This window comes from Staurois parvus, unplaced genomic scaffold (genome assembly GCF_062004578.1).
Source record: "Staurois parvus isolate SC_StPar_1 unplaced genomic scaffold, SC_StPar_1.0 ptg001530l, whole genome shotgun sequence".
Classification (NCBI taxonomy): domain Eukaryota; kingdom Metazoa; phylum Chordata; class Amphibia; order Anura; family Ranidae; genus Staurois; species Staurois parvus.
In genome coordinates, this window is record NW_028319326.1 from 85273 (window position 1) to 314301 (window position 229029).

Here is a 229029-nt window from a genome sequence, read left to right on the forward strand (position 1 = left end):
TCTAGTAAAATAATGGTGATTTTACCATGTGTGAAAAAATAAATGCCCCACAAGTGGTTAACCACTTCCCGTCCGGCCCATGTATATAAACAGCCAAACGGGAGGAGTGCAGGTTCGGGTGGCCATTTATAAACGTCCTGCCCGCTTCCCTGCCTGTGCGTGCTCCCTGGGAGCGCGCGGCACCACAATCCGAGGCTGTGTCCGGAGGAGAACACTGATCGCGGTACGGGACCTCTGTGTGAGGTCCCGATCATATGATCACTGATTGGTCAATCAGTGATCACATGAATAGTAGTAAGCAAGATGTCACTTCCTGACATCATTGCTTACTATTAGTGAATCTGTCAATGATCACAGAGGTCACATGGTACAAGGCTATTCACAACAGCCTTGTACCATGTGATAAGCTGTAACCAATCACAGCTCACACAGTATTTCTCAATGACTGCAAGAATGCAGCCAGAGAGAAGGAGAAATGATTGCTTTTACAGCCTTTTTGGGTGTAAAAGCAATCAGTGTGAAAAAAAAAAAATCTTCATCACCCCCCACAAGTAGTACAGTGTCACTATGACACTGTACTGCTAGGGTGACAGTATGTTAAAAAAAAAACAAATAATAATAGAAAAAAATAAAATAAATTTTGAAAAATTATAATTTTTGGTTATAAACTAATTTGGGATATTTATTTTTTTTATTAAAAAGATAGGTGAATACATTTTGGCCAATATTTATGAAGAAAGAGTATTTATTTGCAAATTTTGTAAGAAAAACACTTTCTTTTCAAAATGTTTGGACCTTTTCATTTATATAGCAAAAAATAAATCTCAGTGGTGAATAAATACCACCAAAATAAAGTTTTATCTGTCTCAAAAAAATGCTAAAATAATTCATATGGGTACAGTGTTGCATGACTGCGCAATTGTCATTCAAAGTGTGATAGCACTGAAAGCTGAAAATTGGCCTGGGCAGGAAGGGGGTGGAAGTGTCCGGACCTGAAGTGGTTAAACATTACAGCAGAATTAGATTTCATAATGTACAATCCATATCATTCTATACACAAATGGTACTATACAGGGGCGTAACTACAGAGGTCCTATACTCCAGGGGACCTGTGCAGCTCCCTTGTACACCTGGATAGGAGGGGCTCCGGAGGCGGCATATAGAAGAACTGATCCCTCCATGTTACACGTGCAGATGCTGAATGCTTGCTTCTCCTCCTCTCCCTTCCACAGGCATTCAGCGACTGAATGAGAAAAACGTAGGGATCAGTTCCTCTTTATGCCACCTCCGCTGCTCCTCCTATCCACCTTTTTTCTGCTACCCCTGGCCCCCCCTGTGCTTTCTCCTGCCCTCCCTCCCCTAAAGTTCTGCAGGGTTACCCACCTCCCTTCTCCCACCGGTGGAACATCAGTGGTCTGTTTAGACTTCTGATACCTCAAAAAAGCCCCCAAACGGAGTTCCTAAAAAAATGATCTCCTAGATTGTAAGCTCGAACAAGCAGGGCCCTCTGATTCCTCCTGTATTGAATTGTATTGTTACTGTACTATCTGCCCTCATGTTGTAAGGTGCTGCGCAAACTGTTGCCGCTGTATAATTCCTGTATGTATAATAATACAAAATACAAAATAAAAAAATACAATAACTAAAATAAAACTGACAACCAAGGAGGAACTACCAGGGTCACAAAGGTTGCACTTGCAACCAGGCCCTAGCGTTCCGCCCCCAGGCCCCTGGAGGTTCTAGTTATTGCAACTTACCAATTCTTGGAAGTAATGGCTGCATTAGTTTTCATTGTTAAGCTTTCTTTCTCTTATCTGGTGATCTGACCAGTAAGTCTGTTGTTTTTCTACACAACAAGCTGTCCTGCAGATGTAGCAGTTACAATGATCAGCAGTTACAATGATCATTTTTGATCCCAAAAGGAACAAAAATGTTTCCTGTAACTGATTATAAAATGTGAGCTGGAGTTTGGCTTCAATTTGTTAGTGTATCCAAATCTGCTAGTACATCTAACACTTCCTTCCCCCAGACTGAAAATGCTGCTGTCTGAAGTTGTCTCTGTTGCTCTTTCAGTGGAGGCGCTCTAATACAGGAGATGTGTTACTGGCCAGGTCACCACAAAGCAAAAAATATTTATAAAGAAAATTAATGCAGCCACCACATCTAATGATTGGTAAGCAGCAATATATTACTTTTTTTTGATTTGGGGGTTGATACCGCTCATCTTTTTACACCACATTACACCTGTATTTATGGCGTAACGTGGTGCCAAGTGCACCCCCCACCCCCAGAATGTCCCTGACAAGGGTAGAATATATGCCTTCCAACCTAACCCAGCCTGCTAGGCCATACCCTCCACCCTCCCAGCTATACAAAATACGCAAACAAGTTTCTGGAGTCAAAATGGCCATAGCAGCCTTTTATTAACCAATAAATTAATTTAACATAGATAACATTCCAAATTATAAACCGAGGAAAACGTGGTGGTCACTTGAGGGCCATAAACCCAACTTCACTTTTGCGGAAAACATTCCTTCAGCTTAGGCCCCCAGCCGCAACTCACCGGCTCTGGGACAATCCTACTTATCCTCAGCCGCAACCCACCGGCTCGGGGACAGTCCTACTTATCCCCAGCCACAACCAACCAGCTCGGGGACAACCCTACTTATCCCCAGCCGCAATCCACCTGCTCAGGGACAATCCTACTTATCCCCAGCTGCAACCCACCGGCTCTGGGACAGTCCTACTTATCCTCAGCCGCAACCCACCGACTCAGGGTCAACCCTACGTATCCCCAGCCGCAACCCACCAACTCGGGGACAATCCTACTTATCCTCAGCCACAACCCACCGGCTCGGGAACAATCCTACTTATCCCCAGCCACAACCCACCGACTCGGGGACAACCCTACTTATCCCCAGCCACAACCCACCGACTCGGGGACAACCCTACTTATCCCCAGCCGCAACCCACCGACTCTGGGACAACCCTACTTATCCCCAGCCGCAACCCACCGACTCTGGGACAACCCTACTTATCCCCAGCCACAACCCACCGGCTCGGGAAAAATCCTACTTATCCCCAGCCACAACCAACCAGCTCGGGAACAATCCTACTTATCCCCAGCCACAACCCACCAGCTCGGGAACAATCCTACTTATCCCCAGCTGCAACCCACCGGCTCGGGAACAATCCTACTTATCCCCAGCCGCAACCCACCAGCTCGGGGACAATCCTACTGATCCCCAGCCACAACCCACCGACTCGGGGACAGTCCTACTTATCCCCAGCCGCAACCCACCGGCTCGGGGACAATCCTACTTATCCCCAGCCACAACCCACCGACTCGGGGACAACCCTACTTATCCCCAGCCACAACACCGACTCGGGGACAACCCTACTTATCCACAGTGACCACCATTTTATCTATTCCGAGTTAACCCCTTGTTAACTGGAATGTACCGAGGTCCCCATACCACTGATGGGTCCCGAATCTGTCTCCATACAGAATTCTTTCCTCCTCCAAAGACCAACCACCGCCATGGCCACCGTGACAATCCAAAGCACGAAGGGAATGGAGGGTGGGAAGCTTCTTCTTCTTCCAAACTTCTCCCACTGGACTTCCTGAGGACAGACCCTCCTTTTCCTCCCTGGGAGACCCTCCCCAACATCCCGCATCCAATAAGGTAAGTCTTAATCCCCAAAACTTCCTTCCCATAATTTAACCCTCTGTTGTCCCTCTATTCCCCCTAGTCATGTCGACCCTGCGCTTATTTTTTTTTTTCTCCGGGTCTACCTTATCCATCTGATAGCACATTGGGATTCTTCTTTCCTTTCACTTTTGAAATCGAAGCAGCCATTGCAGATAAGGCAGGTTGCCGTGTAGTATGGTATTAATGGACTTTCAAACACACAGGTGTCAAACAGGTGGCCCTCCAGCTGTTGCCAAACTACAAGTCCCATGAGGCATTGCAAGACTGACAGTTACAAGCATGACTCCCAAAGGCAGAGGCATGATGGAACTTGTAGTTTCGCAACAGCTGGAGGGCCACCAGTTTGACACCCCTGGGCTAGCGGGTTTGGTCTAAACAGCAGCAGCGGTTGCAGTTTTGTTCACCTCTCCGACACATCTGTACTGTAGGTATGGTGAACCTGAAACGTCTGTATAATATTTTAAACCCCAATAACAATGTGAGTGGATTGCAAATTTAAATGACTCTGTAAATATTGCCACATCTAATCCCATGAGAATGACTTTACAGGTGACAATCATACTTTAATAACCAGCCTTTGTTTTTAAGACCTCATTTTTTACCGTGACTAATGTGTTACATGGTTCCCAAATACCATGTAGCTGGTATGACCATGTTGCAGTACAAGGAAACTGGTTCAGCCAAGGGTGTTCCTTATGTAATTATTATGCAGGGCTGGTTTTGCTGTTTATAGCAAAGGCATGATTGTTTAATACATGGGTAAAATAATATAATTAAAGTGCATCTAAATCCATGAACAAAAATGTAATATTTTGCAACTTACCAGTCCTTAAAGTGTTACTAAACCCCTGACCCTGCATTCACTATATCCAGTCTCCCAGAGTACACACAACATGGAAATGCAATTATTTTAGTAAATATAAACTGCTAAATACCCTTTCTCATCAGCAGTATATTTCAGTCTTGTGTCTTCTATCCGTGTCCAGCAGAGCACTGGTTAGAGCTTGTAGGAGTTTTCATTCTCCCATGATAGTCCTATGAGGCTACATAACCCCTGACCCTCTGTCTGGACAGCGCTGATTAGCCCTGTGCTAATAACATGCAGTCTACCAAGAAAAAAAAACTATCAATACACATCAAACTGAGCATGTGCAGCTTGCCCCCAAGGCTCTATTCTATCAGCAGATGGATTGGGGTCTGTGGTAGAAGGGGAAGATCAGAAAAGACAACAGCCTTTTTACTCAATGCAGAGGATTAACCCCTTAGGTTCCACCGTGAATATAACAAGCATGCTTTACTGCATCTACAGACTGATTGTACTGTTGTGGGTTTAGTAACACTTTAAGCGGAACTACACGAGCACTACAAATCAAAAACGCTATTTAATCAATTTTTAATATTCAAAGTAAACTCCCCCATCCATGTCTCCATGTTTTAGTTTGCAGAGAAATCACTTTGAAACCCACCCCACTAGCTTTTTTGACTGTGGCCATGTTTAGTAAGGGCAGATGATTCATGTAGCATTCACTTCCTGGAATACATCTACGCTTAGCTCAGGCATGCAGGCAGAAGGGTGTGCTTAGCTGAGAAAACCCCTCCTGAATGTATGTCATCATTTGGGATGTATGACATCATTTGCCTAAGCCAGGAAAATACGAAGTAACTGAAGACTTGTAAAAAAGAAAATGTTTAAAACTATTAAATATAATATACTTTCCTATCTATTTGCTAATGCTAGCAGCATACGGATTACACATGGTCAATGTTGATAGAGGGAGTGAAGTTCCACTAAAGATGTAGATTGCCTGGATTCATTTTTCTTGATTAGTGTAGTGCTCTCTTAGATAGGTTGCTATTGGATTTAGGTAAATTTTACGTTTTTTTTGGCCCCTCTGTTGCCAGTGGAGCCGGATTTGATCACTTTTGGCTGTTCTTGGTCCTGATGGTTGCAAACTTAAAGTGATTCTAAAGACTTATTTATTTTTAAAGAAAAATAACAAATATGTCTATACTTACCTGCTCTCTGTAGTGGTTTTGCACACAGCAGCCCGACTCCTCTTCTCGGGTCCCCCACCGATGCTCCTGCCCCCTGCCTCCTGTTGGGTGCCCCTACAGCAAGCAGCTTGCTATGGGGGCACTCTCTGTTCCGTGTGTCCATTCATACACAGAGCCATGTCTCGGCCCCTCCCCCTCTCTCTTCTCATTGGCTCACTGGCTGTGATTGACAGCAGTGGGAGCCAATGGCTCCCGCTTCTGTCTCAGCCAACGAGGAGAGGGAATCCAGGGATAGCCAAGACTCCAGTGAACATTGCTCGGTCGACAGGGGGCGTAGGTGTGTATTAGGGAGGGTGCTGCACAGAGAAGGTTTTTTTACCTTCATGCATAGAATGCATAATGGTAAAAAACCTTGAGTGTCTAGAACCACTTTAAATCCTTTCCCCTGTATTCTAGTACGTTCTGGAACATAGTGGGATGGAAGAGGCAGACCCTTGTCTGCATATTCATGCAGCCTCAGCCAATCCCTGGTCAAGAGGGTGACCAGCCAGGGACTGAGGTGTGCATAAATATTTTGGGCCCTAGAACAGCAAGGTCCTTATCCTGGTGGAAAGAGACTTAGCCTAGAGGGGCTGCTGCCCTCCTGGGAAAATTACCTGAAGACTGCTGAAGGTTCATCGAGGTCCCAGCGCAGAGAGAGCTACAGCTGCTGAAAAAAGTTGGGACAGTCTTCTGAGGATCTGGCCTGGATGCTCACGGTACAGGGTCTGGCTGGTAGTGGAAGGCGGCATCCATATGCAGGGGGTCAGCGAGTAGAGACCTGAGAGAGAGAGAGATCCCAGGGAGACTGTTGCTGCCTAAACCCTTTTTGAGAGACTGTTTCAGAGTTGCTGGTTCAGTGTTGCCTCCAAAGTGGGAGTCCCTCCTGCACAAGAGCCCTACTCTGAAGAGGTTAGCTACTGCCAGAGAGTGCTCTCTAGTAGTTTGTGCTAGATTTGGGTATCCCAAGGCTCACCCTTTTCTCCAGCAATAAATATTAAAAATACAATTCCTGCCTGTCTTTTATGTAGAGAGAGAGGGAAGCTGCTGTGTGCAGCTTGGGAACAGAACTTGGAGCAAACAGGGGGACCCCTCAGGAGCCTACACTCTACATTAGGGTATAAAAGAGGATTTGTCCCTACTACTGGCCAAAACTTCACTCCTACCTTACCCAAGTGACACACGTGACACCAAAATGGAGTTTAATTGCCATGACAGCCTTTTTATTAAAATTGTATAAATAACTTATACTGCACATAATATACCTTAACAGTCAGTACCAGGGGCGGACTGACAACTCATGGGGCCCCCGGGCAATAGGGGATCATGGGGCCCCTGTGTCCTTGCCCAAACTCAAACAATCATATGAAAAAGATACCAGGGGCATCTCATGGGGCCCCCTACTGACCCCTGGCCCTCGGGCAGTGCCTGAGTTTCCAACTGGTCAGTCCGCCCCTGGTCAGTACTGTATGAAAAATTGGAGCCACAAGGTCCTTGTAGGCATCGCTACTTTAAAGTACCTGCTTAACCGAAAATTAGGCCCCAGGCACAAAACACTGACTTGGAGACAATACCACTACTAGCAGATACAACCCAGACAAACTACTGGGAGCCGTACCCAAGACAGGTCTCTACTTTTTTGCCTATAATAAAGCACATACAAGGACCTGGGTCCCCGTCAGCTGCCATGACAAAACACACAACGGGGACTGCCCCCCCGGAGAATGCCAATAAAATGTAATGCAAAGGAGAGAGGGAGGGTGTGTTGTCCCAACGCAGCCCCTCTTCCAAGTGAAGACTTTGAAGACCTCCCCAGATTCCTCCTACTGATCGTCCCCTGCAGACCCACCTGCTCCTTTCAACCCTCCAGTCCGGTAAGTACCCCACTCCTTATTTATTTTGAACTTACTAAAAAACTCCTCCCAAGCCCAAACCCCTTTTAACCCTGTCATGTCGGCCCTACGCCTAGGCTACCTTACTCTGGGCCGAAGAGCTGATTCACATGTATGCAGGCTCCACAGCTAATTGACACAGTAGTTGCTCAGCATTTCATGTCAGGCTTACATCAGGTTCAGGACAGGACTACAGTTGCAAGAAAAAGTATGTGAACCCCTTGGGATTACGTGGAGTTTTGCATGAATTGGGCATAAAATGTGCTCTGAACGTCATCTAACTCACAACAATAGAAGAACACAGTCTGCTGAACATAATACTACACAAACATTAGATGTTGCCATGGTTTAATTGCACATAACATGTAAACATTCACAGTGCAGGGAGGAAAAAGTATGTGAATCTTTGGACTTAATAACTGGTTGACCCTCCTTTGGCAGCAATAACCTCAACCAAACGTTTCCTGTAGTTGCAGATCAGACCTGCACAACGATCTGGAGTCTTTTTGGACCACTCCTCTTCACAAAACTGTTTCAATGTAGCAATATTCTTGGGATGTCTGGTGTGAATCGCTCTCTTATGGTCATACCACAGCATTTCAATGGGGTTGAGGTCAGGACTCTGACTGGGCCACTCCAGAAGGCGTATTCTGTGCTGTTGCAGCCATTGTTTTGTTGAATTACTTGTATGCTTTGGGTCATTGTCCTGTTGCATCACCCATCCTCTGCAGAGCTTCAGTTGGCGGACAGATGGTCATACGTTTCCTGCAAAATGTCTTGATAAACTCTGGAATTCATTTTCCCATCAATGACAACAATCCGTCCAGGCCCTGAGGCAGCAAAGTAGCCCCAAACCATGATGCCTCAAGAGGTTCACATACTTTTTCTTGCAACTGTAGGTCAGGATTTTATCCTGTTCGCACATATGCAGTTTGGAAATGATTCCCATAGAAGTTCTTTTAATCCGCACCTGAACCTTAATGCACTGCTCAGAAATCGAACAGGACTCTTTTTCAAACTTCACCAAATTCACACTGCCAGTGCCCCGGACATATCTGAACAGGCAACATAGAAAGCAATGGTATTCCACATGTCATGCGGATTGGATGTGGTTGAAACCGCATCCAATCTGCATTTATGTGAACTGGCACTAACTTTTTTTTTTCATCTGGTGAAATATCTGCTAGGAAAATATTTTTTCATAGATGTCAACTGTCCCAGACTTGCTGGAACAGTCCCACATCTAGTTCTCTATGAGGCCATGTTCCAGGCTGCATCCCGAGGTCATAGCAACATCCTTATTTGAGTTACTCAAGAGTTTTGCTGAGGGGAATCATGGCCACAAACAGGCAGCATAATTATGGGCAGGACTACCCAGAAAGTGGTCATGATTTGGCTGGTACTGCTTGGAAAGTAGGCATAATCTGAACAGAACCACTCAGGAGGATGTGATATGTATGTGGGCCACGAGTGGGGATGAAAGTGTCCTGGAGGACATGGATGAAGAAGTTAGAAAGTATGTACTTCCTCACCTAGGGTGACAACGCTTACTCATTGTACTGTATCTTTGGAGGAGCAGGGTTTTCTTCTTACAGGAAATGCATTAGGACTACAGAACACCTCTTACTCTACACATCTCCATGAGGGGTTGGGGTTCTGTAGTCTACATAGATAGCAGGTAACAATGTAACTGATATAGGTTAGCATAGGCAAAGAGCACAAGAAATTATCAATTCTTAATATTTTTGGCAGGATCAGCAGATATTTATTTGCACTTATATCAGATATAACACAACACTTTCCATGGTATATTTAACAGAACAAAATAAACCAAAGAGAAGTTAATTGTTAGGAGTTACTTACACTTTAAAGCTGAACTCTACTCACTTATTAAAAAAAAAAATGCAGTTATGTGCTTAAAAATATATGAACTACTTGTCCTAAGGCCATATGAATATGTCCTCAGAAACAAGTGTCTATACCAGGATCATGGCTGCAGTCATGATCCCGGTATCAAATTTTTCAACTAGCAATGAGATTTCTAGTAAGTGATACGAGTGACTCTACAGCCACCTGATCACTTTTACAGGGCTCAGAAGGGGACTTCCCCCTCTGGCCACCATTCCTGGGCTATCCTGTCCCATCGAGGAGCCAAGGATGACTACAAACTGTTGGGCTGGTTGCCCACAGAACAGGAGGAGGAACATCCATTCCTTTTCTTGCTCTGTGATGCAAGAAGCTGGAAGCAAAAACCCACAACTGATGTATACGAAGGGGAATGTTCATGACATCATTGGTTTAATATGGGCACATGGCCATATTGGTCATACAGTCATGGACAAAAATATTGTTCCCCCTGCATTTCTGTCAGATAATGCACCACGTCACCCAGAAAATTGTTGAAATTACAAATGTTTAGGCATTTTCGTGTTTATTTCTTTTGTTTGTATTGGTATGACACAAAAAAGTGGAGAAACAAAAAGCCAAATCTGACACAAGCTGGATGGCTTAAAAGGTTGCGAATCTGGCTCTGGAGGACCATAGAATCTTCCAGAAACCAGTGGGTGGAAGAGTTATCTGCAAGTTATTTTCCCCTAATAAAATACAAAAAAAAAACAAGCTCTGGACTGTTCACTGACTGTGGATGACAGTGTGGAAAATGCATGTTGCCTGGCTGTGCAGAGATTAGGGGTACCTAGAAACATAGTGGCCCTTATGAGGGTAGCTCTACAATTTGCTGGAGGCTGTGATGTGAGAGAGCAAACCCTTGTCTCTACCAAGATGGCTATGTTGTCTGCTCATCCTGCTCCGAACTGACAGGAGTGATTGCAGTGTCACTCCTGTCAGAAGGAGCAGCGGCCAATCGCTGCTACCGGAGGGAGAATTTGGCTTTCTCCTACCTACAGTCTGCATTGGGCAGAAAAGAGCCAGAACTGAGACTGAGAACTGTCCTCAGTCTCAGCAACTGAGGAAGGAGTGTGGACTGTGTCCTCCTTCCTCTCTTCTCCTGTCATGTGACTTGCCACATTACTGGAGAAAAGAAAGAGACACTGTAAGTACCAATCTTCCAGTACAAGAGGGAAAAGAAAAAGAAGGGGGAAGCACCAACTGAGGAGCATAGGGATTCTGTTGGGTACACCTGATGTAAAGGGGGACTCTATTGGGGACACCTGATGTGAAGGGGACTCTACTGGGGACTCCACCTGGGGGGGGTGCAATTCACCATCTTCACCCTGTGCACTGGATGGCCTTGTCCCAGCACTGGCCTCCACACAAAGACGCACTTTAGAACAAAACATGGCAAGTCATAAATAAAGAAGATCAGCTCATTCATCCTCTCTCTACCTTTTTTTGGGGCTGAGCTTCCAGAGATCAAAACTGAATTATAAAAGTGAATTAGTGGAGTCAATATTACCATTCAATGCGATATGGACATACTTGGACAGAGAGAAGAATGGACAGGCAGGTGGATCTGAAAGCATGATGGTCTTTAAATGAGAATAAGACCTTTGCTGTAGACATGAGCACCTCATCTGTTGAATTTCTAAGACGTTTTCCATGAAATATTAAATAATTTTTGTGAAAGGTTAATAGGAAAGGGATCTATCTATAGAACCTCAGACATTCAGCTTTTATTCTGTGTGCACAGGTTGTTTGGCAAGCAAGTATTGAGGTCAATGATTTATACTAATGAAGTTTACATCCTATTTGCAATTTAGAGACTTTAATTACATTTCCCAATCCCGGAAGACACAGTGAAACATAATCTTCTCTATTCATTTCATCATCTATAAAGTCTGTCATGCTAAATCTCTTATGCAAACACTACCTGAACTATGACTTGCCAATGTAGAATTCAGAAGCCTCGAGGGATGGATGACCAATTTAATTTTCTTTGTCCCAAATTGCAACACCCTCTCTTTATGTGATGTCATGCCTGCAAGTCTTTATTTCCAGCCACTTCTCTCCAGCACAGTAAATATACGCTAATTGTACATAATTTGTGGTACATAATAATAATTATCACTAAAATTGGAACCAAAGGGACCTATTTATAAAAATAAAATAAAAGAAATGCCCGTAGTGGAAAGCAAAAAAGAAAATTAGCGCAGGACAGGCATGACTAGGCCTAGAGTGGGAAAGAGAATAGAAAGGGTTAATTATGTGCCGGGGGTGTGGAAAAGTATAGCTGGGGGTGCTGGTTGGTAGAGGGAGAGCGTGGGTGGGCTCTGCCGCACCTTAGGGTGGGGTGTCCCGGTGGGGGGGGGCATCAGTCGGAGCTGAACGTTGGTGAGTGAGCTTCCCTCCCGCCCTCCCTATTTTAGGGAGTATTGTGTTCCTCTCGGGGGAAAAGGGGGGGTTATTTCGGTCTTGGGCAGTGGTTGGTCTTTGGAGGCGGTTCTTATCTTGGAGGTACAGATAATGGTGTGGGACCCATCGGTGCTATGGTGTGCCCGGGGACATTCCCAGTTAACCAAGGTTTAACTGGAAGGTGGTGGTGCTGCACTGCGGACGGTATGGTTGTCTCCGAGCTGGTTGGTTGCGGCTGGAGGCCTTTGTGTAATATGGTTGTCCGCAGGTGCATTTCAGATCATTTTTTGTGGGGTGCCTTCGAAGACCAACAACGACAACTCTGTATGTTTCTGTTATAAGGAATGGTTGGTGTGTTAAAATGTTTGTTAATAAAAGGCCATGTTGGCCATTTACTCCAAATTGGTGTCATGTTTTTCTTTAAGTATAGCCAAAAGGGGGGGGGATTTGGATGACCTATCTCTGGTGCTCTAGCCATGTAAGTTTCAAAAAAATATAGAACTCACATAAAGTGGCCAGGTGTCTTTGTTGTTTTCAGTTTACATTTTGTAGCGCTACCCCTGAAGGAGCAGCTTGGAAAAATTGGATATTCTGTTTTGCACCTCAACTCCAAGAATGACCTGGGCACCCCCTGACACCTGGTTAAATGAAAGTTACTACAAACACTTATAAAGACACGAGCATCAATACCTTTAACTTGGCTGTGAATTACCACCAGGAAATAGACACTAGACCATTTTGCGGTAAATTAATTCAGTGTGCCGGTACAGGTTGGAATAAATGATGGTGTGAGTATAAATGAACACACAGAAGGTAGGTTCAGATACAATCTGCTAGACAGTATAATCACTCTGCCAAGGTAACTTAGAAGAGAGTGTTTTGGATGTGGTCACTTACCGACCACAGCTGTTGTGATCTACCAGTGAGCCTAATTAATGTGAGAATACGTGCACGTGGAAGTAAGACACTGACACTTCGCCGTTTGCCAACTTCCTAAAATTCTGTTTTATTGAGGAACTAACAGTATCATTTATAGGGCTTATGATGCAGGCAAAGCATATACATTGATTGGGTGAAAAGTCCACTGGGTTTCTGTGTGTTCTTCCATCCATGTTGATATCTTCCAATCATTGTCCCCAAAACGACTCATTCCCTTTTATGGGGGGTTGTTTACGTTAAAAGATACTTTTCTTCTAATGAGTCACCTAAGGTGAGACTCCGGATGAAGGCGCCATCTAAATTATCATCATTGTTCTGTCAACCTATATCTGATTGTCTACTTAAGAGAGTAAGGAATTTAAAGAGCAAGAAGCATAAAGTAGCAAGACTATAAAATTGTCATTTTACTGATCATCTAATAGAACGTGGACTGTCTATCACAATCCACTACAAGAGTTCTGTACCACTATACTGGGATTAACCCATAAATCAGCAATAAGCAGTGCATGTAAGCACTAACTCCAATATAATCTAGAGTGCACACTAGGAGAATAGCTAGTATATGTTGAAATGCTCCCCTTGTCATCAGCAATAAGAGAAGGCCTCTGTGAAGCAGCTGTAAAGGGATATTCTTTACTCTTCAGCCAGCTACCACTGGGGCCCAGCTGTAACACCAATGCATTTGAGAGTAGTCCCAGTCAGGCCTGAAGGCAGCAATAAAGATACTAGATTGCTGTATGGTAATTTCCTAAAGGGCTCAGTCTCTCTGCAATACTACAGTCAGGTCCATAAATATTGGGACATCGACACAATTCTAACATTCTGAAGTGTTTCGGGCAATATTATCTGCTCATATTCAGCCAAATAATCAGAACTCATTGGACGCTGCTTCACAGTGCAGATGGACAATGACCCAAAGCATACTGCAAAACAAACCAAAGAGTTTTATAAGGGAAAGAAGTGGAATGTTCTGCAATGGCCAAGTCAATCACCTGACCTGAATCCGATTGAGCATTTCACTTGCTGAAGACAAAACTGAAGGGAAAATGCCCCAAGAACAAGCAGGAACTGAAGACAGTTGCAGTAGAGGCCTGGCAGAGCATCACCAGGGATGTCTATGCATTCCAGACTTCAGGCTGTAATTGGCTGCAAAGGATTTGCAACCAAGTATTAAAAAGTGAAAGTTTGATTTATGGTTATTATTCTGTCCCATTACTTTTGGTCCTTTAACAAGTGGGAGGCACATATGCAAACTGTTGTAATTCCTACACCGTTCACCTGATTTGGATGTAAATACCCTCAAATTAAAGCTGACAGTCTGCAGTTAAAGCGCATCTTGTTTGTTTCATTTCAAATCCATTGTGGTGGTGTATAGAGCCAAAAATGTTAGAAATGTGTCAATGTCCCAATATTTATGGACCTGACTGTATGTTGACTATGTGCTGCATGTTTTAGGTGTAAAGCTGTCTTTGGACTTTAGTCTACCAACCAGTAGGTTGCAGAAAAAGGGATGGCTACATGTTCACTGAGCCACAGGGAGTCTTGAGACTCTTTTCTGCAACCATTCAAATTCACTTGACTGCTGGCTGACCAGTTGCTGCCCCCTAATGAGCCCCAATAAATACACACATTACGTGACATGGATTTGAAATGGCCACAGCGGCCCTTTGATACACCATAATTCTTAACCATTTGACGCCCGGCCTATGGCTGAATGGCGTCCATAAAAATGTATTAGCTTTCCGGGAGGCATCCTCCCGCACATGCGCAGTTCGCGCGCTTGCAGAGCCGTGCAGCAGCACGATCTGTCACCGGCCGTGTACCTCGGACACGGCCAATGACAGATCTGAGTACTGGCCCCTGTTGCCGGTACCATGTGACCTGCTGTGACCAATCACAGCAGCTCACTTGACAGTTGTATGCAATGGATGGCTCCATTCATGCCATCCATTGTATACTAGTGTCTAGCTGTGAATGGTCACAGCTAATCACATGCACATGTCATGTGATTAGCTGTGGCCAAATCACAGCTAAGCACAAAAAAAAAAAACCTGAATGAATCGATGTCATTCAAGTAAATGCTTACTTATAGCAAAGTAATTCTTTGCTATAAGCAAATTGTATAAAAAAAAAAAAAAATACTGATCACTTCCCCAAAGTAGTACAATGTTACTATGGTAACATTGTACTACTTTGGACATAGTGAAATATGAAAAAAAAAATCTTAAAAAAAAGAAATAAAATGTAATAAAAAATGTAAAATAAAAAAAAATATATATATTTTTTTTTTCACACTGTCACCAGTCAGTGTCCCTGATCACCGCCATGCCAGTTGTATGATGACGCTGTACTGCACTGGTGACAATATGTAAAAAAAAAATAGTGAAAATAATTTTTTTTATTTTTTCATTTTCCAAAAAAATTATGACAAAAAAATACAACTTCAAAAAACTCGCCATGCCTCTTATGAAGTACGTCGGACTGTCTACTCTGCAAAAAGTGGTCATTTGGGGGATATCTGTATTGTCCTGACATTTGGGGGATATCTGTACCGTCCTGACATTTGGGGGATATCTGTACTGTCCTGACATTTGGGGGATATCTGTACCGTCCTGACATTTGGGGATATCTGTACTGTTCTGACATTTGGGGGATATCTGTACTGTCCTGACATTTGGAGGATATCTATACTGTCCTGACATTTGGGGGATATCTGTACTGTCCTGACATTTGGGGATATCTGTACTGTCCTGACATTTGGGGATATCTGTACTGTTCTGACATTTGGGGGATATCTGTACTGTCCTGACATTTGGGGGATCTCTGTACTGTCCTGACATTTGGAGGATATCTGTACTGTCCTGACATTTGAGGGATATCTGTACTGTTCTGACATTCTTGGACCTCAGGAAATTAGATTGGCTGTCAGTACTTCAAGATTGATCAATATTCAGATCTATACCATAGTTTGTGAACTCTATAACTTTCCTACAAACTAAAAAATCCATCCTAATTTGGGTTATTTTCACCAAAGACATGTAGTAGAATACATCTCGGTCTAAATTTATGAAGAACAATTATTTATTTGTAAACTTTTATAACAGAAACAAAGAAAAACGTGGGGTTTTTTTTCAAAGTTTTCGGTCTTTTTTGTTAATTTAGCAAAAAATAAAACCCCAGAGATGATTAAATACCACCAAAAGAAAGCTCTAGTTGTGTGAAGAAAATGATAAAATTCTAGTTTGGGTACAATGTTGTATGACCGCGCAATTGTCATTCAAAGTGTGAGAGCGCTGAAACCTGAAAAATGGCCTGGGCAGGAAGGTGTAAAATTGCCCGGTATTGAATTGGTTAAATAACCAAAATCAAATAATTATAAGGCAATTGTTGAATTCTAGGAGGAAGTCTTTAGTGTCTGATAACCTAAGGATAACCTCTGATCCAACCCTGTCCAACAGCTCCAAACTGGCTATTTTCTGCTTTCCCAAGGACCCGGGCCCTGATAAAGACAACCAATACCAAAAGGGGAAGCTTCATACCACCGGAAAGGCCCCACATCTTATAACCAACCCACTCTTGCATAGATCCCCATAGACCCCCTTCTCGCCAAGCTGCCATGAAACGTCTTCCTAATATCCAACCTAGTTGATGATCAAGTTTTAAAGGAGGACAGATGGGACAACTTGCTTTTTCATGATCTCCCAACAATTGTCACCCTTACAGTACCTTGAAAAAGTATTCATACCCCTTGAAATTTTCCACATTTTGTCATGTTACAACCAAAAACGTAAATGTATTTTACTGGGATTTTATGTGATAGACCAACACAAAGTGGCACATAATTGTGAAGAGAAAGGAAAATGATAAATGGTTTTCAAAATATTTTTACAAATAAATATCTGAAAAGTGTGGTGTGTATTTGTATTCAGCCCGCTTTACTCTGATACCTCTAACTAAAATTTAGGGAAAACAATTGCCTTCAAAAATCACCTATATAGTAAACAGAGTACACCTGTGTGTAATTTAAGTTGGCTACCCCAAGGTAATTTTTGCTTCCAATTCAGTAGTTGCTGTATATATTCCCCAGTTTGGGTACTTATATAGTTAGGGACCACACTTTGTAGAGGTACCATGTTAGGGCAATGGAGCTTCACTTATAATTGCAAATGTAAACAACAACAACAAAAAAAATTCTTTTGGAAATCATTTACAGGCGAGTTTTCTGTGCTGGATAGCTGGATTGACTGCTGGGGTATTTTTAAATGCCTATACAAGGTTCCCCCATATGCACCTTTCTTTAAGTTGGATGTAAGATGAATGAAAAGCAATATACAAACTGATTAACCAACATATATTGGAAGGTTGGGGTGACCCTCGGGTGGTAGGAGGTCAACTCCGTGCCACTTCTCTGTATAGAATATTGAGAGGAAGAATGTGAAATTTCCGCATTCTTCCTCTCGGTTAACCAACATAGACCTAAACTTATTTTTCAAAAACCAATCCAATACAAACATTGACAAACATTAGATTTAAAACTTGCACTCTTTCTCACAGAATTGAGCTGTAAAATATAGGGTGCTACTAAATCAAATGGAGAGACATCCCATCTCTCCAGGCTACATACAAGGAGTATAATAAAATGAACACACCCACAAACTATATTGTGTGAAAGTTATATATTTGGCAATACTTTTTTGGGTGTGTTCTTTCTCTTTATACCTTATACGTACACGCTATTGTCTTGTCACCAAAAAAATTGTTTGGGAAGCCCCCACAGCTGAAAAATACTAAAATCCTTTAACCACTTGCCCTCCTGAGGATTTACCCCCCTTAATGACCACGCCTCTTTTTGCTACTCGGCGCTGCACTAATTCAACTGATAATTGCGCGGTCATGCAATGCTGCACCCAAACGAAATTTACGTCCTTTTTTTCACACAAATAGAGCTTTCTTTCGGTGGTATTTGATCACCTGTGCGCTTTTTATTTTTCACGCTATAAACAAAGAAAGGCCAAAAATTTTGATGAAAAACAATATTTTTTACTTTCAGCTATAAAAAATATATAGTAAACTCAAAGTTGGTTATAAATTTAGGCCAAAATGTATTCTGCTCCATGTTTTTGGTAAAAAAAATCCCAATAAGTGTATATTGATTGCTTTGTGTGAAAGTTATAGCGTCTACAAACTATGGTATAGATACTGCAATTTACGCCATTTTTCTGCTATACAGCGCTGCACTAGCTTAACGAACAATTGCGCGGTCATGCAATACGGTACATAAATGAAATTTACATTCTTTTTTTCCCCACAAATTGAGCTTTCTTTCAGTGGTATTTGATCGCCTGTGCGGTTTTTATGTTTTGCGCTATAAAAAAAAAAGGCTGACAATTTTGAGGAAAAAAAACAAGATTTTGGACTTTTTGCTATAAAACATGTCCAGTAAAAAAAAATGTAAAAATCAAATTTAGTCATAAATTTCAGCCAAAATGCATTCTGCGACATGTCTTTGCTAAAAAAAAACCCAATACGTGTAAATTAATTGGTTTACATGAAAGTTATAGCGTTTACAAATGGCGGGTAAGATACTGGGATTTTTAGGTTTTTTTTATACTAATAATGGAGGCGATGAGCGACTTATGGAAACGATCAGCGACTTATGGCGGCACTGCGGTGGACATTACTGACTTGGGGTCACTGACATCCCCAGTGACACCAATACAGAGATCAGTGCAAGAAAAAAAAACACTGACACTGTACTAATGGCACTGGGGAGGAAGGGGTTAAGTTTATTATTCAGGGAAGGGTTAACTGTGTGAGGGGAGTGTTTTACTAGGGGGCGGGGGTGTGTGCTGCAGGGAACACCGCTGATCAGGAGAGAGAAACTCTTCTGTCCCGATCAGCGTGTCCTGGAGCTGTCAGGGAACTGACAGAAAGCTCAGCTACTGCAGCTGTGCTCTCTGTCAGCGATTGCCGCTGATCGCCAGGACATAGCCGGTAACGACCAGCTGTGACCCGGGGACTGACATCTGTGGCTGTGATCGGCGGGACAGGTAGGGCGGCGGCGAGCCTCGCGCGCGCCCCTCACCTGTTTTAAAAACACACGTTTTAAAACGTGGTTTTGCCCAGCCGTGCCGCCCTGCCGCCGTATTTCTACAGTGGCTGGGCGGCATGTGGTTAAATTGCATGTCTATGGATGCCTTTAAAGTATATTAGAATAGATACTACGTACAACAACCCATTGGGTTCAACATTTATTTAGCGTCTCTGTATATAAAACCCCCAGTAGTGCTAATATCTTCTTAGTGAGTATTCTTCTTCCACAAGTGCCAAAAAACCTCTTCCTCCACTTAGTACGCTCAAAAAAATATAAATCGCATAGAGTGCATTATCTACATCAGTGTTTTTCAACCTTTTTTGTGCAAAGGCACATTTTTTCATGAAAAAAATCACGAGGCACACCACCATTAGAAAATGTTAAAAAAATTTACCTCTGTGCCTATATTGACTATATATAAAGTAATTCTCTTAAATAGGAATCAAACACAAAGAAATTATTTTATAATTACTTTATTATGAAATAATAAAGTATTTTATAATTGGACCCGGGGGCCGGACCAAGCGTAGATGAATGATGTGTATGTGTCATCCATAGTAAGTATAGTAATATTCCCCCACAGTAAGCATAGTAATTAATCCCCCATATAGTAATTCATCCACCATAGTAATTCATCCCCCATAGTAATTCATCCCCCATATAGTAATTCATCCCCCATATAGTAATTCATCCCCCATAGTAATTCATCCCCCATATAGTAATTCATCCCCCATAGTAATTCATCCCCAATAGTAATTCATCTCCCCCATATAGTAATTCATCCCCCATAGTAATAATCCCCCATATAGTAATTCATCCCCCATATAGTAATTCATCCCCCATAGTAATTCATCCCCAATAGTAATTCATCCCCCATATAGTAATTCATCCCCCATATAGTAATTCATCCCCCATAGTAATTCATCCCCCATATAGTAATTCATCCCCCATAGTAATACATCCCCCATATAGTAATTCATCCCCCATAGTAATTCATCCCCCATATAGTAATTCACCCCCCATATAGTAATTCATCCCCCATATAGTAATTCATCCCCCATAGTAATTCATCCCCCATATAGTAATTCATCCCCCCTATAGCAATTCATCCCCCATAGTAATTCATCCCCCATATAGTAATTCATCCCCCATAGTAATTCACCCCCCATATAGTAATTCACCCCCCATATAGTAATTCATCCCCCATATAGTAATTCATCCCCCATAGTAATACATCCCCCATAGTAATTCATCCCCCATAGTAATACATCCCCCATATAGTAATTCATCCCCCCTATAGTAATTCATTCCCCATATTAATTCATCCCCCATATTAAGTCCCCAAGCCCCCCCTGTGTCAATTCGCTTACCTTTGCTCCGCGCGTTCCTCTCGCCGTTCCGGTGTAGGTCTCCTATGAGGATCTGTCCCCCTCGACGTATCTGCGCATGTGCCAGTTTCAGGCATTAGCAGCCGATCGGCGATCTCCGGCACATGCGCAGATACGTCGAGGGGGACAGATCATCCTGACAGTATCACGCTCCGTGGGCCGGATTAAAAGGTCCGCCGGGCCGTAAACGGCCCGCGGGCCGTAGTTTGCCCGTCTATTTGTGAGCCGAGGCAATTTTTCCCACGGCACACCAGACAATATCTCACGGCACACTAGTGTGCCGCGGCACAGTGTTTGAAAAACGCTGATCTACATCGCATGATATCCAACATAGCAAAACACATTTACAAAAATTGTGCTAATGCATGCAAAAAATCACTCCACCGTGTGTGCACCTTTAACGATCCATCATCTTTACTCTAACCCTCTTATAAATTAGAAAAAGCTTCCACAAAATCCACCTTCCTTGGTGGTTAGGCACCTAAAGCCACATAGGAAATATACCTCCAAAGGAATCGTATATACTATTATATCTTCAAAATACTTTCACTCTACTGTGCCCCTCTCGTAACAAACTCCCGGTGTTAGTGAGCACACCGATCGCTACTTCCCAGGGGTGGATTGACCATTCAAACAATCGGGCACTGCCCGAGGGCCCAGGGTCAGTAGGGGACCCCATGAGATGCCCCTGGTACCTTTCATTGGCTTTTTCATAGGTTTTTTTGGGTGTTGGTGAGGACACAGGGGCCCCATGATCCCCTATTGCCCGGGGGCCGCATGAGTTGTCAGTCCGCCCCTGCTACCTCCTATCTTATGCACCTTACCAGACGATAAAATCCACTCGTTTATCAAAGTGGGGCTCTTCTCACTGTACAGATCATCCAGTTCTCAAATGGCATCATATCATGTAGCAAAGTACAACCAACATAGTGTAGTAGGCAATGGTAGGGATATAGCTTCTTTAATAATCAAATTGTGCTTACAAGAAAGACAAGATGTCTCAGAAATGTGATGAAATGGCAAACAGTGAAAAAAACCTTTTCCAAAATGGACGCTCTGTAACTTCCGGTTTACGTCCGATGTCATGTTCTAACGCGTTTCGTCACTTTAGACTTCATCTGAGCCTCAAATGAAGTCGGAAGTGATGAAACGCGTCAGTACGTGACATCGGACGTAAACGGGAAGTTACGGAGTGGCCATTTTGGAAAAGGAACAAGCTGAAGTTAGAAGCTGTTTGGCTTTCATGTACAGCTGCACCGGATTTCGAGTGCAGCAGTTTTAGTAAATCTAACACATTTTGTTTAGAATAGAATTATTGTGTGTTTCTAAATAAAATAAACATTATAGATATTTTTTTTTTTTGGTTGAGGAGGGTTCAGTATCCAAGATGGAAGAGCCAGTGGATGGAAGTCTTTCTGGAGGGGGATAGGTGTCCGCCCTCAGACTATTTTACTTGAGGTAGGTCTTCATGGATAATTAATAATCTATAGCAATGTGATATACGCCATCTACTGCCCTATATGCGCTTGTTTTGACTTTGATTGATGTATTTTCTTAGCGTTTAAATTCTCCATTGCCCAGGAAACCATTGTGGTCAAGCCCCTATGAGGTCCAAGTTAAAGCTGAATTCCAATTATGACAATTTTTACAATAGTTACATTGGTCCAGCTTGGACTAATGTACTGTAAGTATTTATGTGCCATATCTGTGGAAGTTGGAAATAACTGTAGTAATCAACTCCTTTGAGGTCCCTATTAAAGATGAAGTTTGGGTTCGGCAATTTTTCCATAGTTACATTGGTGCAGCTTTGACCAATGTTAGAATGTATATTATTATTATACAGTATTTATATAGCGCCAAAGGGTATGCTCAGCGGTGTACAGTAGCAAGGGGGACAGAACATGAGACAAGACAGTAACAGTACAATACACGAGGGGTTCGAGGGCCCTGCCCTTTCGAGCTTACAATCTAGGAGGGAGGGGAAGGTGGTACAGGAGGAGATGGCTGTGGGGGATGGAGTGGTGGGAGGAGTGGAGGAGGTTAGTTGTTAGGTGAGGTCGGGTGTTAGGTGAGGTTGGGGTAGGCTTCCCTGAAGAGGAGGGTTTTCAGGGTGCACCTGAAGGTGAGGAGGGTAGGTGACAGTCTGATGGATTGGGGTAGGGAGTTCCAGAGGATGGGGGAAGTCCTGGAGAAGTCCAGTAATCGGGCGTGGGAGGAGGAGACCAGGGAGCTAGAGAGTAGGTGGTCCTGTGAGGAGCGGAGGGCACGGGTAGGGTAGTATTTGGGTATCAGGTCAGTTATGTAGTTTGGGGCGGCGTTGTGAATGGCTTTGTAGGTCAGAGTTAGCAGTTTGAATTTGATGCGTTGGGCAATCGGGAGCCAATGAAGGGATTGACAGAGGGGGGAGGCAGATGTGGAGCGGTTGGTGAGGTGGATGAGTCTCGCCGCTGAGTTTAGGATCAACTGGAGTGGGGATAGCGTTCATTTGGGTAGGCCAGTGAGAAGGGAGTTGCAATAGTCCAGGCGTGAGGTGATGAGGGAGTGTACGAGTTGTTTGGTAATGTCTGGGGTGAGGAATGTTCGTATCTTGGAGATGTTGCGGAGGTGGAGCCTGCAAGATCTAGATAGCAGTTGGATGTGGGGTAGGAAGGAGAGGTGGGAGTCCAGGGTGACACCCAGGACTTTGGCGTGTGGGGTGGGAGAGATGGTGGCGTTGTTAGTAGTGATGGAGAGGATAGGGGGGGGGCACGGGGTGGGGGGAAGACCAGGAGCTCGGTTTTGGATAGGACATATGAGTGCCATATGAGTGAGATCCCCATGGAAGCTGGAAATCACTGCGGTAGATACCACTACTACAATGACAGCCATTCGCTTCTGGATTCTGAGCCAAGCTGCCCTGCTGCATTGTGAACACTGGAGGTCACCTATTCAGCACGGGTGCCATTAAGAGGACACTTTGCACTTTCTGAATGTGTGCAAAGTATTCTCTGAATGAGGTGGAAAGGTGGGGTACATCACATTCTCCACCTTGTCCAATCAAACAAATGCCTACTGTCAGTACAAAAGGGCAATCATTGAAGGTCTAGATGTCACAGAGAAAAAAGAAAAAAGAAAAAAGAAATTGCTTTTGAAAAAAATTACATAAGGTCACCATGTAGCAACATATGAGCACTCTTCCCATTATTTTCACAGGCGTTCATGTCTGACTCATCTTCTATTGTACATCACATAACTCAGTTATCTTTCCAGAAGTTCAAGTTTTCAGTCCAAGTTTTCATCTCGCTCTATTGCAAGGCCAGGTACTGAGGTTGGAATAGAAGACCTGGCTGGCAGTTGGAGTTCAAATTCATCCAAAAGATGTTCAGTAGGGTTATTATTATTATTATTATACAGGATTTATATGGCGCCAACAGTTTGCGCAGCGCTTTACAATATAAGGGAGACAGTACAATTACAATACATTTCAGTACAGAAGGAATAGGAGGGCCTGACTCGTGCAGCTTACAATCTAATAGAAGGGGGAGGTGATACAAAAGGTGATAACTGCGGGGGGATGATCTGGTGGAGGTGATTCAAGTACAGTTCTTAGGTGGAGGTGGGGTAGGCTTCCCTGAAGAAGTGAGTTTTCAAAGATCGCCTAAAGGCAAGCAGGGTGGGGACTGACTGGACATGCTGTGGTAGGGAGTTCCAGAGGATGGGAGAGGCTCTGGAGAAGTCCTGGAGGCGAGCAATGGGAGGAGGTGATGAAGGAGCTAGAGAGGAGGATATCATGGGAGGAGCAGAGTGGGTGATTTGGGCAATATCTGTGGATGAGGTTGGTGATGTAGCTAGGGGCAGTGTTGTGGATGGCTTTGTAAGCTGTGGTTAGTAATTTGAATTTTATACGTTGGGTTACTGGAAGCCAGTGGAGGGATTGGCAGAGAGGGGTTCTACTAGATTAGCTAGGGGGAGCTAGAGTCCTGATTGTCAGTGAGGAAGGCCGAGTAGCAGCCTGGGTGTAATAACCAGAAGGTCAAATTGTGGTCAGGAGTTGAGAGGCTCTGCAGGCTGGCCCCTCTGAAATTTCCCCCTGCACTAGGGCTTTGGAGGAAGTCCCTAGAGGCAGTGGGTGGATCTGAGGAGTGACTGGTTGAAAGACACTGAGAACATTGACTGGGGTACACTTTACCAGTGAGCAGAAAACGATCCCCCTGCTGACATTAGTGGTAAGAGGCCGCTGGTCAACCCTGCATTACGTCTTGATAAAAGAAGGAAAGAGTGTGTATGTATGTATGTATGTGTGTGTGTATGTGTAATATACATATATTGCCGAGCACCGAGTTCAGGAGAGTTTTTATTTTATAACAATTATTTTTGCTGCAGCATATTACTCCTATTGATTCATTGTTGTCGTATGTTTCTCTTACTACTTAACCATTGCAGTAAATTCTCCTACTATTTATTCTTTACAGTATATTTCATCTTTGTTTACCCTGTTGCAATATACTTTTTGTTTGCTATTACTTAACAAGTTGTTGAGTCATTTCTAGCATTGATGCACCTTTAGCCCTTGGGGTGCATATACAGATATCGGCAATAAACATTCCCTTCTTGGCCAGGTGTGTTAGTGTGTTTGGAATTGTTTGCAGAGTCATAAAAATGGGAACAGAGAACCCAACATATCATGCGGCTCCTTCGGGGGTAAGCGTTACATTTGTTTTCAGTGATACCTCCTTAAAGCGGAACTAAACTATATCTGAGCACCACAAAATAGAAATGCCTTTTAAATTATTTTTAATATTCAAAGCAAACTTCCCCATCCATCCATTTCTCCATTCTTTATTTTAGTATGAAAACACTTCAAAAAACACCACCTAGCATTTCTAGTTGCAGTCATTTTGAGTAAGGGCAGATGATTCATGGAGAGAGAGAGAGAGAGAACAAACGAGAAAAAAAGAGAGAGAGAGAAAGAAAGAAAGAAAGAAAGAAAGAAAGAAAGAAAGAGAAAGAAAGAAAGAAAGAAAGAAAGAAAGAAAGAAAGAAAGAAAGAAAGAAAGAAAGAAAGAAAGAAAGAAAGAAAGAAAGAAAGAAAAAGAAAGAAGGAGAAAACGAAAGAAAGAAATTTCTAGTTGCAGCCATTTTTAGTAAGGGCAGATGAGAAAGAAAGAAAGAGAAAGAAAGAAAGAAAGAACAACGAGAAAAAGAAAGAACAAGCCATTTTGAATAAGGGCAGATGATTCATGTAGCATTTACTTCCTGGAGAAAGAAAGAGAGAGAGAGAGAGAGAGACAGAGCGCGAAAGAGTAAGAGAAGAGAAGAGAAGAGAAAGAAAGAAAGAAAGAAAGACAGAGAGAGAGAGAGAGAGAGAGAGAAATAAACAGAGAAAAAGAAAGAAAGAAATTTCTAGTTGCAGCCATTTTGAGTAAGGGCAGATGAGAAAGAAAGAAAGAAACAAACAAACAACGAGAAAAAGAAAGAAAGAACCATTTTGAATCAGGGCAGATGATTCATGTAGCATTTACTTTCTGGAGAAAGAAAGAGAGAGAGAGACAGAGCGCGAGAAAGAAAGAGAAGAGAAGAGAAAGAAAGAGAGAGAGAAAGAAAGAAAGAGAATAAGAAAGAAAGAAATTTCTAGTTGCAGCCATTTTGAGTAAGGGAAGATAAGAAAAAAAAGAAAGAAAATGCCCATGAAGACTCATTTAATGTATGACATCATTTTGGCCCATGCCTACTTTAAGGACCCTTTCACACAGACACACTCTGTTTGAAAGGAGCTCTAATTTGTTTTTTATCTTCAACTTGGTGTCAACCTCTTGCAGTCCCTGTTCAGCAGAGCTCAGACTACTGTAGGTGAGGATGAAATAATCTAAGGAGCTAACCAGTTGTGCTGAAGTGCAAGAAGAATGATGATAGTTGGAGAGAGCAGTGAGATAGACGGTTCATCAGAATACTGCTTCTCTTTTCACTGTCCAGTCACAGGCTGGGAATGAGAATACTTGTCAGTGTTACTGAAGTGCAGCAGGGAAAGGTCAATTATTCTGCCCTGCGAAACAGTGATGTCTCTGATGAATGGTTGTCTCTGATCTTTAGTGAGTGCATAGGTTGCATTCTCAGTGATGTCTCTGATCTCTCATGAATGGATGTCAACAGTTCCTAGTGAATAGGTATGGTGCATGCTCAGTGATAACACTGGTCTCTAGTGAATGGATAGGCTGTATGCTCAGTGATATCACTGGTCTTTAGTGAATGGATAGGCTGCATTCTCAGTGATGTCACCAGTCTCCAATTAATGGATAGTCTACATTCTCAGTGATGTCACCAGTCTCCAGTTAATGGATAGTCTACATTCTCAGTGATGTCACCAGTCTCCAGTTAATGGATAGTCTACATTCTCAGTGATGTCACCAGTCTCCAGTTAATGCATAGTCTACCTTCTCAGTGATGTCACCGCTCTCCAATTAATGGATAGTCTACATTCTCAGTGATGTCACCGGTCTCCAGTTAATGGATAGTCTACATTCTCAGTGATGTCACCAGTCTCCAATTAATGGATAGTCTACATTCTCAGTGATGTTACTAGCCCCAAGTATTTAATTAGGTTACAGTTATTTCCTACCTGTCAGTGTTACTGAAGTGCAGCAGAGAAAGGTCAATTCTTCTGCCCTGCGAAACAGTGATGTCTCTGATGAATGGTTGTCTCTGGTCTTTAGTGAGTGCATAGGTTGCATTCTCAGTGATGTCTCTGATCTCTCATGAATGGATGTCACCAGTTCCTAGTGAATAGGTAGGGTTCATGCTCAGTGATATCACTGGTCTCTAGTGAATGGATAGGCTGTATGCTCAGTGATATCACTGGTCTTTAGTGAATGGATAGGCTGCATTCTCAGCGATATCACTGGTCCCTAGTGACTGGATAGGCTGCATTCTCAGTGGTGTCACCGGTCTCTAGTGAATAGATAGGCTGCATTCTCAGTGATATCACTGGTCTCTAGTGAATGGATAGGCTGCATTCTCAGTGGTGCCACCGGTCTCTAGTGAATGGATAGGCTGTATGCTCAGTGATATCACTGGTCTCTAGTGAATGGATAGGCTGCAATCTCAATGAAGTCACTGGTCCCTAGTGAATGGATAGGCTGTATTCTCAGTGATGTCACCAGTCTCCAATTAATGGATAGTCTACATTCTCAGTGATGTCACCAGTCTCCAGTTATTTGATAGTCTACATTTTCAGTGATGTCACCAGTCTCCAATTAATGGATAGTCTACATTCTCAGTGATGTTACTAGCCCAAAGTATTTAATTAGGCTACAGTTATTTCCTACTTCACCATAAATATTTGCAAAAAAAACCAAAATCACACCATATGGCTGCAAACTGAAAACACATTTTATTTTAAACATCTGATACTGTTTAAAACAGTAAAGCCTACATCATGGAGCATGATATGTATACAAGAAAGACACGTCTTCTGCAGATAAACATTGAATAAAATATCCATAAAACAGCCAGTGTTTCATGAAAGGCAGAATAATATGACAATCTAGGGACTGATTGCATGCCTCACAGGTTAGGAGGTGAAGAGCTTAGCAATCAGATGTGGTTCATGTTGCCCAAACATTGCTATTCAAACATCTCCTATTTTTCTGTATTGTGAAATTGTTAAAGCAAATGAGAGAACAATGGTTATCTTGGGTGTGTGTGTCTGGCAGGGTTTCTTCGGTATTTAAAGATCAGTTTCTTAGTCGATGTGCATTGGAAGCCCGTCTCAGATATGGCATCCCCTTGTTAACAAGTTCAATTTATGAAACTGAAAATGTGGTATTTAAAACTATACATGCAGTGGTTTGGTTAAAAGTCGCTGTGTGGAGCTAATGCAGTTGGAGACCTCTGGTTATGGTCGCAAGACCCAAAGAACCTAATTCCATTTAGGTTTGTCCAATATTGATTTATTGTTTACAGTTATGACCTGACATTGGAATTATTTTGGTATGAACGTTAATAAAGGCTGATGTGGAACCTAAGATCCAACTCTCAAGGTGCATTATTTATATTTTAAATGAGTGGGAAGGAGTGTTGCAGTTGGGTTAGGCTTTTGGTAACAGTAAGAGCCCATCGCATCTACAATAATTTAGTCAAACTTAAAAAGCTAAAACCATTCAGTGCTTACATGTTTGCTTGAAGTTTGCCTTTCCAAGCATTGGGAAGTCTCCTCCTAAGACTTTACATTTATTCATGAGCCCTGATGAAGAGAGAACATTTGAAGCCTCGAAACACATTGGCTATTTGTACAGATTCTACTTGAACTTTTTTTGATCAAAATTAATGTGTTCTTTGGACTACAATACGTTGGTGTGGCAATCTAGTCCTATTTCCTTCTCTAATTCAACTAAAAGGAAGTATGTGTTGAGCTAAGCCAATAGTAAACACTCCATAACAATTTGTCCTTTTTTTGGGTAGAGTGGCATTGTTAGGAAAGAAGAATGAGTGGGTCTAAATAATATTTATTACCCATCTTGTTCCCTTCAAGCTCCAAGAAGCCCTAGAAATATTTATTACAGGGGGAACTGTTCAGATGTTGCTTGCTTTTATGATGTAAATCAGGGTTTCTCAATCAGGGTTCCATGGAAGCCTAGGGTTCCTCCAAAGGTTGCTAGGAGTTCCTTGAGCAATGCAAAATTTATGCCTCTTAGATAAGTTCCCACTGACACCATTGATCTTTTTAGCTATCTGTAAGGGGGGAGTACATCCCAAGAACCACATATATAAGGAGCATTCTTCCCACTGACCATCACACTAAAGTAGTTGTAGATATAGACATTTTTAGCTGGGGGTTCCCTGAGACAAAAAAGTTATTTCAAGGGTTCCTCTGTGTTGAAAGGGTTGAGAAAGGCTGATGTAACTCTAAGCACATAAATACTGAGCCAACACATCATAGGCAGTTGTAGACGGTGGGCTCTTCAGCTTTTGCATTGTAATTTTAGCTATTCTCCTTTGACATGATGGACACTTTAAGAGCCTATACAGGTTTCAGAAAATAAAATAAGCAACCATGAACATTTTAAAATGTAAAATCTTTAAAATCTTAACAACCATGCTTGAGATATTCCTGTTTTAGTTATCAATGCTCCAAGAGTAGACCACACAGTCTTATGTTTTTTCCATTGTTCTGACATCTTTGTTGCAGTTTTCAGTCTTGCAATTTTTCTGTTGCATCTAAAATCTACAAATATTCTTCTTCTACTTGGCCTATTCCTTGGGTTCTAGAATGTAGATTTATTTTCTTCTTTTTATGCCACAACGTTTATTTGTCCTACTGTAGAGACAAAACAACACATGTTTGTTTTAGGGCTCTTTTAAAAAGTCTGGATTGAAGTTTACCAGAAGTATCCTCATGCACCACAACATTTCAACATGTGTTGCATTACAGCCAACGCTTACCTTTGGGGAAATCAAAAGTGCTTAACTACGAGCAAGCAGGACCTGATAGCTGACAACATAAACGGTCCTTTAAGGTCTGGACAAATAAATTTCCTCCATATCACAATTTATAGAAGTAGTATTTTTTTTTTTTTTTTTTTTTAAAAAGCTTAACTTTTTTCATGAAATAGGCAAGCAGACCTTCACCCTAACTTAATGTAACATTTTCCTGCCTCTCTTTCCCTCCTCTCTCACATTTGGATGTTAAAAAAAACAAACCAAACAAACATGATACAGTTAAGTTTAATTGATTTGTTTTGTGGACTGAGAGGTCAACCTTGCCCAACTTTCTCTTGAAAAACGACTCAAATTTTCCCACTCTCCCATCTCCACAAGATGTGCCAAAGGGCTCTGTCCAGTTCGGTTCCTCACAGAGCCCTTCGATACATCTGTGCACATGCACATGAAAAACAGCAGTTTTGGAACTTCCATAAAAGCCCATTGTTGCACATGTCTGTGTGGGGAAACTTGTGTTGGCAACCCGTGTGCGGATGTGCCACAGGCTCTGCCAGGACTCAAATCCTTGGGCACATATGCAACTGAATCTGGGGGGTTACAAATGTCATTGTCACCTAGGCAAGAAATTCAATAACGGCTGTTGAAATCCATTTGGAGAGTAGTCGTGTGTGCCCAGCACTGTGCTTGGGAACAGGACTCAGTACTGAGGCTGCCTATAGAGTGTTTGGTAGCTTGTGTATGGAGCTGCTGCTACCGCTTCTGCTAGAAGGAGTTTCCTGGAGTGTGTTGAGAGGACTTGGATATTTGCTGCAGAAAGCCATGTGGCTGCTGTGCTGCATCTGGGGTGGGTGTACGAAAGACCCCCAATGCCATATACAGGTGAAACTCCAAAAATGAGAATATGGTGCAAAAGTTCATTTATTTCAGTATTGCAACTTAAAAGGTGAAACTAATATATGAGATAGACTCATTACATGCAAAGCAAGATAGTTCAAGCCGTGATTTGTCATCATTGTGATGATTATGGCTTACAGCTCATGAAAACCCCAAATCCACAATCTCAGAAAATTAGAATATTACATGTAATCAATAAAACAAGGATTCTACAATATCTCTGAAATTTACAAAAAAATCTATTTGACCTTTAAGTGCTATATAAATTAATAAAATACAAACCTCTACCACAGGCTCGCTATCACATGGATACTGATATGATGCAGCTCCAGTCTCCGCTAAAATCAGAGAGAAGAAAGAAGGTTTGAGAAATGGTGGCTGGTTAAAGGCCTAAAACAAAGGAGAACTGAATTGAGGGCTTGCCATTGACAGGCAGGTGTACTGCCCAGAGAGATAGGAGAGAAGACATCTGTTAGTCATCTGGTCCATTAAAACTAAACCCACTCCAGTCTTAAGCTGGCCACAGATGGATCAAAATTCAGTCGGTTTAGCAGGGACCGGACAAATTTTGATCCATGTGTGGCTGCTGCCGCTTGACAGAAGTCAAGCAACTGGTGTTGAATGGGCCTGTTGAAATTTCTTGATCAGTGGCTGCAGCCAGTGATCAGTGTATCCTGACAGTAGAGGAGTCCTGCTGTCAGAATACAATGGCTCAGTGGGAAGGATACCTCTATCTACCTCCACTGTGTGGACAAAGGAATTGCTTTTTTTCTGGAAAACAATCTATGGCCAGCCTTACCGTAAGACAACATAGCAGTTTGTGGGACCGATTGGTTTTACATAGATTTGTATGTCTGTCCAAATGGCCTTGGGATTTACTCAGATCAAAAGCTGGTGACCTGAATTTTCTATACCAGGGTTTCTCAACCAGGGGTTGCTAGGGGTTCCTTGAGTAAGGACCAATTTCTACCTCTGAGACAGAAACAATTGAGTACTGACGTGATACTTTTTTTACTTGCACTAACATACAATTTTGAGGACAAGCTTTCGGGGAATGTCCCCTTCTTCAAGGTCCAGGCAGTACTACTACAAAGTTTTAGCAGAATGTTAGAAGAGATGTGGGGGGATTGAAAAAAAAAAAAAAAAGACTAGAGATAAGACACCGCAAAAGCAAAGACTGGGGGGGGGGGGGGGGACAACACTCACAGAGGGAGTCATAAAACTGTTGGATAATAATTGAGGAATCCCATGTCCAAATTCAGGCCGTTATCTCTTGTGTCAAATAGAATTATCATTCTTAGTTCAAAGGTTTTTCTTTCCTGAATGGATTTGAAATTTCCTTTAAGAACTAAAATATTGAGGTCTTCCATTGTGTGGTCTGGTTGTGCGAAATGGTGTCCCACAGGTGTGCAAAAGTCATCTTCTTTATGTTCCTTGATGGTATGTCTGTGCAAATTCATCCTTGTTTGCAACTTCTGTCCTGTTTCGCCAACATAAGATCCTTTGCTACATTTTCTGCACTGGATAAGGTACACAACATGACTGGAGGTGCAGCTGTATGATCCAGAAATACTGAAGATCCCTTTTGAGTGTCTGACACTTTTTGATGGGTTGATTTGGTTGCACAGTGTTTAGCGGTTTTTATTGCAGGGTTTGCTTTCATTATTTGTGACATCATAATCAAAAGGAAGTTTCCTACTGATTAGTTTATTTCTGAGGTTGGGGGGTTGTCTGAAGGCCAGTATTGGGGGGTTGTCTGAAGGCCAGTATTGGTGGTTGCTGGAATATTTCTGTCAGAGTTCCATCCTCTGTTATGATGGGTTGTAAATCTTTGATTATTTTTCTTATCCCTTCTAGTGCCGGGTTGTATGTGGTTACTAGAGGTACACGGTTGTTTGTTTTTTTCTCTTTGTACTGAAGTATATTTTCCCTTCGGGTTCTCAAGGCTGTGTTTATGCTGGTGTTGATAGTTTTCTCCTTGTAACCCTTCTTATGGAAGGAGTCTGCTAGTGTCCCGAGATGTTTATCTCTGTCTCTTGGGTCAGAACATATTCGGTGGTATCTAATGGCCTGACTGTGTATGATGGCACGTTTCGTGTGTTGGGGGTGGAAGCTGGAACTGTGGAGGTAGTTGCATCTATCAGTGGGTTTCCTGTATATTGAGGTGTGAAGCGTATCATCCATGATGTATACTCTGGTATCTAGGAAGTTGACGTGTGTGTTTGAGTATTCCATTTTTATGTTCAAATAATTTTTATTGAAATTTAAACATACATAAGTAATATTAGATAGTCGAACATTTTGGTTCACATCGAGAATAACATTATATGATAAATAATGACAAAAGAAAAGTGAAGAATCCCCACAAAGTGGCCGGGGACCTTGTATTTCTGTAGTTTAGTTACATGAGAGGTATGCTCTGTATGTTGTGAACCATTCTAGGAGACTAGTGGGGCATAAAAGTGGGGAGAACAGAGTATTCCATTTTTAGTTTGATTGATGGATGAAAAGTGTTGATCAATGAGTAAAATTGTTTTAGGTATTCTTCACCTTCTGTCCATATGATGAAAATATCATCAATATAGCGATAGTATCTGTATGGTTTTTGTTCCATGCTATTCAGGAATTTTTCCTCCAGGTCAGCCATAAATAAATTGACATATTGGGGTGCCATTTTACTTCCCATCGCAGTACCCATACATTGAAGATTAGATGTCTTTATTGAAAGCAAAGTAGTTTTGTGTAAGTATGAATTCAATGAGCTGTGTAACATCCTCAGCAGTGTATTTGTGGTTTGGTGAGGATGATAAGGATCTGTGACATGCAGCTAATCCATCCTTGTGAGGGATATTACTATACAGGGATACTACATCCATAGTCACTAGAAGTGTATTAGATGGTAATTGCTGGATGTTGTTGATCTTGTTCAGAAAGTCAGTTGTGTCTTGCAGGAAACTAGCAGTATTCTTGACTAACGGTTTTAAAAAATTTTCTACAAAGCCTGAGATTTGTTCGCTGAGTGTGTTCATACCTGTTATGATGGGTCTGCCTGGATTTCCTGGCTTGTGGATTTTGGGCAGCATGTAGAAGTCCCCGATTTCTGGATGATCCGGAATCGCATTTATAAGTTCTGAATGTAGGCGGGCTGGAAGTGTTTTAATGAGACCTTTTAATTGCTTTGTAAAATCCTGGGTCGGATCATAATCCAGTTGTCAGGAATGGACTCACCACAGGTGGTGCTAGGGCTCACCTGCTTTATGGGCTGCAGTACCAGTGCTGGCCAGCGGGTGCTCTCAGCAGCCAGAATCTCACTCCTGCAATCAAGCCATCACCTGAGGCTGATTGCAGGAGGTGTATTTAAGCAATGGCCAGACCTGCAGTCAGTGCCTTGGTATTGTTTCCCATGAGCCCCTGTACCTTGTATCTTGTGTTCCTGTTCTTCTGCTTCTGATTTGTTGCCGACCCTGCCTGATCCTGACCTCTGCTGACTTCTCCTGCTTTGACCCCTGGCTCATTTGACTACTCTTCTGGACATCCCTATTCTGATCTGAACCCCCGTTACCGAACCTGGCGAGTGACCTGACTACCCTTTGCCTGCTGCCTTGTACATATTAGTATTAGTTTGTTTTTGTTTGCACTGAGTTTGTTTCTTTTGTGCAGCTAATAATAAATCTTGTTATTATTTCACCATACTTGAAGCCTGCTGTTTCCCTGTGTCATTCCACACATCTCTGGTCATACCTGGATCCCTGACACCAGTTTCTTATAGTAGATGGCATTTTCCAGCTGCCTCTGGCCTTCTTATATGTATTTGTTTGTATCCATTACAACAACTGCTCCCCCTTTATCCGCTGGTTTGATGGTGATGGCTTGATTATTGCGCAAATTGGGTATAGCCCTTTGCTCTAGTGGTGAAAGATTGTACAGAATTTTCTTTTGCTAGGTGGATATGAGGGATGTAGCTCGCAGTCTGAAGCTATCAATATAGGCGTCCAGTTTGGGGTTGCGTCCTTTGGAGGTGTGAAGCAGCTGTTCTTTTTCTATGTGTAGCACTCCATTGTCCTAGGATTCCTTTCATTACTGTGGAAATATTCTTTGAGCCTTAGTCTCCTGAAGAAATCCTCCATATCTGACAATAATTGTAAATGATCCAATTTGGTCTGAGATAAATTCCCACTGACACCATTGATATTTTTAGCTCTCTGTAAGGGGGTAATTCCTCCCAATGACCACAAGAAGGAACATTCTTCCCACTGACCATCAAACTAACATATCTGAGTTGTACATATAGTAATTTTTAGCAGGAGTTCCTCTGTGCTGAAAAGGTTGAGAAACGCCATTCTATACTGATGTTAATCAGGATAACTTGGTCAACCCCCCTCCCCACTAGGTGAGAACTTTCAATTTGGACCAAAGTAGAACTTGGTCCAAAGTTTGCCTGCTCAGCAAAGAGATTAACGTGATAGGGTGTGCACCCACCTTCTGTCAGCAATGGACTCAGCACTGGTGGTGGGACTCACCTGCCGTGTGGGCTGCAGTACCAGGGCTGACCAGCGGGTGCTCTCAGCAGCCAGGAGCTCACTCCTGCAGTCAGCCAACACCTGGGGCTGATTGCAGGAGGTGTATTTAAGGAATGACCAGGCCTGTGATCAGTGCCTTGGTGTATGTTTCCCATGAGCCCCTGTACCTGGTATCCTGTGTTCCTGCCTAGTTGCTGACCCTGCTTTGATACTGACCTCTGCTGACCGTCTCCTGTTGAACCCCTGGATTGCCTGACCATCCTTCTGCCTGATCCCCTGTACCGTGCTGCTTGTGAGTTACTGAACCCAGCTTGTGACCCTGACTATTCTCTGCCTGCTCCTCCGGTACCTCACTGCCCGCACGTTGCTGACCTGGCCTGCCTGACTACGCCTGACGCTACCCAGACGATCCATCCATCCTGCACGGATCCAGTCACTATTGTCCAAACCTGCCAGCCCCTTCACATCAGGCTTTCCCCCTGTACATACCCTCGGCGGACCCCTCTACCACAGTTGGGTGCACTCAGGGGCCGCGACCTGGTCTCAGTCCTGTGCCAAGTCCATCCCCACCATCAGGGGCTCTGGTGAAAAGGCAGACTGGGGCTTAGACTCCGCACCCTGGGGAATCCTGTTCTGTGGGTCACTGGAGATCCCGCCGGGCGGTGCCTGACAGTACCTTACGGCCTGCCTGACCATTCCACCTCTCCAGCCTGACTACGCCTATTTTCCTGAAGCCTGCTACTTCCCTGTGTCAGTCCACACATTTCTGGTCATACCCGGATCCCTAACACCTTCTAAGTAAAGCCTCCTGACTGCAGAGGGAAATGCTACATTTTGCAACAAATACAACAGCTTTCTGCTCTGACCGGTTGTTGAGAAGACAGCAGCCACTGGTTTCCTTGCATCCAGTGACACATCCACTCCTGGCTCAGTCAAATGTGAGCTAGGGATTCCTGGATGAAGGGTGAATGTGAACAAGAGGTGGTGATGGGGGGTTGGGGTTGGCTGACATCACTGACCAAATATGGCCATGGCCCCCATCCCTGCCCCCAACTGACAGGAGTGGTGACGTATTTGTGGATCAGTGTGTTTTTTCTTTTGATGGGTTAGTAAGCATTGCTCATCATCACTGACAAGGATCTACATGGCTAGTTTTTTTTTTTACAATGGATTCTTTTTTTATTTAATAAAGGACTAGTCAAATGTTAAATTTTTTACTGTTTAAATTTTTTTTTTGGTAAATGAGTAGGGGTACCCATACTCATACATGTGGGGGTGGCAGTATCTGCTTCTCCCCTTTTCTTTTTAAGGGGACTTCCATATTCCAATACGATATCAATAAGATAAGATATCCAATAAGATAAGATTCACTTTAACCATTATTAGAATTGTTGCTTCCAAACAAATAGTATTTTTTAAAAACAACAGTATTTATTTAAAAAAAGTTTTGCCTTAGTATGTGTGCCCCAGGGCAGTACCCAGCCCCCTATGCCATTTGTTTCACAATACCTTGCTATTAGCTTTTAAAATGGCCAGAACTAATTTTAAAGATTCGGCCCCTGCTGTCTTCAATGGTATTAATGTTCAGAACTTCAGCACGTTCAGCTCAATCCTACTCCTCGCCCACAGCCTGTGACTAGACAGCAAAGAAGCAGCAGACAGATGAGCTCATCTCAATTCTTTTTCCTCCTGTCAGGAGCACATGTGTGCTGTAGCAAACCTGATTGACTTCTAGCTGGCCCGCCTTTAAAGTGGATTAAAGGAGTATAATAAAAGGTCACCAACCCCCCCCCCACCACCATCAAAGGAGAAAGCAACACCATTTCAACCACAGATGCCATACGATTCCTAAACATTAGTCCTTTATATCATCTGAAAGATGATGGCTAATGCTTTGCTATTAGCAGGAAGTCTTATTAGTTGCCAATTTTCTTTGTCCTTTTTTGTCAGTTCAGAGAGGCCATGGCATTAATTTGCATTGCCTGTATGGGTTTACTAAGTCTGCTTGTATGTATAGGCCAGGGGCGGACTGACCATTTGGAAACTCGGGCACTGCCCGAGGGCCCGGGGTCAGTAGGGGGTCCCATGAGATGCCCCTGGTACCTTTTTCATAGGCTTTTTTGAGTTTGGGCAAGGACACAGGGGCCCCATGATCCCCTATTGCCCGGGGGCCCCATGAGTTGTCAGTCCACCCCTGGTATAGGCATGCATTGCACCGTGTAGTTTGGAGAACTGTAAATTACCCTTGGGCTATTAGTTAAGATTCTATGACATTACCTGTTTCTAGATCTTGTACGACAACAGAAGGTTTCTGGAACCTCAAGACCTTGTTATTCATATAGGTTGATATAGTGAACACGGTTTCATTTCTGGTGACCTAAAAAAAACAAAGATTTTAATATATACCTTAAAAAAAATGATAGATCATTCAGGTAAAATACTTTAATTTGGCTAATCTAGGAAAAATGAACATGCCTGATATGGCATTAAAACTAATTGCCTTAGAAGGACAATGTACGTGGGGGAATGCCCTTTTTTGACAGTTTTGACATGATCTCTTTAAAGTGGCCTTCATGTCTTTCAGTACATGTGCAAAGTACAGACTCCCTTTAAATATGTGCAATTCAAACATACAAAGAACAGCTCAAGCTCAGTCCCTTAAGGTATTCCATCCTTGGCCCAAACCACTTGTCAGGGATCGCGGCGGCAAGTGATTCCGCGCATGCGCGGAGCACCGATCCATCCGATCCGATGGACTCTGAGACCTGTACGGCGGCGGCCGCGCATGCGCACTCGCGGCACCAATAGCAGGGCAGGGCGCACCATTTAAACCTGCCCTGCACTGACACCCATTGCCGTATGGTCTTTTCTCTGTGTTCCTGTGATCCTAAGATTTGTTGCTGACCCTGCCTGAACCTGAACCTGACTTCTCCTGCTCTGATCCCCTGGCTAGTCTGACTTCTCTTCTGCATATTCCATACCTGATCTGAACTCCTGTTGCCGACCCCTGCAAGTGACCTGACTATTCTTCCGCCTGCCTCGTTGTACTATGCTGATCCCACTGTTACTGACCCGGCTCGTTGACCACGCTCACTACTCTGCCATCCATCCATCCCGCTCGGATCCAGTCTTCCACCTCTTCACATCAGGCTCTCTACCTGCATATACCTCTGGCGGGTCCCGCTGCCACGGACAGGGGTACTCAGGGGTCGCGACCTGGTCCTTGTCTGCTCCAAGCCCATCCCCACCATCAGGGGCTCTGGTGAACAAGCAGACTGGGGCTTAGACTCCGCGCCCTGGGGAATCCTGTCCTGTGGACTGCTAGAGGCCCCGCTAGGTGGTTCATAACACCACCTCCTGGCCCGGACAAACATATCTACAATCATCACTGGCTTTTACCAAATGTCAAACAGCAGGAAGAATGGGTGCAGTTCTAATTTAGGACAACATTGGAGAAATAGTCAACAAGAATAACAAACTGATAGAAAGGAGAGGTTATTACTTACTGAGGTTAAATAGAAGAGTGCCTTGCCATCATGCATTCTATAAGCAGCGATGTTTGGGTGCTAGAAAAAGATGTAATGGAGAAGACATAATGGTGACCCACCTTGGCTTCGTATTGACATATTTTAAAATCTACTAAGAAGTTACTTCCCTCTTCTTTACCTCATTACAGCATCTTAAAAAAACTATATTCGTTTGATGAGATCACAGATACTCTTCATCCTCTTGTTCCACCAGCAATATGTAGGCAGGTGCCAATTGTTTTAACGATGCACTGTATATTTAATGTGTTGCTGGTATCATTGGGGTTAACTTGCTGTGGTGTTTGTTTGCCCTGTTAAGGTTCCCATAGCGGGAGGTTATTGAAGCTTAAGAGTGTAGGTCTCTAGGACTCTGGTGCTTGAAAAATTGGTCATGGGAAGGAGAGGGACCATACATCAAGAGATGTGGTATGGCATTGAAGCAGGTTATCGCTTGGTGAGACCCTGAGCGGGACTATTAGTGATTGCACCACTGAAAGATGGGAACTACTACATGCTAAAGGTATGAGATATCACACCATAACCCAAATCCTGTATAATTTTAAAAAACGCTGATTTTGTGAAAAACTGTTAAACTGACATGTGAATGTTGAATCTAAACTGTTTGAAAAAGTTTGTACGTTTGCCAACTTTATTCGGTAAACAGGGTTGCTGGTTAAATGATTCATCTGGTCTGATTTACTGGAAATACTGAATGAAATCCTACAGTGTATGGGACTGAATTGTGTACCTAAGTCAGGGTTTCTCAACCGAGGCTCCATGGAACCCTAAGTCTCCTCCAGAGGTTGCTAAGGTTTCCTTGAGCAATGAGCAATTTATGCCTCTCAGATATGTTCCCACTGACACCATTGATCTTTTTAGCTATCTGTATGGGGGTATTCTTCTCAATGTCCACAAGTGTGAGGAGCATTCTTCCCACTGACCATCACACTAATGTATCATGAGTTGTAGATATAGGTATTTGTAGCAGGGCTTCCCTGAGACTGGAAAGTTATTTTAAGGGCTCCTCTGTGTTGAAAGGATTCAAGAAAGGCTGACCTAAATGTCTAACTTTCTGAATAGTGGAGAGAGAAAAGGAAAATAAGCAGCCAGTTTGGGAGCAGAGATGGTGGTGGTTGGTTATGGAGGTACTGATGGATCGGTGGATTGGCGGCTGCATGCTCTACCCTTCCATTGACAGGGACCCAAAGCTAGGGCCTGCTGGGTAGCAAAACCCTCCTATGTACTGGATCTGGGCCAGGATTGTCAGAGGCCTTTCACAGTATAAAGCAGGTTCCCTCCTGGGTTGAAGAGTAAAGTGTCACGTGTGTTAAGGTACCGGTGGAAGAAAATTAATGCTCTGTGCTATCCCCCTCAAAATAGTTCAATAGTGCTGGGACAGGTGTCACTGGCAGAAGAAAAGACGTTTCCTTCTCATGTGGGGCCCAGTGTAACAGGTTGGCCTCCAACAATGAAAGGGCAATAACTCACACATTATATGTTACCTTCATGCAAACACTGGTTCCATCATACTATCAGTATGACCAACAAGAGCCATAGTGGAGGGCCTTAACCCCAGGGCTCACAGGAAGTCCATTCAATTATGTTGGGTATCAAGGATTATGATTAAATTATTTGTGAATGACCAGGAGTAAGCATATTTATATTTGGATGGGTAGAGCTGAGAATCCCTTCCTGCTGAGTGGCAGGCTTTGCATTTGGTGTTCCTAGTCAACAGCAAATTAATTTTACATTTTTTTGTGATACACCATGAAATTACACTGTGATCATACCAGGCCAGTCACTTTCCACAAAAAACCCTGCAACCCATTTAAACTACTATTTAACTTGGCCCTCGAATATTTCATCCAGTCAGTGTATATCCAATGTGCTTATTTCAGCCAAAGCTTCTCAATCTTTTTAGATGTCAAAATAAAAAATGTGTGAGACTTACCTGGTTCACTGAACTAAAGTCAACCGAATATCCAGTTAACAAGCTACAATATATAATCGTATCGCTGCTCTCAACTCTTTCTCCGATGTAACTGAAAAAGGAATATTAGAGTTTGTAAATCTGGAAAAATTAAATATACAAAGGCTGTGCAGAAAGTAATGCAAAAGTGGGCATAGTTTTGTTCTTATGCTACATAGGTCATTTAGATTTTATATGTCGGTAGAGCAATTCCTACTCTGTTGTAACTCTTCCTCTATAGTAACTCTTCTTTTTCACTGCAGGTAAATAATGGATTCCAAGCATAAGAAGCGTTCCATCATTGAGTTCTCGACGAAGGATGGGTGCAGGCTGTCCGACATCCACTGAAAGCAACAGAATATTTACAAAGATGACACCATTGACAGGAGTCCCCTATGACAAGACATTGCGTCATCTTTGTAAATAACATTCTGAAGCCTTCTGCGAATGTCGGACAGCCTGCACCCCTCCTTTGTCAAGAGCTCAATGACAGCATGCTGCTTCTGCTTGGAATCCATTATTTACCTGCAATGAAGAAGAGTTACTACTGAGGGAGAGTTACTCCACTAACGTAATATTTGAACAGCCTATGTAAGTTAATAAAAAAAGTTGTGCCCACTTTTGCATTACTTTCCCTACAGCCCTGAAAATACAGGTGAGGACCAATAAAAGGAAGATGTGGTCGGATGGGTAACCAACTGTCTTCAAAGTATATGTAAACCATATTTTTCTGAATATGCAGTATATGCAAAGTTTCTTCCCCAGAGATCTGACCAGTTACAACACATCCTGATGCAGGCTAATCCACTGCCTTGCAATTAGTAGCAGTATTGTCAGCCTGCTGTTCAAGCTCCTCTGGTTGGCTGTAGGATGGACAACTAAATAAAGTGCATATGGAAGGTTGACAGCACTGCTGTCAGGGATCCTACAGCGGTAGCCTCTAGCACTCCACAGACCGGATTCCCCCAAGGCGCGGAATCTAAGTCCCTACCTGCTTGTTCACCAGGGCCCCTGATGGTGGGGATGGACTTGGAGCAGGCCGAGACCAGGTCGCGGCCCCTGAGTTCACCCAGCTGTGGTAGAAGCACCGTTGGAGGTGTATAGCAGGTGAGAGTCTGATGTGAGGAGGTCACAAGAGCAGCGTCAGGCAGGCCGGGTCGGTAACAGTGGTGGCGGCATGGTATAAAATCAGCAGGCAGAGGAATAAACAGGTCACAAGCCGGGTTCGTTAACAGGAGATCAGAACGTGCAGGGTTAAGCAGGAGAATGGTTAGACAAGCCAGGGATCAGAACAGGAGACAGACAGCAAATCAGAGTCAGGCAGGGTCGGCGACAAGACAATCTACTAAACAGGAACTTCAGGAAACAGGTAAGACCATATGGCACTTGAGCATTGCAAGAGCTGGGTTTAAATAGCCTGCCCGACTCCTGACAGGTGCTCCTGGGTCCTAGTGCCTGCCCAGCGCCGTCATTGGTGACAGGCGCGCCTGGGTCCTAGTGCCTGCCTGCCTGTATGTCTTGTCAGGATTCTACGCATGTGCAGATTCGATCGCCGCGGCGATCTTCCCATTCCCTGACAACTGCTGCTAATTGTGAGGCAGTGATTGACAGTATGGTGTGATTCTTTAGGCCTGCTCTGCAGTCTAGGTGGAGGATGTGTGGCCATCAAGTTCATCTATCCCCTCACTTAGGAAGGGGTCTCTCTTCAAGTGAGCCCCTCACCTAGTACATGTAGGCTTTAGCTGATCACGAGGAGAGGGTCTGCCGGGCCTTTTGGCCTTCCCTCAGTCTTGCACCCTGGTGTGGTCAGGGAAGAGTCCTTCCTCTTTGGGCAGTGCACATTTGTGTTTGTGTGTATTCATATGCACTTTTTTGTTCAATTTTAGTGTTTCGTTTTTGCGCAACACATCATGGACAAAAAAGTGGCTTACTGTTGCCATTGCATTTCCTCATACATAGCAGTTGACAATGGAACAGACCTCCCCATTGGAAGACTTCCCCTCACTTCTTTTTCTGATGCCCGCTGTAAAATGTTAGATTTCCTATCATTTACTGTTCTTGTGACAGTGTTCATCAGGAAAAACAGAGAGATAGCTTCTCCCTGCCAGGGACTCAGACAGCAATAAAACCATGACAAGACTTCTAACCCTTCACTGCTGTATCTAAAACAATAAAGGTTAGTGATATAGTGGGGCAAAAAAGTATTTAGTCAGCCACCAATTGTGCAAGTTCTCCCACTTAAAAAGATGAGAGAGGCCTGTAATTGGCATCATAGGTAGACCTCAACTATGAGAGACAAAATGATAAAAAAAATCCAAACAATCACATTGGCTGATTTGGAAAGAATTTATTTGCAAATTATGGTGGAAAATAAGTATTTGGTCAATATGAAAAGTTCATCTCAATACTTTGTTATATATCCTTTGTTGGCAATGACAGAGGTCTAACGTTTCCTGTAAGTCTTCACAAGGTTGGCACACACTGTTGCTGGTATGTTGGCCCATCCTCCATGCAGATCTCCTCTAGAGCAGTGATGTTTGGGGGCTGTCGCTGGGCAACACGGACTTTCAACTCCCTCCAAAGGTTTTCTATGGGGTTGAGATCTGGAGACTGGCTAGGCCACTCCAGGACCTTGAAATGCTTCTTACGAAGCCACTCCTTCATTGCCCGGGCGGTATGTTTGGGATCATTGTCATGTTGGAAGACCCAGCCACGTTTCATCTTCAATGCCCTTGGTGATGGAAGGAGGTTTGCACTCAAAATCTCACAATACATGGCCCCATTCATTCTGTCCTGCAATTGGATCAGTCATCCTGGTCCCTTTGCGGAGAAACAGCCCCAAAGCATGATGTTGCCACCCCCATGCTTCACAGTAGGTATGGTGTTCTTTGGATGCAACTCAACATTCTCTCTCCTCCAAACACGACGAGTTGTGTTTCTACCAAACAGTTCTATTTTGATTTCATCTGACCATATGACATTCTCCCAATCCTCTTCTGGATCATCCAAATGCTCTCTAGCAAACTTCAGATGGGCCCGGACATGTACTGGCTTAAGCAGGGGGACACGTCTGGCACTGCAGGATCTGAGTCCCTGGCGGCGTAGTGTGTTACTGATGGTAGCCTTTGTTACGTTGGTCCCAGCTCTCTGCAGGTCATTCACTAGGTCCCCCCGTGTGGTCCTGGGATTTTTGCTCATCGTTCTTGTGATCATTTTGACCCCACGGGGTGAGATCTTGCGTGGAGCCCCAGATCGAGGGAGATTATCAGTGGTCTTGTATGCCTTCCATTTTCTAATTATTGCTCCCACAGTTGATTTGTTCACACCAAGCTGCTTGCCTATTGCAGATTCAGTCTTCCCAGCCTGGTGCAGGTCTACAATTTTGTTTCTGATGTCCTTCGACAGCTCTTTGGTCTTCACCATAGTGGAGTTTGGAATGTGACTGTTTGAGGTTGTAGACAGGTGTCTTTTATACTGATAACAAGTTCAAACAGGTGCCATTGATACAGGTAATGAGTGCAGGACAGAGGAGCCTCTTAAAGAAGAAGGTACAGGTCTGTGAGAGCCAGCAATCTTGCTTGTTTGTAAGTGACCAAATACTTATTTTCAACCATAATTTGCAAATAAATTCTTTCCAAATCAGCCAATGTGATTGTCTGGATTTGTTTTCTCAGTTTGTCTCTCATAGTTGAGGTCTACCTATGATGCCAATTACAGGCCTCTCTCATCTTTTTAAGTGGGAGAACTTGCACAATTGTTGGCTGACTAAATACTTTTTTGCCCCACTGTATACGTATCCCGTGTATACGTATACCAAATGTGAACAAAGCCGCGCTAAGAACACGCGCCCTGCATGCTCCCGGCACAGTTACCAGCGTGTAACGGAAAGCTCCTAATGCCCACTTGCGATCGGGAGCTTTCTGATCATGTGACTGCTGTGACAGCCAATCCCGGTGGTCACACGATCAGAAAGCCCGCCTCAGGGAGGGCTGGGGCTGGGAGACATCGTCGGGAAGGGGTTAAATCCACTCTGAGTCATGGTATATAACAACAAAAGAAAAATTACAATGGGTGAATAGTAGGCACTGTAAATGAGCAAAATTAGCTCCCCTATTCATCTAGTTGTAAGCCCAGGTTAACTTCAATAAGCTCCATGGAAGAAGATCTACTATAAAGTGGGACCTCACCCGCCCTAGCCCTAATAAAGGGGAATCAGAGAGGTCCCTGAAACGCGTTGTCTATGTTTGCTCACAAACGTACCTGACAGAAATTGTGATGTCAACCTTTTTTGCTACCCCACCGAAGCAATCCAATGCTTTTGACTGGACAGTCAATCCGAAAGCAGAATCTTCTTTTTTAGCAATCTTTGTGTTGTAGGAGGCTGAAAGCTGAAAAGGGGAGAGACCCGAGAGAGAATGAAAATTACTATTATTATTATACAGTATTTATAAAGCGCCAATAGTTCGCTCAGCGCTGTACATTACAAAGGGGGACAGAACATGTGACAGAACAATACCAATACAATGCAAAACATGAGGGGATCGAGGGCCCTGCTCTTTCCAGCTTACAATCTAGGAGAAAATGAGAGAGAGTGCAAGAGAAAGATAAAAAGGAGGAAAGATAAGAGGAGAGAGGATGAGAGAGAGAAAAAAGGAAAGAGAGGGGGATAAGAGAGAAAGACAGAGAGTGAGAGAGAAATGGGAGGGAGGGAGAGAGAAATAAAGGAGTGGGGGGGGGGGAGCGGGACAGAGGGAGAGAAAGGAAGAGAGAGTAAGAACGAGAGAAGGAGAGCAACACGAAGGTAAAAAAGGAAAGAGAGGGGGATAAAAGAAAGAGAAGGAGAGAGATGGGAGGGAGAGGGATAAAGGAGTGGGGGGGAGAGGGATAGAGGGAGAGAAAGGAAGAGAAATGGAGAGTGACACGGGGGTAAAAAAGGAGAGAGAGGGGGATAAAAGAGAAGGAGAGAGATTGGAGGCAGGAAGGGAGAGAGCGATAAATGAGTGGGGGGGGGGGGAAGCGGGACAGAGGGAGAGAAAGAAAGAGGGAGTAAGAACGAGAGAAGGAGAGCAACACGAAGGTAAAAAAGGAAAGCGGGGGATAAAAGAAAGAGAAGGAGAGAGAGACGGGAGGGAGGGTGAGAGGGATAAAGGAGTGGGGGGAGCGGGATAGAGGGAGAGAAAGGAAGAGAGTAAGAACGAGAGAAGGAGAGCAACACGAAGGTAAAAAAGGAAAGAGAGGGGGATTAAAGAAACAGAAGGAGAGAGGGGAGGGAGGGAGGGAGAGAGGGATAAAGGAGTGGGGGGGAGCGGGATAGAGGGAGAGAAAGGAAGAGAGAGTAAGAACGAGAGAAGGAGAGCAACACGAAGGTAAAAAAGGAAAGAGAGGGGGATAAAAGAAAGAGAAGGAGAGAGATGGGAGGGAGAGGGATAAAGGGGTGGGGGGGTAGAGGGAGAGAAAGGGAGAGAGAGTAAGAACGAGAAATGGAGAGTGACACGGGGGTAAAAAAGGAGAGAGAGGGGGATAAAAGAGAAGGAGAGAGATGGGAGGCAGGGAGGGAGAGAGGGATAAAGGACTGGGGGGGGGGAGCAGGACAGAGGGAGAGAAAGGGAGAGAGAGTAAGAACGAGAGAAGGAGAGCAACACGAAAGTAAAAAAGGAAAGCGGGGGATAAAAGAAAGAGAAGGAGAGAGAGACGGGAGGGAGGGTGAGAGGGATAAAGGAGTGGGGGGAGCGGGATAGAGGGAGAGAAAGAGTAAGAACAAGAGAAGGAGAGCGACACAGAGGTAAAAAAGGAAAGAGAGGGGGATAAAAGAAAAAGGAGAGAGATGGGAGGGAGAGGGATAAAGGGAGAGAAAGGAAGGGAGAGTAAGAACGAGAAATGGAGAGTGACACAGGGGTAAAAAAGGAGAGAGAGGGGGATAAAAGAGAAGGAGAGAGATGGGAGGCAGGGAGGGAGAGAAGGATAAAGGAGTGGGGGAGAGGGATAGAGGTAGAGAAAGGGAGAGAGAGTAAGAATGAGAAAAAGGAGAGCAATACGGGGGTAAAAAAGGAAAGAGAGGGGGATAAAAGAGAAGGAGAGTGAAAGAGAAAGGGAGAGAGAGTAAGAACGAGAAATGGAGAGTGACACAGGGGTAAAAAAGGAGAGAGAGGGGGATAAAAGAGAAAGAGAAGGAGAGATGGGAGGGAGGGAGGGAGGGAGGGAGAGAGGGATAAAGGAGTGGGGGGAGGGATAGAGGGAGAGAAAGGGAGAGAGAACAAAAATGAGAAAAGGAAAGCGATACGGGGGTAAAAAAGGAAAGAGAGGGGGATAAAAGAGAAGGAGAGAGAGATGGGAGGGAGAGAGGGATAAAGTAGTGGTGGGGGGTGAGATAGAGGGAGAGAGAGTAAGAATAAGAAAAGGAGAGTTATACGGGGGGAGTAAAAAAGGAAAGAGGGGGGGTGAAAGAGAAGGAGAGAGAGAGAGAGAGAGAGAGAGAGAGAGAGAGAGATGGGAGGGAGAGAGGGATAAAGGAGTGGGGGGGGGGGGTGGAGTGGGATAGAGGGAGCGAAAGGGAGAAGGAGTAAGAACAAGAAAAGGAGAAAGACACGGGGGTAAAAAAGGAAAGAGAGGGGGGTAAAAAAGGAAAGAAGTGGGAAGGGAGAGAGGAGAAAAGGAGAGAGATAGGAGATAGAATGACAGTGATAGGACAGAAGAAAGAAAATCAGTTCAGTGATACTACACAACAACAAATAATATACAGAACATTAAAGCCCACCTTCTGCTTAATTTACAAAAGAATAAATCAACTATCTGGTGTGAAAAAAAAATCACATTCTACTGCAATGCTTGCCTCCCTTCCAGCACCACCCTGCATTCAGGTCTCTTTCAGAATGAATCACGCTGGGCCGTGCCAGCTTAAAGTAGTTTTAAACCTCAGACATGAAATATGAACAAAGCAGATCCCTCTATACTGTGTACTTGTCTCAATTAAGAGCACTAACTGTCATTTCTGTCTTCTGCCTCCTTCCTCTGCTGTCAGCATGAGTCACTTCTGGCAAGTTTTCCTGACACCAAGAGATAAATGGTGACAGGGGAGGAACCTCCAACAGATTGACAGCTTCAGCTCTGTTCCTGTGAGCTCTGTGGAGGGGGGATGTGTCCCTTCCCTCCAATCAACTCTCAGAGCTCTCCCCACTGAGCTCTGCAGTGTTTCATTTCAACTCCCTGTCCCCTGCTTTCTGACATCTCAGACAAGCTTTATAAATGTTGGACTTTGAATGGATATAGAGAAGAAAAGAAGGCAAATAAACAGGTACAAACAGGTAGGAGGATTTGTTTCATCTCTGGGTATATGGAGGGGTTTACAACCACTTTAACTGCACACAGTTGGCACCAGATCACCTTAACCTCTTTCCACATGCCCTGGTGTCCCCTTAAACAGTTTTGAAAGTTCAGGGGCGGAAAGGATCAGCACCATGATCACTTGATCAAAAGCCATTCCCAATCTTTAGCCAAGACTGAGAGCTGTCTCTGACAGCTCAGTATGTGTGCTATGAGCACGCTCCCAGCACATAAACATCAGCCACCCCACAATGCATATGTGCAATGCACATATGTGTTACAGTATGCATTCATGAAGGGGTTAATAAAGGGACACAACGCGCTCCTGAAACACTGGACAAATCTGGACTTTCAGGACTTCCTATATTTTGGCAAGCCAGCTCCTGTTGGCTTGCGCCATTTCAGTGCATTGGTAGAAGAACTTCACTTTCTCAATCACCATTGACTATTTGTAATCCTTATGCTGCTAGTATTAGTAAATAGATAGGAAGGTGTATTATATTTACCTGTTTTAATTTTTTTTTTTATTTTACATTTCTTCAGTTTCTTCCTGGTTTCTGGCTTAGGCTAAAATGATGTCATACATCCCTGGAGTCTTCATAGGAGGAGGGGCTTTCTCAGCTAAGCACACCCTGATGCCTGAGCTAAGGGCAGGAAGTAAATGCTACATGAATCATCTGCCCTTACTCAACATGGCTGGGGCTTAAAATGCTAGGGGAGGGGCTATGAAGGGGAGAGCATGTATTGGTGTTCAGGAACACAATCAGGGGTGTATTTACCACAAGGCAAACAAGGCATTTGCCTAGGGGTGGCATTTTTCAGGGGGGCAGCAGCATTTTTCAGGGGTCCCCCGAAAGAAGGAATGGAAGAAGGGACAGCGTTCCTGTGCGATCCCTAGTGTGAACTGGCCCAAACTTGCAAGTGAAGGGGAGAGCATGTACTGCTCTTCAGTTGCTTCCTGGTTTCCGGCTTAGGCCAAAATGATGTCATACATCCCTGGAGTCTTCATAGGAGGAGGGGCTTTCTCAGCTAAGCACACCCTGATGCCTGAGCTAAGGGCAGGAAGTAAATGCTACATGAATCATCTGCCCTTACTCAACATGGCTGGGGCTTAAAATGCTAGGGGAGGGGCTATGAAGGGGAGAGCATGTATTGGTGTTCGGGAACACAATCAGGGGTGTATTTACCACAAGGCAAACAAGGCATTTGCCTAGGGGGGGCATTTTTCCGGGACGGCAGCAGCACTTTTCAGGGGGTCCCCTGAAAGAAGGAATGGAAGAAGGGACACACGCAGCACTGGGTCCAGGTGGGATCTGAGAGAGGCTACGGGCTGCTTTTTGGTGTATGCAGAGACTGACTCTTGTTCCCGGGGATGTCCAGAGCTGTGAAGGTGGGTGTTGTATCTCTTGCTGGGAAGTGGGTTGCCAGTGTATGGGGGGCGGTGGAAGTGGAAGGCTCTCTCGGGTGGGGGTGGGGGCTGGGGTGTTTGTGTCAGGCTCTCTTCATGGGGGAGGGGGGTGTTGGTTGGTGTCAGGGTCCTTGGGGGGGGGCAATTTTTGTGTTGCCTAGGTCAGCATGAAATCTAAATACACTACTGATCACAATCCCCCACTGGCAGCAGGAACATAACCCAATGCATGCAGGTGTTAAACCATTGTGTTGAGCGATTGATGCATTTTTAATATTTAAGTTGTGTTTTTAATTAAAGCCAGTCCACATGAGCCCTAAGGGGCTGGCTCACACCAGATCGCAGTGTGGGAAAGGCACTTTACCTACACTGCATTCAAACGCACTGCCCTTTGCGATCTGCATGCAGTGTAATGTTGCTGGCATCCCAAACGCAAATTGCAAAAGCGATGCCTTTGTGGGCAGCAGTACTTCAGTAACCCTGCAATTTAACGAGACGCGTTTTTAGAAGTAGTGCATGGGCTACGTTACTTTCTCTGCGCCCAGGTGTGATTTGCAACTCCTTCAAACGAATAGGCTGCAAAATCGTACCGCGCAGGAAAGCGCAGGAATCGTCCAGCAACAGGGCATGCGTTTCTCTGCGATCCCAGTGTGAACCAGCCCTAAGCTGTACTGGTGAGGATTGCTTCTTGTACACATTCAGGAGCACTTTTCTAGAAAACAGTTATTTTTAGTGATCCTGCCTATCTTACCTGAACCAAAGAGCTGCCTGTTCCTCTGACAACGAATGTACAATCCCCAAAACCTTGAATTTCCTTACTCTGCATTACAAATTTATTATCTTTGTTAACTGCCACATTGAAAACCTCTTTGCCATTTTGAAGTAAAGAAACCGTGATGTCGGTCTCTTTGGTATTAGTTGTCCGTCCAAAGCGAGTCAGAGCTTCAATCATCCATGATGTAGTCTGTCAGAAAGAAAAGAAATGGATGAAAAATTTAAAGGAAAACGAATAGTTTGGAGGTCAATTTATGTTTATAAGTTTTAGCTTTGACCCCTTTGTGCCGGAACCTCCAGGCCCTTTAACCCCTCGCCTACCGGGCACTTATACCCCCTTCCTGCCCAGGCCAATTTCCAGCTTTCAGCGCTGTCACACTTTGAATGACAATTGCAACACTGTACCCATATGAAATTTTTATCATTTTTTGTGACAGATAGAGCTTTATTTTGGTGGTATTTAATCACCTCGGGGTTTTTTTTAATTTTTCTTAAACAAACCAAAAACCACTGAAAATTTTGAAAAAAAAGTCTTTTCTTAGTTTTTGTTATAAAATTTTGTAAATAAGTGATTTTTCTCCTTCACTGATATGTGTTAATGACGCTGTAGTGATGGGCACTGATAGGCTGCACTGATGGACACTGATAGGTGGCACTGATGAGGAGGCACTGGTAGGTGGCACTGATGGGCATTGACAGGCATCACTGATGGGCACTGAAAGGCAGCACTCATATGGCACTGACAGGTGGCACTGACTGGCACTGTTAGGCGGCACTGATAGGCAGCACTGATGCGCACTGATAGGCAGCACTGATGGGCACTGATAGGCGGCACTGACTGGCAGCACTGATAGGTGGCACTGATAGGTGGCACTGACTGGCACTGATGGGTGACACTGAAAGGCAGCTCAGATGGGCACTGATATGTGGCATTGATGTGCACTGGTAGGCACTGGCAGGTGGCACTGATGCACACTGATAGGCGGCACTGACTGGCACTGATAGGTGGCACTGATGGGTGACACTGAAAGGCAGCTCAGATGGGCACTGATATGTGGCACTGATGTGGCACTGATGGGCACTGGCAGGTGGCATGGATGAGCACTGACAGCTGGCACTGATGGACACTGACAACTGGCACTGCTGGGGCTACACTGATCATCAGGGCACACTGATCATCAGTGCCCTGATGATCAGTGTACATGTCCCCTCCGAGGAAAGCCGATTACCGGCTCTCCTCTCCTCTGTCAGCGTGACAGCTCGTGAGGAGAGAAGTGCCGATAACCGGCATTTCCCTGTTTACATACGATCAGCAGTGATTGGACACAGCTGATCACATGATCGTGCCGACATCTTCGGCTCTTTCCATTGATCGGTGATCCGCTGTTTCCTAGGGACGCTCCCGGAGCTGCGCATGTGCGGTTAGAATGGGAGGACGTCATATGACCTCCCAGAACAAGAGAACCGCCTTGCGCCCGTCATTGTACTATATGGCGGGCGGGAGGTGGTTAAGGGGTTTCTGATGCCGGAAGGCGGAGCGGGGTTTTGGGCTGTCATGGCGGTCACATGATCAGAAAAGGTCCCGATTGCAAGAAGAAATCGGGACCTTTCTGTGGGACACCGACACATGTGCTGGAAGCGTGCATGCTCTCAGCACATGTTTGTTCACAAACGGTACGCAAATATGCGGCCGCTCAGCGTCAAGGCCCAGCCGCATATTTGCGTACGCTCAGTGTTAAGGGGTTAATTAGGGGCCAGTTCTCACCACAATTTTTGCGCCCTGGATGCGATATTGCATACGCTACTTTTTGATGCATCTTCAATGCGTTCCAGTGCTTTTTTTTGTTTTTTGACACTTTGAAAAATACATTTATTTTAATTAAGGACGATGTGTATTCCATTCTAGCCAAAAAAAAAATGCACTGCACTGGAACTGACTGCACTGGTGTGAACTAGGGATACATAGAAAACACTGTGCTCTGATCATTATGAAGTCACTCTCATTCACATTCACTCTGCACATGGACAGACAAACAAACAGCTATTTCTTCAGAATAACAAAAGGTTGGAATCTGCAACAAAGTTTGTTAAAATCCTTGCAATGTACAGATCACCCAGAGGGGATTTTTTTTTAGCCACTCCCCGTCCGACCCATGTACATAAATGGCCGGACGGCAGCAGTGCAGGAGCGGATTGACGTTCATAAATGGCCCCCGCATTAACTGCCTGTGCGCGCTCGCTGGGAGCGAGCGGCACCGCGATCCGGTGCCCGCTGAGTCTGGAGGACACAGCGGAACACCGATCGCTGTATGGGACCTCTGTGATCAGTGATGGGCCAATCAGTGATCACATGAATAGTAGTAAGCAAGATGTCACTTGTGACATCATTGCTTACTACGTGTGAAATCTGTGAATGATCACAGAGGTCACATGGTGCAAGGCTATTCACAACAGCCTTGTACCATGTGACAAGCTGTGACCAATCACAGCTCTCACAGTATTTCTCAATGGCTGCAAGAATGCAGCCAGAGAGAAGGAGATATGATTGGCTGCAGGAATGCAGCCAGAGAGAAAGAGATATGATTGGCTGCAAGAATGCAGCCAGAGAGAAGGAGATATGATTGCTTTTACACCCATAAAGGCAGTAAACGGGGCAGCAAAGTGACTAAATGGTTAGCACTTCCGCCTGGCAGTACTCGGGTCGTTGGTTCGAATCCCAACCACGGCACCTCCTGCCTGGAGTTTGCATGTTCTCCCTGTGCCTGCGTGGGTTTCCTCCAGGTACTTCGGTTTCCTCCCACACTCCAAAGACATGCTGGTAGGTGCATTGGATCCTGTCTAAATTGGCCCTAGTATGTGTATGTATGAATGTGAGTTAGGGACCTTAGATTGTACGCCCCTTGAGGGTTAGGGACTGATGTGAATGTATAATATATATGTAAAGCGCTGCGTACATTGACAGCGCTATATAAGTACCTGAAATAAATAAATAAATGCAATCAGTGTAAAAAAAAAAAGGGAAAAAAAATATCTTCATCACCCCCCACAAGTAGTACAGTGTCACTATGGTGACACTGTACTACTAGGGTGACAGTATGTTAAAAAATAATAATATTAAAAAAAATAAAATAAAAATGTAAAAAAAAAAATAGAAAAATTTTCATTTTTGGTTATCAACTAATTTGGGTTATTTATTTTTTTTACTAAAAATAACTGAATACATGTTAGCCAAGATTTATGAAGAAAATGTATTTATTTACAAAATGTTATCAGAAAAACACTATTTTTCAAACTTTTTGGACTTTCATTTATATAGCAAAAAAATATAAAAATCCCAGTGGTGAATAAATGCCACCAAAATAAAGTGTCCGGACTTGAAGTGGTTATATAAAATAAAATGTATTATTTAAATGTGACCCTAAAAAATTTGAAAAACAAAACAGAAATGAAAAAAAAAGTTTAAATATTGATGGTTAACAAAATTAGAAATGAGAAGAGCAGGACATTAACAGTTAGAGAGGGAAGGGGAAGAAGGGGTAAATTAGGGCTGATTAGAGTAAACCAGTGTTTCTCAACTCCAGTTCTCATGGACCCCCAACAGGTCATGTTTTCAGGATTTCCCTCAGATGAAACAGCTGTGGTAATTACTAAGGCAGTGAAACTGATCAAATCACCTGTGCAAAATAATGGAAATCCTGAAAACATGACCTGTTGGGGGTCCATGAGGACTGGAGTTGAAAAACACTGGAGTAAACTAATGGATAAATGAACAGATTTTATAAAAAACTAACTGCTTTCTTAGTCACAGACCCAGAGTAAGGATGTAGTATCCTAATCTGTATATTTGCCCCATCAGCCGGTTGCAATTCACTGGTATACTGTATAGTTCAAATATAGTCCAATAAATGGCTCCATTCAGCAGTCCTGGATGTGCTGATGGGGTAGAAAGGAATAATTTGTATGGCTCTGCCCTCTGGCCTAAAATGAACATTCTTCTTACTCTTGGACTGTGTGATAGAACGAGAAACATGGATACCTTACGTTCAGAAGAAGGCTTTACTGTGCTATGGCAACTACTGTAAATCTTTAGCCACATTTATATAGTAAATATGATATCTTTATTACCTGCGCAGCGTAAAAACCTCCACGTTTGGTCATTCGACCAGACAGATATTTGGCTATACTACCCATTTTGTTTAAAAGATCTTGACTGGGGTTTGGATGTTTTGTCATGCTAATCAGCATGCATGATGTGATCAGGACATCTCCATCACTCGGTGTTGGGAAAAACTGATATAATTTTAATTTTGCCACATTGTCGTTCCTCCAATAAAGAATGTCACCTGGAGATGAGAGAAATAAGGTTCAGTTGTTATGTGGGAAACATGGAAGACAGGTGAGGTCTGATCGGCGCAGACCCTCCATCATGCTCATGGTAAAAAGGACTTGTATTATACCTGCTACAGATGTTCCCAACACGTGTGCCCAGAGCTTTCTTCCGTGAATTAAGGTCGCAGTTCAATAAATTTGTCTGGCGAGGAGAGACCCCCTGAATCGGCCAACTAGTTGTGACTAGAGCAAAGGTTAGGGGAGGTGTGGGTCTACCGGATCCGACACTACAACTCACAAGGTCGCAGTTCAATAAATTTGTCTGGCGAGGAGAGACCCCCTGAATCGGCCAACTAGTTGTGACTAGAGCGAAGGTTAGGGGAGGTGTGGGACTACCGGATCCGACACTACAACTCACAAGGTCGCAGTTCAATAAATTTGTCTGGCGAGGAGAGACCCCCTGAATCGGCCAACTAGTTGTGACTAGAGCGAATTTTAGGGGAGGTGTGGGTCTACCGGATCCGACACTACAACTCATATGACACAGGTGATTGACGGGTGTAGACGTGGTGACAGCAAGTTGTGGACATTACTTGACCAGGATTGACTTTGAATGATACTCATGGTCAGGGACGGACTGACAACTCATGGGGCCCCCGGGCAATAGGGGATCATGGGGCCCTTGTGTCCTTGCCCAAACTCAAAAAAGCCTATGAAAAAGGTACCAGGGGCATCTCATGGGGCCCCCTACTGACCCCAGGCCCTCGGGCAGTTTCCAAATGGTCAGTTCGCCCCTGCTCATGGTGTAAAATTAGGAGTTTTGCATCTCCTATGACGCCTATGCTAGATCATTCTCCCAGTTCACTCTGACCCATTTTTTCATGCATGACTCTCTCAGGGCTTAACTAGAGCCTCACGGTTTGTCACCACATGGCATATTATTCTTTGCCCATAAGGCATCCATCTTCAAAGAATATCAAGAGATCATCTACAAGATCATAACTAGGCAATACAGGACCCTGGTGGACCTAGCTAAATATTTTCCTCAGCACAGCCCTAATTGTTGGCATTGCGGTACCCATTTAGGCACCTTAATACATGTCTTTTGGTATGGCCTGTGTTTTTCCTCATTTTTTCTCCATTACTGATTAACAATGCCTTGTTCTGTACTGTGAATTTGTTTGTGGGTGGATGTCTTGGTAGAGCGGCTGTACTTTTCTTCCTCAGCACTGCTACCATGAAGACTGGTGATCTAATGACTGGTGGGGTGATTGTGAAGAAGCAGCAGGAGAGGTGGAGGAAGCACAGATCCACAGAAGCAAGGAGATCCTTGCACTGCAGCTATTCAAGAACAGTTTACTCTCCAATAAGGAGAACATGGAGCAGCACTGCTAGTCTCCAAATTTGGTGAGGCTAGCAGTCAGCGGCAGCAGTTTATCAACTAAGGGTATCAGTTGGTTTTCCCAAGGTGCTGTGAGCACAAGACCCAATTTGTCCTGGATAAAAAAATGATGCGAGGTTCCTATGAGCCAGGAGACTCTGATGTGATGGGGAGACTCTGAAGTTAATTTCATCAAGATGGCTGTTTGCATCACCAGTTTCCCATCAATAAATAGCATTTGGGTTTTTAACCTTTTAGACCTAGGTGCCTCTGGATGTTGCTTACTTTTAAAGGGTGCACAACTGAAAAAAGGTTGAGAAACACTGTCTTAGGTGATCTTAAGAGCTACGTCTTAGGTGATCTTAAGTGTTAGGGATCCGGGTATGACCAGAAATGTGTGGGAACACAGGTGTAGTCAGGGCTGGAGAGGTGGAATGGTCAGGCAGGCCATTTGGTAGTGTTAAGCACCGCCTGGCGGCGTCTCTAGCAGCCCACAGCACGGGGTTCCTCAGGGCGCGGGGTCTAAGTCCCAATCTGCTTATTCACCCGGGCCCCTGATGGTGGGGATGGACTTGGAGCAGACTGAGACCAGGTCGCGACCCCTGAGTACATTCGGCAATGGTAGGGAGCGTCGTCAGAGGTGTGCGGGGAAAGGAGCCTGACGTGAGAGGCTGGCAGACCTGGTAACAGGGACAGATCCATGCGGGATGGATGGATCGTCTGGATAGCATAAGGCGTAGTCAGGCAGGCCAGGTCAGCAACGTGCGGGCTGCGAGGTACCGGAGGAGCAGGCAGAGAATGGTCAGGGTCACAAGCCGGGTTCAGTAACTAACGGGCAGCGCGGTACAGAGGATCAGGCAGAAGGATGGTCAGGCAAGCCAGGGGTTAAACAGGAGACGGTCAGCAACAATGCAGAGGTCAGCAACAGAAGATTCACAGGACACCAGGTACAGGGGCTCATGGGAAACAATACACCAAGGCCCCGATCACAGGCCTGGTCCTGCTTAAATACACCTCCTGCAATCAGCCTCAGGTGATGGCTTGATTGCAGGAGTGAGATTCTGGCTGTTGAGGGCACCCGCTGGCCAGCCTTGGTACTGCAGCCCACAAGGTAGGTGAGTCCCACCACCATTGGCGAGTCCATTCCTGACATACAATATGAGACTGAAGGCACAGAAGTGCCTAGGCACCCCCACATGTCTAGAAGTATACTGATGTTTTTCAAAAAGAATTCCAGACAAAAGGAAGATTTTTTTTTTCAAGGTACTCCTCAGGCACAATTAAAGAATAGCCAAATTTATATTATACACTTCTGGATTACAGAACTGCAGTTCGTTCTGCACTCCTGTGACCAGTTTTCAGCTGACAGCGAGCTAAAGCCCACTGATGGCTGACATCAGGGCCATCTTAATGCCTGGGCACTCCTGGGTACTGCCCAGGGTCCCCAGGTGCATTGGGGGCCCATGATAATGTTGCATTAAATCAGACTTTACAACTGTCTCGAATTTACCATGTCAGTCACGATCTTTACTAAGCTACGCTGGTAAGGTCATGTCCCGGGCAGCATTCGAGGACCTGTACTTTGCCCTCCTGATCCCAGTATTGTGCCCTTCTGATCCCTCTAGTACTATGCCTTTCTGCCTACCCCCTGTACTGTGCCCTTTGTGTTGATTAGTCTTTGAATGATGGCATGTTTTCTTGTTGTTTAAAATTTCATTTTATTGAAAGTACTAATAAATATATGTTTAATTATATCAACTTCAGTATTTTTACTTTAGTTCTTGAGAGTAGGTTCATAAATTGGGGCAGGCTGGTAGGGGCCCCAGGGCACAACTTTGCCCTGGGTCTCATTGTTATTAAGATGGCCCTGGCTGACATCACAGAGCCAGAGCCAGTCCTGACTCTGAAAAAGAACCCAACCTTATGGTCGGTATCAGGGGCGGACTGACCATTGGAGAACTCGGGCACTGCCCGAGGGCCCAGGGTCAGTAGGGGGCCCCATGAGATGCCCCTGGTACCTTTCATTGGCTTTTTCATATGCTTTTTTGGGTGTGGGCGAGGACACAGGGGCCCCATGATCCCCTATTGCCCGGGGCCCCATGAGTTGTCAGTCCGCCCCTGGTCGGGATCCACCCAGATGCCTGGACTGCCAGCTGGCTTACTCTCTCAGGCAGCTGCCGAGAGCCTGAGTTTGCAGCTCCCACCCCTCCAGACTAGCACGCCGGTGAGTGGTAGAGGGTCAGAGAGCCAGTGTATTCCACCTAAGAGGCAGTATATTCCCAAGTGATATTTTATTCTAATATTCAGCCTCATGGGCTAAGTCAGCCTATGGTGCCTTATATGTCATCTATTCTTCTGCAACAAGTTCTCATTACCAAAAGTCCTGCTTCCACTTTGGAAACTCCTAAACTTTGCTGCTGTTACAATAAAACTGCCATAAATTCACAATAAGTGGAGGGCTCCCTTTCCCTTTGCACGTCACATATAGCATATGTATTTCTTCCATATTAAGCCAAGAGCCTTGAAACATGGGTGCTCTATTATTCAAATATCGAACTGCACTAGATTTTTTGAGGCTTCTTGACCACTGGTAAGTCCGTGAAGATTCCTTTGAAATGGTTTGAATCAATAGGGACCTCTTAAGGACGATACTTGTGAAACTGTTGGATCAATAGGGACCTTTTATTGAAGACACCTGTGAAACTGTTGGATCAATGGGGACCTCTTAGTGAAGATACCTGTGAAACTGTTGGACCAATAGGGACTTTTTATTTAAGACACCTGTGAAACTGTTGGATCAATGGGGCCTCTTAGTGAAGATACCTGTGAAACTGTTGGACCAATAGGGACTTTTTATTTAAGACACCTGTGAAACTGTTGGATCAATGGGGACCTCTTAGTGAAGACACCTTGAAACTGTTGGATCAATGGGAACCTCTAAGTGAAGAGTCCTGTAAAACGGTTGGACAAATGAGCATCTTTTAGTGAAGACACTTGTGAAACTGTTGGACCAATGGGGACCTGTTAGTGAAGACACCTGTAAAACTGTAGGATCAATGGGGATCTCTTAGTGAAGACACCTGTAAAACTGTAGGATCAATGGGGATCTCTTAGTGAAGACACCTGTAAAACTGTTGGATCAATGGGAACTTTTTAGTGAAGACACCTGTGAAACTGTTGGATCAATGGGGACCTCTTAGTGAAGACACCTGTGAAACTGTTGGATCAATGGGAATCTTTTAGTGAAGACTCCTGTAAAACGGTTGGACCAATGGGGATCTCTTAGTGAAGACACCTGTAAAACTGTTGGATCAATGGTAACCTCTTAGTGAAGACACCTGTAAAACTGTTGGATCAATGGGGACCTCTTAGTGAAGACACCTGTAAAACTGTTGGATCAATGGGGACCTCTTAGTAAAGACACCTGTGAAACTGTTGGACCAATGGGGCGCTTTAAGTGAAGACACCTGTAAAACTGTTGGACCAATGGGGATCTTTTAGTGAAGACATCTATGAAATTGTTGGATCAATAGGGACCCTCTTAGTAAGGATACCTGTGAAACTGTTGTACCAATAAGAACCTTTTAGCGAAGATGCCTGTGAAACTGTTGGATCAATGGGGATCTTTTAGTGAAGACACCTGTAAAACTGTTGGACCAATGGGGACCTCTTAGTGAAGACACCTGTAAAACTGTTGGATCAATGCAAACCTTTTAGTGAAGATAACTGTGAAACTGTTGGATCAATGGGGACCCCTTAGTGAAGACACCTGTAAAACTGTTGGATCAATGGGAACCTCTTAGTGAAGACACTTGTGAAACTGTTGGATCAATGGGGACCTCTTAGTGAAGACACCTGTGAAACTGTTGGACCAATGGGGAGCTTTTAGTAAGAAACCTGTAAAACTGTTGGACCAATTTGGGATCTTTTAGTAAAGACACCTATGAAACTGTTGGATCAATAAGGACCCTCTTAGTAAGGATACCTGTGAAACTGTTGCACCCAGGGGCGGACTGACCATTTAGAAACTAGGGCACTGCCCGAAGGCCCAGGGTCAGTAGGGGGCCTCGTGAGATGCCCCTGGTACCTTTTTCATAGGCTTTTTTGAGTTTGGGCAAGGACACAGGGGCCCCATGATCCCCTATTGCCCGGTGGCCCCATGAGTTGTCAGTCCGCCCCTGGTTGCACCAATAAGAACCTTTTAGCGAAGATGCCTATGAAACTGTTGGACCAATGAGAACCTATTAACATAAGTTGAAATTTTTATATTGGCTCTTTCCTCTGAAAAACATTCAAGCGCATATGTGTCATCATGAAGCTCTATCCATGCATGCCCATGATCCCTAAAATATGTTGGTGTGATGGATGCTCTGTCTTCTCTCTGGGCTTATCTCAGCAACTCATAAGCAGAGAATTGTTCAAAAAGAAGTTTAAGGATATTCTTTTGCCTCATAGTAGATCTAAACCCATTTTTACATCTCATATACTTTTTAATATGTAATTGCACTTTCAAAAAGATACTTTCACTCTTTTTAAAATCTGCAGCTTTCAAAAAACAAAAACAAAAAACCTAGTGATCCTGCCATAAAAGTCCTTCTTCAGATACTTCCTGGTATGAGGAGACAACTGTCTCCCAATTGTGTTTCTTGTACTGTCACCCTATCACATGCACCCCTGGTGGAGATCAGGGACACATGGCATGCCAATACATATTGCACAGGCAAGATCCGCTGTTGTTACTATCTGGAAGCTGGTCCAGAGCAATGAGATACAAACAAATGATGAAGAAAAGGTGAAAATGGTATCTTAATGGGGATATATTTGCAAGCGTTTGATACACAGTGCTTTAGCACACTAGTCAGGGTCAGGACCTTGCTGGAACTCCTAACCATCTAAGTATATAAACCATTCATTCAAATATTACCATTGCTGATGCCCTTAGGTTCCAGGACATTGTAGATGGTCTCCCATTTGTCAAAATCTCCACCTGAAGCTGCAGCATTTAGCATGTAACACTGGGTCAAGGTATCCTGGCTGTCAAGGTCCGCACTATCAAGACACCTTTTTGCACCTTCTAACAATGGTCCCTGGAAAGGAAAGCAGTACATTACAATGTTGTCATTTCAGGTAACCTAGCTTCTATGTAATACTGTGCATACCACAAGGCAAAATCTATACAAACATCTCGTGCTTGTGTTGCCATTGCTTACCTCCTGTAAATGTCAACCGTTTTTTTACTATGTATTTGGACCTGAATTGCCAGGTTATGATAATAAAGTCTGATGACCCCAAACTGAGAAGTGGAAAAGGAGGTGAAAGTCTTGTTGCACACAGTGTCATCCTCATTTCTCCAAAACTCACATGTCTGCGACAAAATGTCTGGATTTAAAGTGTTACTAAACCCCGGACCCTGCATTCACTATATCCAGTCTCCCTGGACCCTGCATTAACTATATCTGGTCTCCCCGGACCCTGCATTCACTATATCCAGTCTCCCTGGACCCTGCATTCACTATATTTGGTCTCCCTGAACCCTGCAATCACTTTATCCGGTCTCCCCGGACCCCGCATTCACTATATCTGCTCTCCCCGGACCCTGCATTCACTATATCTGGTCTCCCCAGACCCCGCATTCACTATATCTGGTCTCCCCGGACCCTGCATTCACTATATCTGGTCTCCCCGGACCCTGCATTCACTATATCTGGTCTCCCCGGACCCTGCATTCACTATATCCGGTCTCCCCGGACCCTGCATTCACTATATCTGGTCTCCCCGGACCCTGCATTCACTATATCCGCTCTCCCCGGATCCTGCATTCACTATATCTGCTCTCCCTGGACCCTGCATTCACTATATCTGGTCTCCCTGGACCCTGCATTCACTATATCCGGTCTCCCCGGACCCTGCATTCACTATATCTGGTCTCCCACAGTACACGGAACATGGAAATGCAATTATTTTAGTAATTATAAACTGTTAAATACCTGCTAAATATAGCAGTATATGGCAGTCTTGTGACTTCTATCAGTGTCCAGCAGAGCACTGGCTAAAGCTTGTAGGAGGAGTTTACATTCTGCTCTAGGAGGATGCAGAACCCCTGACATCTGCCTGGACAGTGTTGATTGGCCATGTGCTGATCACATGCACTCTCCCAAGAAAAAAAAAAACTCACCAGAAATACACACCAAACTGAGCATGTGCAGAGTGATTCCACACGATATGTCTTATCAGGAGATAAGACGGGGACGTTGGAAGAAGGGGAGGATCACAGAAGACAGGATGAAACAAACTTTTTACACAATGACAACAGAGGAGTAACCCCTTAGGTTCCACAGTAAGTATAACAAGCATGTTTTACTGCACATACATACTGATTTTACTGTGGTGGGTTTAGTAACACTTTAAATCTGATGTCTATGCTGCAGAAATGGACTACAACTTTTAAAAGCCTCGGAGCAGATTAAACAGCCCAAGCAACCAGTGATGATCACTCTGTCTGCTGGTGATTAGATTGTTGTCCTGCAAGCTGGAAATTTTCTGCTCAGAGTGAGCCTGAGAGTGCTATTGGCACATCTAGGATAAACAAGTATTGTCTAAACAAAGGGCCAGTTTACTGTCCTTCAGACTTTCTGGGGGCTGAACTATGGCCAGTGGTTATACAAATAGTTCTAGCTTTGGTGGGAGTAAAAAGTGCCCCATGTTTGATATTGGGGGGGATAGTGTCCCATTTTTGGTATCAGTGGTAAGAATTATGCCTCATTGTTGGTGTCAGTCTGAGGAATAGCTTCTCCTATCAGTTTGAGGACTATTGCCAAAAGGGCCAGATAAAGGTAAGCAAAGGGCCACATCTGGCCCCCTGGTCTGCAGTTTGGAGACCACTGGGCTAAATACAAAAGCCAAGTGTTTAGTTACCTGGATAGCGATTAGTATTTCTTCCAGTTCTCTGCATTAAAACCACGATCGCTGTACGGGACCTCTGTGTGAGGTCCCGATCATATGATCACTGATTGGCCAATCAGTGATCACATGAATAGTAGTAAGCAAGATGTCACTTACTGACATCATTGCTTACTACGTGTGAAATCTGTGAATGATCACAGAGATCACATGGTACAGGGCTATTCACAACAGCCTTGTACCATGTGACAAGCTGTGACCAATCATAGCTTTCACAGTATTTCTCAATGGCTGCAAGAATGCAGCCAGAGAGAAGGAGAAATTATTGCTTTTACAGCCTTTATGGGTATAAAAGCAATCAGTGTAACTAAAGAAAGAAAAATCTTTATCACCCCCCACACGTCATCATCTTCATCACCCCCCACTATGGTGACACTGCACTGCTAGGGTGACGTTAAAATGTTAAAAAAAAAAACATAAATAATAATATAAAAAAATAAAATAAAAATGTAAAAAAAAGTTTGAAAAATGTAAATTTTGGTTATACAGTGAGGAACAGAAGTATTTGAACACCCAGCGATTTTGCAAGTTCTCCCACGTAGAAATCATGGAGGGGTCTGACATTCACATTGTAGGTGCATTTCCACTCTGAGAGACAGAATTTAAAAAAAAAATCAGGAAATCCCATTGTAGGATTTGTAAAGAATGTATTTGTCTTGCACGGCTGAACAGAAGTATTTGAACACCTAAGAAACAGCAAGAATTCTGGCTCTCAAAGACCTGTTACTGCGCCTTTAAAAAGTCCACCTCTACTCCACTCATTAATCTAACTTAGTAGCACCTGTATGAGCTCTTTAAAGGCACCTGTCTACCCCACAGTCAGTCAGACGCCAACTACTACCATGGGCAAGACTAAAGAGCTGTCAAAAGAGACAAAATTGTGGACCTCCACAAGGCTGGAAAGGGCTACGGGGCAATTGCCAAGCAGCTTGGTGAAAATAGATCAACTGTTGGAGCAATTGTTAGAGAATGGAAGAGGCTAAAGACGACTGTCAGTCTCCCTCGGACTGGGGCTCCATGCAAGATGTCGCCTCGTGGGGGATCACTGATGATAAGAAAGGTGAGGAATCAGCCCAGAACTACAAGGGAGGAGCTGGTCAATGACATGAAGAGAGCTGGGACCACAGTTTCAAAGGTCACTGTCGGTAGAACACTACACCATCATGGTTTCAAATCATGCATTGCACGGAAGGTTCCCCTGCTCAAGTCATCACATGTCCAGGCCCGTCTGAAGTTTGCCAATGACCATCTGGATGATCCAGAGGAGGCATGGGAGAAAGTCATGTGGTCAGATGAGACCAAAGGAGAACTTTTTGGTCTAAACTTCACTCGTCGTGTTTGGAGGAAAAAGAAGGATGAGTTGCACCCCAAGAACACCATCCCTACTGTGAAGCATGGGGGTGGTAACATCATGCTTTGGGGGTGCTTTTCTGCAAAGGGGACAGGACGACTGCACTGTATTAAGGAGAGGATGAATGGGGCCATTTATTGTGAGATTTTGAGCAACAACCTCCTTCCCTCAGTCAGAGCATTGAAGATGGGTCGTGGCTGGGTCTTCCAACATGACAACCACCCGAAGCACACAGGCAGGAGAACCAAGGAGTGGCTCCGTAAGAAGCATATCAAGGTTCTGGAGTGGCCTAGCCAGTCTCCACACCTAAATCCAATAGATCATCTTTGGAGGGAGCTGAAACTCCGTGTCGCTCAGCGACAGCCCCGAAACCTGACAGATCTAGAGATCAGTGTGGAGGAGTCGGCCAAAATCCCTGTTGCAGTGCAAACCTGGTCAGGAACTACAGGAAACGTCTGACCTCTGTAATTGCAGACAAAGGCTTCTGTACCAAATATTAACACTGATTTTCTCAGGGGTTCAAATACTTATGTTCAGCAGTGCAAGACAAATACATTCTTTACAAATCATACAATGGGATTTCCTGAATTATTTTTAAAATTCTGTCTCTCAGAGTGGGAATGCACCTACAATGTGAATGTCAGACCCCTCCATGATTTCTATGTGGGAGAACTTGCAAAATCGCAGGGGGTTCAAATACTTCTGTTCCTCGCTGTAAACTAATTTGGGTTATTTTTTTTTTTCACTAAAATGATAGATGAATACATTTTGGCCAAGATTTATGAAGAAAGATTATTTATTTTCAACATTTTATAAGAAAAACACTTTTCCAAAATGTTTGGACTTTTTCATTCATATAGCAAAAAAAAAATAAAAATCCCAGCGGTGAATAAATACCTCCAAAATAAAGTTTTATCTGTCTCAAAAAAATGCTAAAAAATTCATATGGGTACAATGTTGCATGACTGTGCAATTGTCATTCAAAGTGTGATAGCACTAAAAGCTGAAAATTAACCTGGACTGGAAGGGGGCGAAAGCGGTTACATAAAAGTTTTTGTTCCTAGAATTCCACTTTAAATCTGCACCTGTTATTAAAAAATCGCCTGTCAATCTTGCCATGAAGGTCCCGCACTTCCTGTTGGAAAATGACAACTACTTATCAATTTTGCTCCTGTGTTGTCACCCTGTCACTGCATCCCTAGTGAATACTACAGACAGCCATGCGAACACACATTGCACAGACACAGTCTAATGTTGTCATCATCAGAAAGCTGATCCAAAAGCAATGCAGATGCTGCTAGAGTGAGTGCATGTAGACAGGAAATAGCCACAAAATTCTGGAGGAAATCAGCAGCACTGAGATGCAATTGTAATACAATGAAAGCAGGGGAGAAAATCTAAAGAGAGCCCAATGCATTTCAGGGTTCCAGAAGCACCTCCATTGCCAAACCAGCCGCTGACAAGACATGAGCTTGTAATGTTGTAAAAAAAACCAGCAGCAGTTTACATTGGTAAGTCTGGCCTTACCCAATCTTTCTTTGTCTACCTGACCTTGGCTTGGTATCAAGAGATCCCCGAACTTGCCACTTCTTAATAGGTGATTTAACAGTACTGATTGGCATATTAAAGGTTTTGGACATCTTTATATGTCCTTTTCCATCTTTATAAAGTTCCATTACCTTGTTACGCAGGACTTTTGACAGTTCTTTTCTGATCCCCATAGCTCAGTATCTAGCCTAGTCAGTGCTTCCACATAACAAACTCATTGACTATTTATACACTGACACTAATTGCAATTAGAAAGCCACAGATGTGGGACATTAACTTCTAATTGGCATTTTAACCCATGTGTGTCACCTTGTGTGTCTGTAGCAACCCCAAACATTCCAGGGGATGGAAATTTTTGATCCGGGCCATTTGGGTGATTTCTGTTATTATGATTTAAAAAGGAGCCAAACAACTATTTGATAATAAATGGCTTTATATGATCAGCATCCTTCAACAAAAGAGCATTTTTTGGCATTATCAGTCATATTTTCAATATCAATGCCAAAATTTCACAATTTCTGCCGGGGTATGCAAACTTTTGAGCACAACTGTATGTATAAGGTCCATATCATTCTATTCCCCCCGATGAAGCCACGTGACCCGGTGGCGTAATGCGTAGGGGAGGGGCTCTGACGTCATGACGCTTAAAGCAACATACAGCAAGTATTCAACTATATTGGAAAACTTTACTGTGGATTAAAATTTTAACTTTTAATGCAGTTTTAACTTGAAATACATGTGAGTGCACTACTTTTATTTAAATAAATGAATTTTAAAGAGGATAAAGGCACTATATTCTTTTATTGCATTTCATGGCCATTACACCTATGGAGTAAAATCCCTAAGAAAGCAAGGAGACCCCCTAGTGGGAAGAGGGATATTTATGTCCATCCATTCGGCTCCAGGAATATCCATAAGGAAGCGAGGAGACCCCCTAGTGGGAAGAGGGATATTTCTGTCTATCCATTCGGCTCCAGGAATATCCATAAGGAAGCGAGGAGACCCCCTAGCGGGAAGAGGGATATTTCCATCTATCTATTTGGCTCCAGGAATATCCATAAGGAAGCGAGGAGACCCCCTAGTGGGAAGAGGGATATTTTTGTCCATCCATTCGGCTCCAGGAATATCCATAAGGAAGCGAGGGGACCCCTAGTTGGAAAGAGGGATATTTATGTCCATCCTTTCGGCTCCAGGTATATCCATAAGGAAGCGAGGGGACCCCTAGTGGGAAGAGGGATATTTATGTCCATCCTTTTGGCTCCAGGTATAACCATAAGGAAGCGAGGGGACCCCTAGTGGGAAGAGGGATATTTCCATCTATCTATTCGGCTCCAGGAATATCCATAAGGAAGCGAAGAGACCCCCTAGTGGGAAGAGGGATATTTCTGTCCATCCATTCGGCTCCAGGAATATCCATAAGGAAGCGAGGGGAGCCCTAGTGGAAAGAAGGATATTTCTGTCCATCCTTTCGGCTCCAGGTATATCCATAAGGAAGCGAGGGGACCCCTAGTGGGAAGAGGGATATTTCCATCTATCTATTCGGCTCCAGGAATATCCATAAGGAAGCGAGGAGACCCCCTAGTAGGAAGAGAGATATTTCTGTCCATCCATTTGGCTCCAGGAATATCCATAAGGAAGCGAGGGGACCCCCTGATGGGAAGAGGGAACACTCCATCCATTCATTCATCCATCCATCCATCCATCCCAGGGAAAGAGGGATAATCCTATTCATTTACCACTAAGTCAAATTAAAGGAACACAAGCTTTTTATGACCTCACCTAACAGTTGGGTCATATACACCAGGTGAGAGCACAACCGGTGAAGGTGTATAATATTTTTTATGATTGGTGAACTGCACTTTTATTATCTCGCATCACAGCACTAGAAGGAGTATCAAAGACACGGACTTAATAAGGACATGTTTGCAGCAGCAATATAACTGCAGTGATATTGTTATATATTCTTTTGATGCTGGACTTTTACTCATTCATTATTTATTTACTCACAATTTTTGTAAATGGTAGTGGAGAGCGACGCTCTTTCTGATTTTAAGATCCATATCATGTTTGAGGTCTATCAAATCATGATTTCTTGTGCTTGTAATCACGCTGGGAGAGATGCCATTAAAGGTCCAGTTTACGTCTAGTCCATTTCAATCGCATGCCCTGATGAAGGGGTGCTTTCAGACCCCCAAAATGCAATGGATACCCTTTGGATTGCTCCCCTGACCTTTACCAGAATAAAGTTGTATATGGACCTTTGAGCAGTGATGTGGCACTTCAGTTTACATTTTTGTCCCCTAGTGTGTTTCACCATTAACTGGCTTTCTAACAGTTGTGGGCAAAACTGGGGAGTCTGTTGTTTCTGCTTCTAGTATATCACCGCAAATTATGTACTTACTGCAGCACTAAAAGTAGGATTAAGTTCCTGCAGTATAGATGCCGCCAAGGCGGTGTACTGCATTGTGGGATTGACGTTCTCCTGTGAAAGGAATACAAACATTTACATATTTTATCCAGTATAAATGTATATGACACAAAGATTATAACAATCACAATGTAAGGGACGCCCTTTAAATTAAAAACTCTACAAAAACATAAGCCTTAAAGTGGAACTGAACTCTGAAAGTTGTGTCTATAAAAAGTAGGGGACTAGACACCAGTATTGTATGTGGGTTCCCTGTAGCTGATCTTTACCTATTATCGACTTACCTTGACTTTTTCTGTACTGTGTCCCTTTGTGGAGGCAGCCATCTGGGTGGAGGCAGGGCTTTGCTTTCTTATGTCAGTGCCTCCAGCAAGGAGAACAGTGAACTGCATAGTAGTGACATCACCAAATCTTCTGGGACTAGCAGTCAATGGCAGCAGTGCCATAAATCTCAAATTGCAGATACATAGATACCAACTGTCCTGGATTTATCTGGGCAGCTCCACATTTCACTGCTCTGCGCTGATGATGCTATGTCCTGAGCGTTGTCCCCAGATCACCCAAATCTAAGTTTCTATTCATGCACCATAACTCAAGGGCATTAACTGAGGGGATCATGGCCACAAGTTGATGGCTCCCACATATTTAAGGAAAAGAAAAACTAGAAATTGCACTTTTGTGTGGCATTAGCAGCGAGACCCAGTCAACTGAAATGTGATAGGGGGGATAATTATAGCAATGATAAAAGAATTGGGGTTGCAGCATGTGTATACACCATTATGTCTGCTTTGGAGCTTGGGGTGGGTGGTTGGGAGTAAGTAAAAATGCAGCTTAGCTGTCTCTTTTTATTGATCTCCCCCAACAGCAAGTGTAAACTAAGTGCATGCCTACTTTTAGGGTATGTTTACACAAGCGGCAAGGGCTGCAGTACCTCTGAAGAGGGATTTGTGTTTGAGAGGCATATGACAAGCAGTGAGGAGGGGATATCTAGCCTTTTCAGCCCTTGTTTTAACCCCAAAAATGCCAAACCACCGCAGGGTGGCTGTAGTGTGGCCCCATTGACTTGCACTACTGCCGTCTGAACGCAAGAGGGGGTTTAATTATTATTGCACCCATGAAGCAAAGAATTATGGAAGCCCCATGTGTACACCCACATCCCACAGCCCTCTGTACTGTGGAACTTTGGTAGCGCATTTAAAAGGGATTCAAAGGGAAGTTGAGATTAAATGGCAACCCTTTCACCACCTCTTTATGACAAGGTACATACGGTAAACAATTGCCAAAAATTCAGAGTTTTAAGGGAAAAATGTTTGCCTTGGTACCAGGTCTCTGATGCCTACAGGTGGTGACATCACTGTGCCTCACTGCTATTCTTACAGGATTTCAAGAACTGTGCTCATGGAAAATCTGCTCTAATGCATTACAGAGTCTGGATCTGAACCTGGCACTTCTGCCGTGTCTGATGCAGAACAGATCCCTGCCTGATCCCTTGGACAGCCTTGCCTTGTCTCCTGTTTCTAGTGAGCCTTGAACTCTTTGCTCCTCCCATAAACATCTTGATTTAATTCATGTCTCTGCACTTCCTGTTTGACAAATTGTTGTGTTCTCCATCCGAAATCTTATTCCTTTGCGTACCTGCTGCCGTCTTCTCTACCACTCGTACCTTTGGCTTGTTCTTCAACTACACTTCTGCTTGATCCCAACCTGCAACCACTTCTTACCGACCATTGGCTTGTTTACTATCTACACTAATGCTTGATCTTGATCCCTAACTGATACATCTCTTACTGGACCCCAGCTTGCTCATCTCCTAGGGGGATGATCCTGAGGAATGTGACCTGGTACCAGCACACAGAAAAACCCATCTCTTCCATCAGGAGCTCTGGTGAACACCGGTTAGTGCTTAGACCCCACACCTCAGGTGAGTCGTGTCATCCACAAGGGTGATCTGTTTATGTACTTATCCTACTGGTCGATGTGAACCTCTCTACTGCTATAGCTAAGCAAAGGTGGCCATATCTTTTTTTACTATCTTACATAGGTTGTTCAAATTTTACACATTGGTAAAGTAACTCTTCATTATCTATATTAGCTCTTCTCCTTTTCATTTTGGGTATTTAATGGATTCCAGAATGAAAAAAACATGCCGTCATTGAGTTCTTCATGAAGGGGGCAGGATGTCTGGCAACAGAAGACTACAAAATGTTTACGGAGGTGGCATCAACAGGAGTCACTAATGACAAGACATTGCTATTGTCAATGGAGTCATCTCTGTAACCATTCTGTAGTCTTCTGTGGATGTGGGACACCCTGAACCCTCCTTTTATCAAGAGCTCAATGACGGAACGTTGCTTCTGCTTGGAGTCCATTATTTACTTGTGAAGAAGGAGAGTTTCTGTAGAGGAAGAGTTGTCCCACCAACATGCAAAATATGAATGGCCTGTACATACAGCCCTCATATTACATTTTTGGTTTGGGGTTTGCATGCTTTTTTTTTATACAAGATATAGCATGTTAAACACTTGTTCATTTCACTGGTGTCAATAAACCCTTACACCACCTTCATCAGAAACAAGCACACCCGCCCTCGTTTTCTGCTTCTTCCAAGCTGTTCAGAACCCTTTGCTGGACAATTTCTGACTTTTTGAGTGCCATTTGCCTACTATAACCTTTTCCCTGCCCCCTGTCACAATGTCTGTTGGCCCTGAATGGGCAAAGGGATAGAATCTTTTTAATCTAAAGAGAAGTGGATGGCTTTGTAGTAAAATGTTCTTCAGCCTACAGAAAAAAGACATGTTAAAACCTGTGGATTTTTTAAAAAAATGTAGTTACCTGGTTTATCGACGAGTACCCTTGGGGATTAAGGCAGCCGCTTTCTAAGTCCTGTGTGTTGCCTATATTTACCAGGGTTTGGCTTGAGATGCTCTTATCAACATAAATCTTTCTGGACAGATGGAACAATGTGCGAAGACTAAAAATAGTTCCCCTAAAGAAAAAAAAAGAAAATCCATAATCGTGCTCACTTCCATTCTCTCTGCCCTTAAACTGGTCTTCTTCTGTAGGCTACAGTTGTGATGGAGAAGGAGGAGGCTATTGTGTCTCTTGGATTTATAGGCAGATATTGGGTCTTAGAGGGATTGCAGTCCATAATAAATCAGAAAACTGCAATTCAACCGGTATGTACCCAAATTGTAATTTTATTTGTGTCCAGTTAAAATAACAGCATTTTTTGAAGGCTTAAAGAGTTGCCAAACTTGAGGTAGAGCAGGCAACTCTCTTTTACAACCCCAGTCCAGACGCTAATCCATCATACCCCAGCCTTGTGCTGGCTGTATTTACTGGACACAAAATTTAATTCTGGACTCATACCAGTGAAGTGGCTATTTTATCCCCCAACCTTCTCTTCCTTCTTCTCTGGCACGTGTCAAACACAAGGCCTACGGGCCGAATTTGGCCTGCCAGGCCATTTCATGTAGCCCACGCACCTCTCCTGCAATTGTGACACCCCCTTTGTCTCCGCCCCCACCTTGTCTAAGCAGTGCGCAGCAGAGAAGAGGACAGAACTCCTCTACCAATCCTGTACTTCCTGTAAGCTCACAGAGAAGCTTGTCTCTGCTTCCACCACCACCACACCCACCCACCCACCCACCCACACACACACACACACTCCCTGTGTCAGCAGTCAGAAGCAGAGAGAAGGATAGAACTTCTCCTACAGATCCTACACCTCTCTATGCAGCACAGTACCCCCCTAGTCACTGCCTCCCCTGGTCTCAGCATTCAGCAGACTCCGGTAGCTCACTCCAGGCCTCCTCTGGTCCTCCTCCAGACCCTGCACTTTCTGTATCCAAGCTTCACCCCCAGGTTCTTCCTGTATGCAGGCAGTTCCTGGAGGATGAAGGAATTGATACCATTGAATGGCCCCCACGCTTGCCTGACCTAAATCGAATAGAACACCTCTGGGATATCATGTTTGGGTCTATCCGACGACGCCAGGTTGCACCTCAGACTGTCCAGGAGCTGAGTGATGCCCTTTTCCAGATCTGGGAGAAAATACCCCATGACACCATCCATTGTTTCATTAGGAACATGCCCCAACAATGTCAGGCATGCATACAAGCACGTGGGGGCCACACAAACTACTGATGACCATTCTGAGTTGCTGCAATGAAAGTTCAGCAAAATGGATTAGCCTGCTGCATCATTATATCACTTTGATTTTCAAATTCAGTCCTCTGTAGGTTGATCATTTTCATTTCCATCAAACGAAACCTTCCTAACACATTACCCCATCCATATCAGTATAGATATCCAGCATGATATTTTTCCCCATTGAGATCTGATGTGTTTTCAAAGTGTTCCTTTAATGTTTTTTTTTAGCAGTGTAGTTTATTTCTGCTTTATCAACGCCTTTATTATGACTGCTGTCCTACTCATGCAGGAGATAGGACAGCCTTACACCCTGACTCTCGGCCTGAGACATTGACAGGGAGAGACTACAGGTAAATAATCCTAAAGCAAGAAATTCCTCATAGCTGAAGCTTTTGTAACATTTCAGGAGTGACAATTCGGGTTACTACAAATGCCTTCTGATGACTGGTTCTCTAAAGCATGGCTCATACTGTATCTTCTGCTGAACGATATTAGTTAGGAATAGAAATGGCATCCTTTTTGAAAATGATGCCAGAGGTGATCCTTGCCTATCAAGTCCATCTTACTGCAGGTTTATGAGCCTCCATCCAATAGCCTGCATTAGCTGTAGATCCCAATGTTTTATTCAAATCTGTAACCGAGGAGGAGATGTCCATATTAACATGGCTGTGCATTGTCCTTACCAAGAGGTAACTTCGTAGGTGGTTGGATACCGACCGAAGCCTCCATCATATTGTCGACATGTAATCATATCCATGTAGCCTGTATGTATGAAAACAAACATCTTAAAGTGTATGTCCAGAAATTGTCCAAATTTAACCCAAAACCTTCCTCTCTTTGTAGGATTAGATGCTCAGAGATCAGTTCCTATTAACATACGCACATCACCAGAACTACATCTTCCAATAGCCCTTTCTCTACAGACGAGGCATAGGCAGGCTGTTGAAAGTTAAGACAGCAGCATTATTTTACTTGGAAAGCACTTGTCTGCAGCTGCTGATCAGCAACAATTTCCAACATTCCCATTGGACAAAAGTCGGATGTTGGATGGACTTCTGTTGAGTGGAAATGGCTGTAGATGGATCACAATTCGGCCAGTCCCTGCAGAACCAGCCAAATATTGATCAATTTATGGCCAGCTTTAGAGTGTTCAGACAGGCATTGCCCAGATTTAACCCAAAACCTCCCTCTCCTCCTTGTAGGATTAGATGCCCGGAGGTCAGTTCCTGTTAACATATGCACACCACCAGAACTACATCTCCCAAGAGCCCATTCCCTGCACACAAGGCATGGGCAGGCTGTTGAGAGTCAAGACAGCAGCATTGTTTTACTGGGAAATAAATAAGCTGATAATCTGCAAAAATGTTCAACATTCCCATTCAACAGAAATCGATTGTTAGATCAACATCTGTTGAGTGGGCATGGCCATAGATGGATCAAAATTTAGCTGGTAAATGCTGAATTGGCCGCATTTCTATCTATCTATGGCCAGCTTTAGAGTTTGGAGACAAACCATTTACCATTAACAGGGGTGGTTACAATAATCGATTTTTATTTGTTTATGTAACCCTTTATTCCAAAAAGAAAAAAAAACTGTTTGCTGTACCTGCCTAATAAGTTTGAGCTGGAGTTCAGCTTCAATTTGTTAGGCAAGTCCATCTAAATGTGCTAGTCTAACACTCTCCTCCCACCAGACTGACAATTGTGCTGCCCAAGGGTGTCCCCATAGCTCCTCTATCTAGGATGGAGACACCCTAGGACAGGAACGTGGCCAGATCACCAGGTGATAATAAAGGGGAAATGGCCTAAAAAAAGAAAACGAATGCAGCCAGCACTTTTAAAAATTGGTAAGCTACAATGTGTTACATTTATTGTTTTGAGGTTTAGATATACTTTAAGTTTCATTGCTTTATACATGAAAGCAAGAGGTCTTTCCTTACCTGTGGACAGTTTAGCCAGCATTTTCTTTGATAGGTCATCACTCAGCTCTCCAATTTCTTCCAGATAATCTGATAAGAAGATAATGGATAGTACACTGCTCTGCATTTGGTCACAGCAACCGGAGGGAGCGGACAGCAAGTTTTCAAAGTTTGCTGCCGACAAGGCAACAGGGTCACCTACAAGACAGAGAAAGAGAGACAAAAGAAGGATGGAAATGAAGAAGTGAAGGATATATGAACTCTAACAATAAACTTCTCATATTTGCTCCCTTTTGATCTGTTAAAAATGTACATCAAGCTAGTTTTGATTGGGTAGGGAAGGATTAAGACTTGTGTTGGGTCCAAGAGATCCAAGAGGTGTCAGGAGGTACTTGTGTTGGGTCCAAGTGGTGCCAGGAGGTACTTGTGTTGGGTCCAAGAGATCCAAGAGGTGTCAGGAGGTACTTGTGTTGGGTCCAAGTGGTGCCAGGAGGTACTTGTGTTGGGTCCAAGTGATCCAAAAGGTATGTGAACCAAAGAGTGATACATGAATGATCTAAGAGGTACATTCAAGAGATCCAAAAAGTATGTCCAAGAGCTATGTGAGAGCCAAGAGGTATGTGAACCCTAAAAATAAACTTCTCATATCTGCTTCCCTCTGTCCTGCACTCATTACCTGTATCAATGGCACCTGTTTGAACTTGTTATCAGTATAAAAGACACCCGTCCACAACCTCAAACAGTCACACTCCAAACTCCACTATGGTGAAGACCAAAGAGCTGTCGACGGACACCAGAAACAAAATTGTAGACCTGCACCAGGCTGGGAAGACTGAATCTGCAATAGGCAAGCAGCTTGGTGTCAACTGTGGGAGCAATAATTAGAAAATGGAAGACATACAAGACCACTGATAATCTCCCTCGATCTGGGGCTCCACGCAAGATCTCACCCCGTGGGGTCAAAATGATCACAAGAACGGTGAGCAAAAATCCCAGGACCACATGGGGGGACTTAGTGAATGACCTGCAGAGAGCTGGGACCAACGTAACAAAGGCTACCATCAGTAACACACTACGCCGGCAGGGACTCAGATCCTGCAGTGCCAGAGATGTCCCCCTGCTTAAGCCAGTACATGTCCGGGCCCATCTGAGGTTTGCTAGAGAGCATTTGGATGATCCAGAAGAGGATTGGGAGAATGTCATATGGTCAGATGAAACCAAAATAGAACTGTTTGGTAGAAACACAACTCGTCGTGTTTGGAGGAGAGAGAATGCTGAGTTGCATCCAAAGAACACCATACCTACTGTGAAGCATGGGGGTGGCAACATCATGCTTTGGGGCTGTTTCTCCACAAATGGACCAGGACGACTGATCCATGTACAGGACAGAATTAATGGGGCCATGTATCGTGAGATTTTGAGTGAAAACCTCCTTCCATCAGCAAGGGCATTGAAGATGAAACGTGGTTGGGTCCTCCAACATGATAATGATCCCAAACATACCGCCCGGGCAACGAAGGAGTGGCTTCGTAAGAAGCATTTCAAGGTCCTGGAGTGGCCTAGCCAGTCTCCCGATCTCAACCCCATAGAAAACCTTTGGAGGGAGTTGAAAGTCCGTGTTGCCCAGCGACAGCCCCAAAACATCACTGATCTAGAGGAGATCTGCATGGAGGATGGGCCAACATACCAGCAACAGTGTGTGCCAACCTTGTGAAGACTTACAGGAAACGTTTGACCTCTGTCATTGCCAACAAAGGATATATAACAAAGTATTGAGATGAACTTTTCATATTGACCAAATACTTATTTTCCACCATAATTTGCAAATAAATTCTTTCCAAATCAACCAATGTGATTGTCTGGATTTGTTTTCTCATTTTGTCTCTCATAGTTGAGGTCTCCCTATGATGCCAATTACAGGCCTCTCTCATCTTTGTAAGTGGGAGAACTTGTACAATTGGTGGCTGACTAAATACTTTTTTTGCCCACTGTACGTGAACCGAAAAGTGAAAATGTGAAGAGCTTCAAGAGGTTTGTCCAAGAGACACGAGATAAGTGAACCCTAGCAATGGACTTCTCATATCTGCTCTCTTTTGATCTGTCAAAGTGTATGTCAAGCTTTTTGATTGGTTAGAAAAAGGCTTAAGACTTGTGCTGGATTTAAGAGATTTCCTCATCACTTCCTATCCTGCTGACAACAAGATGTATGGGAAAATCTGAAGATCCTTTTAGAGATCCAGTGAGCTCATGACTTCTGCGACCTTATCTCAGGCAGACGTATTACCCCTCCACAGGTCACCTCTGAACTGCAGAACACTTCCACTCTAGGTTAGAGAGATAAGGACATCGGGAGGTGTTCAGTAGCCCAAAACCAAAACAAGCAGCTTAGGGTGACAACGCTGCTGATCCATGTATGTACAGTGTAAACATTGTCACCCTACAACAGGAAGTGATTTCATGTAGTTCAAGCAGCTTTTAAAGGTGGAACTCTAAAGTAGTCTTTTGTCTTGTGGCATGCAGTAGGATTTGAACTCATGTTCGGTCCTGAATGGGCTTTACCCCATGTACCCACCCACCTGTTTTCATGCAGTTGACTTACCCATGACTTTTACATGTAATGTGAAGGAATCTGACACCAAGTCTTCTGGCTCGACCACACTGATGTTTACTTCCTTTGTCTCATCTGCGGATAAAGAAGAATAGAAGGTTAATGCATTTTCTTTACTGTAAGGGCTGGTTTATTTATTTTTGAACATTACTGCTATCACAAGGGGGTTAACGAGCCCTACCTGTGATAGCATAAGATGGTGACAAGTGTTTTTTTTATAGAGACTCTGGGGGTCTATTAGACCCCCAACGTCTCCCCTGCCCCAATATGCAGCTAATCAAGTACAGATTGTGTTTGAATAGCTGCATCCTTGGTTACACTATCTGAATGATAGCTGTGACCAGGGGCGGACTGACCATTTGGAAACTCGGGCACTGCCTGAGGGCCCGGGGTCAGTAGGGGGCCCCATGAGATGCCCCTGGTATCTTTTTCATAGGCTTTTTTGAGTTTGGGCAAGGACACAGGGGCCCCATGATCCCCTATTGCCCGGGGGCCCTATGAGTTGTCAGTCCGCCCCTGCCTGTGACACTGGAAATTAAGTCATACAAGTTTCTTTCAGGGTCAGGAGGAGTTCCTCCTGCTCTCACTGTAAAAGCAGCTTTTCCCATTCTTCCAGAGAGCCCAGAAATCACTGTGGGTGCCGTTGGCAGGGGGGTGCACTTTGAAAGCCCCATAAAAATGCTGGAACTGCCCAATCTAGAGCCACCTTGATCACTTTTATTGGAAAGTTATTCACTGGCTCGTATAGCCAGTACAAAGCAGCAACAGGTTCACCACCTTGTGACTGCCTGCAAACTCAGTACTCATCTCAAAAGGCATACTAAGGCAGGGTGGTGTGATTTTTAGGAAACTATGTATAGTACTCTGATATCCCCACCCTCCAGCCATGATCTGCCTGTATTGCAAAGATAAGTACAGAGACCCAGTCAGGGGCGGACTGACCAATCGAGCACTCGGGCATTGCCTAAGGGCCCGGAGTCAGTAGGGGACCCCATGAGATGCCCCTGGTACCTTTCATAGGCTTTTTTGGGTGTGGTTTGAGTGTGAGCAAGGACACAGGGGCCCCATGATCTCTTATTGCCCGGGGCCCCATGAGCTGTCAGTCCGCCCCTGGACCCAGTGATGACATCACTGGATCTAAAAAAGGTACTTTTCTATTGATGGGGGGGGGGGGGGGGGGGGCAAAAAATATCAAAGTGAATTGAAGGCCAAATCATTTGTTGTAGTGTTGAAGTTGGGAAGGATTAGACCCTCTGTCAGGTTTTTATAGCTGCCTGTGTCCCTGATGGGGAGGTTCGCCCCTCTACATGTCCTGGAGGTTATGATCACTCTGAGAGAAAGTGATGGGAAATTCATAATGTTAAATTTGTTACCAGAAAAGGAGGTGAGGGGAAATCGTCCCCGTTGCATGACAACAGTTATCGTGATAAGATTGACCCTCACTTCCTGTTGTGTCTTTGAGGGGACCCAGACAGAAAAAAAAAGAAATTACGCTCATATCTGCCCAAAAAGCAAGACAAAGTTAGATTTTTTTTAACCAGGGGTGGACTGACAACTCATGGGGCCCCCGGGCAATAGGGGATCATGGGGCCCCTGTGTCCTTGCCCAAACTCAAAAAAGCCTATGAAAAAGGTACCAGGGGCATCTCATGGGGCCCCCTACTGACCCCAGGGGATCATGGGGCCCCTGTGTCCTCGCCCAAACTCAAACCACACCCAAAAAAGCCTATGAAAGGTTCCAGGGGCATCTCATGGCACCCCCTACTGACCCCGGGTCCTCGGGCAGTGCCCGAGAGCCCAAATGGTCAGTCCGCCCCTGTTTTTTACATAATGTAAGACCATGAAATTTCCACTTGCCTTTCCCTGTAACAGAACCTGCTTCTCGTTCAGATATAGGGCCACTGCATTCATCATCTCTGCCTATAGCAGTATCCATCCCCTTAAAGCAAACCTCACACTTACCTAAAGCTCCTAAACTTCTACTACGAACATAACGCAGGAACCTAGAGATGTCTACATGCTCTTCAATATGAACAGATGCTCAAGTGTGTAGGGCATGCTAGGCTTGCTAATAAGAAAGTCCAACAATGCCAGCATGTTACTGGAAGTCTGTGCTTAATTCCTTGGTCAGATGTCCCCATCTCTGCTTGGAGACATAAAACGGAGGTGTTCTTTTTTCAATTATTCATCTACACTCACCGGTCACTTTTTTGGTACACCTGTTCAATTGCTTGTTAATACAAATTGCTAATCAGCCAATCTCACAGCAGCAATTCATTTAGGCATCTAGACGGGGTGAAAATGACTTGCTGAAGTTCAAACCGAGAATCAGAATGGGGAATAAAGGGGATTTAAGTAACTGAACGTAGCATGGTTGTTGGTGCCAGAGAGGCTGGTCTGAGTACTTCAAAAACTGCTGATCTACTCGCCTTCAGGCGCACCCTGAAAACCCTCCTCTTCAGGGAAGCCTACCCCAACCTCTCCTAACACCCGACCTCACCTCACAACCAACCTCCTTCATTCCACCCACCACTCCATCCCCCACAGCCATCTCCTCCTGTGCCACCTTTCCCTCCCTCCTAGATTGTAAGCTGGAAAGAGCAGGGCCCTCGAACCCCTCGTGTATTGTTACTGTCTTGTCTCATGTTATGTCCCCCTTGCTACTGTACAGCGCTGAGCATACCCTTTGGCGCTATATAAATACTGTATAATAATAATACTGGGATTTTCATGCACAACCAGGAGTGGACTGACCATTTGGAAACTCGGGCAGTGCCCGAGGGCCCAGGGTCAGTAGGGGGCCCCATGAGATGCCCCTGGCACCTTTTTCATAGGCTTTTTTTGAGTTTGGGCAAGGACACAGGGGCCCCATAATCCCCTATTGCCCAGGGGCCCCATGAGTTGTCAGTCCGCCCCTGTGCACAACCATCTCTAGGGTTTACAGAGAATGGTCCAAAAAAGAGAAAATTAGTGACAGTTGTGTGGACGCAAATGCCTTGTTGATGTCAGAGGTCAGAGAAGAATGGGCAGACTGGTTGCTGCGACATTCAGATGGTGGGGTCAGAATTTGGCGTAAACAACATGAAAGCAGGATTAATCTTGCCTTGTATCAATGGTTCAGACTGGTGGTGGTGGTATCATGGTGTGGGGGAGATTTTCTTGGCACTGGCAAGGTGTACCCAATAAAGTGGCCCGGGAGTGTATATATGTAGTCTGATCTCTCCTACCAATTCAAATATGCTTCGTGCAATAAACGATATCTTATATAAACAAAATAAAATGCTTTAAATGCTGAACATAATATCCAATATGTATCGGAAAACCTGTATGAAACTATATATCCTCTTAAAGCAAACCTTTCTGGAGACCGAGAGCCCCATGGGGGGCTGTAAATTCGTACCCCCTCCTGAAAATCTTTTTATGTTATAGTATACTGACCAACAATTATGCATATCTGTAGATTTGGACATCCTTATTTACATACTTGCTCCAGGTTAAGGGTCATTAAGGTGTCTATTTATAAAACATTTGTTGCATGAATGTCAGAAGTATTTGTGCAAGCTGAACGAAATGTCACTGTATTTTTTCTAATAGATTAATGCCTGAATCGTCAGCTCCATCTAGTGGCCAAAATTCAGGATAGTTTTCTATAATACAGCAATGAGCAAACTATACTGCATTTTGGTCACTAGATGGAGCGAACGATACAGGAACTAATCTAATAGCAATATGATGGTGATGTTTCATTCAACTTGCACGAATGTCAGAAGCATGAACGTTTTATAAGTAGTAGGTGGGGATCCTCCTGCGTTGCTGAGAGTGAAGGAATAATGATATAAGCAGCCAAAACCCTATAATATGCCTAAATCAGGACAATGCAATATAATAAACAGAATGGTGCAGCGCTATTTTTACACATACAAATAATTATAAAATCAGTGGATACAGATCAATAAACATAAACGCATATACAGTTCTAAAACTTACAGGTGTGTAAGATCTGCCAGGATCTATTAGGTGATAAAAGGTGCAGAAGAAACACATGCGGTCCAATAGGACCCAAACGCATGACTTAACCAATTCCATACCGGGCACTTTTACACCTTCCTGCCCTGGGCCATTTTTCATGTTTCAGCGCTCTCACACTTTGAATGACAATTGCGCGGTCATACAACATTGTACCCAAACTAAAGTTTTATAATTTTCTTCACACAACTAGAGCTTTTTCTTGTTTATGTTATAAAAGTTTACAAATAAATAATTGTTCTTCATAAATTTAGGCCGAGATGTATTCTGCTACATGTCTTTGGTAAAAATAACCCAAATTAGGATGTATTATTTAGTTTGTAGGAAAGTTATAGAGTTCACAAACTATGGTATAGATCTGAATATTGATCAATCCTGAAGTACTGACGGCCAATCTAATTTCTTGAGGTCCAAGAATCTCAGAATAGTACAGATATCCCCCAAATGTCAGAACAGTACAGATATCCCCCAAATGTCAGAACAGTACAGATATCCCCCAAATGTCAGGACAGTACACATATCCCCCAAATGTCAGGACAGTACAGATATCCCCCAAATGTCAGAACAGTACAGATATCCCCCAAATGTCAGGACAGTACAGATATCCCCCAAATGTCAGGACAGTACAGATATCCCCAAAATGTCAGAACAGTACAGATATCCCCCAAATGTCAGGACAGTACAGATATCCCCAAATGTCAGAACGGTACAGATATCCCCCAAATGTCAGGACAGTACAGATATCCCCCAAATGTCAGGACAATACAGATATCCCCCAAATGTCAGGACAGTACAGATATCCCCCAAATGTCAGGACAATACAGATATCCCCCAAATGTCAGAACAGTACAGATATCCCCCAAACGTCAGGACAATACAGATACCCCCCAAATGTCAGAACAGTACAGATATCCCCCAAATGACAGAACAGTACAGATATCCCCCAAATGTCAGAACAGTACAGATATCCCCCAAATGTCAGAACAGTACAGATATCCCCCAAATGTCAGGACAGTACAGATATCCCCCAAATGTCAGAACAGGACAGATATCCCCCAAATGCCCCCTTTTTGCAAAGTAGACAGTCCAACGTAATTCATAACAGGCATGGCGAGTTTTTTGAAGTTGTATTTTTTTTGTCATAATTTTTCGGAAAATTTAAAAATTTAAAAAATTATTTTCACTATTTTTTTTTACATAATGTCACCAGTGCAGTACAGCGTCATCATATAACTGGCATGGCGGTGATCAGGGACACTGACTGGTGACAGTATGAAAAAAATATATATATATATTTTTTTATTATTTTTAATTTTTTATTAAATTTTTTTTCATTTTTTTTAAGATTTTTTTTTTTCATATTTTACTATGACCAAAGTAGTACAATGTTACTATAGTAACATTGTATTACTTTGGGGAAGTGATCAGTATTTTTTTTTTTTTACACAATTTGCTTATAGCAAAGAATTACTTTATAAGCAAGCATTTACCTGAATGACATCGATTCATTCAGGGTTTTTTTTTTGTGCTTAGCTGTGATTTGGCCACAGCTAATCACATGACATGTGCATGTGATTAGCTGTGACCATTCACAGCTAGACACTAGTATACAATGGATGCAATGAATGAAGCCATCCATTGTATACAACTGTCATGTGACCTGCTGTGATTGGTCACAGCAGGTCACATGGTATCGGCAACGGGGGCTGGTACTCGGATCTGTCATCGGCCGTGTCCGAGGAACACGGGCGGTGACAGATCGCACCGCTGCACGGCTCTGCAACCGCGCATACTGCGCATGTGCGGGAGCACGCCAAATGGCATACACCCCGGAAAGCTAATGCATTTTTGTGGCCGCCAAACGGCTATAGGCCGGGCGTCAAACGGTTAATTCAATAATATAATCAAACCAAAAACACTGAAATGTGAAATAGAGCGCCAAGTTCGCACATCGCTGAGCAAAGTCGCAGAATCGTTTTCAGTGTCTGATGAGGAATTTCCCCCACGAATCATTATCACTCAATTCTGCAAGTGGTTCTGATTTACTATCGCTGTTCTCTAGCTGGTCTAAAACCACTTTTGACCTAAAGGGACGCTTTTTGGACGCCATGGACGTTTCTCAGTTTCCAGGCAGAAAGAACAGTAAAAATGCAGACAGGGGACAGGACAAAGCACTCGGGACAAAATGTATGTGAAATGGTTTGATACAGGAATGTTATACTATGTGATTTTAGTGTATTTAGTGAATGTCACTTTTTCACATTGTTAAATTTCCTGCCGTTCCGTCCCCCGTACGTCCCGACGTCGCAGGGAACGGAACCCAGATGACAGATGCCGGCATCCGCTGGATTACATTGCCGGGGACACTGCAGGGGGGACATCGCGGGAGCGCAGGACAAGGTAAGTGAAGAAGAGATCGCGGAGCAACGCTGCAGTGTATTCCCGAGTGTAGCTCGGGGGGGGGTTACCGCTTGTGGTACTGAAACTTTACCCCGAGCTACACTCGGGAATACCGCCAGGGGGGTTAATGTTTTACACTTGATTTATAACAAATGCGAATGGTACACGGAGCACTTGTTGTTTGCAATATACAGTATATCCCTGTATAGGGACCCACTTTCTTTTTTTGTGCATATCACACTTGAATATTGGGGATTGGTCCCAGTGAGGGACAGCTTTAAGTCACGCATTTGGGTCCTATTGGACCGCATGTGTTTCTTCTGCACCTTTTATCACCTAATAGATCCTGGCAGATCTTACGCACCTGTAAGTTTTACAACTGTATATGCGTTTATGTTTATTGATCTGTATCCACTGATTTTATAACTATTTGTATGTGTAAAAATAGCGTTGCACCATTCTGTTTATTATATTGCGTTTTATAAGTAGACCCCTAAGTACTAAAGCAAGAAAATTGTGGGCTCTGAACTCTCCTTTCAGCCCCATGTCAGATCATGTCTTGCTCAACCTATGCAACTTCTCCAAAACACACCCCTTCCTAGCCACATACACATACTAGGGGCAAATTAGACAGACCAGATCCCCCCAGGAGCCAGTAACAACAGATCCTCTGGCACACCCCAACTCACCTTGCCATTGCATACATTCAGTGCTGGAGGTTCCGGAACTGTGTTCCCCCATGTTCCCACTGAAAAAAACTCTGTATATATTTGTCAGGAATGGACTCAGCACTGGTGGTGGGACTCACCTGCCGTGTGGGCTGCAGTACCAGGGCTGACCAGCGGGTGCTCTCAGCAGCCAGAAGCTCACTCCTGTAGTCAGCCAACACCTGGGGCTGATTGCAGGAGGTGTATTTAAGGAATGACCAGGCCTGTGATCAGGGCCTTGGTCTATGTTTCCCATGAGCCCTTGTACCTGGTATCCTGTGTTCCTGCCTCGTTGCTGACCCTGCTTGATCCTGACCTCTGCTAACCGTCTCCTGTCGAACCCCTGGCTTGCCTGACTATCCTTCTGCCTGATCCTTGGTACCGCTCTGCCCGCTACCTGCTGAACCTGGCTTGTGACCCCGACCATTCTCTGCTTGCTTCTCCTGTACCACGCTGCCCGCACAATACCGACCCGGCCTGTCTGACTACGCTTACTTCACCCGACGATCCATCCATCCTGCATGGATCACCTTTAGTAAGTCTGCCTGCCTCTTCCCATCAGACTCCGTTCCTGCACTCCCCTGCCAGTACTCTCTACCACAGTCGGACGCACTCAGGGGTCGTGACCTGGTTCCAGTCTGCACCAAGTCCATCCCCACCATCAGGGGCCCTGGTGAATAGCAGGCTGGGACTTTGACCCCGCGCCCTGAGGAAATCCGTGCTGTGGGCTGCTAGAGACACTGCCAGGCGGCACCTGACAGTACCTTACGGCCTGCCTGACCATTTCACCTCTCCAGCCTGACTACGCCTGTGTTTCTGAAGCCTGCTACTTCCCTGTGTCAGTCCACACATTTCTGGTCATACCTGGATCCCTAACAATATTGTACATTCACATCAGTCCCTGCCCCCAAGGAGCGTGCAATCTAAAGTCCCTAACTCACATTCATATATACACATACTAGGGGCAAATTAGACAAAATAGATTCCCCTCCCCCAGGAGCCAGCAACAACAGATCCCCTGGCACACCCCAGCACCCCTTGCCATTACATACATTCAGTGCTGGAGGTGCCGGAACTGTGTTCCCCCACATTCCCGCTGAAAAAAACCCTGCATATATTGTACATTCACATCAGTCCCTGCCCCCAAGGAGCGTGCAATCTAAAGTCCCTAACTCACATTCATACATACTAGGGGCAAATTAGACAGACCAGATCCCCCCAGGAGCCAGTAACAACAGATCCTCTGGCACACCCCAACTCACCTTGCCATTGCATACATTCAGTGCTGGAGGTTCCGGGAATTGTGTTCCACCATGTTCCCACTGAAAAAAACCCTGTATATATTGTACATTCACATCAGTCCCCGCCCCCAAGGAGCGTGCAATCTAAAGTCCCTAACTCACATTCATACATACACATACTAGTGGCAAATTAAACAGACCAGATCCCCCCAGGAGCCAGTAACAACAGATCCTCTGGCACACCCCAGCACCCCTTGCCATTACATACATTCAGTGCTGGAGGTGCCGGAACTGTGTTCCCCCATGTTCCCACTGACAAAAACCCTGTATATATTGTACATTCACATCAGTCCCACCCCCAAGGAGCGTGCAATCTAAAGTCCTTAACTCACATTCATACATACACATACTAGGGACAAATTAGACAGGAGCTACTGAAGCTACGAATGAGATGTAACAATGGTAGCCGTCATCTCTCACAGGAAAGGTTTACTTCAAAGGATTACAATACCACATACTAGATCCTTTTATATTCTTACCTGAGACAATGACCAGGTGACTGGAAGAGTCTTCTCTTGGAATACCTTCAGCCTTTCAAAATAAAGTAAAGAGACAATATAAAAGTAGCTGTAACTTCTATATATGGGTTATATTGAGAATAAGGAACATCGGGAAGGAAATCTGTGGCCATGAATAGAATCCTAAGGCTAAGAGCATTTCAACATTTTCAATTTCCTAAAAATAACCATAGGGGCATATAATCCTGTACAATGCATGTGTACGTCATGCCCACAGTGCCCAGAAAAGAAGCTGTCACCATTTGCAAAGACCTGCTAGACTCTAAAGGGCCTATTTGTAACAAAACAAATTCTGCATGTACATAGTTCTATACAAATTGGGCAAAAATGAATGCTCCTTAGGCTAGTCTATCCTCTAAACAAATGTTCTTTTAACCGCTTGACATACAGGCCTTTTTCTGACACTTTCAAATTGGTGGTGTCTCTGCACTGAGGTGTCTGTACTGGGGAGGGGTGACTGTCCTGAGGAGTGTGTACTGAAGGGTTACAGTCCTGAGGGGTCTGTATTGGGGAGGGGTGACTGTCCTGAGGGGTCTATACTGGGGGTTTACAGTCCTGAGGGGTCTGTATTGGGAAGGGGTGACTGTCCTGAGGGGTCTATACTGGGGGTTTACAGTCCTGAGGGGTCTGTACTAGGAGGCGACTATCCTAAAGGGGTCTATAAAGAGAGGTGACAGTCCTGAGGGATCTGTACTGGAGAAACGTATCTGTGCTGAGGGATCTGTACTAAGGGAGATATCTCTGCTAAGTCTGTACTATGGGAGGTATCTGCACTGGGGGATCTGTACTGGGGGATCTGAACTAAGGGAGGAATCTGTACTGTGGGATCTGTATTAGGGGGGTATCTGTACTGGGGGATCTGTACTAAGGGATGAATCTGTACTGAGGGGTCTGTATTAGGGGGGTATCTGTACTGGGAGATCTGTACTAAGGGAGGAATCTGTACTGAGGGGCATGTACTGGGGAAGGGTGTCTGTATGGTGGGGATCTGTACAGAGGGAGGTATCTTTACTGAGGGGTCTGTACTGGGGAAAGGTGTCTGTATGGTGGAATCTGTACTGAGGGAGGTATCTTTACTGAGGGGTCTGTACTGGGGAAGGATGTCTGTATGGGGGGATCTGTACTAAGGGATGTATCTGTACTGGGAGATATCTGTACTGGGGGATCTGCACTAAGGGAGGTATCTTTACTGAGGGGTCTGTACTGGGGAAGGATTTCTGTATGGGGGGGATCTGTACTGAGGGATGTATCGGCACTAAGTGGTCTGTACTGGGGAAGAGCGTCTAACCTGACGAGTCTGTACTAAGGGAGGAATCTGTATTGAGGGGTCTGTACTGGGGAAGGGTGTCTGTACGGGGGGATCTGTACATAAGGGAGGTATCTGTACTGGGGATCTGAACTCAGGGAGGAATCTGTACTGAGGGGTATCTGTACTGGGGGATCTGCACTAAGGGAGGAATATGTACTGAGGGGTCTTTACTGGGGAAGGGTGTCTGTATGGGAGGATCTGTACTAAGGGATGCATCTGCACTTAGTGGTCTATACTGGGGAAGAGTGTCTGTACGGTGGAGATCTGTACTAAGGGAGGAATCTATACTGAGGGGTCTGTACTGGGGAAGGGTGTCTGTATGGTGGAGATCTGTACTGAGGAGGTATCTGTACTGAGGGGTCTGTACTGGGGAAGGGTGTCTGTATGGTGGAGATCTGTACTGAGGAGGTATCTGTACTGAGGGGTCTGTACTGGGGAAGGGTGTCTGTATGGTGGAGATCTGTACTGAGGAGGTATCTGTACTGAGGGGTCTGTACTGGGGAAGAGTGTCTGTATGGTGGGGATCTGTACTGAGGAGGTATCTGTACTCAGGGGTCTGTACTGGGGAAGAGTGTCTGTATGGTGGAGATCTGTACTAAGGGAGGAATCTATACTGAGGGGTCTGTACTGGGGAAGGGTGTCTGTATGGTGGAGATCTGTACCGAGGAGGTATCTGTATGGTGGGGATCTGTACCGAGGAGGTATCTGTACTGAGGGGTCTGTACTGGGGAAGAGTGTCTGTATGGTGGGGATCTGTACCGAGGAGGTATCTGTACTGAGGGGTCTGTACTGGGGAAGAGTGTCTGTATGGTGGGGATCTGTACTGAGGAGGTATCTGTTCTCAGGGGTCTGTACTGGGGAAGAGTGTCTGTATGGTGGAGATCTGTACTAAGGGAGGAATCTATACTGGGGGGTCTGTACTGGGGAAGGGTGTCTGTATGGTGGGGATCTGTACCGAGGAGGTATCTGTATGGTGGGGATCTGTACCGAGGAGGTATCTGTACTGGGGGGTCTGTACTGGGGAAGGGTGTCTGTATGGTGGGGATCTGTACCGAGGAGGTATCTGTACTGAGGGGTCTGTACTGGGGAAGGGTGTCTGTATGGTGGGGATCTGTACCGATGAGGTATCTGTACTGAGGGATCTGTACTGGGGAAGGGTGTCTGTATGGTGAGGATCTGTACTGAGAAGGTATCTGTACTGAGGGGTCTGTACTGGGGAAGGGTGTCTGTATTGTGGGGATCTGTACCGAGGAGGTATCTGTACTGAGGGGTCTGTACTGGGGAAGGGTGTCTGTATGGTGGGGATCTGTACCGAGGAGGTATCTGTACTGAGGGGTCTGTACTGGGGAAGGGTGTCTGTATGGTGGGGATCTGTACTGAGGAGGTATCTGTACTGAGGGGTCTGTACTGGGAAAGGGTGTCTGTATGGTGGGGATCTGTACTAAGGGAGGAATCTATACTGAGGGGTCTGTACTGGGGAAGAGTGTCTAAACTGAAGAATCTGTACTAAGGGAGGAATCTGGGGAAGGCGGGGTGTGGATGAAATGACTGTGGCATATGTGTTCTGTGTATAGAAGGAGAAGGTTCAGATTTTATTTAGAAAGAAACACAGAAACTCAGACAGATCTCCTTGGAATACTAATAAAGAACACCATTGGGATGCCACTCACAGATTCCACATGAACTGAATGGAAAATCACTACAAAGATCAACAAGGAGTGTCTTTTGAATGGTCGCAGGAGAAAAATGTCATAAACAGAGCCCAAAAAATGATGAACTGGTGTAAAATTTATTGAGACTATACAAATGAATTAAAACATCCAGAGAAGAGGCAGCTTACAGACACAAATGTTCCAAAAGGGTTTCTGCCCTAAACAGATTGCAAAGCAGGACACAGCCAGCAACATAAGGATAGGTGTTTGATCTTGGTCAAGGCACCATGAAAACCAGGATGCATCACATGATCTGAGGAAGAGGCCTGCCCCAAAAACATGTAGTCATAGCAACAGGCTCGTCCCTCATTGGGTGCTAGCTTGCAGGCGGCCCTTGGACACATCTGAGGTCTCCCTTCCCTCACTCTGGTCTCCTTCGGGTCCTTCTGCCACCACCGTGACATCACTTTCTGGTGCCATGTGTGCACCATCTCTGGCCAGCAGACCCTATGGACCAGAGGTACATGGAGGCTGTTTAGGTGTTTTACAGTGGATTTCCAGTGGCTTCTGGCTGTGGTGACACCGTTTCTTTTCCATCCACCTCCCTCTGGCCACGGGAGTGTGGGTCATCCATCGGTGGACACTGTCCAGTACTGACAAGTTTGGAACATCTGTGTCTGTAAGCTTCCTCTTCTCTGGATGTTTTAATTAATTTGTATGGTCTCAATAAATTTTGCACAAATTCATCATTTTTTGGGCTCTGTTTATGACATTTTTATGACTGTTCAAAAGGCGCTCCTTGTCGATCTTTTTAGATTTTATTTAGCCATGCCTTTTAAGCTCCTCCCACTATTAACGCAATTTAAGCGCACCCACAATTAGGCGCAGAATGCTATGCACGCTGCTTTATTACATTGCATTTTGGACCATGTGGGTGCTGGCGGGGCAAAGGGGGGTGTCAAAAAAAAATTATCAGCCCCTGGTACCAGAAATCCTAGGTATGCTGCTGTTACAAAGACAACTAAGTTATCAGAGTGCTGAAGATGAACAAGAATGAGAAACCTAATCACTGACTGTTCACAGGAATAAATGCAAAATAATACAACAAAGTCCATTTAATTAGAGTAAAATGAGTTGAGAGACTATAAAATCCCAAACTAAAAGTGTCCTGTGCTGTCAAATACAGGGGAACAAGTAGTAATGGACATAACAGATGACGTATGAGTATATGGCACTGTGACCTGGAGTACATTGTACCTTTTTATCTGTACTTATTGGCCTGACTATAATCAAGTAACATGGCTGAACACCTTTATGACACATCGTATGTACTCTCCAGCGCCTCAGGATATGCACAGCCAAAGGGAAGCCAAGGGTACCAGGACAGAGACAACCAAAGGAAATGCTTCAGGGGTGTAGCCCTCCTCAGACGGGGAAATCAGCCACTGGATAGAGAGAAAACAGGTGGCACACACACACCACCCAGCATGCACACTCCGCTCCTCACAAGACCTCCTTCTCTCTAGTTCCCTGGTCTCCTCCTCCCATGCCCGCCTCCAGGACTTCTCCAGGGTGTCACCCATCCTCTGGAACTCCCTGCCCCAACCCATCAGATTATCACCTACTCTCCTCTCCTTTAGGCGCACCCTGAAAACCCATCTCTTCAGGGAAGCCTACCCCACCCCCTGCTAACTTGCCGACCTCCTCCACTCTTCCTACCACTCCATCCCCCACAGCTGTCTCCTCCTGTACCACCATCCCCTCCCTCCTAGATTGTAAGCTCCAAAGAGCAGGGCCCTCAATCCCCTCATGTTTTGCATTGTATTGGTATTGTTCTGTCACATGTTCTGTCCCCCTTTGTAATGTACAGTGCTGAGCGAACTATCGGCGCTTTATAAATACTGTATAATAATAATAATAATAATAGTGCATTATCCGAGGTTTATTGTAGGAGTGAAAGAATAATAAAAACCTACTCACAGACGAAGCATGTATCTAAAAAGCATAGAAAAATGACGAAGGCCACAACGGCAGGCAAGGTGTTCTCACTGTCAGTGCGGTCAACTGGTTGACGCGTTTCGGGGATGAATCCCTTTCCTCAGAGCTGATGACCAACCTCTGATGCTGATGTATGATGAATGGAAAGTAGGAGCCTTGCTGGTGATGCCTCAACACTTTCACTCCTACAATACACCTTGGATAATGCACTAGGTGTGTGCGCCACCTGTTTTCGCACATAACACATGTACTATATCTTAGTGAATTCAGTCCATATCTTCTTACCCTCGAATTGACGGGCACTATGATTTTGTCTGAGTGAGACGGCTCAGTGTCATCGTTGGGTCCATCGCATGTATCAGAGATCTTTGTTGTTCTCCCTGTAATTCCGATGGTTGGTTTGCCTTTAGAAGACATAAAGAAGTGAATGTCACTGTTGAGTCATTTGCCACAATTGACAATTTGGAATGTAAACTGATGTTAAAGCAGAATATATGTATCTGTTGAACCTTCTTTATGAATTATTGTAATGTGGTTGGATTCATATATACATAACGGGCTCTTTTATATTTTTCACACTGCTACGTGCTGGAGCAGAGGCTCACATACTATGCACTGGCAGCCCATAGGGGAGTCGGAGCTCTGCTCTCACACACAAGGAAGCAGCCCGGGTCTCCAGCATTCCCACACCCCTGAACTCTTGTAAGGAGGTGGGGAGTCACATCGCTGCCCTAGAGGCCACTGCACACACAGCAAGCCATTATACTTCTAATGTCTCTTACATTATGTGGGCATTTAAGATTTTCCAGAATGGAGGCTAATTAGTTCCCATACACACTTCAAAGGACCATGTCCCTTCTTCAGTAGTTGGCTAGGTCTGTTCCTACCTGCCCTGACAATGGATTCCATAGCATTTGAGAAAGTAACAATTATGTACCTAACTCTCACATCTTCATTTTACATGTTCCTCGGGGTACACAGGGAAGCCACTATGCTTCACGTCTGCAAAAGTCTTGCATCTCATGGCTCCAGGCTTGGTCGCTAGGCAGGCCCAGTACCGCAGAAGGCTCCTAAATGGGGTACTACCCGTTCCCTCACTACCAAGGTCTACTGCCAAAATGGTTGCTACTCATTCTCAGGGCTTTTTTTCTCAGAGAATATGTGCAGAGACTTCCTCCTTCTTAGACATCCCTTGACTCTGCCCCCTACCCACCTCCGAGTACCCTCCCTTGGTTCCACCCTCTACCCACCTCCAAGTACCCTCCCTTGGTTCCACCCCCTACCACCCTCCGAGTACCCTCTCTTGTTTCCACCCCCTACCCACCTGAGTACCCTCCCTTGGTTCCACCCTCTACCCACCTCCAAGTACCCTCCCTTGGTTCCACCCCCTACCACCCTCCGAGTACCCTCTCTTGTTTCCACCCCCTACCCACCTGAATACCCTCCCTTGTTTCCACCCCCTACCCACCTCCAATTTTCCTCTCTTGGTTCCACCCCCTACCCACCTCTGAGTATCCTCCCTTGGTTCCACCCCCTACCCACCTCCGAGTACCCTCCCTTGGTTCCACCCCCTACCCACCTCCAAATAACCTCCCTTGGTTCCACCCCCTACCCACCTCCAAGTACCCTCCCTTGGTTCCACCCCCTACCCACCTCCGAGTATCCTCCCTTGGTTCCACCCCCTACCCACCTCCGAGTACCCTCCCTTGTTCCCACCCCCTACCCACCTCCCAGTACTACCCCTTTTAGAGAATGCAAAACAAAGTATCATTTTGTGGTTCAAAGTAATTTGCATGAAATGTGTTAATGATAGCAAGAAAAACAGTCAAATAGATCCCCTGCAGTCAGCAACAAAAGACCCACCAGGAATAATAGATTCCCAAGTAACAACCCCCCTCCACAGTAACAACAGACACTCCCCCGGAAAAAATAGATCCCCCACACAACAATAGACCCTCCCCCAGCAACAATGGACCCACCACAACAAAATATCACCCTAGCAACAGTAGGGTTACCTCAAAAACATTAGACTTCCAGCAGCCAGTATCAACAGATATTCCAGCAGCAAGGAACAATGGATACACAGAATATAACTGGATATAACATTTATAGGGAAAGTTGATCCAGGGAATATCCGATTGCCTCTCGGGGGATCAGGAAGGAATTTTTTTCCCCTGCAGGAGCAAATTGGATCATGATTTGCTGGGTTTATTTGCCTTCCTCTGGATCAACTGTGGGTGTAGGATTATAACTTTTGTTTTTTTAATGGTTGAACTGGATGGACTTTTGTCTTTTTTCAGCCAGACTAACTATGTAACTATGTTATGGATCCCTCCCTCAGCAGTAGATCCCTCCCAGCAACAAATTACCCCCCAGCACGGTAAGACCCGCCTCCTCAGCAACAATAGATCCCCCAAAAGCAACAGTAGGCCTTCACGGCAAAAAAAGACCTCCATGCAAAAATAGATCCCCACCAGTGATAATAGATCCCCCAGCAGCCAGCATAAATAGACCCTCCAGCACAGCCCAGCACCCAGCATATATTCAGTGCTGGAGGTGCCGAAATTGCGTTCCCACTGAAAAAAAGCCCTGCTCATTCTGCTTTTCACTTCACACACAGTTGCTCATCAACCATGACCCTTGGTTCACACCCAGGGGCGGACTGACCATTTGGAAACTTGGGCACTGCCCGAGGGCCCGGGGTCAGTAGGGGGCCCCATGAGATGCCCCTGGTACCTTTTTCATAGACTTTTTTGAGTTTGGGCAAGGACACAGGGGCCCCATGATCCCCTATTGCCCTGGGGCCCCATCAGTTGTCAGTCCGCCCCTGTTCACACCTAAGCGTTTTCTGCAGCGTTTTGCAGAAACGCAGTACAGTCCATTTAACATGATTTCCTATTATTATTATACAGGATTTATGGCGCCAACAGTTTGCTCAGCGCTGTACAATATAAAGGGAGACAATACAGCAACAATACAGTTCAATACAAGAGGGATAGGAGGGTCCTGATCCTTGGAGCTATGGGGCACGTTCACATCTCAGCGTTTTCACCCCGGTGCATTTTTTGGAAAGGGTCAAGGACTTTTTTTTTAACGCAAAAAGTTGCGTTTTTGGTTCTATAGACTTCAATGGAAACACTGCAGAAAAGCATGTAGTGCATTTTTTATGTGGTTTTTGCCACTGTTGTATGCGTTTTTTATGCATTTTGCATTCTAAATCTGCCTAGCAACAAGAAAAATAAAAAAAAAATTTTAAAAATTAAAAACGCATCAAAAACGAAGGTGAAAAAACGCAAAACGTAATGCAGAAACGGCTCAAACGCAACCTGCAGTGGTGTGAACATAGCCCAAAGGTTGACCAGGTTGCTGCATACTCTTCTCCCTAACCCAGAAACCGTTTCCATACCAGGCACTTTTCCCCCTTCCTGCCCAGGCCATTTTTCAGGTTTCAGCGCTCTCACACTTTGAATGACAATTGCGCGGTCATACAACATTGTACCCAAACTAAAATTTTATCATTTTCTTCACACAACTAGAGCTTTCTTTTGGTGGTATTTAATCACCGCTGGGGTTTTTATTTTTTGCTAAATTAACAAAAAAAGGCCAAAAATTTTTTTTAAAAAAACACGCTTTTCTTTGTTTCTGCTATAAACGTTTGCAAATAAATAATTGTTCTTCATAAATTTAGGCCGAGATGTATTCTGCTACATGTCTTTGGTGAAAATAACCCAAATTAGGATGTATTATTTAGTTTGTAGGAAAGTTATAGAGTTCACAAACTATGGGATAGATCTGAATATTGATCAATCCTGAAGTACTGACAACCAATCTAATTTCTTGAGGTCCAAGAATGTCAGAACAGTACAGATATCCCCCAAATGTCAGGAGAGTACAGATATCCCCCCAAATGTCAGAACAGTACAGATATCCCCCCAAATGTCAGGACAGTACAGATATCCCCCAAATGTCAGAACAGGACAGATATCCCCCAAATGTCAGGACAGTACAGATATCCCCCCAATGTCAGGACAGGACAGATATCCCCCAAATGTCAGGACAGTACAGATATCCCCCAAATGTCAGGACAGTACAGATATCCCCCAAATGTCAGAACAGTACAGATATCCCCCAAATGTCAGGACAGTACAGATATCCCCCCAAATGTCAGAACAGGACAGATATCCCCCAAATGTCAGGACAGTACAGATATCCCCCAAATGTCAGGACAGTACAGATATCCCCCAAATGTCAGGACAGGACAGATATCCCCCAAATGTCAGGACAGTACAGATATCCCCCAAATGTCAGGATAGTACAGATATTCCCCAAATGACCCCTTTTTGCAGAGTAGACAGTCCGACGTACTTCATAAGAGGCATGGCGAGTTTTTTTAAGTTGTATTTTTTTTGTCATAATTTTTTGGAAAATTAAAAAAATTATTTTCACTATTTTTTTTTACATAATGTCACCAGTGCAGTACAGCGTCATCATATAACTGGCATGGCGGTGATCAGGGACACTGACTGGTGAGAGTATGAAAAAAAATATATATAATTGTTTTTTTTATTATTTAAAATTTTTAGTAAATTTTTTTTCTTTTTTTACGATTTCTTTTTCATATTTCACTATGACCAAAGTAGTACAATGTTACCATAATAACATTGTACTACTTTGGGAAGTGATCAGTATTTTTTTTTTTTTTACACAATTTGCTTATAGCAAAGAATGACTGTGCTATAAGCAAGCATTTACCTGAAAGAAATGCCCGTAGCGGATAAGAAAGAATGAAAATAGCGCAGGGCATGCATGACTAGGCCCAGAGTGGTGAAGGGGAACGGAAAGGGTTAAAGTTAGCTTCAGGGGGTTGGGATTTGATTGTGGGGTTATCTGGTTGGCAGAGGTGGAGTTTAGGAGGGGTCTGTGGCACCTTAGGGTGGGGGGTTCTGTGGAGGGGGCGTCAGTGGAGCTGGACGTGAGGAAGGATCAGAGCTTCCCTCCCGCCCTCCCTGTTTTGTTGGGTATCGGGTTCCTCCCGGGGGAAGGAAAGAAGGAAATAAAAAAAACAAAAAACGGGGGTGTTATGTTGGTTCATGGGCGGTTGTTGGTCTTTGGAGGCGGTTCTCATCTTGGAAGGTAATACAATGGTGTGGAACCCATTGGTGGTATGGGATGCCCGGGAACATTCCCAGTTAACCAAGGTTTAACTGGAAGGTGGTGGTGCTGCACTGCGGACGGTATGGTTGTCTCTGAGCTGGTTGGTTGCGGCTGGAGGCCTAGTGTATATGGTTGTCCGCAGGTGCATTTTGGATCGTTTGGGGGTGTCTTCAAAGACCAACAACACTTCTTTGGTTTCCGTTATAAGGAACGGTTGATGTATTTAAAATGTGAGTTGTTAATAAAAGGCCATGTTGGCCATTTTACTCCAAATGGTGTCATGTTGTTTGTAAAGTTTAATTGGTTAAGGGGTGGGGAGTGGTATGGATCGGTAATGGTGGAAGTAGGAGTGGACAAGCCTATCTATGGTGCATTAGTCATGACATCGACTCATTCAGGGTTTTTTTTTTTGTTTGTGCTTAGCTGTGATTTGGCAACAGCTAATCTCACGACACAGCTGGGCTGTGATTAGCCCAGCTTGTGCATGTGATCTCTGTGACCATTCACAGCTACACACACTAGTATACAATGGATGGCATGAATGAAGCCATCCATTGTATACAACTGTCATGTGACCTGCTGTGATTGGTCACAGCAGGTCACATGGTATCGCCAACGGGGCCGGTACTCCGATCTGTCATCGGCTGTGTCCGAGGTACACGGATGGTAACAGATCGCGCCGCTGCGCGGCTCTGCAGGCGTGCAAACTGCGCATGCCCAGGAAGATGCCATATGGTGTCCACCCGGAACGATAATGAATTTTGCACGACGCCATTCGGCCATTGGCCGGGTGGCTAATGGTTAAGTATGGCTTCACTCCCAGGAGCAGCACTACAGCTGTGCGCAGTCATTGCAGGCTATAAGAATTGCGACCCTGCAATGACTGGGAGTAGCTGCAAGACTACATTCAAATAGCCAGAGTAGATCCTTGCCGCCACTTATAAATACTGCCTGCACACACTGGGGTTGATTTACTAAAACTGGAGAGTGCAAAATCTGGTGCAGCTGTGCATGGGAGCCAATCAGTCTCTAACTTCATCTTGTTCAATTAGGCTTTCACGATAAAACCTGGAAGCTGATTGGTTTCTCTGCAGAACTGCACCAGATTTTGCACCCTGCAGTTTTAGTAGATCCAACCCCACTGAGTGCAAGAAGAGCAGTAGCTGTCAGATTTGTACTCGGCCGATGCCATCATGGTTTGCATGTGGTTACAAATGAGTAGAGCTGCCAACCAACCCTGGACATAAATAGTGTGCATTTAGCCCGGGTTCACACTGATGCGGTCCGGAATTTGTAGCGTTTTCTGTGCAAATTCTGCACCGCATCAGAATCGCACCCCATTCATGCAAACCACTGCGGGGGTGTATGTTAAGTTAACAACACCCCGAAAGCGGTCCGCAAAACGCATGCGATGTGCAGAATCGGATTGCACAGGTGTGAATACCCATGCGATCCGATTCTAGTGCGGACCCAAGAAAGGTCTTGCATCCAGATGAATTATACTGTTTTTTTTTCAGGATAAAAACATTGATACTGATTAAAAAAAAAAATTCCTACCTAAAATACACTGATTCTGGCCTTGACTTTTGACCCTGACATTAACCCAAACCCTGACCCTTGCCTAGATCAATTCCTTTATTTAAATTTTTTTTATACACACTTTTCTTTGAATTTTTCTCCTCTAACCACATCAGCCCCAAGCCATTTCTAGTACTTTTTGTTTACATTTTAAAATCAGTATTTTTTGCTAGAAAATGTCATTGGACCCCCAAACATTGTATATTTTTTGAAGCAGAGACCCCAGAGAATAAATTGGTGGTTTTTGCTGTTTTTTTTTTATGTCACGCGGTATTTGCACAGTGGTTATTCAAAATTTTCTTGCAAAAAACACAATATATAACCCAATTTTTTGTAAAATATGAAGGATGATGTTACCTTGCGTAAATAGCTTCCAAACATGTCATGCTTCAAAAATACAGTGGCGACCAACGGCGTCAATTTTACTATTCATAGGCGACACTTTACAGGTTAAAAGTAAAAATGGTGCCGCGCCCTTATATTTACCCGTGAATAAATAAGTAAAATCAATTTTTAGAATATTAATTCAGTTATTAAATAATAAATAATTGCCCTTAATTTATCAAAATATAAAATGTGCAACTCATTATTATAGAGATATATAATACATCAATTGTAGGGAAAAAAAAAAACAACTTAATTTATCAAAATATAAAATGTGCAACTCATTATTATAGAGATATATAATACATCAATTGTAGGGAAAAAAAAAAAGAGAAAAAAAAAATATCCAAATTATATGAATAAAATAATCGAAAATATAAAAATGTATATAATTAAAATTGATAAATAAATATATATATATACTTAAAATTAATCATTCATAAATGTCCAATATAGTTGAAGATCCAATCATAAGTTAGGTCCCATCAGAGTGGGACTATTCACTGCAAATTAACTGTTCACATAATTCCGGATAAAAATGTTCAAAATAAAATGAGTTACTTGGTGTGTTCTTCTATAAGTAGCAAACTGAATGGTTCTCCTCTTTGCTCCTACTATTCTGCTGTAAATGGATCCTGGGTAAGGTCTTCCCTCCAACAGTTGTTATATGCACTCGCCCTGCATAGGAGTCCGGGTACATGGTGACGTCAGTGCCCCTCCCCAGGGGTTACAGGTTACCACTTTAGATTTAAAGAGGAGTTCTGCTGGTAGAACGACTGCCCATGATCTGAGGTTCGAGGCAATACGTCACATGTGTGGGACGATCGCTGTTTGCGTGCGTTTGCCCTTGCTCGCAAGCCAGTTGGGATGGGGCACTTTGATTTTTTTTTTTTACACTGTCACTTTACATTTTTTTTTTACTTTTATTACCGTCACAAGCCAGGGGTGGACTGACAACCCATGGGGCCCCCGGGCAATAGGGGATCATGGGGCCCCTGTGTCCTTGCAAAAACTCAAAAAAGCCTATGAAAAAGGTATCAGGGGCATCTCATGGGGCCCCCTACTGATCCCGAGCCCTTGGGCAGTGCCCGAGTGTCCACCCCTGGTCACAAGGAATGTGAACATCCCTTGTGACAGCAATAGACATGTGAAATAAGTACTTTTTATGGAGGGTCCCGAGGTCTATAAGTGAGGAGATTTACTAAAACTGGAGCACTCAGAATCTGGTGCAGCTGTACATGGTAACCAATCAGCTTCTAACTTCAGCTTGGTCAGATAAAACAGAAATATGGCTTTTTTTTTTTTCCCCATTTATACTTACCGTATTTTCCGGCGTATAAGACGACCCCCTACTTTTCCTGTTTAAAATGTAGTGTTTGGGCTATACTCGCCGTATAAGACTACCCCTCTTCCAGTGCACACCAGTGGGAAGAATCGTACCCCATCATTGGTGTCAGTGGGAGGAATAGTGTCCCATCATTGTTATTAGTGGGAGGAATAGTGTCCCATCATTGGTATTAGTGGGAAGAATCGTGCCCCATCATTGGTGTCAGTGGGAGGAATAGTGCCCCATCATTGGTAACAGTGGGAGGAATAGTGCCCCATCATTGGTATCAGTGGGAGGAATCGTGCCCCATCATTGGTGTCAGTGGGAGGAATAGTGCCCCATCATTGGTATCAGTGGCAGGAATAGTGCCCCATCATTGGTGTCAGTGGAAGGAATAGTGTCCCATCATTGGTATCAGTGGCAGGAATAGTGCCCCATCATTAGTATCATTGGGGGGAATAGCACCCCATCATTGGTGTCAGTGGAATAGTGCCCCATCTTTGGTGTCAGTGGGAGGAATAGTATCCCATCATTGGTGTCAGTGGGGGGGGGGGAGGAATAGTGCCCCATCGTTGGTGTATGTGGGGGGGGAGGAATAGTATCCCATCATTGGTGTCAGTGGGGGTAGAATAGTGCCCCATCATTGGTGTCAGTGGGGGGTGGAATAGTGCCCCATCATTGGTGTCAGTGGGGGGGAGTAATAGTGCCCAATCGTTGGTGTCAGTGGGGGGGGAGGAAAAGTGCCCCATCGTTGGTGTCAGTGGGAGGAATAATGCCCCATCATTGGTATCAGTGACACCAATGATGGGGCACTATTCCTCCCACTGACACTTGCTGACCCCTGTTCCAGTACGGTTCCAGCACCTAAGCACGGCACACTTACCTGCATCTCCACTCGATTTTCGCGGGGCCGCTCAGCTCCGCCTCCTCGCCGGTGATTGGCCGCCTGTGTGCCTTTCCTGAGCTACAGTTCTGGCGGCCAATCACCGGTGAGGAGGCGGAGCCGAGCAGCCACGCGAACATCCAGTGGACGAAGGGAGGAAGGAGGAGCCGCGCTTCCTAGACCGGATCGTCGTGGGACCGGAGCCAGGTAAGAGACAGCAACCCCTGCCCACCCCTGTACTTAGTTTCACTTCTGTTGGAAGGGGCGGGGGCGGCGGCGGCACCGCGCCGCCCCCCTAAAAAGTGTCAGCATGCCGTTACTGGCGTATAAGACGACCCCCGACTTTTGAGAAGATTTTCAAGGGGTAAAAAGTCGTCTTATATGCCGGAAAATACGGTACCTAGGTGGATGCAGCATCAGTCTGTTGCTGCATCTGTCCCCCGCTGGCTCTAAGGGTGAGAACTCAGCAATCACATTACCAGGGGCGGACTGACAACTCATGGGGCCCCTGGGCAATAGGGGATCATGGGGCCCCTGTGTCCTTGCCAAAACTTAAAAAAGCCTATGAAAAAAGTACCAGGGGCATCTCATGGGGCCCCCTACTGACCCTGGGCCCTCGGGCAGTGCCTGAGTTTCCAAATGGTCAGTCCGCCCCTGCACATGACTGCAGATCACTGAGTTCTCACAGCTGCTCTGAGCAGAGAGCGGTGACTGTCAGTCACCGCTCTCTGCTCTGCCCCCTCCAGCACTCACTGAAGCGCTGGGCTGTGGTGGGGGAGGGAGCAGCTGGCTCAGGCTCTCAGCGACTCGCTGAGAGAGTGAGCCAGGTGCCGCTCCAGACTCTGGGGACTCTGAAGCTGACATCTTTCCCCAGCCTGGACCAGCTGAGTGACGTCAGCCGATCCACAGGGGAAGTACAGCCAAAAGAGCTTTGGCTGTACTTCTCCTTTAAGCTTTGGCAATAAAACCTGGAAGCTGATTGGTTTCTAATCAGAGCTGCACCAATTTTAGTAAATGACCCCAATATTTGCTACAAAATGACAGGTACACTTTAAAGGGAATTTAATTTGAAGCAAAACTCCTGTGTGAGAATGATCAGATGGAAGCAAACTCACAAGCCTCATACAGAGTCACTGCTGCTAGAATTAGTATTCCTAGTTGCTCCATTAGAATGGAATAAAAATCAGGTTGAGGATCCTTACCTATTGTTAGAAATGTGAGTGCTACTTTCCAGAAGGCTCTCTTCTGGCTGCCAACGCATTGCGGTCCATTGTTATCCAAATGGGTCACCTGATAGTCTGCAGATTCATCCACAAAGTATTCAACCTGTGGACAGAAATAAAGTTGATTTGTAATCTGGACTTGCTTTCTGTTTTGGATAAGAAAGATTTGATAGGAGTTCCTCTACCTCCCTGGGGCCCAACCCATGGCCCTTTGGCACTCAGTGTGTGGTCCTTTGCTATTCAATGCGTGACCCTTGGGTGTTGTCCATTTACTTTTTTTCTATTGATGCATTTGTTTTTCAGAAGAAAATCAAATGTGGTGCCAATTATTTTTAACTGGACTGTAGGGAGCACTAAGGTGGAAAAATTGCTTTACAAACGGGTTGTAATAACAGTGATCTTTAGCCGTCACCTGCCACGTGTGCCCATTCTCTGACATTTTCTGTGAACTTTTCAATTTGTGACTATCTCAGCACAGTGGCTAAATGGTTAGCACTTCTGCCTGGCAGTACTAGGCTCATTGGTTCATAATCCCAGCCACGGCACCACTTCCTGGAGTTTGCATATTCTCCCTGTGCCTGTGTGGGTTTCCTCCGGGTACTCCGGTTTCCTCCCACACTCCAAAGACATGCTGGTAGGTTAATTGGATCCTGTCTAAACTGGCCCTAATATGTGTATGTATGAATGTGAGTTAGGGACCTTAGATTGTACACCCCTTGAGGATTAGGGACTGATGTGAATGTACAATATATATGTAAAGTGCTGCGTAAATTGATGGCGCTATATAAGTACCTGAAATAAATAATAATCTCCTGTAACTTGTCCCCAGTCTCCAACCATTCCTGTAACATCCTCAGTCTCGAACTGTCTCTTATAACTTGTCATGAGTCTCCTTTCTTAAAAGGCCCCAAATCTTGGACTGTGTTCTGTAACTTGTCCCCAGTCTGAGTGTCTCCTGTAACTTGTCCTTAGTCTCCCACCATTCTTGTAATGTCCCAGGTCTTGGACTGCCTCCTATAACTTGTCCCCAGTCTCAAACTATTCCTGTAACATCTTGCGTCTTGGACTGTCTTCTTTAACTTGTCCTAAGTCTCCAACCACTCTTGTAAGGTCTCCAGTCTCTGACTGTCTTCTTTAACTTGTCCCCAGTCTCCAACTGTTCTTGTAAGGTCTCCAGTCTCTGACTGTCTTCTGTAACTTGCCCTGAGTCTCCAATCATTCTTGTAAGGTCTCAAGTCTTAGACTGTCTTCTGTAACTTGTCCCCAGTCTAACTGTCTTCTGTAAAATGTTCTCAGGCTCCAACCGTTCTTGTAACGTCCCGAGTCCTGGACTATCTCCTATAACGTGTCCTCAGTCTCCGACCATTCTTCTAAGGTCCCAAGTCCTGGACTGTCTCCTGTAACTTGTCCTCAGTCTCCAACTATTCTTGTAACGTCCTCATTTTCTGACTGTCTCCTATAACTTGTCTTCAGTCTCCTACCATCCCTGTAACATCCCCAGACTAAGACTGTCTCTTGTAATGTCTCCAGTCTCTGACTGTCTCCTGTAACTTGCCCCAAGTCTGACTGTCTTCTGTAACTTGTCCCCAGTCTCCAACTGTTCTTGTAACGTCTCCAGTCTCTGACTGTCTACTGTAACTTCCCCTGAGTCTCCAATCATTCTTGTAAGGTCCCAAGTCTTGGACTGTCTTCTGTAACTTATCCCCAGTCTGACTGCCTCCTGTAACTTGTCCTGAATCTCCAACCATTCTTGTAAGGTCACAAGTCTTGGACTGTCTTCTGTAACTTGTCCCCAGTCTGACTGCCTCCTGTAACTTGTCCTCAGTCTCCAACCGTTCTTGTAAGGTCCCAAGTCCTGGACTGTCTCCTATAAATTGTCCTCAGTCTCCAACCATTTCTGTAACATCCCACGTCTTGGATTGTCTTTTGGAGCTTGTCCTGAATCTCCAACCATTCTTGTAAGGTCACAAGTCTTGGACTGTCTTCTGTAACTTGTCCCCAGTCTGACTGCCTCCTGTAACTTGTCCTCAGTCTCCAACCGTTCTTGTAAGGTCCCAAGTCCTGGACTGTCTCCTATAAATTGTCCTCAGTCTCCAACCATTTCTGTAACATCCCACGTCTTGGATTGTCTTTTGGAGCTTGTCCTGAATCTCCAACCATTCTTGTAAGGTCCCAAGTCTTGAACTGTCTTCTGTAACTTGTCCCCAGTCTGACTGTCTTCTGTAAAATGTTCTCAGTCTCCAACCATTCTTGTAAGGTCCCGAGTCCTGGACTGTCTCCTATAACTTGTCCTCAGTTTCCAACTATTCTTGTAACGTCCCCATTTTCTGACTGTCTCCTATTACTTGTCTTCAGTCTCCTACCATCCTGTAACATCCCCAGACTCCAACTGTTCTTGTAATGTCTTTAGTCTCTGACTGTCTCCTGTAACTTGCCCTGAGTCTCCAATCATTCTGGTAAGGTTCCAAGTCTTGAACTGTCTTCTGTAACTTGTCCCCAGTCTGATTGCCTCCTGTAATTTGTCCTGAATCTCCAACCATTTTTTCAAGGTCCCGAGTCCTGGACTGTCTCCTATAACTTGTCCTCAGTCTCTGACCATTCTTCTAAGGTCCCAAGTCCTGGACTGTCTCCTATAACTTGCCCTGAGTCTCCAATCATTCTTGTAAGGTCCCAAGTCTTGGACTATCTTCTGTAACTTGTCCCCAGTCTGACTGCCTTCTGTAACTTGTCCTCAGTCTCCAACCGTTCTTGTAAGGTCCCAAGTCTTGGACTGTCTCCTGTAACTTGTCCTCAGTCTCCAACCATTCCTGTAACATCCCACATCTTGGACTGTCTTTTGGAGCTTGTCCTGAATCTCCAACTATTCTTGTAAGGTCCCAAGTATTGGACTGTCTTCTGTAATTTGTCCCCAGTCTGACTGTCTTCTGTAAAATGTTCTCAGTCTCCAACCGTTCTTGTAAGGTCTCAAGTTCTGAACTGTCTCCTATAACTTATCCTCAGTCTCTGACCGTTCTTCTAAGGTCCTGAGTCCTGGACTGTCTCCTATAACTTGTCCTCAGTCTCTGACCGTTTTTCTAGGATCCCGAGTCCTGTACCATCTCCTGTAACTTGTCCTCAGTTTCCAACTATTCTTGCAACGTCCCCATTTTCTGACTGTCTCCTATAACTTGTCTTCAGCCTCCTATCATCCCTGTAACATCCCCAGACTAAGACTGTCTCTTATAACTTGTCCTTAGTCTCCAAGCATTCCTCGAACATCCCCAGTCTCAGACTGCACCATTTACTCAGTCTATACCCAGGGCCGGGTGCTAGGCTATTTTGCAGCCTAGGCAAGATCAGCTACTTGTACCCCCCCTTCCCCTTTCAAAAAAATAAAACTGCAAATAAAACTTAAAACACAGAACTAATCTTTGCCTAGGTTAGCTTCATGTGGAGAGCTGACTGGGGAGCTGGGAGGAAGCAATATTGCTCGCAGCACGCCTTGCGCGGCACCTCATTGGCTGGCTACCTCTTCTTCACAGATTGGCAGAAGTTTGCAGGAGATGGCTTCATCTCCAGCTAACATCATCCAATCTGGGGACAGTGACACCAAGACCGAAAAGTGGCGTATTAGACATTGCTACCAGATCATTAACAAGAAGGGGAGACCAATGAACGGGTGTATGGCAGCAGAGGGTTTTACACAACACCCCACCGCTATTGCCATACTACGGTGACAGTGCCTTTGCAGCATACTGGGGATTGGTCGGGGGACAGTAAAAGTGTGGCTCAGCCAGGGGCGGACTGACAACTCATGGGGATCCTGGGCAAAAGGGGATCATGGGGCCCCTGTGTCCTTGCCCAAACTCAAAAAAGCCTATGAAAAAGGTACCAGGGGCATCTCATGGGGCCCCCTACTGACCCTGGGCCCTCGGGCAGTGCCCTAGTTTCCAAATGGTCAGTCCGCCCCTGGGCTCAGCCACATATTTTTAATGTCCCTCAAATACAAGTGTAAATAAAAACTAACAGAGGTCACATGGTACAAGGCTACCCACAACAGCCTTGTACCATGTGACAAGCTGTGACCAATCACAGCTCACACAGTAGTTCTCAATGGCTGCAAGAATGCAGCCAGAGAGAAGGAGAAATGATTGTACAGCCTTTATGGGTGTAAAAGCAATCAGTGTAAAAAAAAAAAAAAAATTCTTCATCACCCGCCACAAGTAGTACAGTGTCACCATGGTGACAGTATGTAAAAAACAAAACAAAAAAAAAATATATAAAAGTTTCCAAATGGTCAGTCCGCCCCTGTATGTGGGAGAGCCAGGATGACTAAATATGAGGTGGTTGTACATCAAAATTGCCCCCCTATGGTCCACAATACTCACCTGTGCGCTTTTATCCATGTAGTTGGAGATCACGATATTGGTGATCACCTGTTCTCCTCTAATGACCTCTGATGGGATAGAAATCTCCACAAAGAATTCCTGAAAGGTGGTGGTCATCGCCGGCTCATTGGTCAAGCCTAGACCTTTTTCAGATGAAATGCAGAAGGCATCACTGTACCAGCTGGTGATTTTCTGTGGGATTGTCGTAGTGACTATTGCTACTCCATCTGGACTGTGAAAGGAATAAAATTGGACCAGTTATTAAACAAAAACATTTTTTCGTGGCTTTAAAGTGAATCAATTACTTTAAGGAGCTTTTCTATAAATCCCATCAATTAATGAATTTGTAATCTGACCGTCCTGCTCTCTGATATGCATGCTGAAAAAATCAGCTTTTATGCGGAAAACAGTGCTCTGGGGAGCTCTTTAATTCAGGTAACTGAAGGCAAAACTTTTTTCTTTAGGTTTGGATGGAGTGGAGAGGGATTTAACCCCCTGTCAGGTTTTTACTGTGGATTATGTCCTCATTAGGGAGAGTCACCCTCTCTGTTTGTCTTGTTCAGTTATCACCGAGAGTGAACAGTAATAGAGGGGACATCTTCCAATGGGGATAATGGTTCTAGTGACAACCAGGGATCCCCTCACTTTAGATTTCCTCTCACTTCCTTTTTTTGGCTATGGGACAGGAAGGAAATTCCCCCTATGGGACACAGAGGGCAAAAAAAATGGCGGGTGTAGTGCTCACCCACTAAAGCACCCCCTGATTTGGTCCCAAGCTTCTTTCCCCAGGAGGTGCATTAGCAGCCAGGCATACAGTCACTGGGATCTCACACACTGGTCAGTACTCATTAATGACCTTGGATGCCTCCTTCCAATATCTGTCAGACATATCTCCTGTGACCAGTGGTGCATTTAGGTTTTGTGCTGCCCTAGGCAACACAAAAATTGGACGCCCCCCCGGCGGAGAGAGCCTGCCACCAACCAACACCAAACACCCCCCCCCCCCCATGGAGAGAGCCTGACAGTGACCTACAACACCCCTGCCACATCCCCTCCTGCCAGAGAAAGCCTTCCACTAACATCCACCTTGGCAACAGAAAGAAATACACTCACCTTCACAGCTCTGGCCATCCCCAGGAGCGACAGTTGGGCTTTGTATACACCATCAAGCAGCCCACAGCCTCTCTCGGATCCCACCTGGTCCCCATGTCCCTCCTTACGTGGGGCAGTGCTGCCCCCCCTAAAAAATGCCGCCCTAGGCAAATGCCTTGTTTGCCTTGTGGTAAGTACGCCCCTGGCTGTGACGTCTTCAGACCAGATCCCCAAGCAGAAATCCCTCAGTCAGCTCCAGCAGAGTTCAGCAAATAGGCCCCCAGCTAGCGCCACTGGGACCTCGATGAGCAGAAGAAGAAGCACAGCTGGACTGCCCAGAAGGCTGGGATCTCCTCCTCCTGGACAAGAGCCCTCTGTTCCAGGCCCCATTCTATTTATGCTCCCTTCTAGCCACCATCTGGGTACCCTTCTCCAGGGATTGGCTGGGACCAGGGGCAGACTGACAACTCATGGGGCCCCCAGGCTCAAAAAAGCCTATGAAAAAGGTACCAGGGGCATCTCATGGGGTCCCCCTACTGACCCCGGGCCCTCGGGCAGTGCCCGAGTTTCCAAATGGTCAGTCTGCCCCCGGCTGGGACCACATAAACATTCATAATGTAGATTTGACTCTCCAAGCACTACTTTCCAAAAATCTCCAGAAAACAAGGGGAAGCAGTCAAGCCTGCAACCAATAAGACACAGAACAGCCCACAAGTTGCTCAACTGATGACAGTAGAGCTAAAGAACGATATTTGGCAAGTCTAACTAGCAGCCTAACTAGGAGGGTGCTAAAGGGGCAATAGTCCTCCCTTACTCTATCCAAAAAAAAGTCTGCCTTTAGTTCTACTTAATCAAGTGACTGGCTTCAGAGGCTGCCTGCAGCATTAGTCTCAGATTGGGACTGACTTATGTCCCCATCGATGCTCCAGCATTTGGTCAGATGACTGCCATCAGAGGGGTCCAAAGCACTGGTCAGTGCAAAAACAGTCATTTGGATCATTGTACATTTTAAGTATTTAAAACGGAAAACACAATTCTCTCAAATAACATGAACTATTTTTAATCCTTATGCTAATAGCATTAGTACATAGGCAGGAGGTAGATTATATTTACTTACAGTTGCAAAAAAATGTGTATGTGAACCCCTTGGAATTACGTGGAGTTTTGCATGAATTGGGCATAAAATGTGCTCTGAACGTCATCTAAGTCACGGTGGAACACCGATCGTCGGACGGGACCTCTGTGTGAGGTCCCGATCATGTGATCACTCGTTAGCCAATCAGTGATCACATGCAGAGTAGTAAGCAAGATGTCACTTGTGACATCATTGCTTACTACGTGTGAAATCTGTGAATGATCACAGAGGTCACATGGAACAGGGCTATTCACAACAGCCTTGTACCATGTGACAAGCTGTGACCAATCACAGTTCACACAGTAGTTCTCAATGGCTGCAAGAATGCAGCTACAGAGAAGGAGAAATGATTGTTTTTACAGCCTTTATGGGTGTAAAAGCAATCAGTGTAAAAAAAAAAATCTTCATCACCCCCCACAAGTAGTATGTCACCATGGTGACACTGTACTGTACTGCTAGGGTGACAGTATGTAAAAAAAAACAAAAAAATAATAATATAAAAAAAAAAATGCTTTTGCATGGTGACACTGTACTGCTAAGGTGACAGTATGTAAAAAAAAAAAAAAATTTTAAATTATAATTTTTGGTTATAAACTAATTTGTTTTTGTTTTTTTTTTTTACTAAAAAGATAACGGATAAAATGAGGACACAGCGGCACCAGATCGCGGTGCTGCGCGCTCCCAGGGAGCGTGCACAGCTAGAAATGGCGGGTGCGGTTTATGAATGGCAACCCGCCCCTGGAGTGCCACCATTGTGCCGTTTATAAACAGCAGGCGGACGGCAAGTGGTTAATATTCATAAGCAAGGATCCCAGGTCCGGACACCAATCTCCCATGCAGCTCTCCCTCCTCTGGAAGTAGAACTGTTCTACTTCCACAGAGTGGCAAGGAAGCTCAGGGAAGGTGAATGTAGATGGGTCAAGAGAAATTTCAAAATTTATATATGGCTTGACTTTCAGCCAATGACTCTTGGAGACCCCTAGAGGAGGGAGAGCTGCATGGGAGATTGGTGTCCGGACCTGGGATTGTTGCTCCTGGTTAGCTGTCTGAATCCGCTTAAAGGGGACCTGGCGGAGGTCTGATGGTGTAATGCACATATTTTATGTGCTTCTGGTGAGTGCGTATTTCATAACTAGATGTCACGTCACAAGGATCATATAATATCTATGAAATTGAAAGTCACCTCTTGAGATCGCTGACCTTCCTGAGTCAAGCCTGCACGTTTTCTCATATTAAGACTGTTCAATTTGGTGCAATACATGAGCACCGTGTACACTCATTGGTTCATTATTTCATTTATTTATTTGCGTCATTTTTTAGCGCTGCACTTTTTATATTTATATTATATTTACTTGTTTTAAACTTTTTTTTACCCAATTTTTCAGTTGCTTCCTGGTTTCTGGCTTAGGCCAAAATAATGGTATACATCCCAGGAGTCTCCATGAAAGAAGGGGCTTTCTCAGCTAAGCACGCCCTCCTGCCTGCATGCCTGAGCTCAGGGCAGATAGATTCCAGGAAGTAAATGTTACATGAATCATCCGCCCTTACTCAAGATGGCCTCGGCTGGAAATACTAGGGGGGCGTTTATCAAAGTGATTTCTTAACAAGATAAAACATGGAGACATGGATGGATGGGGAGCTTGCTTTGAATTGAAAAAGATAATTTCAAAGCGTTTTTAAAGGAATTTTTACAAGCAATTACTGCTGAGGTATATGAAGAAGCGGATGCCACTCAAAACAGATCCCTGGAGTTAAAGTGGAGTTCCACCAGAAAAAAAAAAAGTTAGCAGCTACAAAAACTTTAGCTGCTAACTTTTAAAATACAGCCACTTACCTGTCCCTCGGTCCAGTGGTGTCCTCACCATGGCTGGTTTCACCAGCTGTCTTCTCTCCCTGATGCCGGCATCTTCAGTGTGGGCACCCGGCTGTGACAGCTTGCGGCTTCACAGCCGGGTGCCCACTGCACATGCGTGAGAAGCTCTGCGCTTTGTAAATGGCCCCGTAGTCTTCTGGGACCTGTCACGTGTCCCAGAAGACTACGGGGAGGGAGGGAGGACAACTTCCGCTTCCGATTGCCTAGGCAATCGCAGTAGAAGTAGGAGTGGGTACCCGCTCCCCACAGGTGCCAATCCTTAATGGGGAGCGGGGGACAAGGGCTTAAAGCGGAAATTCCCCTTTTGGGTGGAGCTCTGCTTTAACCAATGATGGCATGTTGTAGATGGCCTCAGCCGCCACTCCAGCCACCGTCACTGACTCATTTCACCCCACCTATCGGGGCTTGGTCGCAGAGTCATCTGCGACCAAGCCCGATGGACGAGACAAAACGCGTCAAAGGGCGTGGATGGAGCGGCTGATGCCTTCTACAACATGCCATCATTGTTTGACTCCGGGGATCGGGTTTGAGCAGCATCCGCTCCTTCATATACCATATCAGTTTCTGGAATAACCTGGGATGCTGCTCCCCTCTTCTTTCTCTGCTAGCAGGGTGACTTTTGTCTGTACTGAGCCTTGAGTGGCACCACAAGTCTCCCACATAATTACTACTGGAGGCTATAACCACTAGCAGTGATCATTGTGTTCTGCCGGCCGAGAAGGCTTCCTATAACACTGCGGGAGGGTCCCCCCCCCCATCAACTCAGTGGTGGAAGGAAAGAAAATCACATGATCTATGGCTTGCTTTACGTTCCTTCCTCCCCTACCTTGGCGGGTTTTCTCTTCAGGAGAGCTCCTTACCTAGTACTTGTTGGTTGTTTTTGGATGGTCATGAGGAGTGGGGTCTACAGGGCCAAACTCAAAAAAGCCTATGAAAAAGGTACCAGGGGCAACTCATGGGGTCCCCTACTGATCCCGGGCCCTTGTGCAGTGCCAGAGTTTCCAAATGGTCAGTCCGCCCCTGTTCTGTCATGAACACTGAATGTGTTGATTGAGGAAGAAACAATTCTCTTTCCTGAAACCCATGGTTGCCTGCTTATGAAATCTGACAGTCCTGGAAGTGTCAGTTTTAGTTGCGCTGATCCAGGGTCTGTAAACAGAGCAGGATGAGTACAATTTTTTTTTCTTTTCCCACTGCTGCATGAGGAGGTGACAGGGTCTCTTTAATGAGCCACTACCAACCTGAAAAGCTACACTTTGATGTAAAGTCTTAAAGTAAACAAAAAAAAGTGTTTTTAAAGTCAAAGTCCCCGAAACAAAAACGTAATACATTGCAGCTTACCAGTTCTTTGGTGTGGTGGCAGCATTCATTTTTTTTTTAAGTGTTACTAAACCTAGGACCCTGCATTCACTATATCCGCTCTCCCCAGACCCTGCATTCACTATATCCGCTCTCCCCGGACCCTGCATTCACTATATCCGCTCTCCCCGGACCCTGCATTCACTATATCCGCTCTCCCCGGACCCTGCATTCACTATATCCGCTCTCCCCGGACCCTGCATTCACTATATCCGCTCTCCCCGGACCCTGCATTCACTATATCCGCTCTCCCCGGACCCTGCATTCACTATATCCGCTCTCCCCGGACCCTGCATTCACTATATCCGCTCTCCCCGGACCCTGCATTCACTATATCCGGTCTCCCCGGACCCTGCATTCACTATATCCGGTCTCCCCGGACCCTGGATTCACTATATCTGGTCTCCCCGGACCCTGCATTCACTATATCCGCTCTCCCCGGACCCTGCATTCTCTATATCTGGTCTCCCCAGACCCTGCATTCTCTATATCTGGTCTCCCCAGCCCCTGCATTCTCTATATCTGGTCTCCCCCACCCCCGCATTCTCTATATCTGGTCTCCCTAGACCCTGCATTCACTATATCCGCTCTCCACAGACTCTGCATTCACTATATTCACTCTCCCCGGACCCTACATTCACTATATCCGGTCTCCCTGGACCCTGCATTCACTATATCCGCTCTCCCTGGACCCTGCATTCACTATATCCGCTCTCCCCGGACCCTGCATTCACTATATCCGCTCTCCCCGGACCCTGCGTTCACTATATCTGGTCTCCCCGGACCCTGCATTCACTATATCCGCTCTCCCTGGACCCTGCATTCACTATATCCGCTCTCCCCGGACCCCGCATTCACTATATCCGCTCTCCCCGGACCCTGCATTCACTATATCCTTGAAAGTGCAAATAACATGAACTTTTTCAACAATCCATACAAAACCCTCTCCCACAATCCCCCACCACTCTCAAAAAATTCTCAAAAAAAATTGTCCACACCTCAGTCCACAGTCCAAAGTCAAAGACCAAAACAAAAATAAAATGAAGCAATTTTCCAAAAAGTGTCCAAAATCTTCCCGCTCAATCCATAACACCTCAAAAAAAACAAAATACAATATAGTGCATTATCCTTAATACAGAATAATATAAGTGATGTCATGCAATCACACTAGTGATACTCATAATCAAAAATTAAATTAAATATAATCAAAAGTGAAACCGCCAAATCAATAGTGGTCTAGTGAAACACCACTGCAATCGTGAAAAAATAAACCACACAGTGTGATCCGTGCCACAGTATTCGTGACAATAGTGCCAAAATAGTGCCACACTCTGTTTAGGGGATACAATTGCAATTACCCTCTTGCTGTAGATCAGAAGACATTTGGGATTCCTTTATGCCACAAAGTAAACTTCCTAGGAGGTGCATCTTCCTCTCAGGAGTAAGCAATGGGATTCCTTTTCCCTCATACAGCCATAGGTCATAGAAACCCCGGTCCCCGTTCCTCGCGGGGAGATAGGAGCAGACTCAGTGGAGTAAAGGTAATAACACTTTTATTTAGTACACTTACATCTCAAAATATACCGTCCATCCTCGCTCATGTCCGTTCACTGTTGTGAGTAATACAAAAATGGCCGCGCTGCTCCTTCCGGCTACAGCGTCTGACGTCACGACCCAATAGGGTCGTTGCTTTGTTATGCACTCAGGGCCTGGTGCAAGGATTCTTTGTCTACACAGACGAAGGGGCTTTGAGTTGAGTTCTTTTTTAAGGTGTTAGGAAAGCCCTGAATTACATAGACTAGATTTGTTTTCTGCACGGGGTGAAGACTTACCCAACAATGGCTGTGCCAGCTCCAAAGGCGTCCCTAAAGTCACTACGAAGGGTGTTAAAGCTTTTTGCCACAGCCCCTGTAATAGATAAAAAGGCACACTAGCATTTACTGAACATTTATTAATGTCTGAGGTTAAACCTGCTTTAACCTCCCTAGCGGTCAGATTATGTCCATATTTCTGTGCTCAAAGCGGTACTTTTTTTGCATGGTGCTTGGGGGGGGGGGGGTTCTTTGGGATTCTGTGGCTCACTTATGTGGGTCACTTATCCTGTGTCAGGATAAGTGACCCATTCAGATGGCGGATGAAGAAGAGAGCAGACAGAAATTACACTAGGTTGTTTGGATTGAGGCAACTACACACTATAGAAGGATCTGCTGTGTTCATTTTGCATTCCAGAGCTTAACAACCAATTGAAGGGCTCACATTAGAAGACAAAGTACAACCACCTACACACTGTGCACTGCAAAGCAAGGCAGTGCATTACCGTGTTGTGGTGTGCTGCAAAGCGCATCTGTTTTCAGGGTGCGTTGGGGTGCCATCAATAAAAATGGCAATACATAGCACCAATGCAGGTAGTGGGTGGGTGTTTCCTGCTTGGAGCCCAGGCTGAAAATGTCATACATCTTCTTATGGGGTTTTGTAGAGATGTGTGACTTCCAGGACTTTTCCCTTTTTTCATTAGAGATCTAGAGCTGGGATGAGCTCTGTCCATGTCTGCACCCCAAGCGGTTGCTACATAAGAGGACCCAGTGGGACCTTGAGCAGTATTTGTCAATTTAGTTTGGGTCACACGTAATGCGTGTTACAGCAGAGCGATAGCATAATGTAACATGGCGCTAGAATTGGGGTTTACATGCTAAAACAGAACTCCATCCAAAGTAGTTTTTCCATAGAGTGAAGAAGTGTTAGGACCTCTGTCAACTTTGAACTTTTACATGTTAAAGCACAACTCCATCCAAAATAGTTTTTCTGTAGAGTGAAGAAGTGTTAGGACTTCTGTCAACTGCCAATTGCTATCTTTGTCTTTGAAAGATTTCTCCCCACTTCTGTGTCAATGGTGGGAAACCCAACAAACCATGAAGTAGTTGGAAATATGAACACATCTTGTTGTAGAGTTAGGTATAACTTCTGCATGTTATTGTCGTCTGTGTCCTCAGCAAGGAGACTCACCCTTACTTCTAGTCCAGGCAGAAGAAGAATGCCCTCAACCAGAACACAGACATTTCAGTCCTGACAGAAGAGCTAATCTTCCTAATCCCCCCTCATTCTACCATTAATCTGCAACACCCGAGCAAAGCGATTTTTCTTTGGGGGTATTTTCAGGCATATTTTTGATTTAGCCAATGGAAAGCACTAGGAAAAGAAGTTCAGTTCTTACAGGCCAAAAAAATACTCCTAAAAAACACCTCAAAAGATGCATGAAAATTCTTGATTCTTGCATTTTCAGGCATTCCTATTGAAATCCATAGGGCTAAAAACGCCCAAATCTGCCTCAATAGTAACTCATGTAGTGTTTGGTGTCAAGCCACAGATGCCTGAGTGCTAGTAACATTGACATACATGAGATTTTGGATGTTGGAGCTTCAAGCTGCAAAATGCATGAGTGTGAATGAGACCTAAAACTCAAAAACAAATAAATAATATTTTGGCTGTAGCTAACATGTTGGGGGGGTGGGGTGGCTTAAATGTCAATGACTCATTTTAGATAGAATATCCTTGATGAATTCCAGGTATAGATATTTTTCCATAGTTACGTTGCTCCAGCTTGGACCAACGTAACTATGTATATACCATACCTGTGGGATCCCTCTAAAAGCTGGAAATCACTGTTACAGACACAGATACTCCAGTGATTTCTGCTAGCTTCCAGTGGCTGGTGGTCACTGCCAATGCCAGGTAGCTGGGCCAACTACTGAGCAGAGGTGCCATTCAGAGGATGTATGCATTTCTCAATTAATGTAAAGTGTTCTCTGATTGGCTGAGATGGAGAGGTGGGGCTGTCACACTCTACATCTTGTCCATACAGAATGCTTTGCGTACATTGAGAAAATGCAAAGTGTTCCCTGAATGACACCCATGCCGACCTCATGTGTTCAGTAGGGCACTGGAAGCTACTGGAGTTCAATGGAGTAGCAATGTCTACGTCAAAGATTTCCAACTCCTTGAAGGATCCCATGGGTACAGTGTATCCATAGCTACATTGGTCCAATGTGGACCAATTTAACTATGTAAAAACATTCACACCTGGAAATTATTCTTTTATTATCTATTTAAATATTGATTTCAATGTGCAATACACTGTACTTACCTCCGCCCAAACGAAAATTAGGTCCTGAGGAAAGAAGTAAAAATGTTAGAATTCGCAATAGGTGAAGGTTGGTGGCATGATGAACACAATAGGATTGAGTTATTAGTCAAATGGGCTTCTCACTTTTTACCCAGAGCTTAGTGAATGTGGAGGCAAGGAAAAAAAATAACAGCATTTTTACTTGCACATGAATGGATGATGGAGGTCAGCAGAGCTTAACCTCATTCACCAAGCTCTGGGACAACTTCCCTTGCAATCTGAACAGTCTATCAACCCCATTGACTTCTACCTTGGAGAGTCTCCAGGAGATAAATCACTTCATCCATACAGTGTCACTCTTACTGTTTTATTCTCTCTGTATTAGTCATGTACCCGCTGGAATTGTTTGTTTGTTTCGGGTGCATTCATTCATTAAAGAATTGTATTTTGTCATATTTGTTACATTGAACAGATTCGTTTTCGGAATTCATTTTGAATCTTTGGCATTCATTTCGTATATTTTGTGTGGGTGAATTCGAAAAAATTGTGCAGTTTTTCCAGAAGATTGCTTTATATTCATTATAATATCAAATCAGATGGATTCAAATCGTAAATATTTTATATTTTTTGAACACTAGTCCAACCCACTAAGAGAAATGGCATGAGCTGATTGGGCAATATCGACTGGCGTCATGTGCATCCGAATTAACGAATGAAACAAAATTTGGATCCATTAGTTATCCAAATTATTGAACGTTTTTGACAATTGAATTAATTTCCCCATGGGCCTGAACTACTATTGCATCATGTGATGTCATCCGAATGAAATGCATTTGTTAACCCCTTCACGCTGGCACCTCCTGGCCCTTTAAGAGTTCCAGAAGCCGGGAGGCGGGGTGGGGTTTAGGGTCATGTGACCGCCGTGACGTGCCGTCATTACGGTCACATGCAGGGGTGGACTGACAACTCATGTGGCCCCCGGGCAATAGGGGATCATGGGGCCCCTGTGTCCTTGCCCAAACTCAAAAAAGCCTATGAAAAAGGTACCAGGGGCATCTCATGGGGCCCCCTACTGACCCGGGCCCTCGGGCAGTGACCGAGTTTCCAAATGGTCAGTCTGCCCCTGGTCACATGATCGGGAAAGGTCCCGATCGAAAGAGGAGATCTGGACCTTTCTGTGAGTACCGGACATGTGTGCTGGGATCGCGTAGCGTTCAGGGGCAGACGCACTGCCCGAGGGCCCGGGGTCAGTAGGGGGCCCCATGAGATGCCTCTGGTACCTTTTTCATAGGCTTTTCTGAGTTTGGGCAAGGACACAGGGGCCCCATGATCCCCTATTGCCTGGGGGCCCCATGAGTTGTCAGTCCGCCCCTGGTAGGGGGCCCCATGAAATGCCCCTGGTACCTTTTTTATGGGCTTTTTTGTGTGGGCAAGGACACAGGGGCCCCATGATCCCCTATTGCCCGGGGGCCCCATGAGTTGTCAGTCCGCCCCTGGTAGAGTGCGCACTCTCAGCACATATGTTTTTGTTAATTGCACGCAAATGTGTGGGCGCTCGGCATCAAGGGCCAGACGCCGGGATGCCGCACATTTGCGTACGGCCAGCGTGATGAGGTTAAAAGCAAAAAACAGCGTGGGTTCGCGCTCTCAGCAAATATGTCCTTTTTTATTAGAACGCAAATGTGCGGCCACTCGGCATCTAGGCCCACACGCCGGGAGGCCGCACATTTGCATTCGGCCAGCGTGAATAGATTAATTTTGTTACAGATTTTTTTTGTTTTTTTTAGATTCCTTGCCATTCATTATTATGTCCATTCGGAGAGTCATATGCGTCCAAATATGCCATTTTTGTCTGAAAAACAAACCGTAACAAAGCGCAAACGTCTGTTCTGTATTGAGAACGGTCAATCCAAAAGAATGGATGGAGTTAGAGACTCTATGGTCGAGATCTCATTACTGAAGATCCAATGGGTTTTTCAGCTGGTTAACATTTACTCTAAAGCCAGTTTTGATTGGCCATCCTGCCACTGCAGTCTTCTGGAGCCAGAGAGGACTCTACTGCTGGACAACCAATGGGGAGTGCCAAAGTCATCCAATCAGTAGCAACCAGAGGAACAGCAGAAGAAGAAGAATCCTCTCCTTCTGCAGTGAAGAATACAGAAGACTGAGGACCCAGTGACTGCAGACTTAGTCAAACAACAGGGGCTTTTTTATTTATTTATTTTTTAACCCAGGTATTAGTTAGCATGGGGGGGGGTAAAAAGTGTGTTGTGGGGGGGTTAGCAGGGGGAAGGGGGGGTTGAATAAGGGCATTCATTTCATACCAGAACAGGATTCAAATGTATTTACCGTCAGCAAGGGCCAATGATTCCAACCGTTGAGGAAATGATGACATTTCAAATTCAAATTCATTCTCCAAACCACAGATTCTGGGTCTTCTCGAATCAAGATTTGTAAACAACTGAATACTGACTTCCTGGAGAGACAACATCAGTTTAAATTTTGTTTCAGTTATAAACTGCAGGGCAAACTACAATCACATTTTGTTGGCGTTTGGGAATGGTATAAATCGTTCACTGCCAGTTTTGCATTTTTTTCCACATGTTGAAATGCATGCACATTTTAGGCCTGAAGTTTAGATAAAACCTGCAAACATATATAATTCCTGAATGTAGAGACCCTGGGGAATACATTGAGGGTAGTTTCATTTTTTTATGTCACGCGATATTCGCTCAATTGTTTATCAAGCGCATATTTTCAGTAAAAAATAAAGCACATTTTAGAGCACACAAATACATTCTATTCAGGGGCGGACTGACCATTTGGGAACTCGGGTACTGCCCGAGGGCCCTGGGTCAGTAGGGGGCCCCATGAGATGCCCCTGGTACCTTTCATAGGCTTTTTTGGGTGTGGTTTGAGTGTGGGCGAGGACACAGGGGCCCCATGATCTCCTATTGCCCAGGGGCCCCATGAGTTGTCAGTCCACCCCTGATTCTATTATCTAAGTTTTGGCATATTATAAAAGATGAGTTTGTACCAAGTACATAGATACCCAACATGTCCTGCCCTAAAATTGTATGTGCCTGTGAAGCCTTTAACCATTTGCCGCCCGGCTTATAGCCGTTTGGCTGCCGCAAAAGTGCTGTAGATTTCCGGGGTATATGCCATTTGGCGTGCTCCCGCACATGCGCAGATTGCGCTTCTGCAGAGCCGTGCAGCAGTGCGATCTGTCACCGGCCGTGTATCTCGGACACGGCCGATGACAGATCTGAGTACCGGCCCCCGTTGCCGGTACCATGTGACCTGCTGTGACCAATCACAGCAGGTCACATGACAGTTGTATACAATGGATGGCTTCATTCATGCCATCCATTGTATACTAGTGCCTAGCTGTGAATGGTCACAGCAGGTCACATGCACATGTCATGTGATTAGCTGTGGCCAAATCACAGCTAAGCACAAAAAAAAAAAAAAAAACCTGAATGAATCGATGTCATTAAGTCAGGTAAATGCTTGCTTATAGCAAAGTAATTCTTTGCTATAAGCAAATTGTGTAGAAAAAAAAATACTGATCACTTCCCCAAGGTAGTACAATGTTACTATGGTCATAGTAAAATATGAAAAAAAATCTTAAAAAAAAAGTAATAAAAAATTAAAAATAATAAAAAAAAAATATAAAAAAATATATATTTTTTTTCATACTGTCACCAGTCAGTGTCCCTGATCACCGCCATGCCAGTTATATGATGACGCTGTACTGCACTGGTGACAGTATGTAAAAATAAAAATAATGAAAATAATTTTTTTAATTTTTTCATTTTACGAAAAATTATGACAAAAAAAATACAACTTCAAAAAACTCGCCATTCCTCTTATGAAGTACGTCGGACTGTCTACTCTGCAAAAAAGGGGTCATTTGGAGGATATCTGTACTGTTCTGACATTTGGGGGGATATCTGTACTGTCCTGACATTTGGGGGATATCTGTACTGTCCTGACATTTGGGGGATATCTGTACTGTTCTGACATTTGGGGGATATCTGTACTGTTCTGACATTTGGGGGATATCTGTACTGTTCTGACATTTGCGGGATATCTGTACCGTTCTGACATTTGGGGGATATCTGTACTGTCCTGACATTTGGGGGGATATCTGTACTGTCCTGACATTTGGGGGGATATCTGTACTGTCCTGACATTTGGGGGATATCTGTACTGTCCTGACATTTGGGGGATATCTGTCCTGTCCTGACATTTGGGGGATATCTGTCCTGTTCTGACATTTGGGGGGTATCTGTACTGTTCTGACATTTGGGGGATATCTGTACTGTCCTAACATTTGGGGGATATCTGTACTTTCCTGACATTTGGGGGATATCTGTACTGTCCTGACATTTGGGGGATATCTGTACTGTTCTGACATTTGGGGGATATCTGTACTTTCCTGACATTTGGGGGATATCTGTACTGCCCTGTCATTTGGGGGATATCTGTACTGTTCTGACATTTGGGGGATATCTGTCCTGACATTTGGGGGATATCTGTACTGTTCTGACATTTGGGGGATATCTGTCCTGTTCTGACATTTGGGGGATATCTGTACTGTTCTGACATTTGGGGGATATCTGTACTGTTCTGACATTTGGGGGGATATCTGTACTGTCCTGACATTTGGGGGATCTCTGTACTGTCCTGACATTTGGGGGATATCTGTACCGTCCTGACATTTGGGGGATATCTGTACTGTTCTGACATTCTTGGACCTCAAGAAATTAGATTGGCTGTCACTACTTCAGGATTGATCAATATTCAGATCTATACCATAGTTTGTGAACTCTATAACTTTCCTACAAACTAAATAATACATCCTAATTTGGGTTATTTTCACCAAAGACATGTAGCAGAATACATCTCGGCCTAAATTTATGAAGAACAATTATTTATTTGTAAACTTTTATAACAGAAACAAAGAAAAAAAGGAAAAAAATTTTTTTTTCAAAAATTCTTGGTCTTTTTTTGTTAATTTAGTAAAAAATAAAAACCCCAGCGATGATTAAATACCACCAAAAGAAAGCTCTAGTTGTGTGAAGAAATTGATAAAAATTTTAGTTTGGGTACAATGTTGTATGACCGCGCAATTGTCATTCAAAGTGTGAGAGCGCTGAAACCTGAAAAATGGCTTGGGCAGGAAGGTGTAAAATTGCCCGGTATTGAAACGGTTAAAGGTCATCAGTTTTTCGAGTTAACTGTGAATAAGGGCTCTAGAATAACTGCTCTCACTACTGTGTAAAATATGTAGTGCAATTGACGTTTTCATACATAGGCGCCCCTGTCATGTGCATGTGTGTGTGTTGTCGTGCAACGTAGTAAAACAAGGAGAAGGACAAAAAAAATTTAGATTTCTTTGAATGACTGGGAGGAGACTATTGCTATGACATATTCTCTTGTGTGTGTAAATTAAAGCTTGAGTTACTGAGCTCTGTGAACAGACTTCATTCAACAGTACTGTGGGTGTTTCTTTGATTCTTATCACATGGTGGGACAGTAGAGTCTGGGGTGGGGTGCCTTTTCAAGGAGGGTTCATGTGAAGTGATCCAGCAAATGTATAGTCACTGGATCACTTCACTCTGAAAGCTGACAGTTGGCTTATGAGGTGTACATACGTATCTGGCTGCTGTAACAACCAAGAGTCTATGTAGAGAGTTAAACTCGCCATACATTATACAATTTTCTTGAGGATTTTGCTTTAGATTTACTAAAAACCATATAATATGAGGTCAAACCTAAACAACACTTTTCAATTATATCCAATTAGGCTCTTGCACTACATAGTTGAAGGTAAATCTAAAGGAAATTAGGCAGAAATTGGACATAAAATTGTATACTGGGTGGCACAGTGGCTCAGTGGTTAGCACGTCTGCCTTGCAGTAAATGGGTTATGGGCAGGGGCGGACTGACAACTCATGGGGCCCCCGGGCAATAGGGGATCATGGGGCCCCTGTGTCCTTGCCCAAACTCAAAAAAGCCTATGAAAAAGGTACCGGGGGCATCTCATGGGGCCCCCTACTGACCCTGGGCCCTCGGGCAGTGCCCGAGTTTCCAAATGGTCAGTCCGCTGCTGGTTATGGGTTCCCGACCATGGCGCCTCCTGCATGGACTTTGCATGTTCTCCCTGTGCTTGCGTGGGTTTCCTCCAGGTGCTCCAGTTTCCTCCCACACTCCAAAGACATGCTGGTATGTTAATTGGATCCTGTCTAAACTGGCCCTAATATGTGTATGTATGAATGTGAGTTAGGGACCTTACATTGTACGCCCCTTGAGGGTTAGGGACTGATGTGAATGTACAATATATATGTAAAATGCTGCGTACATTGACAGCGCTATATAAGTACCTGAAATAAATAAATATAGTGTATGGCCAGCCTCAGAGGGTCAATCCATCCTAAAGTGTTACTGCCGTGATAGCTGGAACATGATGGACCGAGTCAACAGCTGCCTTATAGATGCTTTAATAGTGAGATCTCCGTGCCATAATTTCTCCCTCTGTTCTAGTCCATCTCAGAGTTTTCGGTATTTCCACCTTTGTGTGCTACAGCTCCTTCTGGTACATGCCTCATAACATAAAAGTAAAACAAATATCCAGCAGGGATGGTGCTAATGCTTCATAATGGGCACAGCAAGCGTTCACACTGGGGGTAACCAGTGCACAGATCTCACCAATACATTTTCCATGAGATAGCAGCCAAGTTTAACTATCCTTACCAAACACTGAGTTGTCACTTTTGGGTGGCCTGACCTTTGCCGTACTTTGTGTCTATCTTTGTGGGTAAGCTCCTGCCATAAACTCAAGTGAAATTAAATCAGTAATGGGCTCAGAGGATACCTTTTTAAAAACAGGCACCTTGGGGTATGCCCCTAGGTAGGACATTCACTTTTAGAAGTTTAAAATAAAATGCAGGGCATCTTGCGTTAGGACAGACAGCCCAGTCTTCATATGCTTGGCCAACTTAAAGTAAACCCTAATGGCTCATTCATACAGGTACCATGGGGTTGAGTTGCGTTCATATCGTCCCTTGTTCCCTACTTGAAGCTGCAATGGTGACCATTTGGGTCTGTACATAGACAAAAAGGTGCAGCGCTATTAATGAAAAGGTGAAATGTCAACATACACTCAGTTTCAAGAGTAAAAAGATGAGGACATTAGATCATATATTCATCTCAAAAATAAATTTGATGTTCATGTTTAGTGTCCACAAACATATAAAAGGATGTGATGTGCAAATTCTGCCAGGTCTCCTTTGGCAATCAGAGTAAATGATCCAAAAGTGAGCAGGAAATAAATTAAATGCGCACTCACCAGAAGTGCGTTTAAAATACGCATGAAAGAAGTTTCCTCTCTCATCAGGTACATCTAGGTTCTCCGCACTCAGGTAAAGCTGCGCTACCTGGTCCTCACTGGTCATCCATCCTGGTCAGGTTCCCTGGTTCCTCAGACACTCATACACCTCTGGGGTCCCTCCTTAAACTTGATATTAGATGAGTACATCATCATGAAATTAATATACCCATGGTATGACATCAATATTATGGATGTCTGGTTCTGCGCAAATGATTTTTAATCCTCTCTGGTCTGTGATCCTGCAGCTCTGTGTAAGGGAGCGCTTGACTAGCGCTCCCTTACACAGAGCTGCAGGATCACAGACCAGAGAGGATTAAAAATCGTTTGCGCAGAACCAGACATCCATAAATTTCATGATGATGGATGACCAGTGAGGACCAGGGAGCGCAGCTTTACCTGAGTGCGGAGAACCTAGATGTACCTGATGAGAGAGGAAACTTCTTTCATGCGTATTTTAAACGCACTTCTGGTGAGTGCGCATTTAATTTATTTCCTGCTCACTTTTGGATCATTTACTCTGATTGGCAAAGGAGACCCGGCAGAATTTGCACATCAAATCCTTTTATGTTTGTGGACACTAAACTGAACATCAAATTTATTTTTGAGATGAATATATGATCTAATGTCCTCATCTTTTTACTCTTGAAACTGAGTGTATGTTGACATTTCACCTTTTCATTATTAGCGCTGCACCTTTTTGTCTATATATTGTCTTGGAAAGTTATGTTGGTTACCTTTTTTGGTGTTCTAGCGGCTTGTACCAAATTTTCATTACAGTAAGTGCTCGCTACACAACTCGTTTCTGGGTCTGTACATATGCTGAGGCTGCGATATTATGCTTCTTGGCCACGAGAATAGTTATACCTCATGTCACTTTTGGCAGTCAGTACCACCATCTAACGCATCCTATTCCAGTGAAAGGGGCTGTGGCACAACCATAAGCCACAGACTATGTTAATAACGCTACATGTCTTTGATTTGGACACGTGAAGATCAATGACAGCAGGAAGGTCACCAGGTGCAACGTAAAATTTTGCTTTGAGGCCCTGTCATCTGTAGTTATGCCCCTGTGGAGTAGTGTGGATGAAAGTTCAGAAGCTGCATTGACCTGCTTTGCATTGGGCTTCTTTGGACACAGAAGTTGGTCTCCAGCCTCAAAAACTTTAAGCCACCGCTCCACCCTCCTCCGGTCCACTACACAATTGCCATCCACCTGAAAAGTAATCTATGATGTCTGGAGAAACAAGGGGGACTTTGATAAATTTGTCAGGATGCCAAGCTTTGTTACTGCCATAAAGCCTATAAAACTTACCACAAAGTCTTGATAGGCTTCCCTATCTGTTCTGGAGCTGGTTTTCTTTACGTACACCCCATCACAGAATTGTTCTGTATCACCATTGATACATGCGGGTGCCGGGTCCTCATAATTAACGGCTTGGTAATATAAACGAAACAAATAAGAATACACTTGATTGTATACCTGTAAAGTAAGCACAAGTCCAGGTTGCATGAACTGCATACATACAAGGTCCTGCTATTTCCAAGCCCCCACCCTTCCATGTAAAAAGACTTGAGTTAAACCTAAAAAAAGCCCTGATGAAGAAAATATAGTATAGCTTCAAAACATTTTGGCTATGATTACAAAAATCAAATAAACCACCACTGGTCCATCCCTTTCTGGCTTTGCCTTTCAAGACTGGAGTATAGCGTTCATTGTTTGCTCTACCATATTTTGTTCTCCACTATACATTAGGCTTCTTTGGTCCATGCCATCTTGTGCATGTTAGTGGCCTATATCTTGCAATACTCCTTGTTTGCACTCAAATTATTTTGCAAAATGACAGAGGGTCTAATCCAATAGTCTCCAAACTGTGGCAAGCCGGATGTTTCCCTTTGCTTACCTTGTCCGGCCCTTAGGCCACCATTCCTCCCTTTGATATGAGGCACTACTCCTCCCACTGACACGAAAAATGAGGCATCACTTCTACCACTAACACCAACATTGGGGCATAATCCTCCCACTGATATAAACTTTAACATGATTACTCCCACTAACACTAAAGATGGGGCACTTTTCCTCCCACCTATACCATTGATGGGTCATTCCTTCCACTGATACCAATGTTGGAGCATCATTCCTTCTACTGATGCCAATGTTGGGGAAATATTTATTTCATGAATACCAATGTTGGGGCACCATTCCTTCCACTGACACCAATGTTGGTACACTATTCCTCTTACTGATGCCAATATTGGGACACTATTTCTTCCACTGACTCCAATGTTGGGGCACTATTCCTCTCACTGATGCCAATATTGGGACACTATTTCTTCCACTGACTCCAGTGTTGGGGCACTATTCTTCCCACTGACACCAATGATGGGGCACTATTCCTCCCACTGACACCAATGATGGGGCATTATTCCTCCCACTGATACCAATGAGGGGGCACTAGTCCTCCTACTGACACCAATGATGGGGCACTATTCCTCCCACTGACACCAATGATGGGGCATTATTCCTCCCACTGATACCAATGAGGGGGCACTAGTCTTCCCACTGATACCAATGATGGGACACTATTCCTCCCACTGATACCAATGATGGGACACTATTCCTCCCACTGACACCAATGATGGGGCACTATTCCTCCCACTGACACCAATGATGGGGCACTATTCCTTCCACTGACACCAATGATGGGGCACTATTCCTCCCACTGACACCAATGATGGGGCACTATTCCTTCCACTGACTCCAATGTTGGGGCACTATTCTTCCCACAGACACCAACGATTTGGCACTGTTCCTTCCACTGACATCAACAATGGGGCACTATTTTTGTAGCATTTTCCACTCCCACTGATCAGTTTGGCCCCCAAAAGTCTGAAGACCAGTAAACTGGACATTTGTTTAGAAAGTTTGGAGACCCCTGGTCTAACTCTTCCATACTCTGCACACAACTATACAAAATAATTGGGTTTAAACCTAACATTTAGAACTACCTTCAGTCTTGTGCTGACCTGCTACCAATGGACATTTTTATTTTACAATGTACTTTGTGTGTGCTGCACTGTCCAGGCAAGACATTTTCCCTGCCCCCTGCACGTGCGCAGGGCTAAGGTCTGGAGAGAGCCCATAGGTTTTCCTACGCATGCACCAAACCTTCCCTGTTTTTGCAAATGCGTGGAAAACCCCCTGAGTGTACTCAGATGCACCAATGGACCTGAAGGCTAGGCAAAGCTCTGTGGGCACATCAGTTCATGTGCAATTATGGTGACGATGAGAGGACGGAACCTGTTCAGAGCGGGACTGAAATTCCTCTTTACGCTGGGCTTTGAATCCCTCCAACAGGTTTAAATTAATAAGATTTAGAGCATATCCAAACCTAAGAACGACATATTTTTATATTGCAGCTTACCAGTCCTTAGATGTGGCAGCAGCATTAGTCTTAATTTCTTCAGAATAAGAACCATATTTAGTAAGCACAAAAAATATCTGCCAAAAATGCAGTGTCCTTGTCACTTACTATAAATTGAACTGATATCACGAACTATGTCTATTCCTTTCCCAGCTATCTTCAAGAAACTACAAATCCACCCCTCACCTACCTAGTGATGAATATTACATAACAAAATGAACAAAAGAGGTGTTTGTAGTCCATATCAGGAGATCGGAATGGGTGACAACTATAGCTTCCTCCGTGGATACAGTAGAATGGATGAATGCAGCCACCAAGTAACACGAAGTGTGTGATTTTCAGGATTACCAGGGAAAGATAAAGGGAAAAAAAGGAAAACTAATGCAGCCACCACATCTAAGGACTGGTAATAAACATATTACATTTTTATTCTTAGGTTCAGATACACCTAAAAAAAATAATCCTTACATTACTAGGGTTGAATTCATCATATGAGTTGAGCAATTTGAAGGCGGTGTCTTGTGCTCTGAATCCGCAGAATGACCCTGGTGCAGCTGTTATTTTGCGATCAACCGTAGCGCCTGGGGCCACAATCTTCTCTGTGAACTCCATATTCACCTAAAATAGAACAAGTATTGATATGTCGTTTCTATGTAATGGAGTCTTTATAACCTCACAAGCAAACCTGAGCCACCACCACCCACCCCAGAGCCGTTTTTAAAATATGACCCTGGCAGAGCTGCTACTATATCATCAAATGTGAAATTTCAGCTGGTGTGCAGAGAATGATAGAAGTGTAATGCAAAGGAGGACCTGCAGGTTATTCATCATTGTACAATTTACAGACAGCTGAGAACATGTCCTGGATGGGAAATATGTGTCCCCGGTATTCAGGGGTTCTCATCCATGCAGGGTGAGGGTTTCCAGGGTAGTCCGGTTGGAGAGTAGAGGACTGATTTACAGTACTTTCAGGATTGGTAAGTCCCCATTTATGACCCAAAATTTGAAGGCTCAGAGAGACTTTGGGTGGGAAAGAGCCTGCAACCCGGACTACAGAGACCTTGGTCCCAAAAAGTTAACCTGCCAGCAGAGAAGGCCTGAAAAGGAGCAGGAAGGAGTCATCACTTGTCGGTGGGGGGGGGAGTAGTTCACAGCTGTGAGAAAGTTTGGACTGTCTAATGACTGAGACATTTTGTTTGCTGAGCTCCGAAGCAAACAGGAACCCTAAACCCTGGCGTGGGACTTGTATACTGGTGGTGACCCATTGTGTTGTGTTAGTTATACAAGAATTTTGGACTGTTTACATTTACTTTATAGAAGAAAGCTATTTTGTTTGAATTTTCAAGAACAATAAAGAATGTTTAATTTTACAGGCAGCTGTCTGGTGATCCTGGGCTCCCCATATTACATGGGATTGATTAATTTCTTGGGGACTCCACCGATATTGTCTTTTTATCAACAGGAACCATGTAAGAAGAGTGAGTGTTCTCCTTCTACTGCAGCAGAAAAATCAGCCAATAACTTCAAATGAGACATGCTGATCTGAGTAATATGGGACGATTGGGTGTAATTCTATCCTGTCCTGGCCATACACTTTTAGGTGGGCTGGCTCCAAGTTGTATATTAAAACTGACAACCCTGGCAAGTAACACAGGATCACCCAAAGCATGGATTCTAAATGACAGCTACAGTCTTCACCAGTGCACTCCAAATGGAGTAATGAGCTGGTAACACCATTGGCCTTCTGACTGCTATGTAGCAAGTAGGTTGCCACCCTCAGAATCATCCCACCAAGGGGTCTAAGTAATATAGTGGCTACAATGTAGAGACAGAGTTTCAAACAACAGAAGTTCAGATGATGAGCTAAGGTCAGGGCAGGCAGCAGGTGAGAGCATATACAGTGCTCAGGCATTGATTTAGACAGGCAAAATAGTGGACAATATACAGGGTGAGGTCAAGGTAGGAGACAGACAAGAGAGTGGTCAGTATCCAGGGTGGAGTCAAGGTAAGAGGGAGACAAGAGAGTGGTCAGTATCCAGGCTGGAGTCAAGGTAAGAGGGAGACAAGAGAGTGGTCAGTAACTAGGCTGGGGTCAAGGTAGGAGGCAGAAAAGAGAGTGATCAGTATTTAGGCTGGGGTCAAGGTAGAAGGAAGACAAGAGAGTGGTCAGTATCTAGGCTGGGGTCAAGGTAGGAGGAAGAAAAGAGAGTGGTCAGTATCTAGGCTGGGGTCAAGGTAGGAGGAAGACAAGAGAGTGGTCAGTATCCAGGCTGGGGTCAAGGTAGGCGGAAGACGAGAGAGTGGTCAGTATCCAGGCTTACATTAAGGTAGGAGGCAGAAAAGAGAGTGGTCAGTATTTAGGCTGGGGTCAAGGTAGGCGGAAGACGAGACAGTGGTCAGTATCCAGGCTTAGGTTAAAGTAGGAGGCAGAAAAGAGAGTGGTCAGTATTTAGACTGAGGTCAAGGGAGGCAGTAGGCAAGAGGTTATTGGAAACAGGCAAAGTTGATAGCAACAACAGGAGATACAAGCAGGGCACTAGCAAAATGAGGCATGTGTCAAGGCAGGAATGATGGAATGGGCAGGCAGACCTATGGTAAGGTCACGCAGCGATTGACGACAGCCACCACCCACAGACCAGAGTCCCTCAGGGCACGGAGTCCAAGCCCCAGGCTACCCTTCGCTAGAGCCCCTGATGGTGGGGATGGACTTGACGCAGCCTGAGACCAGGTCGCGGCCCCCGAGTAACCCCAGCTGCGGTAACGACTGCCGCCAATAGCGTACAGCTGGTGGGAGCTAGATGGGAACATGTGTAGTCAGACAGGCCGGGTCAATAACAACGGAGCAGACAGTACTAGACGGTAGGCAAAGAATACTCAGGTCACGGGCCGGGTTCATTAACGGGAGGTCAGGTAAAGGGTTAAAGCAGTGAATAGTCTTGTCCAAGCCGAGTCGGTTACCAGGAGAGCAACGAGAACAGAACAAGAGCTTGCGACAAGGGAACATACAGGACACAAACGCAGAGAGCACTTGCAGACAGCAAGTTTAAATGTGATCAGCCACACCCTTCTGAGGAGGAGCCACAGAAGCCTGAAGGCATAAAGGTTCCCACCATGCTTTGCAGAAATCTAAGATGGATGCCAGCACATGGAGATGCACAAGCTCTGCGGAAAGGTAGGACCTTGACAGCATGCTGGATAGAAGAAGAGTTATACAGGGGTGTAGCTTACAACGTTTCTGTTTGTCAGTATCCCGACCTCCTGTAGGTAGAACTATTACCCAACTGTTATAGAATTATTGTGTCCTTCAATGAATAATAAAGAAATCGGTTTACATGGACTGACCCTAAAACAGACCCTCAATCATAACTGCTGATTGACAGAACTACATCTCAAACTTATGGGTAATACCCCTTGGTACCCATTCAAAGTTAGAATCTTTCTGATCTGACAAGTTTCCTAAGCTGTGCAATGTCTCCGGCTCTAGGACATAGAGCAGAATTTTTAAGATTCTGAGGGAACAAAGTTTGTTTTCTCCACATCAGCTTTAAAACCCTAGAGTCTTTCACTATATCTATGTGGGAAACCTAGGTGATACACAGGGGGACATTTACTAAAACTGGAGAGTGCAAAATCAGGTGCAGCTCTGCATGGTAGCCAATCAGCTTCCAGGTTTTATTGTCAAAGCTTAATTGAAGAAGCTGAAGTTAGAAGCTGATTGGCTACCATACACAGCTGCACCAGATTTTGCACTCTCTAGTTTTAGTAAATCTCCCCCACACTCTCAACAAAAAGTAACTGATCTTTGAATGACTGATAGGAGACCATTGATGTGACTTATTCTCTTGTGTGTGTAAATTTCAGCTTAAGCTACTGAGCTCTGTGAACAGAAGAGAGAGAAGAATGATTCCATATTAATTATCTTGTAGTTTATAATTGCATGGTAGAGCCCATCTAAACTTTAGACATTTTAGGTTCATGCAGTGATTGTATCCCACCTCATTGTCGAAGCAGCTGCCTGTGTTCACTGTTGCAGTGTCAGAGATAATGTCCTTCGCCAGGGTCGCAAAGACTACTAACGTAGCTCCTGTTGCAAATCTACTACCAACATGAAATTCTATTGAAGCTGATCCTTTATAACCTGTAAAGACAGAGGAACCTATGGAAACATTTGAACCTAATACTAGTATTTTTGTAACACAAGGCTACTATGAGAAGCACAAAGCAGTTGAGCTAGCAGAATCTCACCACTTATGATGATAACCTGTAAAATCCCAACAAAATGCTGTGGCATAATCAGTCAACAGCTGGTTTCTTGGATTTGGTGAAGGTGCCAATGCTACCTTGGGCCAACTATTGCCCCCAAATCTGCCAATTGTTTTTATAATTTTCCATTACCGTTCATTTGTAAAACAAAACAATTTCAGAAAACTGATGCCATCTGAACCATAGCCACACACAAGCCCTGCCCACACATTTCTAGAAATTAAATACTTACTTCTTGACAAGTCAACAATGATTTCACCCTGTGCCGCAATGTGGTTTCTTGACACAAACTGAAAAATATGGAAATGCAAATTAGATGAGGAAGCAAAAAAAAATCTTTAAAGTTTATCTATAGTAAAAACATCTTTTACATTTTTAGATAGAGTAGGAAAATGTTAGAACCTCTGTCTGGTTTTCATTACTCTGTCTCCCTGCTGGAGGGATTCATTCTCTCTTTTCGTCCTGTGATCATTGTCTCCATGGCAAAGTGTAATGGGAAATCCAAAATTTTACAGTTGTTGCAAGAACAAAATGTGAGGGAAAATCTTCCAGTGGGGACACCTGCTCTCTTGTCTAAAAGGAGAATTCCCTTTACTTTAAAGAGATTTTTCTTCACTTCCTGTTTTGACTGCAGGACAGGACTTAAAGGGAAATCTCCCCCAAGTGACACAGACAGGGAAGGAAATCAACTGACTGGCGTTTTTACCCTTTCCTACTATATCAGAGTCCCCCTCCAAAAAAAAAAATACTATACTACACTACTACCCAGGAGCGGACTGACCATTTGGAAACTCGGGCACTGCCCAAGGGCCCGAGGTCAATAGGGGGCCCCATGAGATGCCCCTGGTACCTTTTTCATAGGCTTTTTTGAGTTTGGGCAAGGACACAGGGGCCCCATGATCCCCTATTGCACGGGGGCCCCAGGAGTTGTCAGTCCGCCCCTGCTACTACCATACTATACCTAACCCTTGACTAATTCAGTGGATACATTGGGGCCAAGGGCGGACTGACAACTCATGGGGCCCCCGGGCAATAGGGGATCATGGGGCCCCTGTGTCCTTGCCACACTCAAAAAAGCCTATAAAAAAGGTACCAGGGGCATCTCATGGGGCCCCCTGCTGACCCCGGGCCCTCGGGCAGTGCCCGAGGGCTCGAAGGGTCAGTCCGCCCCTGATTGGGGCTGATTTACTAAAGGCAAATAGACTTCACACTTTGCAAAGTGCAGTTGTTCCAGAGCTTAGTAAATAAGGTAATGCTGAAGTTTGCAAAAAATATCCAATCACGTGGAAGGAAAATTAAAAAAAAAACATCATTTTTGCTTGCACATGATTGGATAATGGAAGTCAGCAGAGCTCTTGCTCACTCACTAAGCTCTGGAGCAACCCCATGGCTGGCTAATGGATAGATATCAGGGTGTGGTTGTAGATTGGATTCATTTGCAATAGAAATCAGTCACAGCTGTTATACCACATGGTTCTTTACTAGCAGGGGTGGACTGACAACTCATGGGGCTTCCGGGCAATAGGGGATCATGGGGCCCCTGTGTCCTTGCCGAAATGTAAAAAAGCCTATGAAAAAGGTACCGGGGCATCTCATGGGGCCCCATACTGACCCCGGGCCCTCGGGCAGTGCTCGAGTTTCCAAATGGTCAGTCCGCCCCTGTCTACTAGGTCCTGTTCTATGTAATCTGTTTGTAAGTGATATAACTAAAGGTTTGGTGGGTAAGATATGTATTTTGTTCTGAAAACACTAAGGTGTGCAATAGGGTTGATATCTTTGGAGGTGTCTAACATGGAGCATGATTTTCTGGAAGATTGGTCAAGGCAGTAGGAAATGCAAATCAATGTTTCTAAATGTAACGTAATGCACCTAGGGAAAAAGAATCCCTTGTTAGAGTACAATATTGGGAGTACAGTGCTGGCCAAAACTACAGAGAAAAAAGATTGGGGGGTACTTTTTTCAGATTAATGCAAAATGAGCAAACAGTGTGGACAGCTAATAGGAAAGGTGAATAGAATTCTAGGAAGGCTCACTATAGGGACCATCAGCGAAAGGAAGGAAGTCCTGATTCCTCTATATAGATCTTTATATCACTAGAAGGATCCCCAGCAGGAAGATGGAGGTCCTGATTCCTCGATATAGATCATTATATCACTGGAGGGGTCACCAGCAGGAGGAAGGAGGTCCTGATTCCTCTATATAGATCTTTATATCACTAGAAGGATCCCCAGCAGGAAGATGGAGGTCCTGATTCCTGTTTAAAAATCTTTAGTTATCTCTAGAAGGCTCACCATCAGGAGGAAGGAGGTCCTGATTCCTCTATATAGTTCTTTAGTTATCACTAGAGGGATCACCAGCAGGGACAAGGAGGTCTGGATTCCTTTATATAGATATGTAGTTATCGCTAGAGGGATCACCAGCAGAAGGAAGGAAGTCCTGATCCTCTATATAGTTATTTTAGTGAACAAGGCTTTTTGCCAAAACATGTTAGCATTTTATCTACTGTACTTTTGTGCCTTCGATAAAGAAGTTTATTTTGGATGTTGGAGTTGCCGGCCACATTTCTTACTTCATAGTTTTTTAGTTATCTCTAGAGGGATCACCGCCAGGAGGAAGGAGGTCCTGATTCCCCTATATAGATCTTTTGTTATCACTAGAGCTATCAAAAGCAAGAGCAAGGAGGTCCTGATTCTTCTATATAAATCTCTATTTAGTCCTCATATCCCGTTATGGAGACCTCATTTATAAAAAGATACTGATAAGATAGAACAAGTCCAGAGATGGGCAACAAAAATGATGAAAGGTCTAAAAGATAAAACATACCAGGAGAGACTGCTGGAACATCATTTGTACAGTCTTGAGGAAAGAAGGGAAGGGAGGACATGACTGAGACCTTCAACCCTTCAACATGAAGGGTGTGAATAAGGTTCAGGAGGGCAATATTTTCAATATGAAGCTAAGTTCAAGAACACGGGGACACAACCTCATACTTGCAGTAGGAAAGTTCAAAACTAACCTTAGAAAGTATTATTGTTGCTGCTTGGAATAGACTTCCAGCAGAGATAGTGAGTCAGTCAAAGTAAGTGGATTCAAACATATTTGGAACGACCAAAGATTTATAATCTGACAAAAAGATTTAAAAAAAAGTGGGGGGTAGGCTCAGTGGACCACTTGGTCTTTTTCTGCCATTATTCTTCTATGTTTCTATCCATTCATCAAGACATTTATTATATTTGCATAGCCCCTCCAAAAGCCAACGCACAGTTGACGAATTTTGATGGGAGTCCTGAGACAAGGTGCTGTAATGCTTTTAGTATACGATGCCACCCCATGCTATTAGCCATGATCTTCATGGCTCTGTCTGTACTATCTGTGTGGATATAAATGTTGGGGTATGTCTCTGACACTCATTCGAACTGGAGAAAATGGCCTGGATGGGCTGTGAGACATCTTCACCATTACAGAACAAGTCTAAATGAATGTGACTACCTACTACTAGATATCCCATGACCTTCACTGACAGAGTTTATAGAAAATTTACATATTGGTAAAATGACCTACATTAAACTAATATACGGTATTGTTTTCAAGTGACTTTTTTTGAGCTTTAAACTCACAATGTATTTGATGCTGGTGGTAGTTGCACCTTTCCCAACGCCTTCTTCTGTGAATACGTAATCCAATTGCATGTTGTAATTCTGATAGCAGGACAACTGCTTCTGTAGAGGTCTTATACGTATATGGCTCTGTGACTTGGAGTAAAAACGATAGAGCACCATTTCATCATAAGGGTAAGTTCTATCATAATCGATGTAGTAATTGCTATATGGATCCTGGCCATAGCAGAGATCATTATCCTCATAAAAGACCTGTGGAGGTAAAAGAAAGACATCAAATTATTTAAAAGAAAACTGTAAAATAGTAAGATTTTTTAAAAAAGACAAATTCCGTTGTGGTCGACAAAAATTAAAGCCAAACTGAACTTTCAGTTTAAGTCAGCTAAACCCATTCCAGGTGCATCAATACAAGGGGTGTTCAATGTCTGACAGCTCCCTGTCTGTCCACATCAGCCACAACCTGTGTAGAAAAGACTGTCTCCTGCCAGCATACTGTAGGGAAGGACTCTTTGTGGGGAAGCAGTGGTCTCATTGTAGAGGTCAAACATGCTTCATACAGAGGCAGACCTACAGCTCTAGACAGGGGCGGACTGGCAACTCAAGGGGGCCCCGGGCAATAGGGGATCATGGGGCCCCTGTGTCCTTGCCCACACCCAAAAAAGCCTATTAAAAAGTTACCGGGGCATCTCATGGGGCCCCCTACTGACCCCGGACCCTCGAGCAGTGCCTGAGTGCTCGAATGGTCAGTCCACCCCTGGCTCTAGACAAAAGCAAAGCTTATGCCCTCTGCTGATTGGGGAGCTCTGGCTTTGACCCAGCATGGGGTATGTAAGACTTTTTTCAAACAGATCTCAGTTTCCCCACACAGAGCAAGGGTCCTACTCTGTAGCTACTAGAAGGGGATAGACTTGTCTACTCAGGATGTAGCTGACTAATAAAAAAAAAAAACTATGTTTTGTTTACAAGACCTTTGATATACAGCAGTAATAAGGTGATGGAAAGAAGTCCTTAACCCCTTGGCACTGGCGCCTCCTGGCCCCTTATGGGTTTCAGAAGCAGGAGGCAGGGCGGGGTCTAGGGTCATGTGACCGCTGTGACACGCCGTCACAGCGGTCACATGATCGGGAAAGGTCCCGATCAAAAGAGGAGATCGGGACCTTTCCATGAGTACCGGTGTTAGGGATCCGGGTATGACCAGAAATGTGTGGACTGACACAGGGAAGTAGCAGGCTTCAGGAACACAGGCGTAGTCAGGGCTGGAGAGGTGGAATGGTCAGGCGGCCATAAGGTACTGTCAGGCACCGCCCGGCGGGATCTCTAGTGACCCACAGAACAGGATTCCCCAGGGCGCGGAGTCTAAGCCCCAGTCTGGCTTTTCACCAGAGCCCCTATTGGTGGGGATGGACTTGGCGCAGGACTGAGACCAGGTCGCGGCCCCTGAGTGCACATAACTGTGGTAGAGGGGTCCGCCAAGGGTATGTACCGGGGGAAAGCCTGATGTGAAGGGGCTGGCAGGTTTGGACAGTAGTGACTGGATCCGTGCGGGGTGAATGGATCGTCTGGGTAGCGTCAGGCGTAGTCAGGCAGGCCAGGTCAGCAATGTGCGGGCAGTGAGATACCGGAGGAGCAGGCAGAGAATAGTCAGGGTCACAAGCCGGGTTCAGTAACTCATGGGCGGCGCGGCACAGAGGATCAGGCAGAAGGATGGTCAGGCAAGCCAGGGGTTCAACAGGAGACGGTCAGCAGAGGTCAGGATCAAAGCAGGGTCAGCAACTAGGCAGGAACACAGGATACCAGGTACAGGGGCTCATGGGAAACATACACCAAGGCCCTGATCACAGGCCTGGTCATTCCTTAAATACACCTCCTGCAATCAGCCCCAGGTGTTGCCTGACTGCAGGAGTGAGCTTCTGGCTGCTGAGAGCACCCACTGGTCAGCCCTGGTACTGCAGCCCACACGGCAGATGAGTCCCACCACCAGTGCTGAGTCCATTCCTGACAACCGGACATGTGTGCAGGGAGCACACAGGGAGCTGCTCTCAGCACATATGTTCTTTTTTAATAGAATGCAAATGTGTGGCCGCTCGTCGTGTAGGCCCAGATGCCGGGAAGCCTCACATTTGCTTTCGGCCGGCGTGAAGAGGTTAAATTTATCAATTGGAAGCCAAAGAATTTTACTTAAAGAATTTATTTCTTTAAATCATTCAGAACAGGGTTGTCCAACCCATGGCCCAAGGGCCACATGCAGCCTGATACCAAATTGTAAACTTACTTAAAAATGTTGATTTTTTTCATAAAAATTTGTTTACATTTAGCGAACACATGCAGCTGTAGAAAAATGTGACAGTGTCTCTTTACTAGACTTTTATACGTTTTATCTCCCTAAAGAAAAATCGCACACTCTCCACTATCATGACATATTTATGTCCAGGGGCGGACTGACAACTCATGGGGCCCCAGGGCAATAGGGGATCATGGGGCCCCTGTATCCCAAACTCAAAAAAGCCTATGAAAAAGGTACCAGGGGCATCTCATGGGGCCCCCTACTGACCTCGGGCCCTAGGGCAGTGCCCGAGTTTTCAAATGGTCAGTCCGCCCCTGTTTATGTCATATGTTTCTCGGTAGCTCCTATATTTGCGGGCAAATTAAACGTGTGAAGGGCAAAATTTAGAAACAAAAAATCTGAAGAGCATCTTGAAAATGTATTGAGGATTGCTACTACATCGATCCATCCAGATATTGATGTGTTAGTTAGAGATGAGCAAATCGAACCAGGCGAACCGGAATTCGAGTCGAATTTCAGGAAATATTCGATTCGCGTCGAATCCGAAATTTTGCCTACTTCGGGGGCGCGAATCGAACATTTCCCGATCAGCCGGCAAAAGTGTCCCTGCAGTGAGCTCCGCTATTTCTGACAGTTCTCTGACAGAAGGAACACATGTAAAGCGGTTGAAACATTGTATCTATTAGTTTCCATTTAGGATACAGATGTTTCAACCGCTGTACATGTGAAGAAGCTGTCAGAGAACTGTCAGAAATAGAGGAACTCTGCACATACACTTTTTGCCGGTTTGGAATTCTTATTTTCATCCTACTTCTTCTTCTTCTTCTACTTCTTCATCCTCATCCTCAGAAGAAGAAGAGGATGAGGATGAAGAAGAAGAAGAAGAAGAAGTAGGATGAAAATAAGAATAATTCCAAGCCGGCAAAAAGTGTATGTGCAGAGTTCCTCTATTCTGCAGATACACTTAGAGGAGCTCTGCAGATACACTTAGAGGAGCTCTGCACATACACTTTTTGCCGGCTTGGAATTAATCTTATTTTCATCCTACTTCTTCTTCTTCTTCTTCATCCTCATCCTCAGAAGAAGAAGAAGAAGATGAGGATGAAGAAGAAGTAGGATGAAAATAAGAATAATTCCAAGCCGGCAAAAAGTGTATGTGCAGAGTTCCTCTATTCTGCAGATACACTTAGAGGAGCTCTGCACATACACTTTTTGCCGGCTTGGAATTAATCTTATTTTCATCCTACTTCTTCTTCTTCTTCTTCTTCATCCTCATCCTCAGAAGAAGAAGAAGAAGAGGATGAGGATGAGGATGAAGAAGAAGAAGAAGAAGTAGGATGAAAATAAGAATAATTCCAAGCCGGCAAAAAGTGTATGTGCAGAGCTCCTCTAAGTGTATCTGCAGAGCTCCTCTAAGTGTATCTGCAGAATAGAGGAACTCTGCACATACACTTTTTGCCGGAAACCGCTGTATGGAGGGAATGTCCCAGAACTGTCAGAAATAGACTATTTATGACAGTTCTGGGACATTCCTTCCATACAGCGGTTGAAACATTATATCTATTTGTTTCCATAAATGGATCCATTTATGGAAACAAATAGATACAATGTTTCAACCGCTGTATGGAGTGAGTGTCCCAGAACTGTTAGAAATAGTCTATTTCTGACAGTTCTATGACATTCCCTCCATACAGCGGTTGAAACATTGTATCTATTTTTTCCATAAATGACATTCTGCATATACACTTAGAGGAGCGCTGCAGATACACTTTTTGCCGGCTTGGAATTAATCTTATTTTCATCCTACTTCTTCTTCTTCATCCTCATCCTCATAAGAAGAAGAAGAGGATGAGGATGAAGAAGAAGAAGAAGTAGGATGAAAATAAGAATAATTCCAAGCCGGCAAAAAGTGTATCTGCAGCGCTCCTCTAAGTGTATCTGCAGAATGTCATTTATGGAAAAAAATAGATACAATGTTTAAACCGCTGTATGGAGGGAATGTCATAGAACTGTCAGAAATAGACTATTTATGACAGTTCTGGGACACTCACTCCATACAGCGGTTGAAACATTGTATCTATTTGTTTCCATAAATGGATCCATTTATGGAAACAAATAGATACAATGTTTCAACCGCTGTATGGAGTGAGTGTCCCAGAACTGTTAGAAATAGTCTATTTCTGACAGTTCTATGACATTCCCTCCATACAGCGGTTGAAACCGCTGTATGGAGTGAATGTCCCAGAACTGTCAGAAATAGACAGAAACTGTCACAGAACTGTCCTTCTTCTCATCCTTCTCCTTCTTCTCATCCTTCTTCTCATCCTTCTTCTCATCCTTCTCCTTCTTCTCATCCTTCTCCTTCTTCTCATCCTTCTCCTTCTCCTTCTTCTCATCCTTCTCCTTCTTCTCATCCTTCTTCTCATCCTTCTTCTCATCCTTCTCCTTCTCCTTCTTCTCATCCTTCTCCTTCTTCTCATCCTTCTCCTTCTTCTCATCCTTCTCCTTCTCCTTCTTCTCATCCTTCTCCTTCTCCTTCTTCTCATCCTTCTCCTTCTCCATCTTCTCATCCTTCTCCTTCTCCTTATTCTCATCCTTCTCCTTCTGCTTCTCCTTCTCCTTCTCCTTCTTCTCATCCTTCTCCTTCTTCTCATCCTTCTCCTTCTTCTCATCCTTCTCCTTCTTCTCATCCTTCTCCTTCTCCTTCTTCTCATCCTTCTCCTTCTTCTCATCCTTCTTCTCATCCTTCTCCTTCTTCTCATCCTTCTTCTCATCCTTCTCCTTCTTCTCATCCTTCTCCTTCTTCTCATCCTTCTCCTTCTCCTTCTTCTCATCCTTCTCCTTCTCCTTCTTCTCATCCTTCTCCTTCTCCATCTTCTCATCCTTCTCCTTCTCCTTCTTCTCATCCTTCTCCTTCTCCTTCTCCTTCTTCTCATCCTTCTCCTTCTTCTCATCCTTCTCCTTCTCCTTCTTCTCATCCTTCTCCTTCTCCTTCTTCTCATCCTTCTCCTTCTCCTTCTTCTCATCCTTCTCCTTCTTCTCATCCTTCTCCTTCTTCTCATCCTTCTCCTTCTTCTCATCCTTCTCCTTCTCCTTCTCCTTCTCCTTCCTCATCTCCAAGGGCATTTAAATTAAAGGTACAGTGTTCTGCACTAATTTAAAGGCTCTCTGAAGCCTAGAAACCCTTTTTATAAGTCATCTTCGTAGCGGATAAATTCGCATCGAATCGAATTTCATACTGGAATTCACCGAATCAGCCGAATCGAATTTTTGAATTCTTCGCTCATCTCTAGTGTTAGTTTATCAAAAACATCAAATGTCAAATATCGCATTTGTTTTATGTTGTCCTCTTTTACTTTTATAATAAAAATTATTATAAAAAAAACAAAGTTTTATTAATCAGATAGATACATTATCTATGTATCAGGGATTGTTAACTTATGATCTGTTTTTCTTCTCTTCACATATCCTTGTTAGTGTATTTTATGTGCGGCCCAAGACAATTCCTCTTCTTCCAATGTGGCCCAGGAAAGTCAAAAGGTTGGACACCCCTGATTTAGACAGTTCCTGTTTACTTATTTTCATGTGAGTTTTTTTTTTTTTTTTCACTTCTATGTGATTGCTGATCCCATACATAGGAGTATTTTATGTGCAACACAGGTCTATGGTTTAAAAGCAAACCCTAAAAGTCCAGCAGCCCCCCTGAACAGATCAGTGGCACTTGGTGGTATGCCATTGTGTCAGGACTTGGATCTGCTGGTAAAAAAATATATCTTAAATTCATCTGGAAAGCAGTGATGCAGATATTGTATCTAGATTTCATGGACATTAGCGTTTCAGAGTTTTCACAGCTGCTATCTAGAGATGACTAGAGATAAGACAGGAAAGAGGAAGCAATAAAGAGCTTGTAACAGCGTTAAGTACCTTTAGAACCAATAGCATGGCTCGCCTCAAAACTTCAGTGGCACTTTTACACTGTATTGATGTCTCCATACACGTGTTAAGTCCATACTACATCAATGTTACACCATTTACTAATACTGGAGAGTGCAAAATCTGACGCAGCTCTGCATAGAAATCAATCAGCTTCCAGATTTTATTGTCAAAGCTTAACCACTTCAAGTCCGGACACTTTCCCCCCCTTCCTGTCCAGGCCAATGTTCAGCTTTCAGCGCTATCACACTTTGAATGATAATTGCACGTACCCATATGAATTTGTTAGCATTTTTTTTTAGTCAGATAAAACTTTATTTTGGTGCTATTTATTCACCACTGGAATTTTTATTTTTTTGCTATATAAATGAAAAAGTCCAAAAATTTTGAAAAAAAAGTGCTTTTTCTTATAAAATGTTGCAAATAAATAATCTTTATTCATACCGTCAATAACGCTGGACATACTCAGCATAATATATGCAGACTAATGGTTTACAACCAAATTTTTTTAAAAAAGTGCCTTTGTGTAATAAACCCGATCCTTTTATTTGTATACTATACTTACAGAAAGGGTGATGTTGGGATTGTAGTATGAGGTTGTATCTATCACACACTCGGCTCTTCCATTAGCATCCGTTGTGACATATTTGACATCTACTCCATCAATCTTCACTTTAAGTGTCCTAAAGGCCAATGGGTTGCCTTTCTCATCTGTTAATGTTGCCTGAAATACAAAAAGTATATGCAATTAAAGACTGGCTTCCATTAAACAAAAACAGCTGCTGTGCTAAATTGGCAGTTTCTGAGCCCCCTTGCCCAGGGAATACCCTCAGTGCAGCTTTGTGAAGAGGAGGATTCATCTGGGGTCTGAGGAGGTACACCAGAGAACTATAATAAGCTCTCTAGTGTACCTTCTCAGACCCCAGGGAGCTCTTAAAGGAGAGACTATTTTGTCCACATCTGTATATTGTTACCAAGGAGTTTGTCCTCAAGTTTGCAGTTTCCTTGGGCAACCCATACACCCCTCAACCCTGTCCAAGTTATTAACTCCTTATTAAAATCGCAAAACCAAGCCCAATGACTGTTTACTGACTCTGAGTTCAAAGTGTGGGTGGAAAAAATGCCTTTTGCTTGGCTGTGCAGAGCTTTTAGGGGGACACAAAATTCAGCGACTCCTACGGAGGTAGTGCTGAACAACTCAACTCTACTTTTAACTCTGCATGGGGGTAAGGGGGTTTCAGAACTCTGCAGAGGGACAACTTTGACACAGAGGTCAAGTATCTTTCTCTACAGCATGCTGATCCATCTATAATTCATACAGCTGATTAAAACTGACACTTCAAACAGTTAAACTAGCAAAACCACTTCTGTTGCACCATTCACCTTTAAACCAGAGATTTTCCCCTAAACTATGTTTTTTTCTGCCAATAGATGTTCTTAGAGTGATCTGCTGACCTGGCCAGCATCATCCAAACCACTTCCTCTGAGCCCTGGTTGTTCTGGACCCACCCACCCCAGCATGTGACTGGACAGTGAAAGGAGAAGTAGCACATTGATTAGCTTATTTCTCTGTCACTCTGCTCTCTCCTCCTCTAAGCATTCTGCTTGTCAGCACAGGAGCTTGTTGGCAGGTGTAGTTTGGCCTCCCTGCAAGGGTGGCATTGTACAGTGGCTGCCATTCAAATAGAGCAGAGTACAAGGATGAATCTATGTTTGCCTGAGGCCTCCATAGGTGTCATCAGGGGAACAGCTGTGTAATTGGATGCTGCAGCCCTGGCTGACCTCCTCAGCCATCTTTAGTGTGTCTTACTGACTGATTGATTGTCTTCTTGTGCTGCTTCCCCTCGCCAAATCTGAGCTCTGCTGTACTTGGACTGCAAAAGGCTGATACCAGGTCAAAATCACTGCTTGCATTTAATAAACACATTTCATGATGTATTAATGATTGCAGAGCTGCATAGTTTGTGTCTTTTATATCTGCCTGGAGTTCCACTTAAAACCCATTTTTAGATTTTTTTTTTAATTTCTTTAATATTTTTTATTTCTTTTGAGATTTCCATTTGCTTCCTTTCTTGTAGGCACAACAGGTACTAACAGAATGTGACTAAACAAAATGCTGTCTTAGATGGTGGCCACCAGAACAAGTGTCCCTATTCCTTCCTACTTAGGTGAACACTCAAACTTTTGGATTTTCCCTTTCAGTCCTGATGGCAATGAACGAATAGTCTAGGTGAATTTCCCAAGAGGGGACACTTGTAGGAGAGGCTCAAACACACCAACCAAATTCACAATAAAAAATATAGCGGTGGCAAAAGTTTAATGTATTCAGTGCATGCATGCTCACATTTACCTAGAATGCACTATACTCACGACAAATGGTAGGTGGACTTTATTGTAGTATGAGCCTATGGATGTACGGTCCATCTGGAGGACAGCGAGCCTGTTGGTGATCTGCATGTAGCAGGAACTAGGAACCAGAACATCTGTGAAAAAAAGAGTCCGTGTTTGTGAATGACCTCTCAGAGCTGACTGTGTGCTGTTATTCACTTATATTCTCTCCCTGTCATACAGAATTGTCAGCTCAGTGTTTGGCCGCAAGGCCTCTATGGAGGCTGACCTGTCTGCTATCTGATCTCAGGGCAAATAACACACGAGGCTGCCGTCATGTTGACTCTTTAGCTTCAATATGTTGGGTGAATGACCAAAAACAAGAATAAAGATAATGACTTTTGACCTTTTTTATAACTTAGAGCAGACCTGGGCAAATCGTGGTCCCCTGGACTCATTCAGCCTTTGGCTTTCCCTCGCTGGCCTGTGATGTCCTCACTGTCAGCATGCCTCCGTTGGTATGCTTGTAAGCAGGGGGTTCAGGATTATCTTTGCTAAATATTTTACTGTAATTTCTTTGAGTATATGTTCCTGTTGATGTATTACAATACAAGTTGGATATTTTGTTGTTTGTGAGGGCTATCCTGAGGTGGTTGGACCTGGAAAGGAAAGGCTTTACACTGCTGGACATGTTTTCTTACACTTTCCTGAGGAAAACCACCCCCACCTGGTTGCATTGTATAAATATAGGGCTCCTTGAGCCCCAGTGGGTTCGGAAGGCCACTGAGCAGCTGTCACTCAGAGTCTCTTGTGGAAGACCAGTCAGGGTTCTCAAAAGGATGGGAGTTACATGGACTTATGCTACCATAATATGGATTGTATAGATGTATGCTGCCATTCATGGATTCACTACCAATTATGGATTATTCCTACCAAATTATGGATTTACAATAGTGGGCTCTTTGTCAAGGTCCTACCTTTTCCCAGAGGTTATGTTTCTCCATGTGCTGGCTTCCATGTTGGATTTCTGCAGAGCATGGTGGGAATCTTTTATGCCTTCTGGTCTCTGAGGTCCATCCCCCAGAGGGGTGTGGCTGATTACATATAAGCCTGTGGTCCGCACATGCCCTTTGCACTTGTGTCTTGTGTCGCTATAACTCTGTTCTGACTCTCGTGACTCTCCTGGAATCTGACTCGGCTTGTGACCTGACCATTCTTTGTGTTGTCCTTTGATCTGACCCTCCGTTGCTGAACTCGGCCCGTGACCCGTGATTCTCGTCTGCTGTCTTGTACCGGTTTGTCCCGTTGTTGTCGACCCGGCCTGCCCGACTACTCTATTGTCTTTTCCACCAGCTACACGCCATTGGCGGCGGCCATTACTGCAACTGAGGTGTCTCTGGGGCCGCGACCTGGTTCCTGGCTGCGTCAAGTCCATCCCCACCATCAGGGGCCCTGGTGAAGAGCAGCCTGGGACTTAGACTCCGCGCCCTGGGGGACTTCAGTCTGTGGGTGGTGGTTGTCACCAGCCAGTGCGTTACATTGTTATTAGGCCTGCCTGTCCATTCCTCAGCTCCTGCCCTGACACTCTTGCTTTACCTAGGACTTTTAGGGTGGAATTCAACCAAAAACTAACTAACTCTAAACCTACTCCCAGCCTCATTCTAAGCCTAATCTACTTATCTGTAAAAAAAATCGCTATACTTGCCTATTCTAAAGCCGTTCCAGTCCATTCCCAGGCTAAGCCCTTAGCAGCTGCTTCTGTGTAGAGCAGAGCCAGCCAACAACGGACACCCCATAGCCCCATAGTAAGTCTATGGTTGATGTCATCTCCTGTTCATTTCCCAGCCTTTGTCAACTTTAGCTCTGCACACAGAAGCCACCACTGGAGACCAGACTGGAGCAGCAGCTTCAGAAAAGGGAAGTATAGCAATCTTTTCTTCACGATGTTAGATATATTAGGCTTAGAACGTGGTTGGGAGTAGGTTTAGAGTTAGGGGAATTAGTTTTGGGTGGAATTCCATTTTAATGGACTACCTAAACAAGATATGTCTACCTCATGGGGCACTACAACAGGAACACTTGTGTCAACTGTGTAGAAGCTTTACCACGGATTACTAAGAGTTAAGAAGTGTGCTCCTGGAGGAGTCTTACCTTTAATTTAGAGTAGTGCCTTAATGCTGACTGCATGTGACAGCAGCTTTTGGGGGCACTAGTGAGAGCTTGCTGTGAGGGTTCCCCATTCAGGCACTAAACCCCCCACATGCTGACAGATGTGCATGCGGAGGTGTGCAAGAACTGGAAAGAGAAAGCCTGAGGAGCTGATCTGTACAGCGGGAGGACGGGGAGGTTGGTTATGGTAGGAGAGCTTTGTCTAACAGATGTCCTGACTCTCTCCCACCACTCTGCTGCCCAGCCAAGTTCTACCTCTTCTTCACTCCAGATCAAGATCTGCAGAAGTCCCCGCTGTACTGATTTCAGGTTCTCTCCTTCCACTTACAGTGCTTTTCAGAGGACATTTGACAGAGGGTAAGGAGATATTATATCGCCTCCCCACCACCTTTTTTTGCCACAACACCATGCCGTGCTTGTGGCACGACCCCATTGAACTCAATGGGCGAGTTTGACAAGCTGTGCACCATTAATTAAAAATGATGCGGACACTAAGCAAAGCTTTGCAGCCACCGAAAGTGAAAAGCCCTGTCTGCCTGTTATTTTTCAGTTTTGGTGGGTGGCAAGGGAGCAGTAAAACCGTCAGCTGCCCGTTTTTACCTCCCCTTGACTGCTTGTTTAAAAGAGACCCATTTCATGACCTATTTTTCCTAGCGCTAGGTGTTTTTCTATCTATATGTTTACATACTTATTTTCACTGGTCCCAAATGAACATTAAGCAGAATCAAGTTTGGTCCTCCACAGCAATCCTAGTTTCTCATTTGGCCACTTTGGAAAATGAATTGCCCACCCCTAACTTAGAGAGTACTGCATCTAGTATGTTGGGACAACAGTCTAGCAATTGGCATTCTCAGGGGAGGTCCTGGCCGTTTACTTTGTTAAATTGGAATAAGAGGTAGACATTACCTGTCCCCATTTCTTTCAATGTAATGTCACACATGAGAGCGTTGGAAAGTCCAGAAAATGGTAATTTAAACTGATCCAAGTCCAAGAGTTCACAGAACTTGCCATTCTCGTCCAGCTGCAAGAACAAAGTAGAAATGAGCCTTTTAAAAGAATCAAACAAGCCAAGTCAGCCCACCAACTCCTACTTATAGCTTAAAGCAGATCTTCACCTTCTAGGCAATCTTCCCTCCTCTTCACCCCTCCTACCTTCCTCTCCTTAAATAGCACCTTTTTTTTAAAAAAAATTTACTTTTTATTTTAAAAAGTGTTTGGGCCGCCCCCCCATGTGCACATCATTCGCCCAGGCCAGGGGACTCCAGACTTTCGAAACAAAGGGCCAACTTACTTCAAACTTTAGGGTGGCCAAACTGTAGCTAGTGGGAGCAGAAAATGCCCTGGCATCAGTGAGAATAATAAATCTAATAGGTTTGGTGGTCAGTGGGAGTAAAAAATAATTACATCGCGTGTGTCAGATGTTAGAAGCAGTGCCCCATAATTGGTATTATTGGGAGAATTATTTCCCCATCTCTAGTGTTAGTGAGAGGACTAGTATCCCATCTCTGGTGTTAGAGGGAGTAATAGTACCTCATTGTTGGTGTCAGTGGGAGGAATAGTGCCCCATCATTGGTGTCAGTGGGAGGAATAGTGCCCCATCATTGATATCAGTGGGAAGAATAGTGCCTCATCATTGGTATCAGTGGGAGGAATAGTGCCCCATCATTGGTATCAGTGGGAGGAATAGTGCCCCATAATTGGTTTCAGTGGAAGGAATAGTGCCCTATCATTGGTGTCAGTGGGAGGAATAGTGCCCCATCATTGGTGTCAGTGGGAAGAATAGTACCCTATCTCTGGTGTCAATGGGAGGAATAGTGCCCCATAATTAGTGTCAGTGGGGGGAATAACGCCCCATCTTTAGTGTCAGTGGGGGGAATAGTGCCCCATCATTGGTGTCAGTGGGAAGAATAGTACCCTATCTCTGGTGTAAGTGGGAGGAATAGTGCCCCATAATTAGTGTCAGTGGGAGGAATAACGCCCCATCATTGGTATCAGTAGAAGGAATAGTGCCCCATCATTGGTGTCAGTGGGAGGAATAGTACCCCATCATTGGTATCAGTGGGAGAGATAGCACCCCACCTCTGATGTTAGATGGAGGAATAGTACTCCACCATTGTTATTAGAGGGAGGAGCAGTGCCCCATAATTGGTGTCAGTTGGAGGAATAGTACCCCATCTCTGGTGTCAGTGGGAGGGATGGTACCCCATTGATGGTGTCAGTGGAAGGAATAGTACCCCGTCTTTGGTGTCAGTGAAAGAAATAGTGCCCTGTATCAGTGGGGTGAACAGTGCACCATGGGCTGGATAAAGGTAAGCCACAGTTTGGAGACCACTGTTCTAGGCAAATTATATGCCCAGTGGGATATGCATGTTACATATCCCAAGAGACTCTGCCTGTCCATTCAGTAAAGGAGAAGGAGATGGGCCTAGTGGCGCATCATCGATAGGCTTATCAGCTGGACCTGGAAAAGCCAGCGCCTACCGATGATGTCACAACAAAACATGGTGGCGCATGACCAAGCAGTAGCAAAACAGAAGAGGATCTCAGTGGGAAAACGCTGGATCCACTGGGTGGGTGACTATCTGAGTGGTGCAGAAGACAACCCCTGGTAAGCAGAGGTTATAAAAAAAACTGGGGAGAGGGGGGGGGCCTGAAGATCCACTTTAAATAACATTTTTGATTGGACTGACTCTGTGCCCAAGTAACAAAAAAAGCTTCAGCTTATATAATAAGGGTTATAACAATAATTGTTAATACAATTTGTGGTGCTCAGATACAGTTTAGTTTCGTTTTAAGCTAAAGCGTCATCAATTTTCCATCTTTTGTCTCCAGTGGTAGCTAATTAGGCACTACTGCAAAAAATGCCATAAGATGTCCTATATCTCAATTTTTATACGATCCAGGGGTGGACTGACAACTTATGGGCCTCTGGGCAATAGGGGATCATGGGGCTCCTGTGTCCTTGCCCAAACTCAAACAAGCCTATGAAAAAGGTACCAGGGGCATCTCATGGGGCCCCCTACTGACCCCGGGCCCTTGGGCAGTGCCCGAGTTTCCAAATTTCCAAATGGTCAGTCCGCCCCTGCTGCACACTATGCATGGGTGGTGTGCATCATCAGGGGGGCCAACAGGAAGAAAGAGCCAGTCCCCGATCTATCTTCCTATAGCATCTTACAAATCCTATTATTTATCTGGCAAAATATATTGAATACCATATATTACGGCTTAAACCTTCTTTGTCCTAGTGAGTGACCACTGTCACTGGGACAGAAAGTTATAGGAAGTCCAAAACTTTCCTGTTGTCATTGGAACAGCAGGTGAAGGGAAAACTTCCAACTGAGACACCTGTTCCAATATCCATTCAGAAGAGCCACAGAATAGGCTACAGCTGGCCATTAAGCTCATTCAATAAGTGGACATGGTCTCTTTGACCAGACTCACGTGCAAACATCAATGTACAGGTTACTTCAAGTGTTAAGGATTTACATATTAAGGAAGGATGAGTTCAGAGTAGGAAGCAGACATGGAAGACAAAGTAACATCTCTGGTTACTCCCGGATTGTTCTTCTAGGGCAGGGGTCTGCAACCTTTAAGACATAAAGAGCCACTTGGACCCGTTTCCGAGAGGGAAAAAAAGACTGGGAGCCGCAAAACCATTGCAACATTTAAAACAAATCCGACACTGCATATATTGCAAAAAGCGCTCTGGTCATGAAGGGGGTTTAAGGGCCCAGTAAGCAAAGGGTTAATCAGGGCCACAGTGTATCGTCATAATCACAATCATAGCCTTAGGTCAGTGGTGGGCAACCTTTTTTTTCAACTGAGCCAAATCTCGCCAAAACCACAATTGAAATTTATTTTGAGAGAAACATTTTTAAAACTGAAACTACATCCCCCATATAGTAATTCATCCCTCATAGTAATTCATCCCCCATATAGTAATTAATCCCCCATAGTAATTCATCCCCCATATAGTAATTCATCCCCCCTATAGTAATTCATCCCCCATATAGTAATTCATACCCCATATAGTAATTCATCCCCCATAGTAATTCATCCCCCATATAGTAATTCATCCCCCCTATAGTAATTCATTCCCCATATAGTAATTCATTCCCCATATTGTGTCAATTCACTTACCTTTGCTCCGCGCGTTCCTCTCGCCGTGTTCCCGCGCCGTTCTGGTCTTCAGGGCGGACTGTGAGAGGAGAGGAGTTCGTCACGCTGCCCCGCCTACATCCTGACAGCCAATGTTTGCCAGCGGGCGCCCGGCACACAGAAGAGCTGCATGTGTAAAGAGCTGCGGCTTGCCGACCACTGAGCTACGGCAACCCTATTGCCTGTCACCTGGTGGGCAGTGTGCTCCGGAGCCGCAGCAAAGGTGAAAAAGAGCCGCATGCGGCTCTGGAGCCGCGGGTTGCCGACACCCGTTCTAGGAGAACGGTCAGCTTGTCATAGCTGGCTGTACCCTAGACATGGGACAATTGCATATTCAATTCAAAAGCCCTCATGTCATGAATTGACTGTCACATGAAGGCCTTCAACTCAGGTAATCAAAAAGAAGTAAGGAAAAGCCTACAGAAGACATTTAGAACAATGATGGAGTAATAAATGATAGCAGCCCTATTTGGATTCTGTAATAGCCCTTCTATGTAATCACCTCTTTTGTAAACTCATAGCACAGGTCACTTAAACCCCGAAAGCAGTTGGCTTCTCTTCCATATTTAGGTACAGTTCTGCAGCACCGGACTACAACCGTGCCTTGGACAGGCTCCCCATATACGTATCTGGAGAATGGAAGGAAATGTAAGCATTTGTGACAAGGCAAGCATTAAATTGTATAGCACATGCAAATACAATGGTGCAGACCAGGGGCGGACTGACCATTTGGAAACTTGGGCACTGCCCGAGGGCCCGGGGTCAGTAGGGGGCCCCATGAGATGCCCATGGTATCTTTTTCATAGGCTTTTTTGAGTTTGGGCAAGGACACAGGGGCACCATGATCCCCTATTGCCCAGGGGCCCCATGAGTTATCAGTCCACCCCTGGTGCAGACCTATGTTCTAATAGTGACCCTGTAAGATTGGTCCGGTTTGTTTTAGTACAAATAGACCAGTGTGGTTAGCACTAGTGTTGGAGCCAAACAGCATATATAAACTACAGCACTCCAAGGACAGATTGCTGAGTGGCCTTCAGCTAGTTTCTCTTAACCTGTGACCAGAGGCGGACTGACATCTCATGGGGCCCCGGGGCAATAGGGGATCATGGGGCCCCTGTGTCCTTGCCCAAACTCAAAAAAGCCTATGAAAAAGGTACCAGGGGCATCTCATGGGGCCCCCTACTGACCCCAGGCCCTCGGGCAGTGCCTGAGTTTCCAAATGGTCAGTCTGCCCCTGCTTGGTAATGTAGACACATATAATGCTGATTCATGGGAAGTGTGATTCTTAATGACATGTCTATGTGGTCTTCTTCTGAGGTCCTCCACCGACGATCTCCAGAATCTGAGAGAGAGAATAATCTCCCTGCAAAGCGAGGCAGAGCCACCTACACAGGGAGGTACTAGAGCCAGGCCAGATAGGAGAGAGAGATGTGCGGAAGCTTTGGGATGGGGGAGATGTTTGGGGTTGGACACTGCCCGAGTATCCAAATGGTCAGTCCACCCCTGCCTGTGACCTGACCTGCTGAATGATACGGCTTGATTTCTGACTTGCTTTTGGACCTTTGCTTCCTCCGTATGACTTCAGCCTGCCTGCTTTCTGTGACATCTAGCAGTGGTTTATGGCCACTACCACTTGCTTACTAATGTGATTTTGCTATCTTCCTCCTCTTCTGTTTAGTTCCAGTTGGTTTGGTCTTACCTAGACCCTCCCCACGTCTTCCATGTTCCCTCAGTCCAGTGTTATTTATTCTCAGAGACAGAGGTTAGGATAGTCGTTGTCTTCTTACACTTCAAAAGGCTGAAAAAACATCCTCTGTGCTGAAACTGGTTGAAGTAAAATTGCGTTGGATTCAATGTCTGTGTCTTAAGGAGTTAAACTGCCTGTAGAAGGTGTCAAGTAAGCAGGTGGACATACTGTCTGGAAAGGGTCTAAGAAGGTATGTCAATGCATAAAGCAACATTTGAAATGGAATAGTTCCAGTTTACACCAGGCCCAGCCTCTGCCTTGCTTTAAATGCAGTTGCACGTTTAAAGTGGTTGTGAACCTCTGAGATGAAATATGAACAAAGCATATTCCTCTCTAGCGTGTATTTGTCTCAATCCAGAGCACTAAGTGTCATTTCTGTCTGCTGCCTCCTTCCCAGGGGTGTATTTACCACAAGGCAAACAAGGCATTTGCCTAGGGCGGCATTTTTCAGGGGGGCCGCAGCATTTTTCAGGGGGGCAGCACCGCCCTCCAAAAGAAGGGATGGAAGAAGGGACACACGCAGCATGGGGACCAGGTGAGATCTGACAGAGGGCTGCCAGTGTATGGGGGGGCGGTGGTAGTGGAAGGCTCTCTCGGGTGGGGGCTGGGGTGTTGTTGGTCAATGTCAGGCTCTCTTTGTGGGGAAGGTCTCTCTGTGGGAGGGTGGGGGGCAATTTTTGTGTTGCCTAGGGCAGCACGAAACCTAAATACACCACTGCTCCTTCCTCTGCTATAAGCATGAGTCACTTCTGACAAGTTTTCCTTACACCAAGAGAAAAAAGGTGCCGGGGAGGGCACAACCTGTGATTGATGTTCCTGTATGAAGGGGGGGCGTGTCCCTTTCCTCCAGTCAGTTCTCAGAGCTCTCCTCACTGAGTGTAACATCAGCTCCCCGCCCCCTGCTTTTCATAGCTGAGAGGTCCTGTGTAAATTCTGTTCTTTCAATGGATGTAGAGGACAGATGGAGATAAACAGGTACAACTTATGTAGGAGGATTTGCTTCATCTCTGTGTATCACCTGAGGCCAGTCACTTCACTGGGTATATGTGAAGGTCTGCAACCACTTTAAGGTGCATTGCATTAAATTCATGCATGCAGCATTTCCAGTTGGGCACCACTGAGAAGGTTCATTGGCACTGTATGGCACCAAGGTGTGTATCACACACTGAACGTCTCCTCGCCTCTGTGGTGTGCCCATGCCCTCAGTGTATGTGTAGGCTTAAGGAATTGTGGGCTTGGGTTGTACTTACTGTGCAGATCCATTAATTGTAGCTGTTCTGTCCAAAACGGAGATGGTGCTGGGACAATTGGCATTCCAATCAAATCTTGGCAGGTCTGAAAATGAATGGCAACATCATCAACTTTCATTCAAGAAGGACACTTGCCATATTCATTGTCCCTGATACTCTGTTATATAGTTCCAATGTAATGAGCATTCAAGGCCCATTTTTTTTTTTAAATACTACATGATACAGCTTGACCAGCCCTTCTCAACTTGGGGTGCCTTGAGGTTTCTTCAGGGGTGCCTTGGCAAAATGTCTAAAAATTGCCCAAAACTTGTATACAAGACATTGAGTGGAACATAATTTTAAAGGGTGCCTCGGGACTGTTCATAATTTTAAAGTGTGCCTTGGGACTGTCCATAATTTTAAAGGGTGCCTCTGGACTGTCCATAAATTTAAAGGGTACCTCGGGGCTGTCCATAATTTTAAAGGGTGCCTCGGGGCTGTCCATAATTTTAAAGGGTGCCTCGGGGCTGTCCATAATTTTAAAGGGTGCCTCGGGACTGTCCATAAATTTAAAGGGTGCCTCGGGACTGTCCATAATTTGAAAGAGTGCCTCAGGACTGTCCATAATTTTAAAGGGCGCCTTGGGACTGTCCATAATTATAAAGGGTGCCTCGGGACTGTCCATAATTATAAAGGGTGCCTCGGGACTGTCCATAATTTAAAAGAGCGCCTCGGGACTGTCCATAATTTTAAAGGGTGCCTCGGGACCGTCCATAATTTTAAAGGGTGCCTCGGGACTGTCCATAATTTTAAAGGGTTCCTTGGGACTGTCCATAATTTTAAAGGGTTCCTTGGGACTGTCCATAATTTTAAAGGGCGCCTCGGGACTGTCCATAATTTTAAAGGGTTCCTTGGGACTGTTCATAATTATAAAGGGTGCCTCGGGACTGTCCATAATTTAAAAGAGTGCCTCGGGACTGTCCATAATTTTAAAGGGTGCCTCGGGACCGTCCATAATTTTAAAGGGTGCCTCGGGACTGTCCATAATTTTAAAGGGTTCCTTGGGACTGTCCATAATTATAAAGGGTGCCTCGGGACTGTCCATAATTATAAAGGGTGCCTCGGGACTGTCCATAATTTAAAAGAGTGCCTCGGGACTGTCCATAATTTTAAAGGGTGCCTCGGGACCGTCCATAATTTTAAAGGGTGCCTCGGGACTGTCCATAATTTTAAAGGGTTCCTTGGGACTGTCCATAATTTAAAGGGCGCCTCGGGACTGTCCATAATTTTAAAGGGTTCCTTGGGACTGTTCATAATTATAAAGGGTGCCTCGGGACTGTCCATAATTATAAAGGGTGCCTCGGGACTGTCCATAATTTAAAAGAGTGCCTCGGGACTGTCCATAATTTTAAAGGGTGCCTCGGGACCGTCCATAATTTTAAAGGGTGCCTCGGGACTGTCCATAATTTTAAAGGGTTCCTTGGGACTGTTCATAATTATAAAGGGTGCCTCGGGACTGTCCATAATTTTAAAGGGTGCTTCTGGAGTGTCCATAATTTTACAGGGTTCCTCAGGACTGTCCAAAATTTTAAAAGGTGCCTAGGGACTTTCCATAATTTAAAGGGTGCCTCGGGACTGTCCATAATTTGAAAGAGTGCCTTAGAACTGTCCATAATTATAAAGGGTACCTAGGGACTTTCCATCATTTTAAAGGGTGCCTCGGGACTGTCCATAATTTTAAAGGGTGCCTCAGGACTGTCCATAATTTTAGAGGGTGCCTTGGGACTGTCCATAATTTTAAAGGGTGCCTCTGGACTGTCCATAAATTTAAAGGGTGCCTCGGGACTGTACATAAATTTAAAGGGTGCCTCAAGAATTTCCATAATTTTAAAGAGTGCCTCGGGACTGTCCATAATTTTAAAGGGTTCCTTGGGATTGTCCATAATTATAAAGGGTGCCTCGGGGCTGTCCATAATTTTAAAGGGTGCCTCGGGGATGTCCATAAATTTAAAGGGTGACTCGGGACTGTCCATAAATTTAAAGGGTGCCTCACGGCTGTCCATAATTTTAAAGGGTGCCTCGGGACTGTCCATATTTATAAAGGGTGCCTCGGGACTGTCCATAATTTTAAAGGGTGCCTCGGGACTGTCCATGATTTTAAAGGGTGCCTCGGGACTGTCCATGATTTTAGAGGGTGCCTTGACTGAAAAACAAGGTTGAGAAACACTGGGTTGGACAGTACCAGCCTATACTCTGCTTAGTGTAGACCAGCAGTTCTGGATGCACAGTTTGCTCGTAGCTCTTAAGGAATGATTTGCATTTCTCTGCCCCCATACTGAAAGATTAGGGTTAATGTATTGTGATTGTGCGCCTTATAATTACCTTTAGTGTGTTTCTTACTGAAATTGTGCATTTTATAAACCATTTCACTAATATCCCATGACAAAAAAAAAAATAGAACTACCACCATTTTATTCTCTAGGGTGTTTGCTGTCAGAAAATGTGTAATGTTCACGGTTTCTATGTCATATTCAAGGCTAAAATTATTTTTTTAAACATGTGCAAAAAAAGCAACAATGGCTCTGTCAGCGAAAGGGTAAGTCAACCCCAGGGGCGGACTGACAACTCATGGGGCCCCCGGGCAATAGGGGATCCTGGGGCCCCTCTGTCCTTGCTCAAACTCAAAAAAGCCTATGAAAAAGGTACCAGGGGCATCTCATGGGGCCCCCTACTGTCCCCAGGCCCTCGGGCAGTGCCTGAGTTTCCAAATGGTCAGTCCGCCCCTGGTCAATCCCAATGTCCTCCACTAAGCCAGTGCACAGCAGCACGGTATACTCTTCCTAGTATTGAAGGTGTCTATAGGTCTCACATCCAATACAAATACAAGGCTATGTTCACACCTGTAGTTTTGCTTTTTGTCCGTTTTGCAGTGCTTTTTGGCAGTTTGTTTTGCGTTTTTCTGGAATTCTTGTTGCTGGGGAGAATAAAAATGAAAAACCCAGCAAAAACGCACTACCGTGCATTTCAGCAGCTTCTTCATTGAATTCTACTGTAGCAAAACGCTGTTTTTTGCTTTTAACCTTGTCACGCCGTCGGCATGCAAATGTGCGGCCTCCCGGCGCCTGGGCCTTGACGCCGAGCGGCTGCACATTTGCGTGCAATTAATAAAAACATATGTGCTGAGAGTGCGCACTCTACCAGGGGCGGACTGACAACTCATGGGGCCCCCGGGCAATAGGGGATCATGGGGCCCCTGTGTCCTTGCCCACACTCAAAAAAGCCTATAAAAAAGGTACCAGGGGCATTTCATGGGGCCCCCTACCAGGGGCGGACTGACAAATCATGCGGCCCCTGGGCAATAGGGGATCATGGGGCCCCTGTGTCCTTGCCCAAACTCAAAAAAGCCTATGAAAAAGGTACCAGGGGCATCTCATGGGGCCCGCTACTGACCCCGGGCCCTCGGGCAGTGCCCGAGTTTCCAAATGGTCAGTCCGCCCCTGTACCCTACGCACTCCCAGCACACATGTCCAGTACTCATGGAAAGGTCCCGATCTCCTCTTTCAATCGGGACCTTTCCTGATCATGTGACTGCTGTGACAGCGAATCACGGTGGTCACATGACCTTAAAACCCGTCCTGCCTCCCAGCTTCTGAAACCCTTAAAGGCCCGGGAGGCGCCGGCACCAAGAGGTTAAACAAGTCCCTGACCCTTTTCAAAAATGCAGCGGCTCAAAAATGCAAAGACGTGAACGTGTCCCATAAGGAACCATGTTAAATGGACTGTAGTGCGTTTCGGCAAAAACCACTAAAAAAACGCATTGGTGTGAACGGAGTCTTAGGGATCTATTTTTAGGGGTTGATTTACTAAAACTACATGGTGTCAAATCTGGTGCAGCTCTGCATAGAAACCAATCAGCTTCCAGGTTTTATTGTCAAAGCTTAAAGCGGAGTTCCACCCAAAAGGGGAAGCTCAGCTTTAAGCCTTTGTCCCCCGCTCCCCATTAAGGATTGGCATCTTTGGGGAGCGGGTACCCAAATTTGACAGGTACCTGCTCCCGCTTCCGGCGCGATCGCCTAGGCGATCGGAAGCGGAAGTTGTCCTCCCTCCCTCCCCGTAGTCTTCTGGGACATGTGACAGGTCCCAGAAGACTACGGGGCCATTCACAAAGTGCAGCGCTTCTCACGCATGCGCAGTGGGCACCCGGCTGTGAAGCCGCAAGCTGTCACAGCCGGGTTCCCACACTGAAGATGCCGGTGCCAGGGAGAGAAGACAGCTGGTGAAACCAGCGCTGGTGAGGACACCGCCAGACCGAGGGACAGGTAAGTGGCTGTACTTTAAAGCCAACAGATACAGTTTTTGCAGCTGCTGACTTTTATTTTTTTTTTTCTAGGTGGAACTTCGCTTTAACTGAACAAGTTGAAGTTAGAAGCTGATTGGCTGTGCTGTTCCCCTCATATTTGTTATTTAACTGTGCATTGTATCACCAATTCTTATTTCACCATGTTTGTTTCTATGTCTTGATCTGTTGCTGCCATCTGCTGGCCAGAATTTGCATGCTGCATGCCTCTGTTATAGCTAGTAAGTTTTTCCTCTGCTGGGCGTGGTTTTAGGCAAGCCTTGGTCCTGGTCACTTCCTGCAGCCATTTTATCTGCTATATAGCTGTGTGACAGGACATTCAATACCCTGGGCTTGTGAAGGCATCAGTTTTTGACCAGCAGTTAGCCTCAGGACAGCATCAATACCTCTACTACCTTACAGTATTGTATCACTGTTTGTCGCTGTATTTTGGACCAAATAAACCCACGCTGATTTCATTCTCATGTATACGTTTGGATCCATCTAACCTGAACATCTGCCGGTCCGGTCTGCTCCACTGCCTGGATACGAAGGTAGGAAGTTACACAGCTATTGTCAGTTATACCTTCATTCGCCTTCATGTGGGGACAGAACAGTCAAAAACTGCCTTAAAGTCCATACCCCGCTACAGATTCCCTCAGAGTCCAGTACCACACTCAGGAATCTCCCTAGCAACAGGCCCACTTGCAGCAAATCTGCCCGGCTACAGTGCATGTTCCACAAGCCTATGCGGAAGCACTGCACATACGCAGTATCTATACTCTCGCCTGGAAGTCCTCCAAGCCATTCCTAAAGTCCTATATTAACTTTTGCTCGCATAATAGAAGTACTGTTTATGCACGTTCCTTACACTGCCGTGGCCGCCGCAAAACTCCGCAATTCATTCTAAATATCTTAGAAATTTTGTCAAGGTGCCCTATCGGAGCTGTACTGCGATTTTCAGCCCCCAATTCAAAAGTTCATTTTCTTAAAGAGACAGCGCACCTTAAGTCAAAATGGCCGAAAAGGACTTTGCACAGTTCCCCAGTGATGAAATAAAGCAAATGCAACCTGATACTGATCATCATGAAGGGCAGGGAACAGAATCCACACTTCCAGCAGAACAAGTCGTGCGACCAAGACGCTCTCTCAAACCGACGGTAAAGGTCACTGAAAATTATCACACCACGAAAGATGAGCTATGTGATAACCTGGAGGAGCAATGGGAACGAGTTTCCTCCCTCATGTCCGGACTTAAATCCTCCTCAGGTGATGCCACAAGCTTACAAGTTGCCATCGGGCGGCTGGACACAGCTCAAGAAAGATACAAGAGACTGTCCACAAGGTATATAACCTTTCTAAAAGACTCCAATATCGATGAAGCCCTATCAGAACTGAGCAAGGCAGAATCAATAGCCAGACAAAGAGACGTCATGGTGCTGGATGTTAAAGGTAAAGCGGAACTCCGTATCTCTCATTTGCAAGAAACTAGATCACACAGATCAAATTCATCTAAACATTCCTCTCGGTCATACAAATCATCGTGCTCAAGAAGCTCAGCCTTGAGCGACAGATTACTAGAGGCCCGCATAAACGCAGAGCAATCCAAAGCGAGACGCTCCTTCACAGAAAAGGAAGCTCTTGCAAGAGCAGAGGCAGAGGCCAAGAGGGCAGAAGCAGAGGCAGAGGCCAAGAGGGCAGAAGCAGAGGCAGAGGCCAAGAGGGCAGAAGCAGAGGCAGAGGCCAAGAGGGCAGAAGCAGAGGCAGAGGTCAAGAGGGCAGAAGCAGAGGCAGAGGCCAAGAGGGCACAGGCAGAAGCAGAGGCCAAGAGGGCAGAAGCGGAAGCAGAGGCTCGAATAAAGATTTTCGAATCAGAGATGCAGGAGGAAATTGCATTAGCTAAAGTAAGATTACTCGAGCAAGCATTGAGCCAAGGTCTTGATCCAGTCTGCTCGCTACCACAGGAGATAGATGATCCAGTTGATCGCACCAGTGACTATGTACTGAATCAGTTATCTGCGCCACCCCCAGTTTGTAGTACCGTCCAAGCCGACAACACTGAAACCTCCAAGTCAGCTCTACCTGCGGTACCAGTGCCACCCACAGCACCCGAGCAACCTAATAACCGTTACCCGGATGTGCCCTCTCAAAGACGGTTGTTACAGAAAGATCGCTATCAGGCGTTTTCTGGCCTACCTCCACAGCTCAAGCAGCAGTCATCACAATATACAGAGGCTAAACGAAAGCTTAACCCTGCAGCTACATCATTCTACCCGGAAGCATCTCACCCTTTCACGCCAGGCAGCCCATACGCCCCAGGGGCATCACAAGTCGTCATGGCAACAAGCAGTGAGAAATCAGATATGTCTGAGTTTGCCAGGTTTATGGTGAGCAGAGAGCTAATCAACACCAGTCTCTCAAAATTTGATGACCGTGCAGAGAGCTACAGAGCTTGGAAGGCAACCTTCAAGGCCGCCATCGCTAACCTCAACCTAACCGCAGAGCAGGAGTTTGACCTCTTGATCAAATGGCTGGGCCCAGGCTCCACAAATCGCGTCAAGAGCCTCAGAACTGTCTACATGGGACAAGCAGAAGCAGGTCTCGCTGCCGCCTGGCAGAGACTTGAACGTACCTTCGGCAGTGCAGAAGCAATAGAGAAGGCCCTATTCAAGAGACTGCAGAACGTTCCAAGGATCAATCTCAAGGATGTCCAGAAGCTTCAAGATTTAAGTGATCTGCTCATGGAACTGGAGCTTGCCAAGGGTGACCCTCGTCTGTCCGGGCTGTGCTACCTGGATACAGCTCATGGAGTGAACCCAATTGTCGTGAAGCTACCATACAGTCTGCAAGAAAAGTGGGCGGCATCAGTCTCAAGGTACAAAAGAGAGCATGACATCACCTTTCCCCCATTTATTCACTTCTGTAGGTTTATCGATGAACAGTCCCAGATGAGGAATGATCCCAGCCTCGACTTCCTGGAGCTCAACACTACAGCTTCAGCAACATCATCATCAAGGTATGAAAGCATCACGCATAAACACAGAGACTTCAAGAGCAGCGTGAGTGTTAGAAAGACTAACCTACCATCTCCTGCAGTACCCACGGGTAAACAGTACACTACCTCATCAGGAGATAAGACTTTCAATCGTGAATGTCCCATTCATAAAAAACCACACTCTCTGAACAAATGTAGAGGGTTTAGATCCAAAACCATACAGGAGCGCAAGAAAATCCTCACCGAGCTTGGGGTATGTTTCAGATGCTGCGCTTCGTTGGAGCACATGGCTAAGGACTGTAAATCTGTCATCAAGTGTGAGGAGTGTCATAGCGAAAGACATCCCTCAGCTATGCACCCAATCCCACTCTCCAGAGATTCACCCACTGCCATCACCACCAGTCCTGCTCCAAGTCATGGCGGGGAGCCCCAAAATTACGCTAATGCAGCGACTGCTGTTTCCTGCTCATGCTTGGATGTATGTGGGGAGGGCCAGTGCGAGAAATGTTGTGCCCGAATATGCCTGATCAAGGTCTACCCAGAGGGACTACCAGAAAAGGCAGTAAAAATGTATGCCATCATTGATGACCAAAGTAACCGGTCCCTAGCAGGTCCTAAATTCTTTGAAGCCTTTGGAATAAAGGGACCATCCGAACCCTATACCTTAAACACCTGCTCGGGCCGCATAGAGACTAGCGGCAGAAGGGCACAAGGATTCATCGCTTCTCCTGTCAGTGGGGATACGGAAATACCCTTACCGACGCTGATCGAATGTGATCAAATACCCAACCATAGGGATGAGATTCCTACCCCAGAAGCTGCATTTCACCAACCTCACCTAAGGCACCTAGCCAACGTTATCCCACCTATGGACATCAACGCCGAGATTCTACTCCTGCTCGGCAGAGACAATCTAAGGGTACACAAGGTGCGTCAACAGTGTAATGGTCCTGACTATGCGCCATATGCCCAGAGACTGGACTTGGGATGGGTAATCATAGGAAATGTATGCTTAGATCAACCAAAAATCGACTCCTTCAAAACGTACGTGCGTGCAGATGGACGCACAACTTGCATTAAGCCGTGTCCTCATCACTATGAGGTGAAAGAGAAGTCTCCAGACCTCGTACAACTACCTGACGTCATTACTCCCCTCTTTGCCGACAACTTGGGGAGATCAGTCTTTCATACAACCAAGGATGACGATAAGGTAGCCTTGTCAGTAGAGGACAGAGAATTTGTCAAGATAATGGACAGTGAGTTCTTTAAAGATGAAACCAATCACTGGGTTTCTCCATTACCCTTCCGAGCTAACAGGGTAAGACTCCCGAACAACCGGGAACAAGCTCTGTCTAGATTTAACTCTCTTCAGCGTACCATGAACAGCAAGCCTGAAATGAGAGAACACATTGTTGCCTTTATGGATAAAATATTCCGTAACAACCATGCAGAACCAGCTCCATCCTTGAGGAAGGACGACGAGTGCTGGTACTTGCCTTCATTTGGAGTATATCATCCACGAAAACCTAATCAAATTAGGGTTGTCTTTGATTCAAGCGCCAAACATCAAGGTGTATCTCTTAACGATATTCTCCTCACAGGTCCTAATCTGACTAATAACCTAGTCGGAGTGCTGATGAGATTCAGGAAAGAGCTTGTCGCCATCACTGCTGACATTGAACAGATGTTCCATTGTTTTGTAGTCCGAGAGGACCACCGGAATTTCCTCAGGTTCCTGTGGTACAAGGACAATGACACCAACGCAGAGATGATGGAGTATCGTATGAGGGTACATGTGTTTGGAAACAGCCCTTCACCAGCCGTAGCGACTTACGGGCTTCGGAGAACTGCAATAGAGGGGGAATCTGAGTATGGTACAGATGCCAAAGACTTTGTGGAAAAAGACTTCTACGTGGACGACGGGCTCAAATCGCTACCAACTGAAGAAGCGGCTATCGATCTGCTCAAAAGGACTCAAAATATGTTGTACCAAGCTAAACTTAGGCTACACAAAATTGCTTCAAACAGTCTAACCGTAATGAGAGCCTTCGAGCGAGGTGATCATGCACCTGGATTCAAAGACATTAACCTGGGACTGGACAGTCCACCTGTGCAGAGGAGCTTGGGCCTCAGATGGGATCTCTCGGCTGACTCCTTCGGTTTTCAAATAAGTTGTGCAGACAAGCCATTCACAAAACGTGGTGTCCTATCAGTGGTAAACAGCCTATTTGATCCGCTGGGATTTGTAGCGCCCATCGCCATACAAGGTAAATCCCTACTGAGACAGCTTTCTGAAACCATCAAGGACTGGGATACCCCACTTCCCTCCGATAAAGAGCAAAAATGGGAAGCCTGGAAGCAATCTTTGTGTGCTTTGGATGAGATCCACATCCCAAGATGCTATATTAAAACCTCACTTACTTCTAGCGTAAAGAAGGAACTCCACGTGTTCTCGGACGCCTCCACAGAGGCCATAGCAGCGGTCGCCTATCTGAAGGTCACAGAACCCAACAAGCACAATCACGTTGGATTCGTCTTTGGTAAGGCTAAGTTAGCCCCCAAGCCTGATCATACTATTCCCAGACTTGAACTCTGTGGGACTGTGTTAGCAGTGGAGATTGCAGACTTCATACAAGAAGAACTAGGTGTCAACATAGATGAAGTTCAGTATTACACGGACAGTAAGGTCGTATTAGGTTACATCTACAATCAGACAAGACGATTTTATGTTTACGTCAGTAACCGCATAGAGAGAATCAGGAGGTCCTCCAAACCTGAACAATGGTACTATGTACCATCCGAACTTAATCCAGCAGATCATGCCACTAGACCTATGTCTGTAGGTTCCTTTACTAACTCTACTTGGCTTACAGGTCCGGAGTTTCTGCTAAGACAGGCGGACGAATGTGTACAGGAAGTTTTCAGCATCCAGGATCCGGATAATGATCCAGAAATACGCGCTGAAGTCAGTGTATTGGTCACTGGAACAAAGCAAACCTCCAGCCTCGGTTGCCAGCGCTTTGAACGTTTCTCTAGTTGGATGAGACTCGTCAGGACTATCGCAAGGTTAGTGCACATTGCAAAATGTTATCACAATACTCACAAAGATAAGGATTGTCACGGTTGGCACGTCTGCCATAAACCCTTCTCTGCGGAGAACATCTCTCATAGTGAGTCCATCATAATACGTCACGTCCAACAAGAGGAATTCAATGTAGAATGGAAGTGTTTATACAACAAACAGCAGATTCCAATAAAAAGCCCTCTTGCCAACTTAAATCCAGTTATTGACAGTTTTGGCTTGCTCAGAGTTGGTGGTCGTTTGAATCAAGCCCACCTAAGAGTTGCAGATCAAAATCCTCTCATCATTCCCAGCAAACACCATATCACCGTCTTGCTGATCCGACACTACCACAAAAAGACTGAACACCAGGGCAGGCAAATCACTGAGGGCAAGTTACGGTCTGCTGGCCTTTGGATTATAGGTATGAAAAGACGTGTGGCCCAAGTATTGCATGACTGTGTTCACTGTCGCAAAGCTAGAGGAAAACAACTACACCAACAAATGGCTGATTTGCCTGCGGACAGACTATGTACAGAGCCGCCTTTCACCTACGTTGGCCTAGACGTCTTCGGGCCATGGATGGTGTCCGCACGCAGGACCCGTGGCGGTCACGCAAACAGTAAGCGTTGGGCTGTACTATTTACTTGCATGAGTGTGCGAGCCGTTCACTTAGAGGTCATAGAATCCATGGACACATCCAGCCTTATTAATGCCTTAAGACGGTTCTTCGCAATCAGAGGACCAGTGAAACAGTTGAGGTCTGACCGTGGAAGCAACTTCATTGGAGCCTGTAGAGAACTGAACATAGACACCAAATCCATTCAAGATCACTTGGCGGAAAAGGGTTGCACCTGGATTTTCAATCCTCCTCATAGTTCCCACATGGGGGGCTCCTGGGAGAGAATGATCGGAATCTCACGCAACATCTTGAATTCTATGTTGATGGATGTAAACTCTTCAAGACTCACACATGAGACTCTAGTCACCCTTCTCGCTGAAGTTTCAGCTATCATCAATTCTAGACCCCTCGTGCCAGTATCTATGGATCCTGAAACACCAGCTGTACTGACTCCAGCTATTCTACTTACCCAAAAAGCTGAGATTACACTAATGCCTAGTGGAGAATTTACTCATGCGAATATCTACCAAAAACACTGGAAACGTGTACAATACCTAGCTGATTACTTCTGGAACAGGTGGCGAAAGGAGTATCTCAATATTCTTCAAGGAAGAAGAAAGTGGCAACACCACAAACCAAACCTAAAAGAAGGTGACCTCGTGTTGATGAAGGAGCAACAAACCGTACGGACTGACTGGCCTATGGGACTAATTACAAAGGTTCTTCCTAGCAAGGATGGCAAGGTCCGTAAAGTGGAGTTGAAGATCTTCAGAAAGGGTGAGCTTAAAATGTTTGCAAGGCCAATTAACGAACTCATTTTGATACTACCCATCGAGAACATTCCTGCTGGGTGAACTCTACTGAACTTGAACTTTGTGGTTCTTCTCTATTCCAACTCGGAATCTACTATATTGTTATGTTTATTGCATTCTAACATGTTCTTTGTTACAGGTTGTTTTATATTTTATGGACATTCGTCATAGTGAAATCCCTTATGGAATTTCAGACGGGGAGTGTGCTGTTCCCCTCATATTTGTTATTTAACTGTGCATTGTATCACCAATTCTTATTTCACCATGTTTGTTTCTATGTCTTGATCTGTTGCTGCCATCTGCTGGCCAGAATTTGCATGCTGCATGCCTCTGTTATAGCTAGTAAGTTTTTCCTCTGCTGGGCGTGGTTTTAGGCAAGCCTTGGTCCTGGTCACTTCCTGCAGCCATTTTATCTGCTATATAGCTGTGTGACAGGACATTCAATACCCTGGGCTTGTGAAGGCATCAGTTTTTGACCAGCAGTTAGCCTCAGGACAGCATCAATACCTCTACTACCTTACAGTATTGTATCACTGTTTGTCGCTGTATTTTGGACCAAATAAACCCACGCTGATTTCATTCTCATGTATACGTTTGGATCCATCTAACCTGAGCATCTGCCGGTCCGGTCTGCTCCACTGCCTGGATACGAAGGTAGGAAGTTACACAGCTATTGTCAGTTATACCTTCATTCGCCTTCATGTGGGGACAGAACATTGGCTCCCATGCACAGCTACACCACATTCTGAGTGCTCCAGTTTTAGTAAATCTCCCCCATTGCGTCTTTCTCTCATTGCAGAGAGGAAGTAAAAAATGTGTGTAAAAAAAATCTAATAATAATAATAAATAAATAAATAAAAGAAACAATATCTAGATCAAGGTTAAATCTAGGTCACGGCTCTGAGGAAGAGGGAACTGTCCCTCGAAACGCGTCAACATCCGAGGGTCTTCTTGAGGTTTTGGGGTTGACCAGGTGACCTGTTCGCTTTGAGATTATGATGCTTTTGATACATAATTGTTTGTGAGTATATTTTGATGTTTCTATTATAGTTTCATACTCACCAGGGGCGGACTGACCATTTGGAAACTTGGGCACTGCCCGAGGGCCCGGGTAAGTAGGGGGCCCCATGAGATGCCCCTGGTACCTTTTTCATAGGCTTTTTTGAGTTTGGGCAAGGACACAGGGGCCCCATGATCCCCTATTGCCCAGGGGCCCCATGAGTTGCCAGTCCGCCCCTGATACTCAGGTAATGCACTAGGCCTCTGCACCTTTCTTCCATTGTTTTTGCAGATCTAGGTCACTGCCAGGGTTTGTGTTAGTGTCAAGTAGGGGTCAAAGGTCATGGTCAGTAAATTTTGGGCAGGTTTTTTTTTTTTCAAACATTCTTAAAATGATCAATGTCAGTTAGTGTCAGTGTCAGTATGTTTTTAGGTAGGCCAAAAAAAAAAGACGAAGGCCAAATGTGCACTACTGCTTCTGGGCTTTACTACCGGTGCAAACAACATATGTGGTATCGATGCGATTGTCAGGAACAGGAAAATGTACTTTGGGTCTTTGGTGAAAAGTTATGGTAGTAGCAAGAAATATAAAGTTTCATTTAAAAAATGATTTTTTTTTTCTTTTTCTATTTTTCACCAGTTTTCCTTTGATAATAAAAAAACACAGGAGAAAAGAAAGTCCAATTTATCCTAGATTGTAAACTGGAAGGAGCAGGGCCCTCGATCCCCTCATGTTTTGCATTGTATTGGTATTGTTCTGTCACATGTTCTGTCCCCCTTTGTAATGTACAGCGCTGAGCAAACTGTTGGCGCTTTATAAATACTGTATAATAATAATAATAATAATCCCAAAAAACAAGGTTTAATCCACTTGTAGTTGTGACGATATGTTCGGTTTTACTAACTCATGTCATAGTTGCAAAACTGTTCAGGCATTAGGGTTTGTTTTACCCTCAGTCATGAAGGGAGTAATGGCTACACAGGACTTAAAATCTCCCCAGTGCGGTCACAGAGAGCAATAAAACAATGTCAAGGGTGCCAACCTGCGGCCCAACTCACTTGGAAGAAAAATATATTTTAAATCTATTTTAAGAATATTCTTCCCAAATATATTAGCATATTTTTGAAATACTAAATTTTTGGCCATATTCAATATACATTTCAATTAAAATAAATAAATAAAATATCTATATATATATTGTCCGTATTCAATATATTTATATATATATATATATATATAAATAATGTATGGTGAAAGTAGGGTTTTATAAATTACAACATATATAACAAATATTTTCAAAAATTGTTTTTTTTAAATATATTCTTCAGAATTTTTTTAACATATAAGAAAGTCATTTTAACATATGTTTTTACATATAGTTGTAAATGCATTCCAAAAAAATGTAGATTAAATGTATTTTTAAAGACATACAGTACATTTTAAAATTGTATTTTTAAACTTCTTTTGCATATATTTTGTAATATATAAAAAAAGCATTTCAACATACAGTGTGTGTATATATATATATATATATATATATATATATATATATATATATATATACACATTGAATACTGCCAAAAATGTAGTATTTCGAATATACAGTATATACATATATATATATTGTGTATATATATATATATATATATATACTGTATGTTAAAGTGCATCTTTTCTAAATTACAACATATATGACAAATACTTTCAAAAAACATTTTTTTAAATATATCTTCAGATTTTTTTTAACATATAAAAAAGTTATTTAACATATGTTTTTACATATATTTGTAAATGTATTCCAAAAATGTAGATTAAATGCATTAAAGACATACAGTACATATATATATATATATATATATATATATATACATATATATATATATATATACACACACACACATATATATATATATGTAAATATATATGTATATATGTATGTATATATATGTATATATGTATTTATTTATATATATATGTGTGTATATATATATATATATATATATATTGAAATACATTGAATACTGCCAAAATTGTAGTATTTAAAATATTTGTCAATATATTTGGGAAGAATATTTTTAAAATATATTTAACATATATTTTTCCTCCACATGGGTTAACACCATCTTTATATTTAAAGTTTTATTATTCGATTGTCTGGTTTTATAAAAGCCTAGATAAGAACCAGATAAGGTGACAACGTATACAATGGCCATCTTGGCACACACACTACATCGGTTACAAGGGTGATACAAGTCAACGCACCGTAATTCTGAAGCTGGAAAAACACCCACTGTGTTTCTTCCTTATCATCGACAGCCTCTATACGCCAATACCCGAGCTGTGATTGACTAGATGTAGTGAAGCTCACTGACAGGACACCATTGACTTGTGTGGGATTCAGAATTTGATTAATGGGGATTCCATTTGGGTCCTGCAGAAATAAATGAAGCATGGAAGACATTGCTTGATTATAGGAATTTTGTATGTATACATTCTTTATATTTCTGCTGGATAATCCACACATGGGCTATGATCCATGGAAGGATAAAACAATCCCTATCCTAAGGCGGCGAGATGCTGATTTCTTTATAACAATTATTATTATGCAGGGAAGGTACCATTTCACTTCATGTGCAACATAAATGTAAAGCATGTGGACCCACAAAGAACTCCGATAGTTGGACCGCACAGTGAGAGGATGGGAAAGTAAGAGCAGGGGGTTGTACTTCGAATCTGGATTTACAAAAATTGTAAAAACACAAATGGGATCCCCTATGAATTCAATTAATATATAAATATATAATATGCCGACTCACCCAACTCGCAGGGCGGTGTCCTCAGGACCAAAATATGCAGGAGTAATAGAGACCCGTGAATAAAGATCTCACTGGAAAAGACGTTGTTTTGAGGACTTCTTTTCCAGTGACTTCTTTACTCACGGGTCTCTATTATTACGGAATCCAGATTTAAAAAGCATCCATGAACCCCCCCCAATAATGAATCTTTAAAGGAATATATGGTGGTTTTGTGCTTTAGTACGAGGTACTTTAATGGGGACTGTGATATGATCGGGAGACTCTGATGGGGATCCTAATGCAACTCTAATGCAAGATGGGACTACTTGATGATTCCTTGATATAATGGGAACTCTGATGTACAGGAGACTCTGATAGACTCCTAGACCTAGGACTCTAATGGGGGCCCTGTTGTAAATTGTGACTCTGATTTGGGAGATGGAAGTACAGATGGAAACCCTAATGTAAGGGGAGGACCCTGATGTAAGGAAAGATTCTGATGGGGACCTTGATGTAAATGGGGCTCATATGAAGACCCAAATGTAAGGAGGGTCCCTGATGTAGCAGAAGACTCTGATGTAAAGATGTCCCTGATGGGGACCTTGATGTACGGGGGCACTCTAATGGTGGCCTTGTTGTAAATTGGGACTCTGATTTTGGGGTGGGGGGAGTATGGATGGGAACCCTAATGTAAGGGGGGGACCCTGATGTAAGGAAAGATTCTGATGGGGACCTTGATGTAAATGGGGCTCATATGAAGACCCAAATGTAAGGAGGAACCCTGATGTAGCAAAAGACTCTGATGTAAGGATGTCTCTGATGGGGACCTTGATATATGGGAGGACTCTAATGGTGGCCCTGTTGTAAATTGGGACTCTGATTTTGGGGGGGGGGAGTACGGATGTTAACCCTAATGTAAGGGGGGGACCCTGATGTAAGGAAAGATTCTGATGTTCATATGAAGACCCAGATGTAAGAAGGGACCCTGATGTAGCAGAATACTCTGATGTAAGGACGTCCCTGATGGGGACCTTGATGTATGGGGGGACTCTAATGGAGGCCCTGTTGTAAATTGGGACTCCTATTTGGGGGTGGAAGTATGGATGTTAACCCTAATGTAAGGGGGGGACCCTAATGTAAGGAAAGATTCTGATGGGGACCTTGATGTAAATGGGGCTCATATGAAGACACAAATGTAAGGAGGGACCCTGATGTAGCAGAAGACTCTGATATAAGGATGTCCCTGATGGGGACCTTGATGTATGGGGGGACTCTAATGGGGGCCCTGCTGTAAATTGGGACTCTGATTTGGGGTGGGGGGAGTACGGATGGGAACCCTAATGTAAGGGGGGGACCCTGATGTAAGGAAAGATTCTGATGGGGACCTTGATGTAAATGGGGCTCATATGAAGACCCAAATGTAAGGAGGGACCCTGATGTAGCAGAAGACTCTGATGTAAGGATGTCCCTGATGGGGACCTTGATGTATGGGGGGACTCTAATGGGGACCCTGATGTCATGGGGACAAATACCAAAAAGTATATTAAAAAATACAAATAAAATCAAAAATTAAATACATTAAAAAGAAACTACCCTAAATACAAAAATACACAAGGCCAGCGGGCCAAACCTGGGCCACCATTTCATGTGGTCCTCGCACCTCCTGCAGCTGCGGCACTCTCCTTTGCTTCCACCCCCCAACTTGTCTAGGCTGTCGGCAGCAGAGAGGAGAACAGAAATCCTCCTCCAGATCCTGCACTTCTCCTTGAAGCCACAGAGAGGCTTATCTCTGCCTTTTCCCCCCCAACTTCAGCGGTCAGCAGCAGAGAAGAGGACAGAACTCCTCCTGCTCATCCTGCACCTATCTGTGCAGCTACAGTACCCCCCAGGGGCGGACTGAAAACTCATGGGGCCCCCGGGCAATAGGGGATCATGGGGCCCCTGTGTCCTTGCCCAAACTCAAAAAAGCCTACGAAAAAGATACCAGGGGCATCCCATGGGGCCTCCTACTGACCCCGGGCCCTCGGGCAGTGCCCGAGTTTCCAAATGGTCAGTCCGCCCCTGGTACCCCCTCATCTCCACCTTCTCTAGTCTCAGCATTCAGCAGCTGACTTCAGCCCTCTTCTGGACCCCCCATCCAGACCCTGCACTTTCTGCTTCCCAGCACCACCCCCAGCTATTTCTTTGCAGCGCCACAAGATAGGGAGGTGCACTGTGATGTAAGGGAGGGAGAGGGGCACTTAACTTCTGATCGTGTGGGGGTTCTTGGCATCTGATGTTAGGGGGGACCAGGGGCGGACTGACCATTTGGGCTCTCGGGCACTGCCCGAGGACCCAGGGTCAGTAGGGGGCCCCATAAGATGCCCCTGGTACCTTTCATAGGCTTTTCTGGGAGTGGTTTGAGTGTGGGTGAGGACACAGGGGCCCCATGATCCCTTATTGCCCGGGGCCCCATGAGTTGTCAGTCCCCCCCTGGGGGGAACTGGTGTATTTGCTCTGGACATCTAAATCGCTTTGAGGACCACCATAATGCTGATGAGGCCCACAATGAAATTGAGTTTGACACCCCTTTTCTAACCCATGAGAAAAGATTAAATCTTTCCAGTTCAAACAACACTATTATCATAGCAAATGGACCAATCATCTTACACAAGGCTAGGCTTACCACAAGTAAAACTTTTGTGAACTGTAAAAAAAGAAAGGAAAGATAATCAAAAAGTGGTAAATAAATAAATGGTTTATTTTTTTAAACATTGCTTATACACACACAATAGTTGAAGCACACCATTTAGCTACACACATGTACCCCTCCCCCCCCCTCCTTCAATAACCACTCGCCCTCCTGAGGATTTACCCCCCTTCCTGACCAGGCCATTTTTGCCTGCAATACTTTAACTGGCAATTAGGTGGTCATGCAGCACTGCACCCAAATTAAATTTACATCCTTTTTTCCCACTAATTGAACTTTCTTTCGGTGGTATTTGATCACCTGTGCGTTTTTTATTTTTTGCGCTATACAATGAAAAGAACGACAATTTGAGAAAAAAACAACATTTTGGAATTTTTGCTATTCAACATTTCCAGTAAAAAAATACAAAATAATACAATACAATAAAAAATACAAAAAATCTAATTTTGTCATCAATTTAGGCCAACGTGTATTCCTCTCCATGTCTTTCCTAAAAATAAATCCCGATACGTGTAAATTAATTGGTTTATGTGAAATTATAGCATTTACAAATGGTGGTATAGATACTGGGATTTTTTTTTTCCTACTAGTAATGGCGGCTATTAGCAACTTATAGCAGGACTGCTATATATTTAAAAAATATTTTAAAAATATATATTTTTCAAATATATTCTTCAGATTGCTTTTAACATATAAAGTCATTTTAACATATATTTTTACATATATTTGTAAATGCATTCCAGAAATGTAGATTTGTATTTTTAAAGACATACAGTATATTTGAAATTAATTTTTAATGTGTGTGTATATATATATATATATATATACATATATACACACTGTATATGTGTGTATATATATATATATATATATATATATATATAAAATATATGTGTGTGTGTGTATGTATGTACAGTTGCAAGAAAAAGTATGTGAACCCCTTGGGATTTTGTGGAGTTTTGCATGAATTGGGCATAAAATGTGCTCTGAACGTCATCTAAGTCACAACAATAGAAGAACACAGTCTGCTGAACATAATACTACACAAACATTAGATGTTGCCATGGTTTAATTGCACATAACATGTAAACATTCACAGTGCAGGGAGGAAAAAGTATGTGAACCTTTGATTTAATAACTGATTGACCCTCCTTTGGCAGCAATAACCTCAACCAAACGTTTCCTGTAGTTGCAGATCAGACCTGCACAACGATCTGGAGTAATTTTGGACCACTCCTCTTCACAAAATTGTTTCAGTGTAGAAATATTCTTGGGATGTCTGGTGTGAATCGCTCTCTTAAGGTCATGCCACAGCATTTCAATCGGGTTGAGGTCAGGACTCTGACTGGGCCACTCCAGAAGGCATATTCTGTGCTGTGGCAGCCATTGTTTTGAAGAATTACTTGTATGCTTTGGGTCATTGTCCTGTTGCATCACCCATCCTCTGCGGAGCTTCAGTTGGCGGACAGATGGTCGTACGGTTTCCTGCAAAATGTCTTGATAAACTCTGGAATTTATTTTCCCATCAATGACAACAATCCGTCCAGCCCTGAGGCAGCAAAGCAGCCCCAAACCACGATGCTCCCTCCGCCATGTTTTACAGTGGGGATGAGGTTTTGATGTTGGTGTGCTGGGCCTTTTTTTCTCCTCACATAGTGTTGTGTGTTCTTCCCAAACAACTCAATCTTGGTTTCATCTGTCCACAGTATATTTTGCCAGTAGTGCTGTGGAACATCCAGGTGCTCTTTTGCAAACTTCAAACGTGCTACAATATTCTTTTTGGACAGCAATGGCTTCCTCCGTGGTGTCCTCCCATGTACTCCATTCTTGTTTCATGTTTTCCTTATTGTAGATGTGTCAACAAAAATGTTAGCATGTGCCAGAGATTTCTGTAGGTCTTTAGCTGACACTCTGGTATTCTTCTTTACCTCATGCAGCATTCTGCGCTGTGCTCTTGCAGTCATTTTTATAGGACGACCATGCCTAGGGAGAGTAGCAACAGTGCTAAACTTTCTCCATTTGTAGACAGTCTGTCTTACCATGGACACATGAACATCAAGGCTTTTGGAGATACTTTTGTAACCCTTTCCAGCTTCATGCAAGTCAACAATTCTTGATCATAGGTCTTCTGAGAGCTCTTTTCTGCGAGGCATGGTTCACATCAGAGAGTGCTTCTTGAAACCAGTAAACCCAAAACAGGTGTGTGTTTTTTAAGGGCAGGACAGCTGTCAGCAACACATCCAATATCATCACACTGATTGGAGTCAAGGTTGGCTCACTCCTGGCTCCAATTAGCTCTGGGAGAAGTCATTAAGCTAGGGCCTCACATACTTTTTCCTCCCTGCACTGTGAAAGTTTACATGTTATGTGCAATTAAACCATGGCAACATCTAATGTTTGTGTAGTATTATGTTCAGCAGACTGTGTTCTTCTATTGTTGTGACTTAGATGACGTTCAGAGCACATTTTATGCCCAATTCATGCAAAACTCCACGTAATCCCAAGGGGTTCACATACTTTTTCTTGCAACTGTATGTGTGTATATATATGTGTGTGTGTATGTATATATAAATATATATATATGTATGTGTATGTATATGTATGTGTGTGCGTATATATTTATTGAAATGTATTTTGAAATATATTGAATATGGCCAAAATTGTAGCATTTCAAATATATGGCAATATATTTGGGAAGAATATTTTTAAAATATATTTCAAATATATTTTTCTTCCAGATGGGAAGTCAGCTCCATAAAGATATTCAATGAGTTTGTTGTTTAGGAACTCAAGTGTCCTACACAGAGCCCTGACCTCAACCCTACTGAACACCTTTGGGATGAATTGGACTGCCAATTGGGAGCTAGGTCTTCTCATCCAAATTACAAATGGCCTTTTTCTGCTAAATGGGCACAAATGCCCACAGACACTTTCCAAATTCTTGCGTAAAGCCTTCCCAGTAGACTGGAGGCAGTTATAGCTGCAAAGGCAGAGGCAACACCAAATTAATGGCTGTAGTTTTGGAAATAAGATTTCCAGCAAGCTCATATACTAGACATGTGCACAGCGGAAATTTTCATAGAGTTTGGGATGCATTCGTTCATTGAAGAATTTTCTTTTGTCCTATTCGTCAACCAATTCACTTTCGGCATTCGTTTCGTATATTCGTTGGCCCAAGTGGATTTGAAAACATTTTTTCAGAAGATTGCTAGATATTAGTTTTTGAATTCGATATTTCAGGAGGATTTGATATTCATGTATCAAAACTATTAAGAAGGATTTGATATTTATGAACGCAACGGAATAAATAATGCAAAATTCGGCAGCCCAGAATTTTTCCAAACATAAGAATTGCGTTAGACTGTGGAACTGAACGGACTGACTGTGGCAATTACAAATTCACAAACTGACTTGAATCTGAAACATTAAAAAGTCTCTTACATTTTTTACAACTTGCATCATGTTTTCGTCATAACATGTCATCAACAATTGTACTGTGAAAAAAGAACAGAGTGTTAAAGGGACGTCTGGCATGTATCATATATAAATTGTCTCCATTTTGGATAAAGCTTGGAAAGGTTTGAGTTAGAATTTCGGAATTAAAAATATGGAACAAAAAACTCAAAGCTGAGAGAGCGTCTCACAATGTGTATTAGAAGCTGCAGCAAGTCAGATAGAGTCCGTCTCATTTCCTGGATGAAGGACTTCTAGCATCTTCTAGACTGGAGGGTCGGCAACCATCGATCACAATCCACCTGAGTTCTCAAGCCGAGAAGCATTCCAAGCCAGTTCTAGGCTGATGAATTCCCTGCCCTGCAGCACGCCCTTTTCATGTGCAACTGCGGGGCAGGGAATGCATTGGATTTGCTGTCAGCTAGTTTGGGCGCTTTCAAGTGGGTTGCATCATGTGACCAGAGAGGCAGATCAGAGCACCAAAGCAGGTAGCTGTGCCACAGCAGCCCTCCTGACCCTCCAAACCCCCAGTACTATACCCTACTGATCCCCCTGTACTACGCCCTCCTTACCCCCCATACCATGCCCTTCAGACCCCCCGTATCATGCCCTCCAGACCCAACTGTACCAGGTCCTCCTGACCCCTCTGCACTGTGCCTTCCTGACCCCCTATACCATGCCCTCTAGACCCACCTGTACCACATCCTCTTGACCTCTCTGCACTGTGCTCTCCTGACCCCCCTGTACTATGCCCTCCAGACCCCCCTGTATCATGCTCTCCAGAGCCCCCTGTGCTGTGCCCTCCAGACCCCCCTGTACCATGCCCTCCAAACCCCTCTGTACCATGCCCTCCACAGGCCCCTGTGCTGTGCCCTCCAGACCCCCCTGTACCATTGCCCTCCAGACCCTCTTGAGTGGTGCCCTCCAGAACGTCTTGTACCATGCCCTCCAGACCCTCCTGTGCAGTGCCTTGCAGACCCCCTGTACCATGCCCTCCAGACCCCCCTGTACCATGCCCTCCACAGGCCCCTGCGCTGTGCCCTCCAGACCCCCCTGCACCATTGCCCTCCAGACCCTCCTGTGTGGTGCCCTCCAGAACGTCTTGTACCATGCCCTCCAGACCCTCCTGTGCAGTGCCCTGCAGACCCCCTGTACCATGCCCTCCAGACCCCCCTGTACCATGCCCTCCAGACCCCCTGTACCATGCCCTCCAGACCTGCTTGTGCTGTGCCCACCTGTACAGTACCATTCTCTCCAGACCCATCTGAGCTGTGCCTTTCTGCCCCCCCCCCCCACTTTACACTGCCTTGTTGACCCCCTGCCCCTTGTACTGTAGAAGCCCTATAACTGACCTCTGTACACTGCCTTACCCACTACTGAACTTTGAGACCTTGATAGTTATTTACCCTGGTAATCTTTGATCTCTTCCATGTTGTCATGCTAGATCTCCACCTCTCAAATATTGTCTACCCCTGTTCTATACCTTTCCTCCCCAACCTGTGTGTCCCTGGCCTGTCCCTTTCATTTGTTAGATTTCAGTTCTTGCGATCATTAAGGCTCAGCATCACAGATGGGCGTTACCTAGGGCAATCTGTATGCAAATACAGCCTTAGGAACACCCACTCCTTCAGACTGGCACCCACCCATCAAGACATTTTGATATTCCTTAATTCTTCCCAAGAGGTAGCCCACTGCTTGCATCAGGGCCAAGGGCCTGAAAGGAGTACTAAGGTGCCTGCTGGCCGCTCCCACCATCCATGATCTGTCTGCATAACATACGACCCAGTGATGACATCACTGGGACAAAAATAAGGTATGTAATGAAAACAGAAATTATTTTTGAAAAATGTTATATTATAATATATTTAATTTTACTTCACTCCCCCGATTCTGTTTACCCCAGGGAATACGGAAAAATAACCTGTACTTTGTGGGATCAGGATCACATGACTCAATTATTATTATTATACAGGACTTATATAGCACCGACAGTTTGCTCAGCACTTTACATTATAGTGGGAGACAATACAGTTCAATACAAGAGGGATTAGAGGGCCCTCAAATAAAGTTGATGTTACTCGTGAGCCAAAATGTGATACTGCCCTTGTGCAATAAATAAATTTAACAAACTAATACATCAAATTATGGTGCATCAACACTTTACACAATACTCATTATCTGTGCAAAACATGAACTATATAAAGAATTTATGTATATCTCTAGATACATATATAGGTGCCGCGCTCCATAATATACAATTAAACTCGCATACAAGTGATCATATAAATAATAATGTGAAAAATTTACGTGCTTCAAACCAGTGCAACATATAGTGCTTATCAAAATAATACTACTCAAAAAATAACTTCATAAATAGTCCTCTTTTGTGCTTTATATCTTTTCGGTGACAAATACAGTGTTTGTGCCACACTCCCCGTGCTCTATAGATAGGTGTGCGCTCACCTCCTTAATTAGCCAAAAATGGCTAACAACACTTTTTGTCCTATCAGGACAGAGTGGAAATCTTCATATTATATATGTGTTTCCATCCATGCTGTGGGTAACCTTTTTCCTGCCACCAGAGGTCTCCCTTATTCCTCCTTCCACACTTGAGCCTCAATGGATGGTTAGAGATGGTTTAGGTGGTATTTCCTGTTACCATTACCATGTCAGAAAAGCTGACAGCCAGCCCTCCAGTCTGAGTCCTCCTGGGGTGTTCCCCTTCCTAATCTGGCAGACTGACTCGGTGAGGGATGAAGGAGTTGCCCGAACTGGGAGATTCCTTCATCCCTCATCCCATGCAGGCCAAAACAACAGGTACACTTGAAATCCAGCACCAGGACACCATATGTTCATCTTTCTTCGCCCTCTGCCATTCATATTAATACCAGGAAATATTGGGTATTGGGAGTATGAGACTCACTCTTCTTTTGACAGAACAGCACTAATGCTTATTAATTGGCAATTTAGACACCCAGCACTTGGGGCAGGGAGAGAATTTTTAGCCCTGTTTACACTCAGCATCATTCATCCCACTTCCTGTAAGCCCAGGGTGTCATTGACACATACCCCTTGGAGGTAAAGCATCACCCCAGGTAGGACTCGCAGTACAATGCTGCAAATAATGCGATGGATGTTAATGACCTCCTGACCCTCCTGTACCATGCCCTCCTGATCCCCCTTTACCATGCCCTCCATACCCCCCTATACCATGCCCTTCAGACCCCCCGTACCATGCCCTCCAGACCCAACTGTACAATGCCCTCCTGATCCCCCTGTACCATGCCCTCCATACCCCCCTATACCATGCCCTTCAGACCCCATACCATGCCCTCCAGACCCAACTGTACCAGGTCCTCCTGACCCCTCTGCACTGTGCCTTCCTGACCCTGTATACCATGCCCTCTAGACCCACCTGTACCACGTCCTCTTGACCTCTCTGCACTGTGCTCTCCTGACCCCCTTGTATTATGCCATCTAGACCCCCCTGTACTTTGCCCTCCAAACCCCCCTGTATCATGCTGTCCAGAGCCCCCTGCGCTGTGCCCTCCAGACCCCCCCTGTACCATGCCCTCCAAAGCCCTCTGTACCATGCAATCCACAGGCCAAGAGAGAATTCTCAGCCCTGTGTACACTCAGCATCATTCATCCCACTTCCTGTAAGCCCAGGGTGTCATTGACACACACACACCCCTTGCCCTTGCAGGTAAAGCATCACCCCAGGTAGGACTCGCAGTACAATGCTGCAAATGATGCGATGGATGTTAATGACCTCCTGACCCTCCTGTACCATGCCCTCCTGATCCCCCTGTACCATGCCCTCCATACCCCCCTATAACATGCCCTTCAGTCCCCCCGTACCATGCCCTCCAGACCCAACTGTACCAGGTCCTCCTGACCCCCCTGCACTGTGCCTTCCTGACACCCTATACCATGCCCTCTAGACCAACCTGTACCATGCCCTCCATACCCCCCTATACCATGCCCTTCAGACCCCCCGTATCATGCCCTCCAGACCCAACTGTACCAGGTCCTCCTGACCCCCCTGCACTGTGCCTTCCTGACGCCCTATACCATGCCCTCTAGACCAACCTGACCTCTCTGCACTGTGCTCTCCTGACCCCCTTGTACCATGCCATCCAGACCCCCCTGTACCATGCCCTCTAGACCCCCCTGTATCATGCCATCCAGACCCCCCTGTACCATGCCATCCAGACCCCCCTGTACCATGCCCTCTAGACCCCCCTGTATCATGCTGTCCAGAGCCCCCTGCGCTGTGCCCTCCAGACCCCCCCTGTGCCATGCCCTCCAAAGCCCTCTGTACCATGCAATCCACAGGCCAAGAGAGAATTCTCAGCCCTGTGTACACTCAGCATCATTCATCCCACTTCCTGTAAGCCCAGGGTGTCATTAACACACACCCCTTGGAGGTAAAGCATCACCCCAGGTAGGACTCCCAGTACAATGCTGCAAATGATGTGATGGATGTCAATGACCTCCTGACCCTCCTGTACCATGCCCTCCTGATCCCCCTGTACCATGCCCTCCATACCCCCCTATACCATGCCCTTCAGACCCCCCGTACCATGCCCTCCAGACCCAACTGTACCAGGTCCTCCTGACCCCTCTGCACTGTGCCTTCCTGACCCCCTATACCATGCCCTCTAGACCCACCTGTACCACATCCTCTTGACCTCTCTGCACTGTGCTCTCCTGACCCCCTTGTACCATGCCCTCCAGACCCCCCTGTACCATGCCCTCCAGACCCCCCTGTATCAGGCTGTCCAGAGCCCCCTGCGCTGTGCCCTCCAGACCCCACCTGTACAATGCCCTCCAAAGCCCTCTGTACCATGCCCTCCACTGGCCAAGAGAGAATTCTCAGCCCTGTGTACACTCAGCATCATTCATCCCACTTCCTGTAAGCCCAGGGTGTCATTGACACACACCCCTTGGAGGTAAAGCATCACCCCAGGTAGGACTCGCAGTACAATGCTGCAAATAAAGCAATGGATGTCAATGACCTGTTTTTTCACAACCAATTGTCATTTTATGTTATATAGAGTAAATTACCATTTTAGTCTGTGGATGGCTATATGTCTTCTTATAACTGATAAAAAATTATAATAATAAAAATATAAAATAGATTTTGGGGAGGTCTGACCATCCCTCGTTTCCTTTGCACTTACTTGTATCCCCTCGGTTGTACATCAGTTTGTCTTTCTGAGCCAAGCAGGCTGAACGTGGGACATCAATTACAGCAGCTTTTCGATCCGCCACATTAACCTCATCACTAGCAGCCGAAAAAGTGAAAAAAACAGTCGTCTCCTTATCAACTATTGGCACCTTAAGAAGAAGAAATGAGAGGTTCTGTAAATATCTTGGATATTTATATAGTGAGTTATATGGTAACCACCACTTGTTTCAAATCTGGAAACCTGTCTGGGGCCAAATTTCACCAGCGTTGAATGTTCTGTCCTGGTCAAGTCCAACAATGTCCTGCAAATTTGGCATTTAGGTCTGACTGACCCAGTTGACTAAAATCTATCTAATACTCTGAAAGTATCAGCACCCAATCCAATGGAAGGCATGGGTAAAGAAACAGAGAAGAAGACCTGCATAAGAAGGCTCTGACAGACGCAAACACGCCCTAACCTGACTACCATGGGTGGACTGACAACTCATGGGGCCCACGGGCAATAGGGGATCATGGGGACCCTGTGTCCTTGCCCACACTCAAAAAAGCCTATAAAAAAGGTATCAGGGGCATTTCATGGGGCCCCCTACTGACCCCAGGCTCTCGGGCAGTGCCCGAGTGCTTGAATGGTCAGTCCGCCCCTGCTGACTACCATACGTATACTGGGCATATGGGCTGGGGATGGTTGTCCCCATTTGATCTCACACAAATATTTTATTCCTGAGCAAAACCCAGGGCAGGAGCCACTGAGTAGGGAACATACTTTAAACCATTGGATTAGACCAGAGGTCTTCAAACTTCCTAAACAAAGGACCAGTTTACTGGTCTTCAGACTTTGGGGGCCATGTCTGGGCCATGTCACATAGGTGAACTTGTTGACAGCAACAGGATCACTTTGGCCAGGCTTACTTTTCCAATGTGTTAACATGCATTGTGTTAGCCTATCCTAGCACTGCCAAAAACACACCTGATCCATTTTTGGGAATGCAACGTAGCTATGCATTGTGCTGCCATGCAGTGCAGATGGGTTGCCGCAGTGCTCTGCGGTGGCTTTCAAAATGGATGGCACTACAGCTCACTTGTGTTACGCCAATGTGATGGGCTGAATCCAGCCTAAGGGACCACTTACTTGTCAGAGATGCTCATTATCTAGATGGAAGAATGAGATTTCACACCCTTGCTGGCAACGGATATTTGTTAGTGTACCAGGCTACTTGGGGAGGGATTCCATAATGGTAAGTTGTTGATTTTCCTGAAAATGGCTCCAAACAGCACCCCATAGACCAGATGCAGCCCTTTCCTTGCCTTTACACAACCCTTGGGGTACTATTCCTCTCACTGCTAAGAGGCAATACCAGGGGCCGACTGACAATTCATGGGGCCCCCTGGCAATAGGGGATTATGGGGCCCCTGTGTCCTTGCCCAAACTCAAAAAAGCCTATGAAAAAGGTACCAGGGGCATCTCATGGGGCCCCCTACTGACCCCGGGTCCTCGGGCAGTGCCCGAGTTTCCAAATGGTCAGTCCGCCCCTGGGCACTACTCCTCCCACTGCTATCAGGCACTATTCCTCCCACTGACACCAAAAATCAGGCACTATTCCTCTCACTGACACCAAAAATCAGGCACCATTCCTTCTACTAACACCAACATTGGGGCCTAATTTCTCCCCCTGAAATTAACTATAGAACACTGTAACTCCCACTAAAACTAAAGATGGGGCATTTTTCCTTGCAACTATAGCATCGATGGCGCTAGTCCTCCCACTTACACCCATGCTGAGGCACCATTCTTTTCACTGACACCAATGCTGGGGCATCATTCCTTCCACTGACACCAATATAAAGCAATATTCCTTCACTGATTCCAATGCTGGGACACTATTCTGCCCACTGACACCAATGTTGAGGCACTATTCCACCCACTGACACCAACAATGGGACTTAATAAATTAAGCATTTTCCACTCCCACTGGTCACAGTTTGGCCCCCCCAAAGTCTGAAGACCAGTAAACTGGTCCTTTGTTTAGGAAGTTTGAAGACCTCTGGTCTAATGCAATGGTTTAAAGTATGTTCCCTACTCAGTGGCACCTGCCATGGGGGTGCTGAGCCTATACCATCAATGAGCACTATTCCTCCCACTAATACCAATGATGGGGCACTATTCCTTCCACTGACACCAATGATGGGACACTATTCCTCCCACTAATAACAATGATGGGGCATTATTCCTCCCACTGATACCAATGATGGGGCACTTTTCTTCCCACTGATACCAATGATGGGGCACTATTCCTCTCACTGATACCAATGATGGGGCACTATTCCTCCCACTAATAACAATGATGGGGCACTATTCCTCCCACTGACACCAATGATGGGGCACTATTCCTCCCACTGACACCAATGATGGGGCACTATTCCTCCCACTGACACCAATGATGGGGCACTATTCCTCCCACTGATACCAATGATGGGGCACTATTCCTCCCACTGATACCAATGATGGGGCACTATTCCTCCCACTGATACCAATGATGGGACACTATTCCTTCCACTGACACCAATGATGGGGCACTATTCCTCCCACTGATACCAATGATGGGGCACTTTTCTTCCCACTGACAACAATGATGGGGCACTATTCCTCCCACTAATAACAATGATGGGGCACTATTCCCCCCACTCACACCAATGATGGGGCAGTATTCCTCCCACTGATACCAATGATAGGGCACTATTCCTCCCACTGACACCAATGATGGGACACTATTCCTCCCACTGATACCAATGATGGGGCACTATTCCTCCCACTGACACCAATGATGGGGCACTATTCCTCCCACTGACACCAATGATGGGGCACTATTCCTCCCACTGATACCAATGATGGGGCACTATTCCTCCCACTGATACCAATGATGGGGCACTATTCCTCCCACTGACACCAATGATGGGGCACTATTCCTCCCACTGACACCAATGATGAGGCACTATTCCTCCCACTGAAACCAATGATGAGGCACTATTCCTCCCACTGATACCAATGATGAGGCACTATTCCGACCACTGACACCAACAAAGGGGCACTATTAATGTAGCATTTTTCACACCCACTGCTCACAGTTTGGCCCCCCAAACATCTGAAGACCAGTAAACCGGCCCTTTGTTTAGAAGGTTTGGAGACCCCTGATCTAATCCAATGGCTTAAGGTATGTTCCTTACTCGGCAGCACCCGACATGGAGGTGCTGAGCCCACAGGTGGGATAGCAAAGCCTGGGAAACATATATATAATGTACACTCTCTGGGGTGTAGTAGCACTGTAGTGGCGTAGTGTTGGGTGCCTCCTGTGGTGTCAGTTTGATGAGGGGGTGAGGATATCTGTAGACTTATATGGCTACATTGCTCAGGTTTCGCCCGCTTTCTCTCAGGCGGGTAGGAACCTTCAGAAGGGTAGAACGAGAAGTCATTCTGCAGTTACACACTGAGCATGGCAGCTAGGGTAGATTTATCCAGGCTGCCATTGAGTGTGTGGACCAGGGAGGAAGAGGACTTATAGAGGGAAGAATACACCACACTACAGTCCACCACATGATTCAAGTAACCTTACCTTCTGGAATGAAAGAAACATCCGGGCCATCCCCGCACCCTCCAGAAGTGTGCAGCCTCCCCGGGTCCTCACCAGGTCCCCATGCTGCCCCCCTGAAAACTGCCGCCCTAGGCAAATGCCTTGTTTGCCTCACAGTAAATATGCCGCGGATCCCCTTCCAAATCCCCTGACAGACACACTTTATTGCAGGACAATGTTGCAGGACATTCACGCTCCCTTACCGGTGGGACTCTAAATGGTGGGATTGAACAAAGGATAAAGCAGAACATTGAGCTTTTACAGCTGGATGGACATGACTTACAGTGAATTCAGTGCAGCTGTAATGATCAGAGGTGTTTGATTTGCTGAAAATGAGCAACTGTACAGAAAAATATTCCACAGCAACCGAGAAAGCAACGGGCACTTCACTCTTCAGCCATGTGCAGACTGTGCCTTGGGATCCGCTTGTCAGTTTGAATGGTACAATCATCATATAGTCGCATTTGGGTCCTGGGACTACAGTGCTGTAATGAGAATGGGAAATGTTAGCATGCCCAAAAAGATTCCCACTTGGTCATGTTTTACAAAATATTTTTTTTTTCAGTACGGTGCTGAGAAAATGGCAGTTAGTCATCCAGGGAGCAAAATGTGAATCTTGCCTTAAAGTGGCCGTAAACCTCAGACATGAAATATGAGCAAATCATATCCCTCTATAACAGTGGTTCTCAACCTTCCTAATGCCTTTAATGCAGTTCCACATGTTATGGTGACCCCCCAACCATAAAATTATTTACCCAGTAATTATAATTCATGTGTCGTTTTACCTTCAATACGGCTGCTTTCAACACAGTAACTGCTCTGGACACATCAGAAATATGTGTTTTCCGATGGTCTAAGGCGACCCCTGTGAAAGGGTCGTTTGACCCCCAAAGGGGTCGTGACCCACAGGTTGAGAACCACTGCTCTATAGTGTGTACTTGTCTCAATTAAGAGTACTAATGCAGGCCATAGACGGGTCGAAAATCGGCCGGTTTTTTTAAAAAAATGAAAAATCGGTCGTTCAATTGGCCGACGTTACCACTAGAGATGAGCGAATTATTCAAAAATTCGATTCGGCTGATTCGCCGAATTTGCGGGAGAAATTCGATTCGATGCGAATTTATTCGCCGCGAATTTAACTTATTAAAAGGGTTTCTAGGCTTCAGAGAGCCTTTATATTAGTGCAGAACACTGTACCTTTAATTTAAATGCCCTTGGAGTCTGCTGGGGAAGAGAAATAATACTGTCAGTCAGTATGACATGCAGATGAGTGCCGTCGATCTTAGAATCACCGCACACTTCACTCATTTGGGCAGTCACGGGGCACGACGAAGAAGAAGAAGAATGAAAAGAAGAATGAAAAGAAGAAGAAGAAGAATGAAAAGAAGAAGAAGAAGAAGAATGAAAAGAAGAATGAAAAGAAGAAGAAGAAGAATGAAAAGAAGAATGAGAAGAAGAATGAAAAGAAGAAGAATGAAAAGAAGAAGAAGAAGAATGAAAAGAAGAATGAAAAGAAGAAGAAGAAGAATGAAAAGAAGAAGAAGAAGAATGAAAAGAAGATGAAAAGAAGAAGAATGAAAAGAAGAATGAAAAGAAGAAGAAGAAGAATGAAAAGAAGAAGAAGAAGAATGAAAAGAAGAATGAAAAGAAGAAGAAGAAGAAGAAGAAGAATGAAAAGAAGAATGAAAAGAAGAAGAAGAAGAATGAAAAGAAGAAGAATGAAAAGAAGAAGAAGAATGAAAAGAAGAATGAAAAGAAGAAGAATGAAAAGAAGAAGAAGAAGAATGAAAAGAAGAATGAAAAGAAGAAGAAGAAGAATGAAAAGAAGAATGAAAAGAAGAAGAATGAAAAGAAGAATGAAAAGAAGAAGAATGAAAAGAAGAAGAAGAAGAAGAATGAAAAGAAGAAGAAGAAGAATGAAAAGAAGAATGAAAAGAAGAAGAATGAAAAGAAGAATGAAAAGAAGAAGAAGAATGAAAAGAAGAAGAAGAAGAATGAAAAAAAGAAGAAGAAGAATGAAAAGAAGAAGAAGAAGAATGAAAAGAAGAAGAAGAAGAATGAAAAGAAGAAGAAGAAGAATGAAAAGAAGAATGAAAAGAAGAAGAAGAAGAATGAAAAGAAGAAGAAGAAGAATGAAAAGAAGAATGAAAAGAAGAAGAAGAAGAATGAAAAGAAGAAGAAGAATGAAAAGAAGAAGAAGAATGAAAAGAAGAATTAAAAGAAGAAGAAGAAGAATGAAAAGAAGAAGAATGAAAAGAAGAATGAAAATAAGAAGAAGAATGAAAAGAAGAAGAAGAAGAATGAAAAGAAGAATGAAAAGAAGAAGAGAGAAGAAGAAGAATGAAAAGAAGAAGAAGAATGAGAAGAAGAAGTATTCCAGTACAGCAAAAAGTGTATCTGCAGAGAGCTCCGCTATTTCTGACAGTTCTCTGACAGTTCCTTCACATGTACAGCGGTTGAAACATTGTATCTATTTATTTCCGAATAAAAACATCTGTATCCTAAATGGAAACAAATAGATACAATGTTTCAACCGCTGTAAATGAACTGTCAGAAATAGCGGAGCTCTCTGCAGTGACACTTTTGCCGGCTGATCGGGAAAAATTCGATTCGTGCACCCGAAGTTTGCTAAAATTCGGATTCGATGCGAATCGAATTTTTCCCGATATTCAAAACGAATTCCACTTTGCCTGGTTCGATTCGCTCATCTCTAGTTACCACCAACGGTAAAAAAAATCGGCCGATTTTCGTCCCATCTATGGCCGGCATTTTTACTTCTGTCTCCTTGCAGAGAGCTCCGCTATTATACAGTCATGGCCGAAATTGTTGGCACCCTTGATATTTTTCCTGAAAATCATGTATTTCTCACGAAACGTATTGCATTAACACATGTTTTGCTATACACATGTTTATTCCCTTTGTGTGTATTGGGACAAAACAAAAAAAGGGAGGAAAGAAAGCAAATTCGACATAATGTCACACAAACCTCCAAAAATGGGCTGGACAAAAGTATTGGCACCCTTTCACAACTGCGGATAAATAAGAATGTTACAAGCATGTGATGCTCCTGTAAACTCACCTGGGGCAAGTAACAGGTGTGGGCAATATAGAAATCACACCTGAAAGCAGATAAAAAGGAGAGACGTTCACTTAACCTTTGCATTGTGTGTCTGTCTGTGCCACACTAAGCATGGACAACAGAAAGAGGAGACGAGAACTGTCTGAGGACCTGAGAACCAAAATTGTGGCAAAATATCAACAATCTCAAGGTTACAAGTCCATCTCCAGAGAACTAGATTTGCCTTTGTCCACAGTGCGCAACATTATCAAGAAGTTTGCAACCCATGGCACTGTAGCTAATCTCCCTGGTCGTGGACGGATGAGGAAAATTGATGAAAGATTGCAACGCAGAATAGTCCGGATGGTGGATAAGCAGCCCCAAACATGTTCCAAAGACATTCAAGCTGTCCTGCAGGCTCAGGGAGCATCAGTGTCAGCGCGAACTATCCGTCGACATTTAAATGAAATGAAACGCTATGGCAGGAGACCCAGGAGGACCCCACTGCTGACACAGAGACATAAAAAAGCAAGACTACAGTTTGCCAAAATGTACTTGAGTAAGCCAAAAGCCTTCTGGGAAAACGTCTTGTGGACAGATGAGACCAAGATAGAGCTTTTCGGTAAAGCACATCATTCTACTGTTTACCGAAAACGGAATGAGGCCTACAAAGAACAAAACACAGTACCTACGGTAAAATATGGTGGAGGTTCAATGATGTTTTGGGGTTGTTTTGCTGCCTCTGGCACTGGGTGCCTTGACTGTGTGCAAGGCATCATGAAATCTGAGGATTACCAAAGGATTTTGGGTCGCACTGTAGGGCCCAGTGTCAGAAAGCTGGGTTTGCGTCCAAGATCCTGGGTCTTCCAGCAGGACAATGACCCCAAACATACGTCAAAAAGCACTCAGAAATGGATGGCAAAGAAGCGCTGGAGAGTTCTGAAGTGGCCAGCAATGAGCCCAGATCTAAATCCCATTGAACACCTGTGGAGAGATCTTAAAATTGCTGTTGGGAAAAGGTGTCCTTCCAATAAGAGAGACCTGGAGCTGTTTGCAAAGGAAGAGTGGTCCAAAATTCCGGGTGAGAGGTGTCAGAAGCTTATTGATGGTTATAGGAAGCGACTGATTTCAGTTATGTTTTCCAAAGGGTGTGCAACCAAATATTAAGTTAAGGGTGCCAATACTTTTGTCCAGCCCATTTTTGGGGTTTTGTGTGACATTATGTCATATTTGCTTTTCTGCCTCTGTTTTATATTTGTTCCAATACATACAAAGGGAATAAACATGTGTATAGCAAAACATGTGTTAATGCAATACCTTTTTTGTGTGAAATACTTGATTTTCAGGAAAAATATCAAGGGTGCCAACAATTTCGGCCATGACTGTATTTACATGAAAGTCTTGCAGTTGCAACAATGTATCCATTTGTATCCATTTTGGATACAGATGGTTTTATTCGGATACAAATAGATACATTGTTGCAACTGCAATACTTTTCATATAAAATATAATAGCGGACTGGAATTCTTCTTTTTCTTTTTTCTTCTTTTTCCTCTTCTTCTTGTAGGTCACGGCTCATGCGCAGATTTTTTATCGGTAAAACGACTGGCCAATTTGCCCATCATTGCCGGAAAATTGGCCGTTCGTCAAAATCGGCCGCGGATTTTCCAACTCTACCGGTAAAAAAAGTGCCAAAACCCGGAAAACTGGCCGACCAATTAACTCAGTAACAGTGCGAAAATCGGCGGATTTTTTTTTTCACCCGAAAAATTGGCCGATTTTCGACCCGTCTATGGCTGCATTAGTCCCCGGTCACACCAGAGCAACTTAGTTGATAGTTTCAAATCGCATGACAAGTCGCACCCTATTGTCCGCAATGGAAAAGTCTCCGACTCCGTCGAAAGTCGCACCATTTTTAAAAGCAGTTCATGCGCTACATCTTGCAAGTTCAGGTGCGACTTACAAAGAGATCTGTGCCTGAATTCACACAGATGTCTTCCAAGTTGCACCTTAAGTCGGACTGACATCCAACTTCAAAATTTTGTGATTTCAAGTGAAGTCGCACAATTTCAAAGTTGGATTAGGTGTGACCGAAAACTTTGTGTCATTTATGTCTGCTGTCTTGTTCCTCTACTATCTGCATGAATAACTTCTAACAAGTTTTCCTGACACCAATAGAATAATGGTGACAGGGGAGGGACCTCTAGCAGATTGACAGCCTCAGCTCTGTTCCTGTGAGCTGTGTGGAAGGGGTGTGTCTCTTCCCTCCAATCAGCTCTAAGAGCTCTCTTCACTGAACTCTGCAGATTGTAGTATCAAATCTTCACCCCCTTTTTCCTGAACTCTCAGACAGGTTTTATGAATTCAACACTTTGAACAGATGTAGAGAAGAGAAGACTGTAGATAAACAGGTACAACTTATGTAGGAGGATTTGTTTCATCTCTGTGTATCACCTTAGGCCAGTCACTTTACTGGGTGTATGTAAGGGTTTATAACCACTTTAAAGCTCAACTCTTTAAAATGAGAAGATTATTCCTGCACCCCCCACTGCAAGGGTTAAATGCTTAAGGCTGGATGCGGTATATCGCATGCAGGGGCCGACTGACAACTCATGGGACCCCTGGGCAATAGGGGATCATGGGGCCCCTGTGTCCTTGCCCAAACTCAAAAAAGGTACCAGGGGCATTTCATGGGGCCCCCTACTGACCCCGGGCCCTGACCTTTTATCTTATTTTATTACATTGTCTAAACACACCTTCCTGATGAAGTGCTCAAAGTAGGCCACAAAACACGTTCAGGGTGTTATAATTACATTTTATCTATGAATAATATCCTCCTCTCTACGCTACAGTACTTAAACCCCGGACCCTGCATCCACTCTATTGGGTCACCCCGGACCCTGCATTCGCTATATCCGGTCTCCCAGGACCCTGCATTCACTATATCCCCTCTCCCTGGACCCTGCATTCACTATATCTGGTCTCCCCGGACCCCGCATTCACTATATCCGCTCTCCCCGGACCCTGCATTCACTATATCCGCTCTCCCCAGACCCTGCATTCACTATATCCGCTCTCCCCGGACCCTGCATTCGCTATATCCGGTCTCCTCGGACAATGCATTCACTATATCCGCTCTCCCCGGACCCTGCATTCACTATATCCGCTCTCCCCGGACCCCGCATTCACTATATCCGCTCTCCCCCGACCCTGCATTCACTATATCCGCTCTCCCCGGACTCTGCATTCACTATATCCGCTCTCCCCGGACCCTGCATTCACTATATCCGGTCTCCCAGGACCCCGCATTCACTATATCCGCTCTCCCCGGTCCTCGCATTCACTATATCCGCGCTCCCCGGACCCCACATTCACTATATCCACTCTCCCCGGACCCTGCATTCACTATATCCGGTTTCCCCGGACCCTGCATTCACTATATCCGCTCTCCCCGGACTCTGCATTCACTATATCCGCTCTTCCCGGACCCTGCATTCACTATATCCGGTCTCCCCGTACCCTGCATTCACTATATCCGCTCTCCACAGACCCTGCATTCACTATATCCGTTCTCCCCGGACCCTGCATTCACTATATCCGGTCTCCCCGGACCCTGCATTCACTATATCCGCTCTCCCCAGACCCTGCATTCACTATATCACCTCTCCCCGGACCCTGTATCCACTATGTCCGGTCTCCCCGGACCCTGCATTCACTATATCCGCTCTCCCAGGACCCTGCATTCACTATATCCGGTCTCCCAGGACCCCGCATTCACTATATCACCTCTCCCCGGACCCTGCATTCGCTATATTCGGTCTCCCAGGACCCTGCAATCACTATATCCGCTCTCCCCGGACCCTGCATTCATTATATCTGCTCTCCCCGGACCCCGCATTCACTATATCCGGTCTCCCCGGACCCTGCATTCACTATATCCGGTCTCCCAGGACCCTGCATTCACTATATCCACCCTCCCCGGACCCCGCATTCACTATATCTAGTCTCTCCGGACCCTGCATTCACTATATCCGGTCTCCCCGGACCCTGCATTCACTATATCCGGTCTCCCTGGACCCTGCACTCACTATAACCGGTCTCCCTGGACCCTGCATTCACTATATCTGGTCTCCCCGGACCCTGCATTCACTATATCACCGGACCCTGCATTCACTATATCCGGTCTCCCCCCGGACCCTGCATTCACTATATCCGCTCTCCCCAGACCCTGCATTCACTATATCACCTCTCCCCGGACCCTGCATTCACTATATCTGGTCTCCCCGGACCCTGCATTCACTATATCCGGTCTCCCTGGACTCTGCATTCACTATATCTGCTCTCCCCGGACCCTGCATTTACTATATCCGCTCTCCCCGGACCCCGCATTCACTATATCTGCTCTCCCCAGACCCTGCATTCACTATATCTGGTCTCCCCGGACCCTGTATTCACTATATCCGCTCTCCCCGGACCCTGCATTCACTATATCTGGTCTCCCCGGACCCTGCATTCACTATATCTGGTCTCCCCGGACCCTGTATTCACTATATCTGCTCTCCCCAGACCCTGCATTCACTATATCTGGTCTCCCCGGACCCTGTATTCACTATATCCGCTCTCCCCAGACCCTGCATTCACTATATCCGCTCTCCCCGGACCCCGCATTCACTATATCTGCTCTCCCCAGACCCTGCATTCACTATATCTGGTCTCCCCGGACCCTGCATTCACTATATCTGCTCTCCCCAGACCCTGCATTCACTATATCTGGTCTCCCCGGACCCTGCATTCACTATATCCGCTCTCCCCGGACCCTGCATTCACTATATCTGCTCTCCCCAGACCCTGCATTCACTATATCTGCTCTCCCCAGACCCTGCATTCACTATATCTGCTCTCCCCGGACCCTGCATTCACTATATCTGCTCTCCCCGGACCCTGCATTCACTATATCCGCTCTCCCCAGACCCTGCATTCACTATATCTGGTCTCCCCGGACCCTGCATTCACTATATCCGCTCTCCCCGGACCCTGCATTCACTATATCTGGTCTCCCCGGACCCTGTATTCACTATATCCGCTCTCCCCGGACCCTGCAACCAATCTATCTGGTCTCCTACAGTACACAGAATATGGAAATGCAATTATTTTAGTAAATATAAACTGCTAAATACCTTTTCTAGTCAGCAGTATATAGCAGTCTTGTGTCTTCTATCAGTCTCCAGCAAAGCACTAGCTAAAGTTTGTAGGAGGAGTTTTCTTTCTGCTCTAGGAGGAGGGAAATCCCCTGATTGGCCCTGTGCTAATCACATGCACTTTCCCAAGAAGAAAAATAAAAAAACTCTCTAGCAATACACACCAAATTGAGCATGTGCAGAAGGGCTATGGGTATCAGGTGGCCATTTCAACAAGAGGAGGGGCAGAGAAGACAGGATCAAACAGTCTTTTTACACAATGCAGAGGATTAACCCCTTAGGTTCCACACTGAGTATAACAAGCATGCTTTACTGCATCTACAGACTGATTGTACTGTTGTGGGTTTAGTAACACTTAAACCTCTATTTTAACACTCTAAGTTAAATACACTAAATTGTGAGAACCTCAAAAATATGTGATCAACACAAAAAAAAAAAAAAAAAAAAAAAAAAAAAAAAATATATATATATAATGCAGGGGCGGACTGACCATTTGGAAACTCGGACACTGCCCAAAGGCTCGGGGTCAGTAGGGGGCCCCATGAGATGCCCCTGGTACCTTTTTCATAGGCTTTTTGGATTTTGGGCAAGGACACAGGGGCCCCATGATGCCCTATTGCCCGGGGGCCCCATGAGTTGTCAGTCCGCCCCGATATGATGTATATATAACATACCCAGCAGCTGTGCTTACATGATTTCCAACAAATGAAAAGATCATGAGTATGAATTTCCCAATGCTGGGCTCAGTGAGGCAGAATTCATTCTCATGATCTTTTAGTTTATATTTATGACCAATACAGACCCAGATGTCTACACAAGAAAACTCAAAGCATCTCCTCCTTTCCAGGCACCTCTGCTGCCACTACCCATTTTTGAAGGTTAAGCTCCATTACCTTCACATACACCCTGGGATCCCACTGCCTTCTGCATACGATATTCAGGAAATTCGAATGTGACCACCCTCTGCATGGAGACAACGGTATTCTCCACATTCTAAAGGTACAAGTTGCCTGATCCCTGCTTGGGTTTCTCACACCCTTCCTGATGTGAGTATTGGCATTTGTATTATCCTTCTGATCCAGCCTACAATCTTTGTATCTGACCTATACTATAGTCAACGGCAGGGGCGGACTGACAACTCATGGGGCCCCCGGGCAATAGGGGATCATGGGTCCCCTGTGTCCTTGCCCAAACTCAAAAAATCCTATGAAAAAGGTACCAGGGGCATCTCATGGGGCCCCCTACTGACCCCGGCCCTCGAGTTTCCAAATGGTCAGTCTGCCCCTGCTCAACAGATTCTCGCATGGTGCTTCTTCACCCATTTCTTCTCTCCGTCCTATGAAGCATCTCTTATTCCGTGTTTCTTAAAGATGAATTCAGGTATAGATATTTTTTTACATAGTTACATTGGTCCAGCTTGGATCAATTTAATGATGCGTATACCATATCTGTAGGATCCCCCTGGAAGCTGTAAATCACTGTAGTAGACAACGCTACTCCAGTGATCTCCACTGACGTCCACGTTCTATATTGCTAACACAGGAGGTTGGCCATTTGTTTGAAGAGGTGGGGTGGGGACATCATGTTCTCTACCTCATCCAAGCATTCTGTGACTGGTGGCCGTTCCAAGTGGCCGACCCCCTGTGTTCACAATGCAGCAGGACAGCCACTCAGCATGGGTCCCGGAAGCTAGTGGAGATCACTGGTGTAGCGATGCCTACTACACTGATTTCCAGCTTCTAGAGAGATCCCACAGGTATGGTATGTGAATCGTTACATTGGTCCAACAATGTAAAATTATCCATACCTGCATAGATTTTGGCAATAATTGTTTACTATTGAGGTATAGAGATCATACAAAGACATTTTGCACATGAAACCTTCAATGACCACAGCCTTTTCTCCATTCCAGCCTTTACAGATGGACCTCAATGGTTCTTAAAATACTGCCATTTTGAGGCAACAGAAGGTAAAGACTCCCCAAAATTAATAATATATACCTCTTACATATCCTATAATAACATTTTCCCATTAATTCCCGTTTCAGGGGTGTCTGGCCATTGAGTACAACACCCTTCTTAAGTCCATGTCAGAAGTCACCTCTGAGCAGAACTTAAACTTCAAGAAGCCAATAAAGACATCAGAACAGGCATACCTGGTATCTGGAGAGCGGCATGATTCGGTTGGCACAGGATCAGATGGAAAAGTCGTATCTCTGTAGTAAGGAACACAATAGAGATTTCATATTGTGAGTTTATTTTCTTTCACAAAAGCAACATGAGTTCATTTGTTTCCAGTGAAGGGTTCTGTTAATACCAGGGGCGGACTGACCATTTGGAAACTCGGGCACTACCCAAGGGCCCGGGATCAGTAGGGGGCCCCATGAGATGCCCCTGGTACCTTTTTCATAGGCTTTTTTGAGTTTGGGCAAGGACACAGGGGCCCCATGATCCCCTATTGCCCGGGGGCGCCATGAGTTGTCAGTCCGCCCCTGGTTAATACTACAATATGTGAAGACATTTTAGACAATTGTGCTCTTCCAGCCTTGTGGTAGCAGTTTGATGAAGGCCCTTTTCAGTTCCAACATGACTGCACCCCTGTGTGCAAAACCAGCGTCATAAAGACATGGTTAGACCATAAGTAATAAACTGAAAGAACGATTGTGAGCCAGATCTTCTCATCCAATGTCAGTACCTAGATAATATACAAAAAAGTGCGGCGCTAAAATAAATATGATAAATATGATATCCAAATGACTCTGTAAAATCAATCACTAAATCCAACCAATAAATAATCAATCTAAAATCAAATGGTAATATCAATGGTAAAATCAGAAAAGTTCCAATATAAATAATATATAAAGTGACTCTCGTGCTTTGGTGACTCTGGACCCGGTATCACAGGGAGAGCCGCTTCCTCCTGATGTACAGGATATATCAGCACTGCAGCACACGTGATTGGCTTCTTGTGCTGCTTCTCCCTCTCCCAGTCTGGACTCTGCTATACAAGGGCTGATACCAAGTTAAATATACAGTGGGGATCGAAAGTTTGGGCACCCCAGCTAAAAATTTGTATTAATGTGCATAAAGAAGCCAAGGAAAGATGGAAAAATCTCCAAAAGGCATCAAATTACAGATTAGACATTCTTATAATATGTCAACAAAAGTTAGATTTTATTTCCATCATTTACACTTTCAAAATAACAGAAAACAAAAAAATGGCGTCTGCAAAAGTTTGGGCACCCTGCAGAATTTATAGCATGCACTGCCCCCTTTGCAAAGCTGAGACCTGCCAGTGTCATGGATCGTTCTCAATCATCGTCTGGGCAGACCAGGTTATGTCAATCTCAAAGGTTTTAAATGCCCAGACTCATCTGACCTTGCCCCAACAATCAGCACCATGGGTTCTTCTAAGCAGTTGTCTAGAAAACTGAAACTGAAAATAGTTGACGCTCACAAAGCTGGAGAAGACTATAAGAAGATAGCAAAGCGTTTTCAGATGTCAATATCCTCTGTTCGGAATGTAATTAAGAAATGGCAGTCATCAGGAACAGTGGAAGTTAAAGCAAGATCTGGAAGACCAAGAAAAATATCAGACAGAACAGCTCGCAGGATTGTGAGAAAAACAATTCAAAACCCACGTTTGACTGCACGATCCCTCCAGAAAGATCTGGCAGACACTGGAGTTGTGGTACACTATTCCACTATAAAGAGATACTTGTACAAATATGGTCTTCATGGAAAAGTCATCAGAAGAAAACCTCTTCTACTGTATGTCCTCACCACAAAAATCATCGTTTGAACTTTGCAAATGAACATATAGACAAGCCTGATGCATTTTGGAAACAAGTTCTGTGGAGGTTAAAATTGAACTTTTTGGCTGGAATGAGCAAAGGTACGTTTGGAGAAGAAGGGGCACAGAATTTAATGAAAAGAACCTCTGTCCAACTGTTAAGCATGGGGTTGGATCAATCATGCTTTGGGGTTGTGTTGCAGCCAGTGGCACAGGGAACATCTCACGAGTAGAAGGAAAAATGGATTCAATAAAATTTCATCAAATTTTGGATGGTAACTTGATGCTATCTGTGAAAAAGCTGAAGTTAAAGAGAGGATGGCTTCTACAAATGGATAATGATCCTAAACACACCTCGAAATCCACGGGGGGTTACATCAAGAGGCGTAAACTGAAGGTTTTGCCATGGCCTTCACAATCTCCTGACCTCAACATAATTGAAAATCTATGGATAGACCTTAAAAGAGCCGTGCGTGACAGACAGCCCAGAAATCTCAAAGAACTGGAAGACTTTTGTAAGGAAGAATGGGCAAAGATAACTCAAACAAGAATTGAAAGACTCTTGGCTGGCTACAAAAAGCGTTTACAAGCTGTGATACTTGCCAAAGGGGGCAGTACAAGATATTAACTCTGCAGGGTGCCCAAACTTTTGCAGACGCCATTTTTTTGTTTTCGGTTATTTTGAAAGTGTAAATGATGGAAATAAAATCTAACTTTTGTTGTCATATTATAAGAATGTCTAATCTGTAATTTGATGCCTTTTGGAGATTTTTCCATCTTTCCTTGGCTTCTTTATGCACATTAATACAAATTTTTAGCTGGGGTGCCCAAACTTTGATCCCCACTGTAGGTACATACTGTGCTTGCACGTAAAAAGAAAAATACATTGAATGATGAATTAATCAATACAGAGCTGCATTAATATGTATTTGTTTTTATCTTTCTAATTCAGCTTTTATTCATTTACTGATTCCCCCTTTGAAGGGACTGACTCTAATTTGCTTCTTTTTTTTTTTTTCAACGGACATTTGTATCTTTTATATAAGATTAATATTACTATTGCTCCCGTTAATCTCCTATTCTCATAATGGATCATTATTTGTCTCCTCTCAGTGGAGGAGAGCGGACCTTTCCTGCACCTGTCCCCTCAGCAGCGCTGCCAGTGTAATGGCGGTGCCGAAGAAGAAGCCGGAAGTTGGAAACCAGAACTCGGCTTCACAATGAGGCTTGGAGCGCAGGTGGAGCCGCTCCACCTGTGCTCGCCACACAAGTATTTCCCCTCGCATTTGGCGAGCGGGTGAGCGGCTTTTTCAAGCCCTGATTTAGGGTATTTGCTTTAAAGTGTACCTATAGCCAGAATGGTAGGTTTAAATTTTAGGGAGTAATTAGAAAACCCCTGTAGGGAGCAATTTGACCCCCCGGTCTCCCAAAGGGAGAGGGGATTTCTATTACTTCCTGTTCGGAAAAGGCAACAAGAAATGAAAGGAAATACCTTCAAAGTTGTCACATCTTCCATAGGAAGATGTCTACCATAATCCTAGTCTGGTGATATCCATAAAACATTGGACTTCCTATAACTTCTTCTTTTCCGGTGACAATGGCCACTGGGACAAATAGAGGGGACGAATATCCCATTAGAAGCTTGTGTACAGGGGAATTCAGGCAGCAATAATGCATTGCATAGAGAAGCACATGATGTTGTCTCTGGGTCCAGAACAAGGTATATGTCAGGAATGGACTGGCCAGCAATGGTGGGACTCACCTGCCTTATGGGCTGCAGTACCAGGGCTGGCCAGCGGGTGCTCCCAGCAATCAGAGACTCAACCTTGCAGCCAGCCAAACACCTGAAACTGCTTATGCTGGTGTATTTAAGGGATGGCCAGACCTGCAGACTCTGCCTTGGTGTGTGTTTCTCCTGGGCCCTGTATCCTGTTCCTGCAACCCTGTTCCTGTTCCTGTCTGATTCGTTGCTGACCCTGCTCTGATCCCTGGCTTTGTCTGACCATTCTCCTGCTCTGATCCCTGGCTTTGTCTGACCATTCTCCTGCTCTGATCCCTGGCTTTGTCTGACCATTCTCCTGCTCTGATCCCTGGCTTTTTCTGACCATTCTCCTGCTCTGATCCCTGGCTTTGTCTGACCATTCTCCTGCTCTGATCCCTGGCTTTGTCTGACCATTCTCCTGCTCTGATCCCTGGCTTTGTCTGACCATTCTCCTGCTCTGATCCCTGGCTTTGTCTGACCATTCTCCTGCTCTGATCCCTGGCTTTGTCTGACCATTCTCCTGCTCTGATCCCTGGCTTTGTCTGACCATTCTCCTGCTCTGATCCCTGGCTTTGTCTGACCATTCTCCTGCTCTGATCCCTGGCTTTGTCTGACCATTCTTCTGCTTTACCCCATACGTTCTGACCTCCTGTTTATGATCCGGCCTGCCTGACAACGCTTGCATTGTATGTACTGTTATCTGTGGGTGGTTTGGTTTGGTTCGTTTGCACTGTGTTATGTTTTAGTATTGCACTGCGTTTATGTTTGTATTGTTAGTCTTTAATAAATTATATTGTTTATAACGTATCTGAAGCCTGCGTTTCCCTGCATCTGTCACATACCTCTGGTCATACCCTGGAGCCCTGACAGTATGTAGTAAAACAGATTTCATTCAAAAATGTCATTACCTTAATAATGAGGGGGAGGCAAAATATAAACAGATTAAACCTTCGATTTTTAGGTAGTTCTGAAGGCTGAAGGTAAAAATCCTCACCGCTCAGCTTCCTCTAGTACAGTGGTTCTCAACCTGTGGGTCGCGACCCCTTTGGGGGTCGAACAACCCTTTCACAGGGGTCCCCTAAGACCATCAGAAAACACATATTTCCGATGTGTAAAGAACAGCTACTGTGTTGAAAGCAGCTACTCTGTTAAAAGCAGCTACTGTGTTGAAAGCAGCAGTATTGGAGGTAAAACGACACTCATGAATTATAATTACTGGGTAAATAATTTTATGGTTGGGGGTCACCACAACATGAGGAACTGTATTAAAGGGTCACGGCATTAGGAAGGTTGAGAACCACTGATCTAGTACCTCTGAGCCCAGTCCCGATCCAGCCATGTGCACAAGAGCAACAGCTCTCCCGGGTCTCTCCCTCATCATTGGCTGAGACACAACAGTGGAAACCATTGGCTCCCACTGCTGTCAATCACAGCCAATGAGGAGGTAGCGAGGGTTGGGGCTGAACCAGACTTTGTGTGTCTCATGCACACACAGATACGACTTGGGAAGCACGCAGCCTTCTCTGGAGGCACTCAGCATGGGGGGGAGAGCACCGACAGGGGATCCAAGAAGAGGAGGATCAGGGCTGCTCTGTGCAAAACCATCTGACATGCTTGTTATTAACAAGAAAAAAACCCTTAACCTTTATTATCACTTTAACCACTTGCCCTCCTGAGGATTTACCCCCCTTAATGACCACGCCTCTTTTTGCTACTCGGCGCTGCACTAATTCAACTGATAATTGCGCGGTCATGCAATAATGCTTCCAAACGAAATTTACATCCTTTTTTTCACACAAATAGAGCTTTCTTTTGGTGGTATTTGATCACCTATGCGCTTTTTATTTTTCACGCTATAAACAAAAAAAGACCAACAATTTTGAAGAAAAACGAAATTTTTTTAGTTTCAGCTATAAAAAATATATAGTAAACTCAAAGTTAGTTATAAATTTAGGCCAAAATGTATTCTGCTCCATGTTTTTGGTAAAAAAAATCCCAATAAGTGTATATTGATTGCTTTGTGTGGAAGTTATAGCGTCTACAAACTATGGTATAAATACTGCAATTTACGCCATTTTTCTGCTATACAGCGCTGCGCTAGTTTAACGGACAATTGCGCGGTCATGCAATATGGTACATAAATGAAATTTACATCCTTTTTTTCCCACAAATTGAGCTTTCTTTCGGTGGTATTTGATCACCTGTGCGTTTCTTATTTTTTGCGCTATAAAAAAAAAGGCTGACAATTTTGAGGAAAAAAAACAATATTTTGGACTTTTTGCTATAAAACATGTCCAGTAAAAAAAAAATTAAAAATCAAATTTAGTCATAAATTTCTGCCAAAATGCACTCTGCGACATGTATTTGCTAAAAAAAAAAAATGTAAATTAATTGGTTTACTTGAAAGTTATAGCGTTTACAAATGGCGGGAAAGATACTGGGATTTTTAATTTTTTTTTATACTAATAATGGCGGCAATCAGCGACTTATGGCGGCGATCAGCGACTTATGGCGGGACTGCGGCGGACATTCTGATACTGGGGGGGAACTGACTTGGGGTCACTAACATCCCCAGTGACACCAATACAGTGATCAGTGCAAAAAAAAAAACACTGACACTGTACTAATGGCACTGGGGGAGGAAGGGGTTAACTTTATTATTCACTGAAAGGGTTAACTGTGTGAGGGGAGTGTTTTACTAGGGGGCAGGGGTGTGTACTGCAGGGAGACACCGGTGATCGGGACAGATAAACTCTTCTGTCCCGATCAGCGTGTCAAGAGCTGACAGGGAACTGACAGAAAGCACAGCTACTTCAGCCCTGCTCTCTGTCACTGATTGCCGCTAATCGCCGGGACATAGCCGGTAACGACCAGCTGTGACCCGGCGACTGACATCCGCGGCCGTGATCGGCGGGACAGGTAGGGCGGCGGTGCGCCTAGCGCGTGCCCCCTACCTGTTTTAAAAACACGTGTTTTAAAACGTGGTTTTGCCCAGCCGTACCGCCCTGCCGCCGTATTCCTACAGTGGCTGGACGGTATGTGGTTAAGTAGAGCTATAGCCAAACATTGTCCTTATAGCTATGGGTAGAGTAGAGAAAGGATAAATCCCTTCCAGTGTCTATCTTTTTTATTTTTTTCTTCTCTGTATACATTTGGGAAGGTTTGTATTCAATTTTTGTCTCATAAACACATTAGGTAGTGATAGGAAATCTTTCCGAAGGAAGAAAAATCCCTTCCTCCTATCTGTTGATAGCTGTCACTAAAACAAGTATCCCCATTGGATGCTTTCCCCTCTCTTCCTGTTTCAGTGACAATTCAAGACAATGATCACTTGGATCAATAAAAAATCTTCCCAGTGGAGACACCGACAGTAATGAAAACCCAACAGAGTTTCTAACCCTTCCACAGTCCATCCAAATTAATAGAAAAACTGGCTTTACTTGCACTTTATATTCTGTAGTGAGAAAAATATGGATGCATGTTTGAGATTAGTGTCTAAAAAGCCACCAAACCATTTGCTAAGCATGACTGCCAGAGAACTGATATTTTCACAAGAGTTCACCAATGGTGGCCTCTGTAGATCCTTAGTAAAGACCAGAAAAAGACAATTTCTTACTGTGATATGCCTCCAGCCATGAGACCCAGGAGGGTGACACTCAGCAGAAGACCTCTGGAACACATCTTCACGGACGCTGACTGGCCTGGGAGCAAGACGCTACTTCAAGGTATACCTGGAACTTGGGACTTTTAATAGACTTGAGGGTGGAACCAACCTCCTCTTTAGTCAATTGGTGCCTGCCCATGAGCCCCAGTGTGTTCCTGACACCCACCATCTATGCAAACATTATGCAATAAGTAATCTTTGCTAAGTTTGAGCAGGAGCCAGGTACTTAAGCCAGGTACTGAAAGGAGCACGTCAATGGCTAGAATTTTTGGATCAGATGAAATGTATTGATTTCCTCGTTACCAATCCAAAAGAACAATGCTTCCCTCAGGGCAAAGCTGAGTAGTAGGAAGGAGGAATTTAATTGGGTTTTATTTCCCTATGGGGTTGGACAATAGCCATTACAGGGCTACTCCAGTCACTGTTTATAGGTAGATATAATGGATGGTGCTTTTCTAGAATAATATTCTACTACAAATATTGAGAATGGTAGCTTTATCCCGAACACCCAATGTCTACCAATAATATGGAAGTCATCATAATCTACTTATTTCAACGGTAATAGAAATTGTTTTTCAATGTGATGGAAGATGGTTGCACAAGAATCACAAGTTGTACCATCTGGCAGGGGTTGGTTGATTGTCCTAACGTCAACCCCTAGGCACTGAAGATTTTAGGAATTATCCTTGTATTAATTATCAGACCATTTAGTAGTGTGATGAGGAAATGAATGTCATTATGAGTCCTCACACCTTCCTTCTCTAACCCAGAGAACAGTCTCTGCCTTAGGCTATGCTCCCGGAATTCCGCTTGTGCTGGTGGACTGCAATAAGGAAGGATGTTCTGTACACAATAACGCACAGCGGGCATGTTATCCAATTGTCAGCCTTGTGCAATATATCGATGACGTTTGTCCCTATAGGCATCGCCTAGGTTGGAAGAAACAAAATGTAACCCTGTGACCCTTTCCATTTTTTTTTAAATAGACTACACACCATTGACACCTAATTGCCCAAACCATGTTTAGCAGCATTAGGCTAATTTGATCATATTTTTTATTAATTTACTTACCTTAATAATGTTTCAATTGTTTTTAAAGTAGAGGTAACCCCTAACTGGATGACATTTCGTTTTCCAAAGTACTTGGTGTCATAAAATCTTGTCATTCTGTTTATAAAATATACCTCCATTTTATCGCCACCACTATATTCACACCACCACTATATTGGTCGCCACTGTATTTACACTATCACTATATTTGCCACCACTACATTAGCCACCACTATATTTACACAACCACTACATTGGCTGCTACTATATGAACACCACCACTACATTAGCCACCACTATATTTACACAACCACTACATTGGCTGCTACTATATGAACACTACCACTACATTAGCCACCACTATATTTACACAACCACTACATTGGCTGCTACTATATGAACACCACCTCTACATTAGCCACCACTATATTTACACAACCACTACATCGGCTGCTACTATATTCACACCACCACTACATTAGCCACCACTATATTTACACAACCACTATATTGGCTGCTACTATATGAACACCACCACTACATTAGCCACCACTATATTTACACAACCACTATATTGGCTGCTACTATATGAACACCACCACTACATTAGCCACCACTATATTTACACAACCACTATATTGGCTGCTACTATATGAACACCACCTCTACATTAGCCACCACTATATTTACACAACCACTGAATTGGCTGCTACTATATTCACACCACCACTACATTAGCCACCACTATATTTACACAACCACTATATTGGCTGCTACTATATGAACACCACCACTACATTGGCCACCACTATATTTACACAACCACTATATTGGCTGCTACTATATGAACACCACCTCTACATTAGCCACCACTATATTTACACAACCACTACATTGGCTGCTACTATATGAACACCACCACTACATTAGCCACCACTATATTTACACAACCACTACATTGGCTGCTACTATATGAACACCACCACTACATTAGCCACCACTATATTTACACAACCACTATATTGGCTGCTACTATATGAACATCACCACTACATTAGCCACCACTATATTTACACAACCACTACATTGGCTGCTACTATATGAACATCACCACTACATTAGCCACCACTATATTTACACAACCACTACATTGGCTGCTACTATATTCACACCACCACTATCTTTGCTACACACACACTTTTTTTTTTCAGGTATATAATGGCCATGGCAACTATTTTATTACAAAACAATTTACAAATATCCATAATAACAAAGAACAAGAATTCATGTTGTTTTAAAGGTCTTTGAAGGCATTTTACTGAACTTGTATCTGCAGGCGATAACCAGAATCAAATAGCCCTCACCCACAATACACTGCCTAGGGGGCCATTGAACATTTCACCACCGATGCAGTACAAGGCACCAAGACCAAGTCACATAGTTACATAGTTAGTCTGGCTGAAAAAAGACAAAAGTCAATCCAGTTCAACCATAGAAAAAAGTTATATTCCTATACCCACAGTTGATCCAGAGGAAGGCAAAAAAACCCAGCAAAGCATGATCCAGTTTGCTCCTGCTGAGAAAAAAAATCCTTCCTGATCCCCCAAGAGGCAATCGGATATTCCCTGGATCAACTTTACCTATAAATGTTAGTATCCAGTTATATTCTGTGTATCTAAGAAAGAATCCAGGACTTTTTTGAAGCAATCCACTTATACATGGTGATCATATCCCCCCTTATGTATTATACATGGAGATCATATCCCCACTTATGTATTATACATGGTGATCATACCCCCCCTTATGTATTATACATGGAGATCATATCCCCCCTTATGTATTATACATGGTGATCGTATCCCCCCTTATGTATTATACATGGAGATCATATCCCCCCTTATGTACTATACATGGAGATCGTATCCCCCCTTATGTATTATACATGGAGATCATATCCCCCCTTATGTATTATACATGGTGATCATACCCCCCCTTATGTATTATACATGGAGATCATATCCCCCCTTATGTATTATACATGGAGATCATATCCTCCCTTATGTATTATACATGGAGATCATATCCCCCCTTATGTACTATACATGGAGATCATACCCCCCCTTATGTACTATACATGGAGATCATATCCCCCCTTATGTACTATACATGGAGATCATATCCCCCCTTATGTGTTATACATGGTGATCATATCCCCCCTTATGTATTATACATGGAGATCATATCCCCCCTTATGTATTATACATGGAGATCATATCCCCCCTTATGTATTATACATGGAGATCATATCCCCCCTTATGTATTATACATGGAGATCATATCCCCCCTTATGTATTATACATGGTGATCATATCCCCCCTTATGTATTATACATGGAGATCATACCCCCCCCTTATGTATTATACATGGAGATCATATCCCCCCTTATGTATTATACATGGTGATCATATCCCCCCTTATGTATTATACATGGAGATCATACCCCCCCTTATGTATTATACATGGAGATCATATCCCCCCTGATGTATTATACATGGTGATCATATCCCCCCTTATGTATTATACATGGAGATCATACCCCCCCCCCCCTTATGTATTATACATGGTGATCATATCCCTCCTTATGTATTATACATGGAGATCATATCCCCCCTTATGTATTATACATGGAGATCATATCCCCCCTTATGTGTTATACATGGTGATCATATCCCCCCTTATGTATTATACATGGAGATCATACCCCCCCTTATGTATTATACATGGAGATCATATCCCCCCTGATGTATTATACATGGTGATCATATCCCCCCTTATGTATTATACATGGAGATCATACCCCCCCCCCTTATGTATTATACATGGAGATCATACCCCCCCCCCCTTATGTATTATACATGGTGATCATATCCCCCCTTATGTATTATACATGGAGATCGTATCCCCCTTATGTATTATATATGGTGATCATACCCCCCTTATGTATTATACACGGAGATTATAGCCCCCCTTATGTATTATACATGGAGATCATATCCCCCCTTATGTATTATACATGGAGATCATATCCCTCCTTATGTATTATACATGGAGATCATATCCCCCCTTATGTATTATACATGGAGATCATATCCCCCCCTTATGTATTATACATGGAGATCATATCCCCCCTTATGTATTATACATGGAGATCATATCCCCCCCTATGACTTTCTCCAGTTCCCCGATGTTCTTTTTGTGAATTGGTACCCAAAACTGAACTGCATATTCCAGATGAGGTTTTACTAATGATTTGTAGTGGGGGGGGGGGGGGAATGATATCTCTCTCTCTGAAGTCTATACCTCTTTTAATACAAGAGAGGATTTTGCTCGCTTTAGAACCCGCAGCTTGGCATTGCATGCCATTATTAAGCTTGTGATCTACCAGAACTCCCAGATCCTTCTCCACCATTAACCCCCCACCCCAGATCCTTCTCCACCATTGACCCTCCCAGATCCTTCTCCATCATTGATTCCATTGATCACTATGACTTGACCACACTGACCAAAGAAAACCTGAGAACCAGATCCTATTTAAACCATCTGACTGTCTTCAAGGACCATAAAATCCCCACCAACCTGCTATTGCAAATCACACATTTACCCACTATATTTTTTACCCCATTAACCAAAATATTTTTGGTGGGGGAAATCTCTCAGTGCATTCTAACTCGAACTGAGAAAAAGATCACTCCACCTCTCTGTGAACCCTTCCCAGGTATTGCCGGTTTGGCCAAAAGCCGAAGCTACCTTATAACCATTTTTGTTCCCGGCTCCCTTTACCACCCAGTCACACAGGCCTAACGATTAGGCTTGTACTTTTTCTCTAGGTGTTTTTCCTCCATTTATTTTATAATGTTGATTAGATCATTTGCACCTTTCATAACACACAACAAAGGTTGCTTAGTAATAAACCCATCCCTTACAATAGATAGAACTGGCACACTGTCATAAAAAAAAGATAATAGGGAACAATGAGGAGTTTGTACATGTATTCCTTCTCTGCAACTAGGCAGTAAAGAATAGAAGCATTGAAACTTATTTACTAAGCGCCAGAGAATATATGCAGCATGGAGCACAAAGTATTATTACCTAACTCCAAGTGATTTAAAAATGAAGTGGTGGACAATTAGACAAGTAGACATCCAACAACAGTTACTAATACTTGTGTAGCCCCCCTGAACCTCAAAGGCACATGAGGGACTTCAGAGATGGGTTTGGCTAGAATATCACATCTAGTCTAGTCCACGGCAGCAGTAGAGAAGTGTGAACTGGTAGGCTAGAGTCACATTTCAGAGCAAGCAAGTTGTTTTTTAGGAATAGGGCAAAGAATTTCTATGGATGTGGCAGGCTCCCGAAGAAGGACAAAAAGTACCTACAGCCTTCACAAATTGAGGACCTTTAGGCTAAGCCATCATTCTGTGAATTCAACAATTCCTGGATGCTAAATATTGAATGGTTTAACCAGTGCTGGGACGAGGTTATCCAGTACCCAGAGCAAAGATGCCAAACTGCGCCCTCCCAGCCCCTCACCTGTTAAAGGGATGCTACACCCAGCAGTCACTCTCTTGTCAAAAGCACTGCTGCTACTCTACTTCTGTCAGCCTCGAAAAAGAAGGAAGGTGCCCCATCCCTACAGACAACCATTGCATTCAGGGCAGCCTACCCCTTGTCCTGACCCTGGGTTCAACATGGACGTAGGGAGAAGTCAACACATTCCAGTCAAGGACCAAGCTTTGACCTAGATTCTATTTGTCCCTGTTTCATATGTTGTTTTGAGATTGTTTTTTATGTGATTTGTTTATAGCTGTGTTGAATAAGATATATTAAAATCCCTAAATACTATGAGTATGAATACAACAATAAAATAAAGCACCTTGTAAAAGCCAATAGTCCAGCCTTTCCTAGAATAAGGTTTGCTGCTCCAGATTTGCCATATCCAAATATGGCACTCCTCCTGCATGGGGTAGAGGCTTTGATTCACCTCCAGAAAGGAGCATTTCAGCATTTACCTCAGGATGGATCCATGGCTGCAGTAATGAGCATCACATGACAATGAATGGTACCAGACACTTTAGTCTTTTTAAGGTTTTATTGTTGTAGCTCTTAGCAAAAGGGGGTTAGGGTTAGATCAACAATAGCAACCAGGGTTTCCAGACTCCACCAGACATTTTCCTCTATCCAAATGAGTGCCAGGCTACTCTGAGGGTGAACACCAATCAGGGGCGGACTGACAACTCATGGGGCCCCCAGGCAATAGGGGATCATGGGGCCCCTGTGTCCTCGCCCACACTCAAACCACAACCAAAAAAGCCTATGAAAGGTACCAGGGGCATCTCATGGGGCCCCCTACTGACCCTGGGCCCTCGAGCAGTGCTCGAGTTTCCAAATGGTCAGTCTGCCCCTGACACCAATCCCCCTCCAGCAGGATATCCATCAGGGTCCACCACCTTAAAAGTCATACCCTCCTCAACCAGACAGGGCAGCTTGTAGACTTTTGTGCTAGGCCCTATACAGGTCCCAGGCCTACACACATTTGCACACATCTTCCCCAGACCACAGCCTAGGAGAAAGAGAGCTCACTAAGCCACTCCCAAGCTTTTATAGCCTGACATAAACCTACTAGTTGTAGCCAGAGGGTGCTTTATAACAGCCTTTTTCATCCACGATGCCTTCAGGTTCCTTTAGGGAAAACCTTGGCAAAATGCCTAAAAGATGCATAAAAATTGTGTACAATCAGCATATGGATTAAGCCTGCCTTTTAGTTACACAAAGCCAAAGGTTTTCATTGTGCACCTTTACAATCTTCCATCCGCCAACGTCCTAACAACCAAAGACATCATCGGTTGATAAGGAGGACCTTGGGGGTATGTACACAGCATCCTTGTTTGCTCTTCCCCTGCCGCTCTCCGTCTGCACTGGAGTCATGTCAGCAAAGAGAAGGAGATAAACTGAGGGAGAAGAAAATTGTTGGAATGCTAGTCAGTACCAGTGTGGAAAGGTGGAGGAATAAATCACCTCTAATGTTGGGTGTCCTAGGTGAGTGGATGTTGCTGTGATATAAACAACTATTAGTTTACTTTGTTACATTCTAGAATTGGGTGCCTCAAGATTGTGCATACTTTTAAAGAGTGCCTTGACTAGAAAAATGTTGAGAAACACTGGTCTATAGTACCAGTTAACTCTCCCTTTCAGATTGCAAGCTTTAACGAGCAGGGCCCTCTGATTTCTTCGGTATTGAATTGTATTGTGACTGTACTGTCTGCCTTCATGTTGTAAAGTTCTGCACAAATTGGTGGTGCTATATAAATCCCGTATAATAATAATAATATAATAGTATCACAAAATATTGTTCTGTCCCCTTCAGGGACTACCCCCTACCACAATGGCGCCTGCTCCACAAGTTACTGAAGAACCACCTACTGGTCTTCACAACTAATTATGGCTGTACTGAGGCCATAGAACATCCAATCCACACGGGGGATGCTCACCCATCTGGGAGGGGTTCTGGCATATTCCCCTGGCCCTTTGTTTGGAAGTTAATGATCTGATCAGCAATATGTTATAGAGTGGAGTCATCCAAAAGAGCCCGCAGTCCATGGGCTGCTTCTGTTGTCCTGGTCTGGAAGAAAGATGGGAGCTCTGTGTAGTCTATCACAAGCTAAACACTTGCACCCATCAGGATGCCTAGCCTCTACCCAGGATGAAGAAAATGCTGAAGGTACTAGGCCAAGCCAAGTTCTTTTCTACGCTCGACCAGGCAAGAGGCTACTGGCATGTTCCGGTGAGGTTACAACACCATGAAAAGACTGCCTTCTGTATGCCCCTGGGACTGTTCAAATGTAATCATATGCCCTGTGGACTAAGTAAAGCCCCCAGTACATTCTGTTGGCTAATGGAGAGGTGTTTGGGGTATTACAATTTTTAGATTGTGTTAGTCTACCTTGATGACATCATCATGTTCTTCAGATCATTCAAGGAACATATCCATCTGATTCACTACGTGTTGAAGCTAAAGCCAAGCTTGTGCCACTTCATTCATCATCCAATATCTAGGGCATGTGGGGAAGGTAGCACAAGAGTGGCACCCTCCAAAGGCTATCGCTGCTCTCCTTCCTGGGATTAGTAGGATATTACTGGTGATACATTACTAAATATTCACAGATCACTGCAACTCTTACCCAGCTTTTGGCCAGACCACACAGAAGAAAAGGGAGCCTTCACCTTTAATCTGGGAGCCACAAGCCTTTGAAGCTCAGAAACAAAACCTTTCATTGGCACCCCTGCTGGCCTATGCCGACTACTACCCTTCAGATTGTATACGAATGGGAGTTTACAAGGTTTGGGGGCTGTCGTGGCCTAAGAACAGGAAGGACCTTTACTGCGCCAATGTCACATAAAATCCTGGTTACAATATGCCCGACAATACCTTGACATGCCTCACAGCTTCTGGCACACTGAAATCTGCAGTGACAAGACCAAAATAGAGTATTATAGTCATAACCATAAGCACCATGCTTGGAGAGGGGTCAATGACAAAAATACCATCCCCATTGTGAAGCATGGCGGTGGCTCACTGATGTTTTGGGGTGTGTGAGCTCTAAAGGCATGGGGGATCTTGTGAAAATTTATGGCAGGATGAATGCAGAATGTTATCAGGAAATACTGGCAGACAATTTGCATTCTTCTGCATGAAAGCTGCGCATGTGACACTCTTGGACTTTCCAACACAACAATGACCTAAGCACAAGGCCAAGTTGACCCTCCAGTGGTTACAGCAGAAAAGGGTTAAGGTTCTGGAGTGGTAATCACAGTCTATCATTGAGCCACCCTGGGAAGATCTCAAACATGCGATTCATGCAAGACAACCAAGGACTTTGCATGACCTGGAGCCATTTTGCCAAGACAAATAGGCAGCTCTACCACCTGCAAGAATTTGGGGCCTCATAGACAACTATTACAAAAGACTGCATGCTGTCCTTGATGCTAAAGGGGACAAAACACAGTATTAAGAAATAAGGGTATGCAGACTTTTGAACAGGGGTCATTTCATTTGTTTACTTATTACCATGTTTTGTCTATGATTGCGCCATTCTGTTATGATCTACAGTTGAATATGAATCTCATAAGTGTAGCACCATTCTAGACAGATGCTTGGTTTAGATTCATAGGTTTAGTTTGTATTTTGATAGGTAAATGTAGTTGTCACACTGTAGACAGTGTGGATGTAATTGTTGATAGGTAAAAGAATAACGTGCGTACAATAATCAGTGTTCTGCTAGTGAGGCCTGCTCAGTTTGCTCACCTGCTGCCAGCCTATTAGCTCCCTCTGAATTCAGAAAGCTTGAGAAGTTTCTGGATAATAGGTGTGGAGCTATTCAGATGGTAGCATGAATATTGGATACAGCCCCAGTCTATCCCAGAGAGACTAAAAAGGTAGGTAATGTGAGCGCTCAAAAAAGTAGTAAAATCCGCTAAGCACAAAGGTAACCAAAATAAACCTTGATAAAAGCAATATAAAAATATGGTGCAGCGCTAAAAATAAATCATAAAAACATATAAAAATATATATCCAAGTATCAAGTTCATAAATGGTAAATAGTTCATTGGCCATCCCCTCTGAAGATGTGCGTGCGCACGAAACGCGTGAGCAGGAGCCAAATACGCCGTGAAGTCACGTCGCCGGAACAACGTGGAGCTCCGGTGGCTATCTTTGAATGTGGACAGTTAGTCCTGTATACTTGCTGTGTTTTTACATTACCTGATGCATCGATTTTAACTATTCTGGAATAAATATGCTTATCACCTACTACACTATGGGCATGTCCTTGTTTTAACTCCCTGGGGGAGTTTTAATTTCCAGACACCCTGCCACAGGATGAGATCCATTCCTAATCCAGAGAGGGAACCTCTTATCCAGGGAGCAGCACCCGCTTAACCCCTTAAGGGGAACTCTGGTTGATGTGGATCACCATTAAAACCCCAGGATCCTTTTGATGACCATCCATCCCTTAGAGGGAAGACACCTTAGTACCTGGCTTACCTTGATGACTTCAGGAATTATATTTACAGGCGCATTTTATATGCGCCTCCGGTGAGTGCGCATTCCTTACACAACTATTGCACAGACACCGGATTTCCAGGAAAGCAGGCACCTAAGAGCACTAGAGTCCCCTTTGAACTATTTACCATTTATGAACTTCATACTCAGATATATATATTTATATGTTTTTATGATTTATTTTTAGCGCTGCACCATATTTTTATATCCCAGAGAGACTGGCTCTGATGGCATGCTGGGTAGTTGTATATATTCAGTGAGCACACTGAGCTCTGGGTCTTTCCTGTATAGGATTGTTCCATCCTGGGAGATAGCACATTGTCATCGTGGAGATGACGTAAGGCCATTGTGGTGCCAATATTTAAAAAGGAGTCAAAATCTTTACCAAGTAACTATAGACCTGTTAGTGTAACTTCTATAATTGGGAAGATACTGGAGAGTTTAATAAAAGAGCACATAGATGAGTTCTTGCTGGAAGAAAATATTTTAAGCAACAGACAGCAAAAGACAGAAGTTGTCAAACAAATCTGATTTCTTTTTATGAGGAGGTGAGCAAAACCTTGGACAGAGGGGTGGCGGTGGACGTGGTATACTTGGACAGAGGGGTGGCGGTGGACGTGGTATACTTGGACAGAGGGGTGGCGGTGGACGTGGTATACCTGGACAGAGGGGTGGCGGTGGACGTGGTATACCTGGACAGAGGGGTGGCGGTGGACGTGGTATACCTGGACAGAGGGGTGGCGGTGGACGTGGTATACCTGGACAGAGGGGTGGCGGTGGACGTGGTATACCTGGACAGAGGGGTGGCGGTGGACGTGGTATACCTGGACAGAGGGGTGGCGGTGGATGTGGTATACTTGGACAGAGGGGTGGCGGTGGACATGGTATACTTGGACAGAGGGGTGGTGGTGGACATGGTATACTTGGACAGAGGGGTGGCGGTGGACATGGTATACAGCATCAATTCTTTTAGGTAGATTTGCTCATATTTTTTGAAGGAACTCGGCAGGTAGGTTGTTCCAAACATCTTGGAGAACTAAGCACAGACCTTCTGTGGATGTCGTCTGCCCTATGCCCCCCTCTGTTTCTTCATGTAATCTCAGACAGACTCCATGATGTTGAGATCAGGGCTCTGTAGGGACCAAACCATCACTTCCAGGACTTTTTGTCCTTTAGATAGTTCTGGAGATAGTTCCTAATGACATTGGCTATATGTTTGGGGTCATTGTCCTGCTGCAGAATAAATCACACGCCTCCCTGATGGTATGGCATGATGAAGAAGTATCTCAGCATTGAGGACATCATTGATCCTGACCAAATCTCCAACTGTATTAGCAGAAATGCAGCCCCAAACTTGCAAGGAACCTCCACCATGCTTCACAGTTGCCTCTCCAGGCCTTCGCCAAAAAACTGCCTTCCGTTAAAGCCAGATATTTCAAATTTTGATCAGTTCAGAGCACCTGCTGCCATTTTTCTGCACCCCAGTTCCTATGTTTTCCTGCATAGTTGTTGCTTAACCTTTCCATGTCAGAAATATGGCTTTTTGGCAGCACTTCTTCCATGAAGATCACTTCTGGCCAGACTTCTCCAGACAGTAGATGAGTATACTTGGGTCCCACTGGTTTCCATTAGTTCTGTGCTGATGGATATCTTCTGATGTCAAAAGGAAGTAAACGTGATGTGTCTTTATTTGCTGCATTACGTTTCCTTGGCTGACCACTGCGTCCATGTCCCCAATGTTGCCCATTTCTTTGTGCGTCTTCAATAGAGCTTGAGCAGCATATCTTGAAACCCTAGTCAGCTCTGAAATCTTTGCCTGGAAGAGACCTTGCTGATGCAGTATAGTTACCTTGTGTCTTGTTGCTGTGCTCCATCTTGCCATGGTGTATGACCTGTGACATGGAACTGTCTTCCACAACCTCACCTTAGTAGCAGAGTTTGGCTGTTCCTCACTCAGTTTTAGGCCTCCTTCACAGCTGTTTCTGTTTCAGTTAATGACTGTGTTTCAACCTACATATGAAATTGATGATCATTAGCACCTGCTACGTATAATAGGTTTATCATATACCTGACTCTAATCCTACAAAATTCCTGACTTTGTGCAAGTGTAAGAATTGATGCTGGTTTGAATCCAAAGGGTAGCCACACCAAATAATTATTTGATTTGGATTTTTCATTTGTTCGCTTAATTTTCCACTTTGTAAATTGATCAAAATAAACAAATATATATATATTTTTGATAGCATTCCTACTTTACATCATTTCTTCACAGCTGCCTAAAACGTTTGCACAGTACTGTGCTTAAAAACCAACACAACAACTGCCTAGAACTGCCCTTTAAGACCAATTAGCAATGGTTATGGAATCCTGGAATGTGGTTTATTTTGCAGATGAGGTTTTGAACAGCAAACACAGCAACATGCCTCTGGCCATTGGATTCCAGCACGGGAAGCCATGGTGTCAGTGTGTGTTGACTTTACATTACCAACTCTTCCTGCTACTGACATTTAGACACAATTACTTAGCTCATGACAGCAGCGATAGTTTCCCCATGATTAGCATGTTCAGCGTCTGAGATCCTGGCACCTTCCCTCCAACTTACAGTAGTAAGTACCCAACCTAGCTACTTCCGTGTTCCGCTTCCTGAAGAACAGGTTTGTGTATTACATACTATATATAAATAACAAATATATGTAAAAATGTTAAAATGACTTTTTTATATGTTAAAAAAAAATCGGAAGAATATATTTAAAAAATATATATTTTTAAAAATATATATTTTTTTAAATATATTCTTCAGATTTTTTTAACATATAAAAAAGTCATTTTAACATATATTTTTACATATATTGGTAAATGCATTCCAAAAATGTAGATTTGTATTTTTAAAGACATACAGTATATTTGAAATGTATTTATAAAAATATTTTTCATATATTTTGTAATAAAAACGCATTTCAACATACAGTATATATATATATATATATATATACAGTTGTGTTCAAAATAATAGCAGTGTGTTGAATGAGCAGTGTTGCATGACCGCGCAATTGTCATTCAAAGTGCGACAGCGCTGAAAGCTGAAGAGTGGCCTGGGCAGGAAGCGGTTAATGATTACGGAGCTGCAAACATTTTTTTCTTTTCCAGAGTTCAGTTTTAAGCCTTTAGCACAACTCCAGTTATGAGGACCATGACGAATAAAAGTGATCGAATGATCACTCAAAGTGCATGCATAGCCAACACTTTTTTTGCTTCATTTTTTGGCTACGATGGGTAAGGGCTGTAACCTCTGTCAGGTTTTCAGCGCCATCTGGGTTACCTCTGGATAGATCCTCTATTTCTTCCGGAATGTTACAGCTGTCACCAAGACTGGAGGTGGGGTACATTTTAAAATGGTGACTGACACCTGTTGTGATGACAGTTGTGTAAGAAAGGATTTCTCAGAACTTTGTATAATTTCTCTCTCACTTCCTTTTTGCACCTCCAAGTAATAAGGCAAAAGCTTCCCGGTAGATAGATGGCAAAAAATAAATCACTCCTGCTCTATCCAAACCTAAATAGCCAAAAATATACCACTACTCTATCCTAAACAGCAGGGAAAAAAGTGAACAAATGGACTACTACTCTATCCTAAACTAGATAGCAAACATACTTTACTTAAAAAAATCAACTAGTCCTATCCAAAACAAGCAAAATAATAGAAAAATGTAACAACTCCTACCCCATCCATAACGAGGTAGAAAAAATATGCAAAAATAAATTACTACTCTATCCACAACTAGATAATATATATATACATATACAGTTGTGTTCAAAATAATAGCTGTGTGTTGAAAAAAGTGAATAAAGCTGAAAATCCTTCTAATAGCTTTTATTTCCATCCACACAAATGCATTGGGAACACGACACATTCTATTCCAAATCACAACATGAAGAAAAATACATCAAATTTGTGTTGTTCCTCTAATAAAATTGAAGAAAAGTGAATATTAGACGGTTCAAAAAATCGCAGTGTTTGTATTCTTCTTTACAAACTCAAACATTCACTATATAAACTGAGAAATGTTTGAAGATTTTGTTTTCCTTTGAATGACTTCATGAATATTTGGTTGTAGTCGCACTGTTTCTGAGAACTGCTGTACATCTGTGTTGCATGGAGTCACCCAACGTCTGGCCCCTGTGATCAGGTATTCCAGCCCAGGATGATTGGACCACATTCCACAGTTCTTCTCTATTTCTTGGTTTTGCCTCAAACTACATTTTTGATGTCACCCCACAAGTTTTCTATTGGATTAAGATCCGGGGATTGGGCTGGCCACTCCATAACGTCCATCTTGTTGGTCTGGAACCAAGATGTTGCACGTTTACTGGTGTGTTTGGGGTCGTTGTCTTGTTGGAACACCCATTTCAAGGGCATTTCCTCTTCAGCATAAGGCAGCATGACCTCTTCAAGTATTCTGATGTATTCAAATGATCCCTGGTATGCGATAAATAGGCCCAACACCGTAGTATGAGAAACATCCCCATATCATGATGCTTGCACCACCATGCTTCACTGTCTTCACAGTGTACTGTGGCTTGAATTCCGTGTTTGGGGGTCGTCTGACAAACTGTCTCCGGCCACTAGACCCAAAAAGAACAATCTTACTTTCATTAGTCCACAAAATGTTGCGCCATTTCTCTTTAGGCCGGTCAATGTGCTCTTTGGCAGATTGTAACCTCTTCAGCATGTCTTTTTCCCAACAGTGGGACTTTGCGGGGACTTCTTGCAGATAGCTTGGCTTCACATCGGCGTCTTCTAATTGTAACAGTCCTCACAGGGAACGTCACACCTTCTTTCATCTTCCTGGAGCTGATTGTTGGCTGAGTCCACACCATTTTGGCTATTCTTCTATCCATTCCAATGGTAGTTTTTCGCTTTCTTCCACGTCTTTCAGGTTTTGGTTGCCATTTTAAAGCATTTGCGATCATTTTAGCTGAGCAACCGATCATTTTCTGCACTTCTTTATATGTTTTCCCCTCTCCAATCAACTTTTTAATCAAGGTACGCTGTTCTTCTGAACAATGTCTGGAACGACCCATTTTCCTCAGAATTTCAGAGAGAAATGCACTGTAACCAGCATGTCCAACATTTGCTGCCTTCCTTCCTTAAATAAGGGCAATAATTGCCACCTGTTTTTCAAAGAATGAATGACCTCACTAATAGAACTCCACACTGCTATTATTTTGAACACGCCCCTTTCAATGAGTGATTCAATGACACAGAATCAGCAGCATGCATGTCATGACTGTTGGGTCTGTTGGATTTCTATGACTCTACTACACCTGCTAGGAAATTATTTGCCATGTAGAAATATCATTTCTACCAAAACCAGTGATTGATCCGGTTAGTGATGTCTGACTGCTATTATTTTGAACACAACTGTGTATATATATATATATATATATATATCTTGAAATATATTTTTAAATATATTGAATATGGCCAAAATTGTAGCATTTCAAATATATATCAATATATTTGGGAAGAATATTTTTAAAATATATTTCAAATATAGGTTTCTTCCATGTGGGTGGTTCTAAAGGCAGAAGGTTTTTTACCTCAATGCATTCTAGGCATTATCCTGTTGGTGTCAGCCATATTTATATATTTGGTGAACCTTAACACTGATTGGCCGCATATATGTTAAAACAACTTACCTTGCTGAGAGCACGCCCCCTGCACGCAGCACGGTAGCCGGCAGCCATCAGTAAGCTCCTGATCCATACTTGTGATTGGGAACTTTCTGATCATTCGACCGCTGTGACAGCCAATCACAGCGGTAACATGACCCAAAGGCCTGCCTCTGCCTCCCAGCTCTTGGAACTGTCAAAGGGCCAGGATGCGGTCAGCACCAAGGGGCTAAGATTAAAAAAAAAACCTTCTACATGCAGCTTTTCCCCAGCCCCCCTAATACTTACCTGAGCACAATCCCAGAACCACAAGAGCAGTGGTTCCCTCGGCCCTCTCCCTCCTCATTGGCTGGGAAACAGCAGCCGCAGCCCTTGGATCCACTGCTGTCACAGCCAGTGAGAAGGGAGCAAGGGGTGGGACTGAGCCAAGCTCTGTGTGTCTTTGGACACACAAAGCCAGCTCAAGAGTGAGCATGCATGAGTGCCCCCGTAGCAAGAGGCTTGCTACGGGGGCACTCAGCAGGGAAGAGAAGCTAGGAATGCCACCTGGAGACCCAAACAAAAAGGCGGATCAGGGCTGCTCTGTCCAAAGCTGTTGCACAGAGCAGGTAAATATGAAAACTTCTAAATGCAGTTTTCCCCCCAGCCCCTCTAATACTTTCCTGAGCCCAATCCCAGAACCACAAGAGCAGTGGTTCTCTCAGCTCTCTCCCTCCTCATTGGCTCAGAGACAGCAGCTGGAGTCCTTGGATCCACTGCTGTCAATCACAGCCAGTGAGAAGGGAGCAAGGGGTGGGACTGAGCCAAGCCAGGAGCGCCGCCTGGAGACCCAAAAAAAAGGTGGATCAGGGCTGCTCTGTCCAAAGCTGTTGCACAGAGCAGGTAAGTATGACTTTTTTTTTATTAAAAACAAAAATGACTTTAGAATCACTTTAAGTCTAAACTGATAACTTTGTCAAAACTTGTAAAGTGTGTACAATTGTGGGTACCATTCTTTGTTGCTGTTTCTAGGGTGTACAGAGTTTTAGATGTAGCGCCCTCCTTTTAGGATGCTAGGTCATTGTAATAAGTGGTTCATTCTGTAGTCAAGGGAGCAGTGATTGCTTGTTCTGGTCTGTTCAGGGTTTCACAGTCTGGGAGTTTAATTGCTTCCCTTTGTCCCAGGGTCTCTAAACTTTATAAATGAAGGGCCAGTTTACTGTCCTTCAGACTTTAGGGGGTCGGGACTGTGACCAGCGGGAGAAGAAAATGTCCTGGTAGTGGGAGTAAACAATGCCTCATCATTGGTATTAACAGGAGATATAGTGCCCCATCACTGGTGTCAGTGGAAGGAACAGTTTCCCATTGTTTGTGTCAATGGGAGGAATAGTGCTCCATCATCGGTGTCAGTGGGAATAGTGCCCCATCATTGGTGTCAGTGGGAGGAATAGTGTCCCATCATTGGTGTCATTGGGAGGAATAGTGCCCCATCATTGGTATCAGTGGGAGGAATAGTGCCCCATCATTGGTGTCAGTGGGAGGAATAGTACCCCATCATTGGTATCAGTGGGAGGAATAGTGCCCCATCATTGGTATCAGTGGGAGGAATAGTGCCCCATCATTGGTGTCAGTGGGAAGAATAGTACCCCATCATTGGTATCAGTGGGAGGAATAGTGCCCCATCATTGGTGTCAGTGGGAGAAATAGTGCCCTGTCATTAGTGTCAGTAGAAGGAACAGTGCCCTATCATTGGTTTCAGTGGGAAGAATAATACCCATTATTGGTGTCAGTGGAAGGAATAGTGCCCCATCATCAGTGTCAGTGGGAGGAATAGTGCCCCATCATCAGTGTCAGTGGGAGGAATAGTGCCCCATCATCAATGTCAGTGGGAGGAATAGTGACCCATCATTGGTGTCAGTGGGAGGAATAGTGCCCTATTATTGTTGTCAGTGCAACCAGCCTGCTCAGAGATTGATTGAAATTTGCCCAGTTCCTTCTAAACTGCCCCAAATTTAATCCATATATGGCCGGTTTTAGAGGGGGCTCTTGGCCTTCTGAGGCAAGCCTTGGATTGCGCTGATGTTCTTGAGGCAGGAGACCTGGAAGGGACCTGGAATTGGCTGCAGGACTTAACCAAGAGGGATCTGGTCTTCAGAAGGATTTTTCTCTCTCACTGAGAGGTGTCTGGAGGAAGCTGGAAGGTAGCAGCTCTCCTGGGGACTTGTGAATAGTGACCCTGAACTGATTCCAAGCCACCTTGTGGTCTTCAGCTGTGGGGAGTTCAGAGAAAAGACTGCCCTCCAATTGTTACATGCTAAATGTTTTGGAATATTCCATGCACCTAACCCCTCTCCTGTTACAGGTTTTATCAGCAACAAATCAGAAAATGATAACTCTAGACTGTTGGAGCCGGAGTGAATGGACTGTTGCTTGGGTGGCTGGTGGCCTCTATACTGCTTGGAAAGGAACCAGTTAAAATCAATGGCCCCTATGATGGTAGCCCTACAATAGGCTTAACATGTTTGGTATCCAGAAACTCAACACAACCTCATCTTTTATATTTTACCAAAAAATTGGGTAATATATTGTGTCTGTGTGCATAAAACTTAACTTATGTGCAATTTTTACTGACAAATTGGGTATTATAAATATTCACTGTTATCATGTAGCATGAAAAATTTTCAACTATCACCATTTTATTTTCCAGGGCTTCTGCTTTCAGAAAATATATAATGTTTTTTTTTTTTGTGTGGGGGGGGGGTCATCTAGTATTCATGGCTATTCATGGTAGAGGAAGGGTTAATACTATTGCTGTTGCATTTGTTAGATTTTGGAACCAGTTAAAATCAATGGCCCCTGTGATGGTAGCCCTACAAAAGGCTTAACATGTTTGATATCCAGAAACTCAACACAACCTCATGATTTCTAAAAAGAATATTGCTGTGACAGTATTCTTACAAGAAAACTCTTAATACAAAAATATGAAACTAAACAGAAAAGAAAGGAGAAAAAATCCGGACACATTTCGATTATTCCATATTCTAGATCTTCCTAAGGAAGATTTTAACCATTTGCCGCCCGCCCTATGGCCGAATGGCAGCCGGCAAATGTCATCAGTGTTCCGGGTGGATGCCATATGGCGTCCTCCTGCACATGCGCAGATTGCGCTCTTGCAGAGCCACGCAGTGGCGCGATCTGTCACCGGCCGTGTACCTCGGACACGGCTGATGACAGATCTGAGTATCAGCCCCCGTTGCCGGTACCATGTGACCTGCTGTGACCAATCACAGCAGGTCACATGACAGGTGTATACAATGGATGGCTTCATTCATGCTATCCATTGTATACTAGTGTCTAGCTGTGAATGGTCACAGCTAATCACATGCACATGTCATGTGATTAGCTGTGGCCAAATCACAGCTAAGCACAAAAAAAAAAAAAACCCTGAATGAATCGATGTCATTCAGGTAAATGCTTGCTTATAGCAAAGTAATTCTTTGCTATAAGCAAATTGTGTAAAAAAAAAAAAAAATACTGATCACTTCCCCAAAGTAGTACAATGTTACTATGGTAACAGTGTACTACTTTGGTCATAGTGAAATATGAAAAAAAAATCTTAAAAAAAGAAAAACAATTTAATAAAAAATAATAAAAAAATAAAAAATATATATATTTTTTTTTTTCATACTGTCACCAGTCAGTGTCCCTGATCACCGCCATGCCAGTTATATGATGACGCTGTACTGCACTGGTGACAGTATGTACAAAAAAAATAGTGAAACTAATTTTTTAATTTTCCGAAAAATTATGACAAAAAACATACAACTTCAAAAAACTCGCCATGCCTCTTATGAAGTACGTCGGACTGTGTACTTTGCAAAAAGGGGTAATTTGGGGGATATCTGTACTGTCCCGACATTTGGGGGATATCTGTCCTGACATTTGGGGGATATCTGTACTGTTCTGACATTTGGGGGATATCTGTACTGTCCTGACATTTGGGGGATATCTGTACTGTCCTGACATTTGGAGGATATCTGTACTGTTCTGACATTTGGGGGATATCTGTACCGTCCTGACATGTGGGGGATATCTGTACTGTTCTGACATTTGGGGGATATCTGTACTGTCCTGACATTTGGGGGATATCTGTACTGACCTGACATTTGGGGGATATCTGTACTGTTCTGACATTTGGGGGATATCTGTACTGTCCTGACATTTGGGGGATATCTGTACTGTCCTGACATTTGGGGGATATCTGTACTGTTCTGACATTTGGGGGATATCTGTACTGTTCTGACATTCTTGGACCTCAAGAAATTAGATTGGCTGTCAGTACTTCAGGATTGATCAATATTCAGATCTATACCATAGTTTGTGAACTCTATAACTTTCCTACAAACTAAATAATACATCCTAATTTGGGTTATTTTCACCAAAGACATGTAGCAGAATACATCTCGGCCTAAATTTATGAAGAACAATTATTTATTTGTAAACTTTTATAACAGAAACAAAGAAAAATGTGTGTTTTTTTCAAAATTTTTGGCCTTTTTTGGTTAATTTAGCAAAAAATAAAAACCCCAGCGATGATTAAATACCACCAAAAGAAAGCTCTAGTTGTGTGAAGAAAATGATAAACTTTTAGTTTGGGTACAATGTTGTATGACCGCGCAATTGTCATTCAAAGTGTGAGAGCGCTGAAACCTGAAAAATGGCCTGGGCAAGAAGGTGTAAAATTGCCCGGTATTGAAATGGTTAAAAGCATATATCAGAACAAAAGAAAAGATGACTTCCAAGATGAGAGGCTGGACACCATGCTCCGGTGGGGTGCATCATCCAAGAGGGCAAGAGTGGTCAGATGTAAGTCACCAGACAACAAGAACCGACAGAGGGACACCAGAACATCCCCCCAATGGGACGTGTCTTAAGCAGGCCAATGTATGGAACAAATAGAATTTCACTCGGTAATGGATGTAACAACTCAAAAGAAGCGTGGTAAATTTGAGATATTAATTTCTCCAAGGAATGGAAGTATGTCAAGTCCCATGGAACAAAGACCAAAGTGGCACGTAAGACAAGTCTGCAAGGAAGCACAAAAAAGGGTGCTGTAGGAAACAGATCAACCAAATCCCAAATCATCAGAATGAAGCACAAACAGCCTGTGAGTCAGAAGACCAAGAGTAAAGATTTGGGATTTGGTGGCTCTGTTCCCTACAGCACCTTTCTTTTGCTCTGACAAATGCTTTTAAAGTCCTTTGTCTCTCATGTCCCCTGAGGAAGATCTAGAATATGGAATGATCGAAACGCGTCTGGTTTTTGTTCTCCTTTCTTTTCTTTGTGGTTTCATATTTTTGTATTAAGAGTTTTCTTGTAAGAATACTGTCAGAGCAATATTCTTTTTAGAAATCATGTATTTAATATTACAAAGGAAATGTGTATGTAATAAAGTTGATAAAAATCTTTTTTAATGAAATGTCTTTTTCAATATATGTATGATCCTATTGCTGCATTAAAGTCCCACTGGGGGTTCTTTGGGTACTTGCATTCATATAGGGATGAGCAGCCAGATACTCGACCCTTTTGGTTAGGATTCCTACAGGAAGTGCTGATCACCTTCAAACAGAAACACCATTGATGAATACATGACCTTGTTAGGGCTGAACAAAGGAACTATCTGCCCAGATACCTTCCCCAACACAAGGCTCTTTTTGTTTGATTTTGTCTGAACACAGCTTTTATTGTCACACTATAAAACAACCATGACACATCCTTTTAAAGTGGCCGAATAATTAATACAATTCCAAAGAATATTATAAGGTCCTCTCTGTCAATGGTAATGGAGATATGTACCAGCCACTAGCCATGTGTGCCCAGCTCATTGGGTAGGTTTTTTATGAAGCAACTCCAGGAACAATGTGGCAGGGAGTATAACCCTTTGTACCGTATCCAAAATGAAGACGTAGCCAGGTGCCAGCTACTGTATGTCATTATGCCATTCTGGGACATTAAAGGCTCATGTACATTGCAGCTGATAAACTGACGTTCAGGAGCTGTTCAGCATTTTTTTTCAGCAACCCCTGAACTCTCCCTAATGTTTTCCTATGTGTCCATGTACACATCGTCGTTTACAGTCGTTTACAGGCATTTGAGTTTACAGTCATTTTTTTTAACACAGAAAACTTGCATTCAGCAGTCAATTTTATCAGCATTTCAAACGCAAAATGCTTCTAAACGCGGCTAAACGTGGAAAATCGCGTTTATAAGCATTTGCGTTTGAAATTTTTCTTCCAGGTCCCAATGCTGTCCAGAGCCTTTTTGCATCATGAAAAATGCATGCAAAGTGTTTTCAGGGTACTCAAATGGACAAAACACTGAACACAGGATGTTCCTACCAAGCTTGTCATACATTGTAATGACCAATTCACACCTCTGACCTCTCCCACCCTTGGAAAGAAAAGATATGTTAATGACCATTCACACCTCAAATTCCTCATGAAGACCCCCTGCCAGGTGACCTTAATGACTCCCTCCACCAGACACCTTTCCCACCCTTGGAAACAAAAGAAATGTTATTGAGCAACTCACACCTAAGCTAATCTCAACACATACTGCTGTCTCTGCTTCTACTCTCTGTATTTCTCTGAAACAGTTTGAAATAGTTAATAATTTACCACCTTTCAGTGCATTCTGGGCATTTGGGAGGTTCTCCTGTGCTTATCTTTAAAAAACGCTTCTAAACGCAAACGCACATGAACGCGTAATGCATACAAGGCTAAACAGATGTTTTTTTAACCTACGTTTTACAGCAGTCGGTTTCCATGATTCAGAAGTGTCCCGTGTATATGGGGCCTTACAGATGGGACTTTGGTTAAACAATTTTCCCCTAGTGCCCAGTACTGGGACTGCTACATCACTTCCTATTAGCAGAGTGGATTCAGTTCTTCTGACAGCAGAGGATCTTGGGACTTGTAGTCATATAGCCAATACATACTGTATTTCTGAGTGCTGGCTGAACTGCAACTACCAGTGAGCTGGGGAACCAGAAGGTTGCTGGGAGAGCATATTACATAGTTACATAGTTAGTCTGGCTGAAAAAAGACAAAAGTCCATCCAGTTCAACCAATAAAAAAAAAAAAAGTTATAATCCTACACCCACAGTTGATCCAGAGGAAGGCAAAAAAACCCAGCAAAGCATGATCCCAAAAAAATTTCTTCCTGATCCCCCGAGAGGCAATAGGATATTCTACAGCAAGGAACTGGTTCACTCTCTTGGCAAGGGATTCAGAGCTGAACACGGGGGGACCACTGTTCTCCTCCAGAGACAATTGCTGGCTACTGCTGCGGAACTCTGCATACCAGTTCAGCACAGCGATGATGCAGAGCAGGGGCGGACTGACAACTCATGGGGCCCCTGGGCAATAGGGGATTATGGGGCCCCTGTGTCCTCACCCACACCCACATCACACCCAAAAAAGCCTATGAAAGGTACCAGGGGCATCTCATGGGGCCTCCTACTGACCCTGGGCCCTCGGGCAGTGCCCGAGTTCCCAAATGGTCAGTCCGCCCCTGATGCAGAGTCACACCAGGATTGCATTAGCTTCTCTGCATTGGGACTGTCACTATCCAGTCTTCACACAGACAGGCTGTCGGGCGGTAACTCTGCACATCCCTGCAAACAGCCTGTGCAAGAACTCTTGTTTCTAGGAGGCCGTCCTATTCATAGGATTAATGAGCTGGTGGATGCCCAACTTCTTTCTGTCATCTGTCCAGAGCAGCCTTTCTCAACCAGGGTGCCTTCAGGCTTCTTCAGGGGTGCCTTAGCAAAATGCCCAAAAACTGTATACAAGCCATCAAGTGGATCAATCCTGCCTTTTAGTACACAAAGCCACAGGTTATGACCTTCTACCTGCCAGCATCCTAACAACCAATGACATCATCAGTTGATAAGGAGGACTTCAGGTGTATGCACATCAGCCTTGTTTGGCCCTCCCCTGACCCTCTGTCAGCACTGGGGTCACATTAGCAGAGTAAAGGAGAGAAAATGAGAGAGACACACTGGAATACTAGTCGGTACCAGTGTGCAAAGGTGTAATTTGCTTTGGAAGAATAAATCACCTCTAACGTTGGGTGTACTGGATGTGTATAGAAAGTTTTTTAGATTTTAGATTGGGGTGCCTTGAGATTGTGCAGAATTTTAAAGGGTGCTCTGAGATTACCCATAATTTTAATGGGTGCCTTGACTGAAAAAAGGTTGAGAAACACTGGTCTAGAGACACTGCATGCAGATGCCTTTAAACGTATCACAGCCTATCTGTTTAACATCATTGAATTACCAGTATTCACTACTGTTTATGGTACCTACCGTTGCTAGCAGAAGACTCCTCTCTGCCAAATGCTGTGATTGCAGTTCTAAATGGGGAGCTGGAAGCCATGTGTCACTGACTACCGGTTCTGCTCTGAAAGATGTTTGAATGGTGAGAGAATCTTCACTAAGGGCCATCTGCCCAACTTATCTTATTATTGCTGGTTCAAGGGGCAAAGGCCTCTTTGCCCCTCAGCCAGGTTCTCTTCCGGAGAGAGTAAAGCCATTCATACACTGTAACATGAACAAAAGAAAGATAATGGATTCCTCCATCCAAGCCAACAATGTGGATGGATGAATCTCCCACATCAAGCTTTTGTCTTCTGGCAGCTGGTATCACTGGCTTTCAGAATGTCCAAACGGTACCTGCATCTAATTGGATGCAGCTGCTGTTCCGCCAAGAAATTTCCATTTGGCTCCTTTGACAAAAGTCATATGTCCAGCTGACTTTTGTCAAGCTGGGTGGTGCCAAAGGAGACATTTAGCATGAATCGTCTAAAAATCAGCCTTGGCAACCTTTACTTCTCTCCACTAATAGATGTTCTTCTTAACACTCCCTATATGGTAAACCCCGGAAATGGTAGACCAGTCCAACATCTCTACTATCTACTCAGATCCCTACTGTAACCCTTGAGCATTTCTTCTTCCCCTTCCAGCATGACCAAGCCATTCCTCCTCTTGCTCAGCGGACACAGCTATTCTTTTAAAAATAAAAGAAACACAAAAATAGGAACAGATATTTACCAGATTACTCTATTAAGTCCTGTTCCTATTTTTGTGAGAGTCCTTTTGTACAAATGTATGAAGGGATATTGTTTCCATTATTAGATCACCCAGAACTTACTGTAGACAGCTGACTTCACACACAGCACTTCTCATAAGTTATCATTTCCCATTGACCTTTCCGCATTTTGTAGGAATTAAAATGTATTTGATAGGGGTATATAGTACTTAATTTGATGCTACATTTTTACTGTCACACAAAAATTTACAACAAAGTAGATGTTTGTTGGTTGCATATCCATTAAAAACTCTACTCCAGCCTTTCTCAACCTTTTCAACGCAGAGGAACTCTTGAAATAACTTTCCAGTAGCCAGTGCAGACACAGACCCCATGCTCCGGGTTTGATTTCCCTGATTTACTCTTCCATTATTTCTTATAGAACCCCCCCCCCCCCGGTTCGTTCCTATCATCAGCGTTGGCAGTCTGAATTAGGGGGGACTCTGGATCAACAGGATTGGTGGACCATGACCCAAGCATTATCTAAATGTTCTAGGAATGTCATTATTCTTGAGAATGCCTACAAAATCCTTTACCGATGGTACTATACGCCTGCTCGTCTAGCTAGTTTCATCCCTACATATTCCCCAGTTTGTTTTCGGGGATGCCAACAATTGGGTACCATGGCCCACATCTGGTGGACTTGTTCTAAAGTAAGCAGATTGTGGATTAAGGTGTATGCCCTCCTCCGCACTATGCTCCACACAGACATTAAGCGTAACCCGTATGAAGCACTTCTATTTAAACCACTGGAGGGTCGTCTCCGCCCTGAACGGCAGCTGGCATCACACATATTTGTGGCTACTAAATTGACAATTGCGAGGGCTTGGAGGACCCCTCTTCTCAGCTTTGAGACTGTCAAAAATCGGATGAACTTTATAATGGTTAATGAAAAACTGACGGCCATATTGTTGGATACCCATTCCAAATTTCTGCAGATATGGCGTCCCTGGCTGGTTATAGCCCATCCATCAAGATTCGACCAGTCCCTTCTGTCAATATGAGGATGGATTCTGCTGTGATTTCCTCAGGAGCCCCACCATCCCCCCCTTTTTTTTTTCTTCTCTCTCCTCTTTGTTCGTGTCTTTTCATTGAGTGTCTTTTTCTATTCTCCTGTCTAATCTGTTCTTATCCATATCCTAATGAGTGTGCTTACTGTTCTATGTGCTACATCTGCAATGCTACCTATGCAACCTGGATTTCTTCATGAGCCCGAGGTTTGGAATATATAGCATTAACTGGAGCGGTTTCCTCTCATGCCTCTCATGTTTTCTATATGTTGATGTAGCAAAATTCCCTCTTAGAGTCTACACCAGGGGTGGGCAAACTTTTTGACTTGAGGGCCGCATTGGGTTCATATATTGGACCCGGGGGCCGGACCAAGAGTAGATGAATGATGTGTATGTGTCATCCATAGTAAGTATAGTAATATTCCCCCATAGTAAGCATAGTAATTAATCCCCCATAGTAATTCATCCCCCATATAGTAATTCATTCCCCATATTAAGTCCCCCCTGTGTCAATTCACTTACCTTTGCTCCGCGCGTTCCTCTCGCCGTTCCGGTGTAGCATGAAAATCTGTCTCCTATGAGGATCTGTCCCCCTCGACGTATCTGCGCATGTGCCAGTTTCAGGCATTAGCAGCCGATCGGCGATCTCCGGCACATGCGCAGATACGTCGAGGGGGACAGATCCTCATAGGAGACAGATTTTCATGCTACTCCGGTCTTCAGGGTGGACTGTGAGAGGAGCCTAGCTCCCCTCACGTTCTCCGCGGGCCGGATTAAAAGGTCTGCCGGGCCGTAGTTTGCCCATTGCTGGTCTACACTATCATTGACCTTCAAAGATTGTTAATCGTTTCCTTCCTACCCCTCTAATCGTCTTCTCCCCCAGGGCATTTCTGTAATAAGTTAAAGCTTACGTTTCTTCCAATATACGCCTTGAACTAGTTCTCAATTACACAGTACAATTTACTTTTGGTGGTCAATGCATCTGTCTTTCGAATATTTGTTTATCTTTGCTTATTCTATAATAAAATTCTTTGTGAAAGAAATCACTTTCCAGTCTTAGGGAACCCCTTAAAAATTCCTATATCTACAACTCATGATACATTAGTGTGATGGTCAGTGGGAAGAATGCTCCTTACATTTGTGGTCTTCAGGAAAAATTACCCACTTATAGATAGATAAGTTCCCACTGACACCATTAATCTTTTTTTTAGCTGAGAAGCAGAAATTGTTCATTGCTCAAGGAACCCCTAGCAAGCTCTTGAGGAACCTTTTGATTCCAAGGAACCCTTGTTGAGAAGCCCTTATCTACTCAATAAAACAGAATTTTTCTGCAATTACTGCAAGTCTTTTTTTTTTTACATTTCAAATATTTTTATTTAATATAAGAGTAGACAGAAAATAAAAAGCCATGCAGAGTCAAGTATTCGTATAAACTGAAGGACACAGTCCAGCCTCAGGGCTTTAATTAGTCGCATGGTACAAAATAGACATGTTATCAAAAACAGATTGTTATAGCAAAGGCACAATAAAATCTATTTAGAAGTAGCAAATCCTTTGAAGTTATACAGTATCAGCTTTATATTTATTTATTTCAGGTACTTATATAGCGCCGTCAATTTACGCGGCACTTTACACATTCACATCAGTCCCTAACCCTCAAGGGGCGTACAATCTAAGGTCCCTAACTCACATTCATACATACACATACTAGGGCCAATTTATACAGGAGCCAATTAACCTACCAGCATATCTTTGGAGTGTGGGAGGAAACCGGTGTACCCGGAGGAAACCCACGCAGGCACAGGGAGAATATGCAAACTCCAGGCAGGTGGTGCCATGGTCGGGATTTGAACCAGCGACCCTAGTACTGCCAGGTGGAAGTGCTAACCATTTAGCCACTGTGCTGCCCATGTACATTTGGATCCTGGATTATTTGTAAATGTTCCTCGACAAGATTGCTCTAGCTCTGTATTTTTAGAAGTAAACCATTTCTGAACACACCAGTTGAAGAGGGAAGCACATGTGGTTGACAGCGAGCCGCTGGAGGGCTCCATTTAAAAGGTAAGTGTGTCATAATGTGCTAGTATGTGGTGATTACTGATACATTATGGCATTAATATACAGGAGGGGTATTATTTTATTTATTTTTTTCTTACAAAGTTAACTATTGTTTTAAGGCCAAAAATGTTGGTCTCATCGGGTCACAGAACACTATCCAACATTTGCTGTGTCTCCCATGTGCCATTTTGGCAAACTCCATACAAGATACTTGCTTTATTCCATGACAGGTATTCAAAAAGGATAGGCAAAGATCCGACCCAAGTCAGGAGGCAGAGGGGGGAGTTGCTTGAGTATGGTCAAAAGTATGAATATGGGAAAATAAGTGAATGGTTGTTTCCATTGATAGGCAACATTTAATTTAGATAATTTTGCAGGTCAGAACATGGTAATGTGTTCCTGAATGTAAACGGGTTACATGTGGCCTAGAGATTAGCAGCTATATTCATTCCAATAAAGACAGTGAAAACAAAAAGGAAATACAGTACTAGAGAGTGGGAGGAAATACAGGATGGAAGACAGAAAACATGGTTAATATACTGCCATCCTGCGGACATTTTGGTTAAAGCACCAACTATACCAGGGGTCCTCAAACTTTCTAAACAAAGGGCCAGTTTAGCGCCCTTCAAACTTCAGGGAGGGCAGACTGTGGCCAGAGGGAGTATAAAAAATGCCTTAGTATCAACTTAGGAAAATAAAAAATCACCATGACTCTTACCTGGGCGTAAACAATGCCATAGGCTTGTTGTTCAGTGGGAGGAATAGTACCCCATCATTGGTATCAGTGGGAGGAATAGTGCCCCATCATTGGTGTCAGTGGGAGAAATAGTGCCCCATCATTGGTATCAGTGGGAGGAATAGTGCCCCATCATTGGTATCAGTGGGAGGAATAGTGCCCCATCATTGGTGTCAGTGGGAGAAATAGTGCCCCATCATTGGTATCAGTGGGAGGAGTAGTGCCCCATCATTGGTATCAGTGGGAGGAATAGTGCCCCATCATTGGTATCAGTGGGAGGAATAGTGCCCCATCATTGGTGTCAGTGGGAGAAATAGTGCCCCATCATTGGTATCAGTGGGAGGAGTAGTGCCCCATCATTGGTATCAGTGG

At 44.3% G+C, this 229029-nt stretch overlaps 1 protein-coding gene across 2 annotated transcripts; it reads right to left on the reverse strand.

Moving 5' to 3' along the window:
* Positions 1–27718: 27718 nt before the first annotated feature.
* LOC149435357 (ovostatin-like) lies at positions 27719–199953 on the reverse strand. Of its 2 annotated transcripts, XM_089662735.1 has the most exons (38): positions 199837–199953; positions 192822–192881; positions 182694–182895; positions 178777–178933; positions 173579–173631; positions 170114–170134; positions 166916–167084; positions 151849–151933; positions 149354–149480; positions 145600–145714; positions 142567–142679; positions 140762–140920; positions 133980–134231; positions 130595–130652; positions 130095–130237; positions 126568–126717; positions 123990–124157; positions 117628–117754; positions 115300–115323; positions 112991–113066; positions 105700–105931; positions 101312–101435; positions 91069–91187; positions 85786–85837; positions 76865–76948; positions 74287–74463; positions 73030–73108; positions 71027–71180; positions 68168–68248; positions 60832–60994; positions 54323–54540; positions 50175–50387; positions 44956–45083; positions 40678–40768; positions 38706–38765; positions 37477–37576; positions 30962–31017; positions 27719–29663 (listed from the first exon to the last, which is right to left on the reverse strand). In XM_089662735.1, the coding sequence occupies exons 1-38, from the start codon at positions 199899–199901 to the stop codon at positions 29661–29663; spliced, it is 4458 nt and encodes a 1485-aa protein (XP_089518861.1). In that variant the 5' UTR covers positions 199902–199953; the 3' UTR covers positions 27719–29660. The 2 variants fall into 2 exon arrangements, with proteins under 2 accessions (XP_089518861.1, XP_089518862.1); XM_089662736.1 differs by lacking the exon at positions 115300–115323.
* Between the last annotated feature and the right edge of the window lie 29076 nt (positions 199954–229029).

Bases quoted from the DNA above. Each gene is read 5' to 3' on its own strand.
- LOC149435357 (XM_089662735.1), bottom strand. From the start codon at position 199,901: ATGTGTTCCAGAGGTCTTCTGCTGAGTGTCACCCTCCTGGGTCTCATG. The intron at 130,653-133,979 runs GTGAGTTTAAAG...CATATTTTTCAG, and splicing joins CCACCAGCATCAAATACATT to TTTGTGTCAAGAAACCACAT. The intron at 71,181-73,029 runs GTAAGGACAATG...TTTTTTCTTTAG, and splicing joins ACCTACGAAGTTACCTCTTG to GGGAACTATTTTTAGTCTTC.